We start from the raw sequence: 288358 nt of genomic DNA, 5'->3' as shown, positions 1-288358 counted from the left end.
TTTCCATGTTGAATGAGCATGTCAAAACTACAAAAGAGCAGTAGTTCATAAACAGATGTGATTTGAAGTATTTTATTATGTATGCCTTAACACTTCTAAACCTACTTACATTTTGAATGGACAAAGGATATCTTGACCATACTCTATACTAGCTTATCAACCCGGTGCATTCATTACCAAAGGGCTTCTTATAGCTTATTCCAAATCAAAGACATTTCTCAGATATCTTTGTATCTGAAGACTCTTTCTGGGCAAGTTTATGTCACCTTTGCTCAAAGGGTACGATCCGCTAACTCCTATAATATAGGTCAGCATGTCTCTGAGGTTGGTGTGGATCACAAAGTATCACATCTAAATCCTTCTATTTTACACCACAAAAACAACAAAAGGCAAACATGAGCCGGGGATGAGATGCGGAATTCTTTCCCCCAAGTGTAAGCAGGGCCGACGCTTCTCTTGGCATTATCCGACCAAATTATTTTTGCAGGAGCTCTATGAGCGTGTGTTCCATGCATCTAATGGCGCTGATTTAGAAAACACTAGCTTCGCCCTTTCCAAGGGGAAAATATTTATACTGCTCTGTTTGGCAGCGTTAAGGTGGCTGCTCAAGTGCTCAAAATAATAATGCTTCTCCATTCGCCTCTTTCCTCATTCTGACTTGTATTATAAATACATCCCAGGCAATCTCCACGGTGACAGACTGAATGTGTCCAAATTCCCAAAAGGAAATTAAAAGTCCACAAGATAATGTCCCTATTGTGCGACAGATATTTTCATCAGGCTTTCTGGCCCTTAGGGCAATCGAGTGTCCATACATACACAATCCTGCAAAACAATCTCACACACATTCTCTCACTCTATGGTTTGAGCCTGAACCTAGAGATGGTTGGGGGATGAATAAGTGAAAAGTGGACAATGTTACCTTCAGCTGCTGGATTTTCTGGAGCCACCTCATCTCTGGATCGGCCTCCATTGTATTATCTGCCGTGGTCGTCTCCTCTGGAGTCTCATACACCTTCAGATGAAATACAAAGAGAAAACAACCCGCTGATACAGAAGAATGTTTGAGCAGTGATTTAATAGTATTTCACATCTTATCTTTCTTATCTATGATAGTTATTTATTATATATAATATATTGAGTTATTATACACTATTTACTGTATATTACTACTATAATATTTGATTTTACTCCTATAATTAAGTAAGTAAATGGAGCAATACAACAAGCCCCATTTCCCTGATCGCCTCCAACATTGTCTATTATTGATTTGTGTAACATGCCAAATTTTAGTGGTGAGAGAAATGAATGGAACCGCCCTAGCATGGCAAATTGTTAATGACATCATGTTACAGTTGTTAATAACATCTTCGATGGAACCTCCCTAATGAAATCATGAATGATGTCACAGTTGTAGCTGTCAGTGTCAGAAAGAAGCTCAACTATGACAGAAATGACGAGCTTCCCTTTCTCTTTGACACATGGCAGTTTCCTGTCCGGTTGGCTTTAGCAGTATCCATTAACAAAGGTCAGGGGTCAAGAGAATGAGCAACTTGGCATCTTTCTTCCTCAACATCATACTCCTAAGAGGACAGCGTGTAATAGCTATGTAGTGCAGTGCAATCCGTACTTCAATTCTTTCAAGTCAAAATGAACATTTCAGATTTGCAGTACATCCAGTCTAGACACACACACACACACACTTTCCCAAACGCTTGGCAATGTCCTTCCAAGAATTATTGCACGTGTCTTTATACTGCTTTAAAAAAAGAATTGTAGAGATGCGGGATAGTGCTGGACCGCTTCCTACAGCCTCTCTTCAAATTCAGCTTCCATGTTTATTTGCAAACAAAGTTCTTCCCCTTAAGAAGATTCCACAGGCTCGAGCCTACGTGCAGACCCTCTGATGACGAAATTTACGCCACAGGCACCCTGGCGTTCACTCGCAGACCCGGCAGCTTCAGCCTGTGTTCGCTCAGTCACCCCTTCACAGCCTTCTGCAGGGGAGGGGGAGGCAGCAGCGTGAAGGTTTTCATTAAAGGGTCTGAGGATGAGGCCTTGTGTTTTCGATTACTGCGTGTTGATTTTTGTTTCACCTGACTATCTGAAATTGTAAATGATGTCATCCAGCAAACATACACGTATATCATCATACTAACAGCATTGATGTCATTTCTTAACATTGATGTCATCATAACTGGCTGGCTGTGGCTGTTTCATGTGTATTACATATCCTCGTTCTCTTTATAGTTTTTCCCTCTCTTGTGTATGAAAACAGTCTCCTAAATGTTTTATAACTGTTTGCTCGTTGTTATGTCTTCAGATGCTTTCTTTAATAAATACCCTCAGCTATTGGAGGTGATGAGGAAAGAGTCTGAAGGGAATTCCTGCACTTAACAATATACTTTTCACCTTTGCAAGGAGCAGTAGGCACACTGGAATCCTTTACCTTCACTAAACCAATGACAACCTACACCTTACTTATGAGTTCCAGTACTGCATCTACTATACATGTCTTCTTCAACCATATCCTACATCAATTTACTCTTTTGTGTGTTCCTAATGCACCGGTTTGTGGCAGTGAAATATTGTATGTTCCCGTTAATGCTGTAATGAAAATCATTTAGTTAACATCAGGACTCCCCTCAGCTGCAGAGGACCATCTGAGTGGATCGATGGTATTGACAGGCTGAAGACTTTCTCACTGAATGTCACTAATTCTGTCAGCTTGAATAGGTGAAGGTCACAAGGAAGAAGTGGCTGCAGTTGTAACATATCCATCAATAAGTGTATCTGTTATTGCGCCTAATAGGGCTGAGAAGTGACTGTCGTGCTGAGAGCACAAATACAAACCCAGCCGTCTCACCAGGATGATGATATGCTACCAAAACGTAGAGCAACTGTAAGACAAATTAACTGGGCTTTATTTTGCCTGAAACTATAATCGGTACATCCATCCATCCATCCATCTATTTTCTCCTGCTTCGTGCATTTTATATAGAGTTACATTGAATGAGCTGTGAAGAATGATCACTGAGCCCAAATGTTGCCATAGCGGCCGATTGAATATCGGGATCGGGTGTTAATGACGATGTCCGGCAGTGTATACAAACAGAAAAACAATTCGTGCCCTTTTCCCCCTTCCCCACTCCTGCCGCTGCCTTTTGTCCACCCATTACAAATATCCCAATCAGTTGGAGCAAATGATCAAGCTGTATTGCATTGTTTGAGCCTGGTAAGCTGTGTAATATCTTTTCTGCTAAACCGGGAGGCCCGTAATTGCTTCCCCGCGAGACGATGTCACAACAAAGTCGGGCAATTGCGGCAAGCTGTATTACCTCCTGTACCCGGGAAACATCTGCTTTTCGCAATGAAGACTTCAAAGGGGCCGCGGATCTTGAATTGCATTTAGCTGCTATTGTGGCCATCCCAGGTAATCTTGATTAGGTGTTTAGACTGAGGCAGGGTATACAGTGGCAGAGAGCTCCCCGGAGCCTTGGTCTAAAGCTATTAAAAGATTGTACATTATGTTCCCCCCTGGCTTTGAAGTGAGGGCCTGCCAGAAGAGAAGGGACTCTGAGGGCTGAGTGCAATAGCAGAAGATTGATCTGCTACTTCTGTCTTTATCAAAGGAGGCCCCAAGTCCCGCTGAAGCCAATCATTGCTACTGCTACTCTGCCACTTGGTCTGGGATAAGCATTTGCCGCATTAGGAAATTGTGTACATTTAATAACATGTGTAATTATAACAAGTTACCTTTAGATAGCCTCTCTCTTCAAAAGACCGAATGGGACGGAGCCGGCGTAACAACTCGCCTGCCTGAACTCATATTGATTGGTGAAACTGGCGTGATTTAAACATGGAGTGCTGCTATCTTTTCAAAGGAGCTAAGGACAAAGAGAGCGTAGGGCGGAGCAGAGGGCAGGCTAAACTATGAGATAAAAAGATATGTGGTTATGATAATTATTACATTTAGCTTTAGATTACATTTTACAACAAATCTAATACTTGGAGATATGTACACACGATGTCACTCCTTTGATCTGTGTGAACATAAGCCCAAGACGGACAATCTCACAATGGAAAGTGACATTATACATCTCAATTACTTCTATTACATTGTTGACAGTGAAATGTGCGCATAAAATGAAAATGTCTAAGATCTGGCCGGTGGTAATGGATTTGATAGATTCAACTGTATTTTTTTATATGCATTTATTTATCTTTTCTTTTGTTTAGACGCTGGCAAATGTAGAATAAGCTGCCAAACTTAACACACATTTAAGTGTTTGAGCTTGGTTTTAAGCCTTTAAGCGTTCTTTCTGCTCTCTTATTTCAATTAACATCTTTCAAAAACAACCTGGTTTCAAAATTACGTGCTTTTTCATCGACCTATGACTCAATAGCTCTTTGATAGGTTATCATGTTGTGGTAACACACACAATTCATACACTAATCCAATGATGAAACAGGAAATAGACTGCATGCAAATTGGTGCTCCCTTCTTTTATGCCCCATGTCCCCCCATTAAGTAAGACACGTCTTTGGGGAGACATGGCAATGGAAAACTAATAAGCGAATTCAGAGGGAAAATGACAAAACACAAGGGTTTAGGAGAGGCAAAGGCTCTGGCTCTGTTTACCATTGCACAAAGCTAACGGCTCTTGACTATGTAAATGGCGATGATATGAGACATTGTAGCGGGCTGGGGCTCAGATGGGTGAACAGGGTTGGGGGTATTATAGCCAGAAAACAGTCTTGTGGCCCAACAAATGGAGAATGCGGGCCATCCCGACCAATTATGCCACTGTGCCAGGTGCAGGGATATCTAAGAGCCTATTGGTAACCATGCGTCTCTGATGTTCTTGTTGTACGCATCAACTCATAATAAGCACTGCATAGCCAGATATGGCTCTTTTTATATGGTGGAGGAGAGGGCAGATGAAAACAGCCATGCTCCTCTGCCAAATTAATTTTCCAGACTGGGTCAGAGCAAACATCATAGGATATTCACTTGTTTCTTTCCTGAGATGACAATAAAAGGCATATGGAGACCGATAATATGACTCAATGAGCGTAAGCTTGGGCTGATACGGGAGAAAAAAAATAAAGAAAAAAAAAATAAACAAGCCAACAAAATAGGACCATTATTCTGCACATACAAAGAGCTGGAAGAACTTCAAGCTACAGCCCATGAATACTGTCATCAAGACTTCAACAGCACACAGTACATAGAGATTTGCCTGTTTTTCCTATCAACTAAGTATCAATCTGGCAACATTAAGCAACAACAGAGACAACAAAAACAAGCCCAAGGACTCTGACCCCTCTACCTTTACACCAACTCACTCTGAGGAGGACCTGGCTGCATTTACACATCAGCATTAAGTCACTGCAAAACACATTATAACACGTTCATCAAGCAATATGCTCAAATCTATATGATTCTGTTCAACTATCTAAAAAATAAAACCAGATGCCAGAAACGTGCCAATAGCTGTTTTGGCCTCATAATAACTTCCTGTCTTACAATATGAGGGAAAATCGAATTTTCTCATTCCCAACGTAAACAACCACCGGTGTGAGAGAAAAAAAAGATGTTCCACAGATGATTAAAGGAGGCCAAAAAAGTCAATTGCTAAACCTGTCAGTCAGTAAATAATTATAATACGGTTTTCACTTTAGGGAGCTGTCAGGCTATGCGATAACACAAAATAAATAAACTGTAAACTATCAATCAGGGGGGGGGGGGGAAACACCTGAGTAATCTGTCCTCTGTTAAACCGACAGAACCTTATCTTTACCTCCTTGTGGGTCTTTATACTGGCAACCTGAGACACAGAGTGAGTGCAGCAGCGGGGCTCCACAACCTGGGAGTCATCACCAATGCTAGTGCAGCTCCTGGTGTTTTGTTTTTGTAATTGCAACCTGACTAAAATGAGGCCACTCTAGAAACGACCATTATGGAACTGGTTGACATAATTACTAACATAACTAACCCTAACCCTAACCCTAACCATAATCCTCATTCCAGGTCCAGTGTGTGAAAATAACTTCATATGATTGTTTATGAAATTAGAGAAGGAGGAGGTATGATGGACAAACTTCTCCTCAATGACGTCACAAAATCATGACAGAAACAAACTCTTGTGACGTCATACAGGTTTTCTTAAACTTCTCACATCTTCTGGTTTTGTAAAATCCTTCATACACACAGCTGTTTTTATCCCAATAACAAGAAACTGCATTTGATGAGTAAAATCGGTGTATTTGCACTGTAAAAGAGGAAATTCTACACACCTCCTTCGAATGATGAGGCTTCTCCTTCTTTGGCCCGTGCACCTTAAGATAGGAGCCCCCGCTGGATGCCATTCGCCCCAGGGTGATTTTGTTGCGTTCGACTATGTCCTCTGTCAGTCTTTCTGTTTTTTTCTTTGCTAAAGGCTTTGATTTCTTTGACGTAGATGAGCTCTTTTGCTGTTTTTCGATGGCTCTCCCTTCTTCACCATCCAGTTCTTCCTCCTGATAAGTCTGAATCTCTTGGATATACTGAGCATGTAAATCCTCTAAGCGTTCTGACAGCTCAACTGAACTGCTAGGACTTGCACCGGCGTACTCACGGTAACTCTCCTGGTTTACTTTGAATGCTTCCTGTAAAGTGCTGTTGTTCCCTTTGTCCTTGCCCGAGGATACACTGGGACTTTGATGTTCAGGATCTGATGATTTGTGCTTTGAGGCACGGTTGTGACGGTGGGATGTTCCTGAGACAGGTCTGTTAGTCTGACCGTCTTGTGGATGAAGGTGGTACGGCTTGGCAGTTTCACTACCGTTCACATGTGGATTCGCAGCAGCTGGACTTGTGATGACAACGTAGCTGTACCCTCCTTTTTGGGCCACTTCCTCTTTTTTACCATGTAACTGACTCAAATTTTCAACACAGACACGTTGATATTCCTTTTCAGAGAGTTGTAGAGGCTCATCGAAGCGACTAGCTCCCTTCACATTAGTCCTCCAGTCAGGGTCGAAGCGCAGCTCTGAATAGACGTCATCAGAGCGTACCTGTCTGCAATGAAACCACAATAACAATTAAGATCAAACACAACGAATAGCCAAAGCCTATAGCCTCAGTTATATTACTAAGCTCAATAATTTCAGCAAATGGACTCAAAGTAAATGTAAAGAAGAACATGAAATGTATAATACAGCCTATAGGATGTCATTATTGAAATTAGATTCCATTGTGTTGGTAAACAACACCATTAATTAGATTTCCATATCTTAAGGAAGCTTTACAGACACCTGAATGCATCATAGGCCTGTGCCGAGGGGTCAAAGGAACAAGAGGCATTACACCATTATTAGAATGATGATGCCCTCAAACAAAGAGAGCTACGCCTTATTAGAGACTTCTGAAATTGAAACAGATGAGGGGGATTATGAGCCTGTATTTACAGATAATTTTCGTATTTTCACCTCCAGGCTCACTAATGAGAGTGTATTTGAGTACTACTAGCGGGGGAATGGTTCACAAACGGCAATTTTCAGCTTATGAAATGGCTTGAAAATTGCAGGCTAAAATGGTCTTTCTGATGGTGATGAAAAGATCTCATTAAAATAAATAGCAGAGAGCCTCTTTGTTGTGCTTACTGGGAGGACGAGTGGAGCCTACTTCTATTGATGCTGTGCGGTGGTGGGGGGTTGCCTAGGTGTAGGGCCCTTCACTTCTATGAGGCCAAAAGGGTAAGGGATGTCTCACTAATGATTCAGACTCAAGCAAGTTGGAGAATGCATTATAGACAGCATGCAGCTGGGCACGATGCCGCAAACACTGAGCAAAAACACCACAGGCTATTCTGTATCCCCCCCAAAAAAATACAGACACCTAAATACAAAAGCTAGAGAAATATGATGGCGAGCACTGAATGGGAAAATGAAAAAACTGGTTATAGGGAGTATACTCAAATATCTTTTAACAATATTTCAAGTGAAATGGGTGTAAAATATGGTGCAGAGGGATGAATGGAGTTGCCTAAATAGGAATCTTTTGCTTGAATGAGGAATACCCATTGGTTTTGTAAACTATGCAATGGCAACTATTGTGTGAAAAGGGTTACCCGCTTTGAGGAGGCAGTGGAGAGGACTATGAGAACACGATGATGGGAATGGGACTGTGTCCACTGCCTCGGCTCGATGAAATGGAGCCTTTTGTGAGAATATGTCATGGTCATTTTCCCCTGAAACAATGTCGTTTGGGAAGAGGACCCACACTTGGCGGGCATCAATCTGCTCAGGTTAATGATGGGAAAAGGGAGAATACCTCCTTTTCTATTTTGGAGGGAAATGACTATCAGGGCCCAGTGTCTAGAGGGGAAAAAGGAGAGTCGACACAAGAGAGCAAAACAGATGTGGTGTGGTTCTCTTCACCATAGATGCCTACTTCTGCCCACTCAAAGGAGAGAAACAGAGATCTCCTTTACACCAACAATGATCCTTGTTAATGGACACACGAGTGACCACTTATTGTGATCCTCCCGACAAAACAAAAAATCTAATTTCTCTCAAATGAAAGCAGTTATTCTGAACACCTCCTGAATTAGGCCACTCTGACTACAATGTACTATCAGTGGCTGTATCTCATTAAATGACTGACACTGCTGCATTGTTAAGCAGTGAATGAAGGCTTTCTATCTTTTATCTTCCACGTGATGTTTAAAAGTAAAAAGGTTTGATTACTGCTGCCACTCTCATTGTTGTATTCTAGTTAAGCCGCACTATTATCTGCTTATTTGTAATTAATTTGCCACAGAAAAACATTGACAGTTCAGTTCAATGGGCAAATTGAACAAGGTCAGACAGAAATATGACCATGGTGAATAGCTTATAATGATGACACATTTTAATTGAATTACTCTTATACTGTAGGGATGCACGACGCTACACAATAACAGAATTATATTCACAACAATATCTCTATCGTACTCTATTTAGTCACATATAATATACAATCACACAATGTGAGTTTCAGTTCAGACTGTAACATGAAATATGTGCGCTTCATTCAAGTACTTCACAGATAAGTCTATTTAGCAGGATCTAACATCAACAAAATAAATTACCGCCATCTCCTGGACGTAACATGTAACTGCAATCTGATTTTTTTTCTTCTACTTCAGTGTTTAGTATGTGTAACTTTTACAATTCTGTTTCCAGCGGCCTTAATGTCTCATATTATTATAATTAGAGATCGGTTTGTCGGTTTGTCCAGAGGTGTAACGTGCACCGTTCCTACTATTGCTTCCAAACTTGACAAAACAATTAGTTTAGGTGTCCGAATTTGCATATGGTGTTTTTCATTGCATTTCCAAAATAGTGACATGAATGGAACCCCGTTGACATCATGCCCAAAAAATAAGTTCAGGGGTCTGGCGTTCTCATTTCATTCCCTCACACAGTGGCAGGAGGGTGGAAGGGGGGTCAGGGGAGGATGGGGTTAGGGGTCATGGTTAGGCCTGGAGAGGTCAGCAAGAAAATGTAGAAACATTCACGTTGCACTAGTTTCAATAATCATGTGGATAATTGTGCTATTTGCAGACCTTACCTTGACTCCATTTCATTTACTTGTCTATCCAAATATTCACTGGGGTTCCTTTTCACAGGGCGACGTGCAGCCACTTCAAGGCTATCATAAACCTGAAGATGTGCTGTTTCATCTTCGTCGACACCTTCTCCTTCCTCTAAGCTGTCACTGTTCTCCTCTTGGGACTGTCTGCGGTGGGTTTGATCAGGACAGCTGATACACCTCTGGAGCTGCTGCTGGTAGGCCCTCTCCTGGGCCAGACTCTCAGTGTCTGACTCCACAGAATCCCACAAGTCGACCTGAGCTGCTTGCGTTGGTGAATGCGGTTCCTCGTGTTCATTCTTCAACATTTGATTCGTCTTTCCATGTTTGAGGTGTTTATCCATGTTTTTTTGCTGCTGGACAGTCTGCTTCACCAGGATGTGTTCAATGTTGTCATAGGAGAACATGCAGCAGGATGGTCAAAACTGTAAACAACAAAGAAAGACATTTTTAAAAATCATGATGCAGAGTGATTAGAAAAATTTAGAAAAGCTGAAATCTGGATATTTGTGCAGGTGTAGGAGCATATTGTTGAATCCTAACCTGCTGAGTATATGTTGTATGGGCATGTTGTATGCCAATAGTGGACATTTACTGTTCTCAGACTAGATGAAGACACTTTTCGTCTTGTTTAGTGTCTGGCTCATAATGTACACGGTTTAATGTCCAAGTAACTTTTTAATTTTAGTTTTTTTTTCAACATCCAATCCACAACTGACAAAGTACCTACTGCAGATACACGATAAACATTGTATAATGTATATTTATCTCTGTATTTGGCCTCCATACTGACTTGTTAATCCAGCAACTGATCCCAACTCAGGTTGGATGTGCATGTAACCCTTTAGGCTCTTTGTAAAATACATTTTGGGCCATTTTTATCGACAATACTGTTTCTTCTCAGTATATTAGTGTATACTTAAATATTGAAATAGCTATATAATTATACATTCTGTAAAGAGATACAAACCGCTAAAAATGAAGATGACTTGGTGGGGTGCTGAGTCACAATGAGCCAGTAGAATAGTTTACCCTGGCAAAGGTTATACAAACCATACCATGTTACCTACATGTCCCCAACAGCATAACGCAGCCACCAGACCCACACACTATACAGTAAGTGTCATTTGTGCAATCCTCACAATGGTCTGGCTCTGTTATATGGCGAGATGCATTTTAGCATGGTTTGGATCCATTTGCATTTCAAATTTATTCTGGGTGATTTATTGTATAATGAAGCGTTCGATCCTGATGGATATACAATAAGGTTTTCTCTGGAGATTTTCCTCGTCTTCCTAGAGAGGTTTGGGCTGGGTCGGGAATTCACTACGTACAGTAAATGACTGCCTGAAGAGTGTAGCTGCAGAGGACATTGGAATGACCTTGGCCTTCAATTTCACCGCCTTCTTAGCATTGTGGCACTGGTCACCTGTCCCCAAACTCCTGCTGGAAGACCATCAGAAAATCCTACAGCCAAGGCAGCAGGGGGGGGGGCAAATTTTGACTTGCACCAAATCAAAATTTTGCTGCAAGATTGACACTGCCGGACCTCAGTGGAACAGAAGCAAGTATGTATGTTGTAACACTGTTAGTTTAGATGACTTCACTTTTGTAGGTTCATTAGTTTGGACGACATCACTGTTACTTCACATTTTTTTGTGTTATTGGATGCCATCATTGGTGTTAGTGTGAGGACATCACCTTGTAAGTTTGATGGCATAATTATCATTGTCTGATGGCGTCACTGTGTCATGTTTGATGGCATCATTATCATTTGGGTAAAGTAAGCTTTTGAGTCCAATACTGGTTCAAGCGACATTGAAAGCAACAATGTTTTTTGACCGCACATTAGAAAGTACAGCTGAACGTGGTGTAATTTCGTGACATGACACATTTACATCTACAGAGGGCAACAATGTGCCACTATGGAGAGAAGACATTTTAACATGAGACGATTGTGTATGTACGGGATCTACTCAATAGTTTATAGTTGATGATAACGGATGAAATACATTTGTTTCAACTGAGCAAATTTCTTGTGTATTCAATGTAAGTGAACTTAAATGTGCTTTTTGTGGCACTTGCTGGCACATTGCTGAACTGAACTCCCAAACATGTAACAATAACGTTTTTCCTCCATCTTAGGAAAACAATCAAACTTAAGTCATGTTCAAGTCATTTCACGGATAACTGTTGTTTCGTGTCACACACTAACATCTAAGTTTGCTTGACTAGGACAGATATATTTCGCTGTGTTTCAGTTTAAAAGCTGTCAACTAGTAGCTGGCTCGTCTTAACGCAAACTACAGTAGTGAAACAAATCAACTCCATGGAAAGAAATCACTGTTTTATAGCTACAACAGCATTGAAGCAAATATTAAACAACGTCGAAATAGTTATTTTAAGTGTTTTCTGATACTTACCTTCATTATCTTCCTCTGATGTCTATGGCAGCATAGGCGACTCGTATTGACAGTTGTCTTGTAAAATATTTAATTTGTATTCAAATCTTTATTATGGGAGCGCTACTAATGGCGTCAGGTAGCTATCTTTAAATTCGAGAGCGCTACTAATGGCGTCAGAAAGCTATCTGTTAGCGCGAGCGTTGCTAATGCTGCCTCTACCATGGAAACGCGGACGCACACATGCTGCCTTCACTGCTCCTACGAAATGTAGACATTCATATACCAAACAATGCAAGTCGTCAATGCTTAAAGCAGTCATTGGTTCTTGCAACGAAATACATCTACAGTACAGTAACTCGAATTTGAGTATTTCCATTTTGTACGTTTGTTTGAGATGAACATTGCGGAATACACAGTGGAAAGTCAGTCGTTTTTACTTCACGTACGACAGGTGGTCACTGGTTATGTTGCCGAGTGAGAACTTGTCGACAATATGCACAATTTAACAATGCATCGTTAAAACGATCCACACCTTTCATAAAACATTCGTTGAAGACAAGAACTCTTCACGTCGTGATCTGAAACACCGTATCTAATCTAAATGTTGATTTCACAATTCTACGGACTTGTAGACTTGTTGTTCCGTGTATGTTAATGCAGAGGTAACTCACGTAAGCCTTTCCTTAAGACTACTCCTAACCCAAGCCGCATTTGGTGTATGTAGAACTTTAACTGAATGTTTCCTTAGGTGTTTAGTTTCTTTGGCCAACTACTGTCTGCATTCGAACAATTTTGAGCATCACCTGAAGGCATCAAAACGCAGCAAAGGAGTGACGCACGCGGTGAAACATAAAATAAAGTAGGTGAAACATAAAATAAACTGATGATTAAGATTGATATGCATAGTAGTAGATTTCGGTTGTGGGTCAGTAGGGCATCATTTATTCTTGACATGCCATGATTTAACTGAAGCACCTGTTCACTTAGTCCTGCGTCTACGGCTATACAAGCGACTCCGATAACGAACCGCTAGATGTCACTATGTACCCGTTGACTATGGAGTTGCATACACACTAGCGTTGTCTATTTTCCTCACATTAAAAATTTGCTAAAGCTGCTTCCACCCGTTGTGAACATTATCTGAAATCTAGTCTTCAAAAGAGGCTTTGCCTTCGGCTGTCAGATAGGGAAGCTTCAAAGCTGCCCAATTTCCCATACCTACAAGGTTACCTAGTGGTGATTGCAAGTCATACTTGTCAATTCAGATGGAGTCAACCATTTTGAAGTGGCCCCCAATGTAACAAATTAAGTTGCTTTCAGCTTTAATTGCCTTCACCTCATGCATGTGTGTATGTGGGGTACCCGTGTTTTTAACCACACATGTAGTTTCCTGCTCCACCAGTTCATATCACACCATTTCCTGCTTTAAAACTTTGCTCAGCCAAGTCAGTCCACAGAAAGGGGGAGAAGAGGGATAAAGGGTCACAAGCTTTTATTGTGAAGGTAGTGACAATTTGGCAATAGAAAAAACAAACCGCTGTGTGCCATCTGCTGTGTTCACAAACATGAAGATTGATCCCATGAACCCAATTTTCTTTTATTACACTCTATAGCTCATGCTATGAGGGTTACTTTCTTTGCACACAAACAGGACGTCTACGACTTCATGTTAAGTGGCTGGAGATGGAATGTTTAGTCGACCTCCTCAATGGTTGGTCCAGATGATCCACCAGCACCAGGAGCGGCACCACCAGCACCAGGGAAGCCACCAGGCATGCCCTCTGGCATACCTCCTGGCATGCCTCCGGCACCCTGGTACAACTTTGTGATGATGGGGCTGCACACTTTCTCCAGCTCTTTCTGTTGGTGCTCATATTCATCTCTCTCGGCAGTCTGCAAAGGGAAATCCACATATTAGTGATTGTGTCATAGGATATGGAGGTGGGGGAGAAGTGTGTGGAGCGATGACGCATTGCATACCTGGTTCTTGTCCAGCCAGCTGATGACCTCGTTGCATTTTTTCAAGATGTTCTGCTTGTCCTCATCGCTGATCTTGCCAGCAAGCTTCTCATCCTCCACAGTGGACTTCATGTTGAAAGCATAAGACTCCAGACTGTTCTTAGTGGACACTTTGTCACGCTGAACATCATCCTCAGCCTTGTATTTCTCAGCCTCCTGGACCATACGTTCAATGTCATCCTTGGTGAGGCGACCTGTCAAATGACAAATTCAACAATTACAAAATGCTCCATAACAATCTTATTCAATTCTCTAGAATGGAACCTACCCTTATCGTTGGTGATGGTAATCTTGTTTTCCTTCCCGGTGCTCTTGTCAACAGCAGAGACATTCATGATACCATTGGCATCAATATCAAATGTCACTTCAATCTGAGGGACACCACGAGGAGCTGGAGGGATGCCAGTCAGTTCAAACTTGCCCAGCAGGTTGTTATCCTTCGTCATGGCACGCTCACCTTCATAGACCTGTTGATTGCAAGCCAAATTAGAAGGAAACCTTTCAACAATGATGGCGGCAACTGTTCCATTTGTTTTTTTCGCTCAGACATCCAAGGAAGGGCTGGACCATCTTTGGTCTTGCGACCTCTGGTGGAAACTACGAATGGCTGGAATAAACGTCATCACTGCAAAACACCCAGAAGAGTGGGATGGTCATATATTTACCTGGATGAGCACACCAGGTTGGTTGTCAGAATAGGTGGTGAAGGTCTGGGTCTGTTTTGTAGGAATGGTTGTGTTGCGTTTGATCAGGACAGTCATGACACCTCCAGCCGTCTCAATACCCAGAGATAGAGGGGTGACATCCAGAAGAAGCAAGTCCTGGACATTCTCAGATTTGTCCCCAGACAGGATGGCAGCCTGGACAGCTGAAGACAAGTTAGGACAGTTAGAACTCCAATATCATAGGCGTCACAACCAAAAGCTAATTCAAGGAATACATTTGCATTTACTTGGCTGAAACACTTACCAGCTCCATAGGCCACAGCTTCATCCGGATTGATGCTCTTGTTGAGCTCCTTTCCGTTAAAGAAGTCCTGCAGAAGCTTCTGGATCTTGGGGATACGGGTGGAACCACCAACCAAGACAATGTCATGGATGAGTCCTTTGTCCATCTTGGCATCACGGAGTGACTTCTCCACAGGGTCCAAGGTGCCACGGAAGAGGTCAGCGTTGAGCTCCTCAAAGCGAGCCCTGGTGATGGAGGTGTAGAAGTCCACTCCTTCATACAGGGAGTCGATTTCGATGCTGGCCTGGGTGCTGGAGGACAGGGTGCGCTTCGCCCTCTCACAAGCTGTGCGCAGACGACGGACGGCCCTCTTGTTGTCACTGATGTCCTTCTTGTATTTGCGCTTGAACTCGCCGATGAAGTGGTTGACCATGCGGTTGTCGAAATCTTCCCCACCAAGATGAGTATCTCCAGCAGTCGACTTGACCTCAAAGATGCCATCTTCAATGGTCAAGATGGACACATCGAAGGTGCCACCACCAAGATCAAAGATGAGAACGTTCCTCTCAGCACCAACCTGAAATGCAAATTACAATTGCATTATTGCATCACAGACAAGTTTCACTCAAAGTCCAATTAGGGTAGTTTGTCTACCTCAAATTAAATGATTTCAGGACTTAAATACCTTCTTGTCCAAACCATAGGCAATGGCAGCAGCCGTGGGCTCATTGATTATACGCAGAACATTAAGGCCAGAGATGGTACCAGCATCCTTGGTGGCCTGGCGCTGGGAGTCATTGAAGTAGGCGGGCACGGTGATGACAGCATTGTTTACTGTCTAAATGGGAGGGAAAGAGAGTCATGATGTGATCTAGATTCATACATCGCATACTAAGAAATTCAGGGCAAACACTTTAAGGACCTACTTTGCCCAGGTATGCTTCCGCAATTTCCTTCATCTTCGTCAGCACCATGGAGGAGATCTCCTCTGGGAAGAAGCACTTGCTCTCACCCTTGTACTCCACTTGAACCTTAGGGCGGGTGTTGTCGTTGACGACATCAAATGGCCAGTGCTTCATGTCTGACTGCACAACTGCGTCATCAAACCGGCGGCCAATCAGTCGTTTGGCATCTGTAAAAGACCAAATGGGTTATCTTATGGAATGAGACTAATGTGCCCAGTGTGGACCTATATCTAAAAACCAGCACTCAGACATCCAAGGAAGAATTATGCCATCTTTGGTCTTTCGACCTCTGGTGGAAACTACGAATGGCAGGAAAGTCGTCATCACTGTGAGGCAAGCGTGTTTACTTTCATTCCTAGTGAAATTTCACCCTTATCTTAGAGGAAAACTCAAGACCAATGTATATCGATAATTGTGGCTGTCAGCCAGTCAAAAAAGTTGGTTGAACTTAATTTTACCAGAATGACAAAACGATCACATTCAACACTTCTCACTTGATGCTTACCGAAGACTGTGTTGGTGGGGTTCATGGCAACCTGATTCTTGGCAGCATCTCCAATGAGCCTCTCTGAATCTGTGAAGGCCACGTAGCTGGGTGTGGTCCTGTTGCCCTGGTCGTTGGCAATGATTTCAACTTTGCCATGCTGGAACACACCCACACAGGAGTAGGTGGTCCCAAGATCGATGCCAACTGCTGGTCCCTTAGACATGTTTACTGAGGAAACAAAATGAATCTGAATAAGTTGTTTTGGACAGATTTTTCCACTGCAACCAGCAAGCATCTCCCCTTCCCACTTAGCTTCTTAAACACAAGAGCTAACTAGCAATCATGCAAATGTTCAAAATTGTGCAACTAAGGGAAAAACATTAACACCTTTACATTCGCTTTCTTTTACTTTGCAGTCAAAGATTTTACTTCAAAATTGGCTTTCATTCATATTTGATGATAACTTAAAATGGTTGAACAAAGACATATCCTGCAGCAATACAAAATTCACCACTGAATTGAACAAAAAGATAATGTCCCGATTGCAATAGTTGCTTGGGACTGAAGGGGAGAGAAAGAAAACCTTTCCTGCATCTTCACCAGTTAATCCCTGAACCCCAAATCATAAAATCTCATCCCCGACAGCTCCAATAACCACCCTGGCAACGCCTCATGTAAACATGAAGCCTCTTGCAGCAAAGTTCTATAAATGGCACCAGGCCAGACCACGTGACTGTGATGCGTCAAACTGACCGGATTGCCGAAGACCGGAAGAAGTCGACATTACACGACTATGGTTCTTATTTAAATATAATCACAGAATAGATGTGCATAAGCTTCTCTTTTTACATTGCGAAAGAATGAAACCGTTTGGAATAGCGTGGTCTATTAAAGAGGACCTTTACTCTGAAAAAGCACAGACCGGGAGATTTACACCGGTTAGCTTAACAATAGCCGTCGAGAACATTCTGGAATCCCTTCCCCCCACCCCCATTCCCCGAAACGAAACTAACGAGATTGCTTTTGCCACGATCCAGATGTTTGAGCCAATTTACAAAACACTTATTATAGTCATAACATTTACCACGAATTGTATTTTCAGGAACATTTTGTTATTGCCAACAAAAGGCCTGCGACTGTTTATTAAGCTACAACTGCAAGTTACAAAAACGTTGAAGATTCAATAGACGTCTTTCAAAGATGTTTAAAATATGAAACTTACCGAATTGAAGTTGAACAGAAGATGACTTTGGTGTTAGGTTCAACTGGACAGCAGTGTGACTGGCTTGCCCCTGCCGGAATGAGAATGGAAAGGAGGAAACAAGGCTACTAAACCTTATATATCACCGGCAAAGCAGCCAATCAGACGTCGAGTTTTCTGCATTTCCTTGACGGTCCACCAATCAGGTTGAAGCTACTCTTTACACTTCCTGTTCTTTATGGATGTTTCATAATAACCGCATGGTTTACGAAGGAAAAATTATATACGATGTATTAATCGTCACGGAAAGTGTGGCTCCGTCGCCACAAGTTTGGACTACATTAGTGTGATTTTGGGACGGGGACACTGTGGTTTCGTCCGACCAAATGAAAAGGAAGCCATAAATGTTGAACCCGAAGGTCAGGGACATAATGCCATTGTTTGATATTGTGTTGCAAGCGGGAAGAAGTATGAACCCAGCATTTAACAAGGTAATTAAAAAAAAAAAAAAAAACAGAAGTATGTAGCAACAGGTGATGTGTTGTGTGATGTATTTTTATTTAAAAAAATACAACATGGCACAAATAAAAGGTTCTTTGTCTCTTAAGTTTCATTTCCCTGTGTATTTCCTGGCATAACAATCAGGAAGTGAGCCAAACACGTGGGAATGACTTTTTACAGGAAATAAATATACATTGTGTTGCCCAGGTTTGGGTAAAGTAGCTCATACATCCTAATTTCATATACTTTAGAGTCTCATTGTGTTTATTTATTGCTTCTAATTAACTTCTTGAGTTTCTTGTAGTCTAAGTTTCACATGACCTAGGGATCCATTCCTGTTTTGAGCCCTCCTCCATTGTTACACACATCTGCCACCCCTTTGTCTGCTTCAGTACATGTAGCTCTAATTACACACTTGGCTTTTTGAGGAGAGGTGATGTGTTCATGGGTTTTTTACCTGATACTCTAGGGGTTTTTAAGGGAGTTTTTCCTTGTTCTATATATCTTTACCTGGATGAAGAATCATTCCTGTGTAGGCACATAAGCCCTTTGAGACACTACACGTGATATTAGGCTTCACAAGAAATTACTGTCCATATTCTTTAAAGCCCTTACTTGTAATCTTACTTGTATCGAATCATCATATAACATTTCAACAAGGCCCCCAAATGATCCAATATACAGTAAAAAGTTAGTTAGTTTAAGACAAACTAAAGAGGCTAAGAAATACTGTAAGCATGGGGTTTGTTGGCGAAGCAAAGGTAAATTGTAATGGCATGGCTTGACTCCAATTTAATCAATTATTCATGTTCAAGCAAAAAATACACAATTTATTGGCATATGTCAAGCACATAGTATATACAATATTTACACAGTATCATACAGTACTTTATAGTCAATGTGTAACCACATCATCCAATGTAAACATACACTTTCAACTAAAAACAAAAAAGAGAGCAAGACAAGCACATTCAAATGACGCCGCCTGATGTTGCTGATAGCTTATTCCTACAGATGTATTATTTTACAGCTCTGTCTCTTTCATGTTATTTGTGGCTGTAGTGGTCGATAAATGAGCTTCAAACGTCTTCTCTTCCTTTACACTCTCTGCTGCTTCGGGTGCACTGCTGCTTGTTGATGGTGTGGGTATTTCTGTCGGTGCCTCAGCGACATACTGTGTGAATGCTGTATTAAAGAGCCCTGAGAGAGGGGGGGGGAGAGAGAGGGGAGAATTACATAATCAGTGATTGTTTCTCTCACACAGGCCAGTTTCTCTGGAAAGACGTGCTTTTGGAGAAGGACTTTACTTGAACTGTCTTCATTGATGTTAAATGAAAACAATGGATTTCTTGCATAATTAAAGTCAAATAAGCCATTGTGGAAGCCCAACTTGTAACTTGATGTTGTGGCTTTAAACATGTTTGAACAAGAGGGATTTGTATTCCCTGTGTGACAACTGGAAGGCAGCTGCCTCTGTCAATGCTATCACCACTGAGTCAACAGTCACATACAAATGGCGTGGTGCTGTACCTTGTAAAATTCTTGCAATGTTAAATTCAATAATCACATTGGCAAGTTGCACTCTACAGCACAATATTTAATGATAGTTCCTCAACATCCCAATTAAAATTCTTTATGATCCATTGCTGTGTGTTTTGCAATGATGGCATGATCTTGTTCCATACATTCTGTTGTTTGATTTTGGGCTTAAAAGAAGTGTTTTGTACCTTTGCGCCTTTGTCCTTGGGCCTGCTTCTCTTCTTGGCTTGATTTTGATTTACTGCTCTCTGATGATGGCTCAGATTCTTCATTCTCTGCAACAATAAAAACTGTCTTTCAGTCAGCATTCACCAGATAAAAATCAAGCAGACGCCACAACAACAACAGAACTGTTGTTATCATAAAGGTGTGGCCCTGACTTAACAGATTGCAGTCTGATTGAGGCTTGTTTTTGTCCTGCTTACCTCTCTTCCAGATCAAGTGTGCTCTCCTAAGCTTGATGCTGAAAAAAATGACAACCACCAGAAGACCAACAATGAGGCAAGTTACCAGTAAGACCAGTAACGTTGCCTTTCCTGTATTTCCCTTACGCCTCTCTGGCTCACTGGCATCACCTGGAAACAGACAGAGGAGCATTTAACAAAAGCTTTATTGGTCTCAAGGCCAACTTTGTATTTTGTCATGGGACAGGAGTATCTTAGCATTACATATGTCACTCATGAGGACAGTAATGATGCTAGTAATGTACATTTACCTATGTTCCTGTTCCCCTCACTGCTATTATAGCCTGGGCTGTTCTCTGTTACCGTGGAGATTGTCCAGCCTTTAAAAAATAATAAAGAAGAAGGGTGTTAATGATTATCAGAGGGTGTCAAACAATGTTATCACAAAATGGAACCACTAAACTGCAGTTATCAACAGTCACCACTAGATAGCATCAGACAGAATCTACTGACATTTAACCGGAAATGTCCCCATGTGGTACGGATAAAGGTGCATCTAATAGAATCTATTTTAAGAGTACAAATATTTAGATATTGTACTAATATAACTTCAGGGGTAATGGTAGGGACCGGGGTGAACAGGGTGAAGTATCAGGGGAAGATGTCACAGTAGGATGGCCAGCAGTGTGGTAGGAAAGCACCTGAAGGGCCCAAAGTACAGTAATCGTATCAGATATCATACCTGTTGTGCTGGATGTATTGCTGACAGTGCTATTCCATGTATGGGTTGAACCTGAGAATAGAATAGAATATTATTACCCACAGATGTTGGAAAATCTTCTTTAACTCGCTACTACATAAAAAAACGTATTGATATTGGGCAAGATATGTAAGAAAGCACTAATGATAATCAAAAGACACCATCAACAGCAAAACACCAAAAACAGCATCAAAAACATTTAAATAGAGAGTTCTCTGCGTTGCCTACAAATAACAGAAATGAACCTCATGAGAAAATGTGTTTTTATGTCATAACTTTAACGCTTAACTTTTCCTCACCACATCAAAGGAAACAAAATCCAAACTGGGTTTTAAGTGTTATTTCATTCAAACTTTGGAGTTAAAGACACTCTCAATCACTTCCAGCCTCACATTTCATGAATGTGTCTGCACATGTTCACTCAAGTTCTGTTACTTCCGGTACAGGAAACAGATCTGGTGGTATCAAAACTAATTGCGGTGCTTAAGGAAACAAGTTAACCGCATAATGAAAGCTGACATACTGTCTCTCTTTAATTTCAGATAGATTAGATTAGATTAGCAATTGTTTTATCTATACATTGTCAGGTTCTGAATTGATTATATGGAAGTTAATTCACTCCACAAGTCAATGCTGTTATCTGATGTATAGTATCTCACTTAAAGTCTTGAATGTAAAAATATAAACTAATCACTCACCATCAGTGCTCTGATGTGAGGGTGTTGTTGTATTCAGATGAAGTCCAGTGGATGCTGTTATTGTCTTTGGCTCATCGGAGGGATTGTTTAACTTTGTTGAGTTCTCTGAAGAAGGCCTGAACAAGTGTGTTGTTAATGGAGTCGGTGTTGTTTTGTCGTTTAACCAGCCAGCTGTTGTCCTAGATACCTCTGTTGACCTTTGAGGCTGAGCTGTGGTGGGTGAACTGGTTGATGTCCTCAATAGGGACCTCCTTGCTGAGACAGAGGAGGAATTTACACCAGTTATAAGAAAAAGAAATCAAACAATTCAAAGTCAAATTTGCACAGTGCTGTTCTGCTAATCATATCTGTTTTCCATTTTAGAATACAGGAAACCAAGACATTTTCAATACACAGAAAGAGGAAATCACATGCCGCTGTTGTTTCTTGGTCAAGTATGACACTGTGGTGCTACAGGCTGTCATGGAACAACAGGAACTAAAGAGAAAAAATACCCTGTAAAAAGTGCAGTGCTTTCCATGTCTAGTGATGACAAACTCCTTGTTCCTTAAATGTCTTCATCAATGCAGAAGTACTTTCACGAAAGCTGTTCTTGCCCGATACTAGTGACCCGTTGTGGTGTCAACTGTTGACTATTTAATGGAGATGTGTGATTTTTGCTCTTCTGAAGTCATCAAGTGTGCACCAGAAAGCTTCACAAACACTGGATCAGGTACGAGCGTGAGCATTCGGAGTAAATTAATTATACTCACAGCTTCGTCCAATTCGAACAAAGTCCATCAGAATGTTGGAGTGCAGGGCTGGATGGCGAACAAGGCATTTTACAACAAGTCCGTTGTCAGATGCCTGAATTTGCATCTTATCCTCAGAGGTATATTTGTGAATTCCAACTTCATGACGGATGTCCTCCTGATCTGTGGAACATGACAGGTGCATTTGACATTAACTCAAATCAGATGAGCCAGCTGGCTTTAGTAAATACATAACCATTCAAATATAGCATTTTAAATCTGATATTATAAAGCTTTGAATTTCAATTACATTTAAATGGATCACACCACAATCAACATTTATAATAATTTATTTTCACAGATTTTGGGAGATTTTTTAAAATTATAATTCATTCATTTGTTTTTTGATGAAATGATAACATTAACAATGTTAGCTTCCACTGAAAATGTTACAGCAACTTACGGGTGACTTCACTCTCGTCTTGACCCAGACTCCAGGAGATCTGGGGAGGATGGTGGTTTCCCTCTGCAGTGCACTTTATGACATATTTCCCATCATGCTGTACCACTTCCATTTTCGGAGTACCTTAATAAGAATCAACAACAAAGCTGATATTATAGCTGATATTATTCAAGTATAATAATGAATTATACTTATTTACGTACGGATTGTAGAACTCTTAAATAGTTACAGATCTTTAATGTGTCATATCCTTGGTGGTTTTGCCTATAATTTAATTACTCGTACAAAAAACTGCTCATTAATTAACAAAACCATTACATAATTAAACTCACCTAACACCGTCACTTCCACTATGTTCTCATTCGTGTGACTGTGGTGGTACTCAGAACACGTGTAGTTGCCTCCATCTTTGAAGGATACTTTGGAGATACTGATGGTGAATTGTGACGTGGACAGATTGATGATACTGTAGCGCCTGTCCTGCAAAGCTGATAATAAAAAGACGTTTAGTCTCCCTTATTTGATTAAAAATGAATTATGAACGAGAGACTCTACCATCCTCACCTTGTTGACGATTGAAGAACATAATGTTGTGTTCAGGGTTCCGCCACTCCACATGGTTCCTGTGAGCTTTTCTAAGGGGGCAGGTTAAGGTGAGAATCCGACCCTCCATCACAGTCACACGCTGCCACAGCGCTAGGGAAACTACGATAAAAAAAAAATATTGAAATTAAAGTTGAAACATGAATTATCTCAGTTTTGACTCATTCATTACTGACATTCGCACTGGCCAGTGTGTGTGTGTGTGTGTGTGTGTGTGTGCGGAGGAGGTGTGAGAAACAAGGTGTAGAATTGTTCAAGTAGCCCCCTGTCACATCTTCATGTTGTTCTAACAGGAAATAATGTGGTCAGTCCCCACATGGTGAAAGAGAAAGTATGGGTGGGAGTGAGTGCCGATCTACAGTTAGTATGGGTGTTCACACGGGCCTGTGTGGGCTTTTTCTTTCCTATGGGGGGAGAATGATGAGCTGTTTGGAAACTACATTTGTGGGGGCATGTTCACCCCAGCAGAGATGGTGGTGGGCTTCATAGAGTCATAAGGTGACGAAGTTCAAAAAGCGAAGGTTGGTTACTTAAATGTACGGTCATAGTGTCATTCACCCACCAATGTCTTTAGACAGTATCAGTTTTCCAGATCTGGAAAGATATCTCTGGTTGTTTGAGATCTAGAATGTTAACTATTTTAGATCCTTTTGGTCAAGTCTCTTTTGTGATCAAATGTGTTTCCGAGATGACACAACATATTTAAGTACATGAAAAAAGTAACTGAAACAACAAAGATCTTATACTGAAGGACAACAAATCAAGCAAAACCTTCTTTGTATTACACACAGAATACATTAAGAGCAAAGAGCAATAAAAGCAAGAATACATACATGCAAATGTATGACAAGGACAAAAGCAATGCCAATTAGATACACAATATGATAAAATAAAAATGTAATATAATTTTATTGTCAGAAACATCTCGGGTTGTGACTTTTTCCTACACTTCACATAGAATCACACAGAAGTCACTATACTGGTACACAAGTGTTGTTTACTAAGTGGTGATTTTGTCATCACTCTTTTTTGTTTTTGAAGTCATCACTCTCTTTCATTAATCAACCATCTAAAAATTGTCCCTCCTTACAAACTACACACTCTTTTGCTACTTAGTAAGTATTCAAAGTAAGTAAGAACTTACCCGGTATGAAAAACATGAAGAGGCTGAGCTGCAGCTTGACTTCCATCTCTGTCACTGGGTAAGTAGTTCTCTGCTGCGTTTCCTCATTGCACGTTCTCTATTTGTGCGCCGCTGAGGGACCTTCCGTGACATCACACGTGTGGTTTCCACCAACATTTTGATTCAAGGCATCCTCATGTGATAAACAGTGAGTGTAATAATTCAGTTTTCAGAGAAACTTCAATGTAAGCAAAAGGAAAAAGTAAAAAAAAAACATAAAAACTTTTTATTTAGCATAAAGCAGTAAATAACAGTAAAGTAAACAATATAGGCTACACTGAAAAGCTGACTGAACTGTGACATCACGGTAAATATAGTTTGAGTTGGTTTTCGCAGTAGCCGTTTACAAAGGTCAGGTCAAGAGAATGAGTGAGTTGGCATCTACCTCTCTACATAGCCTCTCTAAGGGAAGAAGGGCCAGCATAGGGAAAGGGTTATTTAATATTCTCATGATAATCAGACTTATTGAGATCACATGCTGTGGCTCTCACAGTCACCAAATCTCAATCTAGTGGAACAGTTATTGCAGATTTTGGACTGACATACCAGGCAGCATTCTCCGTAATGTAGACTATGACTATATTGGTTAGATGAGCACCCACTCGGAAACACTATATGGTCTAATATGGTCTACCACCGTCCCCTACTCCTCCCCACATTTGATACTGTTTTTGTGTAAAAGGGAGGCAGTAGTCGAGTGGGTGGAGCTTCCGCTTAAGAACCGGAGGGTTGCCGGTTCGAGTCCCTGCCGAGGTGCCCCTGAGCAAGGCACGAACCCTCAAATGCTCCCCCCTCTGCGAAGGGTGGTAATATAATGTGATGTAAGTCGCTTTGGATAAAAGCGTCCGCCAAATGACCGTAATGTAATGTAATGTAAAAGCTGCTTCTGCGTGCTAACTGGCATATTTTTCATGTAATGGATTTGGACCAGCTGAAATGAAGAACTTTACAAAATGAACTAATCTAGAGATGGCAGCAAATGCTTTGGAGAAAATCGGAACAAAAAAAGTAGCAACCCAATGAACACGATAGACAAAAATTCAGTGAATGAAATGAGTTAGTCCAGTGGTTCCCAAACTTTTTCTGCAGGGCCCCCCTTTTGTAGATAAGGAAATGTTCACTAAAGTCCAGATGGAATTTCAGCACTCCTTTTAAAGTCATATGCTCATATTAGTCCTGCTTTCAATCATTTGTAGCCTATTTTAGTTTAACAATGCAGCTGCTGAAGATAGATTCGGGGCAGTCAGGTTATTCAGATTGAGGGCCATTAAGGACACATGAATTACCCTGTGTAGTAGAGAATAATCCTCTCATTATTATACAGTGAAAACAATTACAGGATACCTGAGGACATTTTCAATCTAATCATTTTCTTAGAATGTGATGGATTTGTCATGGATTGCCTCTTGAGCGCCACTACACTCAACTAACTGTCTCATATAACCGTCTACTGTAACCAAAGCTTTATTTAATTAATAGAAAATTCATGTCTAATGGCAGAAATGAAGCAGTCAATGGTAATAAATTGCTATCTGTGAGATGAGTGTACAGCTCTACAGTGAGGAAAACCCTAGAACCTTCTATTTCTGTCTAGTATCTGCCTTTACTCTGGGTTTTTTTTTTTTTTTACAGCAGCATCGCTTTGAACCAATCAGAGATCGCCGGGTCAAAGGGAGGCTGAGGATACTGAATGAGCAGGAAACGCATCGCTGTTCTCTAACCTGATTGGCTCAACGGGAATCCAGAAAGTTCTATAGGAGAGCGGTGCAGCCGGCATCTTCGCTCTGTGCTCATCATCTACTCGAGGAGACGCATACGGACACACACACATACACACACTGCAGCGGCAGCATCCAGGTAGGACGCGATAAAGCGCGACCTCTTATGCGTTAATATATGTTAGTATGCATTTACATTTCTCGATTAATTACGATTAATCGATGTATTTCCCCGTGTGTGTGTGTTTTATTTCTCTGATGTGAATGTATAGTGACATTGCTAATTCGCTCCTTCCTTTGCTATCACAATCAAAGTCGTCAATCGCGCATTGGGCAGCATAAATACATATATTAACTAGTCTTCTTACGACAACACGTTGATATTGTGTCAAGGATTATATATGTGTTAGATTTGGTCTCAGATCGCTTGTTGGGTGTTTTGCGCATTTTATGAGCTCATCGGTTCTATAGCAGGTCTTCATTACTCCTCGCTCAGCACAGGCATTGAATGCAACTTTACGCATAGATGCGGGTCTAGGTTGGATTCTGCAGCAGCCGGGCAACTTTGTCCTTCAAAGGAGCCGGTAGGGGAGGGGGGGGGGGGGGGGGGGGGGGGGGGGGTAAGCGCTTTTCTCTCCCAGATGGCCGGAGATCAGTTGGGACATCGCCTCAGCGTGATGCTGCTAAAACCATGTACGGACATCCTGCATGCTGCACAATTCACATCAGCATTAACCTGCCGCACAAAAACAAATGTGAATTATTCAAGTATAAGATATTGTATTAGACTTGAGTGGTTTATTGCTGGATGTGCTCGTTCTTCAGAATTTGCATTTTTTAATGAGTTGGGTCATCCGACTCCCATTTCTTGACCCCCAAACTGCAGGAGCATCTGTGCAGCCTATTTTATCCTGCCACCTAAGATGGCTGCCTTAGCCTGCTATCTAATCCATGACACACACGATCCAATTACACTAAACTGTAGCTTATACCTGGACGGTAGCAGGGGTCATCACATGTCTGTCTGCTCAATGAATGTCCTCACACTGACCTGGGCCACATAGTTTGTGTGTTTTGGTAGATATAATTGCTCTACCCCCTGATACATTAAGTATTGTTTTTTCCCAGAGTAATCATGTCCAAAGGAGCAGCAGTTGGCATCGATCTTGGGACCACCTACTCCTGTGTGGGTGTATTCCAGCATGGCAAGGTTGAGATCATTGCCAACGATCAGGGCAACAGGACCACACCCAGCTATGTGGCCTTCACAGATTCAGAGAGGCTCATTGGAGATGCCGCCAAGAATCAGGTTGCCATGAACCCCACCAACACAGTCTTCGGTAAGGTTACATGGTGATGTGATATGTCATGAAATATTGATTTTAAGGCTGTGATCTTGTTCTTTCACTCCCAGGTCACTGGATGAATAAAGTCACCGTTCTAGAAAATCTGGAAGTGTCTGAACAAAGACAGGACAACTGCATTATTTCATTTTCAACATTTTCTTGCAGACGCCAAGCGTTTGATTGGCAGACGATTTGAGGACCCAGTGGTTCATTCTGACATGAAGCACTGGCCATTCAATGTGATCAGTGACAGTGGACGTCCCAAAGTGGAGGTTGAATACAAAGGTGAAACCAAAAGTTTCTACCCTGAGGAAATCTCCTCTATGGTGTTGACAAAGATGAAAGAGATTGCTGAAGCCTACCTTGGAAAGGTAGATATACAAAATAACTTGAATTTAACTACAATTATATGCTTGCTGGAAGGTCTAACAATGCTTCTGTTATGTATATTTGGTAGTCTGTGTCAAATGCTGTTGTCACAGTCCCTGCATACTTCAATGACTCTCAACGCCAAGCAACCAAAGATGCTGGAACAATCTCTGGTCTGAACGTACTGAGAATCATTAATGAGCCAACTGCTGCAGCAATTGCTTATGGTTTGGACAAGAAGGTGAGATTCTGCCTAATAGTTGATATATTGTGTCCTGTATCTAGCAGAACCTGAACAACTTTACTCAAAATTCTATTAATTTCCAGGTTGGGTCTGAGAGGAACGTTCTCATCTTTGATCTTGGTGGTGGCACCTTCGATGTGTCCATCTTGACCATTGAAGATGGCATCTTTGAGGTCAAGTCGACTGCTGGAGATACTCATCTTGGTGGGGAAGATTTCGACAACCGCATGGTCAACCACTTCATTGGCGAGTTCAAGCGCAAATACAAGAAGGACATCAGTGACAACAAGAGGGCCGTCCGTCGTCTGCGCACAGCTTGTGAGAGGGCGAAGCGCACCCTGTCCTCCAGCACCCAGGCCAGCATCGAAATCGACTCCCTGTATGAAGGAGTGGACTTCTACACCTCCATCACCAGGGCTCGCTTTGAGGAGCTCAACGCTGACCTCTTCCGTGGCACTTTGGACCCTGTGGAGAAGTCGCTCCGTGATGCCAAGATGGACAAGTCCCAGATTCATGACATTGTTCTGGTTGGTGGTTCCACCCGTATCCCCAAGATCCAGAAGCTTCTGCAGGATTTGTTCAATGGAAAGGAGCTCAATAAGAGCATCAATCCGGATGAAGCTGTGGCCTATGGAGCTGGTAAATGGTTTACTTCTGTACCCTGAGATTTGGTGTTCTGAAGTATGTGGTTTCATGATTATCCAGGCTCTGTTCCTCTTAAAGTCTAATCTTCTACTGTTGTCTTCAGCTGTGCAGGCTGCCATCCTGTGTGGTGACAAATCTGAGAATGTCCAGGACTTGCTTCTTCTGGATGTCACCCCTCTGTCTCTGGGTATTGAGACGGCTGGAGGTGTCATGACTGTCCTGATCAAACGCAACACAACCATTCCTACAAAACAGACCCAAACCTTCACCACCTATTCTGACAACCAACCTGGTGTGCTCATCCAGGTATTTCATATTTTATAGCGATTCATATCTAACAGCAATGTTATCCAGGATTTTTCTTTTGTGTCGATAATCCGATCTGAGAGAAGAGATGACGTGTCCACTGCTGACTTGTTTACATCTAACAGGTCTATGAAGGCGAGCGTGCCATGACGAAGGATAACAACCTGCTGGGCAAGTTTGAACTGACTGGCATCCCTCCAGCTCCTCGTGGTGTTCCTCAGATTGAAGTGACATTTGATATTGATGCCAATGGAATCCTCAATGTTTCTGCTGTTGATAAGAGCACCGGGAAGGAAAACAAGATTACCATCACCAATGACAAAGGTAAACAGAAATAATTAAAAATTCTGTGATGCTATGCTGCCATGTCAGCCGTGGAAGGTGGGGTGGATTCTTCCTCACTTCATCTGTTTTCTGATAGGTCGCCTCAGCAAGGAAGACATTGAACGTATGGTCCAGGAGGCTGAGAAATACAAGGCTGAAGATGATGTCCAGCGTGACAAAGTGTCCTCCAAGAACAGTCTGGAGTCTTATTCCTTCAACATGAAGTCCACTGTGGAGGATGAGAAGCTCGCTGGCAAGATCAGCGAAGAGGACAAGCAGAAGATCTTGGACAAGTGCAATGAGGTCATCAGCTGGCTGGACAAGAACCAGGTAAATCATTTCAAATAATTCTATAAACCTGGTTGCCTGTGACATTTGATCGCAATATAAGCAAGATCACCTACACATCAACAAACAACCGGATCCTATTCTAATCCTATGACACACACACACTGTTTAAGCCTTAGATTCTTCTTTCATGTCCTTTCAGTATTTCATGTGTAATATTCATATTTGTGTGCTGATTTTCCTTATTTGTAGTGGAAGATTTCCATAAGGTAATATTCAATTATGGGAATATTCTGATTTTTTGTTGTATTTCCTTCTTCTAGACAGCAGAGAGGGATGAGTATGAACACCAGCAACAGGAGCTGGAGAAGGTGTGTAACCCCATCATCACCAAGCTGTACCAGAGTGCTGGTGGGATGCCAGGCGGGATGCCAGGTGGAATGCCAGGTGGAATGCCAGGCGGATTCCCGGGAGCAGGTGGTGCTCCCTCTGGTGGAGGATCCTCTGGTCCAACCATCGAGGAAGTTGATTAATCTCAGTTTGTGTGTCCCCTTCCTCCTTCAATGACAAAAAAACAAGCATGAATAATCCCACAGACCGTATCTGTAAGAACAGGCAAAGCCATCGGCTCATGAAGATTGTTGCAGTGTGAATATTTGAAGACATCGCTTGAGCATTTTAAGTGCTGTTTGAGTCCAGACAAATTATTACTGAACTGTGATCAGTTCAGGTTGTTTTTCTTCCACATTTACTGCTAACTTGTGTTCATACATTTGCCGTGTAGTTATCGAATTGATTTCCTTGTCAATGTACTCTCGTTGTGGGAACCTTTCAGGTGATTAATAGTTTGGAGTGGGAATAAAGGGTGAAATACTTAACAATCATAACTCATATGCTCTGGAAACTAGTACAAACAAACAAGATTAAAGTGTCACAGAAATCAGAGTGTCTTTGTTTTCTTAATCATGGTTTGTGAGCAGCATTTATACTTTCAAATAAAAATAATGTAAGCTACCACAAACAGACCAAGGCCATTTTACTACAGTTGCTAAAGCCATATATTACAATGCCATATACTGTTATATCTGTCATAGAAACGTATACTGAAACTGTGGCATTTGCGGTGATGATGTCAACAACTGTGGCATTTGCGGCGATGATGTCATCGACAACTGGCATTTGTGGCGATGATGTCATCACAACTGTGGCATCATTCACAATGTGCTTATGTCCTTAACTGACATCATGATGTCATCCATCCATTCATGCGCCCATCTACGACTATCATTTGCACATTTGTTTCTTGCAAATAAGACAAGATAAAAATGTAAATAAAATGAATTTACATGAAATGTAAATAAAAAATGTAAATGTTAAAGCACTCCATTACAGGCCAGACCCCTGTGCAATGTTTCTGCCGAGTTTGGAGGCAATAGAAGGAAAGATGCTCGTTGGGAGCACAAGCATGCACACACACACTTCAATTATAGTAGGAAGATATTGGCATTATTTGCTATATTATGTAAAAATCCTTGCAACCAAGACATTGGTGATATTAATGTTTTAACGGCTTAGGAGATGTCTGTATTAAACCCTCAGAAGGGACATCTAGCCTGCAGCTGTCCTTTCACTTTCACCTCTGTAATGTGGGACAGCAGGTCAGTCAGGTACAGTCAAGTCAACACATCAAATTATGATAATTATATTGTAGGTAAGTGTTCACCTTCACCACACCCATTCCATGTGACTTCAGCTTGCACAGCAACATGCAGCAGAACACCTGCTCATGTGCTAAATCTGATCACACAAGAATGGAAAACGTACACAGGTGCTCTCCCTAGAACCTGTGGGTTACAGGTGAAATATATTCAAGTGTCAAACTGATAGTATAGGCCTCCCATGTTTCCAGTGGACCCTTATCTACAGGCCAGACAAACTGTGACCTCTGGTGGCTTACCAGACAGGTTCATCATTTATCAACACGTATCAACGGTATCACCCCGAATATGAATATGAATATTGAAATGGTCATTCATAATGGCGACATTTGAGAGTAATGACCGAATAGAAATTGAGACCCAGGAAGAGAAGGGTGTTACCAAATTATGACCGCAATATTTCTCTCGAACGTGCTATGAATGTTTTGACTAACATGCTCCTCATATTGGACGTAGCACGACCCTTGAATGTAGCATCCATGTGTGACATTGTGGTCCATAAACGCAACATGCTATTCATGCGCCTTTTATGCTGACAAATAGCAAAGAGCCCGGATGACACTAATAAAAATAGACTGGAGCTCAGACCGGATGTGTTTGCCATGTACCAACAGGCTACAGAACATTTATTTGAGACAACATAAAACAAACATTACACCAATTTTGCACGTTTGGTAGCAGCAATGCGAGAAAAGGAATAAAAACAAAAAACAACCCCCTCCCTCCTGAAGAATTGGTCCATGTTAAGTAGTGAATTCCCCGCAGCCTTTCAGCGGCGCGCCTCCATTTTCGTCCAGAGCCAAAACACAACAGGCGAATGAGCTGTCAATGAATAAGTCCTTGTTTTTTCATTGTAGAAATAGCGACACTAAACTCAGTCCCTTAATCTTTAAAGGTTGTTCAATCCAAAAACGAACAGTACTGATGTCAAAAGGTGGCTGGCTCCGGCTCGAGAGTTCTCTTCAACTACTTCTTGGCTGGTTTTTCCGTCTTCTTGGGCAGGAGGACGGCCTGGATGTTGGGCAGCACTCCTCCCTGAGCGATGGTCACGCCGCCCAGCAGCTTGTTCAGCTCCTCGTCGTTGCGCACCGCCAGTTGGAGATGTCGCGGGATGATTCTGGTCTTCTTGTTGTCCCTAGCTGCGTTACCGGCCAACTCCAGGATCTCAGCGGTCAGATACTCCAGCACTGCCGCCAGGTAGACCGGAGCTCCGGCGCCGACGCGCTCCGCATAGTTCCCCTTGCGCAATAGCCTGTGGACTCGTCCGACTGGGAACTGGAGACCGGCCCGGGAGGAACGGGACTTGGCCTTTGCTCTGGCTTTACCTCCGGTTTTCCCTCTGCCAGACATTACGGTTAAAATATGGTTCTAAATGACGTAAAAAATAATAATTAACCACAGCTGTGTTGATGTATGATCGGGTTTGGGATCTTTACGTAATGTAAAGAAGGAGGAAAGGGATTTAAAGCGCGAAGGCTCGTCTGATTGGCTGGCTTGAAGCACGAATGGACAAACCAATGAGACGATGAGTCCTCCCGGTAACGACTGTCCTCTGGAAACGTACAGTCCAATCGTATAAACGGAACAACACAGTCTGCTTTGCATAGCCCTGTTATAAATACCGATTTAGCACAGTAGAGGCAGTAGAGAGTCGTGTTGCATTGACGGTGACAAGTTGAAAAATAGAAATGCCTGATCCTGCAAAATCAGCTCCTGCGCCCAAGAAGGGTTCGAAAAAAGCCGTGACCAAAACCCAGAAGAAAGGAGACAAAAAGCGCAGGAAGACGAGGAAAGAGAGCTACGCCATCTATGTGTACAAGGTGCTGAAGCAGGTGCACCCAGACACGGGGATCTCCTCCAAGGCGATGGGTATTATGAACTCGTTTGTCAACGACATCTTCGAGCGAATCGCTGGAGAAGCGTCCCGCCTGGCGCACTATAACAAGAGATCCACCATCACCTCCAGAGAGATCCAGACCGCTGTGCGCCTGCTGCTGCCGGGGGAACTGGCCAAGCACGCCGTATCCGAGGGCACCAAGGCCGTGACCAAATACACCAGCTCCAAGTGAAGGCGGACGGTGCTCGCTTACAAACACCATCACATCACCCAAGACGTTTAAAAAAAAAAAAAGCCCTTTTCATTGTGTCGGGTGCCGATTTCGCCAAAACTTGTTTTTGCTTCGCACCACTGCCGGGGAGTTTTTCCTTTCCAAGAGACTGATGCCATTTCCACGGGCCTTACTGATGATCGTTTAGTTGTAGCCTGCCATCTTGTTTTTAACTTAATGTTTCAGAGCTGTGTATATCGTTTTTAACAAATGTGAATAAATTCATTAGTTAACGCATTTTGAAGTGTAAAATTGCTCAGTCTGGTCTGCTTCATTAAGGCTGAAATATCGACTGAAATGTGTTTAGATGTACGTTACGGCGTGATGCGTTTAAGATCACATACCTTGATGGCACTGAGTCTTGGTTTCAATTGCACCCGAGCTCAGGTGGGGAAAGATTTAATCAGCTAGTAACACAAACCACCAATTGGTAATGTGATTTCAACCCTGGAATGTATGGAGAAACAGCGACACCAAGCGGCCATCGGCTAAATCAGCAGGGAAGAAGGATCAGGTGTTGACTCATTAGGCTGTAATTAGCTTTGTTTTCCATTATCTTATGGAAAATCTTGAGAGTGGTGAGGTGACTAACATGCTCTGGTAATTCTCTTAAGATTTCTTTACCTATTTATAGTCAGTTTCTTCAAAAGCTGTGTCAAATTAGTCTTAAATTGAGTTGCTTGCACTTCAATCTATATGGCCCATACTGTATGTTGAAGTTCTTGTTTGGGTGCAGCTAATGGACAATTAACAGAAACATTGTTCCAATGATTCTGTGTGGAGTTGATTAAACAACTGCTGCCCAAATCTTGAGTTGTTAAGGAGTGTGTGTAGGTGTGCTGTATTTGATAAAGTGTAAAGTGTTTTCCAGTCACAGGCTTGATGACACTATTAACAAAATGTACTAATTTCTTAATTCTAATTTCTTCAGTACTTGGCATGATTCCACTTGATAATGAACACGTGTTTCCATAACGTCCTCACTCGAGCAGTAAAGGAACAATATGATGGGATAGATTTCAAGTATTGTCATTTAAGAATACATTAAATCTGGGTCATTGAAAAGAACCTGCTTCCTTATTGTAAGTTGCAGTAACTTAAACTTAAGTATCAGGAATTCACTCATTCTTTAGGTTGTTCTGCCTGTGGGTTCCAGTCAATAACATGTACTATAACACGGAATGTTCTTCATCCCCGATCACGGAATTTGTCTTGAGCAGGTTCTAGTTGTCTAGTTGCCAAGTGATGTAACATCCAAAATGGATTGAATGATCAGCAGCAATGTATCACTGTTCTTACTTGTGTGTGTGGGGGGGTCTTGGGCTCAGTTATGAAATATGAGCATGGCAACAAAACCTAATGAGCACCATACACACATACTGTAAATGCATATGTACTAATGGGAATAACATGTTTTGGAAGTTAAAAAACATTTGGGTTAAAAGAAAGGAGAGGAATAAAAAGATAGAAGTAAAAGCAAGAAAGAAATAACAGCGGCAGAATGAAGGAAGGAAGCGATGAAAGTACAAAGGACAGGAAGAAAAGAAGAAAGAAAGAGAAAGAAAGTCCCAAAGTTCAATGTTAAATCTTGAATGTGAAATCAAAATTTGCAAAGTAAGTGCAACCTGCCATTAGAATGAGTACAGTGGAGGAAAAGTACATATTCTATTCAAATGAACTAAATCAATTATGAGTATTATTAGTATCATTAGTACATTAACTTAGTTGCTTTCCACCTGTGCACCAGCCGCTGCCAGATCTGTGTGAGTGAAACAGGAGTTTTAGATGAGACAGATACGTGTTTTCATGCAAATCTGAATTCTGAAATCCTCTCTGCAGCAGATAAAGCCAGACTCAAGTGGCAGAGCTCCGACTGATGCTCTCAGGAAGCTCGCTCTTTGTTTGGATCTGGTCCGTGGATCACCGGAGGGGATCTTGGGGGGGGGGGGGGGGGGGGTCTTGAGGTTCAGGTGACTCTGTCGGTGGCAGGCGTTTTGTTGTGACAGGGTGTGCCTTTCCTTTAAGAGTGTGACAAGCTCTGCCCCAGACCTCATTTCTGAACAAAGAGTTGTAGCCCCCGGCAACGCAAGGGGGATGTGACAAACTGCATATAGTGGAGCTGAAGGCAGAACATCGCCTATTGAAGATGGGCTGAAACATTACAACATTACATTGAAACATACACAGGCATCAAAACAATGATGATGTAACATCCTTTCCTGGATCTTACACTTTAAGACACTTAAACACATCAGAGCATAACTGATCACCCAAACAACAAATCAACAGTTTCTCAAATGATCTCATCTTATCAGTTTGGTTCCAGCACTGTTGCCTTGGATCTCGGTTCAGTGTGTTAATATGACTCATACACAGGTAGACCAGAATGGACCCAAGCAGACACACACACAAAGAATGTGAACCCAACTGCAGGGAACAAATAGAGGCGCTCTTTGGAATTTGTTTTCTTATAAGGACATCTATTGTTACTCTTTGTTTGTGAAGGTTCTCAGTCATCCACGCCATGATATTTAAGGAAAGTACATTCTAGGCAACTTGAGTGAACTGAAGAAGCCTTTCGGATGAGATTTGCTTTCCTTAGATTGTTACTCTTTTTGATGGACGCTGATTATGGATTAAATTGGGCCACATTGGGGTTTTCTCTCTTTTTCAGGGTCTGTTGTGATGCATGCAATGTCAGATCTGGCCCAATTATCATGGGATCTGGTCTGGATCTGGTCTGGGGTCCCTTTTAACTTGTATACACATCCTATTCAATCTCAGCAAGCGTATCTGAGCACTTGGTGTCCATTGAGTTACGTTTTAGACACCAATGCAGAATAGAAATACTGAGGAGAAGTTGGGCTTTTCAAATTTTCAACAAAAGATATAATACCTTTAATGTTATTACGAGAGTCCTGTCAAATCCACACTTTCAAAAAAAAGAATCCAGCATTAGAGCTTTAAATAAAGGGCTCAAAAAATGATCCAACCTGAAGTCACTGGCAGATTTATAGCTACCTGACATAATGTTGGACCAGGGTAAAGACACATCATATGTGCAGCTATTGTTCCACGTCTGTCACATGATCTGGTTGTGGGGATCCACGTCTGGCAAACCTGCTTGTGTTTCTCTGCATTTACAAACAGGAGCTGGAAATGAGGCCGGTATAAATGTGTGACAGTGATGAAGACAGCAGCAGAGACAGGCAAGCCATCATGAGGGAAAGAGGAAGACGCGACGCTGTGGCAACCACGCAAGGTAGACAACAACTTGGAATTAGGGATTTGTGCCTATCACTTTTGAGTATAAGAGACATTTGATATGAATGTTGTGTTTGCCAAGAACTACTTTGTTTTGGAAGGAGAATTTGTATTTATTTATTGAATCACAGAATCACAGAAGATACAAACATAATTAATTACAATTATTCCTTCTTCTAAATTGCAAATTGAGACTCAAAGCTTTACATAATAGACCAAACTCTATTTGACCAAGGTTTGTACAATTCAGCTTCATATCTCCTCTCACACCATTAGAGAACATTGCATATTAACAAATTTTGTATTCTGTTTTAAACATGGTTTGTTCCTTTTTACCCCGCATTTTGTTTTCTGGGAATTTGGATTGATTTTATGTTTGAAATGCTATTATCACAGTTTGATTCATAAGAGCTCTGAGCTATTTCCAATCATTTGTTTCAGCTTGGCATTACACATCCACTGTTGTCCATAAAGTTGGAATTATTTTTTTATTCCAACTTTATGGGCAACAGTGTCTATGTAACATCCTGATTCTGTATATGAGTTGATTGATTTGTTGTCAGCCTGATACATAAGGATGTTGGTTCATTGATTTGGAATAAATCAATAAATCAATGTTTTGCACATCAGCTTCATTCATTGGAGCTTCATTAATATTACCACGCAACTTCCAAAGCTCTGATATTTGCAAGATGATATGCAAGATATGCGAGACGGACGGCCAACATTTCTTAAAAATTCGTATTATTCTTGGTTTAACTATAGTTCACCCGATTTGACCCTTCAGACTTTCTCTTTTGTGTCTTTTTATCTGTATTCTTGTCTGAAACGATGACCTCATCAGCTGCGGAGGATCGTTTGGACAGAAAGAAAAAAGCAAACCGTAATAAAATCCCACCGGCATTCCTAGGCAGAAGTGTGTCAAGTTGGACAAAGATTCTTGTACGCTGGGCTCAGAATTTTTCAATCACGACGACATGTTCACTTAAAACTATCGCCGCAACATCACAAGTTGTCTTCAATCATGCAACTGGGCTCATAAACATACTGTGCATTGATTTGAAACTCAGATCTTTACATTTCTGAGCCGTTTGTTTGTCTCCTCTCTGTTTCCTCCTGCAGGTAGTGGAACAACATGGCTGGCACTTCTTGTCTATCAACTTGCTACTCTCGCTCTCACCCAAGCTCAGAATAACTGCATTGGACACCCGACATTCAGACACCCAGGTCGGGAAAAAAAAACATTCTCCTATACATCCACCTGCATGTCTGACACCCCCCTCCCTCACACACACACACACACACACACACACACACACCCCACGCCCTGCTTTCACACCTCTCATTCTCTTGCAACCTAATAAGTATCAGAACAGTAGAAGCGTCTCTTTATGTGTCACTAAGGTGTGTTACAGCTCTGGGTTTGGTACAGTTTGAAAACCGAGCTTTTTGTTGACAATTGGAGTTACATACATCTGTCTTGTCAGTGGCAGGTAAAGGAAGATAAATGGAGGTATTAGCTTTCTGCAGATGTGTAGTGTAAAGAAAGTAAAGATTGTTTTCAACTATATGCTGATACATTTGGATGTTGTTGTTTCAATGAAGGGTTTAAGGCAACTTTGTCAGCAGTATGAGACTTCACAACAAATCAGAGATGGTTTAGATCCTTTATGTGAGCACATTTACTACAACTAAAAATGAGCTCAGATGAATGGAATCATTTATTACTCACTCATAAAAATAAATAAATATATATTGTATAATTTAAATACACGAAGAACAAATGAACAGATTAATTAACTAATCTATGAATCAAGTTTTTGGTATTTGTTTATATTGAAGCAAACATTTGACATGACAGTGAGCATAGAGTTATAGGACATTTTGGAGATCTTTTTTTATACAGGAAGAGGGGGAAAAGGAGAGAGAGACAGAGAGAAAAAAGAGAGAAAAAAAGAGAGAAAGAAAGAAGGTTGCATTATTATTATTATTCTTGTTGTTTAACTTTTTTCGTAGACCCTGAGGTTAAATTGGCAATCTGAGGAACAAGTTGATTGAAATTGACACAGTCAGAAGCCGCGGTTGTGAGAACATTGCACAGTAGTGTGGACGCACAATCTATGAATGAACTTTCATAGAGAAATGTCAAACTGTGAGATAAAATCTTTTAGACACTTTGTATGTACAGTACTTGTTTCCACATTTAATATAAGCCATGTGATGGTTACTCCGAAAATATTGAGATAATATACTTGGACACTTTGTGATCTTTGGTAGAGGTGAAACTATAGAGGGTTTGGACAATAAAGGCTATACAACATTAATGTGTAAAGATCTAAGGTGTTCAGAATATTTATAAAGATCAAATTATTCTCAAGCCATGCGTATATGACTAAGAACCAAATCCTGCTAAGCGTCTTCATGTTGTTCTTGGTGTAAATGCAGCCAAAATAAGTGTAAAGTGAGCAAAATCTTATCTTAACTTATCTTAAACGCACCGCCTGAATTCTGTCTCAGCCAGCACAGACATTACCGTCCTGTGTGGCACTCAAACCGTCGAGCTCCACATCCTCCTGTGTCCCATCTACTTCAGCGGATACAACGAATCCCTGGTGGCGCTCAACTCGTTGCACGACAAAAAGGAGTGTGGAGGGGTCGCTGACTGGACGGTGGATCCACCTGTGGTCATATTCAACTTCTCCATGAAAGAGGAAGGCATCGCTGCTTGCTCCAACACCATGAGGGTGAGCTAGTGTATTAGCAGTATTACAACACTGGCGGCTTCATCATCTGCTTCATCACGTACGGCACCTGTCAATTGATACGATCTGGAACCTGTTTTGTGTTGATCTTCACTAAACCAACAGGTGACTCAGGAGTCAGGCACCGGAGTGTTTTCAGAGTTCTCCTACGTCCAGTACGTCAACATCTCAGGCATGGTGTGCAGTCATGACCCCACACCGGGACTCATCACCTACAACCAGGAGTCTATGTACCAGTTCTCCTGCAAATATCCACTCCAGTACCTGATCCAGAACACCTCCCTGTCTGTGTAAGTGCTGCTTTCAAAAGACACACAAGTTAGAAATGCAGAATTCCAGCTGTTCAGTTCATTTGTTGCTATCACTCTGGTACACAACACAATCATTCATCACCAACAACATTATTTTCCACTACCGATACAACAAATCATCAGCTCGGGTCACAGTTTCCTCGGTCCCCATCAGTATTTCTTTCCTTTTTCTCTTTCTTTCTCGTTTCTTCCCTTCACTCTGTATAAAACTGTACGCTCATTGTCATGTCAAATGCTTTCTTCAATAAAAATACAACCAAAACAAACCTCAGTGGCAGAGGAAGTGGTGTGTTCCCCCGCGTTTACAGTTTGAAACCAGCAGAGATTAGAGATCAGATGATTACCAATTCAGAAATTCACTCTCCTAATTCATTTCTCTCTCCCAGACTTTCCAATATTGACACAAAGCTACATTAGACTCATACATTTTGTTCTAAGATATCACCTCTGCAGATTTATATACATTTTCTGCACAAATGTTTCAAACATGACAGGAATAACAGGAAACAAAACAATGCATGTTAGATTACAGCTGGATGTTAACATGAAGCATCGAGTTACCATACTTGCTTCTGTGACATGACACACACGCTGCCTTCAGAGGTGTGTGTTACGCTTTTCTTAGCGACTTCGGGGCTGAAATCACTTTTATGTACTCGACTGTGTTGTTTTCCTCGTGTATCAAATGAATGATGACCTGGTTGTAAAAGTCAGGGTGTTTCCCATGGTGACGGATGCTGACAGGATTTGTTTTGGCCAACAGGACCGGGACGAGCTTGAACATCAAAGACGGGAACGGCAGTTTTATCAGTACCCTGAGCATGCAGCTGTACTCGGTAAGGAGGGTCAGGGGTCAAACTGAGCAAATGGGGTTTCCTTTATTTGATGTCAAGTGGTGGTTATTTTGAAAGCATTAACTAGACAAAAGGTCAGGTGAATGATCTCACCTATACCATACGATCTCACCTGTACCATACACTCCCCCAACTCTCTCATACACACCAATACTGAGAGCTGCAGGTCCGAATCATCCATCAAGGTCATAGGTCAAACTCGTAGAATTGCTCCAACAAAGGCCTCACCCTCTGTTATCCATTATCACCCAGTTAAACTGAATGACCTGAATAACATCCCACCCTCTGCCCTTTTTCTTTGGCTCGCAGGACCCAATGTACACCGCCTCACTGCGGATCCCTCCACGAGGCCTGGAGCTAAAGACCAAGATCTATGTGCAAGTGAAGGCGTCCAACCTTACAAGCAAGTACGTCTAGATTCTACTCAACTCTCGTGTTTCAGATCACATTTAGGGCAGTGAGATGTCGGTACAAATTCACTCATCACATTTTGACCTAAGTGAAAATCTTAACAAATAATTGAATTGTCTATTAACTCGATGTCCATTTTGTCAGAATGCGGTCACGTTGGAGCTCGGTCATATCAGGCTGCACACATTTAAGGCTGTCTCCTTCTCGCTGACATTAATACAAACAAATCTTCGTCACAGTTTCAACGTTCTCCTGGACAGATGCTTTGCCACGTTGAGCCCTTATCCCATCAGCAGTACGTTTCATGATCTCTTTGTCGGGTGAGTTATCAGACATCCACCTGTCAATAAGCACTCAAGCACTCAGAGAAGGTCCGTAGAAAAGGAGAAGTGACTGTGTCGTTCTTCCATAAGGTGTAACCGTGACAGCCAAACGATGATGGTGTCCAACGGCGAGAAGCAGGAAGCTCGTTTCTCCTTTGAGGCTTTCCGCTTCATTCAGCAAAATGACACTGTGGCCACCTTCTATATTCACTGCGCCACCAGGCTGTGTGCGCCCGCCTTCTGCTCAGTTGTTCAGGTCAGGTCAGCTCACAAAGGCCACACTGTCCTCTGAGTTTGGTACATGATCAATAATAATGCATTTGGAATCTGCATCTGGTTCAAGATCTGCATGGAAATAAATATTTTCGGTATAAGAATAATGGTTTTTCATATAGTGTTGTCATGACAACTGGAAAGTTTTAGGAAACATGTCCCTAACCATAATTTCCCTCGGGATAAAAAACTTCTATCTTATCTTATCTCATCTTATCTTAACCTAAATAACAAACTCCCTGATCTTACAACTACAGAACTGCACTACCAGCAACAATCTGAGGAGGCGGCGTGGTGTGAGGAACAGCGACGAGACCACGGTGAGCGAGGCGGCCACCATCACCTCAGGCCCCATCATCATCCACGCAAACGACAGTGAGACCCGTTCATATGTCGGCATAAATGAAAGGATAAATAATGACGGCAGAGGAAGATGTCTGCTGAAAATGACGTGATCTCTTGCTTTCTCACAGGGGACCTGATGGAATCTGAAGGTAACCATCGACAACCAACACAATGTCTCATGTTAATACTTAATTGCAGTAGAATGTGAGTGCTTATAAACATGCAGAGTGGTTAGCACAGGCAGCAACTGCAGTGTTAAGGATCTAAGATGGAGTACACATCTTCAAGTGCAAGGTCCATGGTTTGATTGTGAACAGAGGCCTCCTGGTTACAGGTAAAGAGGTAAAATGGTGCCTCATTGCTACTCACTTGGTTGTAATGAGGTCACAAGTGAGGGTACAATGGAACATAAGACGAGTGGCCTGATTGTTATAGAGGCTCAAGCAGTTGAAGGCATTGTATAGGATTGTCAAGGTATAAGAGGCAGAACAGGCCTAAGGGCAAAGCTCTCAGTCAATCTCTCCGTCAACCTAAAGAAGGAGATCACTATTACAAGTTCCTCCAGAAGGTTTCCATCTCAGCAGATCTGGGTCTCAGGCTGAACGACTGAAGAGCTCAGATATCAGCAGCAGCAGCTTGTAAGTGTTTGTAAGTCAGTTGAGGATGGATTCATGGGTGGAGCGACATATGAATGGACAGACAAGATGGTTGGATCCACATTCAGTATGAGCCACGTTGCCTTCACCATGGACTTGGTTTCTCTTTTCTCTCCAGGTTCCTCTGAGAGTCAGAGCGGCACCTTGTTGGGTGTCGGGATCATTGCAGGTATCGTCGGAGCGTTCTGCGTTACATTGGTGGCTTTCATCGCTTACCAGAAGTACAACCCTGATTTTAATTTTAGAATGAGAACTCTCAACTCACTTCAGTGACAAAGGGTGTTTGCTTAGTTCATGGAGTTTGTCTCATTTATGGGTCATAAATAAGTTAGGGGGGGGGGAGTTCATACATGCTTACTTACTTACTTACTTACACAGAACATTTCATTTGAGGTTCCCTATGATATAATAATTACAGGAACGGAGAAGAATAATGGCAACGTGTATTTGTATAAGTTTGCAGCTCAGGAAGGAACCATTCAAATATCATGGGAATATCACCATGTTTTTACACTCGGTGAACCAAAACAGTCCAGAAAGCTAATATCATTAACTCTTAAGCTACTTTAGTATTTTTTTTATGCATATTTATATATATTTTCATTCTGAAATTGGGTAATGTATTTTAGGGGCTGGAATTATTTTTGTTATCAAAGCGGGGTGGTGTTTACAGGGGTTCAAACGTTTCTATTTCTATTAAAGTTATTATTCAGGGTGTTCCTAAGGATCCTATTTACCAAATGTTTCATCACTGTTGTATGAAAACAAAAGGTTGTGGGTTTTTTTTATAGACTGATATATTTAAATTAAAGTCTTCTATTTGTTTGTGTGTTTCTGACTGTGGTCTTTCTACGATGCTGTATTGTTCTTTTGCTATAATCTAGGAAATCTTGACTGAGTTGTGGCGCTTGTAAATGGGAGCAAATGAGAGCTTGATAGTCTTTAAAGACTATTTGGCTCCGGAAGAGATCACAGTTTGGCATTTCCGTCTTTATGGTTGGACACAGAAGTGGCTTACATTACATTTACACTTACAAGAACATAAAATGGTCTCTGGAGCAACATAGGGCTCATGGATCCGTTTCGTTCTTTATCCAGCAATTGCACAATCTTTCTCTTCTTGGGTCCAAGGATGTTGAACCCAATCCCATGAGCCTGAGGTGTGTGTGTGGTCTTATAGCCGTGACGCTCATCATGCTTAGAGGTCCTCTGTTTTGTGAACCCCTGAAACACACAACGTATACAGATTTGAGAATTTTGTTCAGTTTAAACTGGCTGAATAAGGGATTCAAGACTGGAGACACATGTAATTCTAATGAAGAGAATACATGTCTATTTAATATTAAAATGACATCATAGAAATTCCAAAGGGGATAATATTTTCCTCGCCATTTTAGAACGTTTCTAAAACATTTTCACAGCTTGTTTAATTTGTTTCACAGTAAATCGTCCATGTAAAGATGAGGAAATGTTCAATTAAAAACTATTTTCACGAGTTATGCTGTTATTTTTGGTCATTTCTGTTCCTGGTAAACGCTTATATATTGAACACCATTACACAACAAATAGTGCACTCAAACATGGACAGAAGGGCAATCACAGGAACAAGGGACCAACATGATGACTAGATTGTTTGATGTACAAATATCAGCTGGCGCAACCAATTTGACACAAGTTTCCATCCATCCAGCTAACAGGCAACAAAGAATCTCAATTCAGGACAACAAAATAAAAAAAAGGAACTTTTATTAACGGTTTAGAAACACATTGTATGCATCTCAGATTATTTATTTTTTTTACATTGTTTTCTTCAGTCCCCCCCCAACCTTTAAATTACCCAGGGTGCTGCACACACAAACGCACACAGTTAACCCAAAGTACTGACCCACTCGCCGCTGCTGTCCTAAAGGGACACTGGACCAGAATCTGAGCAGGAATGTGTGCCAAGGAGCGTGAGGAGGTGGAGGACAGTGACAACACGAACAGACCGCCTCTTCAAGACACTTAGCAGCTTATGAGACTCTGAGAACGTGTCGTTTGTCCGCTGTCAGTGTGACACATTCAAGCTATTCTGAAGGGTTTGCATTGGGTGTTGGTGGGTAAAAATGAAATGATATAAGTTGTCCAAATGGACTAACGGAGTGATGAAAAGACAGATCCAAATCCAGATATCTAGCGGCAGGCGACTGGACGTGCTTCTACATGTCCAAGGACCTGGATGGTGGAGAACATTCACAGCCATCAACCAGATTTGGCAGCAGAGCGTGAGCTGCATTTGTCTTGTGGGATGATGTGTTAATGCTTTAGTTTCATCAACTGGTTAAAGCCCTAGAGCCGATATTAAATATAAAACTGAAATGGTGCGTTTCGTTTCCAGACCGCCATCATGTCTGGAAAACGTAGATAACCAACTGTGATTATCCTCCATTGATACGCAAGATTGATGTCATTTGGTTGTTCCTGGTTTGAGAGCCAGTGTTGAGGTACTGCCATTAACTTCACCCTCTTAATGCTGATCCACTGCTCCACTGCTCCTTCTGTGCTGGGATTCACCAGATTATACACTTTCCCCTCCCCCTTCCTATCAACCCACTTTACTTCTGAGACAGTGTTCCGTGTGTTTCTTTTCCTGATACACTTGCTTGAAGTTGCAAAAAATGTGTTAGTTTGTCTTAAAACCTACCTATGATTTAAAAAGGCCAAATACATTTGAGAAATGATGAGAACAGGGGGAAAAAAAACTAAAAATCTACATCCTTGAAGAATTTCACCAAAGGACCCGCGTACTGACTGAGCGACCTGCCAACCGCCGCAGTCGCCGACGCCATGAAGTGGCAGAGTGCAGTGCCCTTCATCAGAGGTCATGAAAAGTCAGTGAAAGCACATCAAAACAGACCGTGGTTGAGGGTGCAGTACAGAGGAAAAGCAGGAAATGAAATGTTCATGGGTCACATAGAGCACATCGCAGGTCCTTCAATCTTTGCTGGACACGGCAAAGGTTTAATGTCCGGAACCCTGCTTCTATCACAGGGCAGACAGCTTTCTCGGCTTGAATTAAGTTAAACTAGTTCTTCTCGGGCTTTCAGTGCTCCTCACTTACAAGATCCATGAAAGAGAGAGAGGGACGAACGGCACCGGAGGAACAATGAGTGGTCTCCGGTCCTCATCCAAAACAACTTGCAGCAGTTGAGCAAAGAGGGGGTAAAAAAAAAAAAAAAGACAAAAAAAAGGAAAAAAACCAAACGGAGAACAGAGAACGAAAGGGAACTTCAACATTTATACAATGTCAATAAATATAGTGAAATATATTCTTCCAGTTCCAGCTGTTATAATTCATCCCCTATGCGGTTCTCAGGTTGTTTCTTCTCCGTTGGTCCTGAAAATTAAGGCAGAGAAGGGAATAGTGAATACTGTGCTGCACCCAAACCACCGCAATGCCTGGGTGAATACTTGTGAGGCGACTCGGGTCGGATTTCTACCTTCCAAATACCGTTTCGCCTTCCCAACTTGGGTTATAAAGTCAAACAAATGCAACTAGAGCGCTGAAAATGTACATGACATTGGTAACAAACCCATTGCTAGGTGTTCTCTGAAATGTCAGAGGGATCAGGTGTCTTACCGTGACCTCATAGAAATAGCTAACGAATTGGAAACTGCTCTACATGCATGAATAAAATACCAACAAAGACAACAATCTAATGCAATCCAGTCGCTACGGCTTTGCAAGAGTACTGCACCATGAATTAGAGGGTAGTAATCGTGTGTGTGTATATGCAGCTGCTGAATCATGGGTGTGTATTTGTCCAGGCAAGTGTGACATGACTAAAGGGTGCATGGTTTGTTTTGTTAGCTGGGATGAGGGCATGACTCACAACATGCAAGATACACAACAACAAGGCAATGTAGGAACATGATAAACCGAAAATCGGTATAGTAAGGTTTGTTGAAAATAGGTGAACAGAGATTTACCTGCTGTATTGGAATTCAGTTAATTAAATAATACTTCATGTAATTGGAGATACGATTTAGTAAAGCATGCTGGTTATTTTGTCTAACCCCTTCACCTCAGTGGCGTTATAAGTGTCCATAAATAAAGTTTAGTAACCTGCGGATGCTTTTTCTTCTGTGGGCTGTGATTGGCTGCCTGTGTCTTCCTGCACCGTCTCCTTTGTGGGCGGGGCTTCGCCTGGCTGCACCTCCTCCGGGGTTTCTGTATTTCAGTCAAACACGTCACATTACAGGGGGTGAGATTTTCCGCAGTATTGTCAGATTGAATCATTTCTCATGTTGCTCGTATTTTGCCGCGTCACCCACCGCTCTTTTTGTCGGCGCTCTCCTCTGTGGGAGGAAGGACGTTCTCCTCAGCTGTGCTGTTGGCCTTGCTGCTTTTATCAGAGCTTGTGCTGTTCTTGCTTTTGGCCTTGGACTTGGGTTTGGCAAACTTGGCCTTGTTGAGCAGGTAGTTCACTTCGCGGTCCAGCAGGGCCAGCTTGGACTCCAGATCTTTGGACAGCAGGACGGGACGCTCTTTTGGGGAGCGTTTCGCCTGCTCGCTGACCGTCTCGTTCTTCCAAGTCTGGAGCAGATAAGAGGGCATGAGTGAGTGTGGGGGGGTCATGTGGCACCATCTAGCACAGCAGCACTCACAGAAGGGTCAGAGGTCACCCAGGAGTCCTTAAGAGGAAACCCAGGGTAGCTGCTCTTTTACAACTTTAGTTTAAATTCAGGGCAGAGTGATGTCCACATTTTCACACCATGGTTTCCACCTAAGAGGGAATTGTCCCCAACTGCCTGAAAGACGAGGATTTTGGTGACTTTTTCATGCTACAATCGTCACACATGTCACAATGTTGAAGTGGGAACTACAGCGAAACCTTCAGGCTGATCAGTACCTAAACTGAACGGGTTTTAGGTACTGATCAGTCACAACAGGGACTTCAACTGCAGGTTTCACTCACCTCATTATTATCACAATATAACAAATCCTTGGTTTGCAATTCAGGAATTACAGATGTATCAAATTTGACCAGACACCATCATTGAGCTTGATAAACATGTTGCAACATTGGTGCAGTCCCCACACACACACACCGTTGTCTCGTTCAGGACTTTTTCCAACAGCTTCAGCTCGACTTCGGTGAAGATTTGGTCATCCTCTGGAATCAGCAGAGCGCTCCTTTAAAGAAGACAAAAACAAAGAACAGTCAATCATCACCACCAAACGACCATCTCGTATTTCCACCAAAGAGCACCACCGTCCCCCGCCGCTGTCACCTACTTCAGGAAGAAGCCGGACGTGTTGAGCATTCTCTCCAGGGCCGCCAGGCGCTCCGGCCACTTGCGTCGCTCCTCCACCCTGAAGAACATGTCCTTGCACAGGCTCTTCAGCTCCGACAGCTTGGACCTCAGCTCCTTGGTGGTGGCCGAGTATCCGTCCTCGTCCATCCACGCCGAGGATTCGCCGAGCTTGGCGGAGATCTTATCGTTCTCCTCCTTGGACAGCACCAGCTGGTATTCATCCTGGTGGAGTTTGTCCTGAAGAAACAAGAGGCATGAGGTGAATTCATACCGACATGTTGTAGACTGTAGATGATTTACACAGAATCTTCTTCAGTGGGAAAAGGTCCTGACACAACTTACCTGCGTCTCAAAGATAAATGCTTCAAGACTGTTGAGCGTCTTTTCTCTTTCGTGTTTTGCGAGGTCTCTGTTTGTCAGGTCCTGCAGCCTGGAAAGATAGAACGACTGTAAAACCACATCCAATGAAACTGAAACAAAAGAGTAAGAACTAAGAAAACTGCTCTACTTCTTGTGCGATGCGGTCAGATCTTCCGTGGTGGGGTTGAGGATGTCGTTGATGAGGAGCTCCACGGCGATGTCTTCAGAGATCCTGGCCTTCATCTGCGGTGTTGCTTTGTTCTCCGCTTCCTTCTCTGGTTCGGCATTTGCAGATTTCTCTTCCCCCTTCTCCTCCTTCAACAGCACAGGTATTAACACATTAACACCAACTCTCTGAAGAAACGGTATGGCTTAGCTCTAAATTTCCTCCCCCATTCATTTGGACAGCGGTTGAATTCTCACCTTGGCATCAGTGTTGCTGCCTGCGTCCTCTGTCTTGTCCTGACTTTCCTCTTGATCTGGAGTTTTCTCCGCATCCTCCGGTGTCTCCTTGGCAGCTTCATCTGTCTGGGCCTGATCCTTGCCATCCTCATCCTTGCCCGCCTCATCCTTGCCGTCCGTCGCAGGCTCTGGAGGAACTTCCTCCTCATCCTGAACACACAAATCAGACGGAAATACTAAAGAGTGATCTCAGGCCAAGTTGCCGCGCCTTGTGTACACATCATATTCTCCATCTGTGCTTGTTAAGTTGACACAATGAGACTTTAGTTGATAGGATATGATCTAATGAAACTCATTTCTTACTAACAAAACTTCCCTTCCCCTCCGCTCATGTGGGAAGACCTGCTTACTTTCAGCACACCGCTAAGAGGGCCCTTCTCTGAGATCTACCACCGTATCCTGGACCTAGGGGAGCAATCTCATTATAAAATACGGGCCGCCAGGGAGGGTAAGCTCAAACTCCAACTCCACACGGACTGGTGGTACACACTGTCGTACACAGGGTCCACTTTTCCCAAATCAAGATGCAATGTACACAGAAGTAGAGGACAAATGTGATAAATGTTCAAATCTACACTGCAAACCTAAGCCACATGTTTTGTCTCTGCCCCACAATTACTACACAATTACTGGTCTGGTTACTTCAACGCAATGTCGACCATACTGGGGACGCAGTTTAAACCTTTTCCTCATCTTGCCACCTTTTGAACCCCACCCCACCTAGACGCCCTCATACCTCCCTCCATTTCACAATGGCTGAGGGACATGATGTTTTTTTCTTAAACTTGAGAAAATCTAATACACTATGAGGGGACACACTGATAAGTTCTATCACAAATGGCACCCATTTCTTTCCTATTTCACAGACCTACAGGCTGGAAACCTGAACACCAAACAGTTTCTGTATCGCAGGCGGGCCAGGGTGGGGTTGTGTGACAGTAGGGGTGGGGGTGGGTCAGGTCTTTCTTCCCTTTTTGTTTTTCTCCTCGCCCCGCCCCCCCCCCCCCTATAAAAAAACCCATACAAAATGTCCCATAACTGTACGCTCATTGTCATTTTAAAATGATTTCTTCAACAAAAATATACTCAAAACTAAATTTGTTTATTCAAAAGTAGTCACTTGCCCGATAAAGGGTTAAGGGCACTTGTCACTGTAGTGTCCAGCAGGGGGCGCAGAGAGCATTACCTACATCCGTTTTTTCACAGCTAATTTGCATTTTTTTTTTTTTTTTTTTTAAACCAGCCTACAACAAAACAGTGTGCATTTACATGCACACGTCTAATGTACTGCATGGGAATGTGTTCGGCTTAAAAGCATTTTGACAAATATTTGTGCGTGCAAACAAACTGAATAGCTTGATGATATCTTAAGGCGGAGAGGAACAATTGACGCACTAAGTAGCTCGGTGTGTACACAGAAATGATCGCAGCGACGTCATTCATATGCAGCCAATTTGATATGATATGATTTCATAAATGTAGCATTAGTTACCTGGACAGGTTCAGTCACATTTGCGGCGGGTTCTGATGCTCCGCCTCCAAACAAGGTGGAAATTGTGTTTCCAAGTACTGTGAGGATAAAAAGCAGAATGTCAAATGGCTCAATTACGCAACAAGAAGTTCAAAGAAGTACATTAGCGATTATATCTTTTTAAAAGAATGAGTAACTAAGCAATTCATACTTCTTTTCCATTTCCATTTTAAGAACCACTTTGGGAAGATTCCACTAAACCATTTCCTGGACACCTCACACACGACCAACTGCTGATCAGAGGGACAGTCTAGTGGCTTACAGAGTGTTTTAACGTGTAAAAGAGGACTAGAGGCCACATAATAGATCAGATGTACCAAAGGCTCTGATAGGCCACACAGGACTTTAGCCAATCAGATGCATAACCCATTTCCTGTGGCTCTTTGTGGAAATATTACAGCGTTAAAGAAGTGACTTCAACATATGAGCATGCCTCTTCCAGCACTTCGGGAAAGATTACAGTTACTGGTTTGTAACACTTACTAGTTAATGTCGATTCCTCTTCCTTCTCCACAATGGTTTCAAAGACGGACTCCACCTGTGGATGAAGAGCATAACAGGATTGGACTTTTCATCCTCATTTACGTTTGAGCTCTGCAAAGTTCTGCAGCAATTATGTTATTTTTTTAGATCACTGATTTTGAAACCTTGCATGTTAAAAGATGATTATGAGCACATCAATTCTAAGATGTTTTGGTTTTCAATCATCTTCATTAAGATTCTTTGAGTTAATCGCGCTTTCTTGTAAATCTTGTCAATATGTCGCCCATGATGGAAAAAGACTTGCTGATCACTCATTTGCTTATACTGTATTATTATTAAATATTCAGCAACAAGGTGAAAGGTCACAAAGTAACTGACCCGATCCAGCAGGAGGACTCCACTTTCATCCATGTTGAAGTGGGCTTTGATTCCCCTTGGCTCGGCATCAGTGTGTTTCAGGAAGCTGGTGCCCACGCCGGACAGCTTGACCGTGGTCAGGTTCAGAGAGCCAAACACACTGAATATAAAAGGACAAACGGTGAGAGAGTTACACATTTAAACTCATCTCAGGAGGCAAACGGTGCTCATGCAGTGAGCAAAAGTGGACATTTTCAATCGGTGGACTAACCTAAGGTCCTCCTGCCCGAGGAAGCTGAGGTCACCGTAGTTGATAACGAAAGCAAAGTCGTCGTTGTAGCGGTTGAACGTGATGACCTTGCGCTGTGGGTAGGGCGCCATTCTTTGGAAGAGGATGCGCTTGTTGTGTTTCACGGTTTTAGTCCCGTCTTCTTCCTCCGCCTCACGGGTGAATTCCACCTGATGGAGACACCATGTGGTCAGTGGATTAAGTTATGGCATCCGGATTGTCTTCAAGTAAACATGCCGTCGCTTTGAAAACACTGCTCATGAGGGTTAGGCTCTGTTTAGGACAAAATCAGGCAGCATATTGGCCTGAGACTGAGCTGCGCTGACCTGTATGGGGAAGACAGCTGCGTCTCGGACGAAGAAGGGCTTGACCTTGAAGGCCTTGCTGAGGGCAGCGGCCTGGTACACGGCGCCCATGGCAGCTGCCTCATCTGCATTGATGTTTTTCCCCAGCTCCTCTCTGCATAAAAACAAAGCACATTTGCAGTCGGATAAAAGAACAGTGGCCTCCAACCTCATGAATAAAGAATAAAAACGACAATTTGTCAGTTCTGAAGAGCACAAAACCCGACTTACTTCTCCACAGCCTTGAGCAGCAATTCTTGAACCTTGGGGACACGAGTGGCGCCTCCCACCAAAATCACCTGCTCTATTTCATCCTGTTGTAGGAGGAAATAAAAGGTCAACTCAGATTCACATCCAATATGCCTTCAAAAGCAAGCAGATATATGAGATATCCAAATAACAAACACATATGAAGGAATGAATGATTTAAAAACCAAAATCACAAAAATGAATGGTCATGTGTAAACTATGACAGATTTTCAACAGTTGCAAATGTATTCTCCCAGGTTGGACCTGATAGATGGCGGTAGTAGGCAGAGACTTGTTCAGTATACTGACCAGCTTCATTTCTGCAGAGGTCAGGGCATCCTGCACAGGGCGGGGCACCCTCTCAAAAAGATCAGCACACAGATCTTCAAAGTCCGCCCGAGTCACCTTGGATTTGAAGTCGATGTCGTCCATCAAGCCTTCGACCTGAGTAACACAAAATGAAAACGTTATTTCATCCTAATCCTGACACGTCGTATCCGATGTGGATGCAGCCATCAGAAGTGGGAGTGAGGATGGTGGGCTCCTGTCGGCGGTCTCACCTGGGCCATGAAGTCTGCGTTGGCACTGAGCACCGTCTTGAGCCTCTGAGCCTCTTTGAGGAGCTTGGCCATAGCTCGGTGATTCTCCCTAACATCCTTCTTGCTCTTCTTCTGCTCGTTGAACAGTTTGGCCAGGTGGTCCCGAAGTCGCAGGTCCATCTCGAAGCCCCCCAGCCCGCGGTCAAAGCTGCAGCCAGCCAACAAGAGGGCAGCAAATGTTAAAGAGTGTGTAGGTGCAGTTTAAATGCTATTCTGTTAACTGCACGTTTAGGGGTCGCGTCTAACAAAACCTTTCCCCTTACTTTTAAAAGATTATAGTCAGTGCACTCACCCAACACCTCGGATCTGCAGCTGGGGCTGAGTCCCGGCGTCCTTGGTTTTGACAGTCTGATAGGTGACGATGGTTGCCGTGGTGCTGCCTGAGCCCATATCGTAAAACATCACATTCTATTTGGGGACAAGATTGCACATTAATGTCAGTATGTTCAGAAAGACGGGCAGTTTGAGCTTGTGTGTTTAAACAAATGTTTTTCGTATTCTTCACTGCATACAGGATATGCAGTCTCCTAGGGCGTTTACGAGTGTGTGTGGGAGTAATGCTCAATGTGCACCTTAGCTGCGTTGTCGATATCTTTCCGTCTGAAGACCCCGTAATTCAAAGCCACAGCTGTGTTATCGTTAATGAGCTGAAGGACCTTCAGACCCGCCACCTGTGCAGCCTGCAGAACTGCCCGGCGCTCCGCCTGGTTGAAGAAGGCCGGAACGGTAATCACAGCATCTTTGATCGGTTGTTCTGTTCGTTGCAAAGACAAAACACAGAGAAACGCGCAGAAAGATTATGTTGCTATACTTTCCCCACAGTTACACGTCTTGCAAATCAAATGAGCAAACTGACCGGCATACTCCTGGGCCAGGGCACGAGAATAGTTAAGCACCATCCCCAGGAACTCCTCGGGTGTGTACTGGAGATCTCTGAGAAACAAAAAGGCAATTTAGATCAAGATATGCACAAACCATTGCTCCTTGTACTTATTTGACAACCCCTCTAACCCCTCCATTATTGGCCTATGGCTCCATTCCGTCCGCTTTGTTGCTGCTGCATTATGAGACAATTATGACAACTGCACATTCACACGCTAAACTAATTATGAAGGCAAGTATCCCCGGACTGTATGGTACTTCAGGTTAACGCTGGAACCAAGTCTAGCGATGTAGATTATTTACTACTAATTCCCCCATAGATATTCTGTAGGTTTTAAGTTCTATAACATGTTCACATCAGCGTGTAATGGAAGCGGTTAGACAGCGAAGCAAGAGCCAAGCATCTGCCGTACTGCAGCTGGCCTATCAGAAGAGACTGGGCCTTAAAGAGACAGCACCTAATACAGCCCTTTTTACCTCTGTGTGTGTGTTAAAATATATCCCTGAATGAAAAGGAAAACGGTGTTAATCTGCATTGTCTGTCTTCGGGCAAACATATAAAGACCTGTGCTTTCCAAATGATCTCCTGAACTCAATTAATATGCGTGACTGCAGGCATTCAAGAGCGTTCACAAGGAGGACATTCATATCAGCAAACCTTGTACAAGTGCATCAATTAAGGTTTTTAAAGTCAAGGACTAGATGAATGATTCATTTAGGGATCATTCGGATAATTGAAAAATCATTATGGAAAGCGGCAACTTTCGGTCACTCGCTGGTAATTCTCAAGACCAGGCCCTTATGTTCCCATGACAACTAATGTGAATGCAAAAAAAACCTCCCGACGAGGCCTAGAAAGATCATCGGTGGTGATAATTACTAAGGGGTATGGACGGGGAGCAAAATACTGCCGCCCTGCTAATGTTCCATGATAACAAACGACTCTGTAACACTCATCTGAGGGGTCTTGCTGCGGACAAAGCTGCTCCATTCTCATCCAATCAAACAGTGTTGCAGGTGTCTTATGCTACCCTTCGCCCTCCGACGCTTCAAAATGCAAACACGATTAGACGTTTTGTCCTTCCTTATGCATCCTGGCACCGCTTCAATGAAAGGACCTTATATTATGTAAAAACTACTTTCAGATCTAAAAATAAATTCCTCACTTCACTTGCGTAATGGGAGCTTGACTAACATACTGAAACAGAGGATACATAAAGACTTACTCGGAGTTTTTGAAGAAGGCTGTGCCTCTGAGTGAGTCCTCCTCTAGCTGGTGTTCAGGGAAGCGTTTCTGGTAAAGGGACACCAGGGAGTTGTCGTGCTTCTTGCCCAGGAGGCTTTGGAGGTGTCTGTAGACAACTTTGGGGTTCTTCACAGACTGAAATGAGTTAAATACATCATCCTTAGTAACGTTTCTAGACGAGACAAAATGTTATTAATGAAGTAACACAAGTTTGAGGAGTGTAACTTCTGTGTTATCAGTTCATGCTGACATTTGATCAAGCTCTAGTTATGTAATTTGAGAACAGATCGTACCACTCCTAAAGCGCTATCTCCAAAAAGTCTTTCATTCTCCTTGAGACAGACGGCCACAGGGGTTTTCCGCCTCGACTCCCTGTGAAACAAAGACAATCGTCACGCTATGAACTCAAGGTGTGTACGTTCACCATTACCATACAGGTCCGAGATGAACACACAGACGCTCAAAGCATAATTACACTTACCTGTTGAGAACAATCTCCATTGGCACACCTGGTTTGACTATTGCCATTTTCATCCACTCACTGCCCAGGTCAACTGACATGACAGCAATAGAAGCTGCAAAAAAAAAATGTGTTAACGTCAGTATGACATACGTTCAGTCAACATCTGGGGTCCTGAGGAGTCGTCCTTTTTTTCGATCTAGCTTGGATCTTAATCCGTTTCTGGTCAGACTTTTCCAACTTTGCAAGATTGGGTATATGTCAACATGTTTCCTTTTTCAGGTGACTGTATTTGATGATGGACTGAACAGGTGCCGCTAAAAATGTGGCGGGGTCACATGTTGTACATCAACAAACAAGATAGGAAACCTACAATTACCACCAACACCAGTACTAAATAGTTTTGACACACAGATCTACAAGATGATATCTGCATGATAAATCCTCTACACTTTGGATTGATAGGAAATCTGTTTAAATTGGCAAAATGTGAGGATTTCTGGGCTTTGGTGGAGCCGTATGCTCTCTTAGTGCCGAGTTTGTTGACAGCAATAATCACAACAGTCTAGTTCATACAAAAACATAGTATAAACGTGAAGCATCACATTACCTGTGTGAGATGGCAACATTGCCAGGACAAGGCAGAAGAGAGAGCACAACGCCAGCTTACTGCCCATGGCTACCTGTACAAAAAACAAATTATACATTAATTATTCGCAAGAAGTGAACTGGGTGACTGTGGATTCTATCAAACCTGCACTGCAGCATAGTCACATCGTTTAATTTTAATTATTGGCACTCAGGAAAAGAGGATTTCAAGCATGAAGACATTACCATCTGTCTTTTCAGAGACCATTTTAAACATCTTGCTTTTATGTGTCAATACTTCAGCTTTTAAAGTCCCCTTATGTGCTCACAGATGTCACTTCTGACCACCATCTCCTCCACTCTGAATCTGCTGTGCATCTTTCTTATCCATCTGCACTGCAGATTCATTATTGTTCAATGTCACTGTGGGAGTAAAGCAGGAAAGTAGGCCTTCGTCTCAGAAATGGAAAGGGAGGATTATCTCCAAAATAAAAAGCTTAACATGTCTACTCTCCCTCTTTTTCCTTTGTATCCAATGTAGGTCCCCTCACTATTCCTCTACAAACAGGAACACCCCTGAGTGTTCCCTGAAGGTTTCCTCACTGTCAATGGGGTTGTGATAAACTCCAAATGGGATCAGTTTGTTCTTTGCAGGTTTTTCTGGCCTTTGTCCAGGATATGCAAATCATCTAATGAACCTGATACCGCCTACAGGTGTACACACTTTACAAACACGTGGCATGAATGCTATTGGAAGGCTTTGATGTTGGCAAAGGCTCCCATACCTACAATCAACTAAATTGGCTGTGTATTCAAAGAGATCGTGCATGTTTTGATGTTCAAGGGCGCCATGGCCTATCTTCACTACAGCTTAACATGTGTACAGAGCATGTAAAACCACAATTATGTGTTTTTCCTAAGACAATAACAGACAATCTGCAGGCTAAAGCATAGAAACTTCTAGGTACCGGTGAGGCACAGACGCATGGGTGCTACAATGGATGCACAGATCGGAACACACACGGAACATCATTAAACAAAACAATACAACAGAATATCAGAACATGACTTGGTTGAATTGTTAAGCCAATATGTAAAACAGATGCTGTGAATTACATTAATGTAAGTTGTGCATTATTGTCGTTACATTGTCCGCTAGTAAGCCGAAACGAATCAATTCAGCCAACGCTGAACAATGACGACCGGCTGTCAGTGGAAGTCTAACAATGAAAAGACAATAATTATAAGGCTAAGTTGACAAACAGTGTTAGCTAGCTGACAGTGTGTCAACCATCAACTAGAGAGCATGAGTGACACATTGTGCAACTGTATGAACTTACCTTTCCACGGCCGGCACCAATAAAACTGCTAAAGGGACCACCGACAGTAAGTCTCTATGCCGGCGGGTTGTGGGCTCAGTTTCCGTCTTTTAGTTGTGTTCCAGCGTTTATTTGTATCACACCGGGTGGTTTTCAGTTCCCCTTATCACCGGCTTCTCTCAACAGACGGGCCCGGAACGCGGCGTCATCTCATTGGATCCAGTGAAGCCGCTGCTGGGGCTGAGAATGACGTCAAGAGAACTATAGTTACATGTTCTACTTCCTCTTAGCATGTTAGATTAATATACATGTTAGATTATTTACCCAAACATGGAAAGACCTTTTCACACTAATGGGTACAGAACAGTGTGCGAATTAATCTAAACTATCAATTCACACTAATATCATTGTTATTTTTTATCAAGTTTGGTTGTACTGTTCTTTCCTGCTCGAACCTGGGTATTAGTGTGCTTTTACTCTGAAAGTAAACATTATAACTTCCGGCAATACTCTTTATTTGTCTTGATGCGTCGTTCGAGAAACGGTAATGACCCTGCACCCTGTGCCCGCCCACCGGGCTCCACGCACTACGCTGTGATTGGTTTAGGTGCTTGAGCGACATCGGAAAAGACTTCTGGCTGCTTCTCATTGGTCCACGTTCAGTTGGTAGGCGTCGAATTGATGACGACATTTCCAGGTAATTTTGCGCACATGAGACTGCCTGGGTGATTTTTTTTAAATTTTGATCAAGTCAATTGTCTGATTTTAAGATTTGAATATGCGTTGAAACCCCAATGTTATCTCAACTAATGCCACCATGTCCTCATCTTCGTATTCTATTGTAAGTTACTGCCATAAAAATATGAGAATAAAGATAAAACGCATTTCATTCGTGGTAATATCACAAATATCATGAATATCAAAAATTACATTTATATTATCTTATATTTGTGGGGGAAAAACATGGATTATAGTATAATCCATGTTTATAATAATACTAAATTATTCTAGTAATGACAAGTGGTCCTCAAACTGTGAATTTGCACAGCTTTTGTGGTGGCCCTCCTGTCTTGCTTCCTTTTCAGCAGATTAGGTAACTTTCATTTAAATGTTAAATTACAAAAAAACAAGGTGAAATGTAGGATTACAAAATTGTATTGCTTCAGTTGTTGCTTACATCAATGTCAGACTCAAAAGCTACTTACCCGGTTGTGATGTCATCAAACTCGCAAAGTGACAGTGATGTCATCCAAACTAAGTATGTCAAGAGTGAGAGTATCAACACGGAATGAATGAATAATTTCTAAAACAACAACATGGATGAAGTCAGATACAGGAAATCAAGAACAACCCCACATAAAATGACACTATTCACAATTTTATTTTTCGATCTAGAATGACGGAGATTAAATGATTTTAGTAAGGACAAATGATTGAATTTGAAGAGCTTGAGCACGAATACACAATAATTAGTACAAGCAAACACACAGAAATGAAAATTCTTCAAGGCATGATTCAGCAACATCTTCTTCTTCTTTAAGTACATTTGTACATGTGCCCAGTCATTTAGACGACGAACACAACCTTGCAACGAGTCCATCACAGCGACTGAAAGTGGCCACAGCATTCTACGTTAAACAAAGTGACATCCTGCGCAGCAAAAGCGTTTGGTTAGGAATCTGCACTGACGTGAAGCTCCACACAAAATGGCTGCTAATGTAAGATTCCAACCACCGTCCACTTGGCTTGAGGTGTCTAGCAGGTCCTCTTGGTGTGGATGAGCAGGTCTCTCTGCAGGTTGACCTCCAGATTGCCAACAGTTTTGCTGCCAGGTGGGTCAGTGACCAGAGTCAGTTTGTTAAATACTCCTCGACCAAAATAATCGGCCACGACTGAGAAACCGTCATTGGAGCTGCGTAACTGAAAACCATGGAAAAGGGAACGAGAGCTTAATTTCACGGAATTTAGGAAAAGATATCATACAAATCACAATCCCTCTAAAACAAAGAATATGTCAAATATATACAACATGCAGATTCAGTACATAGAAAGCGATATATATATTTAATGATCCTGCCTGATCACATTACAGTAGATGCATATTGTATTTGCACAGTAATCACATTTGGACCTCAGGTGAGTAGAACACTCGTTACCTGTCTGGTGAAGTGGTCGTGCAGGTCTCGTTTCTGGTCCTGAGCGCGCAGCATGTCCATGACCTTGCGGTTCTCCGGCGTGCAGGTGGGACACTCGGCCTCGCTCTCGGCGTAGCTGTCGAAGCAGTGCTGATGGAAAGAGTGGCTGCACAGGAAGTGGACAGACGGCAGCTCCAGCGGGCTGTTGCACATGTTGCACTTGGTCTTCTGGAAAATCTTTGCGCTGGATTCAAACATGACGGGGGGGAATTAGGTAATCCACGACAGCGGTTTAGCTAAACCTACATACTGGAACGACTCCATTTCTCAGCTCATTGTTCGAGCTGGAGAAAGAAAAGTGAAGGCCAGAGAAATGACTCAGTTCCTCTTGTTACCCACCTGGTTTTGAGCTCCTGGATCTCAGAGCGGAGGTGAGCCGTCTCCTCGCGGTACTGGCTGATTTTGCGCTCATCGTCCTCAATCTGCTGGCTCTCCCTCTGCAGCTTGTTGATCAGGTAGTCTTTGATGACGGACAGTGTGGCTGTCGAGTTGTGCGCCAGTGTCTGCACCACTGCAGCCACACACACACACACACACACACACACACACACACACACACACACACACACACACACACACACACATTTTCAAAAGGAGGGAAAGGTAATTATTGTGTGGTTTGCAAATTCGACAGAGGATAACATGAAGCAAAAACAAGCAGCTCACCGAGTAGCGGAGGCATCAGGTTGTTTTGGTCGATGTGATGGAGGACCTGGCTGATGTAGGCCTTACAGTCCTCCTCTTTCCTGGCAAAGTAGCCCAGCGCCTGCTCCCACAGGCAGACCTCTTGGTCCCCGTAGCGTTTGCAGGCGTCCACCACTTTGCCGTACTCCTCATTCTGCATGTGGTAGTGCATGATCTGCTGATACCTGCACGGAAATGCAAAAGAACAGTCTAGCAATAATGATCTCACTGCACATGTATATAGTTACACTTCATTTGAGCACATACAGAATATTAGCTCAGCTCAGCAAACTACACACAAGAATCAATATATTCTATTGATTTGGACCAATCATAGGTCAATATAAAAGAGACAATATACTTCCTCTTAACTCCAACACTCATCAGATATTGTTCAAGTGTGAGTGAGTGAGTGTGAACTTCTTTTATTGTCCATGGATTGTTGTGGTTTGTCATTTAAAGACACACACAAGGTGATATTGCGTAATGACGGCGAAGTAAGACTTGATTTATTTCTTCTATTAATAATTTGTATTTGGAAAATGTCTCCAGTTCAATCCTCTTTTCTGATTGACATGCTGGACACAACATCCACCGCTTTGTCCTGCAGTATTGATCGTGGCGGTGCAAGGTTCTTCAGTCTGGCTCACTCACAGTTTCCCCTTCTCATACAGGTAGAGGACGCCTTCTTTGAAGTTGTGCATCTGGCACAGGACCAGGGCTTTGTCAAACACGGTGTTGTCGCTCCTCAGCAGCGACAGTGCTGCCCCCTGCAGCACGTTCTGTCTCTGCCGACAGGAGAGAGAATGCACAAATAAAGCACAGATATTTATCCCCGGAATTGTGTTTAAACGTGGCAGAAATGAAGAGTCGTGTCACAAAGACAAATGCGGCAAATGGAATTAAGTGGGCTCATAAATGTTACAGGCAAATGTAGAGTGACTGAGGGTGAGCGCTAATGCCTTCAGTCACACTTGAACAAGCTTTATCCTGAGTGGATAAACAGGTTACATTATTTCTCACCTATATGTGGTAAGGATTTTATAACTTACTTGTGTGCAAATTGCCATATACGAGACATTTTGCAGTGCTGCCAGACCAAATTCCTGTGAAGTTTGACTGGAATGCAACAATCACTATGAAAACTTTGTGATGTTTTCATGTGTGGGGAGGCAGTAGCTCAGTTGGTAGGGCTTCCGCTTGGGAACCAGAGGATTGCTGGTTCGAGTCCCTGCCGAGGTGCCCCTGAGCAAGGCACTGAATCCCCAGTTGCTCCCCCCTGCCATCCGTAATGTAATGTACGTGGCTTTGGATAAATGCATCTGCTAAATGATCGTAATGTAATGTAATGTAATGTGATGTGATGTGATGTATGGCCATGTAACACCGCATTGATTTTTAATTAGTTTGTGTGTGTGTGCGTGCGTGCATTGTACTAACGTCAGGATCCTGTTCATGTGCCCAGTCCTGCAGCCGAAGCTCCAGCAGGGTGTCATAAACCCCCTGAGGAGAGAAAGGCTCCACCTCGATCATGTGTTCCAGGAAGGCTTTCAGCTCCCGAGGATTGTTGGCAAAGATGGGGATGAATTCCTCAGAGTTGGCCTGAAACCAAGACGAACATCGACAGCCTTTTAACGGAAAAATCCCCCAAGGAAAAAACGCTCAACTTCTGTCCCTCAGCTACTCTGGGCTGTGATGAAGGAAGTGTTGTAATGTTTTCATGCTTCACTTATAACTCACTTCCCCATTTTCCCTGCCTCAGTGACATATTTCTTGTCCTTGTCTATAATTTGTGTACATCAGCCAGAACGCCACCATTTGTACGATTGTGTTACACACTAAAAAACTAAACGGGAGCAGTTTTAGTAACAGACCTTATTAACAAGACTATCCTGGCTGTCCTTTTCTGCCGAGTCTTCGCTGGGTTGGTAATTGGTGCACAAACCCTTCAGCAGCAGCGTGGTGCCTTCAGGGACGTGATGCATCAGCGTCTTGCCGTAGCGCTTCATGTTGCTCTCGGCTTGTTCGAAAGGCAGACGCCCGATGTATCGAAGCGCTTCTTGGTAATTCTGGTGTGGGGATTATATCATTGGATTACTCATGCTGTTTACTGTTAGACCAGAGGGAAAAGTGACTACATTGCTGTTTTCTTTTGAATTTTGTAAGAAAAGCCATAATCCATTCAACCCTTATTTCTGTGTTGAAACAGCTAATAAGGGTAATGACATTAAACGACAAACTCCTCTACATTATCTAAACAAATACTGAAAAAACGGTTTCTCTTCACAAGCATTCACTGTGATGTAATTGCCCACGCAGAGTTTTACAGAATTTATATTGAAACTAAACAATAAACCTTAAACCTAAGCAGGAAGAGATTCTGCTTCAGGGATCAGACATTATTACATTCAACGTGAATGAAGCAGCTCATCTCAGCTCGCCAGACATCTCAACAAAAAAAGTCTGCGAGTACGACAAGCAAATTCAGCCAACCAGATGATTTAAATGCATTTCCCTAACAAAGCGTTGTGCACCGACTCTCAATGATTGTTTAACCTTGAGGTCCTCCAGCTGGATTTTCAGGTACCACTCGTGGTGTGTGTGTTTCTCAGCCAGGAAGACGGCGTGGCTGTGGTACCCGGCCTGCCGCAGGACCTTGATGGCGATCTCCACGTCAAAGTGCACCTCACTCTCACTGCTCTGTTGGCATCAGAGAGTATGGGAAGACTGTGTTAAAATGACATTTCTAATAACTCATTGCAACATAACTACTACCACTGTATCTATAGTGATACTATCATAAATGTGTGTCTTATCCTGATTATTGAAGTGGTAAGAATGTGTAAGATGCAAGAGCCACCAAGAATTGAAATGTGTGATGTGTGATTGAACTATCTGTGGATGTTGAAAGCATTGTGGGAACCTTTCTTGTCATTGACTGACCTTGATGAACTCTTCCAGCTTGGAGCTGTCCTTCAGCTTGGTGTAACAGTTGAGCAGCAGCGTTGTGTGGTCTGCGTTGGCGAGTGACTGTCTGTGCAGGGCTTGCAGATATGCGGTCAGGTTGTGGATCCTCTGCGCATCCAGGAATTTCCTGATCACATACGATGGCTCCAGTTTTCCAATGGTGCTTTGGGGACATAAAGGGAATGTCGATGTACAAAGACGGACAATTTCCCAAAACTGAGAATTAGTTTTTCATTAGAGAATGACTTTGTGACATGGAAGTTGAACTCTAAAATTCAGATGGCACTGACTTGTTGTGTAGCCAAGCCTACGTTTTTAAATGGGGATACAGATTTCCATGGTCTTCTTTTCATTCAGCAGTCTATTTTGAAACTTTTGCAATCTTCCAAGTTTGGCAACTGGAGTATGAGTTGAACATTGTAGAATATGTCACCGTTAAAGTCAAAGAATTCCATAGCAAATAAATAGTTTAGTACTCCTGGGGACTATACACATTTGATTTATTTCAGTTCACTGCCAAAGTGAAATGAAAGCAAATGTGATTGTTTTTATAGCATCTTAATCCAAGCAGGACAACAACAATCGCTCCTGGCAACGCTCTTGTCATGCAGTTACCGAATGTATTGCTGGATGGCGCCATCGTGGTCGCCCTTAAGGTAGAGATGATCGCCGTACTGTCTGAAGATCTCAGAGAGTCCGTCACTGTCCAGGTGTTGGCTCTTTGCCAGGTTAATGGCCATCACAAAGAGGTTCTTCTTGAACAGCATCTTCAAAAGACAATAACATGAAAATCCTGCCGTCAGCTCTGCTACTCTCACAGACAATGAGGAAGTTAATGGCTCTTCTTCCTCGTTCCTGTTCTTTTAAAAACCCCTGGAAACAAGATTAACCTGCCCTCAGGACTCACCTCCAGTTTAGTCTGGGTGTCCTTCTCCTGGAGCACAAACATCTTTCCGTCTCTGGTCAGGATGTAGAAAGAGCCCCACTCTGCCAGCACGTCGACCACGTCGTCGAAGGAGGCGCTGTAGGCGATGAACTTGTTGTCCAGGTCATAGATGGTCAGAAGCTGCTTGTCTGAGGGAGAAGCTTCCCTGCTACCAAACCCTGACCTGGGTAGAGAATAATCAGCACTGTAATGCTAAAACCCCTGCAGGCACAGTCCCATTACCAAAGCTTCACAATGATCGTGTATTTGTGTTATCTTGTCATTACTTGTTAGGCGACTTTGCGTCCCTGATGAGCAGGAGCAGGTAACCGCGGTGCCAATGGGCCAGCAGCTTGTGTCCGTCAAAGGCAAAGCACGGCCCCCGCTCGTCCGGCTGGTACAGGTACACGCATTCGTCACCAGCCACGATGAACTGGGAGTCTTGGGAGGGATCTGTGAGGGCGGAGCAGCGGAGTGCACAGCCATGCGTGTCCAGTTCTAATTTCGGGTACTCCTTGATGGACAGGGTGTAACACTGATAAGGGGGAAAAAGAGGAATATGAGGTTTAAGATCGATAGACTATCAAACCCTTAAAACAGAATGTGTTCAGGGAGGCACCAGACTTACGTGGACTTTCTCCAGAGTAGCAACAAACAGATTTGTGACCTTGGCCATTTGGCGGAAGGCGAGGCCGGTGACTGGGCAGGTTCCCTCATGCAGCGTCAGAGTTTTGCTGTGTCGATCCCTGGTGATGTCGCCCTTCGTTAACACCACGCTGCCATCTGTGAAGCCTGCCAAAAGCAGAGAGACAAATGGACATCTCTGAACAGAGCACAGAAAGCCCTATAATGACAACATGGTGAGCGACCAGGGACCAGGGAGTGGGACTTTGTCTCTGGCTTACCAATGGCCATAAAGTTGAGGTTCTCGTGCACACTGAGGCAAGACACTTCAGTCGGTTTGTTGCCAGGAATTGCAGGGAAAATCCTGGTGCAAAGAGGATTTCCACTGTCTCTCTTGTCAAGGTTCCAGACCTTTACCTATGAAATTAGTGATCTAGTTAAATGATGGTTCATGAAGACAGTGAGACACACACACACACACACACACACACACACACACACACACACACACACACACACAGGAGTGTTCTTAGGAGCTCTGCATACTCACTAGAGGGTTTATTCCATGCTCATCCTGCCCCACTGATACCAGGATACTGTGCTGCTTCAGCTGGTAGAGGTGAGTTACCCTCAGCTTGTAGGCCTGAAAGGAGGTCAACTGCAGGGAACGTGTGAGAAGCCAGATCTTGCCATCCATATGTAACATTAGATGTCAAGGGCAGTTATTATATTAGAGAGCTTTGTGTTCAAAAGTCAATAATGCTATAATAAATATTCACCCCAAACTGATGCTGTTTGTTTCTCTAAAGACTCCAGACCTCCCCTGAAAATTTAGATGGATTTTTTTGCAAGAAGTTTAATATCAGCAGTTTTTGTCGTGTTTAGTCTTGTTTTTGTTCCATTTTCCAGATTAATCATACTGGTTGCAGTCAGAGAATCCAAGATTCAGTCTTTGTGTTAGACTTTACATCAAATAAACTCCACTTTCCTTTCTTATTTTCTATCACATATCTGTCATACCCTTAGTTCCATATATAATAAACAGATATAATACAGTTTATGGCGGTGGAGGTTCTGAATTTGACAGCCGAACATTTTAATGACTATTGACTGGTATTTTGTTTGTCTGGATTGTTCACATTTAACCCATACAACAATATGGTAATAAAGACACACTTACATTGACAACAACCCCAAACTAATAGAATATTCTACATTCTCAACATTTTAAAAATAGTTTATAATTTCCACCCCCCAAAGTCTCGTGCATCCTTATGTCTGCTATTACCGAAAACAAACCCACGCCCACAGATTTCAAGGCAGTTTACTGTGACGAAGACTGATTCTATCTCCTCCCTGTCATGTCTGCGGTTTACCTCACTATTTTGAGACACCCAATGAGCAGATATGTACCAAATACCTCCTTTTTTCTGTAGGTTTAAGGTCTGTTTGAATTTGCTGAGTCGTGTTCAGGCTGAGCTGTCAGGAGTTAGCATTAGCATTCGGAGCTAACCACTGTCAAAAGGATATCTCCCAGAACAATGTGGCCTCTGCCAGAGTCGCAGGTCGATATTCCGGGCGGAAGAGCGAAGTTTTTCCCATTATCCACAGGATCCTTCACCGTATCTTTGTCAAAAAATACGAATTTTCTCCACTGTAAGAATGCTGCCATTTTAAAAGCACTAGCACTGTTGCAGGACTAGGAGTGTATCATGTGACAGTAACAAACATCACGTGAGCAAACCGGAAAAGGAACTGATTAAGTAAAATAAGATATCAAATAAATTATCTTATTAATATCATTTCATTCTGTTACATTCACTTATACCTCACTTTTATTCAGTCATAATTGAAATATTTTTTATTATTATTGTCAGGAAAGTGAATGGAAAGGTCATTATGAGAAAGTTTCATTGTATGCCCAGTGAATTTCATGGCAATTGCTATAGATTGATATGTATGAATTCTATATTATGATTTACAAGCAGGGAAAATAGACACTGAATCATTGTATTTCTGTGGTGTTTCCTTATGTTAGGTTTTCCACTATAGACTTATGTTAATTATCACTTTAAGGTCATTAACTAAACAGTACATTATTTGAAGTATTCAGTTAACATAACTTCAGGCGTTTTGCATTTTTTTTTTTGCACATTAAAGCCCAAGCACCTATCTTGAATCTAAAATCTATTTCTATGCGCTAACCTTTCTCACCAACTTACTTGTTAGAAGAGACAGACACGATAAATAGAAATATATTGTATGTTAAATGAACTGTACAGTACTATACTTAAGTTTATTAAAATTGTGCGTAATTTTCTTCAGTTGGCCAATCCGAACAATGTGGGCTCTTTTGGTGTCCTTGAGGGGACTGAACCTAATACGGTCTGTTTTCATTCAGTGTACACAAATAAGGACTAATAAAGTATTACCCCATCTTACATATAGAAAGCACAAATCCACTAGGAGGCCGTACTTACTCCACAACAGCTTGTAGGAGTACTAACCCTACGTTTAGACCAACTACATTATTGATCAACAAGAAAACACTAAAGTAAAAAAAACAAACAATATCAACAAAACCTTTTCACACAGATGTACAGATTTAATAGATGTTATTTTAATAGGTGTTCAAGAAGTAATAGTTGCGTCAGCAGAAAGTGTAAAAGGAATAATAGTTGCATCAGCAAACAGTGTTATGACATAGGAGTTGTGGGTGGGTGGGTGGGTGGGGTAAGGAGGGTGGGTTGTCTGAGGGATCCCTCACTAAGCAGGGGTTCCAATAAGGCAAGGCTGCGTTTAACAGTTGGGCTGTAACAATCAAAAATATCTGTCATGAAGACTACCATTTACATAAATTAGATTACGCACATGTTGTACAAACAAGAGGAAAGAGACTTCAAGATCTGGCACGACCTCTTCACAAAAAAACAAAGGAAGCCATGATCTACATTCCAGTAAAGGGTAGATAATCTTATACACGTTCATGTATAAACGGATGCATATTCAGTTGTATATTTCACTTTAATTCAACTAGACCTAGAAAAAGGAACAGTAATAAATAAGTTGTAACTCAAGCATTCAATTGTTCTATTTGATTGCAGGAGTGCCTCCGTTTTTTTTAACTGTCCTGAACAGAGTTTCACTTTTACTGCAAAGAAAAGGAAAAAGAAATAGAAACCGCGGGAAGCTATTGTCCCGCAAATCAAAAACACATGAATCTCTCAACCATCAGTCTAATCATGGATCCTCACATGGTCAGTCAGTCCTTTGGACTTACTCCTCCACGCATTTCCACTGAGTTTCCAGCACAGCAGCTATCGTGTTATGAGAACTGTGGGTTGTGACGAATTAAGGATAGTATACCATCATAGCATACATACAGTACAATCAAGACTGAATTGGAATTAGAAAAATACAGGTACAAAATGATTACATTCGAGAAGACAGTACTAGCACAAAAGGGTATTATTTATAGTCATTTAGGTAACTAATATAGGATTTTCAACTTTATAGAAGCATTTTCTATATAGAAAAAGTGAGGGGATGGGAGATGAAAGTATTATGGCTGTTTTGTCAATGTGTGGATTTGTTATTGACTGGATTCTCATTTCTCGCATATATATCTTTATAAGAGTTAAAATGCATAATTTCCATAGAGAGGGTAAAAATTATATATTTTCTTCAAAGATCATGATCGTTTTGGTTTGGGTCATAAGGTGCAAATATTGTCTATTAAAAGAGGCATTGAGTGGTGCCCTTTTCTTGCACATCATTCCAACTCTGAGTTCAAACACCGAGAAAATCCCATCAGATACACAGGATTAGTTGTGCTGATAATGTTACCTGAAGATTTACACACCTAGAAAATGCAGTGCAACTGTTATGCTAACTTTCTGTTTTTTAAAACATGATTTCCGTTATAATATACCTTTCCCTTTTCTTTGGCAAATGTCACTTAACTCACTTGCTATAAGCAAATATATCTCTCTCTCTCTTTTGGGGGAAGACAATTTCACTCTCTTTGCAAAGACCTACACTGATGTTCACCAGTGGAAGAACGATACAGTTTAATGTTTGGATGACATCATCCTTAACATAACTTTCTCTCATATCTGAAAATATATATATATACTGTATATTATTAGGATTATCATGAAGCATATTGTGGTTCCCTTAAACTTAACTGGGAAATGTTTGCAGTTAGTTTGTTAGCTTTTAAAGACAAATTTAGAGAGGAATCATAACATCATTGCATGGACTGCACTACTTGTACACACAGGCCTATGGACATATAACATTTGAACCATGTAACAATGCCTTGGTTTAGGAAAAATACTCTATTTTAAGAGGCAAGGTTCATCTTAGAACCACACATATGTCATTTATTGGACTTGCGTTTAAGAGTCTGAAAAGCCTGCCTAACACATCCTACCATGTATTCAAGAAAATGGTGATGCAGTCAGTCAAACACACCCCCCCAGAGGTGAAGAGACAAGCTCGTGATCCAGAGGCGCTTCATGTTATCTCAGTGCCTTTTTGCTTAGCAAGTAAGCATTGATGCATTCATCCTCTGTGAGCTTGTTCTTGACAACAGTCTTAATCCAGTAAACTTGACCTCAGGAAAAATCGCTTAAGTTAATAAAGAGGACCTAATTAAAAAAAAAAAAAAAGGAGCATCATACATGTACACACATTAAACAGAAGAAGAATTTTTAAAAAAATCTATAAAAAGCTTTGAACACAATTGAATCTAAAATTGGTGATAAATTAAGTATTGGTCTACACAGAGGAACAAAGGGCTGGTGGGTGAACAGGTGAAGGTTCTGCAGGACTCCATGGTGCTCAGCTCTTCACTCCACTCAGTCTGGTAATTTCAACCTTTGAGAAATACGGCAAACCTGCAGCTACACTGTGTCCTTCCTGACTTTGCCTCACTCTCACCGCTTAACACACTGTAAACACAAAAGGTATGGCCAAGACAGAGATATGGAAACGGAATGATTCTGACCGTGCAATCAGAAAGCACAACTTAAGAGGAAAAGGAGAATAACATCCTGCCTCTCTAAACGCTATAAAAAAAATCATTTGTTGTTGTGACCTCTGAGTAGACCTTAACATGGCAATATAATCTCAAAAGGCCGATAGGAATCAAACTGGGGGGGGGGGGAATGCCTCGTCTCCATCAGATCTGCCTTAAGATTGACTCTCACTTTATAGTAAGATCTTGTTTCAGGTCAAACGAAGGAGAACAGACGAGGGAGATCAAGTTGCTATGTTCAAACATTCTCATTTGATGAGACATACTAACCTACTGAGTAACTCTTGATCCTTTATGTTGGGGAATGTAGACAGTATGCAGACATTCACGCTATTTTCAGATAATTGTGTGTACAGCCATGAAGGTAAACATAAAAGTATGCCATGTAGGTGGATGCTATCAATAGGATTCCCTTACTCGCTAAATATACAGCACGACTTGTTGCTTAAATCGGTTTACAAGAGAAAATACAGGTGAGGAGATGCACGTGCGTGTGTTTATGCCCATTGTAACCTAACAAATCATTTACAAACTCGACCTACTACCACATAATATAGTTACTCTCTAACTCGGATTGCACAAACATCGGTTTTACGTCGACTCCAATCTGAGTTTTGGGTTTACATGAGGGTTTGAAAATAATGATCAACGACTTCAATTATCGAAGTTTTGACGTGCATGTAAACCTGAGTGAAAACGCTAGCAGTGAGCCGACTATAGGCTATATAGTGGAGCAACACTGTAACCAATGGAGACAAGGCATCAATCAATCAAACGAGAGCAACTCATATTTCGGCTACAAGTTAGTGCAGTGTTTACGTGAAAACAAAAACAAAAACACCTCATGGAAACAAGTCGCACGCGAGGGATAAGCGCATCTAACCGCTACGCAAACCACAATAAGATCAAGTATTGACAACAAGAACAAAAAAAAAAAAAATCTACAAAAAAAAAAAAATTATTTCACCACCAAAAGTGTTCACGCCAACTTCGGGAAAAGTAATGAGTTTGAGCAGTAAGCTGGTTTGAGGGCTTTGTGGCAGGAGGGTCTAAGTTGATGCGGGGAGGGGAGGGGGGGGTTAAGGCTATTTGATTCATTCTCTGCCCCAGTTGCGACCTTTCCATCACGACAAAGAAGCAGTCTAAACCCCGACGGCGAGCAGCCTACTTTAAACGGGCAGAACCAACGCCCCGAGGCTCTACAGCAGCTCAGACGTACGGCTGTGCACAGGTCTAACTCTTACACATTCAGTCTAACATGAATATTTATAGCTACCACGCGCACTGTTTTACAGTAGCAATAACAATAATCTTCAGGGGGGGAGGAACGCCGAGGTACATATCAAATACTAAACCTCGATTTCCTCATCGTTCGAATGCACCATGTGTTAGTGCGGCGGCGGGGAAGATGCAGGTAATGGAAGGCTACCCAAAGGGCTCGCTTACCCTGCTTTAAGTTGTTTTGGGTTCAAGCTGAAAAGGAATGAAAGGGATTAGAGCTATTCAAATACAGAGGTATTCTACCAGAAGTGGAGGAAACGCTTCAGTAAGTGTGTGTGTGTGTGTGTGTGTGTGTGTGTGTGTGTGTGTGTGTGTGTGTGTGTGTGTGTGTGTGTGTGTGTGTGTGTGTGTGTGTGTGTGTGTGTGTGTGTGTGTGTGTGTGTGTGTGTGTGTGTGTGTGTGTGAGGTAAGAAGGTGACAGAGAGCTGTGTTATTGTATAAAACCAACGCTGTGATCAGATTGTTGTCTAACCTAAAATGCTATATTTTAAATTGCAAGACTCGACCTTTAAAAATGGCCTCTACGCTGACAAAGAGTGTACGATAAACCCATCACAACCGTCTCTACGAGGGAAGCCATGCAGTGAGGGACAGCTTGGTTCTTCCACAGGCCCTAACGGGAGCATCTACAGGGTGGGGGGGGGAGGGAGGGAGGGGCGGGGGGAGAGGACATTTGAAAGGCGTCCTCCTCCTAACCAAATGAAGGCTTTGGGGGGGGCAAAACACTGACATGGTGAGAGGAGCAGGGAGGAGCAAAATCTCATTCCTCCGTGAACCCAAGCTCAAGCTAGTTCACCACAAGGGCGAAGTGGCGTCTGTCTGTCCAAAGCTTCCCGGTCGCGTCTCCCCCCGGTAAAAGTTACAACACAGAGGAAAATGAAGCTCAACCTCCAGTGTCTATGTTGCGGCGTCTCATTACAGTGAGCTGGAGGTTCACTGGTCGGCGCAGGAGATGAGGACCGGAGTCTGGGCGAGGTCTTTCTTCTGAGTCTCGCCCAAGCCTCTCTGGCCTCTGAAAGGAGACGACACAAAAGGATGTAGAGTTAAGTCTGACAACAACTCGCCATGAGTGATGATGAACGATCAGAGCTGCAAAGGAGTTTGGTTGGACTTGACACCTGCGGCCTTTTGGCTCTCCATTAAGCTGGTTTTAGACCCTAGAATGTGTGCCTACTAACTGTTCAAGTCCTGACTCTGAGCATCATGTGTGTGCGTGTGTACCTGTGGACATTTTCCATGGCTGCGACCTCGGCCAGTGCTGCCAGGCTGAAGAAAGCGGGCAGCTCCTGTGGTTCGGCGCTGCTCTCCGCCTCTTCCTCCTCCTCCTCTGGGGGATCACTGTAGCACCCTTTTTCATTGCATAAATTCTGTTGGGGTAATGGCTTCTTATCCTGTTCCTGGTTCAGGTCCCTTGTTTTTTCTTCTGTAAGAGGAAATGTACAATTCTCAGCAGACAGTCCCGGAATTTCATGGACTATGGAATCATATTTAGACACTTGATCGGTCATTCCACATCAAGTTCTGCCATAGTAACCTTATTAATCATCGATCAAAATGATTTCATACTGACCCTCAACTGGAGACACGCTGCCATCAGCTGTCCGCACCAAGTGGGTGATCTTAGTCTTCCTCGCCTTCCTCTTCTGGCTACCGACTAGCAACTCCATGCTAGTGGCGCTCTGGGCATCTGGGCACATTGTGGCAATGGGGGCACATGGTTTGGCTTTCGAAGCTGAATCCAGCACGGCGGAATCACTATGCACCAGCGCTGTGGAGAAGACTTCAAATCAGAACAGAGCTCGGGAACAAGACGACCTCCATTATCTGCCCGAGCATACAGACAAACGTGACAGTGTTTCGGTACTAAATCAGGCAGATTTCTGTCTTGTGTTGTAATTGAGGATTTGATATTACACACAGCTTGTAAATAACAATCATTTAAGCCATTAAGACAAAATGTATGAATTAAAAAAATAAATAAAAAATAAAAATCAGGAAATTACGTAAAATCTACCATGTGTGGTGAATCTATAATTTAGTCAAATTAAAAATCTAAAGTGAATCATTTGTATTCTTTCATTTTGGTTTCTGGGCTCATTCATTTCAATTTTGAACATTTTTATTGTGTTCATTTCTTTGAAGTCATTTTTGAATGGATGGACATCACATCCGCTGTGGTAAAAACTGAAAACAATGAGCCCTGTTTTTCCAGTGTGACTCACCAAGACGCAGAGGCCTTAACAGCTAATTTATTGTTCATCATGTCCCCTTCAACATGGTTAAACAAATACTGTTCTTTCATAAATCACAGGCTTAGACTTCCCTGGGATATGTTGTTCCCTGAGGGCTTCAAGTGTAATCAGCTTCTTCAGAAAGAATGTGTTTCATATTACAGTGAAAATGTTCATTTCCCTGCTAAATGTAATGCACAAACATCAACATTCTAGTTCACCTTTTTCCACAGCACCTGGTTTCTCCTTTTTGTGTTTGTGCTTCCTAACAATCTTGTGGAATGAGGTCTTTTTCTGAGATGGAGATGGCCCTGATATAGCAAAAACAAAGGGAGAAGAGAATGGCAATGCTATGTTATGAGTCCAAACGTTCCTGGTTTTAACAAAGAGAGAACAGAGCCGGAACAACAGAGGTGTGGAAGAACATGACTGCACAAGGGTAGAATGGGCCATGGATGGGATGGAGGGATATAAAAAAAGGAGTGCAGATGTCGTCTTTCACCTTTGCCCGTCCTGGAGGCTTCATCTTGTGCGGTGGGGCTGTCGATCTTCTTCTTCTTTATGACAGCGGTGCTCTTCTTGTCAAACGTCATAGGGCTGTACTGTGGCAGGCTGTTGAACTTCTTTTCAAACTCCTCCTCCAGCTTCCCTAAACTGAAAGGTTTAAGCACAAAACAACGTCAAAACACAAGAGGAAACTCACAATTGTGCAGCTAGAAGTGTAGCTCTCCCTCTCTCTCTTCCTCCTAGTGTCCTTCTCTCCTGCAGTTGGTGAGGTTTTGAGTTTTGAAGCTCTTGCTTTACACTCACAAAGTGAGTGTCCTTTGCATGGAATCTCGGAGAAAACAGGGCAGCAAAACAAAGAAACAGGAATATGTGGTGATCAGGAAATTCCTTCCTTCCCTTATAAAGTAGGAGAAGTGATATCATTACAATATGTTGTTATGGGGACATTTCATTTGCAGCTCATGTTCCTTAAAATGCAGCAGGAGAATTATTGATTACTTTAGGCGTGGACAGACCAGAACTTTATTCTGTTCGGAGCCTGAAGTTATCCAGAATAAACACAACACACTAATGAAAGTGAGGAAACATGGCTGACCCCTGTGATGATTCATCTTTGGACTTGGACTTCTTCAGCTTCTTGGGGTTATTAGGGCCCATTTGAGAAAGCGTCCAGCTGTCGTCACTCCAGTTCGCGTCATGATCAGCAGAGCGGAAAGCACCTCTTTTACCTGGCGACAGAGACCACACACACACACACACCGGTAAACACAGACGAAGATCACGCCATCGTTACATAAAAAAATGTCTTGCATTCAGACGGATACCTCGGTCGATATTGGCTCTCAGGGAGGTCAGCATTCCCTCAGAGACGAGGGTCTTGTACAAGGCGCCTTTGCAGCTCCTCTCAGATTTCCTGGACCCGCGGCCCTCTGCGCTGGACTCCATCTCGCTCAAACTCTCCTTCCCCTTGTCCTCGTCTTTGAGGTTGACCTCTGGTGGGCTGGGGGGGGCGGGGAGGAGAGGGGGCTCCGCTGTGCTGCTCTGAGGGTCTTCTTCTTCGTCATCAGCCGCCTCTTTCTTCGGGCTCATCTCTGTCAGCTCTTCCTTCATCTCCACGTCGGAGGCAACGTGCTCCTCTTCCATGGGCTCTTCTTTCTCTTTGACAGGAGTCTTGACTTTGGGCTTGCTCCTCTTTTTGGGAGAGCCAGAGTTTTCGCCACCGACGCTGCTCGTGGTAGTTTTGTTGGGCTTCTCCTCCGTGTCCGTCCAGGCCCCTTTGGCCACTGCCTCAATCGTGCTGAAGACACTATCCAAGACTGATTCGGCCGGATTACACTTCTTGATGATCTTCTTAGCGCCAGAAGGGACCACGTCGTTTTCATTCGACACAGCCGGCTCTTTTTTCTTGCTCTTCTTTTTGACACGTGCGTTTTGGCTGCCGCCTTGCGGGGGAATGGCATCAGAGGAGGTAGAAGTGACCGAGGGGATCGCGGGCAACACGGGTGAAGAGAGGGGACTGTCCTTAGTGTCTTTATCCTCCTCAAATTCAGCTTTGACCGTGGTTTGCGGGACAGAGGCCAGAGAGGAGCTGTCCTCAGGCTGAAGCTCTGCTGGATCCATCTTCCCAGCTTCAGAGGCCAAGCACATCTGAACACAATGGCACACAAATCTATGTCAAACAAATCAATATGATAACAAATCTAAATTCTCGACATGCATTGAAAAGTCAACAGTTTGTGTTTATCCACAGATCCTGGCCTGTTTCCCTGCTGCATTACCATTATTACTACATTAGTGATGTAAACAAACTTGCTGGCTCATCACGTCTCATCATTGATTTCTGTAATGGGCTTCTAAAGTGACAAATGAACTTAAATGGTAACTATATGCGTGTCTGCTGAGTGACGTAATTCATCGGTGGTCATCCATCACTGTTGAAAGACGCTTAATGGTGATTAATGATGACTAAAACTAATATTTACACTTTTGCCTGCCTAACTTTATGATACAGTCTACATAAACAAATAAGTGGAGCAATGTGCAACTACCACCAATGTGTAGCTACGATGATGCCAATTCATTCAGTATAAAGCAGTGTTGGCACGTTTTCAATAGCTATGGATGTACAGTAGAGCCGTAAGAAGACGATGTCCAGAATACTGCTATCCAATGAATTTTCACAGTTAACGCTTCTGTAAGTAATGATGGTAAAAGCCAGGTGAAACTGGTGCTTTCAGGAGATAACATTCTATCACGAGGTGAAGCGAGGGCTGGGTAAATGCATCAAGGGCAAACTGTGGAACACATTACCTCAGCAAGCTGGAAGAGAGCAGACTGCCTGCATGGCTTTCCTTCTGGGGCCACAGACTGAGATGACTGTGACGGGAGATACAATCATTTGTTACAATGGGGAAACAGGAAATACGTGGTACATTATGTGTTGTACATTTTGAGGACTGGCACTTCTTGCTTTCACAACAACTTTTCTGCTTAACTGTTGCAATTTCAATGCTGGAATAACAATGTTCGCTTTGTACAGATGCCAATTTCTCGCCACGTTTTGTTGTCGTAGGACACATGAAACCTGCTGGGACTTCAGGGCTGACATTACTTGGTCAAACCTTCCTGATCTTTCGGAGGTGCTAGCAGTGTATTTTCATGTAGTTTCACAGAACCACAAAGGCTCAAAAGAAAATCAACTTTGTATTTACTGTCATTGAACACAAAGAGCACTCCAGGAACTTCCAACTCAAGGGAGACGGTTGGATATCTTGACATTAGAGCAGACCAGTGCCTTCACACCATTATTCATCTTATCTATACATATTACTAATACTGCCACGCCCCTGAGTCAATTACAATTTGTACATTTTGAATAACTAAATCATATAAACAAAATCAATCTTAAAGAACGCTGAGATATGGCTGTACCTCTGCCGGTGCGGAAGGGGCAGACTGGACCCTGCTTTCAGTAATATCAGGCACTCTCTGCGGCGTGGTCCCAGATAATATCTATAGATGAAAATAGAGTGAGCAGAAACATCATTAAGATATGGCAGCTTTTCTCTCTTGTACGTGGGTTAAATCAATAAATGGTAGAAACACTGATCCTAGGGGAAAACATTGGGGAAGCACAGAGGATAAGAATTATTAATTTTTACATTATGTGGTTTGAGATGTTAAGATAAGGGTGTAAACCAATAGAACCCAGTTTGTGCCTTGTGTCCACATTTTGGTGTTTTGTCCCGGTAGTTTTAGGTTTGCCATTGCCTTTGCACATATGCAAATCGACTGTCCGGTGCCAGACCCACGATAGAATTCAAATATTTAAAGGTTTAGAGAACATGTGGGAGGGGAATATAAAGTGTGAAGACAAACCTCTTCCTTATCTTCTGGTAAGGATTTGCCCTCACTGGCTGTGTCGGGTAAGCTGGGTTTAGTGCTGGGAGGGACCTGGCAAGACACAACAGTGTAGTGAGTTGGCCTGTTTCACCAGAGAGCAACCACAAACCAAAATGGCAACAGCCACCTGTGTACCGTCTGCTTGTTTTCACGGCACTGCACGTCATTGAAAATACAAATGGTACTTGAAGGGCGTTTGGGGCCACCTGGTGGTGAGCCGGCGCACTACAACGAAGGACCAAAGCAGTGACCTACCTCTCTGTTTGTGAGGGCATGTTCCCCAGCTAACAACAGCATGCTCAGGCCTCCCATCTTAGTAGGATCTGCCGATGAAACATAGCGGTACGCCGTCGTAAAACATGTGCATGTAGATTTAGTACACCTTTACTAATCATCTGGATTCCCCTGAACACACACATTTACTGTCCACCTACCTGCCATGGCAAAGTTTAACTGTGGCATGCTGTCAGGCTTGGGCACTTTTTTGGCAGTGGCAGAGTCCTTGGGTGTGTTTGAAGGGAAGGACCACACTTTTTTGCGGGGGTTGCCGACTGACTGACAGGGCGGGCTCTTCACTGGTTTGCTGGTGGTGGGGCACCACTTGTAGCCTGGGTTGGCCTTCATGAAGGCATCTTTGTACTGAGAGGAAGAACACCGCCCGGAGTGAACATTCGCAAGACAAACCTTGACCGGTTGGTGTGTTACTGACACTCATCTCATCCTCCATTTTAGATCAATAGATTTCATCATCACAAAGTTATCAGATGGCGTGAATACTATCTGAACTGCATCACTGTGGAGCAGTTAGTGAGCGGTTACTTTCGCCTCCTGGTGTTTTCTTTCAGTAGTCATATGCAAACTTCACACCAAACCAATTATTATAAAAAAAATTGTTGTTCCTTTGACATTTTAGTCTCATTTTAATGTATAAGAGACACTTAACCAAATAAACTAAACTAAAGTCTACTCTATCTCTCGGTAATGGCAACAAACTAAACCTAAATTCGACCTAAATCTCTACTGTTATTGATTCAGGACTCAGAATAGCCCTACAGTACAGCAGGACTCCAGTTCTTTGCTCCTTACATGATACCAGGTTGCAACAGCTTGTTTGCCACACTGTTTTTGATTTGCTACAACACTCTGGTACAGTTCTACAAGAGGAGAGAATGTAACTACTCCTGCTCTAGACGAATAAAAACACTGTATCCAACTGAAAATCTAGACAGGGATCAATGTAGGAGTGAATGGACAAAAGGACATGGCCGTATGAGTTAATGTGGTTGAGTGTAGTGCTCACCTCCCTGGCCATGTCAGTGTACTTCTGCTTCTCCTTGGGCTCCAGCACAGCCCACCAGTCAGCCAGGATCTTGGTGGCCCCCCGGTTGTCCAGGCGAGGGTGTTCCTGCCGCACCAGAGACCGGTGGCGTTTGCAGAAGAGGAGAAAGGCATTCATTGGCCGGCGAGCCCGCTGCTCATTTGAGTCCTCCTCCACCTCCTCTGTTGTGCCTGCACATTGTACCTGGGACGCCTGGTCCTCGCTGCACAGCACCGGCTGCTGAAAACACATTCAGAAGCTCAAACATGCACCGCGCTTGCAGCAAGTTCCTGTGTTAAAACCATGGAGTGAGATGCATGTCAAAGGATGAGGGACATGCTCACCTTCTCAAGCTCCTCTTCATCTTCCTCCTCTTCCTCCTCAGAGAAATCCAGAGCCCTTTTGGAGAGAAGGGGGTGCCACTGCAGGCATTTGCGTTTGGGGCGCTTGCCAATGACTTCCCCTGCAACAGGTTGCTCCTTACCCCTTCCTCCACCCTTCATGGTACTACCGCACCTACAAAAACATTTAAAAAAAATACAGATCAGGCACGCACACACACATGACAAGTACTCTAAGCTGAGCACAGCACTGAGGCAATGTGCAGCATAGGTTACTTCTTTGCTTCCTTCAGGAAGTACGGCATGTGGCAAAACAGGACAAATGGAACAAGATACACGAGGATGACAACCAAGGCAGATGTACAAATTCCTGGCATCACCTTGCAGTCAAACCGTAAGAAGCCACACAAAGCTAATGTGCTGATTTTCAAAAAAAATAAAAAGGTATATGATAATCATGGGCAGAAACAGAAAACCTCAGGTGGGATACTAATTAGGTCCTGTTTCTGTTCTGACTGTGCGAGTAACAACAGGTGTCTCTTTACACTTAAAAGGCTTCCTGCAGTGCCTTATTAGGAATCTACTTTGAAAATATATATAAACACCCATAAAATGCCGATTTAAATTTCTCACACTCTGCTTCGTCTTGACTCTGGAAGGAGTAACACATGGTACACCGCCCAAAACATCCTCACTGACTGTAATGACCGAACGTCCACACTGGGAAGGTGGAGCAAAAAGCCCTACGAGATACAGCAGGGAGGAGGTGGTGTGTGTGTATGTGTGAAAGTGTGTATGTGTGTATGTGTGTGTGTGTCTTTGTCATCTCAGCTCAATTAATCATATTAACGGGGGAAAGAGGGGGGTCCAATTATAAACCGGGATCTTAACTGGTACAACTGAACACATTCTCAGTTCCAGTTCTCTCCAGGGAGCACAGGCAGTGTTGGAAAGGCAGCAGAGAGCAGAGTTGGAGAGTTGCACACAGTTTGTTGGATGCAGAGACCCCCTGAATTGGCTCTTGGTAGCTTCACATCTTTTCGCGTTTCCACATTGGCACGATCCCCAGAACTGTGACCCGTGGCTATATTTAGGGGGTCCATGCCAGTGGGGCTGAACCCCCATTGTTTTGTCCCAGATTTGATTTACCTTACACAAAAGCCACTTAGTGTAGTTCTCTGCACACAACACTTTCCAGCATAACACTGGTTATGAACTAAGAAGTCATATTCAAGTCTGTGACGATATCTGACACCAAAAGAGTTTCATTGACACATTCCATACGCATTTTGATCGACACTCCTATCACTTCCTGTATGATTACACAGTGAACAATACGGACGGGACATAGTAAGTCTAAGACAAAATGTATCCTTTTGCAATCAGAAATCAGTGGATTTTTTGACACACTGTTTGAAAGGGAAGACAAAATGGAGATCTATGCAGAAATCTCCCTCTCCCTCCTCTCTGCGAGCCTCTGGGGGTGGGGGGGAGCAGGCCGTTATGTGTGTTTGACAGGGGAGCCAGCAGGTGAAGAGAAATGCAATGTAAACACACTTGCTCTGGTAGTTGTAGCTTCTAGCCAAGATACACATGAAATACATGCAGTGTTTTATCAGCCGCGCTACTCAAGAAGAGGAACTGTCTGGTCTATTACTACCACACCATCCAAAATGGCTCTAGACTGACTGGTAAGTTTATTAAATCTGCTCCCACTGACTCACAAGGTAGCTATTCCGGTGAACAATAACACCGAGTCACTTTGCCCTTACTGATGTTTAATTGCAAACTTGTTCAGGAAGACGCAGGATCATATGAATGTTTGTCTGGTAATACTATGGTTGTTTTTTCCTGAATAGTACCTGCGAGTGTCAGACTGGGTTTTTATAACTGCCGGAGCATTGGCACGAGGTAAGTTGTTTGGTTGATTATGAACCGATACTGAGCAATTATTTCTAATCAAACAAATCACGCAAATATGTTGACTTTCACATATTTGCAAAGTGTGTGTGCAATGACAGTTGTTTGTATCATCAGATTAAGAAGACTATTCTTTGAATTATGAATCATTTGAGCCATTAGGTCCCAATATACAGTCGTTTAAAAGCCATTGGGAGCTGGTTTAGAGTGTGAGATTAATGAGCTCCACCATGTTTGGATTCATCAGCTACTGTTTAATACATTCATGAGCTGTCCATGAGCGTCAACAGACCAAAACATATTAAAATGGCACCAGCAAGGTCCAGACAACAATCCTCATGTTTTTGGATCCTCCTTAGGTCCCTTATAGAAGCCAGTTTATAGCTCAGCTGGAACTAAAGCATTATGGACCCTATTTTATTTATTACTCTATTTGTTTTATTTGTATTTCCTGTTAAGCTTTACTTTTTTTGTACAATTTGATCTGTTCATATCCCAAAAAATGTAACTCCATAATAAATGTATATCAATATTTAAACAATACATTTATATCCATAATGTATTGATCAAATTGCTCAATCAATAAACATATTTAAAAAACACCAAATTGAAAAAAATTACTCAAAAATCTCTTGACAATCCTGCTGTTGGGTGTAATTTCACATTTAAATCAGAAATGTTTGAAGTTACTTTGCAGGAGCCATCATTACTTTGAACGTCATCTAAGGCCGTTACACTCATATTTGTTGAAGGGAATAAAGCGATTTGCTTCACTGACAAACTACCATGATACACAAACTAGTTTATTGTATCTAGTGTCACAAAGCTAACATTACCTTACCTTATCTTAACACAATAACACACTGTTCCTCCTACTCCCGCTGTAACACAATTACCTTAATAGATCCGATCATGTCGTCGCTATACAAAGGGTCATAAACTGACTAATTGAAAGGACAATGTCAGTGTGATTTGACTTTTTACCTGTTTGCTACTATTCCATCCCTTTCATATTGGCTGTGACGGGTTTAACATGCATGTTCCATGACTGACCATTCATTCGCAATCATTATAGAACGCCACTGGGAAAGAATTGTCTTGAATTGCATTTAAGTGCCACATTTTGAATTTACAGTTACTGTTTGGTAATAATGCAACAATCCTTACTCATGCCAACACACAACCTAAGCCAACTACAATCAATAAGGCTATATAGAAATAATACATTTAAAATATGAATGTCAAAACAAATAATCACAAAAAACAAGTCAAATTTGAATATTTCGCAACACGATGCGTAAATAAAAAAGAAGTGTTTAAAGTGATGTAAACCATAATGGGAGCCAGTAAAAACAAATCATGCTGCGGCTAATCTGACATTTGGATCTGGAGTTACTTTGATCCAAATATTCTTAACAGTACTGCAATGTTAATGCAACGGAACTGAATAAAATGGAGAGCAGAGGAGTGGTAGCTTCAGACTGTAGTAAAAGAATTGAACAATGTGCGATTAACCTCCACAAAAGTTCTAAGACATTCAGATGGCGCCAAGAAGAACACACTTCATTGAAACCTAATTTTGGGTTTAGAATAGATTCTTGGGCTTATGTTTGGGTTCATACATGCACATAGGAGCAAGTAAAGCAACCAAACCTCACTGTGGGTCATGCTATTACTTCTGGCATCGGTGTTTGTTAATGGGTTTGACATTTTGACATGCAGTACCAAGGGTCAGGCAATGGACACGGAGGACTGGAAGTCTCTGGAACTATGAAGTTGACTTTCCACAAGTATTCTAATCTACATAAATAAATATTAAGGCGGCAGTTGGTTTTATATTTTGGTTTCTGCTAGAGAGCGCATCGATAAAGCTTACAATGAGTGCGACCTTTACGTTTATACACCTTTACATACATTTATGTTTGGTGAATTGTGAAATAAGTAACCCAGACTCATCTTTCCTTATGTTTGAATTTTGATTCATAATTATCTTGTACACCAACAGTTAAAGGTAATACATTGGTTTGTTGTTGTTATTTACCCTCAGTTTTAAAGTGAAAGGGTTGACCAGTGACAAAGCAGCAAGACTTGAATTCCGCCCGGTAGAAATGCATCCAGTGAGACAAACCCAGAGGTCCTCAGCTGCTATCAAAGCTACATTTTGAAGATTTATCCTGTACTTCTTTAACATGTTTACATCAACACATTTGAATATTTTTAGATATACTCCAAAAAGGTAAAAAGCTTGACAGTGTATATGTGTCCAGCATCCATATTTTGCATTCCGTGAAGTGCTGAATTAGTGGGCGTTGGCAATGATAAAATGTGACGGATTTGATTACCTTGCTAGTTAATTTGTGGTTTAGTTTGCTATTTTGTGTTTTTGTTTTGTTGATGCGTCTTAACGTCATTGTCCCCAAGGAGTCACTGAGAGGATCTGAAGTCTTTTGGGGTTTTTTTTGCAGTGGATAACAATTTGTTCTTCCACTGATTTTATCCACTGCAGACAGCTGAGCCAAGTGATATCACATTTATGACTTGATTGTGATTTTCAATCAAATTGTGGGTGACAACTGTGTTAAAAGGAGCTTTATCTCCGCTGGTACCAAATAAGACGGCAGTACAGCCTGAAAGAAGTGCGGACAGCTGTTTGGATGTTCAGTACATCACAACAGGGCAAAGTTTTAAAAATCATTAACGGACTCTGTGCTTTTTCCTTGGCAACTTCTCATTGTGAAGAAGATAACAGGAACAAAGTCACAACAGAAAGCGATCGTTTACCCGCAGGCTCCAACAACTACTGAAGACATCAGGTCAATACTTGTATTACTTGAATTATAAACAAAATAATTCCATTATTCTTCTCATATTACCAGTCTCAAGAGGATAATGTTTGATAATGGCTAATTAAGGAATTAACGACTCCTCTCATGAATACTATGATGATATTGCAGAACAAATATAATAGTATGTATTGCATGTTTGACCCATGTTTGACCCTTGCACTCTTTAACTTAGCTTTGTTGTTATGCACTAAAGCTTATTCCAATGTTGCACTAAGTGAAAGTCACTCTGGACACCATTACCAGCTAAACTGTGAAAACAAGAGAGCACTCAGAGAGCCGAACCTCCGCCAAGGCCGAAACGTTCCTGTCTAAACTGCCATACCAGCAAAAACATGCATTTGAGTGTAAATTGGACTTTGATAATATCACTTTGATTTGAAGGATGGCTCTAACATTCACAGCCTCTGCTACTATCTAGCGGTAACCGAGCGTCACCGCAGTTAAAGCAAGTCTGAATGGTGGTCTATGACCCAAATATAATGTTTTTTTTTCATTTATAACTTTAAAATGATGTTGTGGATCTGCCTCCAAATCTAAATGAATGTTGCTTGGCCCTTAGCCTGCCCCTGCACTACATTCCAGCCTTAACGCTTTGAGCCATCCTACAAACACACACACGGTAGCCATAAGACAATATCACCTGGCTTATTGTTACCTTGATGCTAAAGGATATTATTATTATTATTATATTATTTTCACGGACATTTTAAAGCTAAATTATTTGTAGAATTCTGCACCTCTACAACACACTTTGCTTTTCTTTTCTTTTTACCCTTACACACGTTTGCACTTCATTTGGAGCTATGGCCAAGAAACACAAACCAAGTTACAATTACACTTGATGAATGAATTCTCTCTGGTTATGATTGTATTAGGTGATGAAAATGAGAGCTAAAGTGTGTTTGTGCTTGTGAATGCTGAGTGGGAAACAGGAATACTTACTGGAGGATAAAACTATGGAAATGCTGTATGAGTGATGAAGATGAATCTGCCACAGCCTCTGTCATGCAATGACGATGACCTATAAAAATACAAGACACCGTTCTCAGTCATGCGTTAGACATTTTCATCGCTGCAACAACAACAATATATGTGAGCAAAGCAACTTTAACAACATTAACATTGGCGGGTGACATCGCATCGCAGCAGAACCATCAGCTTCAAACTACGGTGGGACATTTTGTCTGATCTGATTACTGATCACTTCGGTCGTGCAGTCGATCCGCCCTGCTGGCCAAAAGCAAAGCATGTAGGCCAGAAACCCTGCGACCACTGGATGCACACACACTCAAATCATACAGCCGACATATAAACACACACGCGGGTAGCAGTGTGTGTGTCGCTGCGCAGAGGTTTAGTTGTGTTTTCAGGTAAAAAACTGCCGATGCCCGTTCGGCTCTGACTGACTGGCGGTCTTAACTGTGTGAACTCTCTCTCTTTTCACGCGGAATAACAGCGCTAAATCCACGACGTTTCGACATCAACGATGCGTTTGCTTACCGAATATGCTCACACATCTAAGCGCACATTTTCATCTCCGTGCTAAAATGTCGATCTGGGCTCTCGCAAGACAGACAAGCCGAATGAGAGTCCATCTTGCTTCGGTTTGGAGGAGAAAAGCCCGAGTACAGTACAGTAGTGGGGGATAATTCACTCCTGTCAAACTCTCCGATGACAATGTCTCGCACTTCCGAGGGGGAAAACATCCACAATCATTAATTAAACTGGAGATTTTCTGCGCAGGCACACGCGTCTGTGCGTTGTGTTTTGCCGGGCAGTAGCTCCATTTCCTAGCAGTGTTACTAGGAATAAAAAGTAGCTAGTTAGCTTGCTAGCGCTGCTAACTGGACGTGTCACGGTTATTATTGCAATGCAATGGTTTCTACAACAACACAAGCTACTGCAACACACTCAACTAACTGAGCTACGTGACGACAGAACAGTAGTTTGTGCTGTTGATGTTAGTTTAGCTTTACGTTTGTTTCGGTGCGTTTGATGCGGATAGGAAGGAGGGAGGGGGAGCAGGGGGGGTCATACCACCTCACACACACTAACAGTTGCTTTGCCGTTTAATTTACACCGACATTTCAAAGATGAGTGAATTAACATTTCCACGACACAGTCACGGCGATACGAATGTAGAGTTTAAACGGTAAGTTATCAATGAAATGTCGACGGAAAAACAAAGTGAAGGGGAAGAAGAAGAGCCAGCAGGCGGACATCATGTCCAAGGCAGCAATAATAATAATTTCTCAGAGTGACTGACTGAAAATAACGAGCAGGGTTGAAGGGGAAATCAATTAAAGGACAAGTTTTCTGTCATGAATGTCACCTCCGTGTCTGACATACCTCCAAAATCCTGCTCCAGTAGCGGAGGGGGCCTCTCATCATTGGTGGCGTCCACCTTTTTAACTTATTGACACATCATAACAGTTCAGCACTGGCTGTACTAAACACGGCTGCGGCAAGTCCCCGAATTAGGCTCTCACACCGGATACGCGGCGGGTTGTCTCCAAAATAAAAGACTTTACGTTCTATTATACTGCTATCGAGGAAAACAAAAATCATCCCGATCAGCAGTTAGTCACGTTTACTCCACAAATGACGCAAGAGGACACACGTTTTTCTGTTTTTCTATCAAATGTTTGATTTTGGTTAAGCAGCCGTCCAAATGGTGTAATGGTGTTACAGAGGTTCTCAAACTGAGACTCAATTTCACAGAGACTCAAAACTGTTGGAAATCCATGGGAATTGCTTTTATTCTTCAATAAAATGGATCTTATCAAGAAATAGAGTTTATATATTTAACTATAGTTCTGCTTTCATTTTGAATTAGAGTTTTTGTTAAAAAAAATAGTCCAACCTATCCCATTTGCACACTGTATAACTCATAACGCATGTACGGTTGTAACATTTAGTGATGCGACTGTAAACATTCAGTAGTTCAGAGGTGGTACTTGGTCCAGAGAGTTTTAGAACTGCTGTTTTTAAAGAATTTAATTCAGTTAATAAAGTCATCCTAGATGCTGGAATACATCTTTTCGACTTCTGTGAAGATTAAATTATTTAGGAGCATTTAACTGTTTAATCAGCACTGAGCCTTCTACGGCTTCAATTACTTACCAAAACCTACATTTGCAATAATTTACCAAAACCTACAGAACCTAAGATCCCCGGCACACATTTTCACTCCACAGTTGGGACTTTTTAACCCTTTATTTTTTCTTCACCGACCGGAAGTGGTGCCTTAATCGCGTGACTTCACGGTGGTAGAGAAACGATTACTTCTCTCGTAGATGATGAATGTAACTGTAGGCGAAAGCGATGCACAAAACGACCTCATCCTACAGAAATAACACGAACAAACGTTATACCTGAGGGGAACCGGCACTTGTTCAGTCACACATTGTCTTACAATCACTTTCGTTTCACTCGAGGTGACAAAATATCCTCATGTATATCCAGAGGCAGCCTTACTCTCTCCCCTCCCCCGGTTTGCAAAGTGCTCATTCCCCAGCACTGACCCGTCTGTTGCCGCTAACACCGCGTTAGATTTAACTTTATCTTATATCAATCACTATATATAACAAATGTCAACACAGAGGCGATTAAACAACGAAACAACCCCCCCTCCCCGATAACAACACAGTTAAATGCGGCGTTCAGGTTCTCTCACTCCGGGACTTGATACAAGCTTCCTGGGTGCCGTGAGGCTGATAACTGGGTACAAATGTCCCACTCGTGTAAAATGGTTGTTTCACGCACTTACCCCTCAGCAGCAACACAACAAGCGAGTATTCAGTCGTTTACATCGGCTTCGCGGTGTTATTCGTGACATTAACACAACAGTTTTGCTGCACACTGTACTGAACTGAAAATATCCACCACATCATGTAAGGCTGCCTGTGATTGGACGGCGGCGTTGATAGACTCACGCATGTCACCATTCACAGGAGATTTTAGATTGCAGTGTTTTCAGTTTATAATGTAACGTTCTTGTGTTTTAATGTCCACGAGCTGTACCGAACCATCAGACCCACGTGTTACTAAAGCACAATCATACACACTAACACAGACTTGTAGTGTGTGTGGGGGTGTGTGTGCCCGCGCTGCTCAGTTGTGTTACTGCACGGATCCTGTGGTACTGACTGAGTGTTTTTAATCTCTAAAAGAATGTCATCCCACTTCTATAGGCATTAGATTGTTATGAGGAAAAGGTTTGCTATAGATCTAGACAATATAGAGATGATATGTAAGAAGAGTTATCCTGTTAATAAGGTAGATAAGTTGAAGTTGTCTGATTTGTGTCACTGAGGTGCCTGTTTGTAAGTTAACGTGCATGTTCTTTCCTATGGAGTTGAGCTGCGGTGCTTAACTTAACTTTGAGCACTTAGAGCTCAGATACTCCACTTTGCCGTTGTACTCGAAGTTCAACCAAAATTGAACTTTGACCCTTCTGCTGCTGACCTTTCAAGCACCTTACATACAGAGATTCCCTCATTAGTTGTATGTTGCAAAGAGGACATGATAGGTCGGAGTTGAGTTGTGTTTAACGTTAAGCACCGTGACAAACTGGAGAGGGTTAGAATTGTGTTATTACTGGAATTTGCATTAAAATGTGTAGTTGCAAACCCAAGAGATCACAACATTTCCAAACATAACAAACAAAGTCAGGCTTAGTTTTAAGAAAGAAAGAAACACACTTTAATTGATCCCCAGAGGAAAAATTATTTTTCCTCACTCAGTTGTTTTTATATACATCACATGTACACAGACTAGGAAACAGACACATGTAAACACCCCCATGCAAACACAGTCTGTATACGGTAATGGCGGAGAGATGCAGAGTGATATAGAGATATAAAATAAAGGTAAATCTAGACTGCCACAACATTTTCATTTTATGTAATGTTATTAAACAAAAACTTATAAAACAGCATCTTGAGTTTGCATATTTTAAATAAAATGTTTGAACAAGCAGCTATAGGATGTATCAGATAGTGTCTTTATTAATGTAAATTAACTAAGGGAATTTGTTGCGATGAAGATAAATCAGAAGTTAAAACTTAGAAAAGGGGGACTCCATCTTGCGATACACCAAAATCACTATGTATGTTGTGTGTTGGCATGGATGGATCTCTGACAATACTCAAGTCAAAGGTGTCCTGTGAGACAGATGTGTCCCATGGCCTCGACACTCACACACCTAAATTGAATGCAGTCATTATAGCTGTGATTAGTTTCACCAGTGTTTGACGAATCAAAATGTCTGCCACAGTGAGAGAAGTGCAGAGTGAAGCTGCTTTGGTACGGCCTCACACTGCAGCCTTTGTTAGCTAGGCGGGATGAAACGGCCCGATATGACAGATACAAAATATACAACATATTCACTGCATAGTTAATTTGTTGCATTGTGCTTCATTCCGTTCCATTCTAATGCTGAACAACAAAACTGAGCTCTTACAATACGAGTGTTTACCTCCGATATTGGTCCTTGCACTGCAGCCAATCATGCCATTGTGATGTTCAGTCATATTTAATACTGTTTATGCAATACTATTTTAAACTGTGAAATGATGCCAATGCATGAAAACTTTACAGCTTTTTAGATGGTTGTTAGGTTGCAGGTTAGATGGTTAATTCATCCGGTCTGAGTCTGACGTACTGTGCTGTGTTTGTTGACACAGGCTGATGTTTGCTGATGGAAGCTATTGTGACATTTAAATGGGATTAAGAACTGGAATACTGACGGATTCTGCTACACAATACATTTAAATTAAGCAAACTCTTTTAATGCATTCAACCAGATTTTAAGTTTCACATTCTGAGGCCTCTTCAGCCTTCGTGTGTTATTATTATATGCAGCCAAGGATACATGGGGAACCCCTCAGCCTCTTCATATTCAGTATAAATACAATCTTAACTTCAGAGCTCGATATCCGTCTGACATTTTATAGATCTGTAGTTAAATGCAAAACTATCCTAAACTTTGATTTCAATCTGTACCTGTGAAATATGGGTGCTAAGGGGCACAAAGGGTCGGGGAGGTCGCAGGTGCAACACTGTAGGAAGAGGCAAAGGTATGTGAGTCATGAAGTGCCATTCTTTTGTAACCTTTATTCAACCATGATGAACAGCACAGTGCTTTCATTTATGTGCTGATATCAGGATAGAGAGTTACATTAGCAGCCCAAGTGTCACCTTCTATCAGCTCCTCTGATTGGCCTGAGTGATGTGCCCCTATAGTCTAATTCAGTGAGCTCATGTTTGGCCTAGATGCCCCTCTGATTACATCTCAACTGTGACTTTAGAGCAACAAATGTACCCCGACACTGCAGGTAAACTTAACCCTGCAGTTGACGTGCCCATATTTATTCTTCACTCGGCTTCCATTTGTTTGTCAGATGATCGATGCTTTGTTAAAATTTATTAAAAAACGGATGTAAATAGTCCTGTTGTGCACATAGGTCATGTTGCTGTGTTACCACTGCTCTGCCCCTGTGGTCGATAAATGATTAGATTAAAGCCATTTCATGCTGTGCACTCGCCATCTGGCATATCTCCTGTGCTGTATATAAGCGTGTGTTTTGGCATAGAGATACAGTATATTTTATATAAATAGGAAGAAATAGGAGCGGAATCCTAATCTACGCTTGGTTACACCACCAGGGAAGATATACACTGGGCGGGTGATGTATTGTAGGTCAGGATGAAGACAGATTCTCAGGTTTGGTAAGAAACAGTCTGAGATTCACGAACGTTCCAGGTCTGTATGCGACGTTTACTGCACACTAACTGCTTCTCATCCCAAAAAGAATGAGGAGAAATCGAGAGGAGGTCCGGCTTTGATTTCAAAACTCGAAGATATGGCTGAGAAAGCGCAGCACATATCCTCTCCACCTTCCTCCTCCTCCTCCTTTTCAGGTTTCAGGGTAAGAAGCCAGTGCCTTAGAGACTGACCTTGCAGCTTGGTGTTGGAGTGGAGGTCATTCATCTTAATCTGCAGCGTGTTCAAGCAGAGAGGGCCTGCTGGAGCTGCTAGGCCTGCTGCTGTCAGCACTCAGAGGAAAAAGACTGTATTCTACTGTCTTAAACTGCAGGAGTCTCACCTATCGAGTCTTTATTTCAGGTTTTCTTGGACACTCGACTGAGGACATGGCACCAGTTCTAGTGGAGTTGCACTTTTTCCTTCCAAGGCTGGACTCAATAATTCATTAATGTCACTCTCTGATCTCTCTAGAAAATTGCTATAAACATTTACAGTAAAAAGTGATCAGATTTTTGCTTTCAGGTCTCAAGTCATGTTCTCCAAAAACAGACTTGGAAGGATTTCATATCGTCAGCTTGTACAGATGTCAGTATTGTTGAACCTTTAGATTTTAGAATCACCTACATCTAACGTTCTCAAGCTCAAATAGAAACTTAAAGTATCAAAATATAACATACTATACGTTTGACTATGCACTGTACATGCAGCATGTTTTGTTTTACCTGTCTGAAGCTTGGAAAGTTTGTTTGTTGAGACAGTCAGAGACGTGATGTTATCTTTGCCAGGGATGTAACGACTTCATCATTGTCTGCTGGTGGACTTACTTGACTTTGAGCTTTGGGTGTTTTGTTTATCTTCCCGTCTGACACGATCAGTTCAGATCTTTTGTTGTCCTGCTAGGCTGCTCCCTCTTTTCTTTTAGAACATGTGATGGTTTCACGACAGCGTTCCACTCAAAAGGTCAAGCAGGCTGAACCTTTGGTAGCAAGGGCACCAAACTGTGGCTGTGGACCAGGAGTGACCTGTCACATGGCCGTGAAAGACCCAAACAGCTGTTAATTAAAACCTCTTTATGGACCCAAAAAAGGTGACATCCATGTATATCAGAGTTACTGTTCTTTATATTTGTGCTGCAGTCAACCTCACACACACACATATATGAGTTTCAGGCTCTGCTCACCTGCATGTGTTTGGAAACCCGCACGGTCATGTGGAGAACATGTGAACGACACACAGAGAAGCTCCAACTCTATGTTTCTAGACTGCTGATGTTTTCAAAAGTAGAGGAAACCAATCGAAACTGTGAAGAAGAGAAAAATAACTCCATATAAAATAGAAAACAGTTTATTGTAGCTCAGTAGAAACATATTCACAGTTTTAAATGGCAGCTCATTCTCATTAATACATTAAAACTCATACAGCGCTGCATTCCTGCTATGGAACTGGGTTCATAGTTCAGTTAGTTGTAACAATATAAGATCTAAACATGATCTTTGACTGATCCGTCTAGACAGCAGATGGAATGAAACTAAATATGAGCATATATGAACATTTCAATAACTAACTACAGTCAAAGTGTCAATAAATAAACATGGGTTAGATTTAATGCTATTCATGAATAACACAAGACGTGTATAAAATAATAAAAATGCAAACTAAATGCAAAGCTGTGATAAAGTTGTGTGGTTTAAGAATAATTTCAGATTTCAGTCTTGGCAGTTTATCTATTTATCTGTCATCTGAGGTCAATGGAGAGTTTAAGGAACACAGAGGGTGAGAATTAGAGAGAGAGCGAGAGATAGAGCTGAAATAACAAAGATCAAAGGTCAGATCCAGGATCAGAGCATTACAGCTGCAGCACACTCGCACTGATAACTTATTTATGCATGACTGAATATCCTCTGTGCTTCATTCTGATGGAATCCATGACGCATTCAATAAGAATAAAGGCTCTAATGTTCTCCAAAGTTTCCCGTAGTAACTATGAAGCAAATTCCAGATTTTGTTTATCGCCACTTCCACTGTTGCAAAAAAATCACGTCTTTATTCTGAAGCATAATTTATGTTTGGATATTAAACATTTAAGATGTTTCTTACAGAGCACAAGACATGAAAAATGTATGCGTAATGCTGTTAATGCTGCAGGCTCAGTGCAGCACAGAGTTCAGTGCTTTTACGCCCCCTTGTGGAATAATGTGATTCTACATGGACGAGGGTGACGTTATCAGATGCTACTAAGTTGGGTAAATGACAAGGTTTGTTGTTGTAACACTCAAAAAATGTCTATTAAAATGTGTTAAATGTATGTTTTGGGAAATGTAATGACTTAAGACTTAGGTACTTGGTTGTAAACATGTAGGAACCTTTGTGTCGCTCCAACTGATTCTGGTTTCCTCTTACCTTCTGAAGACTTTCAGGTTTGGTGAACTGTAAACTAAATTGTGTGAATGTGAGTGTGAATGACTTAGTCTGTCAGTGTGTGTGTGTGTGAGAGCTCTGCGAAACTGGCAAACACACTGTGTGCACACTGGGATACACTCCAATGACCCCCATGACCCGACGAGATGGATGAATCCAAACCGTTTCCACATTCTGGTTTGTCCATGTGAAGACTTTGTCCTCCATCTCCAACATGAAAATAGTTTCATCATACTTTTGATGTTGCTGCAAATGAGAATGAGCGCTTGACAAGCTGCAAACAAAAAAGTCCATGTTTCTGTCTAAGAAAATATTAAACATAATGGTGTTTAGTGATTTTTTATATTTATATAATATTTCTCTCTACAAGATCCCTTATTTCCCTTTTCCCTTTAAACTAAAATAGATTTCTGGTACCATATGAGAGTGATCCATATTCATTTTGACATGCATGACATGTCCTAATACATGTTATGAAATGTGACTAATTAATCAGGCACGTGTTGGGAGGTGAAAGCCTGGAGGAGTCCAGCTGGTCAACAAGCTGCCCGCTGCATAATTACCTTCACTCTGTCTGCATGTTTCAGACGATGCTGAGAGGAAAGCCGGCGCTCTGACTGACCGATTGGCACAAAGACACAGTAAGTGTGTGTGTGTGTGTGTGTGTGTTACCTTCAGACTGCAGGTGACAACACAGTGAATCCTGATAGAGGATCAGCTTAGATGTTTGTGTTTGCTTTTCGATCGGGCGGTGAGAAGAACGTCACACACAGAGCCACAATATGTAAATGAAGCAGTGTTGTGTTGAGGAAGATATTCTGATCATAGTGCCACGAGCAGCACCACCATCCTGAAATGTTGTTTCATAGATACACACATCACTTCATTTGTATTTGTAAGTTCAGAGATCTGTCATTTGCATCGCTTGCTTTTCGTTTCATTCACATTTCTTTATTTGCATTACCAAATTGGTAGTTGCCGACCTGAATGGAACCACCCAGGTGTATATGCACCCATGTCATGAATGATGTCACAGTTGTTAATGACATCATCCATTTCAAACTGAAAAATGAGGCCCGTTCCTTTCCAAAGATAAACCATTTGCATCGTGACGAGGAAGAAGCGACCGTCGACTGTCAGCAAGCTGGAATCTCTACAAGAGTCAGAGAACAATTACACACAATTAGGAACAATTAACTCCACTTCATTAGGGGTAATGGGAACAGCTGGGGTGAAGGGGGTGAAATATCAGCGGGGGGGTTTCATGAGCTTCCCTTCTCCTTTGTCAGGCTGTAGTTTCCTGTCAGGCTCCTTTCACAGTCACTATGAAGGTCAGAGGTCAAGACAATGAGCGAGTTGGCATCACCCGTCCTCACTCAGCCTGTGTTCGCTCACGGCTTTTGCAGCTCTACGCAGCCTGTCCGGGGGAAACAGAAGCCAGCAGCATGAACGAGGGCCAAGGTGGGTTTGCTCCAGCAGACACAAAAAGCGAAGGAAAGAAATGAACCTTAACAACAACAAAATAATACTAAAATGGAAACACGTGAGATAAAGGTGCACAACATCAATGTCCTGCAGCAAACCCAGGAGAGACAACAACACATCTCTGAGCGTTCACACAGAACACACAGCACCATGTAATCTAAACACTCTACTACTGTACTGTACTAATAAGATGCTGGAATAAGATGCTGAGCTTCAAAATAAACATCCCAAGTTCTCACTGACACTCGGGATGATGTCACACAAGGCGATGATGTCACAGCTCCAAGTAGAGATAGAGAGAGAGAGAGAGAGAGAGAGAGAGAGACAACAAAGGCAAACAACATACATAGGAGACGTACAACACAAAAGCAAACAATACTGAATGGATTAAATGAAGCAGAAAAATAAAACACACAACACAACAGTATGTGAAAGGAGAATGCAGACACACACACACATGTAGATTGTATCATCTAACATCTATTTGTGTCTCTGTTACTGAGTGTGATTATCTCATCTCTGATTACCCACGTGTTATTTTCCATGTTCTTACTTCACAGTAGAGATTCACACAGCACACACACACACACACACACACACACCCTCAACATTTCCAGTTTGGGCTGAGGCCTCCTGACCTGCCGATATGGAAAAGGGTGTGGGTGTGTGTGTGTGTGTGTGTGGGGGGGGGGGGTGGTGGGGGGGGGGGGGCACAGAGAGAAAGTCATTAAGACAAACAACAAACTTGTGTGTGTGATCTCTCACACACACACACACACACACACACACACACACACTGGAACCCATAAGAGCCAATATTAAGTTTCTCATTAGAGGAATTAGTTTTGTGCAATCACACTCCTGCAGCACCCTGAGGACTTTTGCTGTCTCTCTACATGAACAAATGAAACAAATAAATCATGTTGGTTTTCGTAAACAGCAGTTAATCTGATTATCTATTATTAAAGTTGTTGTTTGACCATAGGAGTTTGTTAACTGTCTCACTGTGTGATCATAGGAGCAGTTATACTCGGAGCTTCACACTGGCTGTTTCCCTCAGATGGCACAGACGGTTAAATAGGTTGCCCACCCCTGTGCCTCCGTCTAAACTGGGGCGGTTTTGGGGATCGGAACTGTGTAAACCCGGCAGGTGGACAGAGCCCCTAAGTGATCCAGCTGGTCCTCAAGGCCAACGTGGGGCAGCTCAAGTCCTCCTTCCCATCTGTGAGCGGCAAGAGATGCTGACAAAGCGAAGAGCTCATTGTGAAAATAATTACATTAAGATTAACATTAAGGTCTACATCCGTTCCACACCCACACACACACACACACACTGAAATCAAGCACATGCTTTGACACTGATGGTTCACATTGTTCCGTCTCAGGTTGTTTGTTTGTTAGCAGCTTTACTCCAAAAGTTATGAACTGATCCATTAATCCATTAAATTTTGCTTCCATTTCAATACATAAATAATAAATAATACACCAACCTCAATGGAATAAATGGGGCACATTAATGGACAAACTGTATACAGTAACAACCATGGCAGAAACATGAAACAACAACAAGTGTAGCTGAGATGATCTTAATGTATGTTAAATAGTTAGTAGTTATAGATTTAAATGGTCTCTCTCACACACACACACAGACGCGCACGCACGCACGCACGCACACACACACACACACACAGCCACACACATACACACACACAGCCACACGCAAATCACGTGGTTGAGCAGAATAAAATCAGAAACACATCCAGGTTCATTTTAAAAGTATCACCTTTTTTAATCTCCTTTTGAAAAGACGGTTGCCGTAGTAACATTATATACACAGCAATGTTCTTAAAGTACAGGAGTTTCTCAAAGCAAACAGGTGTGCATACAGTAACATAATGCAAACATCTTCCATGGTCATGAATCTAAATTGTAGAAGATGCAGAATGTAGGTAAATAAATCAAAACACAACAGAAACACAGAGTGTTGACACGTAAACGTGCAGCTGGGACAGAATCCAGCACGTCTGTCCTCTGCATGTCCATCGCTGCAGTGACCCCAAACTAAAACACCAACAGTCAAATGTGTAAATCAAGATGTGGTCAACATCTGTGTTTTATACCTGTAATGTTAAGTGCACGGCACTGTGAGTATGAGGAGACGTCAAGGTTTACGACAACGCCACAGAAAAGCAGACAAACCACAATAACAGAAAAGTGAAAACCAGTAAAACTCTAAATCCTCCCTCCGGTCTGAATTACACTTGACGTTCACCACCGAAGACAATGTATGTATGATGAATGATGGTTGCCACACAAATGCTGTGTTTGGTAAAAGTGCTCCATCTGGACATCTGCCTAAAGAAATGCTACCAGTTTGCAGGATGCAATACCTAAAACAAAACATGGGGGGGCAGTAATGTCAACACAACAGAGAGCAGAGACACTTGTTTCTGTCTTGGTTTACACTTTTGAACAAAATCAGAGGATTTTCTACTTCTATTCATATAGGTGGTGATTGGTTTCAGCCCTCACATTGCCCCCTTGTGGAAGCATGAGGTACACAATCTGGTAAGAGAGCAACACAACCCTCTGTGCAAGTGTAGGTGTAGTTAAAATTCAGTGTAATCCTGACCTTTAGTGTGACCTTTTTTAAAAACTGAAGACATGGAAACATTTGCCTCTTGTTTCTGTGTTTTCACCATTAAACATGTAAACATCTTTTTGTGTAAATATTTCGTAGCAAATACTTCAAAAGCAAGTGCTGTTTGGTTGCAAAAAAGTCAAAGAAGTGCATTTTCCCTCCACAAAGACCTGCTGATGTATATACGCTGATGTGACTTCCTGTTTGCCAAATTGTACTGGTTTAACTGGTTTAACAGTGAAGCACAAACCTGCATCTTTGGTGGAAGGGAGGGGGGTGTGGGGGGTTATATATGAAACGAAGCGGAACTGAAAAACGTACACAATGGCGTGAAAATCAACACCGATCAAGTTCAGTCTGGGTATTTCCAAAATAAAAGCAGAAGAGTTTAAAGGAGGAAGTTTGGTCATACATTGGAATCTTTTGCTCTTTGATACAGTAAAAAATAACTATGCTTTACTTTTTTTTATAGCCATACGTTTATTCCTTTTTTTTGTTCAGTCACCGATGATAATCTCTGTTAAGGGTTTAAAATAAATATATATTGTATTGTACCCCTGCTGCTTAAAACACCCCAGGTACATATTTCAAAGTGCAAAGCTCATGATCACCAAAATCACCTCAACTGACATCACATCATAAATAAAAATATAAACCCAAAGTGTTAACATGGTGAGAGAACAACATCAATGATGAACAGGCATTATGAGGCTTTGGGTATTTGAATACACTCTGTATACACATTTTCATTTTTCAAGTATACATTTTGTACAGGGTCAATAATGCTGCGTGCATGTAAACATTATTGTGGATAAATGAGAGGAAAATGCGTTAACATACTGCTTGGACACTTTGCCTTACAACATCATTTTTATTTGGGTTTTAAAATAGCCACAAATCTGCTCCCACAGGACTCAAATGTGCAGTTTGATCATGAAACGCAGTAAGAACCTCGACGCTTCAGGTGCGTTCCATATTGCACACCCACAGGTAACAGAGCGACTGCTGCAGCATGCAAAGGTCCCACAGCCTTTTACGTCCCCAAAGGGCCCAACAGGTCATGTGTGACGTATTCACAATGGGTTTGGAAGTACGACATCAGCTAGAAGTTTAGCTCATCAAGCCACATAAAGACTTACACATCCGCTAAGGAAGTGACGTATTCATCCATGTTAGTTTGTTAGTAGGATTCATCAAAATGTTTGGAACAGGTTTGAATTACGGAAAAGTGGAGCAGGGCCCGAAAATCAATTACATTTTGGTGCTGATCATTTTTCTAATTCTATTTTGTCAATTTCCTCAAAAGCAATACACACCTTCATTAAGACAAACAACAAACTTGCTTGGTATCATTTGGTCTGGATCTGGATAAGGATCCAAGATTTTGTCTCAGTTTTGTTGTCCTTGGTGGAGGTATGTGCTTTGTGTATTTTGTTGTACATGTAATCATATTGTCAGCAAATACAACTTTAGGAATCAAGGTTAAAATTGGGGTCGCATTCCCACTTCAAATATTTTTCTTGCCACAGCAATGCTTATTTTAAGGTAAAATTACGAAATATAAAACATTGTAACGCAGCTTTACATCCTCTAACTTTATCAAAAAGCCTCAATACACCCACATATACAATAGATTTTATTCAGCCTTCTTTCACTGAAGTGTAGATGTGCAGGGAGATTAAATAAAAGGTTCTATTTAGAAAGGAAAAGTACATTTATAAGCTCTCATATCTGATATATAGTAAACCTACTCTGTTAAGGCAAGTGGTGACCAATACGTTATGGACAATTATGCAAAAGAACGATGGCGGACGTTCCAAAACAGCAAACGGAGGAAAAGGAACAAAACGAGTGTGGATCTGTACATGTCAGTGCTGAAACATGTGCAATCCGTGTGTGTGTGTGTGTGTATGCCATCAGCCAGATCCCAACCCACTGTGACACTGTGGGACTGAAATCCGAACCTAACTCCACATAAATACATCATTTTCATCACGCTCGCTTTAGAAACAATGATGCATTTAGGTGCTTCTCCTCAGTCTACTTCAGGTACAGTATGTGGTCGGGTCAGGACTCCGTCTACTCACTTTAAATGTGTCATTCTACACAACCATGAACTCAATCACATTTACATGAAAAGATTGAATCATATCTCTTATTGAACAGTTACTGTTTTCTTTACCAAAAATAATGAATAAGTGCACTTTTGAAATGTCCCTCTGATTAGAAACATACCTGCAATTAATGTCACTATTATTATATTAGACTAGATAAACACACAGGGTGAAACATGCTGTCTAAATCAAAGAGCAGGAATATATATACACAATATACTATATATTAATCACAAATCATGGGGCTCTAACGGCCAGTGGCATTGCTGTTAAAAGAACAGGAAGATTATCACACTGGTGGATGCATTAGTCATTCCAAGTGCTCTGAGTAAATAATGAATCTGTTTTTACAAAGCGAGGTACTATATTGTTTGCCCTTTCAAACAAGGCAAGCCACTGGTTAGTAAACTGTACAGTGAGGGTTTACGGGGACGTGCTGGGTCAGTAAAGCAGGACATCAGGATTCGTTTAGGTTCCCTCAACCAAACACCAAAGGGTCTCAGATTGTTTGTTCAGGCTCTATGCTCTCTTTCGCTGAGTCAGCACACTTCAGCCATTATCGGATTTCAGCTAGAAATGTAAAGGTGACTAGGAGTTCAAGGCAAGTGGTCTTGTTTAGCCCTAAAGTTTCAACACTTCTCTTCTTTAGCCTCGGGCCAATGCTGGGCAGTAACACAGCGTTTATCCTCTGAGTGTCAGCTGACTCCTTGGGTCACGTCCGGCTCATTTGAGTTTGTCTGGCTTTGCTGTTAGGACAACATGGTACAAGGCCCAATCCATACGGGCCAACTCCTGAAGCTAAGACTCAACTGTCTGTCTACATCCAAGAAACAATTGGATGGAGAAAACAGATGGTTTGACAGGAATTTGCGGTCGCTTTCACACCTGCAGAATTCAGTCCGTTTGTATCCGGGTGCATTTGGTATGGTTAGAGAACTCGAATGCCTTCAGCAACTCTCAGACGACTCACACGGTACCCTAGGACTGACCTGACACAAGGTGTGAGCGACTCTCAGAGGCATATGCAGCTGCACCGCCCACTACTGAGTCGAAACCTAAGAAGCTACTTGGATTAGGAGCTAAACTAAACAAGTCCACCTTGTCCATCGACAACCTTCATAGACAATTTAAAATGAGTTCTTAAATCCAGATCAAGTTCTGCTGTTGGTGGTGATTTGTCGCAGCTAAGCAGCATCTCATCAGGGAGACCTTTGTGATGCCTGCTGAGTGTGTGGCTGCTCTTACACTTCTGTCTTTAGGGTGATGTGATCACTGACGGTCAACATTCAAGAGGGTTCAAACCTTAACAAGTCCCTTTGCCTTTAATCCCTCACCTGTCTTAAAATCCATGACAACGCAGTTAATGCAGCACTGAGTGGCCAATCCAGGTGGTGATGTACATTTACAGGAATGGATTAGCTGGAAATCCAACAAATCTGCTCTGGATTATCCATTTAATTCTTTTTTCGATATTTAAAAAGCCAAATCTTAACTCTTAATGAAAAATGTGTTCGGCCATTTCAAGACTAAATGGGATGTGCTCATAAAAATAACATTTAATGGACGCATTCCATTCAGATTAGGACCTCAGCGATCACATCACTCTCAGAGTCCCAATCACATGCAGTCTGTTTCTGTGTTTTTGTGGTTTTCGTTGATTTCTATTCTTATTTTTTAATCCCTGTCCTGCTTGTTGTGTTAAAGAACAAATTAAAAGTTTTTAAAGTGGTTAAAGTCGATCTCTATCCGTACGTTCTTCATCTTTACTCCTACATAGTCGGCGCGAGTGTCTAACACGTCGTCCACCATCCAACCTAACGCAAACATATGTGACAAGTACAATACACTCCGTAAATGACACTTTAATCAAAGCTCCAATTTCAGAATAAATATCTCTGTGCTTTTGTGCCCCTTCGCAGCTTCAGTAACACAATTTAGAGTTACATCAGCTTTCCCTTTACTTCTCATTGTCAGTGCAACGGGATGAAAAACACACGAAGAACTCATCAAAACATTAAAAAAAAAAAACTCCTTCGTACCCGGTGAGGAAGAGACAAAAACAGAAATGTAAGGATGAAGCAATGATGCAGACACATAAAGAGAAGCTGTGTGAATGTGTGTGTGTGTGTGTTTGTGTGTGTGAGTGAGTGTGTGTGTGTCTGTGTTGGCTTCCTCTTTGAACTTCCACACAGCGTCAACATAGACACCAACCCCCCCCCCCATATTTATTCCATTTTCAATCCATTTACTTCCCCCCAAAAAAATCAACAAATATACAAACGGTTCAATGTTTCCTAAACGTCTCTAACACTCGGTGGTTTTACATTCAGGGAACATTCATGTTGAGAGTGGAAAAAAAAAACAGAAAGAAAGACAAAAAAGTCAAATCAAATCAAATCAAATCAAAAGCAATATTCACAATAATGATTTCTGAATTGTCTTCATGGCCATTACAGTATCATATGTTACAGCTTATTACTAGTTTCTATCAGTCCAGACTCGGTCCAGGTGATGAGTTATTATAGTTTCTCCTTGGAGGGGATCCAGATATACGGTCCTGAATGTTCTTCTATCACCTGTTTGCAGTAGTTATAAATGTCCTCTAAGGTGTCGCCTTGAACCAGAGCTGCAAAGCAAAGCCATGTCTTTATGTCAACTGGAGCCTCACACACACACGCGCACACACATACACATAGTTGATTGACCTGTTGTATTAGTTAAAGGTTGCTTTTTAAAGCTTGAAAATGTTGCTGTTGTCGGTACAAAACTTTGCATCTGAGCCTTGTTTCCTCTTGAAAACACACATTTTTCCCAAAAATTTCAAAATGGTTGGAAATCGATTGATAAATTAGAAAATAGAAGACGAACATGAGATTGTTTGGCAGATCTAAAAGCAGGAAAATGAGGAATAAAAGGCACCTTCAGGTTTGGTGATATGGGTTTGATTATATGTTTAAATTGTTCTTTTTCCTGCATGATCATGTTGTTAAGACTCCTCTCATCCTGCTGCAGCTCCCACTTCCTTTATGCGTATTAAGATGGAAGGAGAGCTGAGGATTGATGGGTTGTGTTTCAGTTTCAGGTATTGTGTTTGTCTTGGACGGCGCTGAGGGAACAAAGAGACGAGATCTGGTCTGGTTTGGTCCATCAGCGCCGTCTGTCTTCTGGCATCTGTGACTTTTTACCATCTTACCTGTGAAATATTCACCGAACTCCTGCTCCAGCTTCAGCGCCCTGTCAAACGTCTTCCTGGCTTGTTCCTCCGTCAGTCGTTTATTCATGTCCCTGTGCAGAGGACAGAGAGCGTCGCAAACACAATCCTGACGCAGACCTTTTTGATTTCATTCCTTTTTACGACAGGACTAGCGGTGACATTTTCCGCTGACATAAAACCAAACCTCAGAGGTAAGGTCGCATTATTCAAGCTTCCTTTATTTGTCATTTTTATGCTCCACATAAAAACAAATATTGTCGTTTCATACATCCACGTCCAAGTTTAATACTCACATTAAGGAATCAACAGACTTCGGCTTTATGAAGATGGCGATTGGATACAGTTGTGCTACTTGTAGTCGCTTGATGGCGTTTCCAGACACGTCCAGAATACAGTGTTTACCCTGAAACAGAGAGGTGGCTCAGGTTATCACGTTGAAGCTGCAGGTAGGAGCTGTAATCAGAGGCTCCCATTCCAATCATTCACACCAGAAAAACTATAACTCACTCCCACTATCTGCAACCAAACACATAAAGACGTTCTAATACTCAATCATGGATTGTTAATGTTAATATCTCACCCTTTCAGCCACATATTTCACAGACTGGACACTGGTGCCGTACAGATTATCATTATACTGCCCCGCCTCGATGAACTTGTGCTCTTGAATGTCCTTCTCCATCTGCTCTCTGGACATCATGAAGTGGTAGTCTCGCCCGTCCACCTCGTAGTCCCTCTTTGGTCGAGTGGTATCTGGAGTGCAGAGGAGAGAACATAACAACGTCAGACAAAGTGGATACGAAGAAACATGAGGAAATAGTTTGCGTGTCAACTGTGATGTCTGATGATCAGTGTGAATGTTTCTTAAATTGAAACGGTAGTTCTGCTTCCTGTTTCAAAGAAAATACTCAGACTAGGTGATGGTGAAATAAGGAATTTGACAAATGTGTTGACAGGTCGATTACACAAAGCTTAAATTTAGCAATTTCAGTTCAACTTTGTGGGACAAATCAGGTATTGCAGCCAAATCATGAGAGATGATGTGAGTGGGCAGCACCTGATATCAAACACAACCCTGCAGTACACAGAGGAACAGGCTGGTTGATGCTCTATTTAGCCTACGTACGTCACAAATATAGATATAATATCATAACATTAAATGTGTCAGAGGTTGCTGCATCTTTGAGTGACGTGCGTGAAGAGTGGAAGAATCGGTGGCGCAAATTATGCAATAATGATTGATATCTTGAAAGCATTGCGTGTGATGGATCGCTATAACGCCTGTGCAAAAGTATACATTCTACTATTACCTCAAACAAATAAAAACACATACAAACAGGAAAATACGGACATTTGAGCCTTGACGTTTGTATTATTCAGCACTGCTGTTTCACAACCGCAAACTATGATTCTGCGTTAACAGCAGCTCTACAGGGAAAACAGTAATCACTTCCTACTGAAAGGAAAGAAAGAAAATGATCTGAACCCATCAGCTCTCTTACCTTGGTGCTCTGAGCTGTTAGCAGCTTCGTGGTTTAAAGGGTAGATTGACATAAAAGAAAATATGGTAAATCAAAACATGCAAAATAAAAATGTGTTTCGGCCAAAGAAGAAGACTTTGAACTTGACAGGGATAAGGGGGAGGGAGATGATGAGTGACACAAGGAGGCTGCACACACAAACACAAAGACACACAAGGTAGACAAATTTGGGACAGCACAGTGTTTACTATTGTACGATGTTTCTACACTACATACACAAATTTGCATCTACAGGAGGGATGGAAAAGGTGAAGGTCACACTGTGGATACGATCACAGCAAAGCAAACAACAACAACAAACACTGACATCCCTCTTCTCACCATCAGCACCTCATGATGTTACAGAACACCTCCAGGTTTTGTGCTAAATACTTACGCGGGACGCAAGAACCAAACTTGTCGGGGAACTCTGATATCAGATCGTCGTTGATTCTGTCCTTCATCGGTCCGAGGATGATGACGGGTCTGGCGTAAGTAACTGGAGGGAGGAGCAAAAGAGTGAGTGGAGCATGTTTTGGTGCGAAGGCGGTGAGAGGATTCACTCTGCACCGGGTGTGTTCTTACTTTCTTGACGCAGCACTGGTTCATAAGAGAGAATCACGTCCTCTTGACTTCCTGGTGGGATAAACAGCAAGACTTTAATCACGTTATGTATATTCATTTTTAACATATACCACTTGCTCTGTCATGTATCTCATAGTACATTTGTTTTATGTCATGTTTTGCCATCTAGATATGATCCATCATATTCAGCAAATCATTAGTTCTGATGGCTGGACGCTGAACTAAAATCTAATTTCTTATTGATCACCAATTGATCATTTGGCTTTATTTCCCTGGTTGACCAGAGGAATGAGCTTCAGATACTCAGGGATCTAAATTAAAATAAACTTGCCTGAGCAAAAAGTACTTACCTACGTTTATACAGAACTCAAGTCTAATCGTATTTACTTATGATTTTGTTTTTCAAGGCAGCACTGGCTCACCTGTTATTACTGAAAACTGCAGTCTAAAGATCCACATATTACTTTGAGTAAAGTGCAGGTCTTTAATTAACAAATTAGCAAATGCCATTCTACCTATTGTGCGTGTTTATCCAAATGTTTGCAGATACAATGTGTAATAAAAAATAAGTAGTTTCATGCAGGAAGAGAGTCATACATCAGCTAAGAATCAGTTTAGTCTTAAATGGAACTATAAATCATACAATTCTCATGCAGATCACTGATCTAAAGAACAAAACTAGAGAGGAATCTTAACACTGTACAGCAGGTAGAGAGAGAACAAGCGCAGCAGAGCAGATGTGCAGTGTGCAGTAAAGGGCTTGGGTCAGGAAATACAGGCATGAACCTCCTGCTGAATGAAGTATTTTTAGGTCAGTGAAGCTAAATTTAACATGTCATTAGAGTGAGAAGCTCTGTTTCAAGTAATGATTGGCAGTGATGGGATTTAGGGCACCAATAATGCGTAGGGTACAGAAGACTAAAGAAAAACATGAACAGGATCCCTTTGATATTTATAATTATTATTTACAGGCCCTGACCTGAGCCTGAATGGCAAATTGGGAGGTTAAGATATCCACAGCTCCAAGCTCCATTTTTCTCTTTTTTCAATCAATGAAAAGTGAATTATAACACGAAACAACAACTTATAATTTAGCTTCTCGACAAAAGTGAGACATCAAAATTCTACAACAAACTGAGACATTGAGCTACCATGCAAACATGCGTGGTAATAATGTAAAAATAAAAAAAACACCCCAACATTGGCCTGTAAAGATCCTGCTGCTTTTCACAATCAAACGGAATCACTGGATGACTGTGTTTCCCTCAAACTAATTAGGGGCAAGTTTAAGTATATTTTATGTACAGAAAGTGGCAGCTTATATTAAAAATAGCCAAAATGTAGTACATGCTTGTGAGCAACTTCACCCCTTATGACAGATATTAAACAGGCTTGAAAAAAGGCAAGAAGCAACACAAATGCAGCATGCAATCGTGCCGACGGGAAGTGGAACGGAAACAGGCGACAGCAACACAGTCCAACAGGAAATGTGAGGTGCGTCATTCTGATGTCCCGGTGTAAGCAGAAAAACAGAGAAGCCATTCCAGAACCAACTTACTGAACGTCTTTGTCCCATACCCATCATCACCTATCCCCAGGATGTCCTACACGGCGGTCCACAGAGAGCCGGAGTAGAAGAAAGAGAGGAAGGAGGAGAGCCACAGCGTAAGCAAAAGGAACGAGGGAAGTGAGAGGAAGGAAGCTTTGGAGAGCTTTGACAGGTCTCACAGGCTGCTTCAGAGCCTGTCTGTCTCTGCGTGGACACTCAGCGGCCAGCAGGGGGAGCCAAATACAACAGGTTAACACGTAGGCAGGGCTGAACTCAAAAGAGCTCTGCAGGGGAATTAGGCTGTGCTGTGCTGCATGTGAGGACGAATCACTTGCAAACTAACTTGGCTTTGCTCCTGATAGTGCTGACGTGTCTGACGGAGAAATGACAGAGAGATAAACAGGAAACGACAGAGAGAGGAAGCAGGAAAGCTCTCTATGAACGCCTCCCAGCCCTGCATGTGACCTTGACCTGTGTGTGCATGTGTGTGTGTGTGTGTAAGAGCCTGAATGTGTCCGTGCGCTGCATCTTACTTACGGTCTGAATCACTGCAATCCTGCTCACCCTCTTTGTTCTTGTAGAAAGGGAACTTTCGTGTAAAGATGAAAGTCTTTTTACGTTTGTCATTGAATGACTGTGAAGGGAGAGAGAGCATGGAGCAAACAGGTGTATCCCACTGCTGTCACAGTCATGCACACAAAACAACTGCCGGCAACATGTGGGGCGTCAAGAAGGCTGGGCGGCACAAACGCGAACCTCTTTCTCTTAAATTGTAATTAAATTGATTTTAGATTGTCCACATAATCAATAGGCGGAGGAAAAGATCTGAGTATGACGCCGATGACTTTGATTTGCAGTTCTGTCTATCCAGTGCTTCATTCATTCTGTGAGTCATTAAAACAGTTTTTTTTACATAATTCAACTATTTTATACTGCTTTTATTGAATCTTGCAACTATTGTCTTTACATTTGAGGACTCTTTTACATTTTCATTCTGCTGTTCTTGTATTCCTGTACAGTTGATCATTATTCTCTTCACATCCACACTATCTTGTTTATTGTTTAGTGCTGCTTTTGTTGTTGCTCCTGACTTTTATCTTCCATCTTCGTTTTATTACCTCTCTCTATCAGTGTTGTTTTTAGTCTATCAATCAAAGTATGTGGAAAGCACTTTGAGTTTCATTTGATGTTGGAAACGCAATACGCAAATAACGTTTGATTGATTGTTTACATCTGGCAACGCTACATCTGAACTTTATCAAATATTCATTATAGCTAATGAGCAGCACAGTGGAAACTACACGGAGCTAATACCGATTCTTGCCTTTCAAATGATGGATTTCAAAAATATTACATTAGAGATCCTGTTCACCAGATTATTCCTCATTACCGTTTGGAGTCTTAAGTGTTTTTTTCAGTACTTCTCATTGAATTTGATTTTTATTTGTCATAGAAAAATATAGAAAAATATAGAAAAAAATCGGGTGACAATTTAGCAAAAACAGGGAAAGATATTCTAGAAAATTCACCTACACGTTGTTGCCATGCAAAGCAATCTTGATCTGTGCGGGATTTTCTGTTGTGCATCTTTTTGGGTGGCAAATGAAAGCCAAACACCACAAAACAGTAAAAATCCAAATCAGACTCCGGAGGATTGACTGAAGGAACAATCAGAACCGCTACTTCTTGACGAGCCACAGTTGCACGAGAGGCATTGAAACAAAAGCAAGGTGAGAAAAAAAAAAAAAGACAAAGATCATGCTGTGAAGTAACATAACTGGTTTGGTTAAAGAAAAGATTGTCATAAGCAAAGACAAAACATGCAGTGAGAGGAAGGAAAGGCCAGACTGTGAGGGATGAGGCTACAAATGATGAAGCGTTTGTCTTTTTGTTTTGAAGACAAAACCGTGAGGGATGGCACTGATGTGTAACATGTTTGTGGCTCCCCAGATGGAGGGTTGTGCTTGATTGTAATTGTAATGAACATTTCCTCCAAGACTTTTGATCCGAAAAGATTCGATTGTTATTTTTACACCCCCCAAAGCGAGCTATAGGAATAATGTGGAATTTCAGTATTTGCAAATGAAAGTGAGGTATATAAAGTTTGGCTCTACTGTTATAGGGATAGAATTACTGTTGAGGTAAAATTGCTAAAATTCAAGAAATGCCCAGCACATACTGTACATTTGGTACAGATGGACTCTTTCAGGTTAGAAACACAACCAATGAATGACACTAACACACCCTAAAACTGCAAATTTATGTCCAGAGTGTTTGTCCTGACAGAGCTGTGACACAGTTGTGATGCTTTTGATGAATGTGTAAATGAACACGTATGCAAATGATGGAATGGGCAGATGGTGCTCTACTCAATCACTGAGATCTATCAAAGTACTGTGATTATTATTTCAGACAAAGCTGGTCGTGGAATTAATGCAGTGTGAAACTACAGCTAAAGGGACATCTGGTCATGTAAATGATCATATCCTGTTCTTACACTGGCTTACATTGGGAGACGTTTACTGTAGTGACTTTAAAGGAGACACACTTTGCGTTTTCCTCCATTTGTATAGTGTAATATTATACAGAGAACACGGCAAAGTTGTAAAGCAACTAGTGAGACAAACCAACAGGTGCTGAATTGCCTGAAAGCTTCGGTTGTCATTGGCGCTTCATATCTGTAACATATTTACGCCAACATGTAACACTTGGCAGTTATATGCGCTTAAACGCCCGGTTACACTCATGAAGTATCAGACTCGCGATCGATTTACCTGCTCAGGCTCGACACAGACGCCAAAGTCAGAAAACAGTAAGCAGTTTGAGGGGGAGCCTTAAAGAGCCTATTCTCACTCAGTATGCACTGTGGTGCCAAAACAAGGCAGAATAGTGTAAATAGCAGATCGACAACTTAAAGCAATGCAGATGTTTCTAAATAGACTTAATATGACAATAAGGACTAGGAAATTTGATTATGTCCCCTTTAAAGACACAAAGATGGACATTTCTCTTTCCCAGTGATACTCACATTAATAAATCACAACATGTTGACGATACTACAGAGTGCAGCTGTTAGAGAGGCACTTACCGCTTTCGAATCAAACGACCCTGGTTTGGCATTGAATTTCACAGTTTTTAGACGCGCCCGCTCTTTCCTTTCGACCCTGCAGAGCAAAGAGAGACGTTTCAGTCACTGAGCAAAAAAACGATGAAATGACGCGGGGTGACAGCAGCTGGCAGAAACATTTCACCACTTTGAATTGTAAACTCAAATGGCTTGCTGCTGGAGCCACATTGTCCTTTTCACTGATTTTCAGCTGAGGTTGTTCAGGGATTCAAACAGTGTGCTGTATCTACTTCAACACACACAACAACACATTCAATGAAACCTGTAGATATGGTTCACTTGAGAACGAGTGCAGAAAGAGTACAATAGACATTTTTTCATTATGTTTAACATTGTAAAGTACAGCAAGAAAAATTCAAGCCAGATACAAATTTGAATATCAATCTATGTTGGGTATAGGTACAAGCTGTACCTTTCTGCTGAGATATGACCTGTGTAAGCATCATTTCCATTCATTGGGACTTGTGGTTTCACAGCACTCACCGTCTCTTGCTGGGGATGACGCCCATTTCCTCGCTGTCACCGTGTGGGGTCACGCGGCGGGCCTGCCACCATTCATCATCGGAGGCGTTGATGACATGGAGGATGTCCCCATACCTGAAGCTGAGCCCCTGGCTGGGGAGGCCACTGTCCTTTGCCTTCTCATAGTCAAACAGAGCTCTGGTACAGAAGAAGAAGATGAAGTAGAAGAAGAAGAAAGGCTTATAAGGCTTCATCTTTGCTAATATCACGTTTTGCCCTCCCATTATCCATGACACATCTAATTTGGTATCAAAAAGTACTAGTACAGCTTTACCAATGGGGTCAATGGGGTGTAACTATAATTAGACGTTATTGCCTTCAACCACAATCATTAAAATGAAATTGATGCCAGAATCTTTCCAAATATGAATTAAGCTTCAAATGTAAAATCCAAACCAGACCGACCTCACATAGAGAGACCTCTTCTGATTGGTTCGCAGGGACCCTGACCCAGAGCTCATGCTGTGGTTCATCATCTGTTCCCGCAGGTCGTGGATTTTGGCCTCGAATCGCCCGTACTCTGTAAGACAGATAAGTGTGGATCAACATCACGCGGTCACATGATGGGAAAGAGGAGGAGGTGAGAGACATGACATGGACACCAAAGGAAAATTTTGCACTTGCACGCATAATTTAGAATGGCTTAAATTTAACGACTGAAACCAATTAATTAATCAGAAACTATTAATTAACCAAAACAGCTAAGTAAATATTGAGTAAACCACTAAAGTAAATAGATCCTAATAACACCCCCAGGAGAAAGTAAAAGAGACCTGACTCTCTTTTCCTCACATTTCCTTTTGTTTAAAGTCACGTGACCCACTGTCCAGACAATGACGTCTGAAGTCAAGAACTAAATCATTGCCGGCGAAGCAAAGGAGGACGTCAGGATGTGGCAACCTGTTATTCCTGTGACGAGTTGGATTTTTCCTGCATCTACATCTACTGAGGATGGAAATGCTGATAACCTGAGGCATGGCTGGCTAATCTGTCGCTTTGAGGAAACGCCAACCGGTACAGAGACGTGACACATTCTGGCACCACAACCAACCCTACCACTGTAATAACCTGTGCAGCGAGTAAAAACAAAGACAAATACTGTACACTGTCTAGCTCACAATGTAGGAGATGAACCTGAGACTCTGTGTTTTCAGTAATTCTCAGGTTCAGGTTGACATGTTTGCAATTGTCATCCAAACCTCACAGTTGTGTTCCCAACAAACCAGTGAGACTCGATTATAGAAAAATAATAAGTCTAAATGTATACATGTGAGGTAGAGAAAACTAAAGACAAAAATAAGGAGAAACCTTCCTGTGCCGGTAGTTATCTCGACAACAAAATGTAACATTAACCTTAAGCATGCAGATATATTATTTATTGTTATTTAACTAAATTTTTCAGCCAATCTTTGTCTAAAATCAGACTCACATACCTTTTTGCATGGTCACTTAGATGTTGTTCTTTCTACTGCTGTCTCTTTCCTTTGATCCAGTGTTCATCTAACGCTCCCTCTCCCTGCTCTCTACACACAGAGCACTTGTGTGCCTGTGCTGCATGCAGCACTAAGTAGTGGAGGGAAAACACCTCTGTCCCCTGTGCTGGCTCATAAGAAACGCAGGGGCGGGGCCAAGCGCAAGTGCTTGTGCCACACACAGCAACGATTGGAAAACCAATGGTTCTTCTTCACAGTCTAGTGTACACGGATCTCATCAGGACTAAACAACAACACAACAAAATGTTTGGAATATTTGCATGGAAACACTTACTTTCCAAGCAAACTTTGTTTTTGTTTGGTCCTTTACCTGATGTCAACACAGGTTTTTCCCTAACTTTTTCTAGATCTTAAGTGTTGTGTTCTACAAGACGCGGCAATCCTCTCATCATCATGTCATTTCTACAATGTGTGTGTTCTGATAACGCCTATCCTAGCTGAAACAAGAAAAAAAGGGAAGAGGCAGCACTGTTGATTGGCTGTTTCCACACTTATTTGCGCGCATGTGTGTGTATACTGTATGTGTGTGGGCTGGTCCTAGCGCAGTGTGTGTATGTGTGCAGGTGCAGAATTTTGTTATTATGTGTTTTTTCTCGTTCAATTGGCTTAGGTGCTGAGTAAAAACACTTAGGCACAGCGCCTGAGCCATAGAATGGTAGAGAAAAGCCTGTAACATGGGTCACATCAATTACAGCAGGTTACACATTCTGATGAAGTATGGGGCCAATGAGCGATTAAGTGCTTTTCAGGGCTTTTAACTGGAGTTCTTGGCAGAAACATCCATTTACTGTGTGAAATGGTGTGTGTGTGTGTTATTCAAAAATAACAGGTCTCAGAATGTGTCAGAACTATATATTCAACAAAACTGCAATCAAACTAAATGAACAGTGACTGCTTGATGACATGGCACCAAAGGAAAGAAGACCTTGTGTAACTGCCTGAAAATCAGACTTTTAGTAAGATACTTTTATAAATGTGCTGCACAAGTACATAATCTCCTTTGATAATGACACAAGTGAAAAACAGAAAGCACATTATCAAATCAAGGATTTCTCAATTTAGAGGTGTAGGAATAAACATTGACTAGGCTCAGGGTGAAGACCTGGAAGGAAGCAAACATCAGGGAAAGTCAGGAAGGTTGCAAGTGCACAAGTGCAGTTTGAGGAGAGACAACAGGCTGGGAGAGAGAGGTGTGCTTCAGTGGGTCAAATGCTCGGTGCACAGGAGTGAAAAGACAATGACTGCATACACTCAGTGATTTCTTGCTAAATCAAGCCCTGGTGAATGGTGCGAATGCACACGTGCCACTGGCACAAACCTGGTGCAGGAGACACGGCCCGGAGTGGCGAACAAAGAGCAAGTTCTGATGGGTAAGAAAAGAAAGCAGTTAGTCCCAAACGAGATGTATGTATGAGATGAACCTGATTCTGGCAACAAAGTTTGTCACTTGTCTCCCGTGAGCCTCTTATCAGAGTCAATTGAAACCTCTGGACTGTAAAACCTGCATGAGCGTATTGACTTTTGAAACAGAAAACCATGCAGAAGGACTCCTGGTCTCTGGAGGCAGTTGTGGTCTTCAGGTTTGGCACAAATCTTACTGATGCTCTAGGAAGAACTTGCATGAAAGGCACAAGTGTCGATACCCATTTGCTAACAAAACCTCAAATTTAAGCTAAACATCAAAAGAGAAAACTCCTGATGTAGACCAGCTGGGTGTAAATCTATGCCATTGATCCTTGTGTGATGTCAGGGACAGCTTGCTCTTGTCTGTGTGTGATGTGATCCCCCTGCTGTTGACCATAATCAGATGAGGCAGGTCACCAATTTAAACTGTCTGATCCACTACTCACAACTACAAATGGTTGTCAGATAGCCTTTAGGAGATCTGAGTAAGCATCAACACGTCCTGTGTCTGGGTTGTTAGAATTCATACGGTGACATCACAGGACAAACAAATGAACAATAATTCTCCTAATGATGCATACTTAACCCTGAATTACACTTTCTTAGAAGATGGCAAAGAGAGCTGAAACTGTGATCGTTTCCAGTCACTAATCAGCTGATGTCTAAAGATCTTTTGTGAAGTCAGTCAAGTGAGCACTAAATTGCAAACCCAACGCAACACAGAAGATGTAAAATCAACATCAACTGACACTTGCACTGAAGCCCAAAAAGAAATGTGACACTGTTTTAAAGTTTAAATTTGAAGCTCAAGTAAGACACAGCAAACCAGTGAAGGCTTTCAAAGTTGGAATTATGATAAAATACACTGCTAAACAATATTAAGGGAACACTTAATTATCACAGCAACAGCCAGAATGAATGTCAATGGAGAGGAAGGGGGCATACACACTCCTGAGTCACATTACAAGTTTCCACGATGAAATTCATGCAAGTTGGATCAGCTTGTGAATTCAATGATTTACTTAATTTTGCGGTGTGTTTTTGAATCCAGTCTTCAATGGGTTAATACGTTTGGTTTACATTAACCGTTCAGTACATCAGTGAAGATTTTCAAGTTGATTAATTCGTTCATCAAGACCCTTAACTTTTTGGAGCAGTGTATATAACCGGATGTTTCTCACGCCACCTCAGTCTCAACTTCCCTTAACACTGCATTACTTAGAGATGACAGGAGATTTATGTGAAGCGGCTCATCTCCACATCGCAGCTAAATTGTCTGTTACACACAGAATAAATGCCACTACACTTTGAAAGGAACAATTAAAAAGCTCTTGCTACTTCAACTATTTCAATAACATGTTAAGAAATTAACACTCAAGTACTCTGAGAGCCTGAATTCAAACATACAAAGTTAGTCAAAGGAGATTAGTTTGTTTACGACTGTTCAAACACTTAAGATACCCTGGAACCATGTTCTTCATTGATAATGTTGATCAATGTGAATTAAAGTAGCACATTGATAATGAACCTCATATCCAGGCTCAGCGTTTGGAGTCAAAAAACACAAACACACATCAAGCTAAAGTACAAGTCACTCTTTGGTCTTTGACTTGAACCATTTCACATTTTTGACTTACCTTGTGTACCTTTATTACAGCTATTCAACGAAATATTGCTTGTGTGAATGAATGTCAGCTACGAGTCTCTTTATGTCTCTTTATGTGAACCATTCTGCAGCATCTGCTAATTACAATCAAACTGCTCTGCGGGGAGAAACGGTGTTGTGCTCATTTGTGCTCAGGAGCGCCTCATCATCAATGGATGTTTTCTGTTGTAAAACAGGATATTCCTGCCTTGGGGACCCTGCCCTTATAGCTGGTCTGGGCTCACTTACCTTCTGGTCTGTACTGGGCAATGATGGTGACCATCTGTCCTGCTCCTTTCAGTGCAGCCGCTGCTTGTTCATGCGTGGCTCCTCGCAGGTCAATGCCATTCACCTGTGTGGACAACAAGGGGAAAACATTCGATTTTTGTGGATTTTCTCTCATATTGGACAGAATAGAGAGGATGTCCCTTATTATTTGAAAAAGAGGTGGAACTGTACAAAGAGACAAATGGGACCCTGATGAGGTAAACATGACTCCATACTAATGTACATACAGTACAAGCCTCATCATCTAAAAACTCATTTTGTTTTCACACTTTAAACCTAAAACTTCACCAATTTGCTGAGCTACATATAAAGATTTTGGAAGGAGTCTGCTTTTCATAACATATCTAACATTTTAGCAAGACATTAAAGATTTTTTAATAAAATACAGTCCCCTTAGAGGGCCCTTGCTAGTTATCTTGTCTGTGCAGCATCGCCACTGTGGTGTCTGAGCATCTGCCACATATTGCTACTGACCATGCAGTTTAATTTGAGCTAAGAACAATAATGGCTCTTCTGGGAAAGACACACCACTATAAAATGGCCGTTAAGGCCAAGGAAGTGCAAGTGTGTATGTGCTTGTTTGAGGTAAAGAGAACCTCTAAGTCAGTGGTTCAAATTGACAACATATTTTACATTTGTCCCTGCTCTGCCATCACCTGACTGAAACTACCTGACAGTGCAATAAGAACTCGGCCTATTAAAATTGACGAGATCCAGACAATAACCTCACAGTGCTGAACTCAATTACTGTTATTCAACTAAATGACTATATTCTCATAGTAGCAATAAAGGAGTTGAGGAAAGTATTCAAACAAACATGTCTTAGTATTATTATATTGTATATCATGCATACAATATATTGTTGAATTATATTGTTTGCAGCAAATCCATGCAACACCCGTTTATCTGTGATATCTTTTATTAGAATGGTGTTCTAGTTTCTCTCATTATAGAAACAGAGCTCCAAATGTTCTGAGGAAGGTCAGGCCTAAATTAACTGCTTCATAAATGGTCATTCATTTTGGCAACACTAAGGCCATGCAAAGTATAGAGGAAAATTCACTGTTCACTGTTTCTGTTTTGGGCAGCAAAATTGGAACACTGGTGGCACAACATCACAGCTCCTGAGTTCAAATCCCATGCCTACACAGAGTTTGTATGCACTCCCCGTGTCTAAATTAATTGTGTGTACTACAGGTTAATCCTTCTCTCATCGCCCCTGGCAGAAGTACTTAGCTTGGTGGCAGCCGACTACTCCTGCCGGTAGATCAGCAAGGCTCAAAATTAAACTTGCAAGTATAAATGCACTGAATGAAACCCATGAGCCTTAGACTTCTTTTGCCATCTTCATTTCCACAACCCTCTGAATGCTCCCATCAGCCTGGTGATACATAATTCAGAGGCTGAAAAAGGCTGCAAAACGCGAGGTTTGGGAATTAACGTGACGACAATTCATTACTGCTGAAATGCTACGGGCCACAAAGGGTTTACAGGTTCTCTGAGACCTATTGCTCAGAAACAATGGCAACAGATTAATTTAGAGCCCATGTCAACACAAAAAGAGCCATGGTGGATGTGAACACTGTGTGCATAACAGAGCGATAAAACAGATAAAGAGTCTGCTCCATAGGTGGGGAGAGAGCGCAAGTTATTCTTAGACGTCAAAACCAGGCCAGCGTTGGAATGTTAACTGCCTGCTTTCATCAAAGGTAGACCGAGGTACTGATTGGACCCAAATTAACTGGCAGACAGTGCCGGGCTGATTTACCAGCCTGTAAGCTGCAGAGAACCATAACCTATGATGAAACAAGACAGTGTAATGTGTCGCACAGTGTGGCATTAGTGTGGGAGGAAGACTATTACAATTAGCTGTAATGAGGCAGAACAATCACTTCTCCTGCTTACTGCCCACTGTGCGGTCTGTTCATTATCCCAGTGAGTGATAGCACACTCACTTTGATTTTTGTTATCCAGTACCCATTTCAATCCAGAATAGTATAGGTTTTAATGATAACAAAGCATTACTGGATACAAGCAGCATTGCTAAATTGCTAAAAAAACAATAAAAAATATTTCCCACCCAAATAAAAAGCAATGAATTGAAATGGCCGGTGTACATAGAGAGACCTCAAATGCCACCTGTGTGTATTATGCGATCATAATTAGTTTTGCTTGACACCAAATGTTGATGTCCCTTAAAAGCCTCTTCTCCTTAATGTGTCTCCATTATCTAAAGAGCACTAATGCTTGCGCTCATTGTTCTCGAGACGTCATGAAAAGGCAGTGTGTTGGAAAAGCCTGATCTCATGCAAATCACAGCCAGAAACCATCTTCTACAAAATGTATGAAAAAGACCAGGAAAGAAAATCCAACAGCTACAGTCAAAATGCAGAAACTGAATTACGATATATTAAGCTGTCCTTCTATCAAATGTGACCTAGATTTGCATTATCTTAAAGGCAAGAGATGTGAAAAGATGATGCAAAAACATCACTGTTGGTTGTCTGTATTCATTGCGTTTGTGTAATTACAAGCCTTATTGGCCTACAGGATGACATGTTGAGAAAGGAAAGCATAGGAACCTTGTGAAAATATCCCCAAACCTTGAGTTATCGAATCTCCAAGACTCTATACACTGTTAAGCAAACTCATTAGTTACTAACAGAGACATGTATATCCCTTCATAAATATTACAGATACACTGCAGGGCTTGTTAGGGGAATAACAAGAATGACCTGACTACACTTGTTTGGCCCTGGAAAGTAATCTAGGCCAGTAGGACTAATACATTCTTGATTTAATATGCATGAAATACAGTACATATACACAAAGATGCTCTTTTTTATTTATGAAGCTGTTTATAGCTTTGTTTATACCTTTGTTATAGTCTTTTCTCTTATTGGTCTTGTTGTTTAGACTTTTATTTTGTTGTTTTCGCCATATAGGCTCTGAATGTAGTATATATTTTATACTGAATAATTTGATCTGCAGATTTCAATTCTGTTTGTTATGGTATTAGTTTAATGCTACATTTGATCTAAGCTTCTCTGATGATCATGCAGGATCAATAAAGTTTATCTATCAATCCATCTATCATCTTGCAGCCAGGGGTCCTTACTGAAATCGTATTATTATTTTCTTATGCAATTAAGCATCATGTATGTATGTAGAACACAACCAGACCTATAATATAATATAATATAATAACCTATAATGCACAGGGCCACATGTACATTTACAGCAATAACTTTTCATCTCATTAACAAACTCTGTAAAATGTCTCCAGTCACAGATGAGTGAATGAGGTGGCCAGAGCGCACTCACCGATAAGATCTGGTCGCCCCGACGCAGTTCTCCGCTCAGGTCGGCAGGCCCTCCTGCCAGGATGAAGGAGACAAAGATGCCTTCGCCATCTTCACCGCCTACAATGTTGAAGCCCAGGCCCGTGGAGCCTTTGTGGAGCACAACCTTCCTGGGTTCCCTGTACAGACAGTTCAGATAGTACATCAGCTCAGGGGAGTCCGTGGATCTCAGCATCTTCACCTTCGGTGGTGAGGGACAGAAAGCCAGAGAGGTGGTCAACAATCGCACAGCACAGCGACACGAGCCTCAGTGTGGCTTTGGCTCAGACAGCAGAACACAAGGACTACTGGAGCTCCACAGGGGGACGGTGCTCTACTTAGGCTCACTTGCCCCCGATTCTGACGGAAAAGGAACCTCGTCACACACTGGCTCACGCTCTCACCCTGTTCCTCACACACTTACATACATGCATGGACATGGAATGTGTACATATACCTAAAGACACTCTGCTTCCCTATAGGTCATAGGGTATTTATGGTACAGGCTAGAAATCAAACAGAGAGGGTACATAGCTGATGATGGCCATCCTTGACATGATGAAATTAAAGCAAATTCCTCATTTTGTATAGCACTCACAACACTTCATCATTCATTTAAAACGTGAATTTTTCCTGGACAAGGACAAGCAAGTACAATCTGAATGTACCACTGTGTCTTTGGAAATATACTGCCATCTGCTGATGAATGCGTAAACCACAGGTACAAGGTGAAGCACACTTCAGCAGTCAGAAATTTTCCTTGAGGCTTTTTGGAGCAAACCTGCAGAAAATTGTCTAAATGTCTGGTTTCCTAGTGACTTGTTTGGTCTGGACACTAAAAAAAGAACCTGATAAGATAGTATTTTTAACCACAAATTCATGGCACAGCATGGCACAGAAAACCATCCTAGTACCCCATATACTGTATCATCGCTACATGAATAAAGTTAAGCTCTTATTTAGGGGAATAAAGGTAATTTAGCATGTAAAGTCCAATTTTTAATAGAACCTTAGTGGAGCAAACAATTCAATTTCCTGGTCTGACTGTGTGTGTGTGTAATGTTTTGAACAGTAAAGTACACAGGTTACATTATATCCTTCAAGTTAGACTCCAACAACAACTTGACTCCACATTCATTTGCATATATTACTAATGGAGCTGATTTCACGTTTCCCATGTGCCCTTCAGCAAGCCTAGCAACTCTGCAAGTTTAATGACACCAAACATTTTGATTACAAACCAATGTGATTTAAATGCCCTGCAGACTGAATTGACATTTTCATAATGTTATAAATAGATAAGAGTTTGAAGAAAGCTGCTTTGGGGCACCTCAAGAAATTATTCATGCAAAAGGGTACAAAAGGACGTAATGTGGAGAGAATTATCTCTTCCTCGTTTGTATACTGGACCTGGCTGATTTTGTTAAAGCTAAAACAGCCTGTGATAGCTTAGAACTTGAAACATTTGTCACTGGACTGCCGCTGTTGTGTTTACAAGTTAGCTAGTTAGTTACCAGCAGTGTTTGTAGTCATGTATCGTGTATTTACAGAGGTCTACAGTTTGTACAATGTAAAGATTTAGACTGAATAATGATTCTGTAAATGACTGTATTTATAACTTTTTTAAAACACAATATATGCATTTATGTGTATTGTGTAAGAAGTGGCACTGCGGGAAAACCTGTGAGAGGAAAATACTCATAACTCATCCTGGAACTGAAAGAAAGAAAGAAAGAAAGAAAGAAAGAAAGAAAGAAAGAAAGAAAGGATAGGGGGTTAGAGGGTTAGGGAAAGAAAGAAAGAAAGAAAGAAAGAAAGAAAGAAAGAAAGAAAGAAAGAAATTTGAGTGGTAAAAATCCTCTAACTGGTATTCCTCCAATATTAAAACAGATAATAATACAGCTATTATTACTGTAAATGCATTATGCAATCGATATTGTAAAAATTGTGTTAGGTTAGTTAGTTAGTTGGGTATATAACGGAGTATTGATGGGTAAAAAAATCTTACGGGTTGGTGAAATAACATCTGAATGTATATTCTATATCTACAGCATAGAAAAGCAAAGATGTCTTAAGGCATGTGAGGTAAAAAATAGCTTTGACCTCGAGTCAGGCAGGAGACCCTCAAATCCCAGCACTGTCAGAGTAAAAGGTCCCAGCGCATCCACACACTGTCACATGTAGTTCTGAGGAAACCACTCACTTAGGTAAGAGACTGACTGACTGGGACATTGACAACACCTCCCGGCAAGTTGAGACATATGATGTTCTGTTACAATGCATGCCACTACTACTACTTTGCTAGGAAACAGAGGAGTCACATCTTGCAAGACTAAAAACACATGTTATGGAACTTGAAAGGACCTCAGCCAGTCTATTTTAAAACTAATAGACAAATACACAAAAGATGCACTGATCCACGTTCTAGTATTTAATGTAACACCAGAATCAATGTTAGAATTCTGGCTTAAAGTTCAGTACATTTTCATTTGATGAAGAAGGTTTTGTGCAAAAATTCTTTGCTTTGCTCTGCACAAGATATTCTGTTGGTATACAAAATATGTGTATACACTACATGTAATTTAAATCTTATTGGGTTCAAGTATCTGTTTTAATTATTCATGTACATTTAAACCCCTATTTGTGCAGCAGGGGATGAGCCTGCCTGGTGAGACACCATGATTAAAAAAGGTGTCTGCAAAGGTGCTGCTCATCTAATTTTACAACACACTCCAGCCTGAGCTCAGGACTCGACCAAGAGAGACGCTCAGCAGGTGAAGCACTCAGTAAGAAATCCTGAAGGTGTCAACACAGGCTCCTTATTTGATGACTCTTCTGCTTGCCCAGGCTCCCAGAGCCGTGATTCACTATTTATTGGGCCAGTCGCAGCAAATACGCAGTTATAACTCACTTTTATTTTCATTTATATTGGGAATAAAATGATTCAGTGGAGAAGAATTGAGCTACCATTGTGACAGGATTTTACCAGGGAAAACTAATGGTCATCTCCCTCAGGTTGTTTCAGTGAGAAAGCAATGTTTCATTCACAGGCTCAGAGGTTCAAAGATGCGCGCACATAACGGACAACGACCCAAGCACACACAATTGCAACCTGTTATTCAATTATAAAGTACGCCTTCTTTTCCAAAGATTGTTTCTGAGTTTGCATAAATAAGTTATAAATATTGCGAGGTGGCATGAGGTTAGGTTTAGGCACTAGGATGTATTTCAAGGATGAAATTATGGGATTAGTATATTAGCATTTTACTAGCAACAGACAAGGTCAGGTTACCATGGCAGCATGCAGCAGCCTTTACATGTCACATTTATGACAAAGCAGTGAGTCCCTGACAATGCCTGCATTATATTCACAGAAGCACATTACCCACATTCTGCAATTTCTTGTGAAGGATCTCACCGTCTTTTGATATGACAGTAAATGGTGACCTAATTTCGAATTAAATTTGCTTCAGTGACTTTCTGAATGTTACATACTCCATCTTATTATGATCCATTTTCCTTTCATGACAGAAACGACCGACCTCCATTTCCAGAGTGAGTCCAACTTTGATAAAACCTGCAATGTGTTGGTGACAGATAAGGCCAAAAGACCCCTACTAAATCAGAGAGTGAGGGAAGAGGAGGGAAGAGAGACACGCTGGCTTAACAAATCAGGTCTAAGACTGGGTTCCCCGGGGGACCAAAGGAGTGAGCAGGCAAGTGAATGAGTGGTAATAAGGGAACGTATGGACATAACATAACATAACATGCAATGTATATGGAGGGGTGAGGGACTGTGGTACAGTGCAGAGTGATGGCGGTGGTGCAAAGTACCTGGTGACGTCAGAGTCAGGGAACAGGCTTAAGTGATAGTGTGGGAGGGGGACGGAGTGGAGGATGCTTTTGTCACACTCCACTGGGGAATAGTGGCGGGGGGAGGGAGCTTTGTCACATAGTTTGTTCACAGTGCTGTAAACTGGCTCAGGAGGCCTACAGTGGAGTGAGAGACAAGAGTAGAGGCATTAGTGTCCAAAGAGGGAGATGGGACAAATGAGCGAGAGAGACACACATAGCTAAAAGACAGGGAAAATGAAAGAAATAGAGGGGTGTGGTACAAGGGAGGAAGAGCAGGAGGTAATTTGACTCCTCAGTACATACACATAGACACAGTGTATGCACTTTATTATATGATATACCTGGACGACAAAACACCAAAGCTGAACATCTGTAATGCTCTAATAATAGCAAAGGAGCCATTATTAGGAAATTTCCTGTTGTAATCAATTATTCAATTGTATCAAGTCTAAGCAGTTATGATTAGGAGGTTTTTAATCAAATTAATTTCTTTGTCAATATATATACATAACACATTACTGTAACATGAAAATATGGATCTCCTGTTTAAGCCTGGGTTTTGTTTAGGCTGTTTTTTATGATCATTTGATCAATGTCATGAAGTTATTAATTTGGGTGTTGTCATTAAGAATGTCCTTGTTTTAATAATATATTATATCATATTATATCATATTATATTATACTCTTGATGTTCAGCCAGACGGTCAGTCGACATTACTTATAAATACATGGATACTGAATAATTACAATATCCTGTTAAGAGTCAAAATTGGCATTGGATAGAGTCATGTATGGCATTGGGTAGTCTGCTAATTCCAGCGAAGGAAGTGGGAAGTGCATGTGTCTTAAGATAGATGACAGAAATTAGTTATGAATATCTAAGTTAGACCAGGTGTTTATCTTGATGTACTGTATGTGATCATGTTCATGTTCAGATGCTGGTATGCACTGCAGCCACAGTAGACCTTTAAGAAGAAACATTACAACTACTGTACCTCACATCCAATGAAAATTGGTCGTAATCAACGTTGGACATCATCAACATGCATTTAGCAAAACCATAACTGCTACACATTGTAGAGGGTGGACTAGTTTCCATTGATGGGAAGTTAAACAAGCCAACATGTAGAGAAACATGCAACAGCACATCTGTATTATTCACAGGTCTTTTTTAAGCAAACAAAAATCGTTGTCATTTCTTTTTTTCTTTTTTTCAAATGATGCCTTGTGATGTCAATCATATGGTATGGGATGGCCATCATGCTCTTGCATGCAGTAGGTGAAAGACCATACAAAATATCTCACCTCAACTGGAAGTGCTGGGAATCAAACCTGTGAACCTCCCCGTCATCTAATGAGTGATTTCTAATTGGAAGTAGATGAGAAAATTGAACTTTATTGTCTTTGTATCATAAAAATGTTGAAATGTTGAAATTCTTGCTGTTGGTATGCTTACATTAATGCAGTTACACAGACACACAGAGAAAGCACAAAGGCATGCCACAGGAAACAAAGACTAAAGAAGAAGAAAGGACACTAAAATAGAGAAAGGCACATCCTCCAAAGCACTGAAGTGTATTCACACATCATTACATTACATTACATTACGAGCATTTGGCAGACGCTTTTATCCAAAGCGACTTACATTACATTACCACCCTACGCAGAGGGGGGAGCAATTGAGGGTTCGGTGCCTTGCTCAGGGGCACCTTGGCAGGGACTCAAACCGGCGACCCTCCAGTTCCCAAGCAGAAGCTCTACCCACTGAGCTACTGCCTCCCCACATCAGGGGTTGACAACATCATTACCATATATTACTGTCCGTTAGCTTATGAGAGGTAATGCATCTCTGGAGGAGACACTCTGTACATTTTTATCATTGCTAAACATTCAGTGAACACCGAATGTGGGTACGTCTGCTGTGTGTGTGTGTGTGTGTGTGTGTGTGTGTGTGTGTGTGTGTGTGTGTGTGTGTGTGTGAACTGATGCTAAGTCCAGTGTGTGAACTAGAGCATGCAGGACAGAATGTGAGTTTGAAAAGCAGTATGTGCATAATGTGTGTGCTTAGGACACATAATGTGTCTGTGTGCACACTATTGTTGTGAGGCGAGGAGTCTTTTGTAGATGAAATTACAGTAGAAGGATTTACTGTGCATTATGGGTAAACAAGAAAACGTCTTGCTGGCAGAGGAAGAAAAGTCACCTGGAGATTTTTCACATTGTCAGTAAATAACAACAACATCCAATCACTGAGCTTTAAATGCCTACTTGACAATATCAAGTATTTCGGTATGATGGCCAGGATACACCATAAGACAGGGGTATCCTTTGTTTAAGCAGTTCCTTTGTTTGTGTATATTTTCACATATTCGTATCAAATAATTATGATGAAATGTGGGACTCACTGTGTTGTTAGTTTTTTGTTTAGTTGTGATTCAATTGAGAGAACTGATAGGTTGGTATATTCTATAGGGGTGGAGCTTCAGTCTTCTTCAGGGTAGGCATTGCTCAGGAGCAGTTGTGGGATTGGAATGTTCCATTCGTTAGATTCCGGGTTAGGGTTAGGGTTAGGGTTAGGGTCTCCTCCTAGAGAAGTGTCAAAGTGTTGTTGAGCAAGACACTGAACCCCTAACTGCTCCTGATGTGAAGGCTGGCTCCTTGCAAGGCATGGCCCTGCCACCAGTGTATGAATGGGTGAATGTGAGGTCATTGCGAAGTGCTTTGGATAAAAGTACAGTCCATTTAACTGAGGCCTGGGCTCCTCAGTCTAGACAAGAGTATTTGGGTCTGTTGGCATAGCCATACTCTGCCTTGCTTTGTATTTTCTATTCATGCCTGTAAGCCTTCAATTGCCTTCTTTCCTCCAACCTGCGACATCCAACTGCAGCAAAACTTTGGATTTATCTCACACCCACAGTGATGAGATGATCACGTTGTTTCATGTTATATGGACTTGCAGTATCTGAAGGAGAACATGACCAAGAGTGACAAAAGCAACTGGCAGCAGCAGAACTACCCTTCAGATCATGGTAATCTCAAAGGCTATTAGAGATGCACCTTGGCCAAGAGCAGCTGGTAAACCTCTTAACTCTAAAGAGAATTGATGACTAATCCTTCACTCAGCAAAGCTTAACACAAGGGTCCATGGGCTTTTGTTTTCAAACTGTTGTAATATTTCACCATTACGTGATCCACACAAAATAATACTTGTTACAGTTCTACACTGAAAAACATAATGGAATGAGATATGATAATACTCTTTAATTCAACTCCAGTGATCAATGCCCTTGTCTGCCATTATACAAATGTAATGACATATAACCAATAGCAAGGCCAGCTGAGGCAGCCACTTAGACCCAAAGTCAAGTTTGACAGGCACCAGGGGACACCGTGAAGATAAAAGGTTTCCTAATGCTCTGAGATTTGACTTAATAGAAAACTTGGTCCAAACTTTTTGGCAGCATGCTTTGTGATTCGGTGTTAGAGAAGCTGCGGTGGAAAGTGGCTCATGCCTGCATTGACTCACTTCAGCAAGACAACCTGATCTTTTTGCAGTGGACTAGGTACAGCTGTCAGTGTGGAATGACTGACAAGCTAATACGCAGATAAATATTCAAGGAGAGGGGAAACAAATGAGACACTGCAAATGATTACCCCTTTCAACTACATTTCGAACAATTCAGAACTGAAGAAATTCTAACAATGGTTCTAGTTTCGGAAAAATAATCACTGATTGACAACGAGTCATGACAAAACATGAGTCATAGTCACTTATGACACTCTAAGATGCTGTGAGGGTGATCCTCAACACACAACAATCCCACTGCCAAAACCAAAGTCAGACATTTAGCAAACAAGCTGTACGCTACAGAAGAATGAAACTAGGCATAATTAACAAGTGGACCTTGAGTAGGTCAACCATCTAACAAGTTAAAGACCAGGTTCGCAAGGATAGCTCAGGAGTAAAGATTACAAGATAGTTAAAAAGAGGAGATCCTTTGAATACATTTGTGAAGTGTCCAGAAAAAATATTTATTAAATGTTGCTATGAGGAAGTGTAAGTAGGTCATTGCTCACTCATAAATCAACTGATGCATGTCACTTAGACATGCATCAAAGAAATCCAAAATTAAAAGAAAAATCAAAAATAACATGATCGAATGTCCGATCCATAATACAATCTCTCCCAGTTGAAGAATTTTTTTCTTGCTTTTTTCTGTTTATGCAGAAGGATTTTGCTGATTCAGTGTCGCCTGAATCTTAGTGATTCATAGTGATCATGGTCTAAGAAGTGATTCATAGTCTTAGACCATGATCACTATGAATCACCAAGAATTTCTGCCCAAAGATTGTGGGAAGTCAGACTTCATTTCAATTCCTGAATTTGACCAGCTGAGGACTGAGCATATCCACAATCCTGCTGTTGCCTCCATGAACTCCAATGACTCTTATATCTGTCTATGAATGTTCATTTCAATCATCCAGGGTGAATAGAATCCTAGAATAGATCCTAAGCAGTTTAAAACTCACCATGGACTTCTCAGCAGAGAAGATATTTCCAAATTCATTTAAAAGGCTTCTTCAGTTCCAGTCAACGTGACAGCTATTTCTCATCTGGCTGACTTGTCCGCAAACAGTTAAAATGCTGATGTAATTGAGAACTCAACTATGTCTGCATCATCATCATCAGCAATCATTGCTTCAATTTGACATTAATGGCCGGAGATGATACTGTACCATCCTGTATCCACCATTGATGACAGAGTCCCACAGAAAAGCTTTTTCAGAGATCACATTTCAACCTCATTATTCTCAAAATGTGTCATACCTTCGGGTGTTGTGATGAGCCTGAAGCAACCTTCGTAAACAACATAATCTCCAGTGATTTGGACCACACATCATCAAAGCACAACAGTATGTACCAGATGACACAAAAAAACAACATTAGAAACCTGCCTCTGCAGGGTGTAACTACACGATGGATGCTTGATGCTTCAATGCTTTGTGAATGTGCTCAATCAAAATGGCAGCATACAACAGTCAACACTGTCCAATAAAAATGATAAAAAGACATATTTAGCAGCAAACAGAACAAAGGACAACAGAGGTAGACACACCAGTGATTTTCAAATTGCCGTTTCTGGGTACCCACTTTTTTCTGAAATATGCCTCTGAGGATGCAATCAAAATGTAATGTTGCAACCCACCGACTGGGTATAATGATGATCTTTTCTCATGACATAAATATTGGACCCATCTTAATCATCCTTGAGTTCATCTTTGAAAAGCACTGGACAGAAAATTGGACACTGGGTTTTGGATAGGAGGAGTTTACGAAGACCAGCAGTCGAAATAGAAAGAAAGGTCTTTTCAAACAGCATCATAACTTCCCAAGGGAATGTGATTGCTTTTTGATTTGCTACACAAACACAGACGAGTGTGGACATGGGGAAGACAGGAGGACCGGGGTGGACAAATCTTCTACATCTAGTTCTAGTAGTCTAGTAGGAAAGGAGGTAATTACCGTAAGAAGGAAAAACCATCCAACCTGTTTATATCCTCTTCCCCCAGTAAGTGCTTAGGGAGGGGGGAATAACTCCCAGGGGAGATGGGGAGACCAGACTTGTACTCCAAAGTGCCACTGTTGCCGGGGGAAGAGATATGATTTTCCATGGCTGGAGAGAAAGCTGAGGAAGAAGAGTATGCCACAAATTGAGACGGCAATAACAAAGCTAAAGTTCCAATGACAATTCAAGGAAACTCAAAAAAGTCAAATACTTTCCTATCAATGGCGGAGGGAGTATAAAATATGTTTACTGAAAATATTATTTGTCAAACACAGACACCAACTGCAGTTCTTTTGGATTCGAATAGTTAAGAGTTAAAAGTTTTGTATATCTGGGAAATTTCATCTTCATGCTTTCCAATATAGCTTTAGATAGATACGTAGATAGATAGATAGAATATTAACACATGAACACACTGAAAATATTATCCAAACCCTTCCAACATGTTCTACACTAATGCACATTTGTTCTACATTTCTCTCTGCTACCTTGTTGAACTTTTCTAATGACAAATAAATATATCATTTCTAATAACAGAGTTAAGGACTCACAGTGTGTGATATCAGGAGGCCCATAGGGATCTGATAGGTACACATTGGTGGGTTTCCCCACCTTTAGGTACACCACGTCTGAGGTGTTCTTCAGGATGGCCACTGCCTCTTCGTGAGAAACTTCCTCCAGACTGTAGTTGTTCACCTGTCCAGACAAAAGTGCACAGTCCCTTACTGGTACATCAGATTTTTAAGAGAGTGTGCTTTGTTTTTCTTCCCTGCTCATCTCAGATCAGTCCAACACACTGACTGCCTCTAACACACTGGATTATGACAGATGGTCCTCGGGAGAGAACAAGACAGTAGGAAGGTAATTAAATTAAGCACTAGTTAAGCACCGGGTGCCCTCCTGCAGAGCAAACAGAGCTGTTACTTAGTCGAGCCACCAGTGGCATCAAGTTGTTGCTTGTTAGTTTCAGTATGGATGCCAAGGCCTTAATCATTTAGACAGAAGATTTTGGAAAATTCAAATCATCTGTGAGGATCATTAGGCATTTCCTGCTTGATGAACTATGCATGGGGCAATATGATGAATACCATAAACATTGGAGTGTTTGTACAAATAACTTTGTCTCGGGAGTGGTTATCAAGCACTATTCAAACCTCTGGGAGTTGTGGAAGAGTTGAGGAAGTTATTACACCGACACACTGTCACCTTTTCATCAAAGAGAATTAGTCATTGCTAATGTGATTCAATCAACCATGACATTTTGTAAATCACCAAACCACAGACTCTGCACACAATTCATACAATTACCAATGACATTTACGAAGGTTAAAAACTAAAATTAAAATAAAAAATACAGTCAAGAGTAAAGTCTGGTACTCACCATTAGTAACCTGTCTCCGACTTGTAGCCGAGAATCTTTCTGTGCCGCGCCACCATCAATGATCTTGGTGACATATATGCTGTTGTCTCCGGGGATGTGCTGGTTACCAACTCCACCTGCAATACTGAAGCCCAGCCCTGTGTGTACACAAGCAGCTGGTTGGTTTTAGGTGTCTGTACACAATGTGATATTTGTCATCGTATTAATGAAGTTAATTATGTGTAAGCAACTGAGATCATATTTAATTGGAATCCATAATATTCACATTTCTTAGTGTATAGGACTAAACTAATAATACACCACTCAATATACGAAAAATAAAAACAATTGCATTAGGTTGCTCTTGGCAATGATTAAAAGTATCCTCATATCAAAACATAATACTGCTTGTCAGATTCCATTGGTGGCTTACAGTGTACGTTTCTGAGCCCACCTTTTGGTCCTTTTACAAGTTTGATCTCAATGATGGTCTCCAGCATTGGCCTACGGCGCCGCACATACAGCCGGACAATAGAACCTGCAACCTTGAGAGCTTCCACTGCCTTGCTGTGGCAAACTTCAGACACGTCCGCATCGTTCACCCGCAGGATGCAGTCATTTACTCTGGAAGAGGGAGAGAGGGAGGTGTAGTGTGGTGATGCGATATTTATATTTAAGTTATATTAACGAGCACAGGTGCACTCATCCTATTGCATTATTTAAAATGTTGAAGTCTACAGGGTGCATTCCAAAGGCAGATTGGCAAATGTTAAACCAACAGTCAAACTTTCTTAAAGTGAAGACAAGTTCAGAAGTTAAGTTTTCAGAGATCATCCGAAGTTTATTTTTCATGAGCCAGCCAATTACAGTGAAGACGAGGCAATGTTTGGAAACATGCAGGAGGCGAGTGGTTTATGACAAGAGCAATTTATATTTATAAAAAGCAGCATTAAAACTTTTTCAGGGAGAAAGCTGAATATAAGGAACATTAAATTGGTAAATTGGTTGTTTTCGCTACACACAGTGTGTTCGGAAAGTGTGTGGTTATTGACAGTACAACATCTACTAATGGCGAGTCATGTTATTTTTATGTGTGTTTTGGATTCCTGGCAAACCGCGTGTGTACATATTTGTATTCACACTATGCGACGTGCGAAATGGAGACGTGTGGGTGTGCATACAACTGTGTAAAAATCAGAATCAGCAAGAGCGTGGTTTGAATTCCCCCGAGGTGTGAACCAAAACATCCATGCCCTGCCAGTGAAGGACACAACTCCCCTGCGGGTTCTCACAGGGCCAGCTGTGTCGCAGCGTGACACGCACACACATACGCGCACTCAAACACACACCCACGCACACTTCCAACTGTCACTTAATCTCTACTGGCATTAGAAAAAGTTAGTTTGAAATCTTTGTCATAGTTGAGTGTTCACAGTTTGTCTTTTATTTTCCGTCTTTGTACTACATTTCTCTATTCATTACTTAACTAGTAAACACAAACATAGTACACCGAGTTACAGTAAGTTGAACTTCAAGCTTTTTCAGGGTACGATGAAATTAATGTCTAAGTAAATTTGCATGTGTTCGAAAGATATATATCATTGTGAAAAGACTTTCAGAGATAAAAGTGAGGGTTTATTCTACAGTACATCTGTCCATCACCTCTCCAAACTAACAGCCTCTGCGTGAAACTTAACATAAATGCTCCAAGCAGCCCCTTAAGCTGATCTAGAGCATTCAGAAAGCAGAGTGCTCTGTGTCCCTGTGCAGTGACACTGACAGGAAGTGTGTCTGGCTTCTATGATGTTATAGAAAACCAAATTCCCATCAGACCTCCTTCCTGACAGAGATTATTCTTCCTCTCCATCCATAATGCATTAGCCTGGCTGCCCACCTTGGAGAGACTGACCAGCAATTAGGGTAAGTTTGATTTATGCCTGGCCCGCAGCTTCCGCGTTCTGCTGGAGATCGAAACCGCGAGCATTACACACCGCTTTGGCATCTATGATCTGACAGCAATGCTCCGATGCTGCAGTTGAACAAAAAATAAATAAATGGTTGGCCCGTACCCAAAGCAAGCATTATCCATCACTGTTACTCTAAAAGGCAGTGGAGAGGGTCACAATGCATCCGCAGGACACTGATAGATATGGAAAAGACATCTGAATTATGCTGCCATCCATCTCTTACAAAGACAACAATAGGGGCAGGCCGCAAAATTGGAAGACCATTTTAATAAGCACAGTCAGGGAGCCATGCTGTCTGTATGCGAGTATGCTTACAGACTAAAGAAAGCTGTGCTTGAGCTGCATGCTGACCCGTAACAACTGAAGGCTTTCACAGACGATTTTGATCTTTAATTTCTGACATTGCCAGAATGACCTGTATGCCACGGTCTATACTGCATACTACAATCTAGGACCACCTTTTTGGAGTGACTAACATGTATTTCTCCACGATTCCTTCAAGGTTGTTCTTTTGCCTGAAACGGCACAAAATCGCACAGGTTGCGGGAGCCTTTAGATGAGTCAATGTGCTAAGCAATTTGTGTCAAGTGCAGTGTAGGAAGGGCTGTCCCCTGAGAAAGCTTGTCAGCAGTCAAGCAATAAATAAACCCAGGAGAAATCTCTCTCCCTTTATTTGACTTTACTGATTGTGGATTTTTCACGTTCCCTTTAAAAGTAACCAATTAGAACTCAATAAGTGCTGATGCTGTAGGTTCATTTTTACAATTTTCTTGAGAAACAAAAAAGTACCAGCTCTACTTGCTGAAATTTGGAATGGTTAATTATTCTCTGCCATCACCACAAGGATAATTTCTCTAAAAAATGTATCATGATTAAGCAGTGTATAATAAATGTATTAGAGAAGAAATTATTAATGGAGATTTTGCAGCATACACACAGATCTGTTGCATCAGAGTGCTGCACACTGACAAGGTGAATTTTGACAAGGCTTCTCTTCGAGCCATTAAAGGAGATAGACTGGCTCCTTCTTTTCCTTTATAGATTTAATGTAAAAAGAAATCAGGATTGGATAATTACTGACAGACTGTCAAATTTGCCTGAACCGTAATGTCCAAAATGTTGTTTTCTGGGTGCAGATTATTAATTTCAGCAGTGGAGGAGTAAACAGTAATTTATTCAGATTATTGGATGTCAGCAGTGATTGAGATAAGAGATTATTTTAAAGTCATCCTCTTAAAGGCTCATCCTCTTCATCATTTATGGGGGGCATGTAAGTTCCCCTTTTGTCTGTCAGGTCTGCAATCTTTCAGAAATTGGTCTCATTAAAAATCTTTGTAAGTGCATTGAAGAAACTGACCTCAGGCGTCCATCCTCTGCCGCAGCACCTCCTGGGATGATCTTGGTGATGAAGATGCCAGGGTCGTCTCCGATGTGTGGGTTATCTGTCCCTCCGGCAATGCTAAAGCCCAACCCTGAGTTACCCTGTGGCAGATGGGCAGAACTAGGACTTAGTGAATGTCTATGTAATGCAGCAAGATGCCACACATCAAGCACACATTTTGGGGACACCATTTGTTGTCTTGACAAGACAAGACCTTAAACCCTTATTACAGAAACAATCCAACAATCCAACTTTCATTTTCTGCTGCGATTATAAATGTCCAAACCTGCCCCAGTGGCCTAATGGATAAGGCACTGGCCTCCTAAGCCAGGGATTGTGGGTTCGAGTCCCATCTGGGGTGTATCTTCAGCAATTACATCACAACACCAGTTTGGTATTCCAATGTGTCCATGAGAAATGGCTATGATGCCTGAAGTGGTCGTGCTATATTACACACTACTGCATATTCATACACTGTTTGCATACTGAATTTACTGTGAAATAACTATATTTATAAAGAGATTAGAGTCCTGGGAGGTGATGTCTTACGGAGCAGAAACTGTGCTTTGTCTGCTCTCAAAATAAAAACCACACTGACGCCTGCTGACAAAATGAGAGTCGTGCTTTTATTAAAGAGTTAACTGATGGGAATAAGAGCTTCTCTTGATTACAGAATCCACTGAGGTCCCCTGCAGAGGGTCTCAGTGTCTGGAATAGTGAATAAAAAACACTATTCAGCTCTCCTGGGGAATAACTTAAAAAGACCAGACATACACTTGTCTGAGCTCACGGGCTACAGAGGATATTGGCCATTCATCTGAATGATGATAATGAATATGAAGGCTACAGATAAAGCTCCTGGAGTGTGCATGGACGCTGACATCTGTCTGAGTTAAATCTTATTTCTCTGTAGACTCATTTTAAATTCAAAACCAACTCTGTCCTTTCTCTAGCTTTGTCAGTTTTCACTCTGCGCAAGTTAGGACAAAACCTGTGAGACGTTTTCATCTAAATAGCTTTAAAAAATTCATTTAAATACAAGCTCATGCCAACCGTGTCACATCTGTTTAAGCACACTGGTCGTGTAAAAGGCTTTTCGCAAATACCATTGGTTTCTGAATCCCAATGGTTTGCTCACAGGAAACTGAAAAGAATGTTAGTGTAGTCACCCCATTAACATAGTAAGAGTCAGGTGCAACGTCTCAGGCGCAATTTCTCATTAGTGGATAAAAGTAGCACCAAATTACAATTTTATCATTGTCATTACATGCAGAATAAATATACTTGCCTGACTCTGCATGAATAATTGTGTGTAATCAAGCACATTAGTGAATTCTTAACCTGTGACATGATAATGGAAGTCATTTATGACATGCATGCATGCATGTAATAAGCTATTTTAGGTCAGGAGGTGCACAGTCCTGGCTCTGTTTATATATTCCCCTAAGTACTTTAATATAGGATAAAATATTCTAAGAGAAAGAATGGACACCTCAAGGTTCAAAGCACAATTACACACACCAGAATGAAAAAATACCGAAGGTCTAATTCATTGTAGGAGAACGAAATGCCCACCCACATCCATCTTATATAGAGGCTCTAGTTCTCTTTTAGTTGCAGTGATGTTTTTACCTTCCCTCCCATTTTGCTGCGATTTAGTGCTGAGTCAAATTCTCATCACTTCTATTCTGGTGAAATATAGATCTGTCATACTCACCCTCTCTAATGTGATTTCTTCAAATTCATATTCAATTTCTGTGCCATTAACCTGAAAAAAAAGGGGGGGGCGGGGGGGGGGAAGAAAAAGTCAGTGAACCAAAATGCCCTTAAATTACATTTCAGTGGAGTTAAAAAAGTGATTTTTAAACCTACAGAATGTGACTATTGAGTCTTAAAATTGGTTCTGCACCCAAGACCTGTTCAGCCACACTTTACAATCTAAGGTGATAGGTGTTTTTCCAAAGCCACTCATCATTTCTGTGATAAATAGGCCCCACCTCAAGGGAAACACGAAGGGTGATGTTTAATCAGCATGAGCTATTTTCTGAAGCATGGATGTGAGCTATGGCACATACACATTTTCAAGAGGGATCTGGTCTTTTCCTGTCTCTTACTGAGATGATTAATTAGCAGCAGGCACTTCCTTGTCATTATGCATTCGTACCGGAATAGCACTTGGGCATGTGAGAGGCTGCTTGTCATTTTCCCAGGTGGGTGCAATTTGGTTAGCGTCAGATATTATCATCAGAACTTGTGTTTCACATGTGTAATCAAACGAAGCCTGGAGCTACATTTACAGTAGCAGTGGACTGGAGAAAAGGTAAAGCCTTATACTCTCTTGTTGTAGTGAATTTCAGTAAGAACAGATCATGTTTTTCCATGACAATACGAATTAGGGATTTATGTATTAATTATCATCTTTATTGACATTTTAATTAGCAATATTCCCCCTAGATATCTTAGCATTGCATCTGTGTGTCCTGCTGTGTGCCCTACTGTACACACCATATAGGACTATTGAGTATCTTTAACATTCACGGATGTCTCATTCTACCTTTGCGTTGTTTATGTTGAAGGAACTGATTAATAGATATTTTGGACTAAATACAAATGTGTGCTCACAGTATTTGTTAGAATAGCTGTGGTGTCTGACAGTTTTAGCATGAAAAAAGGAATGTCTCCTGGTACCAAACCCCCCCATTTGTGTTTGGCATATGTTATTCATTCATCTTTTACTCTGCACTGCTCCATCACTTACTTGTTTTGACGTAAAACAGTAAAAGTGCTACATAAGAAGGTCTTCAGAACATCGTGTGCTGGTCTTTTATTCATGACAACTATCAATAATTCATTGCTGTGGCCTCATTTGTTTGGGCGGATAAGTTGTGCTATTAAACATATACAATACACTGTACATATACTTTCTTTGAATGTTGTTCCATTTAAGGTTCTTCAACCTACTGATATACTGACAAATAAGAAAATATCAAACTTACATAAGGTACTGACTCCAAAGTGTCAGTGTTGACGATTATCGGGGCAGGACTGGCCTGTAAGAGAGACAGAGAAAGAGGATTGCAGATGGGGAGGGAGACAAGGAGAAGATGGTGAGATGTAAGTTTTAGTAAGCAATATTATACTGACAAAAATGTGGACCCACACTGTCCTACTTTCCAAGAATGGATTAAGGGGACAAGCTTGTGTCTCACCCTGCAACTTCTCCTCTGTATCATCAACAATTTAACAGACTTCCATTTGCTGGATGCAACAGTAAACACTGGGCTCTTATACACAGCACTCTGATAGAGCCACCACAGCTGAACAGGTTTCACTTTGAAAGAAATATGAGAACGAGTGTAAATGTGAGCACAGAGTAAAGTTGCTCTATACATACATATGGGATATTGAAGGTTGCAATAGCTGTAATAGCAAAGCAACATTGTCTTGTTAAATTTTTGTCTCATCAGCGTTAAGAACCTTGTCCCAGATACCTTGTGGAACATTGATGTGGTCTTTTGCTAACTTGTCTGTGCCATCCTTCCACAAACACAGTGTTTCATCTTATATTGGAAACATAAACAGAGACACAGAGAGATTTGTGCAAGTCTCTTGATGTTGCCCTCTGGTTTGCTGTCATGCAAGACTGGCTGTGAAAGACACCATGGTCGGAAGAGCAGCGTTTGGAAAGACACCTTTAAACAGATGTGTTACCTAAATGATTCAGCATGTCAGCTGAACTTTTTATGAAGTGTGATAGACAGCAATTTGTATTGAAATGTACCCCGACACCAATCTTAAATCAAGGTAGCCTTAAAAAAAAAAACCCTGGATAATCCTAAAGGTGACAAAATGATGGCACCAAAGCAGTCAAATAAAGAGAGGACATGACATTTTGCTATTACACCAACGACATCATCATATTCAGCCGTCTACACTACAGGAAACCGTATTATGACACCTATTGGAATCGTATATCTCAGTCTGGTAAGAAATATTACAGTAATCCACTGTGTGACACTCCGCAGACAACATGAAATGGAACCAATATCACATAGTGCACGCAAAATATTCTGGTAATGACTTGTAGAAACTAAGCGGACCAAAAAAGCCAGCTGAGTCAAGAGAGGTTGTCTTTGTGTTGGCTGCAAAGAAGCAGCAGCAGCAACTGCTTATCAGAATAACAGCAGTTCAAGTATGTAAACAACAACAAGCTGTATGTATGAGACTCACTTCAAAGACAAAGCACAAGGAGACTCCTTTGAATTTTGGCCTTTGATTTGCCCTCACAAGATGAATAGAACTCGGCTTACAAGGGCAATAACAAAAGAAAGGGCTGATTATCTCGCTATAAATAATTATGCTGAAAAAAATGCTGTGAATATCAATTTGTAATACTGCATTGGATGTAAAGGATGAGAACAATACATTGACTGCAGATCACAGGTTATTTTTTATCAATGCTGTGGTAAATTGTACACCATGGGGGTATAATTGATCCATACACACACACACGCGCACACACACGCACACCTTTGTCGCTGCTACTGTGCACTTCACAGAGACCCTTCAGACGATGTATCTGTATCTGATTGACACAATGCTGTGAAGGACATGATGGTTTACTCGTCATCGGCCCAGTGAAAGACATGAGAAAGAGTGACTCATCCTGCTGACTCATGCTCCTGTCACAACCAGGGAGAGTGTTCTTTATTAAACCCCAGACAAAAGATGACCAAACTGATATATGCTTCACCTTGAACTAATATATGTATTCTGTATCATCATTTGATATCACACAGTGTAGGACACACTGAATAGATTTCAAGAAAATAGAGAAATAAAAGAAGGGAGAGAAAACAAAATCCTGTATCTGGGTCCAGATCCAAATCTTCTACTTATTAACACCTCTTAAAAAAACAAACACAGATAGAATCAGAGGCGAGGGTTAATAAGAAGGGCAACATGTGACAGATGTGCTGTTTTAGTGAGTTCTGTATCTCTGAAGCTGGACATAACACAGTATCTTTTCATTGTCTTTTTTTGAAAAGCTAGCTAATTGCAATGAACTGTCGTGGGCGCAATGGCCGAACAAAGAAAGATTATCTAAATTTATCAAAACATATGTCCAGAAAAAGCAGCGGCAGGCAGCAGCATAGCGTTCTGCATGTATGTTTGATAAATGCAGTGCAGGAAGGGCAAAACGTTGACGTGTTCATACGTCTGACCAGCAATCAAATGAAAAGCGCAGGTGTGACTAATAACACTGATGGCTCCGTCTTGTTTCGCTGTGCCAGTAGTTCATGCCCATAAATCAGCAGGCACAGTAGCCGAGCAACAACACCTGTGCATCTGCGTGGAATGCAGACCATTATTAAGGTGATTAGTTACACCTGTGTTTGATAAATCAAAACGTCTGCTGAGAAAAAGGCCCATTGTCAAATGAACGTGACGTTATGAGGAGCAATCTGCCTCACTTCGCCTTCCCCCTCTTTTGTTTCTATAATGACACCGATCCCGTCTGAGACAAGTGGATAACCAAAATGTCACCTTAGCAAGAATTACCCGCACATTCTAAATGTTACTGACGGGAAATTACCATAATTTTCAAGTGGAATAAATAATACAGTGTGCCCATCACAACAAAGGCACCATCAACATGTTCACAAGCTTGTGTGACTCTTTCATCCATATGATCTTAAAACAATTCATCTGTCTTTCGGCATGAAAATGAATGCACAAGAGATTCTGAAGGGCAGGTTTTCTTTTTTTTTTGGTTAAAGAGTTAAATAATGTGTCTTCACCTTTGGTTGTTTAGGTTCAGATCTGGTGTCATCCCTCTATTGTTGTGAAAATTATGAAATATCTTCAAATCTATTACTGTATGTCACCTGATCTATCCTAAGCTTCATGATGATACCATTAGTTTCCTGTAGGGTGATGTCAAGGTATTCTAATGTCCAAAATGATATTCTTACTGCGTGAATGTGACGATGTTTTAACTATCCCCTTTTTCTATAGTGTAATACAGAAAAGTCCTTTACTTAGATAACATGTTAAGCAGCATTTTACCCACATACACAGATGATAAGACAGCGTACAAGGCCAGCCAACAGTTTCACACAAACACATTTTTTATGATAGCAAGATAACAAGAACAAAAGAAAGTGGTATGACGTATCCCCTTTACAGTGCCTCAATGCAAACGTGTTGTGTGCATGTGTGCATGAATCTGCACACATCAAAGAGACTGACTGATTCAGTGAGCTCAAAGAAAGAGCACGATTACCATTCAACAGCTGTGAAGGATTGTGAAGCCAGTCAGTAATTGAAGTAAAATGGTGTTTGTGAGAAGAATGATGATGGGGATTAAGACTCATTTGCTTGCTGTGCACTGACAATAATTACATGAATGAATTCACAGCCATTCTTAGAATGAGAGACACAGAGAGGACAGCACACGAACAATACACTCAACTTTGACTTGAAACCACAATAGAGTGTGGATGTAATCGTAATTATAGTACATGTTGGTTAAAAGACATGCACACACTCATCCTCCATACACTGATTTATACAACAGAGAATATTTTTCTGCAATGCAGGTACCACCAGAGAGACGGTCAGGAATAGTCTCCTGCCTGTGTCCTTATTACACAGAGTAAGTAACAGATAAGGACACTAATACTTTACTGAGTGGTAAATTAACTCATATCAGACAGCAGGAAGCTCCCATAACCCAATTGTAGGTCAGAGGTATCTGTCATTAATTGCATTCCAGTCACTGGATACTTTCTGCTGACCTCTGCCTGTCAGTTTGCCAGCAAGTTGAGTGAGTCAGACCATGTGGAAAGGCCCTGCCAGAGCTGTGACCTATACCGCAGTGAAGAAGGGCATCCTTTATAGTCAACACCACAGCATTGAACAGTAAATCACATGTTATAAAAAGAAATAACGTCTCAGAGACTAGTTGAGAGATTAATTAAAAAAAGACACTGGCCAGACGTGAGACAACTGAACTGCGTCATCAATTCTTTATGTGCTGTATGTGTTTGTACTGCTGCGACATATAGTAGCTACTTCAATACCACATTACATGCCCCTGCCATTGTTAATACACACAAATGAACACAAGGACCCCCGAGAGGTAATGGCCACTCAACTGAGCACATAAATGGCATGCTAAACTGCACTCAGGCTCATTTCTCCTCTTGTTCATCGCCATGTGATCAAGTGCCTCTGAACAGCACATTAAGTCAGTGGTCCAGCTGCATGATTTGTTAGCAGGCTTTCAGACAGTCTAAACTACAGCTGCGATAATATGAGAGTGCATTAATTATTGAATTATGAAACAGTCCTGCCAATAGAGAAAAAAAATAAAAATGCTGTTAGCTCAATTATATAGATTAAAAGTGAGTCTAGATGTTATAATCAGGGCAGCTGTCAGATTGATCAGGTTTCAGGCCACATGCCCTTCTCTGCACTTCTACATGGAGAGTTTTATCACACATAACAATTAGCAAATACCAACACGTGCATAGTTTTTTTGGTTGAACTCCAGTGACGGCCAATTGCTTTTAGCCATTCAAACATTGCATGACACTTCCACACTTTCAACATAATCACCATCTTATTTTTGGCTTATTTTTAAGACACTGTTACAACCTGTGCCCTAGAGTGACAATTGCCGTCACGTTGCAGGATGCAATCATGTTGCATCAGATATCCGTCTACTTGTATTTTTTTTTTTTTTCACTTGGGTCTCTGGATGAGTTTTGCTCAATAATTCAGGGGCACCTTTATGCATAGTGGTTCCTGAAAACAAGGAAACCTATCAATAATTCACTTTCTTCTCATGTGAAAATAGTCAGTGACATAATATGAGATGTGGATGTTTTAAAAGCAGGAGGAAGGAAGCTAGACGGACTATGTGCGAAGGAAATAGACAGTCGAGCTAAGATAATGTTAATCAAATACATTTCTCTCAGATTTTACATTTGCAACTGCAGAAATTTGTAGCGAACAGTTTCTTTGAAATATCTCTGGATTTTTTCCTGTATTGCCTCCTGTCTTTGTTAGGTTCATGTTATGCCCCCGCTCTCACCATCATGCCCTCATCTTTCAGAGGCAGCGCAATAGCAAGGAAAGAGCTACTGCTAACTGCTGGCTTCCTTGCAATCCCACTGCCTTGCTTCTCCCTGAGCTGCATGATGGATGGTCTCCCATTACCTCCTGCTGGCCTTGCCTGAGGTAATTTCACTCATGCTTCGGTTACCCAAACACTGCACTTCCTTGCAATTAGTTTGTTAAATTAGTTTAGCAGTATATCAATTTTGTATAAAAAGACACGTATGTCATCTTATCCTAAAACACAGATTGCTGCTGCTGATGCATTGCAGCATTCCCCTGCATCACACATAAGAGATGCATCAAATCATAAAGAATAGAAAAGATGAAGAGAAGATGTAATTACAGCATGACAAAGGCAGTAAATAACCAATTAAAGCTTTAGTTATCAGAATATATCGCCTCCAAAAACCACATTTTGAATGTACAGAGGATCATTTTTATTGTGGTATGGCAAACTCCTATTTATTTGACAGTACCATTGAAAACAGTGAGCCAGATTTTATAACTAATTTCAGGCAATTGTGTAGACACACAAATGTAATGTCCATTGTACGCCTCTTCCCAGAAATCCCCTTTCAGTGATTGTACTGTATTATGTCACATTGTTGCTAATACTTACTAGAAGGGTGATCGTTAAAGCGCATACCTTTGCCAAGGCTGAAGTAAAATTGTCTACTAACAAGAGAGAATCTGTCTTCTAATGGGACTTAATTGGTTGTAAGAAACCATATTATATTTGACATTTAACCAGATGTGGACCACACTGCACCCAGTCACAGTGGATCATGGGATAAGTATGCACCATTCTCCATTGAGATTGGTGTCTTATTTTAGAAGAAATTGACACAATTACACCCTATTTTGCAGAATCTTGAGCCTCATTAAATCTGGATTTGGATCCTGAGCAAAATTTCATTTCAGTTTCTTCCCTGGGCTATGTCCTGCCCTTAAGCCAAGTCTCACTAAGAATTGGTTAAAGGGTTTTCAGAAATCCTGCAAAAAGAGGCACAAGATAAAATTCTACATACAGGATAAGTGAGTACAGGGCAGCTGGATGGATATGTACTTTAATCAATTTCAAAGCTATCTTAAATGTGTCACTTCTTCAGTGCCTCATAATCCTTGGCAAAAACAAAGAACCAGTTATCAAAAAGAAAATCTGTCCCTTTCTTGATTTTATGACTGGATTTGGGTAAATCAAATCATTTCCTATCCATCCGCAAAACAACTTAGAAATGCTCCTGATTTTCTAACCACACCCACGCTTTGGCTCGGCACAAGGCTCCGTCATCGCTGTCTGTCTTCTCAAGGAATAATGAGTGGTATTCAACTATCAACACTGACAATCAGATGCAGATTAACAGCTTGGATCACAGCTCTGATTAGATGCCCTCATGGCAGAGGAAGGCAACTCAATCAGCCTTGAAATCAATTACGTCACTGCTACTCATCTTGAAAAAAGCAGCACATGTGCAAAAGACTGGAAACAATGAAAATATGAACATTAAGCAATGAAGGAAAAGTAGAGCCACACTTTAGATACACGCTGTGTTTGAAGTCACAGCCATTTGCTGCCTTTACCAATGCACTCTTTCCACTTTGGCAATTCAATGTTCATGGTAAGATAATAATGCAGATTTTGTGGATGATGCTTCCCTAAATCCGTCCCTGGCCTCTATTTAAAGCTAAAATCATATTAACTGTCACAATAAATTATTACACTTAATGGTTAGCAGTGCAATCAAAGGTTAATAAACACAATTTTGACACTATATGTACCATCTGTCGATAGCATAATATGATACAACACAAAGTGCCTATGTGGAAGCCTCAGCAGGGCAGCAGAGGAGTTACATCATTGGGTTATTAAGTTATAGAAACAGGTCCATGTCCCATTAACAAGGTCTGGCATCTTCCAGATCTCCCTCAACAGGAAACCAAACTATACTCGAGCATGATGCCTGACAATGGAATTGCACAACAACAGTCCATATGTTTAATGTCCACCTTTCTTCCAGCGAAGCATATCAACATTCACTGTTCCTGTCAGAAACAGAACTACAGTATAAAAAGCAAAGAAAGCTTAAGTAATGCAGCCGTGGAGGTAAGAATGACTTAGATGTCACTATCAGAGTCCAAATTTGTCTCAGCTCACAACTGGACCTTGCTGAAACACAACAGAGTAGTTTTACCTGATAGGGCTCCTGCCAGCTCTGGTGACAATCACACTCTGAAGGCCACAGGTCACCACTTCCCCCCTTGGCTCTTATTGCCGCCCATTGACTTTGGCTCCTGGAGGACTTGCTTTGTAAATGCCAGGCCACCATCCTACCCCCCTTCTTGGGAAGGGTTGCTCCACCAGGGACAGATCCATAATGGTAACGCTGGGGCAGCTGATGGTGATGAAGTTGGTCTTGGCTGTTTGGATGCTGATGATGCCAGTTGAAGGAAGCCGGCACCTCCCCATAGTCTCTCCTTCCATCCAGCTCCGCAAAGCAACTCTGTTGTTTGCTCAGGTAAGCAGTCATGCTGCTTCCTCCTTGCTGCCACACAACACTAAGCTTTGCTTGCTTCAACACTTTATCTTTTGCTTCTTTTTGTCCTCCTTCTGTTGGTTTACCAGAACGGTCATAAAACAAGGGACCCGGTCTGATGCTTGCTGTTGCAAAATGAATGATGAATGAAGCGACTGGCTGGCTGCTGTAGCTGCGCTGGCTGGAGATGGTGTGTGTTTGTGTGTGACTGCGTTCTGGAGTGGAAGAACGATAAATGGAAAGAGAGCGAAAGGGGAGGGAGGAAGAGGGGAGAGAGATGGAGAGGGGCAGGGTTAGAGCAAGACGCTGAACGAGAGGGAAAGTGAACGTGAGGGAGGGATGATAGGAGCAGAGCGGGAGATGAAGAGAGGAATGGAGAGAAAGAGAGATGAATAACAAAGTAGAATGTGTGGATTGAGAGAGAGAGAGATAGAGAGCGAGAGAGAGAGATGCCAGCCCTCTGTCAATAAATGACTCAACTAGCAGTGCTGCCTGACAGCATCCGCACCTCCAGGCAGAAGCAATCGATGGTCACCACTGCTGGGAATAGGAGGCAAGTGATCTTGAACTACAAATCTCGAGACTGTTACGATGGGTGCGGCTGCTTCCAACAGGTCAAAGGAAAGCAGCTAGGGAATCATTTTCCTAAACGTCTAGCCTTTATGTCGTAGGGGACAGTGCTTTGTAACCCCAGTTCTGTATTTAACATTTGTATCGGCTGTAAACTTTAGCCCCGTCCAGATATCCGGGAAAACAGATCTCTGTTCCAGGGGGAAGAAAATAGATTATCCTGAGGTACTAACAATGGAAAGATAATAATGAATTTGGGACACAAAAAGCCCTCGTGGACATTAAAGATCAAAAGCCTGTAATTGAAAAAGGGCTCACACATTAATAACTTCTGTGTATGGTTCTGTGCCTTCCACTGGGATTTGAATATATTGAATAAATGCACAAGTTTAAACACTAAATTATGCTTTCAATTTTAGCTTTAAACTTTAAAATCCATATGCCTTTATTCTGAAGCTACAGGAGATACAATACTGCCTTTCTTTATTTCTAAATCTATTCAGAAACACAGAAAACCAGAAACAAAGCGGATCAACTGATCCCTCATGTCACTGATCCTCACATCAAAAACGTCAAAACCATTCAAACCCAAAGTCACAGCTGATGAGCACAGAGAAGAAACCACTCGAAGTTACTGGACGCGTGCTAATTTCATCTCTTCAAAATTGAGTTTGTTAATTCCCCCACACAACGCACAACTTCACACGCAATCAGGGTCGTGGGGCTTTCATTTGAGAGCAAATGATCCTAAACCATCCGGCTGCTTTAGCGTGAACATCTTCGGTGATGTGAGGGAAGGAAACAAGCCGCATGCCTCACGGTGTTTGAAACACACACACACACACATTACACATTTATACAGTATTCTCAAGTGAAGATGATGTCACTAAGCAATAAGACATGAAACCTAGTTATTCAATGCCACGCAGGACGCCGTAACATGCTCTGTTGTGTAATGCTTTTGTATGCAAGTGTGTGGGCGTCATCATTACCCATTCCATCTACCAGAGGCGACATCCACAAAACAGTCACTGATGGAGAATAATAACTCATCAGGGCGGACGGCGGCAGCAAACAGCAGTGCCTCGTGGGAGATAAGAGAGCATCAGTAGGCAGATGGAGTGCATGTAAGTGTGATATTGTTACGGCTGATGTAGATGTGAGCGTGTGGGGGCATGGTTAGATGGACTGATGGTCAGTTACAGATATAGAGACGGTTCCAGCTCTGGTTCCAGCTCTCTGACTAAGCAAACGTAAAATCTTTGGGGTTTAGAGGTAACATGGGAATAATGTGCAACAAAGGCAACCTAGAATAACAATTTACACGTCCGACAAGGTTTTTGAAAGATACCTGGAAGTCCAAGTATCTGAACAAGCAATCAGAACACACTGTTCCACGGCAACGCTCACATCCATTTATTTTCAACACCTGCCTTTCCTGTGCAGTCAGATTGAGACCTACGTTATCATTGTCACAATTATAAAGATTAAGGATGGTAATACTTGTAGTTATGTGACCTGGACTAAACATAATAATTGTCAGATGGTGGGATCCGGGCGGTTTGAGCTTCTGTTTGTCAGTCAGTTGTGTTGCATGCTTCTATTTTTATTGCTACTGAACAAGTTCATAAATATATTCATTGCATACATCAACTTATTTGCTTCTATTAACATTCATAATTATAGAAATGCTAGTGCAGTGACGGCAACACTCTCAGTGACACAATTCCACTGACAACCTTCAGAGAATACACGAATGTTACAGAATTCTAACACCATCTAAACAAATACACGCACAGGGGGCATTGCTTACAACAAACCAACTTGGTGCCTCTCACACCAAGATGAGAGTGTTGAATCACAATCTCATTATTGATTATAAAAAGCATTACAGCTTGATCAATATTCTCCCAATGATCTACTTTAATCTCCCATCTTTACTGTTACACACTTGTTGGTGCTGATGATTTCACAGGCTAAATTTTTGGATGATCATTGAAACATTTAAATCATCTAAATAAGCTTTATCTGAAAATTACAGTTAAAAGTTACAAAGTAGAGCCAGAACCCAGGAAAAGGAACATGTATGATATCAGTACAATGCATGAGTACGCTCTGATTCTTAATATTCCATACTTTGGACTTTGTGATGATAGAACCTATGAAACAGTACAGGACTAGTTTCTGAGAGTATATTTTGGCATGGACACTGTAGCAGGTTAACGTAACAGTTTCAGTTACTCTATTTTCTACATTTTCAACAGTGGACAGAACTCAAAAAGGTCATACCTACTTCACGGCCAAAAAAATCCTCTGATATCTGATTTTGCTAATATTCAGCCAGACGTTTACTATCATTACTTTGGAATCAGATGCAACTGAGTCAAACAACACAGAGAACAGTCTCATACTAAGATACCGGTCGAATTACATAATTATATTAATTTAATTCAAGTCACACCTTTCTACTAAATGTATCTATTACTCTTAGAGATACTTTAATGGCAGACAAACAAACAGATCAAAACATTTCCTTGTCATAACATCCTTAGTAAAGGTAATTGTTATAATGACTGAATAATAATGTGTAAAAACATTTGTATGCAGTTTTATTGTGGACTTTACCTCATGGGGGGAATAACGAGAAAAACACACCTTCACTCCATCTAGTGTTTCACTGCAGTAATCCCATGTGCACATCGTTACCGGGGCGCCCACAGGCGAACAGACAGAAACACAGCCCAGTCCTCATTAGCGGCTCCTCACTACATAATTGGCATATTTCACTGTGTATTGGCAAATGTTACTATTTTCAGTTACCACAACAAGCGCACTGAAATAATACAGCAATTTTCAGTGATGTGACTTTTAAATAGATTAAACAAACTAAACGACCAAGCAGCCCCATACTCCTCAGTTACATTTATACCAGATGGCATAATGAATGGATGAGTCCAGTAAATGTCAGAGAGGTTCTAAGGCATGAATCTAAGATGAGACTCAATTGATTGGTCTGTCAACATAGTTCTATAAAGCACTGAAACAAGGACATAGTCTCCCTGCAGGTCATTAGATAGAGATAAAATCCTAAAATCTGAGCCATCTACAAGCAACTACAAGACAATTTAGTACTCGACATATATTTGAGAAGTCTGATTGCTTATTGGGGGGGGGGGGGGGAACTGTAAATGCATTACATTCATTGATGTGTGTCCTTGGTGCCATGTTTGCTTAATGTAACACCTTTTCCAAGTGTCAACTCTCTTTAGTCCAATCAAGTGTGTGTGTGTGGTGTGTGTGTGTGGTGTGTGTATGTATGTCACTCCATTCAGATACCATTTGACCTCTGACAATAACCGGAGATGAGCCAATCAAACAGGTGACAGGTGATTTAGTGCGTCGGTGCTGTTTGACTAGACAGCCACTCACTCCGCTTGGTGTTGCTGAGGAGCAGAACTCCAGGTAAGAAAGATACATAGATTTAATGGAACAATTTCCATGACTCGCATTCGTGTTTTTCATTCATGGAATAAGAATACATGGCATTTAGCAATATGTGACCAAGAGGTGCCAAAACAGAGAAAAACTATTCTACTAAAAAAAGGTACAACGGGCTGACCCTCATTCTACCTGGTCTTAAAACAAGTACTGCTATCTTCTACTCTAGTTGGTCAAATACAGAATATACAGTATAGAATTCAGGTGCAACTGCATCACTGAAATACACAGTAAAGTTCAGTTAGGTTTCAGAATTGTTTGGTCTTATTAGCATAAAGTATCAATGTGAAGAAATGTAATGCATAATGTGTAATAGGGTGCAACTACATACAAATATTCTTTTGATTCACTTTCATTTCTGTCACTTTTCTAGACTGAAATTCATGTAATGCTTCTGAATTTCCACATGGGGGCACTTTGGGTTCACATTCATCTATTGCATGTCTGTGTCTGTGCATTTGAAATAAATCCCTTGAATAAATTCTGCAAAAGTTTAAAAACATGTCACGAGTTTACGAAGAGGCGTGAGGAAAGGAAATATATAGTTTCGCAACTTCAACGCACAAATGTAAACAGCTGTGGGAGCTTTTACGTGCCGAGCCTCATCCACATTCAATATTTTGTGTTAGTTCTAATCTGTCGCTGGCTACTGAGGGGCGTGTGTCTGCTTCAGGAAAACAAATCACACCAATCACAAAACTGTAATTCTAAGCTGAGAAAGTGTTTGAGAGGCTGATGGGCCATCTGGAGGATTTTTTTTACAGAGAGACTCTTGAGCTGTCACCAAAAGTGAATCCAAAAACATAAAAAAAAAGATTACAAAAATGTTCCATCATGCTGTTTAATCCTGCGTTTGATCTGCAGTGTGACTCCTGTAGGTGTCTGCATGTGCTTGAGTATCAAATCCATCTTTTTTGCTAATGGCAGCTTCACTTCAGTCAACAATGCTATTAAGCTGAAAATTACAGACTGGGCCAACTTAACAAAAAGACCACATGCTGCATTCAGTCCCTGTTGGAAATACCACAACCAGCTGATAAACATACGTACATAGTGGGTGTCAGGCTTTTCTCTCACCTCCCCACCCACATGCATTTGTACATACAACCATCAAATTTAAGTATTTGCATCCAACTAGAATCTACTTCGACGGGTACTTGTCAGGATAGGAGTGACACAGTGACACAAAGGCATCATAGACCTTGAAATTTGAATGGGAGGATCCCAAAGGCCAAAACTGAAAACCTTTACTCAAAAGAATCACAGAACTGTCAAAGTGACACAGTAACTGTGTGGGGCCCATCGAAATGATGAAACAATGACAGACGGGGCAGTGCTGCTGATCATTTGATGGACAGCAAATGCCAAAGCACGAGGGACATTTCACAACCTGCAGACCAGTGAACTAGCGTCAAGCCTTGTATGTGTCCTTATGTGAACTGTGACAAATAATAGATGAATTGACTGGTAAATTGGAATTGGTAATAGATGTTAGCTCTCTGATGTTTTATGTATAAACGTGCTTCTTCTATTGATGCAATTAATGATTCATCAGAGGGCACAAAGCTGATAATGAAGCTGATCTACATGAAATAAGTGCTGCGATTATGATACAATGAAAGGATCGAATGACAACTTCTGGTTTGATAAAAAAAACACGATTTGATGACTGGCCATAACAAGATCGCTAAGTATCTATGCTGCTACACGCAACCATAACAAGTATGATATTCACACATAGTTTTAAGACCACTGTCATATATCATGTGTTTGTTTTTGTTATGTGGTATAAATGAAACACATCCTGAAGCTGCTCCTAATAACAGACCTCCAGCAAAGACATATGGCTGTGAGGCAGCTACTTTCTAAGAGGGTAGCTGGTTAGAGTTAGTTTAAGTTATAGTAAGGACTGACCTTCGTCTATATTGACATTTTTCACATTTGCACCTTCTGGCTAGGGTCATATTTTGTCTGTCTTTTGTTTTCTTTCATGAAATGCAATGCAATAATCACATCTAATGCTAACTAATGCTAAAGTTAATTCATTTTATATCTACAGGAAACATGACAGAGTGATTTAATTAGTGGCCATGCACAGTCCTCTGCACAGTGAACATTGTCGAACCAGCTCTTGATGTTACATCAGCCACACATATTCAAATCCTGAAAGAGAGAAGCCATAACATACATACCAAGCAATAAACAAAATTGCCTTTTGCTGTTCAAGTTCAAGGCACCCAACCTAAACAATTACACATTCACAACACTGAGGCTTGGTGGATGATAAAACCACACAAACAGCTATATTTCTAACACAAGCTCAACCTGCTAATGTCTTCAAATGATACTAGTTTGGGCAGAGATAGCGCCATCCATTGACCCGTTACGGTAATTGCCAGAGAAATGAAACAAACGTGAGATGCATGAAATAAAGTCACTGCCCTCTAAAAGTCCCTCCTTAGAGCCAAAGTAACATACAGAGGCTGTCGACATGGTGACAGAGAGTCAAAGCAGTAAGAGATGGACCACAGCATCCATTCGTCAATTATATATATTTCTCCAGTGCTACTGCCTCTTCTAAATGTAGAGAATATATATGTAGCTGTTGACTGAGCAGCCACTCACAGGTGTTTTGTAGGCCCCAGCAAGAGACTAACTGTAAGTACCACACTGCATATTAATATGCACTGCAGTATTCTGCAAAGTAAAAAGGTGAAAGGCTGAGGAAGGTTGGTTAATAAGATGCTACTCTGTATATATCACGTGGCAATCTGCCCTCAGTGTAACAATCATTTATCTGAAACATTCAGAGGCACAGCTGAGCAGTATGTAGAGATATGACATCACATTAGTGGGTCTGGTTGAGTTTGAAATGTTATAAGACTCACATATTCTTTGTTTGTTTTCATTCAATCATTCATTACAATTGAAAACAAAGAAATGATGTAACCATAACCACATGCTTTTAGCAAGACTGTCATAAAAATCTCGCACCATGAAGAGTTATACACAGGCCAAACAAAATCATGTGGAGGAGTGGAGGAGCCTCTCTCAGGGACCCTGGAGGCTGTGCTGCTCCGTACAGCACAACAAGGCACAAGTGCAAATGGGCTGAACCGAGCCGGTGACTGACATTTGCATTCCTACAGGCACACGGTTTCACCGATTGGGTTAAACAATGTCTCTCCAATCTGTGCCTTATGCTAATGAGCAGTGCAGCAGAGAACACGGCAAACAGCCACATTTAAACAGAATAAAATATATATTGGAAATTTATTTCACTATTCTCACTCTGTACACCTCTGAGAAACTAAATAAAGCCAACTCTCCATTTCCACAACAAACACAAAGTGTGGGACACTGACATTCAATTATGCAGGACCATGAACTACCAAGTTATCAACGACACAACCTACTGTTCAAATACATTGAGAAGACTTAAACTAAGCTAATGGCTGTTGTTGCGACCGTCACTAAGTAATCACCAGCATCTATTGCATTCATTGAAACAAGGCTTTTTGCTCTAATGAATACAATACATTTAAGTTAAGAGAGAAAAGCTGCATTTCTATTAATTACAGGTCATGTAAAACATGGAAGAGGCTGGGAATGGTGAGGCGCAGTAGGACAGATTCATTATTAGATACGAAGCTGGTTTCCCAGTGCTGGTAAACTTATAATGAAGGACCTTTTGGCAGGCTCATTAAAGAACTGTCTTTGTTTGGTCAGGATTAAAATAGCTTCACCCTATGAGCCTGCTGGTTTCATACTGCACGGCTGCTTATTGCTCTTCTCATATGGCTGTGCACAGTGAAATTAGAAAATTACAGTTTATCATAATGGTTTTCTGCATTCAAAAAGCACAGTCAATGGGTCATCTAAGGACTGCAACAATAACACCCAGAATTCCATTCCCAAATAGGACTAAAGCTCCTAACCTGGCCATCAGCTGGTCTCCAGTTACTTACTCCTGCCAGCATTCTAACCTGTGATTCCTCCTCAGTGCCATCGTGTCTCTTCTTCAGCTTCTCTGTCAGGGTCTTTTTCCACCCGCAGACAGTGACAAGTGAGGGCCATTTCACTGGGGTGAGATTCAGATTGAGTCCCTTACTCAAGCTTCCCAGGTCTGAGGCCCAGCCCCGCAGGACCTCCATGGAGAGTCGTTTCTGGAGTTTTCCAGGACCGTCACACCGCGGTGGGGACAGGATGTTGGGGGCACTTCCCCCATAGAGATTGGAGCCCAGGGGGGAGTTGTTCGTCAAGGTGTCCCATCGTCTCTGTGCCATGTAGCTCATCTTGAATCCTGTTTGGACATCCAAAGGAAGCCTTATTGGCCGAGGTCACCACGCAGGCCAGACAACAGCCACTACCAGGCAACTTCATTCAACATGTTGATTCTAGATTTTTTACAAATAAAGTCTTAAACTCAGCATTTCACCAGTTAACTGCAGATCCTAAAGTTAAGGTGGATTAAAAGCTCTGCATCCATACCAGGAACATCTGCTCCTTTACAGCTGTTTCCTGGTGCCCCGGTACAAAGTGCACTCTTTACAACAGAGGGATTTAGAACAATTGGTGTAGCGGTGACTGCTGACGACAGATGGGTGATATGGCGACACATACTCAATATATCTGATTGGGTGAGAGCTGCAGTGGCTGGGCCATGGCGGTGAATCCGATTGGATTAGGTGAGAAGAGAACTCAGTGATGTAAATCACATGGAGGCATAATTAATGCCTGAGGGAAGTCAGCTCTGTCAGGAAGCCAAAACTAGATTAGAGACAGATCAATGGAGCACGTCAGGAAGGAGAGGTGGAGCAACAGTGGCCCATGCCACAAACAAACATACACCCACCCGAACATAAACACACTGTAATGAGAAGAAAACACAACAGAGTCGGAACACCATCAAAACAGCAACTGCATTAGGAGGCAAATCAAACACAATGCTGAACACTGTCTTGAGGCTAATTGAAAATTCTCAGAATATACTGTAGCAGTATTAACCTTTTGTCTCTCTGTTTTGTGAGTGGGGCAATCACAGTGATGTGGTTCAGACAAAGGGAAACAAGCACCTCCATCTACTTGCCTGTGTCTTATTCTTCTCAATGTCCTATTCTCACTTTGTGTTCTCTGTCTTTTTCATTTGCTCATTTGTCAATGACCTCTTCTCTCCCTATGACTACCTCCCGCCCACACAATACCCTCTCGGGTCTTCCTCATTTTCTCCCTGCACGTCTTCTAGTAGATCACACTGCACAAACGTACGATGTGTGGAAGTTGGAACAATTCAGGCCTTAGGCTCAGACTGTCTGGAAGCAGAAACGCTCCGCCTCAGCACCGGATGACTGCAGGATTAGACTCGCTTGGCATGACACTGATAACAACTTCCAGGTGCACACAAGGTAAATGGTAAGAACAATGTGGAAAACCTGCAAAACCTGCACACTGCACACATGGTACAGGGAATCAAAAGAAAGCCACTGCCATGTTTCTATGTCATCCAGTTCCCCAAATGCTTTACATTGGTCCTCTCAAACCCACTCTGTTATCATGCTTCTGGAGTGCACATCCATTATCGATAGGAGCTCTTTCCCACGCAGCAAATGGCTGCGGGACACCATGAGAGGAACAAACACAGGGGAATAAATGAGGGAGGGAGAGGGAGAGGGAGAGGGAGAGAGAGAAAGAGAGAGAGAGAGAAAGAGAGAGAGAGAGAGAGAGAGAGAGAGAGAGAGAGAGAGAGAGAGAGAGAGAGAGAAAGAGATGGGGGCAGAGAGTTAAACAGTGAGGGGGTGGCAAGGGAGAGGGAAAGGGAGATAAGTGAGCAAAGGAATGAGTCAAAATGAAATGAATAATAAATAGATCATAAAATACAATTTGCATCATTTCTTCTCTTTGTTTTTTTCAAAACAGAGGAACCAAGTGGTTTACCTACAGAACAATAAAAGCCAGTGGGATAAACAATAGAAAGTGGAACTTCATTAAAGATTGAACAGTAAGAGTAAACAGCGACAGGGATAAAGTAGGTTACAAAATTACTCTGGAGAAAAACTAAGCAAGTGAAGTAGAACATTGAAGTGAGTTTGTGTTATCTCAGTTCTGACAAACACCAAAGAAACCTGACTATTGAAAACAAATAAATTCTAAATAATGAAAAATGTTAATACAGTTTATCATGCAACTCTATTCAGGCTGCAAAAAAAAAGGATTGGTAATTTTTTGTCATCAAAATGTAAAAGAAGATCAAAAGTTACCAAAGATGGCAGAGCAGCTGTTCTCCAATTTCTCCAAGTGGTCTTAATGAAAATTATTAGGCAGGTGGATCGTCTATATTTACTTATAAACAGGTAGAGTTGATCCAAAATCCAGATATTGATCCACATCTGGTAGATTAAAATATATGATCCTACAGGTGTCACAATTGTGTTGTCACTACTTATGGATATAGAAAAAAGTCTGCAGTATCACCGTTCAATGAATTTGCATGATACACACATCTGACCTCAAGGTATGATACCATAAGTTTGGCTTCATATGTTTTAAGGGGACTTAATCAATTGTCCATATATGACCAATTAATTCAGCCATTAATTTGAGTAAGATGAATGCAGTATCTGGCCGGTTAAGAGTACCAGACAACAAAAAAAATGAGACAATAAAAAAAAAAGAATGCCTTAGTTCAGGCTTTTGCAAATCAATGTTGAAATGACCGAGGCAGCAATCAGTGTTCAGCTGGTGGACACAGACAACAAAGACTGGAAAAAGAGAAGAAAACCTTTCAGACCAAGAGTGGCTGAGCATGTCTGAAGAGGCTCTAGAAAGACGTCATTCAAGGTGATGCAGACGTCGAGTACCCAAACGTATTTACGTGGCGAATCTGACAGAGTTCTAGCTACTTTAAATAAAACTCAGACCGCTACAATGCTTAAATCCAGGCCCCAATAATTTCCAATTTGTGTTACTGATTGGATGTTTTTTTTTTCCCACACCATCCACACTTTTGCAGCAATTTCATTAGAATAGAGCATTTCTCAGCAGATTACCGGTACCTGCCAGCCCAAACAATAATCATAGTGTTTGGTTACAGCAGCTTTCTGCTATCGAAGATGTTTTTGAAACCATTTGCTGAGATTTCTCCATTTTCCTCTTGGCGGTTTGGTTTTAAACTGAAAAATTTGAAATAAACAAAAATATTACAATCTCAGCGTAACCATCTCAGCGTAGCTACAATATGTTACATGTACAATATGTATGTATTTACTTTGGTTTGGTTGTTTGTATGTTTGTGTGTATGTACAATGACAGGATTGTTCCTAGGCATAGTCATCAATTGAGCCAAGGAAACCTATGTAAGTAGCAAAACTAAGCCAGTAGAATGTCAATTTTGAATGTGTATCAAGTGTTTCACAATATGCAAAGACGTGAAAGCTTCAGACAGCTGAGCAGGGGAACGGGTCGAATATTGAGCAGGTTCAGAACAAACTGGGATTGTAGGTATGATCAAAATGCTACCAATTTTCCTCGTTATCACTTCCTCAAATGGATCTTGGTGTGGATGTTTTGGTCCTCATCAAGTGAGATTGCCGCATTCAAACCGGCTAATGGAAATGGTACCAAGGCGTAGACCTGCATGAGTCCAACTGAACCAAATAAAACTGTGTAGGTGTTTAACAGCTTAACTCCCGCTCCTATCAAATAATGTTGAGACATATGATGCATGTGAGAAAAGCAAATACAATTTCCCCTCGGGGATCAAAATAAATCACCTTTACGACAACTAAAATAAATAACATATTGTCATAAAAAGACTTTTAATGGTAATTCAAATGGATTTTGCACAGTCCAGGTCCACCCCTTGTCACAAGTGTTCAATCTCTACAACTCCGGCATCACTCAAAACCTTTGCCTGTCTTATTTACTAGGTCATTCATGTGGGTTTGTAATCTCTCTATCTCCGACAGCAGACAGCCATTCAGCAGCTGTCGGGGCTGGCATGGTCATGCTCAGCCCTTTGAAATAAAGCAGAGTTTGCTGTGTACAGCTGTGGCGACAGATTAATTTGGGCTGTTTGGAGAGCCTGCTCCTGTTTGAAGTAGAGCGCCAGGTAGCCCTCAATGGCCCTCAGTAACCTTGTGACTAAGAGAGATGGAAAGGAATAGCCTCTGATGTGTTTGTATAGTATGAAATGGAATAAAGCAATTGGGCTAGAGCCAGCACACATCATCACCTGATAAAGCCATTCGGGCTTAAGACTTTCCCTTTCTGATAATAGCAAACAAAAACAAATAATGGATTAAACTCTCAACTCCTCTGAAAGTTATTCAAGCTTCACTGCAATCAAATTGTTATGATAATCATGCAATATGGCAAAGTAAGATAATGTAAGTAATAACATATCATTGAAACGATACTGACTTGCAATAGTATCCCACAACAAACACTGATTAATATGCATGACCTATGTCACTTTTGTAGCTGAGATGAAACCATCTGACGGTTTGAGGGCATAGTAAAGATAAAAACATCAGAGAAAATGTGAAAGAGAAAGTTTACAGTCTATGTCTAGTCCTTGTTCACCCCCCCTCCCAGATAACAAATAACATAACATTATTTATTCTAATCAGAAACCTTTCATGTTCAGCAAAACCTTCACCCTATTTCATGGTCAGCTGGTGACTCATTTGTTAACTCGCAAGCACTAACACGGACCTTAATACAACCTGATAACTGTGGTCCAATTTTAGATGGAGCCCTCTGATTCTCATTTTATGCTTTTACCCTCTATGCTGGCACTGCATAATGTGTTTACCCTGAACTGCTGTGAAACAAATGCAGCCTGTCTGGGAAAACATGTGGAAGGACAATACAGATAGAAAGCTGAGAAAATCACACTGGGGCCCTCAGAACTAAATAAGGATTACATTTGCACATATGACCTGCTGTTTAGAGACTACCTAATATTAAAGGTGTGCCTAAATTCGAGGCCACTCATTGTCGGAAATTCAATGCAAAAATAATCTCTGCAGTGTAAAATAATAATAATACTATTAAATTTGATTTGTTATGCTTTTTTTCATCCAAAGCACTACATTCATTTATTGAGGCAGGAAATTAAAGTACCTCTTTGAGGACACATGGGTAAATTTAAATGAGGTGCAGCTATCGCATCTTCAATAATTGAAAAGAGTTATATTCCAATTTGATTTGACAGCATTGTTGCACGGACTGCCTGTGTTACAGGTGAGACATTTGTTTGAATCTAAACTGAATAATAATCAATGCAGGTGGAAGAGTTTGTGTGTAAAGAAGGGGCATGGTAGTAGAATTACTCTGAAGAAACAAGCAGCAACATCTAACTGTACCGGGCGATTGCTTCAGCCATATCCTCCTTCAGATTGATATTCCATTTTGTGTAAGGGTGCTCGGAGGTATTCATAAAAAGATTCCTATCCTTTTCATGGGAGAGAACACTTTACTGAATGGTTCTAATAAGCCATGCAAAAAGAACAAATCAATCATGTTATTTTAAAGCAGACACCGAATCTTAACAATGGAGTAATTTCAAGTATGTGAAGTCAATTCAGAATGGATATCCAATGTGAAATCCTCCGGCCTGCCAGCGAGAAAAAGAGAAATCTGACGTTTTCAAATATCACAAGCGACACAGAGCTCCAATTAGTTGCTTCCCAACTGTGCCGGGGAAACATTGCTCACAACTGCCTCTGTTGGTGCTGTACGCGTGGATACACACATACTGTAGAGTGTCGATACGTACTTCTACACATACACACACCTCCATCACCTTTGCTGCCAAAGTCCAACCAGCGGGTCATTAACCACAAGGACTGAAACGCACACAGAGTAATAGCTGGATGGAAAATACACACACTACACTTCCCTACTCCTGTGTGGTATATCATATAAACAATATATACATTACTAATTCATTACGTAACTCATCTCAATGCAATGCTAAAATATACAGATGGCGTATTTCATTAAGTTTGGGAAGTGTAATAACTGTAATAAACTAAACAGTCAGGCGAGACTTTCTAAAGCATCCTCTGCTTCAAGAGGCACACTTTTAATTCTGTGCATGTGTGTGTAATTTGGATCTGTCGGTATACAGATGCTCTATGCTTTTCAATGGATATTTTGCTTAACTTCGGATGTTTGTTAATGTAACATCTCAGTACATAATGGCCATTGCAGGGACCTCCGGTTCAGCACTCGATTAGTCCCCACCACCTCACCTCACCTCACCACACCACACCCCACCAAACACACACACACACACACACACACTCACACACACACACACACACACACACACACACACACACACACACACACACACACACACACACACACACACAGATGTTTGTTGCTAAGCAGCACTTTGCTTTTTTTTGTTCAAGTTAATATGGCCTTGGCACACACACTGCGGCGGGGGCACAGATTACGTACGTAGCTGGAGGATAATCAGTAGGATTGATGCTACAATTACTAGTGAACCAGTCCACATTGGAAGTTGCTAGAATTACACTAGATAATAAAAGGGGGTAGTGGGTGGTGGAGTGTCAAAAGTGTGTCAAAAGGACAAATGGAGGAAACGAAACCCGAGGGTCTTGGATGGTATATGTGCTGTGCCACCAGCCAAATTCACTTGTATAAATGATTCTGGCTTGTAATTCTGTTCTGTATTTTGGATTTTGCTTTCTGATACTGAATTGTGCATTAATGAAACTGATTTGTTCCTGGGTGTTGAAATACTCCTTTGTATGTGCTTAACAAAGACAATGGGGGTCGGGGGGGGCAATTCATGATGAATAGCTCATGTCCGTAATGTATGAATGTGACAGCAACAATAACACCATGAATGAACAACTGGTTGCTGAACATAAACAAAGCCCAGTTAATGATGGAAGGTAAAAAATATCTAAACGTCCTGTTCCATCAAATAATGTTTTGGCAGCAGCAGACTTAGAAGTTTGGGATTGTGACCAGAAACTTTTAACTTAATTTAATTAACTTCCAAACACACAATCTGAGAGAATTGGGTTGGGGATAGTGAATTGGAAAAGCTCTCACTCAAAAGCTACCATCAAGGTGCCCTTGAGCAAGAATGGGTGTACTTATGAAGAAGACTGCAGTTGTACTAGTCAGCAAACATTGAATAACTGAATAATGCAGTTAAACTGTGCAGCTTACAATGCCAACTGGTAAATGACTATTGTTGCTAGTCAGGCAGCAAGTTCATTTGTGGAAGTGTCTGAATATGAGGGAAAATGTTGCTGGAAAATGCCACGATGGCCAATTAATTTCCTCTGGATTAACAAAATCTCTACAGCCCTACAAATAACCCTGAAGTACTAGCAGTACTTAAAAACACAAAAGCAATGAGCAATTCAATTCAAAAATTGATGGATGGAACCAACTACCTTCTATCAGAGCCTTACCAACAGTAACATTCAAAGTTTACGATCAGGGTTAAAAAGCTCCTCTACAATATGGGATCATTTTGTGGAAACTTGATATTTTGGCCTGAGGGTGGTGCTCAAGAGTCCACAATAATATGTCCATTATATTTTATGATATGAATTTTACATTACAGTTTTCCCTGTATTGCTGCTACAGAAAAGGTCAAAGGGTCACCAAAACATAAGGATGTATCAACTGGGGACTACAGATATCAGCAAGATAATTAATTCATGTTGAAATCGCAGAATCATTCTTACCATCTGATGGTGGCAGTAAAGTCATGGTTAGAATGGCATTGAAATGTTCTTGAAACATCTTGGGACCATGAGCATCCACTTATAAACTCCCTGGCAAGCCTTTACTGACATATTTATTTGGAACCAGAGTGTTCAGCAGACCAACAGATATCATCATCATCATCATCATCCTTAGGCCTCCTGGCTAACAGGATAAAACTCTGTTTAAGTGCATTAATATTTCAATTCTATATTCAACCATATTTGTAAATGTTGCCCCGAGGAAATACACATGTCTTTTGAGGATGAGTCAAAATAAACGACAGTATAAAAAAAAGAGTATCCATGCAACAGAGAAAAGCTCTGTGTGCTGTCAATGTCGTGAATCCATGGTCAGGCTCATCTATCAGATGACTCCTGAGGGAGAATTTGCTTGTGATAGCAATGTCTGCAGTGTCAAAACTTGGCTGTGCTAGAGGCAGATGACATAAAAGATGTCAGTGAAAAATACTGACACTCAGGGACAGAATGACTAAGATAGGCGAATCTGCTCTCACTTGATAAGTTGAGATAGAGTGAGCTTTTGAGTTCCCTTGTGACAGGACAGACAGGGTCAAAATACAACATTCAAGGTTTTTCAGGCAGCAGGGACTGGATCCTTTTTGCTCATTCTCTGTTTCAAATGAAGCAGTAAGCTCACAACTTCACACACGACACATCATTCTCCCCCACAGTCTAACCAATCAAAAACACTATTTATCAACAGGTCATTTTAAGTTGCTTTCCCTATTGCAGAACTACTGACAATCCATATGTTGGCCATAGAAATAAATGTTTTACATTCAAATCACAATATGAAAGAGTACAATGGTGTTTGAAGAGTTCAGCAATACTTAATGTGACGCAAAATGTGTCCCCCACCTCTGTTGTCACTCCAAAGTAAATCTGTCAAGAATGCACAATGGTGCACCTACCTTGTCTTTCAGCATTTTGGCTCTCCGGCTGTTCTGCACGAGTCGTCTCCCTAGCTTCTTGGCATACCAAATAGAGGCAAACATAGCGACAGGTGAAATAATAATGTTCTCTGGTCTGTGAGGACAGCACAAACGGGTCTAGCGGCTGCCCATTTGGACTGACTGCTCCTTATCAGCGTACTGTAGCGCACAGACGAGAGCAAAAAAAAAAAGGGGGGGGAGGGAAAAGGAGAGGAGGATGCTGAGGGAGGGAGAGCGCCTGCACAGCCAAGCCAGGTCTCCCTCAGCCAGAAAAGGGGTGGAGAGAAAGAAAGAGAGAGAGAGAGAGAGAGAGAGAGAGAGAGAGAGAGAGAGAGAGAGAGAGAGAGAGAGAGAGAGAGAGAGAGAGAGAGAGAGAGAGAGAGAGAGAGAGAGGTTAAAGGAGAGGAGGGGAGGCGGGGACAATGCTTTCCACGTGGAAACGTCTTCAGCACCAATCGGAAGCTGCTAAGAGGTTTTTGGCTGCGTTTAGATTTTGGAGGTGAGGGTGAAAGGGAGTGGGTGATAATCTGATCTTTATACCCAAGCAACAGTCACTAACTCATCATCTGATCTGACCGTACACCACAACTCCCCACTTATCAGGCACTGCTTTTATAACATGCTTTCACTTAAAGGCACAAGCTATACCCTAATGGAAATCCAGCTATAGAAAACACTGCACTATAGACACCTGCAATTACATTTCTCAGATTGTAATGAAACAGATTTGCCAGTGGACTAAACTCAAAATCAAAAGAAGTGTAGAATAATGAGACTTTACATCTGCATAACACTTCCTTAAGGCCATCTAAGTCAGTGGGTAAAAGTGCTACGATTGATGACAACCCAGAAATAGAGGCAGTCGTATACTTCAGTACATCAAGCCTGGGGGGATCACAGCACATGAAATAAGCTTGTCAGTTGCAAATATCATGAGTTAAAGAAGTGTTTCATTAATGTTCCAGGTACTGACATCACACCCCGTAATGAGGCATATTAACACCGCTGTCCCATGCATCACCTCGCTCGCTCTCACTCCCATCTATCAACTCAGAACCCAGAAGCTTTTGCGCTTTATTTTTCCGGGCATGAATTCAAACCTCCCTAATCAATCGGCGGATTTGTTTTGCATGAAAATACGCAGACAAAAGGGACTGCGTGGAATCCATTGAGGAAGCACTTTCAGAGCGTGTGCGTTGACAGCGAAATTCCGGACCAGCCTCCTAATCACACTGCTGTCCTTCTATCACTACAGAGAAGGTACACTGCAGGCTAATTGCCAGGAAAGATGACACCACGCAGCTGAACAATGATAAACTACAGGGTGGGGGGGGGAGAGGGTGGGATGACGTGGCTCGGTGACTGTGAGGCTGTGTTTCAAGAGCCTCAGCCTGCCTCTTCCTTTTCTGCATTCATAATGGGGCTTTCTCTTTAGTCGCAGCAAATGGCTCAGATCAAAGTTAGCAATCTAAGAGTAAAAGTGTATTTTTGCAAACACTATATCTCCCTTTGTCTTCACTCTTCACGCATAAATCTGACAATCGAATCCTTTTTTTGGGGATCTGATAGAACACTGTTTATAACTGAAAAAAGCTAAAAACAGATTGAAAAGACACTGGTCAGTCAAACTGTCTCTGCTACCTTCGCTGCCTTTGTCTCTGATTTTTTTCTGAAACAGATACGGAGACAAAACCAAGGTATTGTTTTCCCTTACAAATACGGGTGCGGTTCACCAGAGAGCTCCATGGACAATAATACTAAACCAAGGCCTAGATTCGATAATATTGTAATTTTCTGTGGTTTGCGACAAATTCAACTTCAGGTAACTGTGTGAAAATGAAAGAGGATTATGGATATCAGATCTGCAATCACACCTACAGTTTTCTCTTGCCAAAACTTTGCCTCCATGTCGTAATTTTCACAGTCTGTGGGAGTGTTTCTGTCAGTCCTCTAGCTATCACTGCTAAAAGAATCCTCAAAGCAGTCATGGGGACTGTAGGCTATCGTTCAATCTTTGTGTCCACTGTACTCCTGCTACCGAGACTTCGATATTCCACCGAGGAAACACAGCCTGCGATGGCCAGTCGTGGAAAAATAGCTTTTCTGCCTTATAAATGGTTCACCGATGAATGATGTATGATCTTGGAGCTGACTTCCATTCCAATTCTGCTAATGATTTAATATGAAATCAAATGGAAAGTTGTGGAACTGTTGGTAAAAGGCTGTTGTGCTTGCCAGCAGAGGAGAACATTCCAAGACCAGTGATAATCTTTCTTCTACACCAATTATTAGTGATGTGTCTCCAGCTTGCATTTTGTTTTTTTGTAAAATGCTCCCACTCAGCCACATTCATCACCACTCTATCGGTTTTCAATTGTTTTGCAGATGACCCTCAGTTATACCTGACAGTAAACCTGTCGAGCCATAATTCACGTAAAACCACTTGGCTCATTTCTGATGAAACCGAAATTCTTCATGCTGAACAAATGTCATAGTTATAGTAATAGTTAGTAATCTCAAAAGATTTAAGAAAAGGGTTGCAGTTGTGCTTTTCCATTATTAGAGAATTGACAAAATGATGCTGTGTCCTGACTTCCCCTGGCACAAGGGACTATCCATGCATTCGATGTGTCTCCTCCTGGTTTATCTTGTTAGATAACAATGTCAGTGTGTGTAGGTCTACGTGGTTCACCAAGCAATGATGCAGTGAAAACACAGAATATTCAATGTGTGTGTTTAAACCCTTTTATTGCATGCTTTTCGTAATGCCTGCTGGTAGCCTGGCGTGTCAAGGTTGGTTATTCCAGGGAGCCTAAATCCTGGTTTAGAGTTGCTTATTGTGATAGGCTGTCAGGCAGGACTGGAGGAGGCCATGGCCATCTGGAGCTAAGGGTCCCGGTGTCCCCAGGGTCGCACACAAGTATGAACGTGCTCTGGAAGAAACACGCCACTCTGTCTAGTGTGTGTATGTGTATATTAGACTTGTTTGTGTGGTGAGGAGGTGTACTCTGTGGGGACGAAGCCCATCTCATCAGACCATCCTTGGCCTTGCAAAGGAGGTCAGCTATCTTCATTTGCATTCACCGACAAACACTGACAAGGGGTTTGAATTGCTAGGGACCATACTTTGGTAAACAATGTGCCAGCTAACTGTTTATATCAAATGGGGAAATAAGACGTTACAGATTTGATAGTTGGAAGTCTTATCTAGAATGGGCTTGTAAACATTACAGACAGCAGGGAGGAGGAATAATGAAATGATGAAAAAATACTATATGTGTGATGTGGAATGCTGCAGATCAATGTCAACAATCGTGAGAGAATCATGATGAAATAGTGGGTGTTGATTCCAAACAGTGGCACTATATGCAGTATGAAACATGACCGATTTAGTGCACCTTTGACCAAAGACAAGCTGCAGCAACACACTGATAGTTTTACATTTGAGCCCAAAATTCTAGTGTGAATGCTGCTGTTTCCCACATCTATGATCCAATCAACATGAGTGTGAAATTATGAAAAAGCTATTATTTACCTAAAGCTTGCTTTGCATAGTTGACCATATTGTGTTCTAAATGAGCCCACACTTTCCTTCCACACTTCTTTTTCGTTGTATGAAAGCACCAGTACCAATTCCAAAGCCTGTTATTTTTGCTCCATTTTCCAAACATGTCATCTATTCCTATCTCACATAGTATCATCCCAGTTTTCAGGAGGCATAACAAGGTCATATGCATGCATTCCTAATTGTATAAAGCTTAAAACAATCACAAATGACTCGTTTATTTCCCTGATCCAAGCATCCTCACTTTAAAACAAGGCGTGTGTAAACGCAGATACTGTATGCAGTCCAACTTTCAGAGCAGAGTGCTGACCAAGAAGAACTATTGATCCAGGGCCCTTGACCTTGACTTGCTGAACAAGACATGAAACAACTGAGTGCACATTAAAAACACATACACATAACCAAGCGCACACAGACTCAATGACTAAGAAATACATCATGTTAAAGTACTAGACAGCAAAAATAATACTTTCACTCATGCAGCCACTGGATCACATTATGGCTGGGACAATAATCCGTTGATATTAGCTTCACAAAAGGTACAAAAGGATGTAGTATAAATTCTACTTGTGAAAATGTCATTGTTAAAATAACAATCAGTTAATAAAAGAAAAGGTCCTCCTTGACTATTACACTACTGGAAGATCGAGAAACTACCTCAACATGCTGCCACTCTTTATCCCCAGGTACACACCTTTATCTCTATTATCGAGACCAACATACCACTGTAATATATAGGAAGCCGCAAATGGCGTTTTCATGTCATTTCACAGAAGTAGCTATCATACGGTAAATATCACGATTCCTTCCGAGAAAGGAGCTTTTACAAATGCTTCAATGCAACTTAATTGGATTTTTTTTTTTAAATAACTTACTTGTTAATTTCAGGTATGTGTCATCGGTGAGTTCTTTATTTGTTCTTCTGTACTACGCATATCAGAGTAAGTGATAGCTGGTGAATGAAGGCACATTTGCCCTGCTTCTTTTTTTTTGCACACATATTAGATTATTAAAATTCAGCGATGAGAGTCAAGTTACCAGACAGAAGTTTCTCATTTGCTTTCATTCATCTGATGCTGAAATGAGTACCAGTATATTACATTGAGATGAGTCAGATATTTGACAAGAAATCACGGATAGGCTTCATTTTACTTCTGACAAAGAAAAAATGTGATGAGTCATTTCTGACACAGTCATACGAAGTGTTGCTTTGACAAAGAAACAATCTGTGATGTAACCATGAAAGCTGGTGAGCCCAAAAACTGTCACCATGCTGACTCAGCATTTCTGTATTTGGCACATTTAAAGCTTCAAATAGCACTTCTCAAATAAGGGGCTGGCACCTATTCCAGTGTGGACCATAGTATATTAATTTACTTTCTACAAGCATTTTAATTAACATTGCTAGTGTACACAGCAGCATATTGTGTACAAACTATTTAGCGCCAAGCATATATTCGACAAAATTGATTGTGCTTAATAACTTCACCGAAACATGCAAATGTCAATTTAATGGGAAGCAAATGGTTCAACAAAAAAACCATCCCCCTCTTCAAAATGGAGAAAATACTACATGTGTGCTGCATATTCAACGTCCATTTTCATCTTCTATATGTAAAAAAAACACAAATGCAGGAAAGCGTGTCAGTACTAATGGTTCTTTCTGTTGAACTTAACTTTCGTTCATTTTCCGTTTGTCGGTTTAAGTGCTAAGGAAAGTGCGACAGCAGAGGGGCACACTGTTATATTTTTTTAATGGTCTCTTGTGACAGTACAGGGAGGTCTGTCTTACTTTCTTCGAACGTTGTCACCATCTTTAATTTATGTTCACAGATGGATTTTTCATCAGTGTAAGAGAAAAACTATTTTAAGGGAAAATGGTGTAAAAGGGTACAAAATTGACCTCTTACAGACACCCACTTACAGAAAATCAATTTCAGAGGATCGCACTGTGTGTCTGAGCGTAAAGAGCGAGGACAGAATCTTTTACAGCGAGGCACAATGGTTCAGTGGGGTTATTTGTGGCATGTCATTTTGTTCAATCTAGGTTTGATGGTAACTCATCAGGAGAAAAGGACAGTCACATTTTGCTCCTTCTGTTTCCACCTGCTCCCTTTCTTCTTCTAACTTGTTTGCTCCCTGGAAGTGATCCTTACCTTTATAGCATTATGATCGCCCACAGAGAGTCATCTACTGTTGATATACAATAACAAGGTCTGGGTATGAGTCTGCACTGCAGAGCCAAAACAAAACACTACTTGTATTGGCTGTCACCATCATATTTTGGATACTGGTTACAAAGGTGCAGCTAACTCCTCAGCAAACACAAAAAAAAGCCAATAATGTCACTTATGACTTCTTCGATTTGTACTAACATCAAATCTTAAACTTAAGCACACTCCAGGTCACAAAATGAAATCTTATCTGAGTCAGACTGTCTGAAAATCAAGTTTGATGCATGTCAGATTGTATGACGAATGTGAGTTATCGCACTAAGATGAGGTCGGGGAAAAACTGTCCAAGTAGGAATGTCTCCTCTACCTGCACTGTGAATTGTGCCCTGTTGGTCCAAATTGGCTTTTGCACAATTGACAATCAGTGGCTATATTGCAATCTTGAACCACTGTTTTGGATTGATGGCCAAACACGTAATTCTCGATTCAATCACAAATGTTAACATTCATCTGTGACAGTCTAAAATTGCTGTGTCTAGAATGCAGAATTAGAAATGTGTGGATATACAGTAACAATATAAAACAACTAAGACTATTCTGTGACACGATGAGTATTGCTACATCCCAAGTTTGAATACTAGTGATGTTGGTGTCCCTGCTTTTTTAAATTTACATTTAATCACAGGGAAGAATCCACTTAAACAGGCATCAAAGGGAAACTGTGATGTGTACCTCAGCAATGTCACAGTAGAGTCTGCATTTTGTTTCCTTTAGCCCCTCTACGCTCATTTGAAGTTGCCAGTACCGATGTCAGAGACAAGACTACTTGAGCCCTTTGATAGTAATAGCATCGTTTTCTGGGGAGGGTTGGGGGGGGAGTTCCAAAAATCAAATTCCCTATTTCAATCCTCCCCTCTACTGCACTAGAAAAATCACTGAGGCAACAAGCCAAGACACATCTTCAAGAACTGTCCAAATCTGACTGAGGTTGATGGATACTTTGATAAGAGTCTGTGCAGAGGAAGAGGAGATATTTTAAAGAATCTCTTTGATGACTGGGAGTCTTCCTCTGACCCAATTAAAGAGCATATAAAGTGTTTTATCAACTGTCTAATGAATATGCATTTAGTCCTACAATGACTAGAATTTTACACTTTGGCAGGTTTTCCCTTGATTTAATGGAAAGTGCATGGTCCTTAATATTAAAGCTTTAAAAATGAAGCTAGAGCAGTGACAAGGCCATAACCAATCTTTTATGTTAGATGATAAAATATACATTTTAATAAGGACGGAAAAACTCAAAGCAGCACTATGAAATTTTTAGAGCCCCCTAGCGTGTGTTACTGTTAATTGCATGTATTCATTTCTCTTAGTTTCCCTTTTGTTTTAGTTACTTTGGCGAAAGGGGGGGAGGGGGTCCACAAAAATAGACAGTCTTAGCTATTTTAATAATCACATAACACACATATATCAATTAACATTAGCATTCAAATCCCTAAAACAACAAGTTTAACTTAATTAACAATACTCCCATGAGCCTTTGCACTTCACTGAATTGGAACTGTTAATGAAGAGAACTACCGACTCCTCCAGTCACTATGATATGTGAGGAAGGGCACCCAGTCAATCGAATCAAAAGCAAACCTGGGCTCAACCAATGTTAGGATTTGGGAGGGGGGGACGCTCTTACCCACTAGAGCAGACGCATTTTGGTATGGGCTGCAGTTGCTTTTCAGTGCAAGTGAGGCACAGAGAGAGAGAGAGAGAGAGAGAGAGAGAGAGAGAGAGAGCGAGAGAGAGCGAGAGAGAGCGAGAGAGAGCGAGAGAGCGAGAGAGCGAGAGGGGGCAAGAAAGAAGTCATGCTGCCCACTGCTGCAGTGGCCCGCTGGGATTCCTCCCGCCTCTCCTGATTAGCCACTCTAGCACTGACTCACAGACACACAGGGCACCAGTTTGTTGACATCGTACTGCGGTCCGGACCCGCAAACCACACAGAAAGGCCCCAAACCCACAACCTTCTCAGTGCGATGTAACAGTGCTAACCACCAAGATCCCCACCACTGAATATCTGTTTCAAACTGATTTCAAGATGATTCACACACATATTATTTTGTATATTAAGAAGGCAAAAATCAAGCAGGTAGCTTTAGTTGTGTGTCCTGTACACTTTAAAGTAATAATGAAGGTAAAGCAATAATAATTAAACATACATGCTTGCAGTAAGCCCACATGCTGTTAAACGCTTTGGGCCCATTTTGCTTTTTTTCAAACACATTCTGCCTGAGAGAACATTATGCATTGCGTAGAGTGCAGCTTGCATATGATGTATGTGTCTGGGAAGGGCTGCACGGATAATAAGAAAAGATTTAAGTCTGGCTGAGAACAGGTTCACCCTTTTATGAGGTCCAGGTGTGTGTGGATGTTGTGTGTAAAGATTTGTAGTCGGCGGGAATGACTTTCTCCATAATCTGCAGTATTGTCAACATGAGCACACAAACCACAAAGGATCATTTAAAAAGATAAAATAACTGTTGCCCCTTTAGTGTTAAGTTATTTCTAACATACTGGACAATATGAAAACAAGAAAGTCCCTACTACAATATAAACAATGTATAATACAGTCCACTCTAATAGCCCTGCAATAAATCTTACAGTCCTTTGTGAAGTTGTAATTTTTCTGCGTCAGGAAGGTGCTGACTTAAAACGTTTTGGCCGCTTTGGAGGCAATTTTGTATAGGTGTTGTACCAAACAATATAATATCTGTTAGTTTTTTTTACAATTTGGGGACACAATAACACAATGCGATGAAATAGCAGGTCTTTGTATTATGAGCTTCACAAAGTGACTACCACACTGGATTGCCAAACAACTAGAACCTCAGTCAGCCTGTAAGCCTCCTAAAAAGGCAGGGACATTAAAGTTTTAAGAATCGCTAAGTAGATTTACAACTTTGAGAGTGATTCACATTTCCCAGAATTAACCTGAAGAAGTGTCCAAAATCATTCATTTCCGGTTTAATAAGGTTTTTTTCCTTTGCCCCTAAAAGATGAGAAATGTGTGCCTAAGATCAGAGCGTATATGTGTGTTTGTGTGTCCACTGATCGATTTCTCTTTGTTCTTTGTTTGCTGCTTTTTTGCCGAAGCCCCCACACCACATGCTAGTACATGTACATGATATATAACACACTGCAGCACTACCACTATTACATCGCAGTGGGTAATATCTTCTTAAAAATGCGGACCAATTCAATTCTCTACATGCTTCTTTCTAAATCCAACGTATAGTTATTTTTGGTGCATGTGTGTGTGTGTGTTTTGCATCCAATATGTGTTAATCTGTTCCTGAATTTAGTGAAACTGCCCTGAAAGTGAGTGAAAATATGTAACAAAGGAAACAAGGTGGTCCATGTAAGTTACTGCAACTCATCACCTTTAAATATTTGGTTCAGCTTGACTTGCTTTCATTAACTCTCCTTATTGGTATGTAAATGTTTACATCTCAGAATACATGAACCAGAGCTATTTTTGTTTACTCTGGCCCACAGTATTAACACAGATCTTAACTGTTATTAACCGGGGACCTCAGGTGATTTAGGAATGATCCGCGATATCTGTGTTTTGTGGCAACAACCTCATACAGGATCAACAAAGTGTGTATGTCACTTGAATTTACACATCAAAGTCCCAAGAACTGTCCCCAGTTATGCGTGTGATGTCACATATTACACATTCTATTCTATTCTTCATACGCAGCTAAATCTCTCCATCTGACACTTCCATTTCAATGAACCACTTGGACAGAATTAAGTTTATTTGATCTGTGCAGGATGAAAATGTTTTTTGTGTTTGGGATGCAACCTTCTACGCTACACATGCTCAAATAATTTAATTACAAATCTCTTCTATACACAAAGTAGGAATTCAAATACAGAGATCTGACAGGCGCTGTAGAGCACAGTCTGCTTCTTTTCGCTTCTGAAAACGGCAAACAATAAAGCTGCAAATCATCTCAGCGCCCAGAGCTTGCACTCTGGCCCGTGCTGCGCCTTTATGTCAGTGAGGCTGTGAGCTCTTGGCAAATACATCAATTAAGATCTGAATCGGCTTCTGCGCTCGCTGTACTTGAATGGACTGTTAAACAGACAGAGATGCTAAGCTTGAATTATAAAAACAGAATTAGTAAGCAAACAAAATCCTTTTCTGTCTTGTAGCCCTTCTCGTGGATTCTGTTCTGGCATAAAGCCTCACGATGCTTTTTCAATGTCACCAAAACAAATGTATGCATGAAATGAAAAAGATGAAGAGATGGATGATAAAAGGCATAGGTGTCATGGAATTGTTGCTATGTTGTTACAACATTCTGCCCTAAGAATAATAACTTGTCTTTTGGCATTCATCTGTCATCGTTTGTTTTGCAGTGTGTCCCCACGAACAGATTCACTTTCCTTCTCATTCTGATACTGTGGTTTCATTGTGTGTTTGTGTTATTTCATATAACATCTATAAACAATACGTAAAGTCTATCAATGCAAACAATACAACGGGCTGGTAACGGATGTTTTTGAATGAGGGAAGACGGTTTTGTGACGGTATCTGGCTTTAACACAAACTCAGTCATTTGGTGGGAAGTTAGACAAATGGCCACAATAAGCAAAAACGAGAGCATTTATGACTGAAAACGATTCATCATCCTCACAGGTACTCTGATGAGGCGCAGTTGGCGGGCACTGTTGTCATTTAAGTCCCCACCACTCCACAGCGGCCCGAAAAGTCAATTTGAGAGCTTTTCACAAGGCAATCAGTGCCTCCTATTGTGTGGATAAGAAAGGACAAGAATTATGACAACACGGAGTGGATCAGACGCACTTTCCTCATGGGAAGAGTTTGCCAATAGAAATCACAATACCTGCTTCCCCTTCACCAAAGAGAGGTAAGAGTGGTAACCAACCAAAGAGTGGTATTGCAGCGTTCATTAAACTGCTATTTATTACTGGCAAATGTTATCCATCCTGATTGATTGAGAAGTGATTGCTGCCCAAAAAAAAAATGCAAGCATTTTTACAAGCTGGTATTATCATGGAAAGAGGCTGGCAATCGATACACAATGCAGCCATTTTGAATCAATAATGTCTTCTCTGAGTCAGACTCTCCAATCTGTGGCTCTTGATTTGGCCGGCGTAGGAGGGAACACACTTCCTCCGGTCATGGACAAACCATAATTCTTGCCTACGTTTTGCCTTTACAATTACACTAGCTGTATTAAAGCAATTGTTCATTCAAAACTCCCAAGGCCAAAGGAAAAGAAAGAAGTTGAGCAAAGAATTCTTAGTCGTAGGCCTCTTCACACGACACACTCTTCTGCCTTTCCCCACACTCGCATTAAGGATCGAAACAGGTTGTCACTGGGGAACCAACCCACGAGGAAATTACATCCGGAGAAAGTCAATAGTTATTTAATCAGCTGTATAAGGTGTGAGATTTGTAAGGTTGAAACAACAGAGTGGAACTGCAACATTTTGCATTTACTCTCATGGTTGATTAATCGAGGATTTCTTCAGTTATGAGATTAGTCATTTAATCTGTCAAACAGAAAAATTAATAACGAATTCTAATGAAAAGTTTGTGAAGCTTAACAAAATGTGTTAAGGGGAAGTATCATGCTTATTTGTGTTCCCTTATTTTCATAGTATAAAAAAGTAGGAATATTGTGAAAAACATATTCAAAGCAAGATTTAGAATAATAGAAATAGAGTCAACCCCATAGGTGCTGAACTTGCTTAATCCTTTACTTCTGCCACATCTTTAGGCAAACTTGTACCACATGTTTGGGTAACACAACCGCACCACACATAATTAGACACACAAAAGAACGAAAATGGGCGTGAATGAGCAAGAAGCAGCTGGCCAATCGGCACAGAGCAAGCTTTCTGAAAATAAGCAATTAGTATTAAGCACAAGGGGGAAAATTCTTCTTTTACACTGGCTGCATATTTCTTGTTTGTTGTCTTTTCAGGAGACCCACAGGAATAAATTGGGTATATTCACAGTGTATATATATATATATTCACATTTAAACTGAAACAATAGTAGTTTTATGATAACTTCACACACAACTAACGGACCTTGAATATGTCACCACAAAAAGTGACTTATTAGAATTTCTAGAAGCATTAACCAGAGCAAAGTAGAGCAGGCCTCCATTATCATTTACAGATCACCCACTCTGTTCATGGCTTTACAGAGCTACCTCCACCAGGGGCAGCAATCTCTGGGTAAGGACAGTAACCATGCCCTTCCCGTCCCTTCCAATCGACCCGTGTTACAGTGCTACTCAGTGGAAAGTCTGGGTTGAGGTATTTATTTCAGAAAACTTGGAATTCCCCTTGATCATCCATTTTGACTTCTTCTGTTAAAAATTATCATTTATATTAGCTGAATTATGCTTACTGACAAATAATTATTCCATGTTGCCGTAGCAAGATAAGAACCATTACAACCGGAAAGAAATGTCCTCAATCTAGCAATTTATCAGGCAAAACCCTGAGCCTGAGATTGAGACCTTCACGCTCAAGCTGTCTCGCTCTTAAAACGAGACCGTAACAGATGTAATGTTGGCAATAAAACATTCAAGTTTCGAGAATCAAAGTTCTCCTCTCCTGAGATTTCTCTATTAAGTTCTAATGAAACTGAACAATAAATGTTATAGCATATCATCAAATGAGCCCAAATACATGTTGTAATGGTACATGTGATTAAGTCTGCATGTCTTGAATTTCTAATTTATTCCCTCTGTCTACATCATACAAAATCGGGTGGTCTGGTGATTTCAGCCGGGCTGCACTGACAGACGGACTTCTTACTGCTTACTTTTGCGAGGCGTCACAGTAATCAGAAAGACCTCACATTCATCAGAATGTTCAATTTTTAAGCACCAAAACCAAATCAACGCCATGCTGTGATTGGCAAGGTTTCACTTGTTTTCATACATAAAAACATTCTGTCTTGCTGTTTCACTGCTACTTCATCATTATTACAGTTACCAAACTAATCAAAATAAAGGGCAGTTTGGTAAGTGAATACATTGCAAATAAATTAAGTAGGTATTTAAAAAGGGGAAGGGAGGATTTGTCCCTTTTCTTTTCTTGCAGATTTCGGAGACGTTACTTTCTCACTGTATGACATCCTGTTTGATGTAATGATGTAGCCATGCTTCAAATTCAACAATTACAATGTCTGAAATCTTCACACACATTTTCCCAAAGCATCTTCACTAGAATTTAAAGAATTCTTTGAACAATTCTTTGCGATGATAGACACAAACGACAGGGTTAGAGGTTAAACATGAAATGATTCAGTTAATGTGAGCCACTTTATTTTTGGTGTAATATTCTGCATTTGGATAACCTTGACATTTCTTAAGATATTAAAGCACACAACATATTATGAAAGGCCAGTGCTCCTTTAAAAATGGAGCATATTTTATGCCGTCAATGCAATGTCTTAATCATTTAAACATTGTCATTAATAATAATGTTTAAAGAATTGAGACATGCCACCAGAACCTGTTGAAGCACACACAGAACATGCTGTTGGTAATAGTAATTAGTCATTTGGACATTTTAAACCAAGAAAAAATGCACACAAAAATGCTACACCTAAGGTTTCGGGTAAATCAAATGAGACATAGATACAGTAAAATCTTTAACATGTAGTAAAACATGATTAAAACGAGACACAACACTATTACGCCATTAACAAGCACAGGGGAGTCACTGGCAGGCATCACAAACGGATCACAAACACACATGGTGTTCCTTAGTGGGTATGACGATAAAAGGCCAGCAACCCACAAGAACACCTTCACAAGAATAATTTATTCTTCAGGCAATGGTTAGAAAACGTATGCAACATCAAACTCCATGCAGCACTGAGGGGACATCCATCTTTTGGGTGCAAGGACCCAAACAGCAAGTTTGAAATAATAATAAAAAAAATAGGGGATTCAAATTTCCCAGAGGTTAAACAAAAATAAAATGAAAATAAAAACTTGCCATGTAGTTTGCTGTGGTCACACCTGGGTATGCAAGATCAAAACGGGTAACCAGTGCAGGCTGCAGGTAAGAAATGAAAGACAAGATCACCGGCCTGTATACTTGCATAAATGGGCAAGAGAGACAGAGAGAGATATGGAAATCGTGAGCCTAATGCATCGGGATAAAAAGGCATTAGTAATGGTTATCCAGGCAGGCGCTGAGTGCGGCGGAGGGAGACATATTCAGTAGGAGGGCTTTAACAAGGAGGAAGGAGGACAGGAAATGTTCAAAGGACTCAAAACTAGATGAGGGTGAGGAGTGAAAAACTCTGAGGAAGAGCCTCTTACAAGAACTGCCACAGAGCTTGTGTTGGCAGATGAAACTTAATGTTCATGTTCACCTTTGAACTGTTCCGATTTTTCAAAAACAAACCCTTTTAGTGAAAAAAAACCAAATATAAGAAAGAGTAACTAGAAAACAACCTTATGTATATTTGAACACCTGCTGGGATACTCGCATCCTATGCCCTCTGCCAGTGGCATCTGTCAACAACTAAATTAAAGCCACGCTTTCATGTATCACTCCTCTGATAATCAACACCCATTAAGGTGCAGAAACACCAGAACCTTCCTGCTTGCTAATTATGCTTTTGCACGCTGGAGCCTAAAGCAAATGCCAGATTTCTTCAAGACACAACAGTGGAATATGATGGATAGAAAATGCTGCTTTTGGGCTTCTCTGGTTATTAAGTATAAGCTGGCCATGCGATATGCGACAGCTTCTCTCAGTCTATTAATGTTTCACAATGAATTATAAAGGGTCAGATTTCATTGAACAGATATTGCATGACAAAGCAGGCAAAGGGTGCACATGGAGATGAAGGTGACAGAGTTCCTGAAATAGGGCAGATGACTGAAGAAGAAGTAAGAAAAAGTAAGTTTCCAACATTTTCATCCGAAAGGGAGCAAAGAAATTAAAACAGCAGGAGATGCGGTAAAAGATCATTATGAAATATTAATATTTCAAGATGAAGGTGTCCAGAGGTTGAAGTGTTTCTGCTAATTCCACACAGCAGCAGGCTATGTCAAAGGTCTTCAGTCAAAGTCTAAGCTTTCACATAACAAGGTGATGTGAAGGTACACAACTACAGCCTCACCATCATAACACACTTAATTTGAGATCATAGGTGGTACCATACTAGAGGCAATTTAGAAAAACGCATCTTAAAGACAAACAAAGAAAACAAAACAAAGGCCAGACTAAAAATATCTATTGTTGTGCTGATGGATGTACATGTTGGATATACTGTATAACTACTTTTACTGTAAAATGTATTGCCAAGAGAGCAGATAGTACACTGCATTGTAAAGCTAATAATTATATTTCACAGCATTTTAACAAGAGTAAGAATGATGCCAGACCTATGTCACATCTTGTCCAACACAAACAACTGCCACTTCTTTCAAATTACAGTATTTAAATTGTGATCGTCCCTCCCTTTTATTTCCTTCTCACGTCACCCCTGACAGGGTCGATTACAGTAATTCTAAATGGTCCTATTTTTGAAGACCATCTCTAAATTTGAAAAGGAATGCACAAAAACTACATGTGCAAAGATTGTGAGAGTTGTAAAAGACTGGAGTCATGAAAGTACAGTGTTTTGCTTCTGTGGTTCAAAAAGAAGCAAATATGCAGGATATTCATTCTCCTTTCATTTACGAACATGAAGCACAGATGCAGTTCAACCTCTTTTCATTCCAACATTGCCCTCTACTGGCTCATTCACGGCCATCTCACAATGAAATGCATCTGTCAGCTAAACTGCTAGATGTTTCACACAAATGTATTTATTTGATCTGTGACCCTGGGTTATTCCTCACTATAAAAAATGAATGCCAGGTAACCCTTATTATGCATCCAGGGCCAGACTTCAAAAGGGGGCCTGCTCCGCTGTGGCAACATAGTGCTTCATGAATTGAGAAAAAGCAGTGTGCAAAGAATAGTAATGGCAGAGCAAAGGAGTGAGGGGAAAAAACTGTTATATCTTCTTTTTTTAAAGATACAGAAACATATTAAGTGTTAGGAAGATTGCTGTCACTGTGTCACAAAGCAAAGGGGGAAGGTTGAAAAATAACAAAACCAATACATTAAAGGGAGGGTAAGTGCCAGATGTGGACAGAGCTAATGGTTAAGATGTTTCCTCCAATAGGCAACCCCCTGACCCCGCCTTCTCATGAGCAGTTTTTTGGTTGGTTTTAATATTTAAGACAGTTCATGTATACGGTGAGGATAGATCTAAGATTAAATCTAATCTACAATTCAATCTAACACATTAACATTGCTTTTTTAGATGAACAGCGAAATGTTGGTTCAGCGATTAATTCTGTGCACTTAACATCCCAGACTTTTCACTACCTGGCTGACTGAGAGGGAACTTCATAGATTAGTTAAGAAGGTTGAAATGCATAGCTTGTTTAACTCGAAAGAATGCATCAGTCTGAAATGAAAGTGTTATTTCACAACATAGATAAGTCTCTCTATAATGTCTTAAAATCTGTGTGTGTAATGTTGTGTGCAATCCAAGCTAGATAGAAAAAGAAGAGGGGAAAAATAAGAGGAGGCTATGATGGTCACCATAAATTGTTTTGAACTGCTATCAAGATTGGAGGCTCACTGTTTTTATGTGTGAAGAACCACACTCGGAACGGAGGGAAAGAAGTGGAGAGTCTGACCTTGAGTGGAGAGATGTGGGAATGGGACACGTAGCCGTGAACATTCTCGATCTCCGACAGGTTCTTCTCCGACACGTGCACGAGTTCAGGCGCACGCACTTCATTGGTGAGCCGTGGGAATCCCTGGTCAAGTGGCGAGTCATCTTCGTGGTAGTGGTATTGCTTTAGAGAGGGGAGGAGAGGATGCAGGTCGGAGGAGGAGGAGAAGAAAAGGACAGTAATCAACAGGGGAAGGAGAGACGGACAAAGAGTCAAACACATAAATTCAAAGCCAATTAAACTCAGGATAAAATGCAGGCAAGGAACACTGAATATTAAGCAAGAAAATGTCAAAATATTGATGTGAAAACTTCATTATGAGGAAACTAAAGTAATACTCTAAGAAGTATTCAATGTAAATTAAACTTTTTTTTAGAACAAATTATACATTCAAAGATTGTGTAGTGTATTAAAAACAACCAGTACAACGAATTAATAAAGTCAAATACAACACTTACACACACTTAACATCTACTTCAAATGCAACATTATATACTTCCCAGTGTAGATTTTTCATTTGTCCCCAAAACTGATGATTTCATGCCATGGCTGAATATGGATTTAGAGTGAAATCTCCACCAATACCCAACAGTAAATTTGTTGTGAAGTAAATCTCTATTAAATATACAAACCTGGTAATGACATCATCATGAAGATGGTGATGTTTTACTGACTATGTTTTTTTTAGTGGCAGCAAATGGTCATTAGTCCACAATGGTTCTAAATCGCGTTGTGTGGGTGGGACAGGGATGATGCAGAAGTCTGTCCTCTGCCCAGTGAACACAGGATCAGACACAAGGTCAAAGAATATCAAAGTGGTGACTCACCAATGAGAACGGGTGACAAAATCATGTGACTTGTTATGTTATCACACATTTGCAAACACTGTGGCGACGAAAATGAAACGAATGCACAGGTTTGCGAATACATGAGAGATGGAGAAGAACAAGAGTTGTGGTATACGATGGCCGTGATGGTACTGCATATGAAAGTGGGGTAGGATGAAAAACATTACTCCCCTCCCCTCTCTCTCACCCAGGGAGTGTTCATCAAGGCAGGGGTCATGCAGGGTGGGGGTTGGCTGTTGTAAGGTGACCCCTGTACTGCTGGTGGCCTGTTCTGGAGAGAAGAACAGGACCATATGTGATCACCAGTTGGGAGACCAAGAGCACAAACACAGGTATTAACAGGTTCATAAACAACCAATCACACATGACAATCAACCATCACACTCATACGTACATCAAATACATCAAGTTCTTTTATCTACCTTTGTTGAACACACTGCTAAATGATCGTAATGTAATGTAATGTAATGTAATGTAAATACGAGGGATTGAAGAATCTCATTATCAAAAACATCTGTCTGCACATTCGTGGCAGATGTCTTTAGGGTGATTAGAAAAAATGAAATGCACACAACAAAGAGATAATAACTAATTCAAAAAAATGTTAAAGATATGAACAGAAAGTCACACTAGCACAGTTACACACTCAAGTCTAACCGAATTATTGGCTGGTAAAGAAGAGGTAGCTTCACGTCCGCATTGACATGGACACATGACCAGACCTCATCAACCACCGGACAACTCTTCAACTTAATTTGCCCACAATGACAGTGAGTGGACACTAATTAGTGGATGCAACAGACACAGACACTGGAGGGTGACACGAACAGAAGTGGAGAGGTCCTTGCACAAAGATGGCAGTTAGCTGCATCGCTGAGATGCAAAACAATGGCAATGCCTCGGTAATCACGGTTATTTCTGCTGATGGCCTGCAGCATTGCTCTAAAGGTGCATTCTAATGTAGCGGAGGATGAAGCTCTGAGCCAATGATATTTCAGCTAACAGGGTCGATAAAAATAGCAGTAAGTTCTGAGGCTGTATCGTCATGCATGAATTCCTACTGTATGATTTAGTAGATGTAAACTAAATGGCAACATCAACTCACAGAGAGACAATCCTCGCATTTCATTTCATTCAAACAATGTTTAATCAATTTCTTTCTTTATTGTAACACTTTGATGTAAGGGACTTACATGTAAGGGACTTACATCAAAGGAGTTTACAATTACTGTAGGTGAATTTTTGCTGCTTGTATTAACAAGCTTATTCAAGTTGCAGTAACCTGACTGAGTCATACAAAACACAGGAATGGTCCTTGAATACAGTTATAAAAGATGCAACAGAGAAGGAGGAGAAGGAAGGAATTTCTGTTATGCAGCTAAATTGCTTGGGCACACTGAACAGAGGGAGTTTAACACAAAACAGACAACGCTCTGCCCAATGTTCTATATTAGTGCCCCCTCGTGTCTTAATAGAAACACTGTGTTAGATCATGAATGAATGAAGCCTGTGCAGTTGTGTGTATGCCTGCCTATGCCCTACACTTTCTCTGTGCTGCTGCTATTTTGGGGGCTATTACAGGTTGGACCTCCACTGAAGCAGCACAGACAACTCTACTTACTGCCATCCAAGATGATTAGTCTAATCAGCAGATAGCAAGAGATACAGTTAAGAGTGAGTGTATTAAATAAGGAGGAAAATGAGCTCACAATAACTCTCTGTCTCACCTCCGCCTTTTACTCTAATACATTTGTGTGACAACACCTGATACCAAGTAGGAAACAGCATTTTCATTGGTTTTATAATGTACATTTGTAGATGTGTTAAAAGCTGTGTAACTATGATTCATCATAACTTCTAATAATTCAAAATTACAGCAAGACTAAATTGGTAAGACCTGAATGTATATTAGTCTCTGCATAATCATTCACCAGCCTGGTTCTTTGTGGCTGTGTTTGGTGTGGATGTGGTTAAAGCAAATGTGTTACATGTTGATTTGAACACGTTTATAGCTAATAATAGCTTTCAGGGCAGTTAAGGACCTCCAGGTTTGACCTACTGGATGCCTTTGTATTGTTGTGAACCTAATGTTTTGCAACTTGTTCAACACATAGTACCTAACAAACCCAGCAAATATGCAATGCAAACTAACAATTAATCTTAAACTATCTTCTGAAATAATGGGAGGGCCAACAAAATGACCTCGATCAGAAATGCCCTCATTGAACAGCCGAGCAGACTGGTGTACACAGACCCAGACCCAGACACACACACACACACACACCCACACCCACACCCACACCCACACCCAGACACACACACACACACACACACACACACACACACACACACACACACACACACACACACACACACACACAACACACACACACACACACGTTACACGGTCTGTTTCTTAGCCTTCGTCTCAATGGGTGAGGACAGTTTGCTTTAGGGCCATAAAGCTGCTCCCAAACACAGATGTCACCTCCACCAGGGTGTTGCTACAGGGATGGAGGCAGGTGTCTGCAGCTTACCAAAGCAAAATTAATGTGAGAGAGAAGTGGTTCTAAATATAGACGAAGCAAGCAAAACCATACCTGAAACCATACTGTTCTTGCACAGTGAAGACTCAAAGTAAAAGGGAAATAAAATGGAACATTTTGTCACAAATACCTTACAATGATGTCATTGGAAACAAGTCAGTGAGTCAGACACATCTCTGCACACTCGAGATAGAGAGGGAACACCGGCAGGTTCAGCAGAAATGTACACATTCTCAGAAGTCAAAATGTGTTACCATGTCTAAAAAATTTTAAGACACTTAAGTGTTTTGACGTGTTTTAAATGACACTTAAAAAAATCCAAAATTCATTCACATCGAATGCGAAATTGTTCCTGTGTGTCAGCTCTATCTGGGCATAATAAATAGTAAAGGCACAGAGTTCGTGGCGTAATGAGGTGAAGGTTTTGTAGCAAGTACATGTCAGAGAAAAATTATGCCCACTGTAGAATCAATTGTGGGGCATTTGACCCTAAGCCTGAGAGAAGCCCGGTGACCTACAATACAGAAAGAGCAGCAGTATAGCCCTGGGTAAAATCATGCGTTCTAAGCTTACACAACCATGCTGGAGAAATGTAGAGAACCATTTGCATGTGCTTTGCTGTGTATGAAGTCGAAAATGAAAACAAATCTGACACACAATTCAAATTGCATTAGCATCTTCAAAGTTTCATCTTAAGCACTGAATAGCCTTGAATAAATTTTAATGAAATATAATAGCAATTTAACCTGAAGCCCTTCTTGTAAGTATGTTCATGTGCCGTGTTTAATCTTTTTTAGTCTAGAAAATTTGCATATTTTCATTTGAAAATATCCATGGGAACAGAAACAGATCAAACTAAAAGTCCTAGGCTCTGAACTGCCCTTAAAGCTTCATTATCGGTTATTCCTTTAGTGTTTGGCCATCACCTGTGTTTGGCCAGCTCAGGCCTAACACAGCTGGCCAATAAGAACACTGCTACAAGAAAGAGTAAAGGTGCATCGATGTATTTTTGTACATTAAAGAACTGCCATGGTTTCTGGGTAAAGAAAGATGGGCTTCCATAGCTTAACAACCCACCAACTAAGATCTGATCACAACTCATTGTCATCAATTATTCATTATTATGTGTGTTATAGTGCTCTTTTCACACACACCAAAACGTTTACAGCCTGGATGTAAGGGGATCATACTGTGTTCCCCCCCCTTCGAGCGACATATGCAGCTAAACATGGCCCTGGTGCCCGATGAATCATGTGTGAATGCAGAGCTCAAAGAACCGATGAATCATTTAACGATGAGTATATTATACTACATGGAGAGAAAAGAGATGTGTGTGTTAATTTGAGTTTTGCCAGGCATGCGCAATAAATATAAAATAAAAATTCTTTGAACATGCTTTAAAAGTGACGGCACAATACACAGCTCTTATTGTCTTGGAGGACTTGAAAGTACTGTAACTGTTTTGTTCAAATACTTTTGTGATTCAATATGATAAGTGGGTGTAATGTGGGCCATTCAAGTCATTCAACCTGTTGATGGCGTTCTCCCAACACTGTAAACTCTAACATTGGGTACATTTACATGCACAAAAGTGTCCTCGTTATAATCAGAGATTGTGGTTCCATGTAATACTTTCACAGACCCAAGCCATCAGAGACCAAGACAATGTTCCAATTACTTTACCATGTAAACAAACTTAAGATAAAACTCATAACTTGGTCTAGATGGAGGCTGAGCAGGTTTAAAAGGGAGATCCTCACCTTAAGCAAGGTATCTTTTCACTGCAGCATTTAGTGCTACCATATGAGCACAATTAATATTCTTACTTCAGCCAGATCACACAAAATTGGGCACAGGATGAACTAAACTAGGATATTTGAGGAAATCAAGCATAAGTCACTCTTCACTGTGCTTGTTTTTATGTAAGAAAACGTGCCTGACAGAAGACATGCAAATGACATGCAAATGTATATTATTCATCTATTCATCTTTTCTACATGAAAAACAAACTATCACTTCCACTCTGATTCTGTGTGCAACGATCAAGTTCAAACTTGGCCATTGCTGCACTTCTTTGTAAACCACCACAACTTGTTCTATTTTTTATAGTTCGACACAAGGAAGTGAACACACCGTAAACACTGCTACTATCCTGCTGTAGTGGAAAGCCTCTGATCATCAGGGAGCTGTGTGCAGAGTACAGCCACTCACGTGTGGCATCGTCATGGTTCACTGAAAGGATTCCTCCTCTCGACTGCTCACTTTAGCTCAAACAAACCAAATGAAGAAGAGATGGAAATGTGAGGTGGCATGGCCGAGGGCAGATTCATAGCCTCTGTGCTGAATTAGAGTGGAATCTCCTAGCTGTTGTGTTCACTGACCTCTTTTCGTGGATTTATATACCTATATTAAAGACTCTGCTACTGTCCTAATTCCTGCAAACACTAGGAGGGAGAGCTGAGCTGTGGGGAAATGAAAAAGTACCTGCCCTCTGCTGTCCTTGTTTTTAATTCACATTCACATTTTTTATTGTGAGCCTTGATTCTTTTTTGCTTTGCTATGCTGTAGTGTAGCCGTTTATGTGAGCGATGAGCTTTGCGAACTCACAGTGTGATTGTAACAGGCACTAAACGATGATGTCTGAGTGATATCTCTGAGATGATACGACTGTAGCACTATTGAACACAATATGGTCAAGTCCGAATCAGATCCTCGTTTGTTTCTCTCACTCACACACGCTGTACTCACTTTGTTCAAGCATTCAGCTGGGCCATATCAAAATGTAATTATGTAGAGATTCCATTAGGTGTCGTGGATATTTAGGACTTGTGTATATTTTGGGTACAAGGAATCATTACACAAGGCACCAAAAGGGAAAAACAAAGTGAAATATTAGTTCACACTGAGGATAGTTTAGTGATAAAACATTAAGATTATGAAGTTACGTCCTGTAATTTAAACACACATTTAGGGTCAAATTTACTAAGCATGACGCATATTACCTTATACGCATATTTATTAGGACTGATTATGTAAATGAGCACAGCCACAGGGAGTTCATTTGAATGTCTTGACACTACTTGATGAGTGTCTCATGATGATGTTCACTTTTAGAAGTGAATTCAATTTCAATAGAATTGCTCTCCTATCTCTCCCTCTCTCCCTCCTTAAATCACACACCTTACCTACTGACCTTACCTCTGCCGCAACGGTGACCAGCCATGAGAAATCAGCAATGCCAAGCCATATGCATTAAATTCCATTCTCTCCTCACATTTATTTAACCCAAACACACAAATTTCAGGGCTGCATCTATTCCCTCATTTTACCAGCTGGAATCCTGTGGTGCTTCACATAAAAATAAATATAGACAAACTGTTATTTCACTTTCTAAAAGCCAAACTAGAGAAAAAACGTCTAGCAAATCTGACCCTTGTACAATTAAAACAAATATAATAACTTTTCCTTTTACTCAGTCTTGTATTCCTCTGTGTTGACACTGCAAAATCAGTTGTAAGCTAAGAAGCCCCATTAGATCAGAAGACACCAAATCTTGGTTAAGCTCAGCTCTAATCAGAAACCATTGCTAAATATCAGAAACCCCATGGATAACTTTATTTCAAGATATACCCTGTCCCAATACCATATTAAGTTGTGGTTAGTGGGATTCAAGTATCAAATAAAGTTTGGGAGGAAGAATTTGCAGTCACTGGTTATAAAAGTTTCACAAATATAAAACGGATGAATGGCAAAAGATCATGTTGAAAAATCATCCAAAACCTTTTCTTGTGAATTTATAAACCTCGCACAGTGAATGACTTTCTGTTGAAACTAAACTGTTTGATAACCGTGACCTTTCAGTCCTGACATCAAAGAAGCGCCTCTGGGCCAGATTTACAGAGCTTTAAAAACCAGAAAGGTCACTTAGAAGAGAAGTGTTTGTGTTAAAAAAATCTGACAAAACGAGCGGATCGCGAAAGAGCATTTGACTTGAATTAGAACCCATTAAAGGCAGAAGATTAACAGTGAGTGGCTGTCACGATAAATGAAGGGTGACAGCAGTACAGGGATGCAGAAATAGTACAGTAGCTATAAATATGACCTCATTAAGCTCCAGTAAGCATCAAGGATTAAGGCAGAAGAACTCCACGCACACTACGCTTCTTTCATGCTCGAACCATCAACTCGCAATGTCATCAAGGCACTTCCAAAAATATAAAGACAGCAGTCTGAAACCTACCTTGCATCCAAACATCAGCGACAAAGAGTTGTTGGTACAGGCAACTTTGCAGTGGCACAGCACTGGGGTGCAATCTGGGCTTTTGACAATGGGAGACATTCCTGCACTAAAGCCAACCGACTGGACTGAGCTGCAGCACCGAGCTTTGATGGAGTGAGGCAGAACGATGAGTGGAGATAAGCTCAGACCGAAAAAGGGAAGCTAAGAAGAGGGCTCACGCTTCACAAGACAAAGGTTTCTCACACAAATATAACACACACTGTCTTCCATGCATACATTGCCCCTATCTCTCTTTCTCTCTCTCTCTCTGTGTAAGCAATGCCCACTGACTCTCTCTCTCTCTACTATAACTCGATTGCCCTCACCTTCCTCCTCCTACTCCCATTAGTCCATTTCCCCGTGGTGCTCTGTGAATCCCCCCATCACTTCTGTTTCTGGGTATGGATACATCATTACAACATATTCCACATCAAGGAAATCTGATCAATAACATCATCTATTACTTAGACTTTTCTTTCGTTTATATATTTTCCTTCTTTCCCTTGAAAGCCTTGGCTTGTGTGTGAACCATCTCATCTCTCACTCCTATAATTGGAGAGTGTGTGTGTATGTACAGTATGTATATGTATGTACATCAATACAATGTGCACCACTCCTTCAATCGCTGTAAACTTGCCAGAAACACTGTTCAAGGGCCAAGCATTTTCTTTTTTTTAATCTACATTTTTATTATTCATTTGCATGATTTAATTATAGGAGTTGGAGGCATGAATGGAGTCACTCTAGCCCAATGTTAACAGCATTTTAAGCACAACGTGGGGCCGGGGTGAAGAGGGTCAGCAAGAATAGAAACGAACAAAGAGGGTGGGCCGGGAAGGGAAGAAGCGTCGAGGGGGGGCCGGGCTACAGATAACTGAATTATCTATAATACAGAATTCGTCATTTAGTTCACATCTGTGTTTACATAGTTTAGTGGGGCACGGTAACAGTGACTAAGTGAAGAAAATTCACAAAAAAAACAGCAACAGATGCAAATGAGATCTGTGTGTTTAGATGTCCTGATCTATTTTTATTCAATTACTTTCTAAATAATTTAAGGTCATGTCTAAGCTGTGAGTATGTATAACATCAGGTTGCCACAGTATTTTAGTTATCTACTGAAAAAGCGAGTTCAAACATCTGCCGGAACGGTACCAGAGTCAGGGACAGAATTGTCTAATTGGCAATTTAATGGATTAACGGACATTGAGTTTATTTAGTTGTTTTTCATATGAGGATATGACCTAAAATAGACAATATCTGATAGTAGTGCTTAAATTTTCAATGTGCCATATGAGCAAAAAAGTAAAAAATGGGTCACTTGCACCAGGAGGTATAAATGTAAACACTCCTGTCTGACTATAAAACATTGGTTTGTAAGTGAATTTTTTTCTTTACGTATGCAGTCTATAGGTCAGGGGTGGGGAACCTTTTTTCCTATCGCGGGACATTTTGATGTTGCGCCAGGATGGGAAGAGGAGCGAGGCCATGCTCCTTCGCCGCAGGAGAATGAACGTCCAGATGACATTATTGCTCCATGTATTTGTATCCTCTCTTGTCAGGTTTGTGTGTCTGTTTTTACCGCAACTCTTCGGCCTGGTTGTTGTTTTACATAGTCCTGTATTATTTTATATCGCCCCGCCCCCCTCCAGTGTCAGTTGTGTATAATACAATATTTTTAAATCAAAACTGAAATGAACTCTTTGCCTATCCACCCACTCAGTGGCACAAATCTGAGTCAGTATTAGACAGGCAGGGCTCGGACAGGCCAGTGACACTGTGTGGAGGTTGAATGCTGCTAAAGCACATTAATCTGGAATGAGGCCCAGGGAGAGGCGAGACTGCTGACAAGTGCGATCCAGGTGAAAATTACAAAATCGCAGTAGGATAATACCTTCAGAAATAAAACAAAACCCTGTGAGATGATTTGGATTCACATCTCACTGTCAAAAGGTTACGTGTTCCGATTGTCTGCTTGGACAACTGCTACACTACTGGGTTTATATGTGTGTGGGTGCTTGTACAGTATGTGTGACCTGAAGGTATTGTGAACTTGGCAGCATATCAACTTTTTAAGTATTGGTAGTACCAACTTTTCCTTGGGCAAAGAAACACCTGTGGAAACTTGTTTGGAAATAGGGTTCAAATGAAAATAACATTATCAACACACTGCCTCTGGCTCTTGTAAAGTTGCTCTTTAACTTGAACTGTTATTATTAGTATTATTTTATAAAAAGGAAAGTGCACAGATGGAATTGTGTGTAAAATGACAGCATAAAGAGCTTTAAGACAAAGAAAATCAGGAAGAAAAGTGTTCAAGACTAGACTGCCTTCTGAGAACACACACCTCCACCATGGCCCAAAAGTCTTCTTCTTCCACCAATATAAAACCAGACTTTTAATGTCATTAAAAACCCTAAATCATGAAAAGACAGAGACACAGCCAGACTCACAGAATCCAGAAATAAAAATGGAATTAAAAGTTCAACGCGGAATGGCACAGATTATCAACTTACAACAACAAGCAGAGAAAACTTCCTTGTTTGTATTGAGAGAGAGAGAACGATAGAGAGAGAGCGCAAACCAATTTCATAGGGCCCTAATTAGTTCACAGCCAACAACACCCACACTGCACACACTAACCACTACAGATATACACGTCAGTCCATTGTTATCTGAAATGAACCACTAGATGGAACTGTAACACTATGCAACTGAAACAGAACAGGGCACCAGTAAGTAAAAACTCAATTACAGTCGACATTAACAAAGAGTGACTGAGGTCAATGAGGCTTAATTAATCAGGGAGACTATAGGGGACACAGAGCCATAAAACATTTCATTAGAATTCAGAACATAACAGGCAATTGGAAATGCGTGTGCATTCACAACACCAGGTTAACATGGTCTCATGTCCCACAGTGGCAGAAAAGCACAACATTGCTTTGCTCAATTTTCTACACACCGTCACTTCCATGTGTGAGTGTGGCGAACAGCATGAGCACAGGTGATGAGATTCCAACCCTTTCTTGGTTTAGCTTGGCAATTCTTATTCTGCACTTCCCTCAACAACAACAACAACAGCTGATGTTGTTGCTGAGGTGATCTGTCTGAGGTGGGTAATTTAGCCAAATCAGAGGCAATATGAGAATATGATAATAACAACTTAACACAGCCAAACACACTAACACTGCCACATCCTGTGACTTGGAAAACAAGGCTGATTGCTTAAACTGCAATGATGGGATTCCATCTCATTCCCACTTCATTTACTTTCCTCCAGGATCATAACACAATAAGAAGGCCCAAAGCCTAAATTAGGCGTGAGTCTACATCATAAGTAATTGTTTGTATTTATTATAATACTTGTTTTGTTTTGAGCTAACGTTCATTCAATCACATTTTATAGTTACACATGTAAATCTATCTTGGCTGTATACATACCATATTGGTTGTATATTTCTCAAATCAAAGTGTCACCGTGACTCAGTGACAGATAGCAGGTGTAATCTGAGCTGGAGCTGATGGATGGTGTTTACACTCAGCTCTTCCCCCTCACTTGGTTAATGATCCAATTACAAATATGTCCAGGCGAGAGGAATATAAACATGTCTCACAAGTGGGAGAACCTCTGATTCTATTGCATCTCAAAGGTAACATAACACACTCATCTTCAATCACACCATGTCTCACATTATACTGAAAATATACATATCCTATGTGCTTATGTCTCCTCGTGTAAATGTAAGTAAATTTGAATACTCTTCTTATGCTTATTCCTTATTCCCTGAGAATACTACTAAATTCTACTGGGAATCCCATAGATTCCACATATAACATATATCTTTGAGTGAATTTCATTTGTGAAGAACAATGCACATGTTCCATTTGTTGTAGTGATGCAACATAAAAACATGTAACATAAAAACAAGACACCCTGGGTTTGAATATTTTGTCGCTGAATAGAAGCATCATAAAGCATCAGTGGGATGTTGGAAAAAGACAACAAACAAATTACTGGCAAGTTTGAGATCCTTGCCCGCTCATTCATTTGCTTTATCAACAACAACCAGGCAAAATGGGAAGTCTAATGGCCAGGGGAGGTTGTTTCAATACGACATCTTCCATGCCATCAACCATTCTACACTCAGTAAACCACTCAGTGTAGAAAGGCTTAATCATGTTTACTGCCACTTCTGGAATTGGTGTCACAGCCCAATATGTCATCATTCTACCTTAGGGAAAACACCAAGCTAATACTAAACTTACAGACCTAAATTTGTTAATACCCCAACATGTTTAAAAATACACTTCTGGTCCTAAACCAGCCCCAAAACAACACGTCACTCTGCTGTTCATATCCTTCCACTGGCTCCCAGTCGCTGCCTGCATCAAGTTCAAGTCATTGATTCTCGCCTTACGAAGCAACGTCCAATATCGTGCGCACTTCTCTGAACTTCCTCGTTCAGGTTTATGCTCCATCACGCTCACTCCGACCACGCTAGGTGCCGCCACCGCAAAGAGGATCTCGAGCCAAAACCCTCACCTTTGTGGTCCCTCAATAGTGGAATGAGTTACCGAGCTCTATTTAATCCGCCAAGTACCTCTCAGCTATAGACCCGGCTCTTTCACCAACAACTTTGCTCCCATTGACCTGGCTCAGCAATTAACTACAGATACAAAATTAAGCATGCAGTGATTTATTGCTGTGGCACCAAAAAGTCAATAAATATCAAAACTATTGTACTTTCAGAACATTGGCAAACATAGTCTAGAACTTTACAGGAATCTGCATATAGTTGAATAATTAATCATGAAAGCGGCTTAATGTTCAGCTGCATACAACAATGTTTTGTTCTGAGGTTGGACATACCGCAAGTTAGTTTAATCCCATTTTCATTACGCAAACTGTTGTCTTTTAGAGATAATAAATGGTGGGGGAGTAGTTTTCGGAGTGTCCCACTGAGAACTCCAGTGCGTTTCTGTTTCACTTGGGAACCGTCTTCCTCTCACATTTCTGCCTCTTAAAATTCCCTGAGATCCAGTCCCAAAAAGACAAACGAACAATACCTGCCATTCTGACAACAGAAAGGAAGAGCCAGAGAGGGGAGAGAGGGGAGAGAGGGGAGAGAGAGAGAGAGAGAGAGAGAAGGAGAGAAGGAGAAAGAGAGAGAGGGAGGGTGAGAAAAAGGATGAATGGGCTCCAGGACACACTGTTGGCGCTCCTAAACGGAGGCTTTGGGACAAAAGTCCGCACACTTTTCCTCTCTTTAACCACAAATTGTTCCCTGATGGACATTGGACGCTTCAGCCAGCCTGTAAAATAAACTGCCATTCTGATTCCAGCCACAATGACATTAACTCATCATGATGGCCAAATACACACCACAGAACTAAACTGGGGGGGGAAACAAACTGATGCTGCTATGGACATTAGCAGTGCACTGAACATTGTGAATGACATGTTGGTTGAAGAGACTGACAGAAGGATAAACGGCACACCTGACCATGTGCAGCCTAAACACGCAGGTCATCCTAAATCCTCCTATGAGTGACAGCGCTCAGGGGATTTCAGCGGAGGATTTAGGATGATTTAAAAACCTTTGGTGTTTTGAGCTTTAACAGATATTTGATGTACTGAAGTCAAATCTGCCCAAACAACACTGCTCACCAGATACACCGTTATTCCCTTGATACATATCCCTTTATGAAAGGAGAGTGTTAAGATGTTCTGTCTAGTTGCATACATCCCATCATTTAATCCTCCTCCAAGAGATTGAAAACATTGATAAACCTGACACAATGTGTGACATCTGCCAAGCAATCATAAGTTAAACACTTCAAAGTGCATTCCCCTTTAGAAAATGATAGCTGGGCTGACATCTAAGCTTCAGTCCTGTGAGACAATTCAACATATGATGTAGGTTCAGCAGGTGATCAGATACATTTGAGCACCAAATGCAGAAATTGTGGATGTTACCTGATGCTACTCCGTGACTACATATCAGTCACCTCCTGGGACATGCGTACCTCCCTCTACTGGCTCTATGTGTGTGCGTTCAGAGCATGACATCCTGGTTTCTGCACAACAAAAGACACTCTAGTCCACAACACAAACTGTCACTAAGATTAATGCGAGGTACTCCGCTCATAAAGCTCAATGATTGAAATTTCCTGTGTTGAGAATGAGTGAGTACAGGATGGCAGGGAGGAAAGTGTGTGTGTGAGGATTTGTCTACTACAGAGTTCAGCCTGCGTCCCTCCCCAGTCTGCAAGGCGAGCTGGCAGTAAATGTGCATACGCACATGCACACACACATGCAGCTAGAGTTTCTATCATTTCACACAGCAAACTATGAATGGGCTTAAGGATCTTTCCTTACCTCCTCGTTCTTTTCCTTCTCCTCCTGCATGCCTGTGTATGAAACTGTGTGTTTCACTGTGTGTTGCTGCGTGTGTCTGGGTATGGGTGTGCATGTGCGTGTGTGTGTGTATGCTGGGAAGAGCTCTCGTCTAACAACTGCTTGCTCTCTGGCACCACTCAGCCCGGCCGCTCATTGTGCCGGTGCTGGTGCCTGCGTGTATGCGTGTGCTTGTATATGTGTGTGTGTGTGTGTGTGTGTGTGTGTGTGTGCCAGTGTTGTGGGACAGCAATGAATTGCTTCCCCGTTGCTGCACCGACAACTGCGGCAAACGAGTTCCCTCCCACACCCCGCCCCGCTGCAGGGAGTCCAGCCAAGAGGGAACCACAGGCAATGCTGCAGCACGGACACTAAATGAGGTAACACACACAGAAAAAGTTATGCTGTCCTATGGGAGGAGGGAGTTCAAAAATAGTGTTCTTCCTTTCTAAAGTTTGAAACTTTTTGGGCTGAGGTATGGCAGCAACCTCTTTGGAATCTTGCAAGCTTTGCCAATTCTTCAAGTAAATGTAGATGCTGTATATAGTTGCATCAGAACAGCTGGTGTATTGTGTGCCTAATGATATTATTCTACTACAGCAGAGCGGCCTAATGCTGCTGTCAGTAGGTGAATGACAGCAATGTGAAATGACAATTGTTTGATGGAGTTGAGCAGTAACCTTGGTCAACAAAGTCCTAAAGCCTCTTGCAAGAAAGTGTAAGTTGTCATCATGCAGTAGTACTGTAGAGTAGTGTTATATGCAAACTATGTTGACAAATCCATAAAGTGGATCTAATTACCTGTTCATTAGTAAACCAACCACTATCTTCACTTTGAGAAAGAGTAAGGAATAATTGTATTTGTCATGGACCATGTAAAATCCTTTATATCTCAAGCAATGAGTGAAGATGCAACCAGCTGATTCATTATCTGTAGATATGAATAAATCCAAAAGTATAGCTAATATTGTAGCTAATGTCAACAATGTCTTGTACGGATAAGCAAAATGCAAACGCAAATGCAACAGAGGATCAGACACGCATGTGCAAATCTCCATGGTTATTTTGTGATGAAGGCATTTTTTCTCTTTTCATCTACTGTATATGTGCAATAGCCGAGTTAAAAAAAAATCAGCTTAGCTCACAAGCTACACCTGATCGGGAACACAATCGGGGAAATGAGTTCGATCTGAAAAAAATTCACTCATTCAAACAAAGTCATATACTGGTCACTTTGGCTTTTACACATTAATTCATTGCACAAGCCCAATGGAGTACTTAATGGAGCACAGGACTGCGCAGAGGAGGAGTGTGTGTGTGTCACTGTTGTTGTAGTCTCCTGCAGTTGCCACTAGATGTAACTAAATAAGCATAAAGTACTGGTGGCTCATCGTAGGCGTTTATACACGGTTTCCATCATCCGTGCTGTACAGGGAGGTTAGACAGCAATGATACTGTAAATACACTCCACGATGGAATGAAATGTGTCAACCTCAACCACCTCTGGCAGCAGAAATAAAAACTCAATACTATAAATGCCATTAAAGGAGTAGTCACAGGAGCTTGTAGTGTAGAATTGTAGTTAAGAGCTATTTTGGTTTTATATGCACCACTATGTATTTGGAAAAAACAACAAGTACTGGATAAAGATAAGATGAGATAAGATACAACTTTATTTATCCCGAGGGAAATTGTTGAATAAGCAAGGAAGCAAATAGAAATATTAGATGTGCAATGTCTCATTCTCAAGAGAGTGTAGGACAGGAATTGAATGTTTGCAGATGTAACAAACTGTGTGTATGTATGGCTGGCTGTAATTGACCCGTAGTGATGAGGATATTGTGTAACAGGATTGAAATATCTGTAACTGTAACCCAGAGGCAGAGCAAACGCAGAGGCGGTGTGTGTCCTCACTTCCAAACCAACAATAAGCCTAAACTTGCATATGCTGTATTTTGTAAAATGGCTCAATTACCCTTTGGGGCATAAACTGCAAAAGTAAATGACAAGCTAAACCAAAGAACCTCATCAAGTAGCAACCGTTGCTATTCAGAGAGTGCCCTGATTAACAGTGTGGAAGAACAATTAGTCACCTATAGGGACTAACAGCAAATGAACTTGGAATGGATTTTCTGGAATGTACAGCGAAACAGGAGACAACACAATTGTGTCCCACATAAACGGAGAGAAACAGTGACATGGTTTGGAGGTGGTAATGGGTTATTTATGGCCACAGGATTCCTTTGAACAATACAATTACCTCTGGGATATACAGTATGCTTCCTCTTCTCCCTAAGTCTTTGATACACTTTCAGACTACTACAAAACACTAGAACATCTGCTCAACATGGACTCTTCTTATTCTGCAATTAGTTTTATTATTATTATGCGATATGCATCTAAAAAATGTGCTTTGCCTTGAGGAACAGAGCAGTGGTGTTAAAGTTTGGGTGCTTATAGATCACTTGACTCGACTCTGAGCTTTGCACTTTCCACTATGGAAGATCTGGAACACACACACACACAGACCAGCATTCCTCCCCCAAAAAGGCCAGAATTACACTCTTTGATGTATGAAACTGTCAACTGCTTGAGTTACTGATTAAAACATTTAAGCAGCTTTCTCTGTGAAAAAAACGAAAATCAACAAACTGGGGATGCACGCCTCCTTTTGAAGCTCAATTCCCACGCGTATTTCATTTCATCTATCTAGGCAGGATCCTGGATTTATTTGTGCATGTATCACAAAAGAATAGCAGTGTAACCGGAGACTGTAAACTATCGCTAGTGAACTACAGACATACACCAGTGTGTCTGTAGTTGTGTATGAGAGCGTCTCATTTGATTGCGGTGGATATGCGGCTTCAGATAGATGTAAATAAAAGATACAGACCAATACGACAGATATTGAACTTGAAATGAAGGCAACTTAAGTCCACAGAACTATCTCCATTATATGCATGAACATGAAAAGTTTCTAATGCATTACTGTTGGAGGTTTTGTTAAGATCACATGTCCATGTCTCTGCATAACAGTAAGTATTCCATCCAACGCATTTCGTCTCTATTGCCAGTATCATTACTGATTTATGCAGGTTTGCACAGAAACCGCTACAAAACAGTGCCATTGGATCAATCAATTATTGATCACAAGGAACACCCGTGGAGGGACAGCTCTGTAACTGAAGAGGGAGGCAGGGAATACGAATGGGAACATTGCTGAGTCCAGCCCCTCTGCTGTAGGGGTGGGTGGGTGTGGGTGTGGGTGGGTGGGTGTGTGTGTGTGTGTGTGTGTGTGTGTGTGTGTGTGTGTGTGTGTGTGTGTGTGTGTGTGTGTGTGTGTGTGTGTGTGTGTGTGTGTTGGGGGGGTGAGGAGAGAAAGGAAAAGGAAGGGGAAAACTTGCTAATTATGATTATTCATAGCCCACCACAACCAAATTAGCTTCAAAGTCTGCACTGATATTTGGACCTCGGGTATTGCTAGTCTGCCAGGAAGGTAATGTTTGCCAGCACAGTGTGTGTGTGTATATGTGTGTGCGCGTGAGTAATGAAACTAACAAATATGCAGTGAGCATGAATTTCTTACTGTTTTTGAGGAGGAAATATCGATCGTTAACATTTACTTTGCAGGTCACCTTCCACAGAATGCAGCAGGAGAAGCCGATGAGTGCAAGGATTACGACTGACATCAATCCATTCATGTGCGCCTCACCCTCTGCAAAAAAAACAGTGTGTACCGCCAGAAATCTGCTTTTATCTTTTATTAGCAGGCCCAAAAAAAAAAAAGATGTGCCGACTCATTATGCAACACCGGTAGTGACCTTTGACCCGGGTCTACATGACAGCGTGTACATGTCTCTGGCATTAGCGCAGCATTTGTCGAGTCGTTCTGGAGTTCAAGTGACAAAAATCTCACTGAGACACGCAGAGGGAGAAAGATGGGGAATTGCGAAATAGCTCAGTCCTTATTATTTTGTTGTTGTTTTTTTACATATGCAGCAAATTTCCAGGTACATTTTAGGACAACACAAAATGGAACCTTTGATTTAAGTGACTGGGATTTATTGTGATAGTAAAATGGTGCCAACAGACTTTGGCTTATCTAGTCAGTAATGTGATTGATGATGTTATGATCATAAAATAAAGGTTATTACTACACTTTAGTTTGCCTATACTCATTTCTTTGAGACATGGATCTATTAAGAGTCAAGGTCAGAACAGGAATGAAAAATAATAATTTCCCCGCTGCAAAAGTGTTGATCAGGCAACCATATATACATTTATATAAAGTCAATAAGCAAATATTGTTCTTCCCAGTTTATATTAACAATCTCTGGTTAAACAATACAGAGTGCAGGCAACCAGAGGATATAAAATGAGATTAATTCTCTCGCTGGCTCGGGGGCAGGATAAGGAGCAATACAAGGTAATTCGTGCAGTGCTGATATAAAACACACCACTAATATGCAGTATGTAATGTGTTTTTGTTTGAGAATGAACTGTTTCTTTATGCATTTCCCAGGTACATCGACTCCTTACGCTCTGATGAAGCAGGAACGCTTATTTTTTTACGGCAGCAGCCTGTCAGTGCAATAGTTCAACACGCGAGCTGTTGTTGTTCGCCTGGCTGCTAAATCCATTGAGCTTTGGCAGGAGAGAGTGATCAAAGCTTCCACTGAGCCTACTTAGTCAGGCGAGGCTAAAGGAGGGAGGTATTACAGGTCAGAGCTATGTGACGCCCATTTCTCCTGATGATGAACTTAGAGGCTTTCCCATCCTCAATAAAATTGAGCAAACAGATGATTCACAAAAAGGAACTAGTCCATGGTCTACTTTGAGTCAGTTCCACTCAGACAGCTATCCAGTCCAACATAAGTTACACAAGAGCACTAAAGAGGGCTGGTTCATGCAAATGTGACTACAAAATACAACACACCACCTATACACCTGTACTACAGCTGCCTCCACTCCCACACTGAGCTTCAAGTAGAACCACATGTGCACCCTCTGCTCCAGCCTGCCTATCGCCAACACACACACACACACACACACACACACACACACACACACACACACACACACACACACACACACACACACACACACACACACACACACACACACACACACACACACACACACACACACACACACACACACACACACACAAACACACACACACAAGCACACGCTCCAATAAGTCCCTTACCTGCATTGCCGATCGCAGGGCACAGTAGCATGCAAAAAACATTGTAGTGTTCAAGTAACATGAAGGAAGACGGGGATAACTGCTAAAAGCGTCTTCATGGATGAGAAACAAGCAGAGAAAGTGGCTGCAGCGTCTGATGTGATGGAGGTGGTCGCATCCCTGAGTTGACAGAAACACTCCTTTGATTCTACTATGCAAGACCCATTTTCTGTGGGGGAAATCTGAAACACCAAAAAAAGAAAGCAGCACCCTCCACTTGATGAGCTCCTGCGCAACTCAGAGGCAAGCAGGCGGGACACGCAAATCTAAAACAGAGAACGGAGAGGAGGAAGAAGGCAAAGCGTGGCTGAATATGCTTAACATGTGCAGGATTCAGTGAGGAATTAAAGGAAGATCAGAGGAAAATGTGACAAGCTTGTAGTGTCTGTGTGTGTGTTTAAGTACACAATGGGAGACAAACGCCATGAGACTGATGCTTGGCATACGGCTAGAAGAGTGTGTGTGTGCGTGTGTGTGTGTGTGTGTGTGTGTGTGTGTGTGTGTGTGTGTGCGCGCGTTTGGTGCGCGCTTTTAAGAATGTGTGGTAGTAACTACAGGATCTTTTTTTGTACCATGTTGCTACCACATTGGATGAAACATTCTCTCTCTCTTTCTCCTGCACACACAAACACATACCCACACACACACGCACTACACAGCATTACATAACAAGCAGTATTCCATACTGTCATTCCACAGTGCACTGCAGAAAAAAACCCAGAAGCAAATGGGTAACACAGGCTTCCACTGAGAGAGCTAATTCTGACAGAACACCTAAAATTAACTCAAAGGAAGAATGACTGAGCCTTCTTGTTACATAAACCTTCAATACTGTAACAGTTTGTTTTTGTTTTTGTTTTACTGTAACAGACTTTTGCTCCAACGCTAGCCTGGTATAGAGCAGGTTGTGCTCGAGCTTAATCAGGTTCCTGGATCCCGTTGAAGGTCTCGTTAGGGGGGGTCTCTACAGAAGTCGAGGATATTTAGATGCCAGCAAAATCCACTTGATTTTCCTGAGGATATTCTTAACCGACGCCACAGATCTTACAGTATTTATGTACGCTTCTTATCGGCTTTGCTGTACGTTTAATGCCGCCATGATTGCAACTAAAACAATAACGATGAGAATAAGTCTTCTAAGGTTTTGATCGCAGTTGATATTCAATCAACAACATGCAGTATTGACACCGAAGACAATTTGTATTTTGCGAATGAAGTTCAATCAAATCCAGCATTATTTATAGTGCATTTGGCATTTATGTCGCGGTAAACTTTACATAGAAAATAGGTGAATACACAAACCTTGATGTGACTGCATTAAGCTTTCAATTAGTGTTATGATACTGAATAAGCCTGATTGCTGTGTTTCAATCTTGTCAAGCCAGCAAACGCAAACAAGGCCTGATCTGTTAAGCTCCCTTCATAGTATTGTACAAAATATACTATACAGTCAAGAGTTGTTAATACAGATTAATTCAGTTCAGTTTAATCATTACCTCACTAAAGTTTCCAGCAATGAAGGCCCTGAATACAAATGAAGGTGCAATGGAAAAAATCCTTTCCTGTTATATTTTTTTTTAGAAGGTGCGATGCAAATTACGCTGAACTTTGAAAAATACTTGATTGGATAAAGACCATTTTCCTTAATTTGTTAACATGTGACACATTTATAGATAGAAGGTTTCCGATGGCATGCGTCCTGCTTTGGGTAGTGAGTTTAGAGCGTGGTGTACGTGGGAAGATGCACTAGTTGGCAAGTTGAATGCAGGAGGAGGTATTAAAGATGTTGTATAGAATATATTTTTGGTGCCAGCCTCCCTGTTACCGTGGTAACTGTCCATCGATTCAGCAGCTTTACTGAACGGATCCTCCGCCCCCTACATTCCCTTATTTATTTATTTTCTTCCTCAGAGTGCGTGGTGAAGTTGAGGTGGGGGAGGAAGAGGAAGGGGAAGAAGAGAGTGGTGGTGGCGGCGTGTGTGTGTGTGTGTGTGTGTGTGGGTGGTGGGGTGGGGAGGAGGGGGTCGAATGAGAAGATTAGAAGAGAGCTAGTGGAGGCAATCTGGGGGTGGATGTGTTGGGATTGAGGATAAAACTGGTCAGAACTGCCTCAAGATTTGTGAGTATAGCCAGGGACGTGATGACATGTGAAACCTTCGCCATGTATCAAGGGACAACTCAGCACAAACCAATTACTTTCACATTTCTTAACAAGCAGGGTCACCAGCTTAAAAGCCTGGGTTGAATTGAGATGTTAAAATGGATAAATTGGTATTTCTTATCGTACAACAACTCTGAACAAGTTAGTATAACCTGTGTTAACATTAAATTATTGTTTTGAGCAATATTGCTTTTGAGATTACGGTTTAAACAGAGTGTTATTGAGCATTTTAGAACCTTTATTTAAAGACTTTGCAGAGAATAAAAGCTCTTCTTCAGCAACGCAGGTTTATCCCAACAGAACCTCCAGAAAGAGATAAGTAAGCTTTCCAATAATTACATCTTTAAAAGCATTTTTCGTTCCTTCGTGTTTTACCTCACATTCCTGCTCCAAATAACAAATAACGATGAATCTGCACATCAGAGAATACACATTACATTTAATACAGCAGTATTTAAAGCAGTTAAAGCTAATGACACCAATATCTCCTATTGCCCATCTGGCCATTAGGAAAGAAGGGATCTCTCTATGAGTTGCCTCTCCCTATCTATTTCTTCTTAGAGACTGTGGGCTTTCATTGGGAACCTTTGAAGTCTGGGCCTATGAAGCATTTCCGGACATTGTTTGTGATATTGCACAAAACCAATAAACGCTGACTTGACTGGACCAAGAATCAATATGACAGCAGAGTAAGTTTTACGTCCTTCCACAAAGATCGGCGCCATCGCAAAGCTTAAACCACACAGATAGTCAGAGGGGAAAGCAGAGTGGAGATTGAGCTACTATACAGCTGACACCAAGGACAGATATTGAATTTTCAATCAACCACTATCACTTTGAAACTACTCCACAGCTAAAATGTCTAAGCTGGGTCACACCGACCACTAGAGAACTACAACACCTTCTCATTATGAAGTCCAGTCTGCTCTCCTCTCATCCCTGCACTGCAGTGAGGGCACCGCCAACCACCAAACAAGGTGATGCAAGACATCAACCTTCAGTCAATTATTACAGCTTTACCACAAAACCAAAGTGTTACTGGTTAGGTTGCAGCTTCTTAAACGTAAGGATTTACTTTCTCTTCTATTTTGCAAAACTTTAAATTGAAAATTGAACTTTTGGCCTGGATAAGCAATTTGAAGTAGTACTCATGGACATGGGTTTTTTTTTTCATTCTGTAAAAAACAAATACCAGATCAATCAAAGCTTAAAAGAATTACTTGCAGCGCTAGTCTATGTGGAAAATGTATTTCAGCAAAAAATACTGAGGATATTGATTAGAATGCTGGCACCGCTCAAGCCTTGGTTACCACAGCTTTCCAAAGGCACAAGCCTGCACAACAAAGGGATACTCAATAAGAGCAAAAGTGTACAAATAGGACCAGTACACAAATTAATCATGGTGTTTACATGTTGGATTTACATAGGACAGGCTAACTCTCACCAGCTTTACAGGTAGATTTGATATTGTTTTGAAATGAATGGTTAACAATTGAAGGTTAGCCAAACCCTGACAAAAGTCTGCAGTCCACGGGCAAAAATATGTGAAAACTCAAGCCGTTACTGGACATCATTACTTTCTGCATTCTGAAGACCGCTGAACTAAAAGTTGACTCACGTTGTATTCACTGAAAACGAGTGGGTGCTGGTCATGCTGATGACTCATTAAAGCTGAATTGCGCCTGCCTTTCACCACAGCTTTCTTACCGAATGCTCTAATGTCCCCTCTTGCAGCTGAGTGCTAAAGCAGAACTCTGGGTCACTTGGGTGACTTCAGCCGTAGATAGATAATGTCAAAGTACATCTAGTGCAGTGAGGGAGTGTGTTTACATAGCTTTTAAATTTAATTGAATAAAAGAGCACGGTGCAGGTGGTAGAAAGCTTGTGTGTGTGTGCGTTTCTCGATTCCCATCTATTTTTATGTTGCCATGGCTCCATATTGACCTTTGCCCTCTAAATCGCATTAGCGTTTCAATATTCTCCTCCATTCTTTCTTCATCTAAATCCACTTGTTTCCCCTGCGTAATACCCTCACATCTATTCAACTCTCTGCACTGCAGTTGTTTAAGCTTCCCATCCACAAGGGAAAGGGCCCGACCCTGGTTATACTGTTGTGATGCAAGAGGATGAGTTGGCAGAGGATCTTGACCATGGAATGACCCATAAAGATCAATTGGTCATTAACCCCAGCCCTACCCCCACACACACGCAACACACAGACCTCTGTCAACGTAATCACAACTTTCGTGACAGAGGAAGACAAGAACTACAAACAGGAGGTATAATATGTGGAAAATTGAGCTTTGGCGGAACTGCAAATGGACAGTGTAGGTTTTCTTAAATGCATCTAAGAACTTAACCACTTTATTAAACTGCATTGTTACAACATGTTTTAACTAAACCAACTCAGAGGGGCACAAACAGCAAGCATCTCACTATTTGCCCTTCCCAGAAACTCTCCCCACCTCACCCCTGTTGAGTATCAGTGCTGTTTCTAGGCAACACCGCACATCACAAATCTGCCCAGCAGGTCGCCCTGTAGTGGGTGGAAAGTTTGATCATTGTTGCAGGGTACTCTAGCATGGCCAGACTCGAGCTAGAATTAGTAGCAGATGTATTTTCATGCAGTTACAAGTTGCATCACAAATCGTTGTATTATTGTACCTCCGGATTATTATATATTTTGCAATAACAAATAAGGTATCACACGATTCAATACCAATTTGATTCCATGAAGAAGTTAAAACGCCCTTCAAGGAACTGGATCTTGATGCCTGTAAGGTCTGTGGGTTTGTTGCCTTGAAAAAAAACACAGTGGCTTAACGTCACTGTTTTATGACAATTAATCAAAATCTTTCCCATCAGTACAAAAATACACAAACAAAATAACTTTCATAAATGACAATTATGTCCTTCAGCATTCAAAATGTTATCTTATGTTGCCATTCCAGTGTCATTCATCCTGTCAAGAGTGTCAAAGTGTCAATTCCATTTTAGATAGCTTCTTTTTCATATAGGTTTTGGTCAAGACAACTATAACACAATAACTCAATTGCCTCCCAGCATATATCCATTTCAAATAAAGTTTTGCCTGTTTGAGAATATTGGACATTGCCTTCTGTCACTCTCATTCATCTTGGACAGCATTTTAAGATAGAAGTCCTGAACCTTCATTCTGATATGCAGCAGATATCACTTGATATCCTATGCTTAGTAAGCATTTGTGGGCATTGCTTACATTGCTATATTTGTCAGCAGTCTTTCTCACACTAGACCAGGTTTTTTGTTTTTATCATAAGGCCACGGTGAAATTTGACCAGGATTTGAACTGCAGACTTTCACTGTGCATGGTTCAAGTTAAATGTTTGTTTTAGAATGTTTTCTAAGTAATAAGTAGCATTTACATTTATATGAAGGCACAACTCACTATTTTGGTGATTATAAAGTGTTCTCCATATCCCCTCCCTCCCCAAATCCCTCTAACGTGGAGAATTGTAACATATCCTAACATAAAGAGAAAGGATAACATAGTGTGGGCAATGCAATTTCTCCACAAGATATGGCGCTTTGGCTGGAGTGGCAGCCATGGTGAATACTGTTAACACAATCACCCAGGCAACACAATGCCACAGTCTTTAAATAAAGAAGTATAACAAAAACTTTCCACAAACTGTCACCTTTTGGGTGTTTTCGTTCCCCGAGTCAATTAGCATGCATTCACACAGGCAATGCGACATCACCACATTTAAATAAAGTACCGAAAGTACTGAAATACGGAAGTGAAAAATTTTGGGGGGAACAGCATATATCTGACACTCTGCAACCATTGTTAACCACCACCACCACCCTTCACTGTGTAGGTCTGCAAAGATGTTTATGTTTATATTTGCAGAAGTATAAAGCTTTGGTTCCATGTAAATGCATGCATTCACTGACTCACCCACTTTGCATTACTTGTTTTTCAGAGGAATGACTAAGTTTTGTTCCACCTCATACAAGCATAAAAACTTTGTTCAAATTTGGACAGAACTTGGACTCTATTGGTACGGTACAAAACGAACCCTAACAAATTATATTTTGTATGTATGATACTGAAAGGAGTTTTATTATAAAGAATTATTCTACACAACAATAACAGGACAGAAGGACAGAAGGACAGTCAAAAATAGATGAATGAATCAAAAATACACTCATATATTTACGCCTTCGGCCAGGAAGGTCAGTCTCTATTTTTAGTTAATGACAAAGCAACAGCAGGATTCTTTTGGTTGTAGGGGTGCTGGAGGTCCGTGTCTTTAACAGAGGTCATGTCTCTAATGCGCAACCCTGCAAAACTGAGAACGCGCCTGGACATCAAACAACTTGCAGCCTTGAATCAAATACAAACTGTGATATTTTTAGGCTGTCAATTGAGAAACAGTAGGTAAAATGCTTCAAGCCTGGAGGGTGTGAATAAAATGTTGTTGTTCACACTTCAAGGGGCTTTCTGGCAGTCACCCATTCAAAAGTGAAGAGTGCAGCAACAAATAGGAAGAGTAGAAAACAAAGCACAAAAATAAAGCAGCCAGCTAAAGCCTCTACCCAGTGCTCCTCATCTGATTTAGAATTATCCTTGTGACTTCAATCTGCTCTAATTTTAGATTATGAACATTTATGGCCAAGGTGTTGGTGCTGAGAAAAAGGAAAACAAAGACTTCTTGTTCTACCCTCAGTCCACTCCTTCTGCATGTTTCCTCAGAGGTGACCAGTGAATCAATGCTCTTGACCGACCACAAAATCCACTCATCGGCTTTCCAAGAAGTAGAAGCTATTCACTGATTAAAGAAGTGAATGCTAAGAGAGAGCAGCCCCAGAGGTGTGTAAGGACAATTAGCATGTCTTTAACATGCCCCCTTTGCATGTCTGTAACTGAGTGATTGAGAGGTTCTTCACCTTTCAGTGTCTCAGCTCCGTATAGAGACCCAAGACAAACACAACAATATATACAAATAACAGGACCAGCTGTAAAGGTTGAATAACATGTAAGAAAAGTTTCTCTGCAAGACAATGAGCTCCTGTTCCTACACACAACACCAATTCATGCATGCAACAGCCTGCTGTCTGCTTGCCATTGTATGTCTGTTTTTACCAGAAGGAGAGATGATCTTCTTTTTGCATTACTTCATCAAAAACAAGTGTCACAATACAGATAGCAGAGATCATCTAAAAACAGCAACAATGACAGAGAATCAACACACTTGTGTAGGAGTGGTTCCTTTCTGCTTTTTTTCCCTGTCTTTTCTTCTCATGCTGCACTACAGCTCAGTACTCATCAAGCCCCCAAAGCATTACATAATATGGCCATGCAATAAAAATTGCATATGATTAATCCGTGCACATTCATTATGGAGAATACTGAGGTTAGTAGCTGAATATAACATTCACATTTCATATGGCATTGCGTTCCTTTTCAGTTCGACTGTCCAATGGGGATTCCATTGCCAATTATGAATCTATTTCATTAACAATTCCTCAGACTATTCTGGTTTGTAGAAGTCCAGAATTTCCAAAAACAAAAAACACTTCCAGATTATGTTAATGCCAAACACAAATGCTCTCACATGTGCACCTACTCCTGCGCTGTCATACCCGAGGGGATCAATGGGAAGGGCTGGATGGAAATCTAATCACAGCCTCAGTGGACAAAGCTCCTCATTGTGTGGGTTGAAGTGAAACCTTACATAAAGAATGTGAACATGATGTCATATAGTCCACCAGGTTCATCCCACAATGCAGCATGCAAGATGAAGCAAGTGTTTTATACTTTTAATGAGAGTAAATGCTGGTTCCTTTTGGTTCTGATAGTGTGAATGCTCTGATATAGGCATTGCACTAATAAATGGATAACACTCACGTCAATTCTCCCATCAATGCGTGAATGCTCCCTGGATCCATTGCAACAGGTACAATTTGGAAGTGGACCTCAAGACTATTTATTCAGTACCATTATAGGACTTCTCCCTTTAATGCAATCCATCCATTAACACAACAGCACAGCACAACAGGACTCCTTCATTATGTGTTCAGCCAGAAAATGTAACGTTAACTTAAGTCGTGTGTATGTGCAAAGTTCTAACTTTTGTGATGTGACTTGATTGTGAATTTAGTTATGTCCGACACAATAAGAACACAGATGTCATAGGAGCTGACACACAATTTGCGATACAAAAAAATACCGTTGTGTTAGAAAACACAAGTCACACACACATACACACACTCAACAACCTCCATCTCAGTTGTGTGTGCTTTGCCCTGATGGCTCTAATACTACAACCAATACATGTGATCTTATCCCTAGTTTTGTATCAAGAAGCTTCTATTTTTGCTTCCATATGTATTTGTGTGTATTTGGCATTAAGCCATGACCCGTGACTTCCTTCAGGCTCATTGATTCCCTGGGATAGTCGCTCAACTGCTTCCACTTGAAATTATTATTACCCATCCATCCATTCAAATCTCTTATCCTGGTCAGGGTCATAGTGATCCTGTTTAAGAAAGATTTTGATGTGAGGAAGAAAAACAAAATCTGTCTCTGGACACATATGAAGATACGGAAAAAACATCCAATCCTACACCAACAAACTAGATGTCGTGTTACAACGCTTTGCACTAACATAGATGTGTGGTGTGCGTTCCATAGGCGTACTAAGCGGTAGATGTTGCTGTTCCTGTATACTCAGAGTGTTTGACAGAGCCGATAATCCTTTGCCACAACATCTGAAACTCTGTGCGTTGGATTACAGACTACTTGTGTGAGTTTTTGATAAATTAGTTTGCTGATGGGCCGAGGGACAAGAGGTAAGTGAGTATGATCTATAGCTCCAATAACAATTTTGGCCACTGAATATCTTTGGATGTGGAGAAATTGATGTATATTTGTGCAGTACAGTGTATTCAGCACCAGGGACATTGTGCGACAAAATATGGACATTAATACAACTTCACTAATATGCGCCTGTTCTCCAGAGGTAGAGAAAATTCAAGCAGAATTGAATCCTTCCTTAAATGCATAAAAGGAGAGGAGCGCACCTCGCGATGACTCACAGAGCTGACATGCAAACTGCGCTTCCAGGCGGCGTGCGCCTGTTTGATACATAACACACATGTTTTTTAGAGCAGAATGCGTCATATCTGTGCTCCAAACCAGCGCAAAAGGCTTAGTACATCTGGCCCTTTGTTCTTACATAAGAGAACACGATGAAGCACTCTGGGTAAAGGCAACGTGCTGAGTCTCACTAAGTAATGGCTTTCATGCAAAAGTAAGCTTGAATATTTCACCACTGCTCTTAAGGAGTCAACGCCAACTGGCCAAGAGGGTCTGGGCTCTGAGCACACGTGTGCTCAACAGCATGAAGGGAAGAGAGGGAGAGAGGAAAGTCCATCTTTGGAATTCGCAGGCAAAAATGTTTGGCCTCTTGTTTCGTCAGATGCAGTCTATACATAGGCTGCAAAACACTCAGTTGAGATTTTCCCCATAAATGACGAGGAGCGCTCTGTCACTTTCACTTATAGCCCATGTTGCCAGGATGCCCTTTGTGTGACGTAAATAGGCAAGTTGCCTCTTACAGAGTAACCTTTTCACACTTGGATCAGCTTACTTAGTACAACTAATAGGGCTGATAGCATGCTGACAGGATTCATTTCTGATAACATATATCATCCAATTAGGACATAAGTATTTTTGAGTCATTTCCACAGTGGCTAGAAGTACAAGAACAGTACATTTGACACAAAGTCACAACCCAGAATGATGTCAAATGAAATGCAATTCAAATAACGACAAAAAACAGTATGTATAATAGTTTGTATGAAGATTTACCGATTTTTCAATGCAATACATCACTAATTGCTAAATAAGTATTGAGACACATGATATTCAAGGAAAACCCACTATCAAGTTTCCATATGAAAAGAATCCATTACAATCACATGGATGATATGCTAAAGCATGTACACTCTAAATAACTTATGATCTCAAAATCTACATTGTCTTACATGATTACTCCCCCTTTCATAAAGATCTAATCAATATTTTGTTTTTAGTTTGCCTCAGTCTATATGCATGTTGGATGTGATTTTAGTGGCTGTGGAATGACCCACTCTGAGTTTATCAGATCTAAACCATAGTGCCAGTATAGTCATGCATGAAACCGGTACAAAATAATTTTCCTATAGCTGAGAAAGATGAGAAAGATACGAAATAGCAGACCAGGAATATAATTAAGCTTTAATTGTTACTGTGGGTAAAAAATCCATGTAACAGCATTTTCACCTTCCAGTCAGCACTTTCAATACTTCTGTCTTTTGTTATAAGTGAGGATTCCCCCATTCCAAAAGGTCTGGAGTAGAGGCTTAAGGAAAAAAGCACATTTTCAGACGTTTCAGTCATTTAATAAAAGGTCTGTCGAGTAGGCAGAAAGACTGTCTATTACAATGATGCTGTCAAATTCTGCCTTCAAAATGTGCTGCTCCAGTCTCTGACCAGAGTGGAGCAGCAGAGCCCAGAGCTGGCTGACAGAAGTTCAACACAACTTCAACCGAGAGGCAGGCAACATTCCTCTACGGCTGCCGACAGCAGAGGCAGCGAAGAATCACGCTCCTTACAACATACAAACACTAAATATGCTCACACACTCAATAACATATAATAATCAGAATAATAATACTGTCTCTGATTTAAACATCCTGTGGTCGTGAAAAATGATTTACACACACACACACACACGCGCGCGCGCGCGCGCACACACACACACACACACGCGCACACACACTGAGTGATCTGACACGAGCAGACAGAGATTCTCCCCTTCTGCTTCACCACATGCCTCATTCTACCACAATGCTCAATCCCTCTCTATCATCCAGCAAGTCATTCATTCATGCTATATTTCTTACCTTAGTGGTGACTATGCAAAGACAATCCATGCTGGCCAGAGGGAAAAAAAGGAGCTCTTAACCTACACTCGGATTCATCCTCGCCAAAACCACCACTGGTGAGAAAAAAAGTGAAGAAGATGGAGAAAAAGATACTGATGTGAAGAAAGGAGGAGGGAAGATAAAGCAAAGGCAGGGTTTACTGAATAAGAAGGAGATGAAGAGGAAGAGGGGGAGGAGAAGAGGAGCACACACACACACACACACACACAAACGCACACATAAACACTCACACGCACACACACTGGCAAGGGAGAGAAGCCACGGCGGACGGACGTTACAGCATGTGGGCCCCTCGCAAGGATCGGGATGCCTCCTCCACAGTGCTGAAGGCTATCAGGATTCCTAACGCCATCTCAGCGCACAGCACACGTCATCAGTCAACACATACACACACGACACACGCACGCACACACAACCACACACTTTGAAACGCTGAACCGCTGGCTTGGCCTCCTCCAACAACCTGATACCATCGCTTAGCTTCTCTTCCTCTCATTCATCCTCTAGCTCTCCTTCGTGCTTTTTTAGTTCATCCTCCTCTCCCTCTCCTGTCTCCAGGCTGAGCAACTAAGCAGCGCTACAGGATGAGAGCGAGAGCAAGCAAAAGCGTGAGCAAGAGAGAGGGGGAGAGAGAGAGAGAGAGTGGAGGACGAGAGCGTCTGCTCAGCGGAATGAATCAGATTCCCATGCTCTCTGTCTCTTGGGCTATTAGCTGCAATGGCAAAATGACTAGAACTTAATAATTACACCCGGCTTTAATTTCATCTGAAAAGAAGCACTGCCTTCCATTGACTGCGAGAGTGCTGCGAGAGTGCTGTGTGTGTGTGTGTGTGTGTGTGTGTGTGTGTGTGTGTGTGTGTGTGTGTGTGTGTGTGTGTGAGTGTTTAAGAGAGGCAAGGCAAATACAGAAGTCCACAGATTACACTCAATATCTGGTCAACAATACTAACAGTAATTCACCTTAATTAAGAATTTGCAGCCACTGATCACTTCTACTATACAAACACAATAAAACATACATAGCTGAACTGGCTGACCAACTGGGGAATACTTCATAATTAATTATTACCTCAGCATCTTTCAGACCCAACCAATAGTTTGTTTCAATGCTGCTGCGTCATAATAAATCATAATATGGCTGCAGATGCCCCATACATGACTCAGAAATTCTCACTAAGACTGCACTGCTGACCATGATAATGATGAAGTGAAACGAAAATACCAAACTGCAATCCAAAAATATGTTATGGGATACTGGCCAATTATCACAACATATCACAGCGAATGTGTCAGAGAGGTTTCCAAAAACAGATCCTGGACCATCTGGACTAATGCAGCATAAAGTCATTGACACATTATCACAATGGGATAATGTAGTAGCCTGAAAACATTGTTGCTAATAGGCAAAACAGATTTCATGTTTGCAATGTCTGTAAGTGGGTAGAAATTAATTGCCTCTCAGATCTATTTCAAGATGGAAAGAGAAATCCAATTCCTATTCAGTTACTTTATTTTGTGGTTTGTTGACTAAGATATCTGACAAAAACGCAAGAAATAATCCAAATTCATCCAATTATTGTTTGCAAGAAGTTGCACATTCCTCAACGTCGTCACTTAAAATGTTTGAATTGGAAGGATTTTCATTTTCAAGGAATTGTAGCACATTTTTTTGCCGAACGATGCAGAATCAAACACCTTTACCACAATTACTAAGCTACTTTGTTTACTTTAATAAAAGTTATTGTAGGGCAAATCAGGAACTTAAAGGCGAGAAGAGCCGGTGGGCAACGAAATGACTAAACTCTCTTGATGTCATAGAACAGGACATACCAGCAGAGCTGCGTTAAGCGGAGGCGGAAGCACCAGGGGGCCCAGTTTGAAGCTGCAAATTGTGTTTTCTCCTCGCTAATGACCTGAGCCGATTCAAATTCATCACTGCTGTTGTATCCTGGCACCAAATACTGCATCCGGTGAACACTATCAGTTAGGTGTTGCAGTCAGAAACATGGGACTAGAGCAATGCATTGCAGATGCTGAACAACGTAATTACAGGGCTCACACAGTCCAAGGTGTCAAGGTTCACTGTTGCGCTAGACGACGCAAATGCAGTGGTTGAAAAACCTAATGTTGAAAGACACGCCCACAGAGGTTAAAGGCCATCAATCCACTTGACACAAAAGTCCAAGTGCTAAGTGCGGAGGAGAGGATTCAGGCAGAATACTTTGATGTTATACTGGACACTGCCATCTCCAAAACCAAGGAGCCCTTTTTGCAGCTGCAGGAACACCACAACCACTTTGATTTTCTCAGACCAGTTCCATGACATCACTAAGAGAAAAACCTCCAGACATCTGCTCCAAACTGCTGAATAATCTGCACAACGGAGAAGACTGCAACATCTGTGCCCGAACATTGCTGAGCAAACTAGATGCGCTCAAAACCCGTTGTGCCACCAGGCAGAGACCAAGCAGAGACCAGTGAACATGATGCAGTTCATGCATGAAAACAGACTAGCCGACCTGTTCTCAAACTGCTTCACAGCATTGCTGATTCTGGCGACACTTCCTGTCACAAGTTGCCTCAAGGGAGCAATTTTGTCTTAGCTGAAAATGATCAAAACCTTAGGACGACAATGACGCAAAGCCGACTGTTAAACCTGGCAAGAGCATTGACAACTGCAGCTCAGCCTTTCCTTTTATCACTCCAATTTTTGTTGTGCTAATCAATACAATCCAGCAAATGGCACACTTCGCACCCCAGGACGCCCGCAATGAAATATTGTAACTATTTCAACGAGCTCTTGTGTGAAGCGCACCATTTGCAACATTTTGTCGACTACGACGCTGTGTGTGCCTGTAGTAACGTGTAGCTTTACGGTGAGTCCCCATATGTTTCACATGTAATCACTGACAGGCGTCCTCATACTCATCTACAGCCACAACTCAACCCAGCTGCATTGAAGTAAAACGTTTTGTTACAATTATGATAACTATGGGGTTATAATTTCTATGAATTGCGATGGATGTATAAATAACATCACACATCACACCTGGCCAGCCTTCCTCTCATTCTTTCTACAGTCATCACAGTCAATAAACAACAAACATCTACGTATGAGGCCAGCAAATGGTGTTTGACTGGAAACACACGAGCCAACATGTGCTCCTTTAAAGAGAACAGATACAAGACAGCACTGCATGTTGTCTTGTGTCTGTCGCACAGCTCTAGCTCAGTGTCAGCACTCTGAGTCACTGAGAGATAAACACACACAGCCACTCTGATGTCACCACCTTCCTTTTGTATAAGCTATGAGCCTCTGACCTCGACCTATTTCTATTTCACGGTACCTCCATGTTGTAGGCATCCTGGCAAAGGGGTGGATTGTAGATTTTGATCTTGATTATTGCTTTTGTTTGTGGAAAAAAAGCAGCACCTGTACACTCCAGTTCCGCCATGCATGTACTACTACTGAACACATTCAGACCTCTCCCAGGGCAATGGCACTAATCTTTTCAGGAGACGCCGCTCACACGACTACTGCTTATTGCATTAGAGGTAAGGAATGATTTAGCCTCCTTTGTTAGGGCTGCTGCTCATATGTGCAGACTAGGTGTGACTTAGCTCAGTGGTTCCCAAACAACCACTGGTTTAGCTGGAAAGTTGGAAAGATCTACTACGTTCATTTTAACCATGCAGCTGATCGATATCTGCCCTCAATGCATTGACCTAAGTCCGTTTTTTTAAAAGGGTTTTAGCAGATTTGCAGTTCTTCCAGTGATATTCAGTAAAAGTTAAATAATGGCAACATGTACAGTATTAATTTTAGGAACCGTGTATGCACAGGTTGAATAGTTAATGATGAATATTGATAATGTATCCATAAAGCCATTGAATGCCTTCTTATTACCTATTTTGGAGATTATCCTTCTGTTTCTGCTTCACTAGATAGGCGGCACACAGCAAAAAGAGACAAGAAAGCACAACACTGTGCACTGAATCTCGACACAAAGAGTACAAGGTGGTTTGCACGTGGAACATATCGACTTACAAGAACCCATTTCACAAAGCAAGTGTAATCAATGAATTAGTCCTTAGAGTGTTCATGTCATTTAACAAAGTGACAGCAAAGACTTAATACCCAGTGCTTGTCCCTAGAAGTAGGACAAAACTGCACTCAAAGCAAAGTCATGTTTTGCTCATGTCATAACAGCCATGACCAAACATGGTGATATATTTGGCACTACATTTATTCTGGCCCTCAACCTTCTGATCACATCTCCCAACCTTTCATGAACATAATCCCCTTTACTTCCATGAGCTCATTGTTGTTTTGAGGATTATGGAGCTACAAATTACTTCTTGAGGAAGCGAGTATTATATGACCAAGAATAGATATGACAGGCTGCATTACACCTGAGTGTGTTACCGTGCTGTGACAAATGATGAGGTGAAATCAGAAAATGAGATCACAGAGTGAAAAGTACCAAGAATGGATGCTAGTGATGAAAACACAATTGTCTCAAAGTAACACAGCATCATACACACACAGCATCACACACACACAGCATCACACACACACACACACAGAGAACTCACCTCAGAGGTCTTGGCACTGTTTTCTGCCTGCTCCATCCCACTGGGCTCTGAGCTGCTCTGCTCCCTCTGCTGGGAACAACAAACAAGTGCATAATTCATCAATACAACAAGAACAACAACGGTGCGATGAATCAACCTGAGGGACACATGTGGATGAAAGCATCAAAGACGTTATTTCTGAGGCTATTTTTTATCCATAGAGAGGAAAAGACAATAACGGCAATACGTGGGTGAAGATGGGTGAAAAAGGAAACAAAGTAGTAGTAGTAGTTAGATGATGTCATTGCTGTATGTTGGCTAGACTATTCTATTTCTTAGGTATGTTATAACTTGATTGCACATTGCAAGTTCCTTCATTAAAATAATTATAACTTATTAAAAGCTAGGGTAGAAGTAGATTGGGGAAATTCTTAAACTTAATGAAGAAGAGTACATGTTTGAAGGGTGTCCGTAGTCTCACGAAGAGTTATAGTGTCAATATACTGGTAAAGGGATAGAGACTGAGACATCATTGGCTCATTACTGTCTTTCTATTGCTTTGGTGCCTCATTAGAAGCTCAGATAATGCAAGTCATGTGGCAGAGAAGACTAAAAATAGCCTTTTAGCGCAATTATTTACCATCAATGAAACTCAACATATATTGATTTCATTACAATTGAACGTGCTGTCTTCAATCAACTGTCCCTGTACCTCCACCAGAACAACCTTTTGGACCCCCACCAGTCCGGCTTCAAGGTGGGCCACTCGACCGAGACGGCCCTCCTGGCAGTGACCGAGTCACTCCAAACTGCTAGAGCGAACTCTCTCTCCTCTGTCCTGATTCTCCTGGACCTGTCTGCAGCATTCGACACGGTGAACCACCAGATCCTTCTCTCTACCCTTGAGGGAATGGGTGTCTCTGGCTCTGCGCTCTCCATGTTCGCGTCCTACCTGACAGGTCGCTCCTACCAGGTAACACTGAGAGGTTCTGCTTCGAAGCCACGTAGGCTCACCACTGGGGTTCCGCAAGGTTCGGTCTTGGGCCCTCTTCTTTTCTCCCTCTACACAACATCTCTTGGTTCGGTTATCCACTCCCATAACTTCTCCTACCACTGCTATGCTGATGACACCCAGCTGATTCTGTCGTTTCCTCCTTCTGACGCCCAAGTGGAGACGCGCATCGCTGCTTGCCTGGCAGACATCTCGGGGTGGATGTCGAAGCACCACCTGAAGCTCAACCTGGACAAGACTGAGATGGTGTTTCTCCCAGGGAAGGGCTGCCCGCACCGAGACCTGGCCATCACCATAGATGACTCCGTGGTGACGTCTACTCGGACCGCGAGGAATCTGGGTGTGACCCTGGACGACCAACTGTCGTTCGCGGCAAACATCGCTTCGGTGACGCGTTCCTGCAGATTCCTCCTCTACAACATCCGGAGGATCCGTCCCTTCCTCACCGACAAGGCAGCGCAGGTGCTGATCCAGGCTCTTGTCATCTCCCGCCTGGACTACTGCAACTCCCTCCTTGCTGGCGCCCCGGCTTCCGCTATCAGACCTCTGGAGCTCGTCCAGAAAGCTGCTGCTCGTCTGGTGTTCAACCTTCCCAAGTTCTCCCACACAACTTGCCTTCTCCGTTCTCTACACTGGCTCCCCGTAGCTGCTCGCATCCAGTTTAAAACTCTGGTGCTAGCCTACAGGGCAGTGAAAGGAACAGCTCCTTCATACCTCCAGGCTATGGTCAAGCCCTACACCCCCGGCCGACCACTTCGCTCTGCTGCCTCCAGGCGACTGGCTGCCCCGGCGCTCAGCGGCCCCTGCTTGCGATCGATGCGGTCACGGCTTTTCTCTGTTCTGGCACCTCAGTGGTGGAATGCTCTCCCGACTGATGTCAGGACAGCGGAGTCGCTGCCCATCTTTCGCCGCAGGCTGAAGACCCATCTCTTCAAGAAACACTACCCAGATCCTCCCTCTTAGGACATCACCTACTCTGTCCTAGCTCTTCTGATGCTCTTGTTTTCTAATCTTTCATTTCTAATCTGTCCTTTTGTTTTTTGTTTTTTTCTCATTCATCATAGTACCTAACTTATTGCACTTCTACTCTAGCTCTAGTTATGCTCTTAGCTGTTGGTTTAGGAAGGAAATGCGCTTACGATTTCTTGTGACCTGAAGTTCTTTTATCTACCTTTGTTGAACACACTTATTGTAAGTCGCTTTGGATAAAAGCGTCTGCTAAATGACCGTAATGTAATGTAATGTAATTACTCATCATATAGTTGACTAACCAAAAGTCCATCCAATTTCACAAACCCGGTCTAGACATCAGATAACGAAAAACTAATTTGATGGTGAAAAACAGCAGAGCCAAGGGCCAGAAACACAGCTGTAGAAGTTCTGAAAACTATGAAAGAATTTGACGTTGACCTACTTCTACTGATTGCAATGTTAGTCTACAGGCAAGAAATCATAGCAGAGGTGCAGTGGAAATCTAGTCATCGCTATATCAAAAAAGTCAAGAGCAATTGACTGTGAAAACTTTGGGGACAATCAGCCACATGATCAAAATGGTACAGGCAGTCTGTATATTGACAATTTGAAGGAAGAACCAGAGAAACGGAGTGGTTTCATGAGGGTGAGAGGAAGAGAAAACACAATTTTCCTCCAACAGATTGCAAGTTAAGGAGCTGTTGAAAGATCGGTACCAAGACCTGTAAAACTTGTTTTACTGACTGCACAAAATAATATATATATTAGGGCTGCAGCTAACGATTATTTTTTCAATGATTAATCTACAGATTGTTTTTCCGATAAATCTATTGATCTATAGATTATATTTATTTCGCAATATAACAATTATTTTCCCCAAAATAAATATCAAACTTAGCTCATTAATATTTCAGTGTTTTCTCCAATCATCTTCTCTTGAAAACAAACAAATGTAACAAAGATTCGCAATGCATTATTCCACAACTAGACAATTTTTGACTGATAATCTCCGTTTTATAATCCAACATATTGCTTATTCAATTCAAGTAAAGGGATCGAGCGCAATCTGCATTCAACAACCAAAATACATGAGACGCAGGTCCGTTTGCGCTTCCGCACGTCAGCCGGCAAAGACACGTTTGCGGCTTGCTAGCCACACGTCAGCCGACAAAGAGCCGCCTTAAAACGCGCTCCGTGATGCTTTCACTTGGCTTTTCACCGTGGCCTTTTTTCGCCGCACTTTGTTCCCCGGTTGCGTGCATGCTTCCACCTGGCGCAGCCATCTTACGTCATCAAAACGCGTCGGCGCGCGGTTATGCAAATCGAGGGATTTACGTAATCGAGTAGTCGATTATATATATACACACATACACAAAGCCAGTACCGCAACATCCTACTCTAACACTGTAGAAATAGTCAAAAAAATGCAAAATTTAAATTACCTGAGCTTGATCATCACCAGTAACGCAAGGTATGAAACAGAGGTGAGAAACAGGACTGTCCATGCATAACAAACTTTAGATTAAGGAAGATTTAGGAAACATTTTAAAGAACAAAAAAACTCAATTCCAAGTGTGAACATACTGCATCGGGACGATTTGGATCTATCAATGCGAAAGCTCGCAAGAGAACTTTAAAACATGAACACTGGACACAACCAACTGAAAGAATTCATGAGCAGAGAGCATATTCTCCAAGGTGCCACAGTCTGCCCCCAATTAGCCATTCTGTGGATACACTGTACATCCATTTTAATAAATTATTCTGAAGCCCATTAATCAGCTAATTCAATAAATGGATTACTTATTCAAGCATTACAGCTGAAAAACAAAGGTTATGATCATTTACATTTATCTGGCTGGCAATACAGGCAAATTATTTGTCTTCAAAATTGTGTTCAAATGCACATAATTCCTATAACTCCTGCATTAATCTGTCATCCAGAGTTCATGAACAATGAATCATTCATAGCAGGGAGCTTCACAAAAATGGAATTTACACTTTGACAAAAGCCGTCAAGCTGGCTGAATTATCTATCAAACTGCATAAAGGAGTTTAAAATATTAATTGTTTTAATCTCCGAATACTGAAGATGGGCCCTGATCATTCATTTTGATGGGGCATCTGCCACCGCTCACAATTTGACATGACCTTTGCCTAATCTTTGATGGAAAGAGGACATGGTACACTGTGCCAGTGACCTCGTGGAGGGGTCACTGGTCTCAGAGGACTCATGTAATCCCCTTCACTTATCCCTATCCTGGTACTACTGGATTACCCCTGCGTAGTGGTTCAGGAGTATAGAGGGGCGGTTTGTGAAGATTCAAATGATAGATTAAAATAAAGATAAAAAAAGAAGATCATATAAACCTTATGAAGCTGGTATGTTTGGAAACTTCCCCCTCTGTTGTAACCCCCCTTTTGTTTGTGTTTTAGTGTTATTGCAGCAGAGGCAAGGCTGATATGATACAAGAGGTTGTGTGTGCAGACAAAGAGGATTACTGGTGGATTACGAAACTGTTTGGTCCAATTACAAGTGAAACGTCAAACATGCTATAATTGACATGTGCAGTACACACAGGCCTTCTCTCACACTGGGCAAGGACGTCTATCAAACTCCATGTAACCCGCAAAGAGCAAGTTACCTTTATACACCCTTCACCCTGAGCAGGTATTGTAACAATTGTTAAATTAAGCAGAGAAGGCTCGTGTGCTACATTTATGTGCTGGCTTTCATAATAAGGAGAATTCCACATATTAGCTTTATACATGCATGATCTTTATCTTGCATGGGCAGATATTTCAGAAAATGTGACATTGCTTGTTGCTTGGTAATTCTTCAGGCAAAAACGTTTTTATTCCTCTCTCACAATTTTTTCAGTCCTTCACAGTCCTCATCTATTCACCATGCTCCGTTCCTTTCTTTTAATTAGAATGTCACAGCGTCAGTGTCAAATTCACATTTATCAAATCTCTCACACAGACAAACACTCGCACACACACAGTCTGTTCCTTGAAACTGGCTAAACTGCTGAAGAAGTCTGTGCTGTTGCTGTACAGTGTTTTTTATTTTTCAAATATAAGCCATGCTTTGAACTCTCATATTACATATTACAAATATAGATCAAATGGAGGGTGTACTTGAGTAGAATGAAGGGAAAGTGTCCATTTCCTGTCCAAATCTTCTTACCAGAGCAGCTCTACATAGACAAGTTCACTACAGATACTAGATAAGCGCGGACAAAATTCCCTGCATAGATAATACGTCAGACTAGATTGAATATGATGGGTAACCATTGATGGAAAATGTGGCTATATTTAACACACAGTATTTTCAAATTCCAAACATATCTAATTTATTCCCTACAACATTTCCTATCATGAAAGATAGGAGATGTTTCAAGAATTCGATTAAGATTGAAAAAGATCATAAAACATCCTTAAAACATTAAAAAAAAATACAGTCATGACTAATAAACAGAAAAATGAGGAAATCAAAAAATGGCACAGCTATAAAAAGTAGCTTGGTTATTTCTGTAGCACTAAAAGGCTTAGAATTGGAACCAGCTGCAGGAACATGATACATTAATGCGTTCAGTGAGCCAACAACAGCTTTTTGCTTGTTAAAAAGTTTGTCCGAATTTGATTTTGTACATTTTTGGTGGAATTGTATCTGTAGATCTACCTGGGAAACTGCAAGAACAGAACAGACTTCATTACAGCTCAGACAAAGTAAAAGCAAGGGAGAGCAGATGAGGCCACCATCGCTATGATGACTTAATACCAAGAGCACATGATTCTACCAAATCACAATCTGGTTTTTAAACAAAAGCACAGTGCATAATGCCAAATGATGTTTTGTGGGTGTAAACACTGCGGTATACCCATTGCCTGTGGTTAATCCATGGTGCCACATTCTTGGCGTTTAAGAGATTTCCGGACCCCGGCACAAAACAAGGATGCTGTGAGGTATAACAATAGGCAGCTCCCTGCAGGAAAGCTGACACTCATGACTCACACACCAGCAGGTACCGTCATTATGCCTCAGAGTCACATTTGATTTGGGTAAAAAAGATTTCCCAGAAATTAATGGTTGCCATTATGACAGCCTGTACGCCTTTAGGACAAAACTCGCTCTCTCTCTCCCTCTCTCTCCCTCTCTCTCTCTCTCTATTAAGATTAACAGCTAAACAAAACCAACATAATAGTATTCAAGTACATGCAAATCTGGAGACAGCTCCACAGTGTGCTGCCAATCATATTCATGATATGCTACAGACTCTCCACTTTGCCAGAAAATGCATTAAGACTGCAGCTGTGCTATCTTTCACAGATATTGCAAATTAATTGCGGTGAAATTCCGGACAATGACTCCCACATGAAAACACTTTTCATTTCTTTTAAGCCACATCATTTGGTAACAACGGTCTCATGACTGCAAGCCAAACTGCAGTCACATATTTGAGATGGCTTTTGAGAGATCTTAGTGAGAAGATATAACAGACAACATAATGCTTGTAAAGTTAAATTTAAGGCATTTTAAGACCATATTTATTGTCATTTAGCACTCAAATAGAGGAACCTAATCATATAACTCATAAATGCAGCAAGGTGTTAAATATAATCAGGTTATTCACAATGAACCATGAGCCAAAACTATGTGGCAGAATAAAGAAATGTGAAAGTAAAACAGTCTGCATGGCTGATGGGATGTTGTGTTCTCACTTCTCAGACAAAACACAAAACACTTCTAAAACCTGAACTGAAGACTGACGGGACAAAGTAAAAGAAAGTGTATTCAGGTGCGTCAAAGTGTTCACAGGCCAAACCAAAGACTCACCTCTTCCACTGGACAGGCAGAGTGTGTGAACTCAGAGTTGGGATGAGAAACACTTTTCTCCCACTTTTCAGCCATGTGGTTGACCTCCTCCAGCTGTTGCTCACGGCTCTTCTGTGTGTTCAGCAAAGTCACCTCATAGAACTCTTGGATATCTGGGGAAACAAGTATGAATAGACTCAGATGCTGGTTTCCTTGTCTACGGCCTCCACACACGTTCGCATCAACATTGAAAAACATTTGATGCACATCCCAGTTTAAACTAAGAGCTATTAGCATTCACCACCAGTGTTTTCTCTTGCATAGAATAATTATTTTACTTAGTTTAACTAGTTGGGGGCGTGAGTGTGACACACTGGCAACCTGTCTGGGACGTTACATGCCTCTCATCCAGTGAATGCTATAGTATAATCTATTCTTATGATCCCGAGAAACCCTGTACATTTATGGAGCACAATGCCCCACAATGTAAATGTATCATCCTGGGAACCTGCAATGCGAATTTCAATAAAACTTATTGTCTTTAAAGGAATGTGCCAAAACACACACACACAAACACACACACACACACATAAGCACACACACACACACACACACACACACACACACACACACAAGCACACACGCACACATACCTCAGGATGGTGACAGCAAAACAATATTTAATGAATGTGTATAGAATAAAAAGAACTCCCAGATCAACATGACTCATTCCTCAAAAGCAGCGTGAACAACAGATGTGACTAACAACCAAACTTCAGGTATCTTCTGTTTTCTAACATCGAAGCAGAATTTGTTGAAGAAACTGGAAGAACATGTCCTTCACTCAACCACGACGAGCAACCACGTCGGCATAAGCGATTCAATGTTGTCGTGTCCTTCTTCCTTTTTCTCTGATTCTCAGCATGAGTCACTGCAGCACAATCTTCCAGAGCGAAAGGACCTCACATCTGTTGGTGCATCATTACCACATACACCACTAAGCCTCTGTATTGTGTCACTCAAGTGGGCTCTTTGTTTGGCATGCAGTGTAAGTGCGATTGTTATCAAAATGCAGACACTTTTTTGTTGAATAGACAGCCGTGTTTTTACCAAGACAACTAGACCTCTAACAAGTGATCGGCCACGCCAGTCCAATGCCTCGTCTCTGCACATAAAAGCCGCATTTACATTTAAATGGAAGTTATTAACCACAAGCTATTAGCATTCACCACCAGGCACAGGGGACAGTAATGTTTCTGTCCCCGTGGAAGCCCGTATGATTCCACATAGGTCTGTTTTAGAATGTGTGAATAAACTTTGATTCAAGTTTTTTCTCTAAAAATGCATACATTTGCATATTTTGTCATTCTTGGTAGAAACAGGCTATCAAAGATATAAGTGAATACAGCTAAATACATGCAGATCCTCCAAAGGCTCTGGGATGATTAGCATACAGTGGGGCGAGTTTCCTTAACAGAGACAGTGTAGTATATAGGTTAAAATAGTTGTTGTTCATCATCTATTTTATCGCAATTACGACGGTAAAGTTACTTACTTGATGCATATTCATACAGTTCAACTTAGGCTGTATGAATATGCATGAATAAGCACAAAGTATCTAATACAACAAAACATCACAACAATGTTTTGCAAATCAATAACACATTGCATTCTGAAACTGTCAACAGTGGTCATGATGGCCAGCTATTCACAAGCAGAGCATCTCTAAGCAACACAACAGTGTCCACAGTTTCAGTTTAAACAGAAGCACTCCTTGAAGTTTGCTAAAAGTAACTTACAGTGCAGGAAAACCTCTCTCCTCTCTTCATTCATGTTGTTGTCCTGTGATACTGTGAGCTGCGACAGGACCGGGCGCCTGATGACAAGCAAACTGCCAGTCTAATCCTTAGACATAGAGGCCGCCTGTTCCCTTCAATGCAGACAATGACCTTACACCCCACATGGCTGATTTCTAATTCAGCTCTCACTTGGGTAATGTGCTTAACACAACCAACCATTCAAGCCCTCCCCCCCTTTGGGCAAAACCCCCTTTTTTCCACCAACAGATGATCTGCTACCGATTTAATGCGCATATACAGTATTTCATGATAACATGCACACGTTTAGTGTCGGGCATTAAGAGCTCCACACAAGGACAACAGCTATCAGCTTTGGACCCGTCCTCCCTGCTGTCCTCCTCATTCACCCTTTGTGACGCTGAGCTGCTTTACTCAAGGCAACTAGCACGATAATTAAGCACATGGTTGGCGTGTAAAGGGTGTTTTGAGCCACACCGGGAACAACTTTAAATGTCCCTGTAGTGTGTGCATGTTTTATATAATGTGTGCTGGGAATCTTCACAGGCCAGGGTCATTCTCTCCTTCAGGGTCTATGTGGAAACTATTAGGGAAGCGACAAGAGCCAAAGATGATTCTGAGGCTTCATATTGTCAAGATAGTACATGGGTAGCAATGCAACCATATATTTAGAATCATGTTCTACCTCAGTCAGGTAGAACATGATTCTAATGCTGGTCTAGGTGCAACGTTGTCAGGATACCGTACCTGCACGTATATGCAAGACATCCGGAAGTTATCTAAAAGAATACCTATAGATATTTGTGTATCATTAAGCAATCACAGCATGCAAAGACGTCTTCATCAGGTTGTGCTTGCACAGCGAGAGTTCTCATTAGAGAAGTAAGGCACAAAAAAGAAACACATCTTCAGACTTGATACAAATACAGTATAGTAATGTTTACAACATTTGGAATTTGGGATGCACACTAAAGTGATTTTCTTTATAATAATTTCACCAACAAATAACAAATTAAAATAATTTACTCAGCATGTGTATGTCAAGTTTGAAAGTAATCGCCACAGTGATTTGATATTCCATGAGTTTGACCTGCGTAGAAGTAAATCTAACCTCCTGAGTCCCGACATTTATTTTGTATGTTTTTTTTAATTTCTCCTTGCTTTTTTGACTTAGAGGGACCTAATAAGTATAAAACCAAAAAAGTCTGACATTTGAACACGAAGATTAACACATTTCTTCATGTCTGCTATGTTTTCTTGTGACCCAAAGTGGTAATTATACCGTTAGGGGGGCAATGTCCAGATAGTCAAATGTCCAGACTTGAGGACAACAGGTTTAAGTTAAGCATAATGAGGTATAAGGTGAAAAGAAGGAAAATGCAATGTCCACATATGAGGACACTGGGTCTCAGAAGGATAAAAGCCATTCAGTAGTGAAACCGGGAAATCACAGAGCTAGCAAGTTAATCTGCTATAGTAGGTCTGTAACACACCGACGTTTGACTCAACTAATCTGTATTATCTGTAGTGGAAGCACGCCTCACCCAGCGTGTGGCTGCATTACAGTTTATATGAGAAAAGGGTTTGAGCTTCACAAGAGAGAATCATGAAGTTGATTCATATTGCTTTGACAAAGATTGTATAGTTATTCAAATCCTAAGAAATATCTATTATATTCATACAGCATATTCTTATAACGAGAAAAATGTTGTCTGAGACTGAGGCAGATGTATTTACACTGAGTGCCTGTCTAGTTAAAGACAAACTGTTTTCTTTGAGTCGGTGGGAAAGCTGCTGTGGTTTTCTCCTGAAGAGAAGCATGATCAGCAATGTACCAAGACCATTTTTCATAGGAGTGAAAGTAAGAAAAGGTCATCTTACATTGGTGATACACAGCTATTTTGACCAGTTCTATTAATTAAGAGTCACAGCCTGTTCCACAATGTGCCCAATTTGTTGGGGAACAAAGTTACTCTACGTCCTCTTCTGTCACGATCATAAGACGGCATTTTTACTTTCTCTCATCACTTTTCGCTTTCAACTTGAAAGCGACCGTTTGCATGCTGCTTTCACCCCTTTGGGTTTCCTAGGCAACCCTGCAGTGGAGCTAAGGAGATTTGCATTCACTTTGACACACACATGTTCCACAAGCTCCTCCACTGGTATCTTCCTCTAATGAGGACAAAATCCCACTGACACAAAGCATTTTTTATGGCAAACACACAGGCGCGCAGTCACAATGCAGATCTGCATTCTTAGCGCTTACGTAATGTGGGTGGGTGGAGTGATCTGGGGATTGCGGTGATTGCCCCCGTGGAGCTGTGTTAGGTTAGGGGGGGAGCGATTATTCCAGCTGCATCCACTCCCCACAGTGAGCCCTCCTCCACAGTGACTAAGGTGCCAGCTAATCCTTCTATCTCCCACCACACACAGGCTACCAATTATTGTTAATACATCACTGCTTTCATTCCACTCCAGGAAGCAATAACATATGGTCAGGTCAGGTAGATGGTGTTTCAGTGGAAGGATGTCATTCAGGAATGTAGTTTGGATATATTCAAGTCACGAAGTCCAACTTTTACAATTACGTTCCTAGAATAATGAGGAAAATAAACTTGGGTAGTGCTCCTCAGATTTCTTACAGGCAGAGGTGACAGAGAGCTGTAGCCAACAGCAAAGTAATCACCTTGTGAGATTATGCATTAAAACTACAGCCAAGCAAGGTACTGAGTTACAGGTTTCGTTTGTTACTGTACATTGCAATACTAGATGGTCTCACCCAACAAGTGTACTTCTTTGTACCTGAGTTCCTTGCTCCCACTAGCCTATGTGCTCTTTATTGCACACACCACTGAGTCTACAGTTCCCGCCCTCTTTGCCTCACTTTGCAGCGGCAGCATCACCACCGAAAGAATGAAAGTAAAGGTTAAAAATGACAGAAAAGCTTGATTTAACAGCGGAACAGTGCATAACTGGGGGGAAAAACAGTAAAAACAGTACAAGCATTCAAATGAATGTCGTTACCACTGAGGCAAATGGAAAACATGCACCTGAGCAGACTAAAATATTTTCAATAAATAGATTTAATAAGGACAAACACAGGAGCAGAAGTGAAAAACAATAATTAATAACAAGCCTGGACTTCCACTGTCACATCCACGACCTCACTTCATGGCATCTCCATGGAAACAAATAGCGAGTACATTTTAGTCAGAAAGCCCGTACTTGTGAAGCAAAAAAAAAAGTGCTGAGGAGACAAGGCAAGATTTCGGCGTACACACAGAAAGGAGACAACACAAACACAAGAAGAACTGTTCAACTATAACTCGATCAGCCATTGGTGCCATTACCCCAACACATGGTCTAGTATTAGAATTTAGATAGAAATGCCGGCTTATGGTGAAATTATTATTTTGATTACAATTCATGCAGTATTTTATTATTGTATTGTTTTATATACAGTAGGTAATTCAAAAACATATCATGCATGGATTGGAAATATTCCACAATATGATGAAATGACTGTGATCTACAGACACACATTTGCCTCTCAAACAGCGATGTGAGACACAACGTTTTAGATGCCCGGACAATTAAAAGATTCTTCTACAACTGCTTCAAAAAAAATTCATCTTACATCAGCATCCTTGCAGTAAGCAACACTGACACATTAAAAGGCCCGGAGACAGGAAACCAGAATCAACTCAATACTGTGTCCTACTTACCAAGAAGAATTGTAGTGACAAGAAGATTATCACAATAAAAGTGATAACATATTATTTCTTTGGGAAAATGAAAACAACCTAGCAGTGATAGAATCCTGCTGTCACCAAGTGAGTTATAAATTACTGAGATAAATGCGTCTTTCTCACCATCACTGGTATGAGTGTACTATGAACAACACAGTATTAACAAAAAAGAATATAGCACAATGACTTTGGCATGTTTTGATTGCGTTTCTTTTGTCCTGCATTGTATCCTTGAAGTAGGACATTATTAGAGATGTTAACACACTCGTTTACAGTGGGTACTGCTCCCGTCAGGTTCCCTCCCATGCCTCTATCTCTACCTTACGTCCCAGGGCTTGACTTGGCTATAACTAACCTGACTTATCTAATCATCTGTATGTGGTCAAATATATTTGACAGATTGATGGTCAAACCTTCATTTACGAGTCTATTATGAAACCTTTACAATGCTTTAATGTGCAAAAACAACCAATCGATTCCACTACTACTCTGCCGTGCACACTAGGGATGTCAGGGTTTAAGTTTTAGACAGTACGACATAATACTGTAATATTGTGAAATAAACCCAATTTCCCAAATGTTCATAATATGACACACACAGAAAAACAGCTGGTGTCTGCATTCACATTTTTTTGTCTTGCCTTAAAACAAGTATGACTGTAGACTCCACTGTACCTCTCCTTTGAAATCATTTATCGTCATTACGGCCAATTACAGATGCATTTTTAGAGCATGACCATTAGTTACACTGCCAAATGTAAGTTGTTGTTTTTTGCGCAAAATAAAAACAAGCTTTAATCTGAATCTCAATGTCCTGTAGCTTCGGTTCTCTTTTTTAAGATGAAGGTGCCAAAACTGTGATCCAGATCTGCTGCAGCAAAAAACAACAACTCAACATCCCGAGTGTATACTGAACATAATATAACATATAAACATGTGACAGATGTAAATGTCTAATCGAAAACGAACCTCCAACATCCTCTCAGCTTTGATGGGTTCAACACATAGAATACAATAGAAATGAGGGAACTGTCATACTGGGAAAAAATGCTTCGTACAGTATCTATAAGTGGATCTGCTCGATAGTGTCGACACCAATGTTTGAGAAAAAAATACATTTCAGAGTAATATCAATACAGTTACTACAAACTGAGACATAGATCTGAAGATCAAAGAGAATATGAGGCCAAAATGAGGAACGGCAGCAGTACAGTAGTAGGAGATTGCTGTAATTGATGACTCATAACCCACAGTTTCATGACGACTCCATGCCTACACACACTGCCGTCAGCGTGATGGGAATCTGAAAGCTGGAACATATGACTGTTTTACTGAGTGTGTGGCTGCAATTTGCCATGATTAGAGTTTAGCCATGAGGTTGAAGCAAAGCGCAGTCAGTTCCAGCAGGGTCAGCTCAGTGAGGGGGCGTGTTAATGACCTTACCGTTGTGGGAGGAATAACTAAGCTGGCGCTGTGCTATCATAAAGTTCTACATCATTTTCTTTGACAAGCAGGCAGTACCAGACATACAACATTCTGTTTCATAACTCACATCAGTCACATCATTCAGCTTCATGTTCTACACGTTGAAGTCCTGTATGTCTTTAAAACAGCAAAGCAATTTACTTTGTGAATCTAGACAACCATCAAATCTGACCCGTATCTGACCACTACAACAACTTGTCTTCACTGAATTGATGGATAATTTGGCTCAAAGAGTGAAGATGTGTACCTTGGGAAAATACAAACAAGAGAAGTGGAGCTGCACATTGTCAACAGTAACCCCTGTATTATGTCTCCCTCTACTGGAGCTCAAATTGTTCTTATAAATACTTGTGTACTCCATGCACATCCACATTGCCCCACCATGGATAAGGCGTATCATTAAACTCTAATTTAATATTAAGCCTGTTGTGACATAGAGTAAAATATGTTAATTAATACCATTTTTCTTAAATAAAGTAGTTGTGCAGAGAAGACTTATTGAGATTACTCCAATAAATACGCCTCTAGCCTGAAACTCTACTGAGAGATGTTGATTATGTTGTGTGGGCACAGGTATGAATGTTTGACATTTGAACATTCTCCATTATTATCACGTTGCTTCTGCAGCAACAGAATACCCCGCAGTCACCATGGTAATTTCTCACCTGCCTCACTTCAGAACACATACAACATTGAACATATCAAATCCCTGTTTTTCTATGACGGGGTAACAGTTGTGTTGCTCACAATCTAATTTACAGTGAAATGTAAATTCACTGTATTTTTATATTTGTAGCTTTTATGGCATTTGTAAATTGTAAATTCACTGTATTTTTATATTTGTAGCTTTTATGGCATTTGTAGCTTTTATGGCATTTATAATTTTGAAATTATTATAAATGGTATGTGATTCTCTCAAAACCTCAACTTAGTCCCTTGCGAATATTCTATGACAAGATAGTTTGTTTAACATTTTCATGATTCATATTAAAGGGATGTTATGATGGAGCTTCTAACGTGATTAATTTATGGGCGCTGTTTGAATTCTACTTTCATTCCGAGGTTTCAAATAAATTGTAAAAAAAAAAAAAAACACCGAGAGATGAAACTACAAAAATTGTCATTGCTATTTAAAATGCCTAAAGTGTCCTTTGTGTTAGGATTGTGCTGATTTTTTGAGAGGTCCATTGGTGCACTGGCAGTAAAGCAGTGCGGATTAAAGGATTAAAGCAAATATTTGTCTGGGCCTGATCACTGTCCATCTCAATCAGGTCACCTTATAAACACACACCGGCCTTAATCGACACCTCAGCAAACCCACAACAGCTCCGTGTGCAGCATATACACAGTATGTGACATAAGTAAGGTTTAAAATACCATGTGACATGATGGATGAACATCAAACACAGAGACATTCATTCAGTCCTTTCATTACATTACACATCTCACTCATTCCACAAGATGGCAGGCTTTTACATCAATTCGTACCTCAACTATGACTTGATCCTATCATTTCTGTGTTAAGCAACCGCCACAGTTGAATCTATTCGCTTGATAATGTAAAACTGACAGGACAACCTATTAATGAAATAAATATAGGAGGACAGATGGCAAAATGCAGTTTGTGTAAAAATTGGATGTGTAAATGAATGTCTACCTCCAGTCTGGATGACATATTAGTTCAGCCAGCTATGTAGAAAATATAGCCCTCCAAATTATGTAAAGCATTCAGTGAGATGTTGGAAATGGCGTTGATGTGACCTCAGCCACTGTAGTAACCTATGATGTATTTGACTTAATGCAAAGTCCTATAATCTACTATGAAAGCATGAACTCTTTACTTGAGATAGACAGAGACATATGTGACAATGCAGCAACTCAGCAGCCATATTAAGCCACATTTGAACACTGTTTGACATCATAATGTAAGATCTGTATCTACCCTTGACATCATTGCAAATCCAATCTACTTGTACTCTACCTCAGGGTCTATGTATAAAATTCAACAACAATGGTAGTGATAATACAGCCTGCCTTCCTTCCTTCTCTATCTCTCTCTCTCCTCTTTCCCCTCTTTCTATATAAAAAAATGCACATGTCATGTACAATGTTTGCGTCAATAAAAACAAATTGCAAAAATGAACACTGAGAGATGCTCTTACTTCATCTTAAATAATGGATAAAGGGGTAGCAGTGGAATCATCTTGTGTCTCGTTTCTTTGTAGTGCTGGAATATGCCATTGATTTTAAACTACATGTTTATCTGTGGCACCAAGAAAATACTGAATTGTAATAACAGTAAAAGTAAGTACTACATGGCAGATACAAACTTGTCTGTCTGTTTCTTTGTAGTCTCTGGTATGACAACGGAGTACAACTGGATGATGAAAGGTCACACAGATTAGGACTTCAGCGATTCACTTCGTCGGGGGTCACTGCATTGATAAGATAATGCAAGAAATATCACGCGAGTATGCTTGATTACTAATTGTCATACTTTCCGACTTCTTACTGTAACCAAATACGAACCTCCCAATGGCATTAAGAGTCTGCCTGGGAAGAATTTAATTAATACTGAGTGTAGATTACAGAAAAGGAAACCTCACAGGAAGTCTCTCTCTCTCTCCCTCCCTCTCCCTAGATATTAACTGTCAGTGCAGAGAGACCATGAATATCGTATTAAAGAGGAGTGTCAAGTGTACATTGTATATGCGTGGAAGTCAGTCACTGAAGTTATTGCAGTTTGGACAGAGTGCAGTCAGTCATACATACAGGAATATAATTCAAGTTTCATCCATAGGAGGATTCAGAGCTGGTGTATTATCTATGTTACATAACAGAGCAGAGAGAGGGTGCTGGAGTTCAGGCAGAGCCACAGAGGCACAATGGGTGAAAAATGGGAGTGGACAAAATGTGTATTACCTAATAATGCTATGAAAGAAAGGTACAACTACAATTCAAAATGCAAATGCAGGGTTACACACACCGCATTTGAAATGATCCAATAACCACACAACCCTAATTCTTCCAAAAAAATTAATCCAGACTTCGCAGCAATCATTATCATCACTTTAACTCCGGATTTAGAGCATGTCATGATCCTGTTGTGTCCCTCATTTCTGTCTGCTCCTGCCTGTCCGTCTCTTCTTGTGTGTGTGTGTGTGTGTGTCTGTGTGTGTGTGTGGTTGTGTCTGCTTATTGTCCCCGTTTTCCCTCTCCTGCCAGTCACACAACCCCCACTCCAGTTCGTCTGAGTCCTCAGGTTTGAACCCCCGTTTGTAACAAAGTGCATTTTTGACAACATACACAAGACTTAAGAAACAAGACTTAACTGTGCAGAGAATTAACTGCAACAAGTCCACTGGCAACTTTGAAATTGAAATGAATTGACATGTGCGTTGGCCGTACTGATGTGTACTGTACAGGAACATACATTTTATGTAAACAGATCAACCCTAATGTGTAGCATAGCACCCACACACATCAACTCATCAACATGTGTTTGAAACAAATCCATTCAATGTGGACCAATGTGACTGACACCAATGTGTAACAATTCAGACTATGTTATGAAAACAACAGTCTCATCTTCATTTTCAGGATTAAGATTTCTTTATCTGTAGGGCAATATTAACACCCGTGATGCGGCGTGTCGTGTTGAAACAAGTCTGACAGATGTCGCGCTCAGCTACAGAAGTTATAATTATTTCCCCCCATGATTGAAAGTGAAAGTATGTAACCAGCATTGTAAGCAGATCATAAAGTCCTGTGCAGATGAGTGACTGCACAATAAATAGTGTGGATGATGAATGGGTTAATCCTTGCAGGGATCCACTCTGCAGTGATGGGAGGTTTAGCTGGGTGCCCACGCCACTGAACAGATTAGACAGCACCTAATGCTTTGTAAGATGATTACATCTATTTCAGGAGGCATTTATTCCATAACAGAGTTGTAAATGTGTTTGATTCCATTGCTCGACCTATTGTTCCTCACGACTGCCAAAGGAAGTGATAAGACGGTCGAGGTTCCTTCTAAGTGAAGTCCGTTCATTCATGTAACACTGCACCCACACACTCCTCCTCTTGGATGTATGAAAAATAGCTAAACTAAACTACCAAACCTTTGTATTACAAGTCAATATTTTCTCCCAGTATGAACTAATAGTCCCTGATCAGTCATTGACAAATAGTTCTTCCAAGTAAGTTACTGTACATTGTTCTGGTCAGCAGACAAAATAATAATCAATACTGCTTTCACGAGACAGCCTGCGGTGCGCCATGGAAATAAATCTTTTATGCGCGGCGGCATCATGAGTGGAAGATGTGACTTTGTTCCTGGAGAACATCTGTCACAGGATATTACGCAAGCAATGAAAGTGCATGTAGGGCAAGATTAGAAATGTATAATAATCCGCACTTGTCCACACAGTGAATATTTATTTACAAAATACATTTTAAATTGGGTTGTCAACCTGAGTTTACTGTACGACAGAGAAAGGAGGTGGACGAAAGGCATACGAAGCCGTAAATAAACTCATGTTAGAGCAAAACAACTGAGGAACAAAGTGAAGAAGAAGATGCTGGCAGGAGATTGCAGGTTATTAGAGGAAAAGCCAAGCCAAGATCACATAAGTTTGTCTAATGGCATTTGTCCTCTCCGCTGTGCATCAACCCAGAAAACCGAACAGCTCATAGTTGATGATATGATACAAAAAACGGAACACGCCGCTTTTATTTTACTGCTAAAGCGGATTTAGAGTTTATTTCACTGATTTAATTTGACCATCGTCTGACTGTTGAAGACCGATTCCGTCCTTTCAGTGTACGCGGCGCTTACGAGGTCACGTGAAGTAACGGTACACTCATTCCTTGGTCAGTTTTTCGATGAGTTGGCGCTACATGGAACCTACTGGAGAAAATCAAATTAAAGTGTACTGTCTGCACTTAATGGTACTTTAGGGAAGCTTGAGTTCATCCTGCAGGGTCACAACATGATGGTGGAAAGGTTGAAAGTGGACTGAGATCTAGCTTTTTACGAGCTCTCAGTGTGGATCTTTAATCTGCACCAGGGGTCAACTGGCAGGAATCTCTGTTCAAGTGCACTTACAGACAGAGAGGGGAGAGTGAACACAACGTCAGATACTGGCCAGCTGGGAGTGTAGGAAACTCTACAGTGAGGCGAGGGGGGATGACATTATGAACAGTATTAATCACCCCTTTAGAAAAACTATTAAACTAAGTAATAAAGCTGTAACTCGTTATTAACTAATCAAGCCAAAGATAGCTGAACTTGAATCAGATCAAAGGGGTTTCTGATGTATTTGTACAAGCTTAAAATAAAAGGTATCAGGCATGCATAGAGTGGAGCGGCTGTCAAAATCCTGGGCTCAGATCAAGGGGGAAGCGTTCATGTTACCGTAGTTAAAGTCACACAGAACCGTACTGCCACAGGCGACCCTCGCAGGAAAAAACACACACTAAGCTTTCCACTTCCTGAATTTGACTCGGATCGCTTTCGAGCCAAAACTGAAGCGAACCCGACTGAGCTCAGGCGTGCTCGGTCCGAGGCCAGGATCCGATTTCACAAATATGTCAAAACAAGTGGGACTTTCAGGTCAAACAAAACAGGGTTCGATTCGACCGCAGCAAATGTTAAAGCACCCTGATGTTATAGTTTGAAGTTGAGATTCCAGCTTTGGCCCAACCATCCTGAGATGTCACTGGTGATAATGGAGGACAAAGTGACCTCTCATGTTTGCCAGACCCAAAAGCCTTAAATATGAATAATTAGAATAAATATGAGCATTTTCATATTTTCTGATGAGGGGCAGTCTTTTCCCCAACGGAGCTGATGTGGTAGTTGCCGTGGCCGCGGCTGTCCTCATTACAACCGCCCTTTTGTCTTCAGAGAATACAGTGATTTCCTTAATGGAAAAGTGCCATCTCCGTTTCACAGGCTGTTGGACTGTCCTGCTGTGTGTATCTCACTACATATTTCAGCTGCCAATTCAATCCAAGCTGCAATATTTGCTGCAGTTTGTGCCCTTGTGTGTGTGTGTGTGTGTGTGTGTGTGTGTGTGTGTGTGTGTGTGTCTGTGTGTGTGTGTGTGTGTGTGTGTATGTCCTGAAGTGGCACAGCTGTTAGGCTTGTGTCGTTAGTCCACAACTCATCACAAACGTGACAGGAGGTGCTACAGTGGGCCTCTGCGTTAATACAGAGCCACACATCTGACGCAACGGCCAAATGAATGTTGGGCGGAATTGTTTCAAGTCAGACTTTACAGAGTTTTGCCTCATGTCAAGTGAATACAGAGCCCTGAGGCTAAAGGAAAATTAGGAAATTCTTTACTCCCATAGTACCTTAGCCTTCAGGAAACTGAGGGAGCAAGGATATATTAAAATAACACCGATAACAACTTCATCCGTTCTAATAAATAATGACATTCCTCCAACATCGGTGATGGAAAGTAGACGACGTGTCAGACAAAAACAATATTATGCTGAAACCCTTTTTTGGCACCAGAAGAGGAAAATGTGCATTTCTGGAACCTTTTGAATCGACAGTAAGCGTCACTTTCCCACTGAAATACTTCCAACTAGAAGCAGCTTGTTTCTCTTCCAAACTCTGACCTGCTTTGCAAAGATCTCTAGACAGATTATGTAAACGGAGCCACTTAATATGACTGAACGGCTCGTCCACATGCTTTGATACCAGTCGGGAGGTGGTGGTTTTACAGCTTCTCTTTGGTCACGGTCACCAATGCATGCTGTAATGGAATCAATTTCTATGGCACAGTGGTCAGTTCAGGATTAGGGGGGAATGACCACACAGACAATGGTGGTCAAAACCCCTAAGTAGGGTGGAGCTCATGGAGTCGATCCAGAGCGCCTGAATGGAGCACTACAGCGTGACCACTCATCTGTCTGGTCTGCAACATAAGTGCACTCAGAGCTGCAATATGTTACCTTATAAATCAGGGCTGAACGTGTGTGTGTGTGTGCACACACACACACACACACACACACACACACACACACACACACACACACACACACACACACACCCTTTATGGGGCTGAGAGATCTTACATTCAGGTTGATTTAGTGACGTAAACACCACATGTATCTATCAAATGTAGGAAACGTTTGTCTCAAATGAATCTGATTGGACACTTTGAGAGTATTCCTTGTGAAACTGTACTCTGCGGTCAAGCTGTTTGCTCACATTACATCACTCTATCTTGTTAACAAGCCTGACAGTGATAGCACTAACAATACTTGGACAAGCCTGCAACCACAGTCAGCTGACCAGGTTAGTCATTTGTGTATAGTTTTACTCTAAATAATCAGTTTGCTATAGATTTAGAAGCACCAATGCTAAACCTTCTCCATCATGTTGCATACAGGTTCCCGAGGAGTCAAACAGAAAGCCGCTCCTGTTCAATAAAAGGTATTATAGTTGTGTTTCTATCCGATGATAATACTGACAACCCAGATCTGTTCTTCTTTGGCTCACTCTTGTAAGTTCTGTGAGCCAGATGATTTGACCGGTGAAGGCAAAAGGCTGTGTTTGCAAGTTAAGAAATAAAGTGTTCAAAGCAAAGATCTATGAATTTGTTTTTTTTACCGTTTAAATAAATGCCTGTCATTGTCTAAATCAATCAATCGTTTTTTTTACAGACTTGCCTTTACAGGGGATTTGACCAATTTAAGACATCAACTTTGTCATGGAGAGAATTATTCAGCGGGGTGAGAACAGTTGTACACATATTTAAATATATACAGTATAATGCTATTGTCGTTTTGGTGCTCCACCACAAGTTTGAACATTAAAGCCTCATAGATACTTTTTCTTAACACATCTGTACATCTGGAGTCTGTAGCATGAGCAGGAAGTCATACGTAGACCAAATCATAAACGTGAAAGAAGTCACACGTTGCTTGATGTATTCTCTGACTTACCAAGAAGCGCTTCAAACAGGTTGCTTTTGAAAATCACCATCACTCTCTGAATGGCAGTTTTGAGCTGCTGTTCCTCCGGCCTCCTCAGTTTCGTGCAGTATTCATCCAAAAGCCCCAAGGCCCTGGCTGTGTCTGCAGAGAGGCAGGGATGAAAAGGAACAACATGTGGCATTTGCATCACCACAAACTGGATTTTTTACCCTCATCTGTTGTCATAAATTCCCCTATCAGTCTGTCAGTAAGGAGTACGGGACAATTCATGCAGATACTTGATAGCGATAATCATTTCCAAAACCTAAACCAAGGAGGGAAAACCCACAGAATCTCCATGTTCTTGGATTTTAATGTCATCACTAAGATGATAAATCCTCTCCACGTGTAAGATGATGGATAAAAGGGAAAGCATCTTGCTGCAAGATGTTTAGATTAGGTTATTGTACTAAACTGTCTCCAGACTACACATATACAATATTTACATAGTTTCATGTAAGATGAGTCTTTTGATATTCCGTGTGGCACACAACTCACCTTTTTTTCTAACAGGCATGGCTGATTCAGTGTAAACTTATCTCTTCCTAAGGCTTCTAGTTCAGTCTTCAGTGAATGGTCAAAAAAGTTCACGTTTAACAGGACAACAGGAAAAATGCAATCGCTTTGACAAAGAGAAAGTGTCGTCTCTCTACGTGACAGAGGAAGAGAAGAAGAAGAAGTTCAAAGCTTAAGTTCTCAATGGTTCTCAAAGTGGAGTCCATAAGGGGACCATGAAGGGGTCCTTGGACCAATGTGGTGGTCACTGGTGCCACGGCTGTAAATGTCAACCGCAAAACAGTTCAGCGCAAAGAGGAGATGCGGTTTACTTGGATATCTCTGAGGTCCTCCAGTAAGAAGAAGCGTTGGGATAACCTGACTCAAACAACAGAAGTGTACTGCACAGAGGTTTGTGTGTTATTCATGTCTGGTTCCAACTTGGAAAAAAAATGGATCCTTTGGCTGGACGGCGAGCAAAACCAAGGAAGTGCCTTGTCATGACTGACCCATTCCTGCTCCAAACGGCATTCCACTGGAATAAGCAAACATCAGGACAGCAGGTGGAGACATTACAGGTGGACACCAAGCCGTGAAGTCCTCATAGCCAGATGAAAAGGAGAAGAGAGAGCTGATTTATTGAAGGTCTGGGGTGCCGGCCTGGGTGAAGACTCTCAGCTCCATCCGCAGAGACACAACCCCGGGGTGATGTGGCAGTCTCGGGTCGGTGCTCCACATCATTTATCCCGGTTGGGTGCCTGAGACTCCATGACTGAAGTTTCTGTTCCCCACATAAATATCAAAATACAGAATGATATATGGCGTAGCACACTTCGATTCAAATGACAGGCAGAATTATTAAATGTCAAGACAGCAATGTAAGTAACCGTCCACGCGTTTTTGCTTTCAGGTAAATGTGAAGCTAATAACGTCCAGTCCCTCCAGAGTTTATGTCCGGGGGTTTTGACTTATGCAGGGATGCGCGTAAACCCCCCATGAGGCGGGTTATGAAAATTTATGAAATAAAAAAAATAAAAACCTCCTGTTGTGGCCACTTCGTGTTACTTCTACGCCCGAAAATAAAGAATCATTATGTCCATTCCTTAGCTAGCAGTCATGCTAAATCACCAGACAGCAGCAGTGCCAAATGGAATGATGCTTTCCCAGTGCGACGCCTGGCTGTAGGAAAATACCTGCCAACTGTGGGAGAAAACGCATGGCTCTCAAATGTCTCCATCTATGTTCATATCCCGCAAAGTGGCATGGGTTCGTCGGGAAATGTGCGCTGATAAAAAACAGCACTGTCTGGTTAAATCCTCCAACTGCCACATTTCTTCATGCCTTAACCAGGTACTGTACTGTTAGCTACATGAAGTGACAGCATCACCAGCAGTTTTAACCGCTACAAGCAAGTCAGCCAGAATGAGCAAATGAGCTTCCGTGTGGCGCTTTCAGAATATTCAAATTTGTCCATATGCTTGGTATGGAATGTAATGTTATCTTATTATTATCTTTTACCAAGCAATCGTTACACCTAACAGTTATATCACCACGTTATATTAAAAAAAAATTACATTGCAGACTCGCGTATGTTTTTTTTCATCTGAAGCCCTCTCTGCATGAATTTTCTTGTTGGTAACCAACCGTGGCAAATGCTATGCTTTTATTTTGATGGCGATGGTGCTTGGCTATAGGTACAAATCCCGGTAGCTTGATGCAGCTGTTTTAACTTACCTTAGCAACGCAGGGGCCGCCTGCTGGTTAGCTGGTGCCCATCTCGACTGGCAGAATGAAGTAACCAATCGTACAGCAGGATTTCATGGCGCATCAGGGCGTATCAGCCAATAAGGAAACGTTGGACCTTTGCAGAGGTGAGAGTTGAAATATTACTGCATTAAATGTACTTTAGGATATATTGAAATATATTCTTTATTACAGCAAGTATAATATAATATAATATAATATAATATAATATAATGTAATGTAATGTAATGTATTATAATATAACATAATAAGTACAATGTAGGTTTTTTTTTATCATTACTATTATTATTAATGTTTTTGTCGTTGTTGTTACTCATCAATACTCATCTCTGTGTCTGATGAGAATTTATAGGCAAGTTTGTGTTGACATATAGCACAACAGCGACTCTTAGTGGTCATAAAAGAAAGCACACAAATCAGTTAAATCTGTGGACTGTGGAGGCTTGAATTAAAAAATTATTATGGCTTTTTTTTTTTTATACTGGCAACCTGTTGGGGTTTGTAATCTGTAGGTTATATCAAATTAAGGAGAAAATTATACACTAATTCCCAAAATGGATTGGCCTTCTGTTCCTGCCACTTGAGCCTCCTGATCTTGTTTCGGTCTGTGATAGAGCCTGAGCACTGCATGTTTTCTTTTTTCTCTCTCAGCTGCTTCTCCTGCTCCCATGAAGCTTTATTTTCTCTCACACAGGCCCTCGGGTTGATAGGTTGCTCCTCTTTCTCTACTGTAAGTCTCTGGAGTACAAACTCTGGGAGATATATCAAGACCTTTTGGCTCTAATGACAGACATCCTCCACCTCATCACAGGCCTTAAAATATGGTCCCTGCATAGGGTTGTTTTGAGACATAGAAACCCCTGACGCAGTGCTGGGTCCAGGATCAGCAGGCTGCTATGGTCTCGTGCTCAAATCTGCTCACCTTAATCAACAGACTGCCTACGTGGCATCCTGCTGAGATTTGTTTTTGAGGGTGCTGATGGGTTGGGGATCATCTTTGTTATATATCTTTCTACCAGCCCTGCCCAGAGCCAGTGTTGGGCATAACCTAACTGGGCAGTGACGTCATTAATTCTCAGAGTCTAAAATTGAACGAAGAGGAATGCAATAGGTGGATACAATATTTTGTTTATTGAAGACAGAAACGTTTAATGCATTCATCACATTATAGGACTATATACAACTCATCAGCAGATCCTCATCAAAAATATCTTCATTTTATTACAAGCCATTTGTGCGTTTTATTATTGATTCTTAATCCTATCTGGTATCCTTTCATCAATTTCTTTCTTTACTCATCAAGAGTAAAATTTAGTGACAGACAACATTAACCATTGGCCTAAATGGCTCCGATTATAATGATTACATGTTACACATATACATTCCTCTTTAAAGTTGCTGCTCAACAATTATATTTTAAATCTAGCATGTCAGCATCCAGTTTCTCTTCACACTGTCTCATTTTAACGTGCTTTTCGCCATCACAAACTTTCTCAGCGGTAAGACGTCCTCTACCCATTCACCGTTAGACTGCAGCATCTTCTGCCATAACTTGGCTTCATCCGTCGTCGAATCCATCCAAACCACTTCAACCCCATAACTCTTTCCTGCACAGAAAGACAAAAATCATGTTATTATTCCCAAGTTATTAACTGAAATTCATAGCAGAACTACTGAAAGTGCTTTAGGGCAGAAATCAACACGCTGGTATCAAAATGCAGTTTGTAATTTCATATCAAACACTGATGGTTCACTACTTGAAGCCACATGGAAGACTACTCAACTTGCCTCTAGTACTACTTTTAATTACTTTATAACTGTTAATTATCAAAAAAAACTATTCAAAATAAATATCTGAATGTAATCAGCTGTCAGAATAGGATCAATAATTCATATCAATCTTTAATGCCAAGCTTAAATGGCTAAATAGTTCAGGGTCTCACCTGTTCCCAGACCTAGTCTAAGCCCCCCCATGTAGTGGTTGTTTAGCCGGTCGTGATCCCACACTGTGATCTCTACGCAGGCCTCTATCAGGTCCTCTGGTCTGAACCCGTCGTACACCATGGTGTGATTAAACATGGGATTGGCCGTCCGCTTCACCACTCGGGTTTTCTGTCTGTTTTTCTTGCTTGTGTCAGGAAGCACAGTGCTGCAGAACAAGGAAACAAAAGGAATATAATACAATTATATTTGAATTAATTTGCTGATATTTTTTGGCATATTTAAAAAGAGAGAAATGCAGGAAATCCTACCATTTCACAAATGGATCGATGATAAGGCCTCTGACTGGTGGAAGACTCTTGCAGTCTTTCACCCAGATCTGTACCTCACCAGTCTCCATCTTGGACATTGTCTTACCTACAGATGCCATAAGAGCTGAACTGATCATAGCGATAAAACTAGAAGGACAGAAGTTGTGGAAGTAAAGGAATAATTTGCTCACTGTGGGTGGTCGGTAGGAATCGCAGGGCGACTCTCATCTGTGGTCTGCTGTCCACCGAGCGTGAAGGAGACTGTGTTGAACTCAATGCTATGACCTGAAGGATTGAGGAAATAGGCGAGTGACTGTCCCATCATTTCACTTTGACATCCCAAAGAGATTACACTTAGAAGGATGAAGCTTTACCCGGGCTTTTAACGGGTAGTCATTGATCTGTGTGTTGTTGAAGTCCCATTCTGACAAATCCAGGTCCACCTCACCTAGGAAACTGTTTCGTCCAAAGGTGTCGTTGTGCCAGATGGAGATATTCAACGTTTGCGTTTTCAGCACAGCCATTGTGACTTTAAACTATAAAAGCAGAACTGTGTATCAAAAAATGGCTTAAGAATATAAAATACATCAAATAAAAATCGGAATAAAATAAATCTAATAGGAATCTAGCAAAATACAAAATATACATATTTTTACCCTTAGGATTTCATTGAAGGAGGGACTTAGATTTTTCTTTTTCACACTGGTTTTTCTCTTTCCCAGCTTGGTTTTGTCTGGAAGAAGGTAACATTTTACATACCTACAAAAGAAGGAAAAATCCACTCAGAAACTAAACAACACTATAATCATTTTGCACTCCTCTTTTATGTTTTATGTGACAGTCTCTCACGGGTCAGAGCGGCTCTTCTTGTGGTCGGCTACAGCTAGATCCCTGCAATGGACCACGAAGATGTGAAACTCTCCAAGTTTCTGAATGTAGTTGACAGCAAACTGCATGGTGCCCTGCACTTCAATGTCCCCGAAGTCTGCAGGGTAAATGCTGGTGACGCTTCCACTGACCTGTTCATTACACCATGAAACACAAGAGATAAAAACATCATCACCAAAGACTTAATAAACAAACTTCCTTTAAGCCAGTATGGGTGTCATGTTGGAGAAAAGGCAGAATACATGCTCTTATTTAGTTTTGGGAATTTGGACACAGGCATATTTGATCAGAAACATTTAGTATCCACAGACTTGTATGCATACATACAGAGGACATGGAGGCCATTCCAGAGGAGAGACTTATGTTAGACGTGGAACTACCCGTGTTTCTCCTCAAGCCCATGTTGGTCTCAAATGTGCTGTCACTGTCCGTCTAATAATAATAGTGGAGAAAAGCAGGTGTGTGTTACGCACAGATGAAACATGGAGAAAAACATGGTCACGTTGATATCTATGTCACCTGGATTTGAGTTATTAAACAAATAACTCCTTTATTTACCTCCTCCTGATGGAGAACAGGCACTGACTGACTTGCCTTCCTCTGCTTTGCAATCGAAAGAGAAGAAACTAATGACGGACCTGCATAAACTGGAATAAAATCCGGGGCGTTAACATCCTTACAAGTATATTAACTATTTCTGCATTTTAAAGGTGAAGTGTTTTCAGAAATAGCTACATTCTTACCATCATCCTCACTTAAGTTCAATTGTTCCTCTGAGTTACATTTGGTTCCTTCCTCTCCTGAAATCAATCAGGGCCAAAAAAATACAACCAAGGGAAATAAGATAGGATGAGATTAGAGGTTTGTACAATAAAATCATTTGTGGAGAAACAATTCACAATTAATGCAACAAAGCTTTGGGTGCATAATCTGAAGCTCTTTACTTGTCGGTGATAGAAGGTTGTCCAGACTCCTGGATGAGGGCCTGGACCTTGTAGAAAAGCGCTTCAGTGCTGACATGACGGGGTGAGAATCATCATCAGAACCTGCCAGAAATCAAACAAAATCACCTCCGGAAAATACATAGAACACAGACGTCTGAGTCACACTTAAGACATCATGCTCATCATCATTATCTACTTGTGTACATAAGAACTGCAGCAGTAGATTGTTGATGAATAAACCTCTTAAACTTTAATTTTACCAAATCAAAATGTTTGGCTATTCCAGAATTAAGTGAAAAATGCTCATTCATCATTCATTCATTTGTCAAAGAAAGAGCATTGTTAGTCACATTCACTGTAACACTTATGTGTTAACCCAGTGGTTCCCAAAGTGGGGGCGCGACCCCCAGGGGGGCGCAGAGCTACTCGCACGGGACCGGAAGAGGCAGGTACTGCCTCAGGAAAATGAATGAGGCGATACTTCTGGGCGCGAAAAACTTCTGATCTATAAAAGGGGGGCACGAAAGAAAAAGTTTGGGAACCACCATTTAGCTTGTTGATTGGCCTCAATACAGCAAAACAAACCAAACAAAATCATCACCAATCATGTTGTGTCAAGGGACAGAATTCAAGCTTACTGCCTGGACTTGCCCGACTCAGAGACCAGACCATGGTTGTTGTGTCTTGGCTGGAGTTGTCATCAGTATTTGGCTCTATCCATGAGCCGACCTTAGTGCGGCTCCCCTCAGTGGTGCTGTCACTTTGGTCTGCCACAAAGTCTCCCAGGGCACTTTGTGGTGTGTGGACTGCATCCGCCACAGCAGCAGCAACAGCTAAACAGCCCCCATGAGACTCTTTGGCGGCTTTGTCTTGGTGAAACGGCGGTAGATAAGCCCTCTCCTGTGGCCCCAGGTAATGATGGTGATCCCGAGTAATGAGCGATCTGGCAAGATGTGTGAAAGTTCCCAACTTCTTTAATGGCCCTGGTTGTTTTTCTTTACTCCCAATGGCATCAGACTCTGGGCTCTCTAAACTTTGTTGTGTATTTGCAGTAGAGGAATTGGACTCTGACTGTAACTGCACTGCTGTGTCTATCAACACAGGCTGCTTTGCTTCATGTGAAGGGCTTTGTTTGTGTCTGGGCGCAGGTGTCGGCTTCTCTGGTTGCTTTTCCGCAAGCTTAGCTTTGGGGTTGATGTCTATGGGAAAGGTTTTCAGTGGAGAGCCTTTGGGACTGGAGGTCTCTCTGGGTAGAGCCTTCGGGTGGCAGGTCTTAGTGGGACTTCTCCTAATTTCATCGTCTGATTGGTTTTGTGGTCTTAGAGTTTGGGACTGACAGGGGCTATAGGGTCTTTCCGCCTCTGTGACAAATTCAATTTCGTCTTCAGAACCCTGACTGATAAAGGCCTTGTCGGTCACTTTTTTTAATTTTGAGACACTTTTGCATTGTGATTCCTCAGACTTCTCACTGCTATTTAAAGTTGTAATCAGGTCAGACTGAGGGGAGATTGCTTTGTTATGATGATCTGTAATTTCAGCTGAATTTGAGAATATGGAAGTGCTTGCTGTGCCTTTAACCCTTCCAACAATTGCCCTATGCCCCGAGTACTCTTTCTCCCAAAAGTGTTTAAGCTCACTGATGCTGGCTGAGCTCCTCTCCTGTATGCTGGACTGTGACGCCGGGACATTCTGTTGCTCGGCGCTGCGGGATGGAGGGGTAACTGAAGGACAGCTGGCAATTTCCTGTATCTCGCAAATCTGAGAAATTGTTAAAGACTCATCACTGTCTTCAAAGATGAGGACTGGATTAGCTCGATATGTACGGTCCTCTTTTAAAAGATCCACTAAGAGGTTACATTGTGTCTGAGGTGAGGAGATGTCTACTTGGGAACCTGACACTTTACGCTCACCTTCACAGTGTTCTGTTGTTTGTGTAGGTATAGGTGAGAGCTTGTTGGTAATGATCTCCACAGGAGTTTCATGCCTTTCCTGCTCTCTGGTGAAGGTTAGTCTGGGTGGTAGAACTTCTTTTTTGCTCTGTGCAGCTTCCTGCCAAGTATCTGAAGCTAATGAGGTCATTGTACCTTTAAATGGCATGTTCTGTAGTGCTGTAAGGTGTAGTGTTCTGACCTCTGTCACCCCAGTGGTGTTATCTTCTTCTTTTACACTGGCAAATTGTAGAGTTTTCTTTGCTGTATCTGCAGCACATTGGGAATTCAGGGTGTCATCCACTTCCCTCTGCTTCAAGAGCTTAACATCCACCTCTGGCTGATTTTGTAACTCAGCTTTCTCTCTGGCGTCACCTTTTTTAAAAAAACGAAGCAGCCGTTGTCTCGGCTTTGGTGAGACGGCATTAGATGAATTCTTTGAGCCTAGACTGGATGATAGCTCAACACATGAAACGTCCAGTTTATCACTGGATTGTCTGTGCAGCTTTTGTTGATGACTCCAGCCTGCGGCCTCAGCCTGAGAGTGATGGCCCCCTTCAGGCTCTGGCTCCAGGTGAACAGTCTTACCTGACTCCTGCCCTGGGCTAGATACTTGATGGGTGAGGGGCTCGGTCGGAAAGTGCTTAGAGATATCTGCAAAGAAAGCATTCACCTTTTTTTAATCGCTCATGTTCATCATGTCTGCTGCACAGTATCATGGATAACAGGGTGGGATGTGTCTTAGTATATCAGCCAAATGAACCGTGACATTATATGTCATGTTATATTGGGATGCTTCTGCCAGCATAATTAAAGGGCGATGGTGTGCCTATAGATCTTGACTTTCTGTATTTCTGATTATACCCATCAGTAACACATTGACACCAGTGTGTTACAGAGAATGAACACAATTGGATTTCGAATGGCTAGTTTTGACACATTGTGCACATCAGTGCTGCAGTCATGGGAATATGTGTAATCAGATTTTTTGTTTTCCAGTTTAAAGCACTTCAAAAACGTGAATGACAAATTAGTTTCAAACTCTTGATCAAATTAAAATATCCGATGTTATATTTTGTCTTGTTATATTTTCAGATCAATAATGTCACAGTTAATTTAACATTCATGTGGTGAAATAGTGTCAGAATCAATGAAACAGTCTTGTGAAATTTGGGAAAGCTCCAATACCAAAGCAAGGTGCAGTATGCAGCATTAGCACGTGCAGAAAAAAAGATGCTTTGTCAGCAACCTCTATGTGGACATGCACAAGCAGTCTAACTGTGAAACTCTTTTGTTGTGTGAATGCCTTCTATCTTGATGTATATGGATCTTTAATTAGGGAAATCACCTCTGAGTGCTTGTTAGTTTGATTGGTTGATTGGCTGTTAACTTCACTCATCAGTTTTTAGTTAAACTCTTACCACCGGGGACTTGGTGCTGGTCACCATCTTTGTTTAGGAGGTTTGCCTCCTTTTCGAAACTGAGATCACCTTCATCTAAATCCACTTCTCTCTGCTTGACCAAAGGCCTACGCATCCCAGTGAGGTTACTGCCGGCGTTCAAAGATTTGTTGTTGTTCTCCTCCTCAGTGGGAGTAATGGAGTCCGTGTCCAACACACTGTGCTCCCCCAGCTCCTTCCCATCCTGCCTCTTTACACCACCGCATCCAACTGCAGGGCTGAACCTCACCTGCTTCCTGTCTATCCAGCCGAGTGCCTCTCTATCTTGAGCTAGGATGGGTTCAGTGGGAGAATCCAGGGCTTTTGGACTGGATTGGTCGTCTTGAGAGAAGACTGAGTCTGTGAAACTGCAACTAGGCATGTACTTCAGGATGCCCCTTGGCGGAGAAGAGTTATTCTCTCTACCTGTAGATTCATCTGCCTCTGAGAAGTGTTGGCTGACTTCTGACAGGGGAACAGATGCATTCTGGGGGACTGGGCTATCATTACAGTCTTGTGTTAAGTCAGAAGCCCAAGAAATGCACATGTCAGGTGACAGTAAGGCCTCTGAAAGAAACAAAACAAACAATAATATACAGCTTCACCACTGCTGTCAATGACTAAATACTCACCCATCAAATACAGAATCACTTTTAAAAGGCACCTGAGATGCTTCTTCATCATCCCTCTCCTTGTGCCAAAGAAGCTTTATTTCCTTAATGAGTAAAATGACTTTTGTGGTCATTATTCCAGAGATTTAGATTTAGTATTTTCAATAATGAAATTTCTGCTGCAATTATTGGAATGTTGAAATGTGTATGTATGTTTTCAAGAGCTATGTATGGCAAAAAGCATCGGTGAGATAATCTTTGTACGTTCCACGAGTTAAATACATGATCCCGGCTAGTACAGTTCTCATTATGTAAAATATTGTCTGACTGAGTGAGTTGTGCCTGGTTCTGTTGTTTACTTCTTGTTGTATAATGTTACGTCATCAGCAGCGTTGTTTTCATAGCTTCACTGAAGTATTTTGAGCGGCCACAAGTCATGCAGTACAGATTAAGGCTTTGGAATGTATTTCTGTGTAATCCTCTTGGTAGTCTGCATGGCAGCCTCATGAATTTGGGCTTCACTTCACTTTGACAACCCCTGGGAAAATCTCCTTACTGATTACACACCAGTGAGCTAAGTGAATGAAATAAAACAACAAACAAAAATATTGGCAGAATACTTTAAACTTTAGTTGCAGAAATTAGTCCTCTGTATCTGTAAAGATTTGTAATTTGTCAGTTTACTTACATGTACTTCCTGTAAAAACAGCATTTCACAGATTGCAACAATGATGAATGATTAATATGCTTAAAAAAGGTAAAAGTACATGCTTTTGAATGCCATGCACCCGCTACACACACAAGCAGGAAAGCTAGAGATGCTTCAAGCACAAGGGGCTCACACACTTGCATATGAGTGGGAGATCTGACAAAAACACTTACAGTGGTTTTCAAGGAAACTGGTTTGACCATTTCTCCATCAAACAGTCCGCTCAATTCAACACACATAAATTATAATTAAATCAAGATGGATGAGAGAATGCACACACACTTACAGATAATCGGCCCTGAGACACTAGATACACAGAACACTGGATACACTCACCACAAGTAGGTTTCTGGCTCTCTGCTCTGTCCATTAACTGGCCGGCCTTTTCTTCAGATGTGCTGGGTTCAGTGAGTTCACTATTGAATGGATTCCGCCTTTCCTTCATTGAATGAATAAGATCATTTCATACAGTGTCAGCTTTTTATATGTAACGCATCCATGCACACTTGCACACTTGTATGTCAGCATTTTTTATTTCTACAAGCACAGACTTCTTCGCCTTACCTTGAGTGAGTAAAAGTGAAGCAAAGCTGATTTAGGAGCCTCCTGTGGTTCTTCATAGGGGCTCTGGCTTTGATCACTATTAAAATGAACAATGAGGTGCTTGACATCAGGATATTTGACATTTACTGAGGACAAGGTGTGCTACTTCAGACTGATTTCATCTTGAATTGGGAAACAAGCAAGCACATTGTATAAGTTACAGTGCCTACTTGGCTTTAGTCATGGGTCGGTAAGAATGCTAATCTCATTAACTACACAGTGGCTATGTAAAGTGACTATGCAACAAAAATCTCCTATGTAATTTATTTGGCGACAACTCGTTAAACATGTAAGAAGCAGGTCTGCCAGTACTGAATGTGAATGAAAGCATGAGGGCTCCAGAGAAGCATCGGAAAACATGAACATGTGAGCTGTGACCTTATAAGTAGATTCACGAGAACTAAGGGCACCAAATACTTCATCCACACCATTCACTAGCATCTCACTCACTCACACTCATATAATCTTCCCCACCCTGCAGCATGTGATGGCGCACATAACAGCAAACACAGATTGTGTTTTTGTTTACATGTGGGGGCTTCTGGTATTAGTCAAAGATCTCATGCATTTTAACAAACTGTGCAATAGTGAACATTTTCAGATTTAATACTTAGGTTCACTGCACTCACATGTTACTGCTGAGCTGCGTGTGCGGCTCCTCAATCAGTCCAGATAATACAGCAGGGACGAATACTTCCTTATTCTCACTGCTGACAAAACTGGGCCTCTGCGGTGATATTTGAGAGAGCTCCACTGCAACACACAACACACAACACACAACTGCTGTCATCGGCTCATATATTGTTTCTATTCATTTGAAATCCTTAATGACAGGACACATCAATTATTGGCTCTGTTGAATTTTCCAAAACAGTTTTGACTGACAAACACAATCAAGAATCATCATCACAAGTGGCGATGTAGAGTGCAATCCAGCTCAAATGGCAGGTTTAGCCACATATATGATATATTGACACAGATATGGAACTATACTAAATCACATTCATGGTGGATCAGAAATAGCAGCTAACAAGTTAACATGTGCAACTGCTCATTCGTGTGTAATGATTGAAGTCTTAGCTGCCACCTCTTTCCTGAACTCTGACCTTGTTGTTTAAAATGCCCTTTGCTGATCTTGTTTTTCATAGCCTCGTAATGTGAAAGTGACTAAAAGTATTTTAATTAATTGTTTCAGGAGTGATCAAGAGACCTGGGTCCTGGGGTAAAGCAAAATGATTTTTGGAGTACCAAATTTTATCCAGAGGTTTTGTGGGTTCCATAGGGTCAAAGATATCAAAACGTCAATGTTCCTGCAATCCCATTTAGTTGAAATAATCCCTATTAAATGAATATGTATGAATCACTAATGTAGGATGTTAATGCAATCAAAATGTCTGAAATATATCTTTAGTTATTATTTTAAGATTAAGTTCAGTGTAGCCTGGCAGGGACTTTCAAGCAGACAGCAGGAGTTGACTCTGTCCCTGGGTCAGCTGATGCATCAGCTGAGTTTGTGTCTTGCCAACTCCTATTAAGGCTGAAAGATAAGAGTTTGGACATGTTGATGTTCCAGAACAGTAGGTTCCTTAATGACACTGATACTCACGTAGAGTCAGAGGCCTATATACATGTCTCATGGAGGCCCTGATGATGTCAGAGCCATGGATGCGGTCCTGATGGCGGAGCAGCTTGGTCTCATAAAACCATTCTCCTGTTTGATACTTCAGCTGGCTCTTGTCATCCAGTGTCCTCTGTAGCTGCCTGTGTAGAGACACAGCAGAGGGAAGGAGTGCAATTTATGGTGTTAATAATATTCATTACTTTACTCTGAAAAAGGTCCACTCTGCATATCAATTCTTCAATGTGGAGTTTTGACCTTTTCATTACTGACAAACACAATGCGACTCTCCACTGAACTGCCCTACAAGAAACAAAGGGTTTGTGAAAACAAATATTTGTTTTTACAACATGGTTTTAAAAAAAGAAATCATATTTTTACTGTACATTCCCAGTAAGATCAATCTGATGTTGGGTTAAAAAAAAACTCAAGTAATAAACATTTGAATGCTCTGACCTGGAATTAAAACATTATAGTAGAAAATAATAGTGGTTATCTATTTTCCAAATTAATATTTCCATCGACTATAACGTCAATTTTAACAGCTACATTTATAGCATAATATATATATACAGCTATAAAACCCTGCCATTTGTTTTACCTGCAGACTCTGCAACTCTATAAGTAATTGTTAGTGGTTGTGGAATTCACTGTCACCATCTTCACACACACCACACACACACACGCAAGAAAGGATCTTGATTTGAAGTATGCACTGTTTAGTGATATTATCATACATGCTCGCTTGGCAACAGCGTCCTTTAAATTCTTAGATAAATGGGAATATGGGCACCAGGAACTCACTGGACACGCTTCTCCTCAGCCTTTTTCAGCTCAGTGTCTCTTCTCAGGACAGCCAGGATGGTCTCCTGCTCCTCCTCAGTCAGGAAGCTCAGGTCAATCATGGTGGTCATTGGTGTTTGCTGTGTGCTGTGCTGATATCTGGTCTGAGCAGAGTGGCTAAACAGGAAGACATGGACTTCTATCTGACACTCAAACACCTTGTTATCTCTCAGTCAGTCAGGTCAGAGATTTTTCCACAGTAAAAATTGTCTTATTGACATTGTGGTGAAAATGATCCCTGCTTCATGTTTTGATTCAGCTGGAGGTGTTGTCTTCAGCCATGGTTGGCCCATTCAGGAGATAGATTTTTACCTGAAAGAAACAACCGCACCAGTAAACATGGTCTCATCAACGTCTCTCAGTCTCTCAGACTTTCCACATTTTAGTTTGAATGTTTCCTTTCTTGAGTGTTAAAACTAGCAATACAAGCACAACAAAGTTCAGGAAATCCCAAATGTGACTGAGCGTATCAGATGGCTTGCTGATAAATGATCCGTCCTTTGCCTTGACTTGTCATAATGACAGCATTGTTTATTCATCAAGGAAACATTTCTCTCTCACTCCTCCTTTCCTGCTTCTGGTACAAGTACAAACATCCCTATCACAAAATCTAAATCATCATCTAGTCATGTCAGAAAAATGCCAATGTAACCCTACAGACATTTTCCTACTTAACTTAACAACTTTCCTACATTTCCTTCTCCCTTATTCCCTTGTAGATGTTACTCTACTAGTTTTATACTGCATAAACGTTGTTAGTAGTACACACAGACAAGGAAATGGGACCCATTTATCGAAAACATGCCAGTGCATGAGTGTAATAGAAGCTCTAAATTTCAGGTTTGTACATGGCCAGAGCTGCTGCTTTGATTTCAAGTGAAGCCAAACTTGTTCTGAATTACGGAGGAATGTTTGCATGTTATAACAATGTCCATGCTCACCCACATCTAAGTGTACTGTACAAAAGTGATTGATTAATATGATTATTTGATATCCGGGGTGAAAAAGGTGTCAATATATAAAAGCACTTGCTAAATGTCAGAACCACAGAACTAAATAATGGCAGACTGCCGCTGTAGAGCCTTCAGATTAGCAGTTACACGATGTGGCTACTTTAGAGATGTGTTGAAAGTTGTTTGTGGTTGTGTTGCTGTAGCACAATTATTGTAGTCCAAGTAATGAAGGTTGTGCTTGGCTCAGTACAAGGTGGCATCAAATATACAGCTTTGCCCCGTGAAAAAAGAAGAATGCTGTGTGTCCTGTTTTTCCAAGCAGTTTTTTCTATTTCCTTATGGTAGCCATGCTTGAAATATTTCTTCAATCCTCTTGATAACACTCTACACTATACAGTCATTATACAGTCATTTCAGATGTGTGTACTTCTATGTGTGATGTAAGCATATAACTATCAAACAAAGAAAGCAATATCATCCATTTTTTGGAGGTGAAAGGTCATTGCATAAAGACAGATGGTAATATCCGCTGATTAACATCTCTAAATAAAGTAACGTATTATTGCACTTTATGCCATCTTTGCATCCTCAACTGGTAATGTATTTCTAATCTTAAGCCAGGTGTATCTCTTAAAACGTTTAATCAACATGACTAACAATTTGATGTTCTGCACATAAACACCATACCCTCATGTTATAATCAGACATAAGCTCAAAAACATCAAACAGTACAAACTCAAATTAAGCTTTGATTTTAGAATTCTTAAGCAGAAAACTGACAAAATGCTAGAGGGAAGGTATCAGCTACAATATAGGTCCGATTCCAGGTTAATGTCCATAATAGTTACATATGTATAACATGACTTAGGTACTGGGTTTGTAGGGACCTTGTAGTAGACTGTAGCAATACCTTTAATACGTTTTTTGGTTGCTGTTGTTGGTTTCATATCCTTTTAAGGTTCATCAATATCCTAGGTGGATTAACTATATCACTCATTGGTCTCAGACAGATAACGGTGTAGCTAAAGTCCTCCCAAATTATCAATTATTCCACGTCTATGAACAACATTCAAACTAAATTCAAGGTAAATTGGAACACTGTAAAGTACAAATCAGAGGTTAACTCACCTCTCACTGCTGATGTTTCTTCTGCACAGTTGTCGTATGTTCTGTTAAGACTAAGAGCAGGTGGGCGGAGCTTCGGTCACACAGCAGCACGGACACGGATGTGTGTCGCTTCACTAAAAGAAGAGAAGAATGTCTTGACCTAGTCAAAATAAAAGCTTTGACCCCGACGTGATTTGAACACGCAACCTTCTGATCTGGAGTCAGACGCGCTACCGTTGCGCCACGAAGTCATACAGGAGACAGGCGGTATTAAGAGATATGTTTCTCTCAACACTGAGTGGTAAACAGGCCGATGTAATATGTTGAAGCTTAGCTGCTTTGTTCCTTTTTCTTCTTTTAGGCTTTTGTGAAAGTATAGTTAGTACATTGCAAGCAAAATTCAGCATTATAGTTTACAAGTCCAGACTGGAAAGAGTAAGAGACACACTACCTTTACATCGTAAGATCAACTGGAAAGATTACGAGAGCAAACCTAATTTGGTCCAAGTTTATTCAGCCTCGTGTGAAAACCCAAAGATCATAGTTTCAGGAAAGTTTCTCCATTTATTCAAGTAGATTTGAAAGAAAACAATAGTCGGGAAATTTCTTGTGGTTTGTCTTTCACGCGTGCAAGTAGTACCAACAACTCACCACCAAGTGGCAGCATCGCTACATGGACAACGAGTGTGCATTTTGGAAGTCTCGCGTGATTGAATCAACGAGATTCTCCATGTGTAAGAAAATTCAGATCGTCACTTGAAGTTATTAGTTTCATTAGTGTGAGGAATATACTATCTGTTCATTTGTATTATGTAAAGTTTATGTATTTTGCTCCTCATTAAAGCCATGACACATTTCTATAGTTTTTGGGGACATTTGTAAATTGTTTTGCTTTGCTTTATTATTCCAACATTACTTTTTATCTTATATTTGTATCTGCAGCAACAATAAATTTCTTGCATTTAGTGCTGCATTTAGTGTGAAGGGAAATAGATGACAACGAAATTTGTGTGGGGGGTTACTTACTATTGAGGTTTAGCCTGTTTAAAAAGTATTGTTCAGAAATACATTTGATTATCTGACAAATCATTGTGCTAGCTTAAATCTCAGCTCATATCTCTTGTTTGTGTTTTTTGCGTATACTGCAATATTTCGAGTACGATAAAAAAAACACATTCCGTCCTATCACTCGTTGAGTTAAGGTTACTATTTAGGTGTGCACATCGCTCATCAAGTGAAATGGAATCTTGAGTGTCACTTTAAAGCTTTAAAGTATTTACGATGCGTCTTGTTGTAGTTCAATGTTGCCTTTCAGTGATTGGTTGCTTTGGCGAAATGAAATGGTTCCTAACTGTATAATAAAATTGCGGGAGGACGTCATTTTACTGTTAAGTCAACTTTACCTTCACGTCTAAAACAAGTAGAAGAACTGTAAACATGGTATATACAACTGTTCTTTAGGGACGTGAATGCAGCAACAACCACATCGCTCTTCCCATTGATCAGGCATCCTTTCCGGTAGATGAGGTCAACTTTTCCGTAGATCCGCCATTTCAGTCCCAGAGTTTCTTGCTGCATATTACTTTTGAAAAATTACTAATTTCGCGGTTTCATATTGGGTTTTGTGTTTACGCACTTCTGTAGTTGACCAACGCGGGTTTATTCGGTTCGTGGACCCTGCTAAAGTCGCCGTATTGCACCGTCTTTGCAGGGGCAGCGTTAGTGAACCAAAGTTTTTTGTATGAGTTGCGGATAGGGAGAGGCGAAGGGGAAAGGCCTCAAGCCTCTGACTGGATTTTTGCAGCAATGGCCGGTAATTTTGATGCCGCGGACCGTGCAAGCTGGTACTGGGGGAGATTGAGCCGCCAGGAAGCCCTTTCTCTTTTGCAGGGACAGAGGCATGGCGTTTTCCTGGTACGGGACTCTATTACCAGTCCCGGAGACTACGTGCTGTCCGTTTCCGAAAACTCCAAAGTGTCTCATTATATAATCAACAGCATCAGTAACAACCGGCAGTCTGGAACAGGTAACGTTGAATTATTTGTCACCTATTGTTAACGAACTAGCCACTTTGCTGAGCTTGCTTCGTATTGTCATAAATCATAATAACCGCGTTAAAACTATTTTCATTGCAGTTTTGGTTCGCTAGGAACTAACCCCGCTGTGTGTTTCCCCCCTCTCCTTCCTTCCAAAACTTCCTACCAAACTCCATTTAAGAAGCTTTCAGTTTTCCTTCATTTGAGTCACTCTCCACATGCACACACCCTGTATGTCTCAGTCTAAGTCTTTTCTGTTGTCTTGGGTGTTGCTCTCAAAGTCGGCATTACTTTGTAAGGAGCAAACTAGAAATGTGCGGGATTTGTTTCGTTAGCAGACCACCAAAGTGTGTGTAGGTTGAAGTGGATTTTTACGCAAAGTAGCCCAGCCCTGTATTAATATTGATCATCGATCGTACAAATATGACTTTTTGCACTAATGGAAAGCCACGTGTGTCAGGGAAACCTAACTTAAAACGACGTTACGCACCAAGTTGTCCTAAAATGTACGAAACATCGCGTCCCCAAAACGTGATATGTGAATAAAATAGTAATTTCACCGTTAACATGCGATATATTTACACAAGAAGAGCAGAGATCATCGCCATACATATTGTGGCAGTATTTTGTCCTTGTTTAGGCAGGAGGGATGGCAGCCCAGTAGCAAAGGGGGCTGGGTCCTTCTGCAGGGAATGAATGGAACTAGACATGGTGGCCTGTCACAACTGGAAGATGACTGGTCAGATTGGAGCTTGTGGAATGTCTGTGATGTGGTCCTGTTGCTCACACACATAGCTATACTTACAGGTCTACAGGTCCACCTACAGGTATACAGGGGGCTGGTAGGTCTGTGTACACATCCTTCCTGGGCTGCCTTACTATTGGCTTATGTTCCATTGTTTCTCTGCGGTGAATCATCAATTGTGCATCTCCTTATGTAAACTGGGCAGCTTGGTTAGTGTGTCATGCTATTTTGACTGTGTGTGTGTGTTGGGGGGGGGGGGGGGGGGGGGGGGTTCTATATACCATATAGTCCCACCGTGTATGCAGGCAGCCCTTGATAAAGAAAAATAAGTAATAGAACACTAGATGCAATTTGAAAACTACAGTTTCAGTCATGCATTGTTGCCTCACATCAAGAAGAAACACAAGAAGTTTGTGTTTTCAAACTTTGTGCTGTCCCCAGTCCTTCTCTGTGTGCCGTTTCCTTGTTCTCCACACAGTTGTAGTCAGGATGGTTCAAGTGAAGAAAAAAGTGTGGGATACTTTGAAAAACAGAGGTATAATTGATTAATTTTCTCAATCTTGGTGAAAGTATGGTCTCAATTTCCCCAGACACACAGCCCAAAAGGTGTAGAATGATCATGTAGCTTGCAGTGTGAATGAAGGAAATGTGTGTACGTGTTTCTCCTCACCTATTTGACAAAAACACATTTTCCTCCACCAGGTTTGGCCCCTCCTTGGTTTCGTATTGGGGATCAGGAATTTGAGGCGCTGCCAGCTTTGCTCGAGTTCTACAAGATCCACTACCTGGACACCACCACACTCATAGAGCCTGTAAACAAGGCCAAGCACACTGGATTCGTCAGCACCGCAGCTGTCGGTGTCTCCCAGCAGCCAGAGGAAGTGGAGTTTGTCCGGGCACTATTTGACTTTCCCGGTAATGACGAGGAGGACCTTCCCTTCCGCAGAGGCGACATACTGCGCGTGCTAGAGAAGCCAGAAGAGCAGTGGTGGAACGCGGCGAACCAGGAGGGCAGAGCCGGAATGATCCCCGTTCCCTATGTGGAGAAGTACCGGCCCGCCTCACCCACCTCCCCTGTACCGGGTACCCCCGCTGGTTTTCCCGGTGGTGTGGAAAGCGGCGCAGATGGAGCGGGGGCCGTGACCAGCCCGGTGGGTGACCCTGGTCAGTACGCACAGCCTGTGGTCAGCACCCAGCTTCCTAACCTACAGAATGGGCCCGTCTATGCCCGAGCTATTCAAAAGAGGGTGCCTAATGCCTATGACAAGACAGCACTCGCCCTGGAGGTAGGTACATCAATAACACTATACTGCCTTTAACTCAGTGAAATGTTCTATTACTGTACATATTGTCCTTATTGTTAATGGAATGTGAGCATACGTGGCACAGATGATGGTGCAGATGAATGTGTTCAAAAAAATGCGATCAGATGACCATAAAAGCCGTCAATCTTTACCCCAGATGTCGTATAAACACTTAAATATCATTACACACAGAGTTAAGGTTTCCCTGAGTATCAGGCCAACGTTACATGATGTAAATCCAGTTCTTCAGGCATGTTAACATCTCTATCACAATTACACAATTCGTCATGTATACCTGCAGGATCCTATTGATTTTGTCCTTATATGGCATTTTTTGTTTTAAGGACAAATCATCTATGGAGTGCATGTTGAATGTCCTGTATGCACATGGCGACATAGAGAAAGACGGAGCCAAATCGCTGAGGAAAGGGAAATTATTACAAATATTATCACAATATCATAATACAGTATATGGCCACATAGTCGATACAGTTCCACTGATCAAAACCAAATTGTGCACGAAGCGTTCTTTTCTCACTGTCTTCATGTCCTTCTCTATCAGCTGACTGCCTCTGTGATGTCCTGAGAAAGGGGCTCACATTGGCGACGTGAGCCCCTTTCCTCTAGGATGATCTCTTTCACATTTTCCTCCTCACTCAGCGCTCCACTATCCGCCATCTTGTCTCACTACACAGAACTATGCTCTATTGTTCAGGGCAGGACTGGGGATGGGCAAAAAGCAAAGTACAGCCTGACAGGGCAGTGGTTGTGCTGATGTTAGACGTTGAGAGTCTTGATGTACAAATATTGGATGTAAGAAAAGTTTTATTACCCAGCACTTCCTCACAGAGATAAAAAATAATGAGCAATACTGAATACAATGTCATTTCCATTCTATATGCTTTTGTTCTACCGTATTCCCCACGGAGTAGCTTTGAGCTGAACATTAGCTCTTGCTCTATGACCTTGACGTTTGGCCAAATAAATAAGATATACAAATAAAAGACGAGAAAGAGCACAGGTCTGAAGTGGTGTATACAGTATAAGCATATTATGTTTGAGTAGAGGCGGTGGGTGAACCATGGACACGATTTACACAAAGATATGGACATTGTGTGTCTGTGTGAAAAGAAATAGCTAAGCTGGTTGTGCAGGGTGTGTGTTTGTGTGTGTGACACATGTAGCTGTTTGACGGTCTTAAGTCCACCACACCTCAGTATCAGCAGTGTAAAGGGAGAAGTGTGGCTGGAGTTTCATGGTCCAATCTTTCATTTTAAAACAGTCTTGAGGTAGGTGTACTGCTCTGGTTAGGATAGAACCAGGAAAATAGAGCAAAATCCCCTCTACATTGTACATTTTTGCCTCTTAAGTGTCTAACTACGGGACAAAAGACAGCAGCAGCTTCTTAATTGGTCGAATTGCCCCCAATTTTGTTTAAATTGTCCCCAAATGTTGATCAGTGGACATGTTCTTATTACCTCCTGCCCTGGTGCTGCTGTGAGTCCAGCCTGAGAGTGCTGAGTAATGCTGAGTAATACAGTGTTGTTCTGATGTCATCATGCAGGTCCTGCAGGGAGCCTTTTCTCATGTGCACATTCTGTCATTTCCACAGGTGGGGGACACGGTGAAAGTGACCAAGATCAACGTCAACGGCCAATGGGAGGGTGAGTGCAAGGGCAAACGAGGCCACTTCCCCTTCACTCACGTCCGACTGTTGGAACAGCAACACGCTGAAGACGAGAGCTGAGAGCCTCTCTCCTTTGTCATCGTCGGGAAAGGAAAAGATTTTACACAAGCACACGTATATATGGATGGATATGAGCTAATCTGGACTGTCACTCCTGATCCTGCCAGTGCCAGGTGTGTTGGGTGGTCTATATCTTACCGGACTTCATTCTGACGGGTGTCCATCACAGTTAAAGTTTACTCCAGGGTCAGACGGACGCCAGCTTGTCTCAGCCTACACCTTTTTTTTTTTTTTAGAAGAAAAATCTGCCAAATAGGCTAATTAATCAATGTGGTTATATCTCACATTCCCCTGCCACTGAAATCAGCCTCGCAGCTTTTCAAACAGCTGTTACTATGAGATGTGAAGCTTGGGACACACTTGAATTGCTGTTATGCCAAGCATTTGATAGTTTTTTTCTGACACGGATAATGGCATCCACTGAATTACTAATTCTAGTTTTATCGCTAAAACCAGCCTGCAGCACTAGCACAGTCACATAAGACACACACACACACACACACACACACACACACACACACACACACACACACACACACACACACACACACACACACACACACACACACACACACACACACACACACTTCAGTGTTCATACTAACCTCGGCTAAGCTTGTTTCAGTGTCAAGCTGGCGGTAACTAGACGTAAACAAGTAACCCCTACCAGTCAATCTCTAGTTTCTACCTCCAGTTCCAGCATTGAGATCTGCATCAACGCCACAGATTTAACACACTCTTTACTTTTTTCGTGGCATCCTTTAACCCTCGCCCACCCCCACGCCCCTGTCCAGTTGAATTCTTTCACGGGAGAGAGAAAATGTACAGAAACAAACGACACTTCTCTCTCAGAATCCTTGAATGAGTGAGATTTAGTCGTTTTTGGCCTGGGACCTTTTCTAATGACTCCCTCTTGTGGAGATGGACTGTTCACCCTGCAGATCCCAGCCCTTTTATATCCCATACACTACAAGCCAATGCCTGATTTTGTATTATAATTTGAAAGTATTATGTTGCAATTGACTTTATATATACATACCATATTACATGCTAAGTACTATTCTTCCTTCCTTTTTTTGAAATTCTTACACATTTTGAGTTACCAGAGACACTCCACCTATATTTTTTTGCCACCCCGTTCGACGGCAATAAGGATCACTAACAAATGTTACGCAACAGTGCGAAAGAACAACATCAGCAATCTATAACAGATCAATGAAAATCCCTCAAAGGCTGCTTTGGTGACGACGTATGACGGGATGGTCTGAGGGGTTCAGTCACACAGCAGGGTTGTCGTGTTGTTTTTCAGTAGGAGATGCTGATTTACGGCGCAGGTACAGGAGGTTTGAACCAATGACAGAGCCTCCTCAGCAGAGGTGTGCACCAACGGTTTTCAGTTTCTCTGACGGAGGAAAGGATTTGAACTTCGGCTTCAACTCGATCACTACGAGCAAGAACAAATGCATGCCCACATCTCGAGAAGGAATGCAGACTCCCGGCACCGGGCGTGTCAGAGGCAACATTCTCAACAAGGGGGGGGCGGTGACGTCATGGATCTAAACTGTACACCGGTGCCGCGATATGGATTTCCGGCTACCCGCTTCGACCGGTAGAGTGGATTTAACGGTTCGCATTCGTCAACAGTGAGCTACTACATGTGCCAGAGTGGAGGTCATTTTGCAGCCTTTATAATCATAGAGTGTTTGATCTGCGCTCTATCTCTCTCTCTCAGTGTGTGGTCTGGAGCTGGAGCAAGTTCTCAAACGTGTGGACTCTTTTCGATGCCCCTTAGTAGCACTGCTTTTAAAAATTTGCGCCAACTCCTTGATTTGTCAGGACTTGCTGCCGCCCCTTTTTTTTTTTTTTTACAGATTCGTACCCTTATTTCACAGGCTGTATGTCTGTGTGTGACGACCCTGTGCTTTACTGAGGATTCTTTCAGCGATACGCCATGTGCCCAGTACACGTGGGCACCGTATCAGCATCAACACACACCTAACGTAACACGTACAAGACCCTACATCTACGCCTGTGTCGGTGTTGAAGCGTAACGTGGACCTTTCAGTCTTCCTCCCAGATATCTTTCCCTTTGTCTGTTCTACTCCCCTGCAAGTCTTCCATGCCAAAGACACTAAATGCATTCCGGACATCATTAAAAAAAAAAAAAAGCCCACATGTCACTCACTTAAGTTTTACTTGTGCTCAATTCTCACAAGGCCAAAATGAGACGTCAAGGTATTACTGCACGGCTTGCAGTATGAGAGGAGTCCACCAGGTGACTCCCAACTACCTGTTTACCTGTCTAAATAAACCATGCAACCTTCAAAATCTAGTTGTTTTACTTGGACTAATCAAAGTTCAATTCATGTCAGATTCAAACACTTTGGTGCAGATGTGACATTTAAAACAATTGATTTTTTTTGGTCGTTTTAACACGCTTGTAAACATACTGATTGAGATTGGAGAGGAGTAACTGAAACTTTGTCCACTCTACCAAAACACAAGTTATGTATCGTTTGTCCGATTTGTGCTCCTCACGCCGTTTATCTCGGAAGCATCACCCGCTTTTCTTTCCGGCCCCACCGTCATCAATCTCTCCAAACTGCCTTGCATGAGAGAGTCTTTCAACCCTACGTACGTCGTGCCCCACATAATTCAGGCCGGTGTCTGCTGCCTCCTCTCCTGCAGTGCCTCAATATCGCTGAGCTGTGTTGAGGTAAATTGAAATTGCTGATATTTTTGTTCCTATTCAGCTTTTGTTTTCTTTTTTCTTCACCCTGTACTTGCCATGATTACATATGAAGTTGTTGTAGTCTTTTTTCTCACTGCTTGGGTCGCAGCATTCACACAAGAAAGGAAATTAAAGATGTGTTTTTATCTAACTACAGTTATTCTGCTCTTCTCAGCGGAGTTTACAAGCAGGCCCTTTAAGGCCGTTCAACCCTCTCAACAGCAAGCGGAGCAGTCTGACCTGGTCATGCTCTTTTTTTGTGTCTTTGGTCATGTCCACTTTTTCAACATTAACATACCATTTATATTTAGGTAAGCTCTAGTGAACACTGATTATGTAGCTTGCACACTGTCATTAAATGTGGTAAAATGCAATGAGACTGATGTTGAAACGTGTACCACGAGGGAGTCATAGCCCCGCGGGTCATGTTTTATGGCAAACTAAATATTTATTGAAACCACCAAGAAATCTGAGGCTTTATACAAGAAAAGCTGTGAAATTGTGCTGCAGGAAGCAATTTGCACGTCGCTTCCGAGGCTCAAAGAGCCGAGTGCTGACGCCAAACCAAAACAATGTGCTTCACCAACAGGCATCCTAAGCATGTATGTTATCTAACATTTGTACGTGCACGTGTGGACCTTATGCCAGTTCACCAGCCATTGTCAGAATGCTGGCCAATGCCTCTTAGCACGGATCATTGTATGAATTTACATTTGTGTCGCGTTTCTCCATTCTGTCACTGGTTGTGCATTTGAAAGGTCACCGGCAGGATTTGGATTCAATTTGGAGGGCAAAGAGGTAGAGGGGCTCCGCTCGGTGCAGCACAAATCCACAGCTGATCATGTGTCGGCAGCCTTAGGACTAAGGTAGTTCTGTCCTACTGTGCCATTTTTCAGATGAGTTTGTGTCATATTTAGTTAGGAGTAACATGTTGCTTATGTGAGGAAGACTTGGTTTGTTTTATTTTCAAGTGAATGTTGTACCTGACTGCAGTTCTGTCTTAGTTGGAGATGTTGGGTAGTAGGACCACACCTTAATGGTTTAGGTAATCATTTACTCATGTGGAACAAGTATATCAAGTCTGCAACTCAAGATTTTCCTTGTGACACATAAGGACATCAGTGATTAGTGGATGATTAAGATACATCTATTGTACAACAGAATACCAAATGTTAACTATGTTGTCGTAGTAGGAACATGGTTAGTATTCAGTCACCAAGGCAATAGACAGTGAAGTGCAGACACCAGGGAGCCAGATCTCACCCTCCACCTTCATTCTGCTATTGCAAGACATGGTGACCTTTTAAATAGGAAAGTAACTGGCCTGAAGCTCCGTCAGTATTGTTTCAATAAAGTTTTGAACAATTCCACTGAATGCAACACTATCCATTCATCAGTATATGAATGGTTTACATAGCATATTTACATGCAATTTATCTGACTGATATACAGTATGTTGTATGATTTATAGTGTAAGAATCACAACTTTAACAAGGCCCTGACATTCTGAAATGTAGTCTTTGACTTAACAATGCTGTGTAATTGTATAATCTGTTTAAAATGCCAATTTGTTCCTTGTTATGGAAACTCAAATGTAAGGAAATTATATTTTTGTACCCTGCATTAGCTCCATATTTCTTATTCTGGGAATTTTGCGCCTCTCCAGAGACACGCCCAAGACAGCATTTTGTTGCCATAATACATTTACTTCATTAAATAAAATGCAATTGTTTGTCTTCATATTGAATATTTGTTTGTCAGCATTTTAGCCAAAGAACATTCTACTCTAACATGTGGCAGATTTATCCAGCAAACAACAAGCTGATAAAGCCCAACTTGGTAATAAAGTAAGTAGTAGTAAGTGCTGTACATGCCAATAAATATAGCAAATCAACCTTTTCAAATTATTTTTTGTTGGTTTTGTGGCTTTTCCACCTTAAATGACACATGGCAACTGAAGAAATGATTGCAGTGTGATGATTAATTTGACAGTTGAATGCATCATATACCATGAAACACATGCAATTAAAATATACACAGTAAAAATTACAAAATTACTTTCCAAAATAGAATAAACGAGACGCTAATGTGGGCCAGGTTTTGTCCTAGCCTAGGCCCTAAGTGTCCAAACAGCGATGTCATCATCCAGTTCACTTCAAATGTAATGTTAGCTCCTGTTTTTGAAGTCATTAACATCTGAACTTAGCTGTTTACATTGTTTTGTGGGAGTTGTGACATTTTGGAGGAAAAAACAACGGTGAACTTACATCTTAGTAAGCTTAAAACATTATGCATTTTTTCGTATGTGTTAAGCACAGGATCTATTAGGGTCTATTCAAAGGTCTACTTGTTTGTAACTTGTGCATGTGCAAAACTTACTTACTCCACTTTCTACACAAACGATTTATAAACACAAACTTGACTTGAGAATGCGTGCACCTGTGGGTAAACTCTGACCCATGCTTGCACACATTTTGTAGATTGGAGACAATGGCTTAGTCTCTTTTATATTCTGTAGTGGAATGCACAGAGCTGCTGAAATGCTGGAAAACACACTTTCCTGCATCTCAGCTATCATAGTTTCAAGAGTTAAGTGTCTGTTAATCAACAGCTTTGCATCACACTTGTCAGAGGCAAGTATTTGAGGCAAGTATAAGTATTTTTAGGGACTTTCTGTCTAATGCCAATGAAGAATATTGTTTAAATTTCTAAGAGCTGTGGTCTTAGAACTGTGTATAGAGTTCATTGGCAAAGAGCATCAAAGCATAATAACTTCATACCTGTTCTAATTCAAGTCCTCACACATTCGCATTTCTGGCAACCGGCTCTTTCAAGAGAGAACTAGCCGACGGAGCTCTATTTGAAAATTACAATTCATGCAAATGTGCTGTGCTGTACACGTCATTGGCAAGCCAATTAAAGAAATCTATTAATTAATTATAATCTAAAAATCTTAGACATCACAGCCCCCCTTGAGTTCACTGATGCCTGCTGTTTTGGCTGTTTATCTTCAAATGTCACCCAGATACATGAAGTTTCTTTCCACTGTGGCAGAACAGGCCAACATCAAAATACAATTTGCAGTCCTGTTCCTAAAATGTAATCAGAGCTATTGCCTGAACTCATACTGTAATAAGGGCAACAAGCGAAGAATGAATTTGTGTTCAAGATGAGGAAACGCCATCATTCTGTAAATGTTCAAATTATATGTAATGCAAATATTTTGCTCACAAAATGTATTCACACAATGACCTGGCTTGACTCGTGATTCTATTATATTGTGACAAAGCTGTGTTTGGAACAGGCTGGAGGCTGGGGCTACCTGGTAAGATAATATTTAGCTCATTATAAAAAGAAGCAAACCTGTGATTTGTCAGTGATCTAATATTACATTTAACATTCAGGTGACAGTGGTTACACCCTCAGGTGCTGGCTGCTCACCCCACACATAAACCCCCAGAGCGCAGAGGAGAACTGAGCGCACCATTGGCCTACTTAAATGCTTGGATGCATCTGGTGGGAGGCTCCTCTATCACCCCGTTAAAATGTGACCTGGATAGTGATGGCTGCCGCTGTCCTACACAATGTGGCCCTCCTTAAAGGATGTCCCTCTCCTGCCTGGGATCCGGACAATGATCCAGGACCCCCACATGAGGGAAAAAGACAACCATCTGGGAAGAAGTAATGCAGCATATTTAAAGAGGAAACCAACAAGCAGACCTAGTTTGAAAAATATGTGTATTTCACTTGATGGTTTCAATGAATACAAATTACTGTACATTGCTTGCATTGTGTCTCTTTGCAGTGGTAACTGTATCAGCCAGTACTCGGCCACCAGAGGCCGTGATGCGCGTTGGACCTAGATTTCCATCCTCTCACCGCCGTTTGCACCCATCATCAAATCTGCAAGAGAGATTTGTGCATTTTGGATTCAATAAAAATGTAACTGGAAAGATTATGTACTGTAGGTGACATTTTACCACACACCACGTCAAATACAAAGAGACTTTACCTGATTTATCTGCAGCCATGACTGTACACTCAAACTTGTCTCTCTAAGAATACCTGCAAATCAAATGGCAAAAGCTCTTTTCCTCCACCAATGACACTGATGATGGTGTACAGTTTCTTTTCTCTGTCTCCACCTTGAGGTCTGACCATTTCTTTTTTGTATCAGCTACAGTCTTGTTTGTTGAGCTGACTGTGTTAGAGGTGCTGGCACGTTCTCCTGCTTCACTCCTCTTTTCAAAACCCAGTTACATTTTTTTCAGAGGTTTGAAATCATTATGGCTAATATTATACATTATAACCTTGTTATATTGTATATACACACTTCTTTCATATGTATACATGTCTTTAGTTGCTGTTTTTTTTTAAATCTTACTGGCTTGTGTTTTGAGGTGATATATATAAAGGAGCCACCAACAGCAACAGGTGCAATGAAACATGAAGGTGAAACGTTATCATCTCTGTTCCAAAATGCAAAAAAAGGCAGTAAAAAGTGCAGAATTCCTTGTTTGGTGTAGTAGCTACCTTATTCCATGTAGCTAAGTTAAGTATCCGGCTTGACACTTCTTTTCACAGAAAGTAAATGTTTTACCTCTGGGTAATGGTGTCAAGTTATTTGGCCCATCCTCGTTTTTTCTGCATGTCTCTCAAACTGTTAGTCATCTTGACGACAGTGAAAAGTCGCAGCGCGGTCCCACCCACTTTTCTTCTTTTGTCCAATCACTGATCGTCTTCAGATCGTTGTAATGAATATTCATGAGCCTGGCTTGCACTTAGACCGCACCTCTGAACAGCCAATCACGAAGTGGTATTCTGGGTCACGCCTTATGAATATTCATGAACCAGCCCTCGACTCACCTACGAAGAAAAGATCTGATTCCCGGATGCAATATCCACGCCATCTTTACGCCTCTGCTACCGTACCGGTTTCTCTTCGGTTACAGTTTCTGAGCCACCGAAAGCAAGTCACCGAGCAGCCACCAAACCTGCCTTTCCACCGGGACCCTACTAACAGCGTCGGTAACCATGGGCGATAATAGAGATAACGCCGTATACCAAGCAAAACTCGCCGAACAAGCGGAGAGATACGACGGTAAGATTCGGGATATATCTTTCTTTGCATAATGTCTGGCTCCTCTCAGGCTCCCTGCGCAGGGGGGTGGGTTTGGGACGTAGGTGAGGCATTTCCGATCAATTTCAATGGTGAAAGGAGAGAAACGGCGGTGTTTTCCTCCATATTTTTAACATCCATAACGTTAATTTGTGTGTTATCGTAACAATTAAGCGCTTTGCTTTACCGAAAACCATGCGGTGTCTGGTGCCCTGCTCTGGCTAAAACAAGGCGGGGGGAGCTGATGGCCTGCTAATGTTAGCCGCGTAGCTATCTAAATAGCTAACCCAGCTAGCTATCCAGACATCGATTAAACGACCTTGTTACGAGCAAAATCACCACACGTCGTAAAATGCGACTTAAAGTTGTGTGGCTCTACAGAAGCACCGGACAAACATAGAACAGTTGATTGAAACGGCACATCCACAATACAAGCCCGAATCCCCACAGACTGCCATCGACTGCACCCGAGTGTTCCGATTAGGAAGACCGTACAAGCCAGCGCCGCTAAACGTTGAAATTAGCTTCATATTGGGGTGTATGTCGCATTGGAAAGGAGATTCTCTACCTCAAACGGCTTATGTATTTATGTACCAACAACTTGCATTTTATTGACAGAACTGTGTGAGTGGTATAAGACATAACCGTGGACATAGCAGCGTCCCCCCCGTCATGCCGTTCCTGCTATGTCCGAACGGCTACCGTGTCTCCATGCGTCGTGTTTGTTAGGTATAGCATTAATGGCGCTGCAGTGATGGGCGGGGCAGGGTGTGTTGCTACTTTTGCAATTGGCTGATAAATAACAAAGCCGACAATAAGTTTCAGCTTCAGCCAACTTTCCCTTTGGAAGCGGAAGATTGCCCAAGTTAGGTTGAATTGGCTGTTTAGTATTAGTAAATATCCATATAAATGGATATGAAGTTGATTGATTTAGTAGAGATACATGGAGATTATGTAGTTTTCTATTGTATGTAAAGGCAAATGTTTGAACATTTTTTTCAGATTCAGTCACTTAATTATACGTCAAAAACTACTGATTGAAGTCTCAAAATGCCATAACAAGCATACAATATGTTGTTTGGATGTATACATGTAGGCTTTGCATGTTCACTTTAAATAGTTCCCATCTCCTCTTGTCTGAACTTGTTTTACAAACACTATATGTTCAGAATGGTGTGTGTGTGTCATACATCTGGTTATCTGGTAATCAAGTGTTGTTGCATGCTGTGGGAAGCTCCATCCAGCTGAGGCTAGGGTGAGTGGATGCAGAGATGGTGGTTGCATGAAAGCATCAGGCCTAAACTTGCACGTCTTAAGTGCATGGACGTGTTTTATGCTGTTAAGTGTCAGAAATCAGTGTGTGCACAGGCATAAGTTGCCCCTATATTTGCCATTTTTGCACCAAAAAATGCAAAGCTTCACAGGGGGGGCAAAGTACTGTAATACATAGTTATAAGTCAACTCATAGTTTTAATGAATCAGTGTGAATGAATGGTGATGATAAAGCACCGCCGGGGTGGCGATAGTTAAAATTGATGTCGTTAGAATTTGATAGCTATCAATTTTCTGGCCCTGATGTTGACCTGAGAATATGAACTTGTCCATTCCCGACAGAAATGGAGCTTTACATCACGAGACAGGCAGTGGGGTTGAGTTGTCATCCCATTGTGTGTGTTGTCTTTTAATGTAACAAAGTATTAAATGATATAAAAGCAATATCCCAACGTATTTCTGACCTTTCAGTTTGGTTTGACCCAATTAAAAAAGGCTGCCCAATCTTGTCTGCCAATTAGATAAATGAGTTATGACTGATTGGTTATAATGTAAATTTTTGTCCCTATGTGTGGCCTATCAATAAACTGGGTATATTGATCACTGATATAAATTTTTCTTCTCATTACGATACTATGATTATAATAATTGTATATAATAGTTAAAACTGCATAATATGATTTTTATTTTACTAGATGCATTATTTTATATATTATGTGTATGTTTAATGTATTATTAGATAGCAAATAGCTTTTATTTTGGTGGCCCACCATATGTCTGGTGTGGCAGTGAAATGGAGCAGAAATTGTGATTTAAATAGTTAAATAATAAAAATACCCTGGTTATGGACGCGCAGAAGCTGGATTTCACTTCCAAGCCAATGCATGAAAACCACATGTTGCTTCACATGCTGTCTTCAGCTCACAGCAGAGTGGAGCTTATGTTGAGCACACTCAATCACACGCTAACCTTTAACGTCTGAAACAGAAGACGTGTTTAGTAAATGTGATACGTTAACACCTTTTCACAGCATCCCATTGATTTCCTATTGATCATCATAATTGAAGGAGGGCGCCATGTCAGAAAACCCACTGAACAATATTTGGTGTACTAACCATGATATATATATATATATATATATATATATAAATATAACCATTAATACAGATTCAGAAATGTGTCTAACTCAGAGGCAACTTGGATATCAAATGACCTCATTCATTTGCATGGACCTTTTTTATTCAGTAAATGTTTCAATTTACCAAAAATGTATCTACCTCTAGAGAGTGCTAAATGATTTGCCTGCGATTAAAAATAAAAAATAATTTTCTTCCACCATTTTCGATGCAATATGTCAAAAATCCCATGAAGTAGTTGAATGGAAGTGAGGTCATTGTCCACATTCCCTTGCGCATGGGTTTACAACCAGCCAGTATGGTTCGTCTGACACACATGTCGCATCTTTCCTTAATGCCTGTGTGTCTTTGAAATCTCAATGCAATTATTTAGAGAGAGAGATAGAGAGCACAGTTTCACTTCTCTTCGCAGCGTGGACAGAATGTGGAGAATTAAAAAGACAACTTGAGAAAGGAATACAACCCTTACTAAATTTCACACCTCTTCACACGCAGCCAATTGCTTAGTGAAATTTGTATGCCCACCAGAGCTGCAGGGCTGAGTCACACATGTATGTCGCAAGCGAATTAGGCGGTGGAAAGGGGCTTTCCACTTCCCCAACTGGTGTGTCGGATGAAGTATACTGCAGTCTTTAGGGTTCCCGGCTATTTTTATCCTGAGGTTACACCAGAGCAACACCTGAGCTAATCATAGTGTCACTTTGGTTTACTTGGCAATAGTTATTCACTTGGTGTAAGTACAAATGCAACCTTTCCTATGAATTAATAAAAAAAAATGCAGCTCCCGTCCGATCCAGAGAATACTGAAGGTCAGCCACGCTGTTACCTCGAGAGTGACCAGCGGTGGCTCAGCTCTGTTTGGTGTCCTAGGTGATTTAATGATTGTTCTCTTAAGCGGTTGGCACTGTTACCCAAAGCGTTTGGAGGCGGATGAACTTCAACCATTCCCCATGAATCATTTTTCTCCTCCTCCACCATAATAAAGTCATAAAATGGGCCACATTTCTTCACGTGAAAGACAGTACAGTTGCATGTGTCACCCAATTGAATTATTTCTGTTTGCCATATTCAGAGGCCATGTAAATAAAATAAAATTGTAGTAACCTTTGTCCCGAGCTCTGTTCTGTATGCGCTGTCTGAATGATTACCCTGTCAATGTGAAAACACTGTTTGTAGCCGTATGTAGTATCAAACGTGTCGCCTATTACTGGTTGCCATCCTATTCATACAGGACTAGTATTAACTGGGGGACCTTGTGTGTTTTGTAATAATTGCACTTCCCAGAAAATCGTTTGATCTTAACAATAAATCTGCCATGTCTTAATTTGTATTTTATGAAATGCACAACATTGGTCCCCTGTAAGATAAAGAGTCACTACCCAGGTTCTATGGGGCAAAAACAACCTGGAGGAGATGTAATCAAAGCATTGTTTGCATGTCATTCATGCAGAATATTGATGATGCGATACGGTGAATTCAAGATGTTCCAAAGGGTTTCCTTCTTTCTTGACACTCCTCCTTGTGGCAAGGAATCCGAGAAAGCCCTTATTGCTTAATGACACCTCCTCCTTTTTTTCTTATCAGAAATGGTGAAGTCGATGAAGAAGGTGGCCAGTATGGATGTGGAGCTGCTCGTGGAGGAGAGGAACCTGCTCTCAGTAGCGTACAAGAACGTGATCGGAGCCAGAAGAGCCTCCTGGAGGATAATCAGCAGCCTGGAACAGAAGGAAGAGAGCAAGAGTGGTGACGAAAAACTAATCACACTGATCCGGGATTACAGGACAACGGTGAGTCTGTTCAAATAACTTACATTTTTGAGTTACTGCACATGTACAGGGTCTCTGTATAAAGTTTAACAACAATAGTAATAATAATACAACCTTCCTTCTATCTCTCTCTCTCGCCTTTTCCCCCTGTTCAAGGTTGATGATGTTTGTGTGCGTTTGTTCTTCAGGTTGAAACAGAGTTGAAAAATATCTGCGACGAAATCCTGGATGTCCTGGACAAGCACCTCATCCCGTCTGCAACCACGGGAGAATCTAAAGTTTTCTACTACAAAATGTACGTGGGGAGGAGTGTTTTGCTCCGTTGATGTTGGTACATATAGAAGAATGGGTTTCCCTCACCTGATCAGAATGCAGATTACATGGTTTTAGCTTTAATTAGATAGTTTCTTGTGATGTTATTTTCCATTTCACTTAATACTTTCAAGTGCAATACTTTCCTTAAATTTGACTCGGGCAAATAAGCCCCGCCCCTCCCTGTATTGTATTTTTGTTGTTTTGGTTTCTCTCTTATCTGCTTGGTTCAGCTCCTGACGGCAGTTTTCGTCTCTCTTTTTAGGAAGGGAGATTACCACAGGTACAAGGCGGAGTTCGCCACTGGCAACGACCGGAAGGAGGCAGCAGAGAATAGTTTGGTGGCTTACAAAGCTGCCAGCGATATCGCCATGACCGAACTCCCGTCAACACACCCTATCCGCCTGGGACTGGCCCTCAACTTTTCGGTCTTCTATTACGAAATCCTTAACTCACCAGACCGCGCTTGCAGGTGAGTCCGACAATGATTTGTTTTGGGTCCTGTTAAAGGGATCATTTACAATTCTTTGATTGATACATGCTAAGAATATTTTATGTCTAATATTATATTTTAGGGCTGCGCCCCAAATAATAATCTCCGTTTTACAATACAACATATTGCTTATTCATTTTATGCTGCTCCTCCACTGATGTTTTGTCAGAGCTGTATCCAAAAATAACAACTCTGTGTGTGTGCGTGTGTGTGTGTGTGACTCTTAACAGGTTGGCAAAGTCTGCATTTGATGAGGCCATTGCAGAGCTGGACACACTGAATGAAGAAAGCTACAAGGACTCGACACTGATCTTGCAGTTGCTACGTGACAATTTGACATTATGGACCTCAGATGTGCAGGGGGATGGTGAGCTAGTCCTTCCTTTTATATATTTTTCTTCATCACTGGTTATTGCCGCTCTCCACTCTCTCTCTACTGTGTGACACTGGCTGATATTTTCATTATTGTCAATCTCATCACTTGTTTTACAGTCTGTAATCTTGCCACCCGCTGCACATCAGCTCAAAGTCCAAACTCAGGCAGGTTAGGTAAATTGGAAATGATAAATTGCCCGGTGTGCCCAGGCGTATATTAGTTTGCGTGTCTGTCTGTGGTCACCCATTGAACCCAATCAAATCAACAACTGGCTCCCATCTTCCCACGATGCAGATGATTTACTTCCATGTGAAAGGAGATGAATTCCCGGACAAATGAATAACGGATAAGGTGACAATGGTTAATGTCCAATTGTGGGAGAAGACGTTGCCGTTTGTTTGTTCAGAAAGAACAAATCCACCGCAGAGACTCTGAGAATAGGCAGGAAATGTGTATAATTCAGGTTAAGTAATCACTTTCCTTGATTTTGTATAGAGTGGAGGCTCTCCATATGTAGTTGTATGGAGAACGTTTCTAGCATTTGTCACCTCTTTGTAGTGCTATTAATACAAAGTCACCATGGACAGGCGTCTGAAATCTCCACAGATGAGCTTTCCAGAGGAAGAAAGGCTCTGTATGTATTAGATAGTGCGGTTGTTTCTCATGTAAGGATGCTCCTCCGGCTCCTCACGGTGGTTAGCTGTTACGCTTTCTATTTTAATCCTGATGGATTCGCAGCCCTTTGTTATGTGGGTCTCCTAATTCAGCATTATAGAAATGGCTGTGCCATTTCTATGGAAACCTTTCTAAGCAACCGCGAGGGAGAAGGTATTTTACCCCCCCGCCCCTCCCCTAGAAAACGAGTCCAGGACTTTTTGTAACAACTTCTCCATTTCTGTGCCGAGCCAGGGATTTCTAAAAGGGAAAGAACTGAAGCACGCCTCATATATGATCTCTTATATTTATATGTAAACAAGTTTAACAAGAACTCAGCTGTCACCTCAGATGTTTTCCACGTCCATCCCTCTATAATGAACCTCTAAACATTCAACAGGTGACATGTGAATATGTGCCATCTTGCTGAGGCCACAGACTTTGTTTTTTATTACATATGCAGTCGATCCATAGACAGAGTTCCCGGCATCTGGGACGGTTTAATTTGTATCTGGTCAAAGTCAAAAACAGCAGCCTATTTACTACCTCATTTGTTTTGTAGTTGAGGATGGGATAATAAGCGGGACATAAACTAAGCTCACTTTAAAAACATATAGCAAGAGAAGGAAACCCACCACGATATACTTACACTACACAACTACAGCAAAATCAAACACTGTAATTACAACAACTGAGTTTGGAGGCACAGCTTTATTGCTTCGTCGTCGAGCAGAAACGGAGCCAATTCACCATCTGTTTGTGTTTTGCGGCGCGATCGCAGTTTCCTCTGCCGACTGACAGCTTGTCTCAGGTTCTGTCTAATTTTAGCCCTCGCCCGGTCACGTTCCTCCCGTTCGCTTCCCGTCCTCGGACAAAAGTCTCTTTTTCATGCTGATCCCACCGTCGGCCATTGTTCCACGTTTCACTCGCTCGTCCCGACAACAGCTTGTGCTCCACCAGCTCCCCGACTACAAACACAACCACACGGCGCCAACGTTGCACTTTCAGATGACGGGACAAGATGACTAATGTTTACAATCCATTCTGTCTACCTGTAATCCATGTAAACCATAATCTGAGCTAAAACTGGACCATAACTACAGTGAATAAATGTTAATATGAAATAGAAAGTTTTCAGGCTATGGTTATTCTGAACGCAACCAGACCTTACATGACTCTGTGTTTCTCCCCTCTCTCTTCCCTCTTCAGGTGAAGAACAGAACAAAGAGGCACTGCAAGACGCAGAAGACGAGGCCCAGTGAGATGGAAATAAGATTAATCCCTCATCCTCCTTTTCCTTCCTTCCTTTCTTTTTCTCTTCCCAGCACTAGCTCCAATGCCCCCTGGTTAGCTCTCTGCTGGGTTTATACTGCAGCCCCCCCCACTCTCTGCCCCCCCCCCCCCCCCCCCCCCCCTCCCTCCCTCTCATCATACAGTAGCTCTATCACTCTTTCTACTCGTGTGGCTCCCTCGGGTTTCCCTTTCTGATGCTTTCCTCTCTTTTTTTTTCCCCCTGCCAAGATTGAAAAAAATAAAATGAATAATTGCCCCTGTCTGAAGCATTTCCCCTTTTTTGATTACTCCATTTTGCAATCCTGCCCCCCACCCCCCCGTCTTCTCATACTGATTTGTTTGTTAAGCTTTACTTTGTTGTATTATTTGTTGCCAACTATGCTTGCCTGTCTGTGTAACACACACATACGAAAGAGTTTTATTTAAAAACCACACTTTGATGCTAAACGTCCTCCTCGGGGCACGCACGTCAACGACTGTCCTAGCCCCCGGTCCGTCGCCCGTCGTACTGTATAATCATCAATTTTGTGATTGGAGGCTTTTGTATTTACGGTTAAGTCACAGATGAAAAAATGCTGTTTTTCTGAAAATATTAGGGGAAAGAAATCCATCCACCGTTTTGTTGACGTTTCAACAAATCTCAAAGACTTCCTTTTAAAGTAGAAAGGAAAAAAGAAATGTCTAACCAGGTGCAGGATGCTTCGATTGAACAAACGCACCCCACCCAGCCATGAACATTTCTCCTCGCAAATTCATTACGATTGAGACGAAAGGCCAGAATCCAATCTGCCTGGGCTTTCAAAGTTTCAGTTTCTATTGATCTTTGAGGGAAATGGTGACTTGTATCTGTGATTCCAGGATAATGATTAACGCAAAAATCTTGTCTGAAGCGCCAGAATGAGCCCGTCTGTAATGGGGGCTAGGATGGCACACGGTTGCGTGGCTCAGTGTTTTGAGGACTTTTAGCTTGCAAATGGGGGGGAAATGTTGATGAAAGGTTTGCGACACATTGGAAAAAATGACCATAGAAAGAAGTGCCCTCTGTACTCGGTTATCCAGCCTGCTCTTTCAGTCCATTAATAGGTTTGTTATAATGATATACAGCAGAATTAATACACCCACCCCGTCCCCGTCCCCGTCCCTTTTTGCCTCTCACATGTTAACGTCCAGTTTTGGACCAAGTTATTGTGCTGCAAGCTTGTAGCACTTTTTGCTAATGGCAGATAATTAGGTAATGGCTTTTAGCAGACAAAGTGTGTATGTATATGCCCGTGTTGGGGAGGAGAAAATGTTCAGCACTCTTTGATTGTAATGCGGTGCAGCTTTGCATTGGTAAAATCTGGGAAATGGGGTCGGCTGTATCTTTTAGCTCGACTGTTTGAGGTTTCCTCTCTTTCTCTTCGTAGTCACTTCGTTTTTTCTCTCTTCACTGTGTGTAACGTGAATCTGATTGTACCACTGTATATCTCCCCATAGCCACAACTACGATCTGTATTCTTACTGAAACAGCATGGAATTAACATTGAAGTTCAAATAATAAAAACAGTTAAATTAACATCCCCGACTTATTGTTTTGCTTTGATTTTAACGGATTTTTAGGCTGTTTGTAAAACCACTAGAGGGCGGTGTTGGTGTGAAGTTTAGTTAAATATCGGATACAATAGCGCTAAAGCTTACAGGCTAACACTACAAACAGGAAGATTGAGTTTCAGAGCTAAACATGATGTATTAAGTCATCTTTCCACAGGTCTTTGTCTACATCAGTCTTTGTTCAGCTGAGTAACCTTGGGAAATGGGTGATGATGTCACCGCTACTGCTGTATTATTGAATTAAATCAAATCGTTTTAGACTCCTAAGGTAGCACAGACTGGATCGACACACATCCTCCACACCAGCAGTGGACATCATCACAATCTAGCATTGAAATCAGCAGCTATGATGACACTGAACTCACTCTGGACTCAGGAAAACACACGAACATGTGTGAACATCAGTCAATCACATTTTTAATTGTTAATTGGGAAATATAATAATAAAAGGGCTTTGCTTAGGGAACTGCTGACAGATCAGACTAACATTACAGAGGCCCTCAAGGTGATGGTGATTAACAAATTAGATTAATACACAAAATCTAGTCCCAAGTCTTGTAACTCATGGCAGAACTCTTCACTGAACCAAGACTGATTCAGGGTGCGTTAATATGTCACCAATTTCCATTTAGTCATTGTTTCAAATAAACTGCTCCTTCCCTTAATTAAGATCTCTGAGTGATGTTAATGAAATAAACTGTCATAGACCTGCTTGATGTGCAAAGACGCTGTGAGTGTGATTATCCCCCCTTTGTGAGTGGTGACTGCCCTCTGTTGGACAATATGAGAAACGACTGGATTGCTTTGCGTCAAACATGAACCATCATATACAGTATATTGAATGTTAATTGTATAACTGTTGATTATTTGATCGAGAGACCTATTTAGTCATTTGTTTCTTTTAAATGGTTAGACATAATTGTATCGACCAATGACATTTGTTATTATGTGAAAATGTGCTCAGCCTTTTGTTGGCCCATAATTCATGAATTAGTGAATAAGATTTTAAATGAATCTGGTTGGTGGCCAGGAATAAACAAACAACTCAGTGATCTCATCCTTTACTTAAATACTGAAATACCTGTCTAATAAGAGAGGACTAATCCAGTAGGACCACGACTGACCTGTAGATTTCCTGAAGGAAGGACCCTGGAAGAAACTCAGTGCTTATATATTAATGCTGAACAGCTGAAACTACTTGTTAGTGGTCAACTATTCCTCTAGATTTGAGGAGATAACCAGGTTCACTGCCACAAAATCAATTTTTCAAAAGGCCGTTATTAGAAAATGCAGCAACCTATGGGTCTCTCCTCATCCCTGCAACACCAGACCCAGGCGTGGTCACCGGTAAGAGAGATGGAGAGCAAGGACGAGGATGCAGCAGCTTTCAACAGGAGACATCGCGCAAGGAGTCTTGCGCGATGTCTCAGTCCAGCTGAGTCAAGGACAAGCAGTGTGGTGTTCTCATCACTGAATTAAATGTTCAGTTGTGAGTTTGATGCAGTACAGAACAACACGAAGCTTGTGTTCAATATAATAGACAAAGATGTGAAGTCAAAAGGAAACATGTATTTGAAACCATAAAAGCTGAATTTTAACGTTAACTTCTACTACATAATGTGACAAGCAAGTTTGTTTTGGGTTTCAGTTCATTTTGGGGTAATAAGGCTCGAGAAAGCAGCAATTGTCTAAGAGCAGGTAACACACACACCGACACACGCAAACACACACACACACACACAATGGAAAATTGGCATGAGATTATGATTTACAATTAACTGAAGTAATGTGCTGTAATGGAGTGAATGGAATGAACAGAATGGAATAAGAAATTGAAAGAATCAGAAATGGCCAAAAAAAGCTGATTGGTGCATATTTGTGTGCTTGTGTAAATCTTTTCCTTTCTGATGATGACAAAGGGAGGCATTCTTCCGGTCCCCAGCTCTACAGTATACAAAGATCATGAGAGCTGCAATTTACCCATTTAGGATTAATAATTCTACTTTCTTGCTGTTCAATTGGGATATACATGGGCTTTAACGAAAAGGTTACTACACACAACAAACCAGGAACAGCTTGACATTCAGGTAATATTGGTAAATATAACAGAGAAGCCTGGAATGGCACAGGTTTAGCCTCATTGTAGGATCTGGGAAGTGTCCACCCTACGGAAGTGGGACTGATAAACAGGGAGACCAATGCAGCAACATGGCCCTGCTTCAATCTCTCTGGATGAGGCTCTTAGTGGTAGGCCATCCATCTCACCTCCCTTGGTGATCGCTTCATCATCTCATGAAGAAGAACCAGGGCCATATTGCGCAATGGCCCCCCACACACAATCTGAGAGAGGGAAGAAGAGGGCAGGAGGAACAACCGAAATCTTGATGGAAATGGAGAGAGGGAGAGGAGAGGAAGAGCAGGCAGAACACGTTTCAACAGAATGCATGTACATTCATAAATGATTTTATGTCCTTTTTTGTGTATTGCTAGTTTCCCCACACATATACATGCAAAACCTGTATGTCCTGGTTGTATAAAGTAATGTATCCCCAGTACATCTTCATCATGTACAGCATCTAACTATCCACTCTGTAACCTACTTTGCACACACCATGAAGAAATCCTGTTAGACTGAGGAGTTTATTTGAGGATAAATAATACAGTATCTTGTTTTACAATTTACTGAAATAGTTGAAACACACCAGTGCATTCATTTAACATGACAGCTTTGCTTTAAAAGAAGTGCCATCATTACAGAATATATTTTCCGTGTGATTATTTAAGCACAAATATATAAAAGATAATAGCATTGTAGATATGTAGAAAGTGAACAAAGTAGAAATGAACAAAGATGAACAAATGGTTTAGAATGAACCGTGTAACTGCTTTTTGAGCTCCCAAATCTAATTCCTACTCATGGAAGCACAGAGTTGCTCCCTCAGTACATTCCCACTGGCTGCATGTGACCTCTGTCCCATCATTATCCTCACCCTCTCCATCCTCTCCTCCTGCTAAATATGGTCCCCTGCACCCAGGCAGAGTGATACAGGCAGTGATGACCTCTGGCACAAACTTTCAATGGACTTCCAGAGCAGATGGTAGAAGATAAACCGCCACCTTGTCTTAAGCATCCCTAAAGCAGGCTGAATCACTGAATGTGCTTTTGCGGGATGCCCGTTGAAATCCATCTTCTCTCTTCTAACGGGGCTTCTCAAATGGCGTTGTGAGAGCTATGGGGCTGGAGATGCAAGGATACCCCCCCAGATATTGTAGACAGTGTAAGAGGAAGCAGAAGCTAGAGCAAGCATAGTCAGGGAGCTGGAAGAAACGTGTTGAAATGAACACATATAAAGAAGTAAAACTTAAACTGAGGTAAACATCAATGGTCCCTTCTTGATAAAGTTATATCATAATGAAATACCCAGTGTTTCCAAAGATACCAACTACCGGGGGAAATCTGTATCCTAACATAATCACAAATAAACTGACTTGGGAAGGGAAATAAAAAATGGCATAACTCAAAATAGTTACAGTAATGGATTTGGGGATTTAAAAAAATGACTTCAGTAATGAGAGAGACAAATATGCACAAAGTAAGGGAGAACTGATATTGTTGAACTTATTAACAATGCATTCATTTTAAATGAATTTCACAGCCTTATGAGAAACATTTTTCAAGTCTGTGTCCTCACCTATTAGCTTCTGATGAAACAAGTTGTCCCATCGTGGGTGCACTGTATATGTGTGTGTACGTGTGTGCCGTGAGAAACGCTGCATCTTTTGAAGTTGGCGATCGAGCTATTGAGTAAAATGTATTTATAAGCCTCAGGAATAGTAGTGGACCTAATAGAAGTAAAATAGACATACAATCTAAGTTGTCTTAAGTGTATCCTCAATGCTCAATGTCAACCAATCTAAATAACATCATCAGTGAGAGGTGTTCCCTTCTGATCTGCTCCCTTTATAACAGCCACAGTCACATCTGTCTTTCAGGCTCTGTTGTTGCAAAAATAATGACTCTAGCATGCTTTACTCTCTTCTTCTGGTTAAAAACAGATCAAGGAGGCACCAAGACCTCCATTTTCCTTCTCATCCTGTCCTCCTATCCCTCTAGTCAGCTTTCTAAGATGAGAGAGAGAAGATAAGATAGTTTATTTGTCAGGTCACATGCAATTCATAATGTTTACCACATGCAACTTGAAATTCGTCTTGCAGCCCCTCTTACACATCACACACACAAACACATGCATTACAGAGGTGGGTGCAGGGCAGCCATTATACAGCGCCCCTGGAGCAGGTGGGGGTTTGGTGCCTTGCTCATGGGCACCTTGGCACTGCCCTGGAGGCAAACTGGCAACTCTCCAGCTGCCGCACCACTTTCCCCCATGGACTGAGCCACTGTCGCCCCCGCTGGGTTTATATATTGTTTCCCTTTGCCAATCATGTGTCCAGTCTCAGACTTAGGTTATTAGACAAGTTAGTAGACTCTCAGACAGTACATCACTTTTTGAAACACCAGTTGCTAATGACAGATAGCTGACTAAGTGTCTATGTGCCGGTTTGTAAACCACCAGAGGGCAGTGTTGGCTTGTTTTTCTTCTTCTACCAAGAGCAAATGAGAAACATCAATCAATATGTTAACTTCTGGACTGTGTCACACTTATATTACTATAATTCTAGAGCTGTATAAACATGAATGATACTTTAAACCTTGATACCAACAATCTATCAGAATAATGTGGTATCAGACTGTATCTACTAAATATGCCAACAGTACTGCTTTCTCCAATTGGTGCTTATGTTTACCCCCTTGAAGGTGATTATGTTTCTGTCTACATCTGCTGGTGTGTTGACTGTGTGTTGGCAGGATCTGCATGAAATTGGTTAAAGCCAGGACCTGATACCAGAATTGTTCAAACAGATATTACAGAAGTGTTTTATAAATAAAAGAGTATATGTAATTTCAAGAAGACACTTTCTCTGCTTGTTTAGCCTCGGAGCAGATATCAGCTCCAATTAGCACCATTGTAGTTCCTAAATGAATTGGTTACTTTATTAATGATAGCTCATGGCAAGTCAGTAACTCAGTGTGTAATTAATAATTTTGTGTGAACACTGCAACCATTCCAAGAAGCAGCTTTTTAGGAAACCTCCAATAAGAGATGAGACATATCAGCTTTATAGAGTTGGTCAATCATCTCATGACTTTCCACTTGGCTAAAACTTCCTTTTTAGTCTCTCATTTGTGTTAGTTTTGCCAAGCAGAAGGTGCAAAACGAGGCTTTTTAGCTGCATGTTGTTGGTTCTGTGGCTGATCCTGCAGGATGGCACAGAACTGGGTCTTATTCTAATGATGGCTGTGGCGACTCCAAAGGAAGACATATCAGTCGCATTCCCTCATGTCTGAAGTCTTAATGAATGAACAATTTCTACTATATCTATAAAGTGACAGCAAAGAATAACTTTGACAGTCATTTCTATTGAATTAAAGACTTTAGAATATTAAGTAAAGGCAAAGTCAAGTCGAGGCATCTTATTTGTATTTAGCCACACATAATATCACACACAATGTCTCAAAGGGCTTTACAGACCCACAACATCAGGAAAAATTTCCGACCCAGCCCAAAGCTCTCTAAGAAGACGAGGAAAAAACTCCAGAGAAAACCTAAATGGATAAGGAAAAAAAGGACTGAACCACGGGAGAGGCAATTCCACGAGAGATTCCCTCTCCACGAATGGCTGGGTGTGCAATAGGAACTTCCAGTGGGATTCTACAGAGGTACAAAAGTGCCAAGGTCCAAAATGGGCAAAACACATAAAAGTAAGGAATTTTAAGAAATTATAGATTATTTATATGATCAAATCACATACAACAGATCATCAAATGTCAGAGTTAGATAATGTATAGAAAAGAATTGAATATTGGTTGAAGTATATAGAATGATAGATAAGAGTGTAAGAGTTTTGAAGATGAAATAAGTAACGCAGGAAGAGGAATAATGAGCGTGTCAAGAGAATAGTACGATCTTAAGTTCTATACAGTTCAGATCCATGTTAAGATTATCTTCAGTACATGTACATCCTTGGACAAATGATGACCTAAAGTATCTTGATATTCCTAAGAAGGTCTTGTGCTCCCAGAATGAAATTGCATGACTGGGATACAATATGTCAATAAATAGAGAAGCCTGAAGAGAGGATTCCTTTTTTGTACAAATCATCCATTAGTTCTAATTCTTGCGCTTATTCTCAAAATGAGTTCTGCTCTTCTAAATCTGCACCTTACAGATGGATTAGTCATGTGTCTTTTGCTCACACAACATTTAGCTTGTAATGATCCTTCTCATTACCACAAAATTAAAGCATGAGTGGCGTTCTGGTAAGATTATATTTTGTGTTGAAAGGGGAGGGTTTTGATGTTGTGGTTTTTGTTGTTGTTGTTTTGCCCTGTAGCAAAAAATGAAAACTTAAAAGGGGATCATACTTTGGGTAGCAGAATGATGTCAGTAAAACTCAGGAAGGGAAATAGAAATGTTGCCCGATGGTTGATGCTAGTGAAATGACTATAACACATTTTGAATCTTCTCCTTGGGAACATGAATGTGAAATAGTAATAGTTGGACCAAAGTGAGATTCAAGAGGAAGCTGCTGGCCTCCGCTCACATCCGTCATAACCACAAGTTACCTCATTCATATATTAAACTGTATGTTAGACTTGATTGATCCCCATAGTGAAATTTGATATCTTTACCAATGTGTTCAGAACCATATCATGATGTAAAGCACATGGAGAGTTCTGTTTCTGCCCTCAAGGTTCTATTCTATTTCACTTGGGCTGTTAATGTGACACGTGTGTGTTGGTTTGGAAGGGATATATTGGTGTTTCGGCAACAGTGGGAAATCAGTGTTCCTGGATAGGAATAAAAGGGATCCACTCATAATTCCCTCCTCATTCAAACACGCAAATGACACTCTTACCCCCACACTCCTCTCCATCTTTCCACTCATTCATTCAAACCTCATTTATCTTTTCCTCATTTTGAATCCATCTTGCACCTTTTTAGACAGCACTCTCTTTCTCTCTCTCTCTCTCTCTCTCTCTCTCTCTCTCTCTCTCTCTCTCTCTCTCTCTCTCTTTCTCTCTCTCTCTCTCTCTCGCTCCCCCCCCCCCCCTCTCCCCCTCTCCTCTCGTCACTGATTTAGCTTGCTGATGCATTAATAAAGTATTGCTCAACCTCCCTCTCTCTCCCTCCTCCAGTCGGATTAGGCAGAGCACTAATTCCATCCCCAGTCCTGCCTGCTTTGAAGCTGATTGTCAGGGAAACCTCCAGCCACATCAATTCCCATTTGCATAATCCTTGCCACTGCAAGATGGAGTGGAGTGGAGATAGATAGAGCTGCATATTGTTGTAAAAATAATCCAGTTTTCCTCAGCAGCATCCCTTCCTCCATCATTGGTGTCATCAGGGATTTAACGGGACATTGTTATTATCACCATTAGGATCATCATTGTTACAATTCACTTCCACTCTGCTCTTGGTTCATTTTTGGTTCATTATCATAATTAGTAATTAGCATTGCAAATGTTGTATTTTCCTCATTTAATGTACACGCTGCCTGAGTGACACAATGCTGTTCTCAAGTTAGCAGCAAGGCAGCACAGCAGAGGTTGGTAACCATTATCAAGTCATGTGCAATCGCCACTATCAACATGTATTGTTATTTGTCTGTATCTACCACTCAACCCAAAAAAAACATCATCATTGTCTTCCTGCACACACACACACACACACACACACACACACACACACACACACACACACTTAATGAATGTGAGCGACCTGACTCACGAATCCATGGAAACTAATGGCCACCACATTTTAGCTTTGCCCAAATAAGTGAAAATGTGAAAAGATACAACACACATCATTAACAGCTAATTTGCAAATTGATTTGGTGAGATCCTTGTCACTGGATGCAGTCACTGAGGGCTGATGACTGTGTGTGGCCTGTGATCAAAGTTTAACAAGCTATTTTTTCATTTACAGTTGTACTTGAAAGACCTGAAATATAAAAGTTAAAAACTCTAAACTTCTTATATAAACAAAAAGGGTTGCCAACTATGTTAATATCAGTTAATACCCCCCCCCCCCCAATTGCTGGAAGGAGAGAGAAGAAAATGAAAGGGAGGAGATCAAAGTGAGTGTGTGTGCATAAGCAAGACAGCACAAGGGGCAGAAATGACAAAAGAGGAGTACAGAATCATTTGCCTGAGGGTCGGCCCATCAGTCATTTCCTCAGAAGTTTTCCCCCCACAGCATAGTGATCCTGAAAGCCGCTTCCTGGATGAGTGAGAACCTTCACAGATTGCTTCCTTAGATTTTCTCCCTCTCTCCTGTGTTCACTCACCCACTCGCATGATGCATATTGAATCAGCGATTGAATAATGAAGCCTATCTTATATAAATTGCAAAGACATGCTGAATTCCCCATAGATTTAATCACCATGAATATTAAGACAAACTCACAAGGTTACACAGGGAAAAAAAACGCAAGGAGAGGAAGATAAAAAGAGATAAACGAGCAGAGGGGAGGACAGTTATGAACAGCAAAAGGAGAAGGTGGTCATTGCTGCCCGGAACATGACTGCGATGACTGCAAGTAACTGTTGCATCATGTGTGATTTTACAACGTGACACCATTGATGACCATTTTCTGGAGACTTAGCTCCAGCAAAAACAGCCAAATGTCCTCTTCCTGGCAGATAAGTGATCAACAGCAGTGATGAGAGGAATGAAGTGCGGAAAAGAAGATGCCACATTCTTCATAAAGAGATTGGTCAAAGCTCGTAACCTCCCACTGCTTGGTGAGGATGACGGAGATGATGATTAGGGAAATGTTTGAGCACTTGCCATTGATTGGGTTTATCAGAAGTACCAGGAAAAAAAACATTTCCATAGGAAGAAAGCTAATTTTGTTGCATTACTGAAATTGTCCATCTGTCATTTTCTGTGTAATCAGTTTTCTATTCTTGAATTTCAACAACAACAACATTTTACTTTTACTGAAAGAGAAATGCCTTTAGTCATTGTTCAAAGATGCACACTGAGCCCCCTTAAAGTTTTATATTAGGAACATAGTTGTAATACACTCACATCTCCAATTTTCTTTTGCCTTTGTCTTGGAAAATCTTACAAAACAACATTAGAACTTATACGAGTACGAGTATACACATACTATTATAAAGTATCATATCAGCCTCTATACGACAATCCACAAAGGAGCTGTAATCCAACTAATATGATAAGGAAAAACACACATGATGGATATGATGTGTAATACACTGTTTTCAATACAAATCAGAGGATTGATGCATTAACAAGCTGAGATTGCCCAGTTCCATTTTATAACTTAACAGAAAATCAATTCAGTCATCGAAATAAAACCGACTTGTACAATTTTAGGGCCATTGTCTTGTTATAACAGGTTTTAATTTGATATAATGTGAAATCTGTGAGAGCTACACGTCCCTCCCTGCAATAGTGTAATCCATCTACTGTCCAGTTCATTCATGGCTGCGACTGCAAGCAATGATTCCTAAACCATTAGCCTCTGGCAAATCGATTGGCTCTGGCTGGGAAGAAAAAAGGCCTTCACACAGTCAGAGGTGATTCATTCCACAATCTACTGTGCTGAGAGAGCCCACCTTTGAGATTGAGTCAAAAAATGCCATGTGACCCTCTTAAGTCTACATATGCACAAGTAAGAATTTGTGATAAATGTAAAACAATGGCACCCAATTTGCGAGTAAAGCAAGTTGGACGTCGTATTGGGTGCTGAGTCGATCGAGTCAGTTCAGTCGCCATCAAGAACAGAAACAGAGGACTCGGCAGCAGCGTGGTTGGACATTATGTCAGAAAATTTAGTTGAGTTGAAGCGAAATACATGTGTGAAATACAACATCTTATGATAAAATTCAAAAGGCAACATAAATCATCGTACCGTGACAAAACTCACTTGGCTAAGAACTAGTCAACTACACATGGAATAGCAATGTCCACCAAAGAGTGACTGAAGCGTCCCATATAGGGAGGTGTGTTGAAATGAACAACAGGTGTCTGTGATAATGATTGATTACCAGGGAGCCTGATTGATGACTGAGAAACTGGTGAATTTGTGTAGTGTGTAGAGTGTGTGTCTAACTGTCTATCATCTGCATAAAATCAACAGATAAATTAAATTTCACCAATTATAAAGCTATAAAGCATCACTTCATGGAATTGCGAAAGGATATAATTAACAAATAACAACCAGTCTGGTTTCAGCAATGATTATTACATGAAACACTATGAATTGCATTACTCCTCTCCTGCATTTGATCAGGAGTTGCTGCCTCCGCGATCTTTATTGCCTAAACACACTGGATCTAATTCATCACTGACTTTTACATGGACACCAGGTGTAATGGTCCTTAGATGTCCACGTCATGTCCATGTGGTAGACATATACAGCATTCATGACCTTGATCTTACCTCCAAACAAAATGACTGAATGTTCCTGGCAGTGATTGCAGAAATTGGTGATGATGTACCGATAATTATACTGATGATGTAACAGTATTTGTAGCTCCCTGATAGACTGTCAATGGCTGCAATTTGGTCACGATCCAGGTTAAGACGCAACATTTTTGGATTTTCTTGCCAAAAACAACTGATCACACTTGCAATGACTTCCACATATGTTTGAGCCTGCAGAGGACACAATGGAAATCTGTTCTTTTAATTATTTTGAGCAATTTACTTCTGCTGTTTGACCTGACCTGAAGAGGACCCGAGGGCAGTCAGGCCCAACCCAAAATAGACCTAAGCATAATTACACCCAATCCAATATGTGGTTGACCTGAGCAGGCACAAATGATATGCAGCCAGTTATCAGGAGGGTTTTCTCTCAGTTTGTTCCTCCTGTCAGCAAAGAACATCACCACTTTTCCTGTGCATCCCTTTATGCCTCCATATTATGTTAATTTAATCAATTCTATACTTCAGGGAACCTCCACTTCATAGTCAAATGTGTCCCTGTAAGTATCTCATTTTGTGTTTCAATGCAAACATGATAACATAAGCCAATATTGGAATAAATAAAATAAACTGTGCTTATAAAACATTTGCTGTCTTTTTACCCATACCCTCCTTGAGTGTTCAGTCATAACTCTATTCAACCAACATCAACAGAGATGTTACACAGTTCAATCTAAATATAGCCTAACTCTGCAGGAACTGGCACAATTTGCATTTCTGCCGTTATATTACATTTCTAAAAGTAACACAATAAAATGGGCAGTAGTTTGTAGTTAAAGCAATTGACAACACAACTGATTTATAGCTGGTGCCACCCAATTCCAGTAATACCTCCTGAGTGCTCTTTTGGCTTTTTCCCAGAGGGAAACATAGCCTTGACAAGGTGACTGCCTCCAAAGGAAAGCATTCAAATCAAACCTCTTGAGCCGTGCCAACAGCCTTGCCCAGATGGCAGGTTTTAAATGGAAATTTCACACGCTCTCAGCAGTGTAATCTAGTAAGATTTAATACATTTCAAAGATTCAATGAGTCACTTTAGAATTGATCAACTGAGCTGAAGGTTGTTTGTGATATTTCAGACATCGATACATTCTTAGACAGTACAGTTACAGATAATGCTCCATAGACAAATTTCTCTTTTTCACATCACATCATACTGCATGTGAGACTCCAGACTCCAGCTATGATGTAACGTAATCCTTCTCTGACCACAGTTGGCAAAATCTGATATCTAATGAGTTGCCAGAGCAGAGGGATTATTTCACTTTGGTGTCGATCGTAGTCACACATGATGAAATGATTGTAACAGCTCATTATAATACTGTCTCATTATATGATATAGTTTTGTTTTGTAAACCAGCCAGTATCAGCTAGCAGCTTAAATCCAAACCGTTGGGGTTTCAGACACCCCCCCCTCCCCATCCCCTGTAGCACTGTAAATGAACCAAAATATTTGCTTCACGGAAAAGCATTTATCGCTGAGTGGTTAATCAGTTTCCCAGCAGCCACTTGAATTTTCATGTTCCCCTTCTTCACATCACACAGTGGTCAGGCTTTCTTGACAGGTGCATCCTGACATGTACTGCATGATGAGTAGCTCCGCAGCTGCAATGCACCATGAATAATGATTCTGACATCAATTTGTGATGCTAACTTGTGTGTGCACTACAGCTCTGGCATAAAGCACAAAGCTGACTGTTGTCTGGTGTGTTACTGAGGCTCTGTCTTGTGTTTATTCTTGTGGGAACGCAGAAGATGACGTAAGCCGCTTTAAAAAAGGTCAGCTGCCCTTCTATCAGTCCTTCCAGCTTTTCGCAACTCTGCGATTGTGGGATTCAATGCAAATGACACAAAATGCTGCATATGTCCGTTATGTGGCATTATTTCCCATTGTATTGCATATTTATCATTTCAACATTTCACAAAAATACAATGATTATCTACTATTTATTTATGATTTAAACAGGTCAGGTTGAACTTTTTTTTGTCCTTTAAACCCTTGAATTCTCTTCAGAAAAAAAGAAAATTCAACTTTATTCAACTGTATCCAACTCATTTTGCCACTTTTTTCCACTAAATTGATCAAAAATCAATAATGCAATCACTGATCCTCTGTCTCAGCCAGTCAGTGTCTATGATGTCTTCTTGTCCCCACACCTGCTTCACAGTTTCCATTGTCTTTAGTTCATTTCAGCTTTGTGTTAGTCCCTGTGTTTCCCTGTCAAGCAGTCAAAACAGTTTTCTAATTGTTTTGTTCTCTTGTCATCCCATCTTGTACTTTGGATTTCCCCCCCCCCCATCATCTGCTTTTGGATCATTCTCAGTTGTATTCAATCTAATTTCATCACCCTCCTGTCAAGTTTGCTTTGAGTTTAGTTCTAAAGGACCCTGAGAGCTGTCATATGCGTGAGTGCCCCCTCTCCACGCCATGCCAGAGTTCTTATTGAGCTGGTGTTATCAAGGAGGGCTTAAATCAGAAGGTCTGAGCGATAAGACTTGGAATCACTGTGATGTCTTCATCATCCCTGCTTACAGCAAATCAACTCAGATTTTCTAAAAGGCCCCTTAGAGTGGGTGGGTGCACAGTGGAATTCATTCAGGGCAAAACAGAACCAAATGAGATGTCTTTCAAAGTCCTGATCCACATAATGGACGTTAACTTGACTACTAACCGGTGGATCTGCTATGTGAAATCGACTTTTTGACACTAGGATGCATACCTATAGAATGAGTACCTTCACCAAAGTCTATCTTGATTCCATGCTGTGCACTCACAGTGTTGAAATTCCTCTGCCTCTGCATTGCATAGATTGAGAGAAAGTGGAAATCCTACGCAGAAAAGAGAGAGACTGGGGATTTCACGCCAACACAAGAGTCTCATTTGTTTATGATAATTGAATTACAAAATCACAATTAATTTGACAGGGTTCGCACATCTTGCAGATTTAATCATTCGGAGCGATGGAGCTTCCCGTATGTCTGGCTTTTGGCTTGCTGCAGTGAGAGGGCTGCTTGGGATGTGTTGGATAATTTATAGCGTAGAGGTGAGCCAGTAATTTCCAGTGCGGTGGTAGTCTAGCGTGGTTGGCTTGGCCACCATAAATGATTAATACGTAAATATTATTCATATTCATACCTTTGCCTCATAAATGCAGTTTATCATTAATTCTGCAGAACTCCACATCAGTCCAGAGAAGCGGGAACATGGATGCGTTTCAGTCCAAGGGGTGAAACAGCTGAGAATGTGTGCAGACTGAAAGCAATCTCTTGTATTTGTTTTAAGACTAAATGATTAATGTGCTTGAAGAATACATTTAAACATATATTTTAACAATGCAGACACAGCATTTTACTCAAAAAGAGCACAGAGAGAACAGGTAAGGACTGAACAATTTGTTACTGCACTGCTTGTAAACTCCAGGCAAAACTATCTTCTTGCTCCTTCTTCTATGTAAAAGAACAACACAGCTTCACCTTCACTTTACTGACACAAACCACTGACAGACAGCTGTGAAGTCATTGGCATCAACTTGTTCTTTACGACGGTTTTTAGTATCTTTAATAAAAGGTCAAACAGCTATGCCAACTAATGATTTAAAATGAGCGGGTATATACTTTTTTGTGTCACTGACCATTTTGAAGGGCGACACTCCTGATGTGATATCTTTTTTGTGGTGATATAAATTTGGTATGCATTCAATCTGGTGTGCTTTTTAATTAAACATACACATTGAAATGGAGGAATGTTTTATTCATTGCTTTGGCATGGATCACAGCAGATACAAGTCGCTAGAACTCTTCTGGAGAGACAGAACACCAGCTTTCTAAATGATGCTGAAGCTGAAGAGAGCAGACTCAAACTCAAAGAGTCGGTCAGTCAGATGTAAAGTCAATATGATAAGGACAAAGGTGAACATTTAGAATAATTTTGATCCCTCATTTACAGTAACCCTTCCTTCTAAGGCAGGGGTGGGCAAACTACAGCCCTTTGGCCACATGCGGCCCGTTGTTCTTTTTAATATTGGTAAAAATATGGACGGATCGCCGAATTTAACAGGAAAAGGATCGGCCTGCTAAAACAGATCCAGGATAAGTTGAAAGAGGAAACTCTGAACTGGATGTCATTCTCCTGCATTGCATAATCCAGTGACCACTGTGTGAGAGATCGTCAGGTGTGCCTTGGGAAATTATCCAACTTCACTTAATTAGTCCGAAAAATATATTATTTAGTTAACGCAAATAATTTGCTATGGTTGTGCGTCTGTGCCTGCAATGTGGTGTGGTGTGACTGGCGAAATAATTAAATCCTCTTCTATGTGTACTGACCTGACCTGCCCAGTAGGCGGCAGTAGCGCAATAATGACCTTGTTAATTTAAGACAATAGAATTAGTGATGTGCGCGAGAGGTGTCGATGACAAGACGTACGGCGATGGATTAATATTTAAAAAGGAAAAATGAAGACTCCCAACTGGGCCCTGGACTAAATGCTAACCCAGATGAAGGGAGTAACATGAGTGGTGGCCAAAGAAAGCAAAAACGGTGAGCGAATTATACATTTCTTTTGGATTTACGACTCCGTCATGCTTGGTGTGCGGGGAAAAGCACAACAACAGTGTCATGGTCCCAAACTAGCTTAAACGCCATCTCCAAACAAAACTCCCGTCACTTCAAAGCAAGAACACAGCCTACTTCGTTCGCCTGCGAAAAAACACGGAGGAACAGGCAACTTTTATGAGATAAACTACAACGGTGTCTGCGATAGCTAGCTACTTAGTAATTGAACTCGTAGCCAAATCCAAAAAGCCACACACTGTGGCAGAGACATCAATACTAACTGCCTGCAAAGCCATTGTAACTGACTGAGTATAAATACATTGACAGACTATTGACTAATTGTCATTGTAAATGTGTCATTTTGTAACACCTTTGGTTGGAGGTGTGACTCAGGATTTTTTCAATGTAAAAATTGTGCCTCGGCTCAAAACAGGTTGAAAAACACTGGCACAATCCATGAGGAAGCACTGTGGAAGTTGGTATTGCAGCATGATCGTGTAGTGAAGCCAGCAAAGTTTGTCAACTGCATTCAAGCAAGGGGACTTCAGCATCGTCACTTTATTAAGTTCCTTGAGGAAACTGATGCTGATCACCAGGACCTGCTTTACCACTCAAAGTTATCCGCTGGTTAAGTTCAGTCTATGAGTGTGGGAGCTCAAAGGGGAGATTAGCTATTTTTTTGGGAAAGCTGATGATTTTCCTGAGCTGAGCAACAAAAAATGGCTTTGTGATTTGTCGCACCCTCAATTGTTGGCCAGGGAGAGACAGGGAGAGGTTCAGTTGTGAGAGGGAAAGTCAGTGAGTCTCTTGTTGTTGTTGTTGTGGGTGCGCTCCCAACCAGGGCTTAGGTAAATAGAATCAACTTGCCATACTGTTGACATTAACAACATCTCCGTATTCCTCTCTAATAATAACAGCATGTTGAACACGTTTGCAATAAGGAAAATATATATATATATATTTTTTCCACATCTGAGTCGACGAGTTCTGTGTTTTATGAAAATAGGGCTTACTCTTGTATTTCTCTCAACTGTTTGACTCTGTTATGGTTCTGTTCTTGCCTTTATATTATAGTCAGTATATAAATGCTGATAGTGTTAGTGTAGTAGAATAGTGTGCGTTATTTTCAGAATCTAATTTCTCTCCATAATTCGATGCACCTATTTGAGTTGAAGCAGTTGGGATAAAATGATTCTGTGAGCAATTTCCAATCTGAAAGAGATGTAGGTTGGATAATGACGGTACTCTACGATGCTTTGCAGATGATGGCTGTACTAACCTTCCCTCAGTTGAGAGCTCGCTCAATGTTTAAACACAATTTTGGCTTTCTTCTGCCAGAATTATGTGGCACAATCAGTATAAAGGGTCCTCATTAGACATTGGATGATCATCAGTGCCGCAGCTCTGCCTTGTGATGCAGACTGATGAGTGAGGTATTAAGAACCCATCTTGGCAAGGATGACTTATCTCCAGCACATTTGATAAATTTAAAGTTATTGATCTGCCTACTGCTGAAATGCTATTCCTCATCTACCCACTTATCCTTCAGCCACAAGGTGCTCGCCTGTCACCTGTATTAATCAGCCATGGTGCAATTCAGTTGATTTATAGCGGTGGATAGAAGAGATACTGTATGGTGGACCGATCTGGGTGCGGGCTCTGGGTGCTTTTTATGGAGATGTGGCACGTATCCATGAATAGGGATGCCACATGCCAGCGAAATACAGATTGTTTGGGTGTCAATATGTTGTGCACTTAATTGCATCGTTAATGCAGGAAGGTGGCTGTGAATCAATACAAGGGCACATAAATTGGATGTATAAACAACCTAGTTTAAGGCTAAAGC

At 41.3% G+C, this 288358-nt stretch overlaps 15 protein-coding genes, 1 long non-coding RNA gene and 2 other non-coding genes across 26 annotated transcripts in view; 7 read left to right on the top strand and 11 right to left on the bottom strand.

Moving 5' to 3' along the window:
- The window catches only part of jhy (junctional cadherin complex regulator), a 15701-nt gene extending 5738 nt beyond the window's left edge, over positions 1–9963 (bottom strand). Inside the window, exons 1-3 of the mRNA XM_076161197.1 lie at positions 9599–9963; positions 6301–7063; positions 923–1015 (exon numbers count right to left, since the gene is read on the bottom strand). Coding sequence (XP_076017312.1) covers positions 923–1015; positions 6301–7063; positions 9599–9963 — 1221 coding nt within the window. The remainder of the gene's footprint in view (positions 1–922; positions 1016–6300; positions 7064–9598) is intronic.
- Positions 9964–13499: 3536 nt separating this feature from the next.
- LOC143009170 (heat shock cognate 70 kDa protein) lies at positions 13500–17808 on the bottom strand. The gene is made up of 9 exons (XM_076161183.1): positions 17666–17808; positions 16462–16671; positions 15918–16123; positions 15677–15829; positions 15013–15568; positions 14709–14911; positions 14312–14510; positions 14005–14237; positions 13500–13917 (listed from the first exon to the last, which is right to left on the bottom strand). The coding sequence occupies exons 2-9, from the start codon at positions 16664–16666 to the stop codon at positions 13717–13719; spliced, it is 1956 nt and encodes a 651-aa protein (XP_076017298.1). The 5' UTR covers positions 16667–16671; positions 17666–17808; the 3' UTR covers positions 13500–13716.
- A 771-nt stretch (positions 17809–18579) lies between these two features.
- On the bottom strand, positions 18580–24824 carry crtam (cytotoxic and regulatory T cell molecule). 2 transcript variants are annotated; one of them, XM_076161224.1, is made up of 11 exons: positions 24488–24824; positions 23305–23445; positions 23073–23228; positions 22741–22863; positions 22299–22460; positions 21547–21801; positions 20831–20881; positions 20400–20468; positions 20110–20259; positions 19873–19974; positions 18580–19345 (listed from the first exon to the last, which is right to left on the bottom strand). In XM_076161224.1, exons 1-11 carry the CDS (start codon positions 24531–24533, stop codon positions 19170–19172), a joined length of 1431 nt encoding a protein of 476 aa, XP_076017339.1. In that variant the 5' UTR covers positions 24534–24824; the 3' UTR covers positions 18580–19169. The 2 variants fall into 2 exon arrangements, with proteins under 2 accessions (XP_076017339.1, XP_076017340.1); XM_076161225.1 differs by having other exon boundaries at positions 19873–19959; positions 24488–24818.
- A 1343-nt stretch (positions 24825–26167) lies between these two features.
- LOC143009202 (heat shock cognate 71 kDa protein) lies at positions 26168–30711 on the top strand. Its single transcript, XM_076161223.1, has 9 exons — positions 26168–26383; positions 27373–27584; positions 27756–27961; positions 28048–28200; positions 28287–28842; positions 28952–29154; positions 29280–29478; positions 29576–29808; positions 30090–30711. Exons 2-9 carry the CDS (start codon positions 27380–27382, stop codon positions 30297–30299), a joined length of 1965 nt encoding a protein of 654 aa, XP_076017338.1. The 5' UTR covers positions 26168–26383; positions 27373–27379; the 3' UTR covers positions 30300–30711.
- Positions 30712–32076: 1365 nt separating this feature from the next.
- Positions 32077–32934, bottom strand: h2ax1 (H2A.X variant histone family member 1). The gene has a single exon (XM_076161397.1). The coding sequence runs from the start codon at positions 32832–32834 to the stop codon at positions 32451–32453; it is 384 nt and encodes a 127-aa protein (XP_076017512.1). The 5' UTR covers positions 32835–32934; the 3' UTR covers positions 32077–32450.
- A 94-nt stretch (positions 32935–33028) lies between these two features.
- Positions 33029–33827, top strand: hist2h2l (histone 2, H2, like). The gene has a single exon (XM_076161398.1). It carries the CDS (start codon positions 33173–33175, stop codon positions 33551–33553), a length of 381 nt encoding a protein of 126 aa, XP_076017513.1. The 5' UTR covers positions 33029–33172; the 3' UTR covers positions 33554–33827.
- A 2939-nt stretch (positions 33828–36766) lies between these two features.
- On the top strand, positions 36767–43064 carry LOC143009183 (zona pellucida-like domain-containing protein 1). The gene is made up of 11 exons (XM_076161195.1): positions 36767–36854; positions 37979–38083; positions 39347–39600; positions 39724–39908; positions 40693–40765; positions 41093–41190; positions 41434–41514; positions 41608–41773; positions 42048–42241; positions 42453–42469; positions 42910–43064. Exons 1-11 carry the CDS (start codon positions 36767–36769, stop codon positions 43062–43064), a joined length of 1416 nt encoding a protein of 471 aa, XP_076017310.1.
- Positions 43065–43220: 156 nt separating this feature from the next.
- hyou1 (hypoxia up-regulated 1) lies at positions 43221–57482 on the bottom strand. 2 transcript variants are annotated; one of them, XM_076161185.1, is made up of 24 exons: positions 57280–57482; positions 55962–56034; positions 55373–55466; positions 55185–55263; positions 54872–55026; positions 53620–53696; positions 53336–53517; positions 53056–53171; positions 52725–52911; positions 52474–52608; positions 52147–52229; positions 51898–52030; positions 51554–51741; positions 51304–51442; positions 50926–50980; positions 50404–50480; positions 48873–49061; positions 48598–48764; positions 48432–48519; positions 48070–48326; positions 47883–47967; positions 47106–47367; positions 46897–47001; positions 43221–44015 (listed from the first exon to the last, which is right to left on the bottom strand). In XM_076161185.1, exons 2-24 carry the CDS (start codon positions 56026–56028, stop codon positions 43990–43992), a joined length of 2946 nt encoding a protein of 981 aa, XP_076017300.1. In that variant the 5' UTR covers positions 56029–56034; positions 57280–57482; the 3' UTR covers positions 43221–43989. The 2 variants fall into 2 exon arrangements, with proteins under 2 accessions (XP_076017300.1, XP_076017299.1); XM_076161184.1 differs by lacking the exon at positions 43221–44015 and adding an exon at positions 44521–46167.
- Positions 57483–58615: 1133 nt separating this feature from the next.
- vps11 (VPS11 core subunit of CORVET and HOPS complexes) lies at positions 58616–66364 on the bottom strand. The gene is made up of 16 exons (XM_076161370.1): positions 66184–66364; positions 65204–65352; positions 64935–65070; positions 64658–64821; positions 64317–64564; positions 64012–64213; positions 63720–63871; positions 63081–63267; positions 62694–62837; positions 62012–62206; positions 61578–61739; positions 60792–60925; positions 60120–60322; positions 59793–59964; positions 59415–59637; positions 58616–59178 (listed from the first exon to the last, which is right to left on the bottom strand). Exons 1-16 carry the CDS (start codon positions 66323–66325, stop codon positions 59014–59016), a joined length of 2778 nt encoding a protein of 925 aa, XP_076017485.1. The 5' UTR covers positions 66326–66364; the 3' UTR covers positions 58616–59013.
- A 1256-nt stretch (positions 66365–67620) lies between these two features.
- On the bottom strand, positions 67621–87438 carry bbx (BBX high mobility group box domain containing). 4 transcript variants are annotated; one of them, XM_076161317.1, is made up of 16 exons: positions 87310–87438; positions 84483–84561; positions 78778–78949; positions 78416–78673; positions 77550–77754; positions 77371–77438; positions 77092–77166; positions 76645–76725; positions 76024–76089; positions 74538–75360; positions 74309–74441; positions 73709–73860; positions 73428–73517; positions 72546–72743; positions 72197–72398; positions 67621–71987 (listed from the first exon to the last, which is right to left on the bottom strand). In XM_076161317.1, exons 2-16 carry the CDS (start codon positions 84545–84547, stop codon positions 71909–71911), a joined length of 2667 nt encoding a protein of 888 aa, XP_076017432.1. In that variant the 5' UTR covers positions 84548–84561; positions 87310–87438; the 3' UTR covers positions 67621–71908. The 4 variants fall into 4 exon arrangements, with proteins under 4 accessions (XP_076017432.1, XP_076017434.1, XP_076017433.1 ...); XM_076161319.1 differs by having other exon boundaries at positions 78416–78670; XM_076161318.1 differs by lacking the exon at positions 87310–87438 and adding an exon at positions 85890–86015.
- An 8563-nt stretch (positions 87439–96001) lies between these two features.
- Positions 96002–233391, bottom strand: dlg2 (discs, large homolog 2 (Drosophila)). Of its 2 annotated transcripts, XM_076161279.1 has the most exons (26): positions 233151–233391; positions 232623–232754; positions 217631–217782; positions 210828–210896; positions 176809–176892; positions 175735–175896; positions 134782–134835; positions 133503–133553; positions 131762–131886; positions 128892–129061; positions 128459–128595; positions 127629–127773; positions 127059–127197; positions 122816–122875; positions 117639–117795; positions 114276–114378; positions 109890–110004; positions 109446–109622; positions 108924–108999; positions 106373–106469; positions 104287–104337; positions 104099–104200; positions 102762–102934; positions 102475–102584; positions 102161–102252; positions 96002–101593 (listed from the first exon to the last, which is right to left on the bottom strand). In XM_076161279.1, exons 1-26 carry the CDS (start codon positions 233167–233169, stop codon positions 101487–101489), a joined length of 2859 nt encoding a protein of 952 aa, XP_076017394.1. In that variant the 5' UTR covers positions 233170–233391; the 3' UTR covers positions 96002–101486. The 2 variants fall into 2 exon arrangements, with proteins under 2 accessions (XP_076017394.1, XP_076017392.1); XM_076161277.1 differs by lacking the exons at positions 114276–114378; positions 117639–117795; positions 122816–122875; ... (11 more) ...; positions 232623–232754; positions 233151–233391 and adding an exon at positions 110918–111043.
- trnar-ccu (transfer RNA arginine (anticodon CCU)) lies at positions 132074–132146 on the top strand. The gene has a single exon. It is a non-coding gene; the product is annotated as a tRNA-Arg (tRNA).
- On the top strand, positions 211496–212859 carry LOC143009231 (uncharacterized). The gene is made up of 2 exons (XM_076161280.1): positions 211496–211779; positions 211976–212859. The coding sequence occupies exon 2, from the start codon at positions 212020–212022 to the stop codon at positions 212779–212781; it is 762 nt and encodes a 253-aa protein (XP_076017395.1). The 5' UTR covers positions 211496–211779; positions 211976–212019; the 3' UTR covers positions 212782–212859.
- Positions 233392–236023: 2632 nt separating the features above from the next.
- sytl2a (synaptotagmin-like 2a) lies at positions 236024–249033 on the bottom strand. 3 transcript variants are annotated; one of them, XM_076161322.1, is made up of 19 exons: positions 248828–249033; positions 246708–247058; positions 245892–246046; positions 244915–245038; positions 244247–244322; positions 244019–244121; positions 242345–242929; positions 239634–241577; positions 238996–239097; positions 238795–238851; positions 238610–238698; positions 238379–238483; positions 238013–238182; positions 237820–237922; positions 237538–237699; positions 237355–237448; positions 237164–237287; positions 236855–237060; positions 236024–236518 (listed from the first exon to the last, which is right to left on the bottom strand). In XM_076161322.1, exons 2-19 carry the CDS (start codon positions 246815–246817, stop codon positions 236370–236372), a joined length of 4458 nt encoding a protein of 1485 aa, XP_076017437.1. In that variant the 5' UTR covers positions 246818–247058; positions 248828–249033; the 3' UTR covers positions 236024–236369. The 3 variants fall into 3 exon arrangements, with proteins under 3 accessions (XP_076017437.1, XP_076017438.1, XP_076017439.1); XM_076161323.1 differs by having other exon boundaries at positions 237164–237269; positions 248828–249032; XM_076161324.1 differs by lacking the exons at positions 239634–241577; positions 242345–242929 and having other exon boundaries at positions 248828–249019.
- Positions 248986–249057, bottom strand: trnaw-cca (transfer RNA tryptophan (anticodon CCA)). Its single transcript has one exon. It is a non-coding gene; the product is annotated as a tRNA-Trp (tRNA).
- Positions 249058–250245: 1188 nt separating this feature from the next.
- LOC143009331 (adapter molecule crk-like) lies at positions 250246–259109 on the top strand. Its single transcript, XM_076161427.1, has 3 exons — positions 250246–250832; positions 252290–252873; positions 254504–259109. Exons 1-3 carry the CDS (start codon positions 250613–250615, stop codon positions 254636–254638), a joined length of 939 nt encoding a protein of 312 aa, XP_076017542.1. The 5' UTR covers positions 250246–250612; the 3' UTR covers positions 254639–259109.
- A 60-nt stretch (positions 259110–259169) lies between these two features.
- Positions 259170–262179, bottom strand: LOC143009333 (uncharacterized). Its single transcript, XR_012964683.1, has 3 exons — positions 261382–262179; positions 261149–261272; positions 259170–261040 (listed from the first exon to the last, which is right to left on the bottom strand). It is a non-coding gene; the product is annotated as an uncharacterized LOC143009333 (long non-coding RNA).
- Positions 262180–262267: 88 nt separating this feature from the next.
- LOC143009332 (14-3-3 protein epsilon) lies at positions 262268–271345 on the top strand. Its single transcript, XM_076161428.1, has 6 exons — positions 262268–262470; positions 266481–266683; positions 266851–266957; positions 267240–267446; positions 267698–267834; positions 269707–271345. Exons 1-6 carry the CDS (start codon positions 262404–262406, stop codon positions 269757–269759), a joined length of 774 nt encoding a protein of 257 aa, XP_076017543.1. The 5' UTR covers positions 262268–262403; the 3' UTR covers positions 269760–271345.
- The last annotated feature ends 17013 nt before the right edge of the window (positions 271346–288358 follow it).

This window comes from Genypterus blacodes, unplaced genomic scaffold, assembly GCF_046128005.1.
Source record: "Genypterus blacodes isolate CSIRO-AG114 ecotype Tasmania unplaced genomic scaffold, CSIRO-AGI_Gbla_v1 ptg000111l_1, whole genome shotgun sequence".
NCBI classification, from domain to species: Eukaryota; Metazoa; Chordata; class Actinopteri; order Ophidiiformes; family Ophidiidae; genus Genypterus; species Genypterus blacodes.
Note: the sequence above shows the minus strand (reverse complement) of the source record. Positions and strands in the feature narration are given on the sequence as shown.

Excerpts from the sequence above, each read along its gene's own strand:
- LOC143009170 (XM_076161183.1), bottom strand. The coding sequence starts at position 16,666 with ATGTCTAAGGGACCAGCAGTTGGCATCGATCTTGGGACCACCTACTCC. Across the intron at positions 15,569-15,676 it reads CCTATGGTTTGGACAAGAAG|GTTGGTGCTGAGAGGAACGT; the intron begins GTATTTAAGTCC and ends TTTGCATTTCAG. Across the intron at positions 14,511-14,708 it reads AACCTGGTGTGCTCATCCAG|GTCTATGAAGGTGAGCGTGC; the intron begins GTAAATATATGA and ends TGCAATCAACAG.
- crtam (XM_076161224.1), bottom strand. The coding sequence starts at position 24,533 with ATGGAAGTCAAGCTGCAGCTCAGCCTCTTCATGTTTTTCATACCGG. Across the intron at positions 23,229-23,304 it reads GTTCTTCAATCGTCAACAAG|CTTTGCAGGACAGGCGCTAC; the intron begins GTGAGGATGGTA and ends TTTTATTATCAG. Across the intron at positions 20,260-20,399 it reads TGAGGGGAACAGGAACATAG|GTGATGCCAGTGAGCCAGAG; the intron begins GTAAATGTACAT and ends GTCTGTTTCCAG.
- LOC143009202 (XM_076161223.1), top strand. The coding sequence starts at position 27,380 with ATGTCCAAAGGAGCAGCAGTTGGCATCGATCTTGGGACCACCTACTCC. Across the intron at positions 28,201-28,286 it reads CTTATGGTTTGGACAAGAAG|GTTGGGTCTGAGAGGAACGT; the intron begins GTGAGATTCTGC and ends ATTAATTTCCAG. Across the intron at positions 29,809-30,089 it reads GCTGGCTGGACAAGAACCAG|ACAGCAGAGAGGGATGAGTA; the intron begins GTAAATCATTTC and ends TCCTTCTTCTAG.
- h2ax1 (XM_076161397.1), bottom strand. The coding sequence starts at position 32,834 with ATGTCTGGCAGAGGGAAAACCGGAGGTAAAGCCAGAGCAAAGGCCAAG.
- hist2h2l (XM_076161398.1), top strand. The coding sequence starts at position 33,173 with ATGCCTGATCCTGCAAAATCAGCTCCTGCGCCCAAGAAGGGTTCGAAA.
- LOC143009183 (XM_076161195.1), top strand. The coding sequence starts at position 36,767 with ATGTGTGACAGTGATGAAGACAGCAGCAGAGACAGGCAAGCCATCATG. Across the intron at positions 36,855-37,978 it reads CGCTGTGGCAACCACGCAAG|GTAGTGGAACAACATGGCTG; the intron begins GTAGACAACAAC and ends TTCCTCCTGCAG. Across the intron at positions 38,084-39,346 it reads CCCGACATTCAGACACCCAG|AAACGCACCGCCTGAATTCT; the intron begins GTCGGGAAAAAA and ends TTAACTTATCTT.
- hyou1 (XM_076161184.1), bottom strand. The coding sequence starts at position 56,028 with ATGGGCAGTAAGCTGGCGTTGTGCTCTCTCTTCTGCCTTGTCCTGGCA. Across the intron at positions 51,742-51,897 it reads CAGCTGTCTTCCCCATACAG|GTGGAATTCACCCGTGAGGC; the intron begins GTCAGCGCAGCT and ends TGTCTCCATCAG. Across the intron at positions 50,981-51,303 it reads GAGTCCTCCTGCTGGATCGG|GTGGAGTCCGTCTTTGAAAC; the intron begins GTCAGTTACTTT and ends CTTCATCCACAG.
- vps11 (XM_076161370.1), bottom strand. The coding sequence starts at position 66,325 with ATGGCAGCATTCTTACAGTGGAGAAAATTCGTATTTTTTGACAAAGAT. Across the intron at positions 60,926-61,577 it reads CACATGAACAGGATCCTGAC|AGACAGAACGTGCTGCAGGG; the intron begins GTTAGTACAATG and ends TCCTGTCGGCAG. Across the intron at positions 59,965-60,119 it reads CCTGATGCCTCCGCTACTCG|TGGTGCAGACACTGGCGCAC; the intron begins GTGAGCTGCTTG and ends GTGTGGCTGCAG.
- bbx (XM_076161317.1), bottom strand. The coding sequence starts at position 84,547 with ATGACAGAGGCTGTGGCAGATTCATCTTCATCACTCATACAGCATTTC. Across the intron at positions 74,442-74,537 it reads GAGAGCCAATATCGACCGAG|GTAAAAGAGGTGCTTTCCGC; the intron begins GTATCCGTCTGA and ends CTCTGTCGCCAG. Across the intron at positions 73,518-73,708 it reads AGCCTCCAGGACGGGCAAAG|GGCCATCTCCATCTCAGAAA; the intron begins GTGAAAGACGAC and ends TTGCTATATCAG.
- LOC143009231 (XM_076161280.1), top strand. The coding sequence starts at position 212,020 with ATGTCGAAGCACCACCTGAAGCTCAACCTGGACAAGACTGAGATGGTG.
- dlg2 (XM_076161279.1), bottom strand. Across the intron at positions 110,005-114,275 it reads TGCCCAGTACAGACCAGAAG|AGTACGGGCGATTCGAGGCC; the intron begins GTAAGTGAGCCC and ends TCTGTCTTACAG. Across the intron at positions 109,623-109,889 it reads AAGAGGTCTCTCTATGTGAG|AGCTCTGTTTGACTATGAGA; the intron begins GTCGGTCTGGTT and ends CTTCTGTACCAG.
- sytl2a (XM_076161322.1), bottom strand. The coding sequence starts at position 246,817 with ATGACCACCATGATTGACCTGAGCTTCCTGACTGAGGAGGAGCAGGAG. Across the intron at positions 238,852-238,995 it reads CAACCTTCTATCACCGACAA|GAGAGGAAGGAACCAAATGT; the intron begins GTAAAGAGCTTC and ends GATTGATTTCAG. Across the intron at positions 237,288-237,354 it reads ATTCCTACCGACCACCCACA|CTCTTATGGCATCTGTAGGT; the intron begins GTGAGCAAATTA and ends TGATCAGTTCAG.
- LOC143009331 (XM_076161427.1), top strand. The coding sequence starts at position 250,613 with ATGGCCGGTAATTTTGATGCCGCGGACCGTGCAAGCTGGTACTGGGGG. Across the intron at positions 250,833-252,289 it reads CAACCGGCAGTCTGGAACAG|GTTTGGCCCCTCCTTGGTTT; the intron begins GTAACGTTGAAT and ends TTCCTCCACCAG. Across the intron at positions 252,874-254,503 it reads AGACAGCACTCGCCCTGGAG|GTGGGGGACACGGTGAAAGT; the intron begins GTAGGTACATCA and ends TCATTTCCACAG.
- LOC143009332 (XM_076161428.1), top strand. The coding sequence starts at position 262,404 with ATGGGCGATAATAGAGATAACGCCGTATACCAAGCAAAACTCGCCGAA. Across the intron at positions 267,447-267,697 it reads TCACCAGACCGCGCTTGCAG|GTTGGCAAAGTCTGCATTTG; the intron begins GTGAGTCCGACA and ends GACTCTTAACAG. Across the intron at positions 267,835-269,706 it reads CTCAGATGTGCAGGGGGATG|GTGAAGAACAGAACAAAGAG; the intron begins GTGAGCTAGTCC and ends TTCCCTCTTCAG.